This window comes from Lates calcarifer, linkage group LG2 (genome assembly GCF_001640805.2).
Source record: "Lates calcarifer isolate ASB-BC8 linkage group LG2, TLL_Latcal_v3, whole genome shotgun sequence".
NCBI lineage: Eukaryota > Metazoa > Chordata > Actinopteri > Centropomidae > Lates > Lates calcarifer.
Window position 1 is genome coordinate 7083738 of NC_066834.1, and position 288358 is coordinate 7372095.

Below are 288358 nucleotides of genomic sequence, written 5' to 3' on the forward strand. Positions count from 1 at the left end.
AAAGGTACATGAGGGACTCTCAGACTGTGAGAAACAAGATTATCTGGTCTGATGACAGTTTGGCCTTAATTATAAGAATCATGTCTGGAGGAAACCAGGAACCACTCATCACCTGCCCAATTCCATCCCAAAGGTGTGGCTTGGTGGTGGCAGTATCATGCTGTAGGGGTGTTTTTCAACAGCAGGGACAGGAAGACTGGCACAAAACTGTACAAAAACCTGGTCCAGCATGCTCAGGACCTCAGACTAGACCAAAGGTTCACCTCTCAAAAGAACAATGACCCTGAGCACACAGCTGAGACAACGCAGAAGTTTTTTAAGAACAACTCTGTGAGTGTCTTTGAATGGCCCAGACAGAGTCCTGACTTGAACCTGATCAAACATTGCTAGAGAGACCTGAAAATGATTGTCCACTGACAATCCCCATACAACCTGACAGAGCTTGAGAGGATCTGTAGAGAAAATGGCAGAAAATCCTCAAATCTGAGTGTGCAGGACATGTCTCAAGTCCTAAGTCCTGAGTAAAGGGGTCTGAATACTTATGTCATGCCTTGTCTGAGAGGTCACCTAGATCAAGCATATCCAGAATTTAGGTCAAGTTGAAACTTAAAGACAGAACAGAGTAGAAAGTTATGTAGGACAGGAACCACGTATGTGTAGAGGTATGCATATATCTAGATGCACTGTGTTATCCCACCTGTCACTATTGTTCTCATCGACATCTTTACCCATTCTTTAACCACACTGAACAAAGTTGAGTTGTTGCAAATGCATATATCAACACTGCACACCTTAAAAATGATGTGTACCAAAAATCATTGCCTTACCTTTATGTTAACATACCTTACTGACCTTTTGTTTAGGAGCTTTGATGCATCCATCCATCCAAGGGTCATGGGGGGCTGGAGCCACTCCCAGCTGACACTGGGCGACAGACAGGGTATACCCTGGACAGACTGCCAGTCTACAGCGGGACTGACATATAGAGACAAACAACCATTAACACCCACATTCACACCTAAAGGCAATTTAGAGTCACCAATTAACCTGCCTGTCTTTGGACTGAGGGAGGAGGCCAGAGAGAACCTACACAGGTACAGGGAGAACAAACAAACTCCACACAGAAAAAACCCAGGCAAATTTAGATCAAACCTGGAACTCACCTGCTGTGCAGCCTAGCTTTGATACAGCCATTCTTTTCTCATGGAGCAACCAGGAAGTAAACAGCTCTGGTCATGTGACAATTCATGTGACACTGCACACATATTTCACTGAGACTTGGTTATTTCAATATTAGCTGGAAATGTATTGATACAACATTCAGAAACATTTCAGAGTTTTATAACTAAAATGTGAAATTGGCCTGAAGTGGTTATTTAAATGAAACCACTGCAGAGGAAAGTGCAAACAACAACTCAGACATCTGGGACATGAGGGAGGGCTTTATTTTTATGTAGCTGCTGTTTAATATCTAACAGTGAATTTGATTTTAACCTAATCTAAAATGTAGCATGTGGCTATTGCTGTCAACTAAATATAAATGGGTTGAAAAGTACAATATTTCTAGCTGAAGTGTTGTAGAGAAGAACTACAATGGAAATAGTCAAGTGGAATATAAATATGTCAAAAATTTTTGTAAATGTAGTGACTGCAGACAGTGAGCAACCCATGTTGTGTGTGCTGGTCCAGCTGAACCTGGACATGAAAACAGTTGTCCACAATGACCACTGAAAACAGGCAAATCCTTTGAAAAGGACATGAATCCACCAAGCCTGTAATTACTGTCCTTTTTGTGAGCTCACACCCTGACAAACCACAACATTTTTTCATTTATGCATTGTAATACTTGGTAGATATATGCAGTAGATACTGTAGATTATGATGCAGCTCTTAAATGTGCATTGTGGAACAAACTACCTTTTGTGTTAAATGAATCTGAAAAGTGACCCTAGTTTTGAGAAGCTGTGCCACAAAGGGTCAGCTTGCTTGTTTTTTGTTTTTTTTTTTGGTCTGTTTTTGGAAAAGCTCAAGTGTAATCTGTGTGCAGAGCAGCTCACAGCTGAAGGTAACCCGTTGTTTACAGATTAATCCCTGTTCCTTGCAGAACAGGCTGACCCAAATTGTTAAGGTCAGAAGGGAAAAAAACATATGATACTGAATTGATACAGTCATTGTTATATGTATGTGTGTGTGTGTGTGTGTGTGTGTGTGTGTGTGTGTGTGTGCACGTGTGTGAATAATGCACACCTGCTTGTGTGTAAGGGAAAATGTTCCTGCTAAGACCCTTGCTGCGGTCTCTGGGCCAGTGTCATGTGTGAGTGTTTGAGGATCCCGTGGTGAGAGTAGAGTATTGTGTTTCTATTTTATTTATTAGCCTCTTATATAAGCACCAGCAGGGGGAAGGGACATACTGAGACAGGGGTAAAGGGCACCGGGCTATGAAATACAGTCAGGGTACACAGAGTTAGACTGTTCCTGAGGTGGTTTATAACATTAATAGAATTAGATCAAGTGAACAAAGGAGAAAACAGACAGAAAAACTGTTTGCAATATATTTAGAAACCTATAAAATTTCTCCTAAAAATTTTATTCTTTGAAGATATTTTGACTAAGTTTGTGAAATTAAAGGCCATATACAGTGTGGAAAAGGTTTTGACCCCTTCCAACAAGGAAAGACAGCAAGGACAGGTAGATACAAAATAAAACTGATGGAGGAAGTGTTAAGGAATCTCTTTGTTTAAATGAATCCCAATCCAGAGTCAAACTTAAAAAAATCAATGTCACTGATGCAATGAATCCTGGAGGGAAACCAAGGTATGAGTCGAGAGACATAAGAAACATCAAAACAACAAACAAAGATGTTGAGATTTAATGAAAACACACCTCTGTTTACTTCAAGAGACACCTGGGCTAATTCTGACTCTCTCCCCTCAGGGCTAATTGGCAGAGCAGCGACAAAGTTACCCCTGAAAGAGTCAGTGTGACTCAGCCGTGTTTTAGTGTGTGTGAAAACATGCCCTCTCTGCATTTTACTCCGCTCTGTTCTGCCAGCATCTGTGTTTTCCTCACAGAAAATTGAATGTTATGGAGTCCAGGTTCAGGCAGGACACTGGGAAGATTGGGGGAAACGACAACGAGGTGATACAGAGAGAAAGACAAGACAAGTGGGAGGGGATGCAGGGGGGGCAAAGAGGGTGAAATGCTGCAGCCCTCCCCCTCTGTCTCATCCCCTCAGTCAGTGCTGACTGTGTGTGTAGCCATGCCCCCCCTCCCTCTCCCTCTATACCTCACCTCCCCGCCTCCTCCCCGACTCCTGTGTGGAATTGGGTTTACATAACCCACTGCAGTCTGAGATAACGCAGCACACAACCACTGACGGCACCTTCTCCTTCAAGGAAACAAAGACACACAACATTTGCATGAAGCAGCATCGAACATACATAGTATGTGCTATATTTAGCTTAGCATGTGCTATGCTGAGGAAGGTGTGGCTTCTACTTGCTGCCGTGGGCTGCATAAAACATGCATGTACAAGCATCTGCACACATGGGCCTGCTCTGAGAAAAAGCTAAGCTACAACTTGCCCTCAGCAGTGAGTGGTTCAGTCGCACGCTCTCATTCCGACCAAACAGCTTCATTGTGATTTTTCAGGGCACTGGGCACTGATTCCAAAAACTCAGAAAATACCAAAGGCTCTTCTAAACACTGCTGTCCTGACAGGACCTCTCTCAAACACCAGCCTGTCCCGTGTGAACAGACCTCAAGAGGGTTTTTTTTCCTTTACCCTCTAGTGACAGTAGTCTGTAGCCACGTCAAAGCACTCTGTCTGTGAGTGTGTGTGTGTGGCACAGGGAGGCTGTTGTCAAGAGAGAGAATGCAGCCATTTTATGAAACTCTTACTTAATCACTTAGTTAGTGTTTTACCAGTTTTTGTATTCTGGGAGGCTACAACCAGTTCTGTCTGGACAGGGCTGGGGGGAGAGGTCGGATTGAGGGGTCGTTATCTATCTCTGGGAACCAAGTGAAATGCCTCTGAGAGTGTGTTTGTGTGTGCGCAAGGGAATGTGCGACACTGTGCGTCATTCTGGCTGATGAACTTGAATCAGTAACCGGGACTGTTGTTCTCTACATTCCCCCGTCTCTCTCATGGCTCACAAAGGATCAAGTCAAAATACCTCACCCAGTCTCACCTTCTAACAACTGCAGCACTGACGTATGAAGTTTTTTGAGGTTCCTCCAATATCTATTTTTAAATAATTAGTGTTGTGTTATGGTACTGGATTTTGAAACAGGTTTTTGACTGAGTTACAGCCTGAAAATAACACTCAGTGTCTCTTTATGGTAGTTTTGCATCACCATAGTTGTTGTTGTTGTTTCTGTCTCTTTGAGGTAGTTTTGTGTCTCGTTGTAGTTATATTTCCAAAAGAAGTAGTTTAAAGTTATGGGTAAAAGGTGGGCTTGTTCACTAATCCATCCATTAATTGAAAGTGCAGCTTCACAGAGCTGACAGAGCTGCAGACTCTTTCTTGTTTGAGTACATTTTGCATTCCATAAAGGGATTTAATTTTTTTTGTTTCCTGAAAGTATAGTTATGACAGCCAATTAGCTACTTATTTGAAAATAATAAAGGTAAGTCCACCAAGCCAGAAGTATAATTGAACTCACAAACCAATAAAGCTGAAAAACTATCAAGCTATTGTAAAAGCCCCATTAACTGAAATAAGACACGTCAGACAATTATCATGCAGCAGCATCTTCAAGTTGTAGATGTTTGGCAGAGGTAGGGTAATGTGGGGTGGGGATGAGTTGGAAGCAATTTTCCCTTTTCCTCTGGGCTGGCAGACAGCTTGAGGAGGATCTCCTCTCACAGTACTACAGCTCCTTTGTCTCAATTCCCAAATCCCCTAATCTCTTGTTCCTCCTGTCAGGTGGGCTTAGTTGGTTCTTTTAGCACCAATTGAGATTTGTCCCCAAACCACCCTCTCCAGTTCTTTTCCTGGAGGGCTTTTTTTTTTTCCCATCCACATGAACTGAATGAACTTCAAAGCTGACCTGGCACACTGATAAAACACAGGTCAGTGATGTGTTTTGTTATGTAGGTGAGTGAAGGAGTAAATGTCAGACTTTGTTTCTATACTACAAGCGTATTTACCTAATTTAATCTCTAATCACCTCACTACACTTATCCAATTAACCTCCTTTTTGTTTGGAAACTGGACTAAGCAGTATGTTTCATAACCTCACAACAGTGTGAATCATGCATATGAATCACAAAAAGATAAAGGGGCCCTTTGGGAAGCTTTTGGTTACATAAGACAACCATTTCTTTATTTCTCACCTCTGCTGTACACAACATAAACAAGCAAACACACAATCAGACACACAAACACACTCACCCACACACAGGTCTTAAGAAAATATACAAAACAAAAATATGGCTGTTTATATGCCATGTGGGCTGAGCACTGATAATACAGTGGCATGATCTAAAAAAAAAAAAAAAGTGAATTATTCGTCATCCTCCTCCTCCTCCTCTTCCTCCTCTTCATCGCTGATGACATATTTCTTGGCCTTCTTGGTGGCCATCTCCTCATCGTCCTCTGCCTTTCTCTTGCCTGATCCCTCGCCCTCCTGTGCAAAACAGAGAATGAGACAGATGACTCTGTGAAATGAGGTGTCAGCCATGCTAACGGCAGGGGACATTCTGTACAGCTTGTCAGTGCTTTCAGTTTGTCATGTTTAAAAAAAAAAAACCTTGTGGCTGCTTTTTTTGGTTTTTGAAAGCGTCATAACTTTTGTTTGGCAGCTGTGAGTGCTTGTTCTTTAGGAGGACTAGTATTTCCTGTCCTGTTCAGTTAACATGAGGGTAATGAGAGATGTTGGCTTTTTAAGCGCCGCAGTGTCCTGCATCACACTGCCCCCTGTCTGCGCAGAAGGATGGTGCACCTACCTCATCACTGTCAAGCTTCTTGGCCTTCATCAACCTTTGGGCTTTATCATCATCAGAGCCCTCATCGCTATCTGATGAATAGATCCTCGCTCGCTCCTCTGGAGTGGGGGCAGAAAAAAAGGATGTTCATTAGACTTTAGTAACTTGTGAAAAAAATCTAACTGAGACAGAATTTTTTTTTTTTTAAAGTGACTGTAGTGAATATAATATTTGATCATCTGTCCACCCTCACCTCTCAGGCCTCCTCCCTTGTATTTGCTCTTGATGGCTGCCAGGCTGATTGCCTCCTCGCCCTCCTCCTCATCGTCGTACCGGTCGGGTTCCAAGTAGCTGCTGCTCAGGCCTCTCTGGTGCTGCTTCTCCCTCATCCTCCTCTGCTGGGACTCTCTGCGGATAGAGGCTCGCAGCCGCTCCTCCTCTTTCTGACGGGGGAGACACCAGTGGGAATTATTTTAAGCTCTGGGTCCAAGGCTGACATTTTGTTTCTAGCTGGTAATTTGAAATCATTTTTGTTACACTGACAAATTTAATTTCAGGTATTTTCTTTACAACTACTTTAATACTAACCAAAATTAACCATATGCTATTTGCACTGTTATTTCCTGGTATATGTAATCAGAATATAAAAAGATTCTGCGTATGGACCTAATTTTACTTCAGTTTCTTGTCTATAATTTTAGTCAGTATTTATGTTTTTTTGTGAACTTTGTTTCTTCTACCTCCTTGAGTGCCTTTATCCTGTGTATTGTTTTGTGATTGATGTAACATAGTTGCTGTAACAATACAGTTGCTCACTGGGACTGATAAAGTACACTCTCTGTCTATATTAAGTGGACAGCTCAGTGCAGTTTATACAAGATATACATCAAAACACAGACTAGAAAAAATGACTGTCATGCATGTTTGACAGCCGGTCAAACTCTCAGGCTGAAATTCTCCACTTGTCAAGTATTCAGTATAAAACCACTGAATGACCTGCTGCTGAACTAACTTATCACAGTATAAAGGGGAAAAACCTTGAAGTACAACACCATATACCCTCCTGTCAACATTTTCACAAACATGGATTGTCTGAAAATCTTTTCTAAACCACAAGTGCTGCATCAATGTTCCTTTTATTTTTCCAAATAAACATCCTCCTGTCAGGTTTGGCTGCTCATCAGCTAGTGCTTGTTTGCCAAAACCCCCTCTAGGCATCCCTTATCTGAATAAGCTGTACTTTAGAAGAAAAAGCTGCTTTTGTTGATTCTATCCAATTGTAATTAACACGTTCTTTGAAAAACAAAACACAGCAAACCTTCTGTTGTAGTTCAAAGCCAGTACAAATGCAACTGGCAAGAGAGATTGCAAATGATGGGGAAAGCCACGTGTAGTAGGAATTATTAAAGAACTTGCACATTCTACATTAACAGATAAAACTTTGATGATAAAAAAAAATTTGAGGAAATAAGGGAGTGTAAGAAAATGTGGGCAAATGAGAAGACTCAGTTTCAAAGTTCTGTTTTTAGGTTCAACAACTACAGTAGCCAAACGATGCACTTCTTCAACAGGTGTCACACTGCCTCAGGTGAGGACTGAGCACTGTGAAACTATATACGATGCTATCAACAGTGCTTATTTGGGCTGACAGTATTTACACAACTACCCCCTCCAAACCCAGACTTGCTGACACTATTTCCATTTCACTGACCACTGTGCGACCTCATTATGTAAGCGCATCAGGTTATGTCTTTATGTAAGCAGACATGACGCTTGTCAACAACTAGCCTCATCTGACCTTTTTCGGTCCCTGGGCTAACAAAAGTATTCTCAGGCAGGGCTGAGGAAAGACAAACACAACAGCACAGATAGCAAGGATGTGAAAAGTGTGTCACCTTGATCATTTCGTTGCGATGCGACTCGGGATCCCGCCCAGCCATCGGAAGGATTCTGATCTTCTGTGTCTTGGAGCAGCGGTCAGCCAGAGACAGAGTCATCTTCCTGTGGGTGGCGCTGTCTGTGGAGTGGGGCCTGGAAAAACACAAGAAACATGCCACCAATATTAGATTCAAGGTGACTGTGTACAACTCCCCCTGACATGACTGTGTTTGTTTGCAGTACAGGGAACCTTTAAGCATCATAAACCTTACGCTGTGTCTCATTTCACGCACATCCACACACTTTTGAGTGCATAAGTGCGTTCACACTGGCAAGTATGGAAACATGCTGTTGAGTGTAGTACAATAAACACCTCTTGTCCGAAATGGTCACCATTTTGGCTATGTAGAGCATAGAGGGGAGGGACCACCCATGTATTTTCAAACTTGTGAAAATGTGATTATGGGGGCATAATTTACATGTCACATGAAACTGGGCACAAACAAGAGAGTAGAACAATGATTTTTTTAAAGCAGTGAGATGACACTACCCTGTTGAAATTCAAGCATAATGCCAGTGAGTATACTGTAGACTCAGTGTACTACATGCAAGTGTACTAACTGACCTATCTGATGTGAGACACAGCATTAGACTTCTTCCTAATGTCTTTACACTGGCAGCAGCAGTTTTTCACACTGTCCCCAACTAGTAGATCCTCGACCTCTGCAGCATTTTTTTGAAACAGACTGTTTGACATACTCATGCCACAGTGATTTCAGTGGAATCAGCATTTTATTCTGCCTGCAGAGATACCAATATTTATTGCTGCCTCAGCCTCATCACTTTCTTGTAAAAAATGACCAAATTTTACTCAGTTCCCTTAATCATCAGCACTTATGTAACATTAGAGATATTTGTAAAAAAGCAAAAAAACAAAAAAAACAATGCTATGATTTAATGTACAGATAATTGGTGATCAGACCTGAGATGACTGGAAACATGGAAATGTTGCAGTGAATGAGAGTTTTCTTTTTACTTTCAAATCAATGTGTCTCTCATTTTTAAAATCTCCTCTCTGTTTGAGCATTAATCAAACATTAATAACAGAATAATTAAGCCTAAACTCTTATCTTCCCTGAATGTTTTCGTTCCAATCATTTGTGAAGCTGCATAAAGCTCCTTTGGTAAAAGCTCTAATCCTAATCAAAACTCTGCTCTGCTCTGATAACACTCAGACAAACTCAGAGTAATGACGTTTCTCCTCCTCGTCCTCTGACTGGTCGCTCTTTGCCCCTCCTTCCCACTTCTCATGAGTCAGAACAAATAGGAATGTCCTGTCTGAGAGTGTGGAGGGCTATTGTGCATTAAAGCAGCTTTGGCTAGTGTCCTACTAGTCCCATGTGGTCTGAGAAAACAGAACATCCAGGTGGACTTTGGGGCACTAAGAGGCTTACACACTTCTTATTGGGAGAAACCTGGGCAGCTTGCACAAGGCGATCCAGGGACTTACAGCATAGAGTACATTTCTGCATGGAACCTGAATGAAGGGTGCTATTGTTGTTGTTTGGAATTAGAGGCAGCCAGGGGGCCTATTCAGTGCATGTACTGCTCTCAAAGGTGGAATATCCCTAGAAACTCATAGTTTTTGGCTCAGGTGAGAGCGTGTGTCTCTGTGTGAGACTGGTCTTGATAGCAGCCTGTCAACAATACAACAAAGGCATGTGACTCTGTTACCTGAACGTGAGTTTGGTTTTGAACACAGCCTGCCCCTGCAGTCCAGTGCCCTGTCGGATGAACAGGTGGTTGTGGTCTCCTTGGAGAGGAGCTTTGTAAACATCAAACACTTCGTTCCCCAGGTGGAGGGACATGCTGTAGCGAGAACAGGAAATTTATAACTATGGAAAAAAACAGTGCAAGTGCCTGTTAAGAGTAACCTCTACATCCAGCTTGACATAATACACACCTGCCGTCAGACCATTTGACAATGCGTGCGTTGCTCTCCCGCGTTTCATTTCCCTCCTCATCTCTTTTGACTCTCCACCGAATTGTGTTCTCCACCTGTGGGAGAAAAGGAGAAACTCTGGTCACTTTCAAATGTACAGACAAGCAGTGTATAGAAGGTTTAGAAACTGATTTCATGTCAGCCCACACCTTCAGTTTGAGCCTGGTCCGTCCCTCTTCATCCAGCATTTCTTCATCCTCAAATTCATCCTCATAGTACTGAGGATCAAATGGTCTATAAAGGCAGATTCAGTTAAAATCTAAATAAATATACCTTTAAGTTGGTCATCAAGACCAAACACATTCAGCTAAACACTACAAAGAAAACTAGAAAATTTGCTCTTGCAATTCTCTTCTCAATGTCTACTGAATGTGTCTGAAAATATGCTTTTCCATCTTACTTTGTTGTCATTTTTTAAAATCTCTTCCATACTTTTTAAAAGGACTCTGTGTTTACACAGTTTTTATTAACAGTGCCAATGTTCTGACCTGGGCTCCACAGACAGGAAGTTGGGCAGCTTGACAAAATAAAGGTCAGATCCCAGGTCTGTGCTGACTTTTGGGATCTCTACTTCAATACGAGTTTCAGGTGCAGGCTCCTCCTCTGCCTGCTCCCCCTCCATCCCATCCTCTGTATCCTGGACACACACAAAGAGAACATTTTTAAAAAACACGGTATGATTCAGTGACCCATGATAATAGGGATCAGCTCAGCGAGGCTTAATGAGAAGCTCTGAGAAAAGAAGATTTGGGAACTCTTATAAAAAGGGACTATGTGCAATTAAAGAGGCTTGATGATCAGTTGCAGAGAAGAGACAGAGAGTGAGAGGGCAGACAGATACCAGAGGCTGTCCTGGGGTCAGAGGCTTCTCTGCATCACTGTCTGAAGAGATGTCGTCAGCCTCTCCAAACAGGTCGTCTGCTGCAGTTTTCTTTGCTGCGGAACAGGAGACACTGTTATGAAGCAACAAGGTTAGGGTTGCTGTAAAAATATTTCTTTGCTAAAAACAATGTCTTACTTTTCTTTGTTCCGATATCACTGTCTGAATCTGAGTCAGAGGCGGCTTTTGCTTTGGTTTTCTGTCTGATGAAATCATCTTCACTATCACTGCCCTTTGCTGACTCTGAAAAATAAAATCACAACAGGCCATATAATGGTATAATTTCCACATGACAGCGTAGTATTAACTAAAAGATACAGGACACATGAACACATGTACAGCAAAGGGAAAAGGATCATGAACACATGTGAGGACTCTGAGAGAAAAATTAATCTCTGAGTTCCGAGATTAACCTCAGAGTTCAGGATAAAATTTTCACATATGGCCCCAATCCTTTTCCACAAAATCTAATGTGTTAAGATTAACACAGGAGGCCCGCTCATGATCCAGTTCTTGTACAAAACGTCCTCTATCTTTAAACACCAGGCGCCAGGGGGTACCTGACTTCCTGTTCCTCGGACCCTCGTCATCAGAGTTCTCTCTTTCTTCGTCAGAGTAATGACGTTTCTCCTCCTCGTCCTCTGACTGGTCGCTCTTTGCCCCTCCTTCCCACTTCTCATCGTCCGACTGGTTCTCCCTGCCAGAAGCTTCTCCGTCAGAGTGAGGAGTGCCCGGCCCCGACTGAGGAGTCCCCGGATCACTGTGCACACTGGTTTAAAACAAAGAAGAAATGAAAATCTGGGCACAACAGCAACACGTTTCTCATAATAACATCACAGGTTAAGTTGCTGTTTTGTTTTCTTTCTTCCAACATGAAGAAACACAAGTAAGCTTGTGCTGTTTTTCCCAGCTGATGTTAAGGAACCAATTTATTAGAGAAAAAAAAACCTAAAGCCTGCTCCCCATCGTGCATTTACAGGAGGAGACTGACAGAAGACAGTAATGATTAATCAAAACAAGTGACTTGTTTGTGCTCCATTTTCTATCTGTCATTGACGATACAGTTGTTCTCATTTACATATTTTTTTGTTTCTGCTGTCAGACATCAAAAGTCTGAAGTGTGAAGCATGAAATTTGATCACAGCACATAAATACAACATTAACCAGCAGTCATTATCCTGCTGTTGCACTTCAGATAAAATCATTATTTTATGATCACTACATTATCTAATAAAATGTACAATGACTATGGCAATGACAACAAGACTATATGAAAATACATACAACTGCCCATTCCTAAACACACAAAGTCAGTTAAACACTCACTGTAGTTGATCAGCAGAGTATTTGTTGATATTTTGATAAAACAATTCATTGTCCTTCCAGTTTTTCTGTGGTTAATATCATCATAAATCTTTGGGTTTTGGGCTGGGAAAATGTGATTCAGGTATTTTTATCTATTTTTAACATTTTATGGACTAAATGTTTCATTGTTAAAAAAAATTAGCACAAACAAAAATTATTTGTTGCAACTGAAGTCAAAGAATAAGGCTGGAAATATTCTATTTTCATCGCTGTCAACAAATCCCTTGAAAAGACCAAAATAAACAATGTGTTTGTTTCGTTTTACTCTCTTGCTTGTGAATCTCATCTCCAAGCCCATTCATTCCTGCTGAAGACCTAGACCTTTCCAACAGGTCACAATGGTTTCCTTTCTTTAAAAAATCTAAGAAATGTCATAAAATTTCATAAAAACAGTTGGGTAATGTAGTTTTAGACCCCTCTGGATTTATATCATGTTATCTCAGTTAAACCATAACTGTGTGTTGTTTTACCTTCTGTCTGAACGGATGCTGCCTCTCTCAGAGTGAGGGCTTCCTGCTCCGGACATACCGCTGCCGGCCGGGCTCCCTCCGTCCGAACGGTGGCCCCCATCCTCATCGTCTTCATCCTCATCCCGATGGCCACGCTCTGACCCGCTGTGCTGCTCTGCGTCGGAGTGGTCCCCCTGGTCTGAGTGCATAGTGGCGTCTGACTGATTCCCAGACCGTTCGGACTGGTTGTCGCTGCCACTGTGTTGACTGTGTTGCTCGTCCTCACTGTCGTCTCCAAACAGTTCCTGTCAGGTAGAGGGAAAGGTAACTTTAGCTGATGTACAGATCACCATCCTTACTACACACTGTCCATCCCTCTCCTATTTGGGCACGCACACACCCCAATTCAGAAAGACTGCAAGTACTTTTGTGTTTCTCACAAAATGACAAATTATCAATGGGGTCTGGCCCCTGGGGTAGAAAGGTAGGGTTAATATGCTGCTGGGAAAAAGTAATGAAGCTGATACTTGAGTGGCTGCAAAACATTCACATGCTAACTCTCAGTTAGGGAATTAATGTTTCCAAATGATATGAGTTAACATGCAACATTTCACAATCTCCAGCCCCCAGTTATATCAGCCTTCTACACAGGACTTTAAAAAATGAAATGATGCAGGAGAATCAGAATCAATATACAATATAGTAAACACTGTTACCTATAAGAGTATATCTCAGTGTATCTGTTGCTTCACTCGCTTTAAATTGGCCTACAAGCTTTTTCTTTTGATATGTTTTTTTATATACTTCCTCCTTCCTGATTATTATGCAAATACAAACTACAGGTAATTGGATTTCTGAACGTTTTACCGTTTACACTTTCTACTGTGTCAAACCAAAGCTAAAAGTTCAATAACTGATCAGTGCATTTTAGCGAGAGTGTTTCCTGGTGGAGAAATAAATTGAGTCTAGTATAACTGACATCTTGCCTATATACCCCTAATACCCCCTGGAGGTAATTGAGGAGGATGAAGTAGCAATTAAAATGCAACTTGACTGACATGTTGTTGAACTGTGGACTAAAACAACTGGCACAGAATTTAAATGATTAAATTAAACAAACACAAAATTAAACAATAATTAAATAATGGATGAAGTGACTTTTGAACAGGGGTGAGATGAGCTGGCAGAGCATGTCTGACTGTTGTACCGCAAAACCTAAACCCACACTGTTTTGTGCAGAGTGCCACAAACACACACCTTATTCATACTGGGTTTTCCTGCCTCCTGGCCGTCGTCTTCATCATCATCATCCCGTTCCCTGTCACTGTCACTGCCGCTGCCTGAGGCGTTGCTGGCAGATCGAGGCCTCTCCTGTTCCGAGTCTGAACCGGAACCAGAGCCAGACTCTGAGACAAAAAGCAAAAAAAACTGTTTTTCTTCTGGCACAAAGTACAGTTCATGAGTTCACAGTGGGTGAATGTTGGGGTTGCTAAGTAACACATTTAAGAACATTACAGATTTTTCTTAATAGCTCTTGATTGCCAGTCATTACTCTAAAAATACAGCATGACTCACTCTGCACTGATATGCTCAGTTTCTCACCGCTTTCACTCCTTCAGAACACAACACTGCGTTTCTAATGGATCCATTTATTAGTGTAGTCTTTGCCTAACAAAATATTACAGTCAACTGTAAACTTTCTATCAATTCAACATCACAGTATATTAGCTCCAATAGAAAATACCATATGAAGTAATGTGGCCATATACGCAGCAAGATTTGAATGAGTAAGGCCAGATCTTATTCTATATTTCACCAAGAGAGATCACTGTCTTTGCTGTGTGTTTTCATATTGTAATTTCATATTAGGACTGGGCAATAAGTCAATCCATACAATAACATACTGTATGAAACTATATAGACTTGAGTGTATATGTGTACTTAATTTGGCACCTTTTCCAAGATAAAAATGTTCAGTTTTTGATTAACGCTCAAATATTTATTTAACTATCTGTTTATGACACATAGGGCTGTAGTTTGCAGTGGTGTCATCCCAGACTGTGTTATACTGATAACACCTCTGCAAACTACAAGCAAAATGGTAGACATGCAGCTAAAACACTAAATACTAATACTAACATTAGTATTTATAAAAAAGTGGCTGAGCTGTAATGCATTGCATTGGATTTTACAGCGGCCACTGAGTGAATATCAAACATACAAATATGACATTTACAGTAAAGGCATTTTGTCCATGTCGTCCACATTGATACATACATTTGGATCCGGAGAAATGAGACTTAATTACATTATATATAATGTTAAGGCTCAACGATAAATGTAATGGACCATTTCAGTGTACTCATTCTAACAAGACGTCTTTATCCAGGTATTTGTGTAAAAACAAATGCCATGGTGTTAACAATGATGTTATGTATAATGTTGCTGTAGTCGATGTCTGGAGTGACTTCCAGCGCAGCTACTTCATCCAAAACACAGAGAGTTTCGGTTTCATGCACACAGTTTTAGTTAACACTGGATACGATAAAAGTAATTTTAAAACAATTCAGCTATAAACAGAATAAATATATACTCAAATCCATCAAAGATAACGTGTTAGAAAACATCCCGATGAGACACAGCAATGTAACGTTCAGGTTCCATTTCTACAAACCATCCATTTTACTCAAAGCTACTTTCTGTTGAGAATAGAGACAAAGTCGATGTCCCCAACAAGCTAACACTGTAAAACAGTAAAACTACCAACGGCTGAGAAACATTACCTCGCTGATCATTGTCGCTGTCCCCATCACTACCGAACAATTCATCCATGTCCGCCATTTCTTCCAAACTGTAGCAGGAAAACGTGACCTAACGGAAACGATCGCCGGTGCTTTGAGGAGAGATTTTGTTTCCGGGGTCAAACTGAGGCAGATCTGCGGGTGGAGTGAGTCTCCTCAGCCACATGGGGGCAGTGTACACCGCGGTAAACTCATGGTCATCTATGAAACTACTGAAGGTAAAAGTTTTTACTTAAATGAGATGTTTAAAAAAAATAAAAATAAAAATAAAAATAAAAATAAAAATAATCCTCAACCTCACAAATTTAGGGTTTAAAAACTATTTACAAATGTTTTTTTTGTTTTTAAGTTTACATTTCAGAGACCTACAGAGCTAGCTCTCTAAGTTTGCTAAAAGTGGATGCCCGCAGAAACAAAGCTGAGCAAGCCACGATGATTAAATCTGATAATAATTGTAATTCTTCTTCTTCTTCTTCTACTTCTTCTTCTTCTTCTTATTATTATTATTATTATTATTATTATTATTATTATTATGTTTATTATATAGGCTGTATGACTAAAAATACATTAGTTTAACTATCCTTTGCATTTGAACATGTGATAGGATGTTGTACCATTATTTTGCATTTGCCAAAGGTGCAAAAACAACAAGACTAAATCTGACATTTATTTTACTTACAGTCACTCTCTAAGCATCTTCATTCTCTGCACTTATCAGTGTGGCACCAAATTCTGCTAATTATGTGATGTTGACTACCAGTAGCAGAATGTCTTGCAGTGGAATTTTGTCTCCATTTCAGCCAATATACTATTTTTTCTTCTCTATATTCATATTGATTATTCCTTTAGATGTAAAGATTGTAGAAGTAAACATTAATCTGGCCATGCTTGCATTCATTTATGTGTTGACATGTCTGATGTGTCTTTGTGTGCATCAGTAGTAGCAGTGTGATGCTAGACTATGGTTCACAACAGGAAAATTATAGCAATATTGTGATGCTATAGAGGATTATATAAAAACATAATTTATGAATAAGCAACCCAAGGTAGACTTGCAAGTGTAACAGTTCCAATAGGAATATTACAGCAACGTCTTTGTCATTAAATTTTTTAATGCACATTTTAGCAGCTGTAGATTTATTGGACCTGTCTTCTTGTGTTTCCTTGGTATATTCTGAATTATTTCCATTGGTCAGATCATGTTAGGGCTGTTGGGAACCATCTGACTGAAGATATAAACTCAGTGGTTAATGATGTTTCACTTGGCAGCTGCTGAAACGCTGAGTTTCATTTTCCTACACCCATGGAAAGCATAAACTGTGAATGTCTATAATGTGCTTGCAATGTTCGACGGCCCCTGATTCCCCTGACACCCCAACACAAAACCAGCATCTGAATAAATGTCTGTGAGGATTCTCTGTCATCCAGGTTGTGGTTATCCAAAAAGGGTTGAATCAGGGGCAACTGGACTTGTTTGTAGATACTTGAAGATGTTTCATCTCTCATCTAAGAGGCCATCTAGAACTGAGGAGCCCTGATAGAGGAGAGGTGACATGTCTTCAGATATCTACAACCAAGTCCAGTTGCCCTCAATTCAACCCTTCTTGGATAGCATCGTATTAACTGAGTGAGAGGCTATCAGAGGAAAATTACTAACAGCACATAAGATTAACCATGTTGGTTGCCAGGTGCTCTGTCACCATGCAGTAAAATCCTGTCTTTGCCTTTAGCTATGATGCATTGATACACCATGCATGTGTTTCTGAATAAAAGGTTTAAAATGACAATAAAGTAGTCTTGTTCTTGGGACACTGCAACATCTTTATCCACTTACTGTCATTTGCCTGATTACAACAACAGGCTACTGATGTACAGTGCCCACATCTCCTCCCAAAGTTTCTGTGTTACATGCAGGGCATCTTGTTACAGTGCACATATTGTGTGAACCAAGAGGGTACATGAAATTCTATCTCCACTATTGTGTAACACAGTGTAGTAAAAAGAGGATGAGCTCTCCTTGATCTTTACAGTCAAGGGTAAGGTGAGGCTTTTAGTGAACACAGTGTGTTTTGTGTGTGTGTGTGTGTGTGTGTGTGTGTGTGTGTGTGTGTGTGTGAGAGAGAGAGAGAGAGAGAGAAAAGATGGAACAAGAAATATTTTAGCTCTACATGTGAAAAGGAGATCAGGTTAAATATTCACTCTAGGTGCAACCAGAGACACAGGACTGACACAGAACAATCTGTGTGAATGTTTGACTTTTGTATGTGTGTATGTTTATTCTCAGCTTTACATTTTACCCACAACATATAGAAATATTATGTTTGGAATTAATTACTTCAATTTTAGTTACTATCATTCTATTTCTTAGATATTTTTATTTCTCAAATTGTAGTTCTACTATTGCCACGTTTCTCTACTCTGTATATATGACACCTACTGTGTGCCTTTGTTCCCCCCTCTTAGAGGCTTGTGTGTGTGTGTGTGTGTGTGTGTGTGTGTGTGTGTGTGTGTGTGTGTGTGTGTGTGTGTGTATCTGGAGTTTTTCCTTATCTGAATCTAGAGTCTAAGGAGAAATGGTATTGTATGTTGTGCAGATTGCAACAGCCTGTGAGACAAATTTGCAATTTTAGTCTATACAGTATAAATCATCCTGACTGCATGGTTACAGTTGTAGGAAAAGGTTTTGGGCACCCCTGAAGAAAATTACATATTTCGTTGATTTTTGAGGTGAGAAGAGGTAAAGCCCCTGTAGCAAGTATTTAGTGACCCCTCCCTTTGCCAACTGTTCAGCATGGGAGTGGAAATATTCTGCTCTGAGGTTGTGTGGCAGCCAGTGCACAGGAAACATTGCACAGATGGAAAGAAGAGTGGATTCCACTAAATATCAGCTAATTATGGATGCAAATGTCCTGCTGTCAGTCTAGAAAGTGAAAAGAGCCTGGCTCCAACACTTGTGGGAAATTCATTCAGCAGTGAGAACAAAATAAGAGTGAAGAATAGACAAAAGATAAAAAATAAAATATGATATAAAAGAGACACAGAAGGATAAAAATGCATAAAAGTGCAACTAAGAAAGAAACACAAGCTGAAACTTTTGGAGAGGACTGTCCCCTTAGCTTGCTACAAAAGGTGTTTGCCCATGTCTGTTTGATGTAGGGCTTGTATTTACTTTTTACTTTTACAAGTCAAGAAAATATTTTTTCCAGGGTACAGCTATATCATAATGAGTGATGAGGCAATACTTTTCTGATTTTCATACCAGTTTTCTTTTCTTTATTTTATTTTATTTTATTTTATTTTATTTTATTTTATTTTATTTTAGTTTAGTTTAGTTTAGTTTAGTTTCCCTCCCCATCTTTCATCTGATTGGTTCTCCCGGATAAAGAGGGCGGGCTAACTTACGCCATCGGTCACGCCTTGGCTCAATCAAACGTCACTCACAGAATACTCCGCTACTCTCTTCCTGTGTTACCGCCCTTGGGCTGAGTAAGGAATCAAGCTCTGAAGACATCGCTTTCATTGGGGAGACTGGTGTTATTTGGAGATTCCCCATCTAGGTCCCATTAGCCTCAGGTAAGGAAATAGATAGCTCGGAGGTTCTGGAAATCAGTCAACGCGCCAGCCTTACTGTTTGTAGCTGGCTGGTTTAGCTGAACGGCTAGCAACTTGACTCAACTGCAGAGGCTAGCGTGTTAGCAGCTAGCCACATCTCATCGGGCTACTTCGCATAGTCTCGCTGCATCCGACAAATGTAGCCAAGTTACCAAAGTAACCATCCCGTAAACGGCTTGAATTGGCTTTAACCGTTTCCCAGCTAATGTGTGGTGGCTTTTGCTGGGCGATCATAATCGGGATCAACGTGTCAACTGTCAGCGTGATAATCATAAACATGTCAAGAGCGTGTTAGCTAACATCGTTCCGTTGCCCGCTATGTCTATGGGAGATGGATGATCACCACCAGTTACTTACTTGATGTGTACAAGATCTGTAATGCGATATGATATGTCAGTTTATGGCAGCATTAATTGTCCTCTAATGAGTTTGATGGGCCTGATGGGTCTGTACCTGTTTGACTACGATCAGAACCTCACTATTGGTTAGGACTGGGGAGAGTTAGGGAAAGGCTGTTGCTTTAGGAGCTGTACTACTTATTAGTTAGGTGGAAGGTCAATAAGTCTACTGACTCAATCATCGCCAAAGAGCTAATTTTATGAGGGTTTAAGTGTGTGTGTATTCACAAAGGTATTTTGACGAGCAGGGCTCAACGTTGAATGAAGGGTGTGGTCCTAGTCTTAAGGAGGACGTCTGCGTAGGGAAGTGGGGTTTTCCATTTAAGCCTGAAGGCAGGTGAGGTGACCTCCTGAAGCTGTGAAGCAGGTATTGTAACCGAGAGGAATGTCGTGGTGACTGCTGACAGGGCATTTTTGATCATGCTGCCTAATGTACCACCCTCCTGCAGTACAGTGTTGCAGATAAACAGGCTCTTCAGATAGGATTTGTTTAACCTGCATACCTTTCACTAGAGAAACCTGGCTGTGCGTGCCTGGTTTCACCCTAGGTGTAATGCAGCCACAGTAGTGAATAGTGGCTATTATTAGTTTTTACAAAGGCGTGAAAGGGGCAGTCTCTCTTGAATCTGTATTATTCATATACCCCAGCCCTTGCAGGTCCTTGCTGAGCTGAAAGACAAGGCACTCCCTGAAATCTGTTCTCATTATGTAATAATGGAGTGTGTGTCTGGAGTGTGCGGCTAGAACAGGGGTGTATACAAATCATGCCTGTTTGTTTGAGAAACACTTCACTTCCTGTCTGGCCCTTGCCAAGTTTGTACACCAGAAGTCGATCTATGTGAATGAACAAAATAAATATTGATTGTTTTCTTTTTCTGACATATAGTTTTACTGACTTTGGGTGTAAAATGGCACTGATACATGGTCAACAATCTATACTATGACTATTTAAACACATTTTATTCTCCTGACACCTTTACCTCTGCACTGTTTTACTTGTTTTGTGTACTACAGTGAATATATTTTAGTGACAGCATGACTAGACTCTCTGTTACTCTCTCAACTTCCGTGTGCTTTCTAACATTTCTGACACTTGCAGGCACCTTAGGAGGCTGAACATAAAAGGAGAACTGAGTAACAACAGGGTGGAGAGACAGAACGTTAGATACTAAAACTGGTGGAGAGTAGGTGGGTGGAGGAAATGCAGACTCTTATCCCAGGGGTAATAGAGCTGGGTCAGTCTAACTATAGTCTTTTTGTGCGTTGTTGGGGCGGTGTTTTATAATAATGTAATAACCATTCAGTGCTTCCTGTTCATCTCTAAGCTGCAAACTACTGTTCCTCTAGCTTCTGCCTCTGAAATCTAAAGTAGCACAAGCAACCTGGATACTGCTTGCAAGAATTCTACTTGAGAGTTTTACCTAATGTGTGTGTCTGTGTGTGTGTTGTTTTCTTTAGATTCTAATGGTTACATTATATAAGCCAGATAGATCTGAGATAGCATCTGATATTGTATCACATACTTATTGGCCCAGCTACTCTTCACAATTTGCCTGTTATCATCAGTTTTTGAAAGAAGATGAAACCTGGCTATTTGACCTGAAACATGTTCAGACACGTTGCTTAAAAACAGGGGTAAGCTTTATTGGAGGCAGTGAAGACAAAGGTAGAAACCAGTATTTACATTCCACTCTCTCCCTTTCTATCGCCAAATTTCTAACAGAACATGGTCCAAATTGTTGTCTCATGTGTACACACACAGAACATGAGTGTAGGGCTGAACAATTTATCAAAATCGCAGTGAGGCCAAGTGCAAAATCCAAATTGCAGGAGCTGCAGTTTTTTTTAATAAAGGTAAAATGTGTCACAACATAACATTATAAATGATGGATTGTTGTACTGTGGAGATGTCCCCTCCTATAAATCCAATTCTCCAGACTTAAGGGAACATGCTTGCTGGATACAGACACCAGAAAAAAATACATCATCATAATTTTTATATTTTAAATATGATTTACTAAAAGTCTTACTCATATCTTAATCCCGCCACAATCATGATATTTGTGGCTCTGTCTTTGTGCAGTCCTCAGTAACATGTTTAGGTGCCCGACAGTAGCCTGAGTGCACAGGTTAGTGAAGGAAAGCTCAAGGTGAGTATGGAGTGCAGACAGGTTTGCAGTATTATTGGCTTAAAGCCATATGTTGTTGTCTTGAAGGATTAGCAGTAAAGAGAAGGAGAAAGGAATCAATCAGACTGGACTAATAGATCCTCTCAGTGTCTCCACCTCAGCCTGAGCCCACCCATTGCCATCATTATCCCTGTCTGCATGCTCCATTACTCTTCTGTCTGCGCATTCAAAGGCACCAGGCCTCACTGTAAATGGTGATAAATGTGTTGAATTATTCCAGAGTCATGTGGAAAGTGTTGTTGAGAAAGAAGGATAATATGGTAAACCATGTTATTTTGAGCTGATCTTCTCATAAGAGCATTATATGTGTATTTGTGTTTGACTTCTGCTTATCCCTGGCTCGGGCGCCTCTTTTTTTTCCCTAATCGTTGACAGAAATGTCACCACACCACTGCCTTCTGCACATCTTAAAATTTGTCTGGGTAATTTAACCAAAATTAGAGACATTCAGTCATAACTCACACTTGATCATATCAGGCATTAGGTCTGGACAGGAGGCTTTTTGGCAGAATAAACCAAACATGTTTTTAGAATCTGTAAACCTGGCAAGCTCTAAAAGCAGAATCTACTCATGATTACAGCAACAACGCAACATGTTTTTGTGTCCCGGGACATCTCGGTGTTGATTATAAAAGATGAACAATACTCCCCTTTCCAGCAGAAGCTTGTAATGATACCACGAGAAACATATCCTGGTGCTGTTGCATGAACTCAGCACAGAAAACTGCAGCACTGCTTGCGGCTCACAGAATGGTTTTCATATGGTTTGGATGCATGAGATATTCTTAATCTGTGAGATATGATGTTAAAGTTAAACTTTATCTTAATCTGGTTCTCTGGTTTAGTGCCATGTGTTTGTGGTTCTGTTAATTGATTTTTGTAATTCCCAGTTTTCTTCTGTAGGCCTGTATAAAATCAAGTTTTGCATTTTATTCCCATTATTTTACAGCCTGACAGTTTGATGTAGGCTACTAAACCACTTAACTACTGTGCAGCTGAGCATTGATATAGGGTGATATTATTATTGTAGATCATTATATTCATACGCTTTGAATAAAGCCATCAGTGTTGACATTTTAGCTCTGTTTCATCTGCTGGACCTCAGGACTGTGAATCCCCATTCCATGACTCTCATAATCATTTCAGAGAAGATGAGAGTAGTTGTAGAGGTCTAATGGATGAAGTGAGAGCAAGAATTAGCCCAGGTCAGAGCCTGATTTGTGGAGACTGAGAGGACTGACCAAAGTGAGAGAGGCATGCTGTGTCAGGCTGCTCAGGGAATCACTCAGGCAGCTCCAGGGAAATGGCACTAAATGTATAAAGAATCCTTGGCTAAACCACGAGGTTGAAACACAGGGTATTTTTTCTGCTGTCACAGAGTTAAGATATGGTGCTGTTGTTTTTTTACAATTGACATGAATAAGTTGGGTTGATGGGGTATTTCTTTGCAGTCTAGGTCATTTACAGGTAGCAACTGCAATGAAGTACTTACATGTATTCTGCACATACATAAACACAGTTTTATTCACCTTGAAAAAGACCTTATTTGCTTGTTTTGGAAAGTATGAGTTTCAGTGTGTGTACAGTTCAGTGTGTATGAGTGATTAGGACCAAGACCATCTGTGAAGTCCTGCAGGAAAATCATGAGGTCATTTTCTGTTTTGCACTGTGGCGTGGGAGAGGGATCTGAAGGCTGAAGCCTCCTCATTTTGTTTGACAGGACACACACTCACTCCCCTAAATCTTTCACTTATCTGAGCTTTATTTAATCTTAACTGTGGTGTTATGTTCTACATAAATCTACATAGAGTTTACTCCAGCATTTCCTGCCACTGCTTGCTTTATTTTCAGTCCCTCAGTCCCAAGAGAAGAAATACATTCATGCATTTTCATAACCATTAGAATAAGCTTGTTTAGTTTCATCTTATAAGTTGATAATGCTTTATAAATTAGCACAAAGTTGGCATTCACAAGGAGCTGTCGTTGATTCTCATGGGAGCGGTCAGATGATTTGTCTGAGCCTGAGAAAGTTCTTCCTTTGTTCCAGCTGTGTGTGTGTTGCGTCATTGCAAGACCTCATTATCCAGCCCAGCTGTGATCAACTATTGTTTCACAGGAATGAGATAAACAATGTCTATCTCAGTTTACAAGATGTAACTATATTACACTACTTTAGTTAGCTTAAGTAAAAGGAATCATCATGAATGTTTGTATGTGTGTGCTCCCAATGTTTTGTCTTCAGGTAGCCCCTCCCTGGTCTGGAGCAGTGAACCCGAGAAGGAACAGTGTGGCTGTGGTCTGCTGCAAGCTATAGCTGGCACCATGGCATTGTCGTTCAAGAAAGACCTAGAAAAGTACAAGGATCTCGACGAAGATGAGATCCTCAACAAACTGTCGGCGGAAGAGCTCAAACAGCTGGAGACAGCCCTCGAGGAGATGGATCCTGAGGTCAGGGCTCGGGCAGAGTTGGGGGCTCCAGGGCTCTTCAGTGGGAGGGAGCTTCTGTGGGAAGTGTCAATTTAAAATGAAAAAGACTTGCATGTTGTACACTCAAAATACTCTTAAAATCTTTGCAGCCATAATACATTATCTCAAATAATGGACACTACTACAATCTTAGATATGTTCCAGTTTTTAAAAGCTTTTATATCTAGTTTTACTTGGTACCAGCAAGTTAATGCCACTTTTCCGGGTTGTAGTAAGTCACTGGTATCAGTAAGTGAGTCATAGAAAATGGGCATGGCTGAGACAGATTGAGGAAAAGGGAATCCACCAAAAAAAAATCACACCACATCATCACAGTTAAACTTCCTGGAACACATTGAACTTCAAAATTGCCCAAATTTAAATCAGAGGGTGAATTTTTCCTTTGCACCCTCCAACCTCACCTTCCAGTCTCCAGCCTCTATAGTGGGGGAAATAATTTAAAGGGGCAGTCTGGGCTGCAACAACTCTGTCAGCAGGCTGCCAAGTGTTTGTGTGTTTATTTGTGAGTAGAGCTGTAGAGTGTAATGAAATCCCTCCCAGGCCCCTGGATGTTTTATTTAAATTCCATCTAAACCAAATGAGAGAAATCCCCCTGCTTTGGTGACCGCACACAGCCAACAGGAAACAGTCAACAGCAGAAAATATTAATTCCTGGATCTCATTATATAGACAAAGTTAAATTTGGTGTGCTCAGAAAGAAGCAGTTTGGTTTTAATTGCGGCAGTGTGCACACAGACTGACTAAACAAAATCCTCTAAATTTTCACACACCCTTGTTCACCTCTCCCAGGTTTTCAGTCACCTGCAATAAATTGTCCAACTGGTTGCATTTTCATGTTAGTCTTCATAGTCACAAGGTTTTGGTTGACGTGCATCAAGTTAAACTAGTTCAGAGTATGTTTACTTCCTGTTTTAAGAACTTGTAATTCATGTCTATTTTCCACATGAAACTCAAGCTCCTTTATCTGGCATTGATGCCAATTACCTCACAGACCTGAAGAACTGAATGAACAGAATATAATGGCACTTGCCTTCAGTGCTTTATCTGATGGAAGTTTGTGATTGTGCCAAATATTAATTTAGTTTGGAATAGGCTGCATTTTCAGCCTGCCTCTGCTCTTGTAAAAAACAGTCTGCTTAACTACATTTGATGTTAGAGTGATGAAAGTACCTTCAGAGAGATACTCAAACTGATGTGGGGCAAGACTAGACAGCAGAGTGGCATTAAAAAAAATTTTCCCCTTTATGTTTTTTAACTGCATGATGCAGTTTCAGAACTGTTCACACAATCAGAAGGTTGACAGATACATTTATTCCCAGAAAACAAAATGTAGCTTTTACCAGTTTATGGATTGAAGACTTCAGGTTTATAGTCAGTTGAAAGGTCTAAGGTGTCTCCTTGTTTCCTCTCCCCAGAATGCTCTTCTCCCAGCGGGTTTACGTCAGAAGGACCAGACAAGCAAGACCGCTACAGGACCATTTGACAGGGAACGTCTGCTCAAATACCTGGAGAAGGAAGCCATGGAGCACAAGGACAGGGAGGATATAGTTCCCTTCACTGGCGAGAAAAAAGGTGTGTGTTTTTCTGCAGCTGTCCATGATAGAGTACCCCCTTTCATAAACTGGGTAATTTTAACATGAATATTTATTTTATGACTAGTTCAGACTGCACAATGTCAAAGATAGATAATTGCCCAACCCAACAGATGTAGGGCACTGGGACTGAAAAAGGCTGTAGGACACGACAGTTGATCATTTTATCTATAGTGTTTCATAGTGGATGACAACAATAGTGTGACGCCACACCCAGGACGCCTCGTGATGTCCCGACACAAAGACTAGCGTGTCAGATTTTTTTTAACCTTCTCTCACCTGGAATAACTTCCAGTATGTTTTGGACATCTGTTGCACGTCTGTGAACATGGCGAAGCAAAAGAGGAATGATGATACTGTTGCTACTCATGTTAGCAGGTAGAACTGTGAAACCGAAGGAAAGTCAAGACACAAGACAGCCAGTATCATAGACACTGCTGAGGACTCCATTCTGTGATTATATTGTTGTTCCCTGAAGTTAGGCTTTGGTGCCTCCTTCTGTTGACATCATTTCAGTCGTGGAAGATGGCAAGCTGTGATTTGTCAGGTACCAACGTGTAGTCTCGACCAGGTCACGGCAAGAATCTATGTCTCTGTAATCACAGAATTTGATGCACTGGCCTTCTTATCAGACAAAACTGTTGTGTAGTCTGGACCCGTGCAACTGAGAAAAGCCACAGTGGTCAAGTATTACAGTTGAAATGATCACAAAGAACCTAAAGCAAATTCCAGTGATGATGAGATATTTAGCGTATAATGCCTAACTCTCATAAATAACATCAATAGTGTGGTGTTATCACATGTTAGTACTGTATTTCTCAGGGGATGGAGAACCAAGGTGTGTGTGTGTCTGTGTGTATCATCAGACAAAGCAGTAATTACTGCTCTGCTGTCTTTGCAGGTATTATTAATGCATGTCTGCTCTTATGCAACATACAGCAGTGTGGGGGAGGTGTATCTGTACCAGGGGATAGGAGGCAGGGAGTGTCAAAGAAAGAGGCAAGATTAGGATTAGATCTGTTGAATCTGTCTATTTACTGATGTTAGTTGGTAGATTTTTATCAGTTCAGCTTCAAGAGATCAGTAAACCTTGACTTGATGTGCTCAAGGCTGAGGCTCTGGCTGTGTGTTTATACAAGAGATGGTATGCAAATCTGAGCCTTGAAGCCTTATTTGACTGGGTGTGAGTTCTCAAGGTGACAGATTTCCTTTATTTGTCTTCGCTCATTGATTGATTGAGGATGCATACTTTGAGTCCAGCCGAGAGCAACCTTTGACTGAGGCCATGAGACCATAAGATCTTTGTCTTGTGCCTTAACTATGTCCTAATGCCACAAACATTATCTATCATTTTACAGCCATTGGAAAGTGGTTGTATGCAGTACTCAGAGTTATGTAATCAGATTTTTTTTGCAGGCAGCTGAGCCTGTAGTATTGGTATTGAAGGAGTGAAAACACAAGGTATTGAATGTGGGATGCATCATCATTACAAGAGTCTGTGATTTCATGGGGTTGTCTACCCACGGGGGAATATAATTGTAAGTTTGTTCTTGAGTTTTATCACAACTCAGTTGATGTTTGTGGCAGGATTTTTCTTTTTCACAAAAAGATTAAATAAATCCAGATGGGATTAACATTGCTGTCAAAACTGAAATAACTTGACTTTCCTGAGAGAAACAAGTTCTGTTCAAACAGGTTTTAAGACATACTTGAACTAGGCACTTTCTAGAAGGGAGGAAAGGGAGATGCTTTATGTGACAGCATGGCAGGAAAAAAAACAGAAAAGTGAGAAAAGAAGAAACATTTACTGGGTAGTAATTCTTTTCCAGAGGAATTCCTCTCATTGGGCTCTCCAGAGATCTGAACACTAACTCCCTCGCTGGAGAGGAAATATGGAACTGACATCTTCCCCATGACCCAACCCTGGCCTGTTAGAAATTATACTCTGTGTGTGTGTGTGAGTGTATGCACCCATGCGAGTGTATGAGTGTGCACACCCTATGACAACATGGAAAACTCAAATCACTCTGGTGGTTTTGTGGAATGTAGCTGATTCTCTTCCCCTTGTTATACTCACCCCCTGCTGATAAATAATGTGGTCATGAGTGTGTGTGTGTCCTTTCAGTAATACACATAATTTTCAGAGGAAAACAGGCTGCTTAAATACCATAGCAACCATTGAAGCCTTTTAACCACATTATATTAGGTCAGTCCTTATGACTTTTTTAAATCCATCTTTTCTTATTGTCTGTTTCTTCTGTTCATTCTTGATTTCCTTTGGGGGTTTTCAACATTATTAACAATCAGAAGTTCTGACTGGAGAGTAGCTGAAGATGATTAAATGTTGAAAAGAAGGACGAATATTATTATAATTGTATTTTGAGAGGCACACACTATTGGTGGCATGTTCATTCAGGATTCAGCAGAGGTTTAAAATGGGCATGGTTAGTCATTGTATGTGGAAGCCAAGGAATACCTATCACGTGTTCCACTTACTGAAGCATTCACGGCATGCTTCCATTGAAGTCAGATAAACAGTTGTTGTTCAACAGTGTTGAGGTTACAGTGGAGGGTGTGGCTGTTGGACCAGTGAAAACACATGCACATCAGCTCTGCACCTCATGCCTCCAGTGTTGGGCTTACTTCTTTCACAATAGAAGAATTTGCATATGCCATTAAGCATCCGTGTGTATCAGGGAACTGATACTGTGAAGGCAGTAAGCAGATGCTGCAAGTATACTGTTCAAGATGTAATAATAGTTTAATTTACAGTATTATTCTGGTTTATTACAAAATTCTATCATAACCTCGCCAAGTCAAATGGTGTGATCTGGTATGGTGGTGCTCAAACCCACAAGTAGTGCATAAGATGATTGATTGCTTAGTTAATCAGAGAAAAATAATCTTTTATCCAAAGTGACTTACAAGTGAGGCAACTTGAGATTCAGTGTCCTGTCCAAGGAAACTGAGGCCCTTGGACAGGAGAAGCTGGAGATTGAACTGCCAACCTTGGGATCAGTAAACAGTTCACTGTAACACCTTACCTACAGCTGCTATTTGACTGACCCATCTTACTTGCTGTAGCTGTATGGCCACAGTAATCCTGTGCAATTAGGAATTGTTACCATTTTCTGGATGTTTTCATTTCTTTCCTCCTCTAATTTTGTTGTAGAGATGTCAGTGTGTTCTCAGACAGTATCAGTCTGAAATCAGTCCTATTGATCAGTGTCAGGATTGATGTGGGCATATGTTAATAGATTGGTACTGACTAAAATAAAGAGGATCAAAATCTGATCTGTTCTTTACTGTATTCTACCTTGTTTTGTCCACCTCAGCCTGCTAGCTTTGTAGTGCTGCTCTCCTACAGTGCAAGAATTTGGCATCTCTAGTGAAAATTTAGTGCATGAGCCTCCATTCAGACACAGAGATCAGCAAAAGTCATGGATTCACTGAACCCAGTTACGAACAAATCTGTTACCTATCCTTTCCTCCTTGTAAACGGGTACAAAACATTCAGGTAGCAGCTGCTCATTTTTAGCCAGCACTTTCTGTTTCTTATCAGTCTGGACTGGCCAGAAAAACTTGATTGCAGCATCCCAGCCATGCAGGTAGTGAAATGTGATCATAACCCACAGAAATGATTTCCAGAATTTAAAAAATAAGACCCAAGCTGTAGTAAATTGGAATGATCTTTTATGGTCCCTATTGTGGTGTACTGTGCGTTTGCATTAATGTGATGCAGTGAACATTTTCAAAGGGGTCATGTTTCTTCTTGGAGTATGAGTGTCAAGTCAAAGCCCTTAAAACCCAGCATTTTCTGCATCTGTCTGATCTTCAAGAAACTCCAGTTACAGACACTGCTCTGCTGATGTGCCAGTTTTCCCCCATGTTGTACCCCAATGAGTTTTACTCATTTAGTCAGATGACAAGACTTTGGGGCTGTCAGTCTCTTGGCCTTGTCCTTCCTTGCCTCTCAGGGCCTAAATGTTGCTCCAGAGGGACTGGCACAGGATGCCGCCTGATGACTGTATTTACTGTTTACTGGCTTTCAGGAAGTGCCAGAGCCCCCCACTAGGGACCAGTTTGAGCAATTTGACTGGCTTGACTGACTGAGAAGTAGGGAAAGAGGGGAGAGCATGTTTTTGGGGTGTTTTTGTTTAAGGAGACAGGCATATAGAAAGACTGGATGGTCTCTCCGTCCAGTGTGAGTGCTTGTTGCCCCAGCAGTGTAGTTTAGATTAGACTCAAGTCATTGTTTCTTGACTTCCTTCGCTCTTTCCGTTTCTTCGCTCAGACAGGTTACCATGGTGATACCATAGTTGTCAGACAGTCAGTGGTGGACTCAGTTCAGCTAGTCTGAACCACTGGGGGTTGGTTGTGTAAAATAGCAGGAGGGCCAGACTTATTTAAACAGGCCATTTATGTTGTTTACACTTCACCTCCTTGTCAGAAAGATTACCATTACTATACACTGACCTAAACAAGAATTTCACTGGATTTTATATAATTAATATTTTATTATTGTAACACTGACTAACAGAAACAAATACAGATACAATATCAAAGTGTAAATAACTTTATTCAACCTGATCTGTGCTCACTCCCTGTGCATTGCAATAAAGCTAAAATATGTGTAATGTGTAGTGACTTAAGATACTAGCCCTGATTAGTGTTTGTGCTCATTAGAAACCTATGTATGTATATTAATTATACAGTTGCTTTATCTGGGGATGTGTATATTTGCTTGTGGGCACACTCTCTCTCTCGCACAGACACACATACTCACACAGCACTTGGCAGCCATGCAGTCTTATGACTACGGCACAAGGCAAGAGGATAGGAATGGCTGCGGAAGAATAACGAGTCACATTAACTGACAGTTCGCAGTTGGACACTTTTTACAGAAATGGGAGGTTGTGTAACAGCTCATAAAACCTTCACCTGGGCCTGCATGTACCCGTTCCTTCTGTCTGTGTTCATGTTAAAGTAATTTATTACCTGCACATTTTTTAAGAGATTAATCATCTCCTTTGAGTTTAGAATTTGAATGAAATTCTCCTCTTCTCTCTCCTTTTTGTCCTCTGTAGGTAAAATATTTGTTCCCAAGCAGAAACCAATAGAAACACGCCAGGAAGAAGTCACAACCCTCGATCCAGAATTAGAGGAGGCCCTGTCCAGTGCCACAGACACAGAACTGTGTGATCTAGCAGGTAAGAATGAATAAATACCTTTGGGCAAAACTAAGAAGTCATTGTTAAAAGACTTAAAAAACATAACTGTGTGAGGGTTTCTTTGCCAGTCTGCCTGAGCCCAGTCTCTGCTCGGACTGTAAAACACAAGCTCCTTTCACTCTTTCCCATGGCTCCATTCTTTACTGTGTGTGTTGATGGGGGAATAAAAGGGCTCAGATAGCAAAATAACACCACTTGTCTGCTATGACCTCTAGATTTGGTTACCCTTCATTCATTTAGTGGTGCATTTTTGAACCCTGGGGAACGCATGTGTACACTCTGATTCCTCACCACAGCTCTGCTTTTGTTTACAGCAATCCTGGGTGTTCACACGCTGGTCACTAGTAGTCAGACGTATGATGGGACTGGAGCTAAAGAGGGTTACAACAGTAAGTATAATCACAGACTTTAGCTCTGTTAATTCAAAGATCCCTAAAGGATCAATAGCCTGATCCCTGCCTATGTCTGTTCTAGATGTGATCAAAGGGGAGAAGATGAATCCAGTGTTTGATGAGCCTCCAAATCCCACTAATGTAGAAGAAACCCTTCAGAGGATAAAAAGCAACGACAGCTCCTTAACAGAGGTCAACCTCAACAACATTAAGGTACACAGAAACAGACGTTTTCAGAGTGTGCAATAATATATGCTCGTCCGTGTCTGGACCAATGGCAGCATGTCTTTTTGGTTTTTCAGAACATTCCCATTCCCACCCTGAAGGACTTCGCCAAAGCCATGGAGAAAAACACGCACGTCAAGAAGTTCAGCCTGGCAGCAACACGGAGTAATGACCCAATCGCTGTGGTGAGAAGGAGAGGCTTTGTGGGCTTTAAATGTCCTTGTTGATGCCTGACAACTCCATATTTACGTCTTTGCTTTATTTCCCCTTCCTTGTCCCAGGCATTCAGCGAAATGCTACGGGAGAACAAGACGTTGCGAAGCTTGAACTTGGAGTCCAACTTCATTACCGGGGCTGGGGTGCAGGCTTTGGTGGATGCATTGCGAGACAATGACACGCTCACAGAGATCAAGATAGACAACCAGGTACCAGCCGCTTTGAGACACACAGGATTACTGTAGGTTAGAGGGAACTTATGACTGTCTTTGCACTCTTTTAAACAGAGCGGTTTCACGCAGCCTAAAGTAGTAGAAAATGTTTGTGTTATGCTGCGCGCAGAAAGAGAAGAAAACGCCAACCATCACAAACCACTGCCTGAATAAAACATAAAAGACCAGTTGAGAGTTTCAAGTAGTGGGAAAGAAGCTCAACCATATCCCTGTGGTCATTTCTGCTATAAACCAAAGTGAAGTTCTGACCCTGATGTTCAGATCTTAACTCCTGTATATGTATTTGTGTGTATTTCAGAGGCAGCAGCTGGGTACTACTATAGAGATGGAGATAGCTAAAATGTTGGAAGAGAACAACAGCATAGTCAAGTTTGGCTACCACTTCACCCAGCAAGGACCTCGCTCCAGGGCCGCTGCAGCTATCACAAAGAACAACGACCTGGGTATGATGCACACACATGCATACCCACACAACTTAATTAAACTTGAAAAAGTTGCTGCAAATCACATTACTTTCCACATGGCGTCTCCTTATGTGGCAGAGTGCGTCATGACAAATTGCGGTGACGTAGCCATGTGAAACATCTGGTTTTACAGTGTGTAGAATCAGTCCACAGTGACGACCTCTGCTCTCTTTTAGCCCCTCCTCCAGTCAGAGCTGCGGTAGCACAGGTCTGATGCATGGGTGTGGTCACCGTGTGTGTCAATGCATCAATGATAAAACTGGGATTTCTTTCACAGTGTTTGAATGGAGCGTTCACTCTGCATTAACAGTATGAAGACTGACACGGTGTGATCTTACAGCCTTTGAGAGTGACGACATCACACTTCTTGTTTTCTGTACATGCTGACACACGCTGTTGAAATAGCTGTAAACTTTGACCGCGTAGGTCATGATGACTCACCTAGTGTTTTCATGATGAACTAACAGGCCTGTGGAGATTGAAGGTTGAAGGTTGCATCGCATGTTGTTCATTCTTATATTTCTTTTTTTTCCCCGTCAGTCAGTTGATTTGGGGAGAAATTCATTCTGCTTTTCCTCTCTAGTCCGCAGGAAGCGAGTGGAGGGGGATCTGTAGGGACGGAGCCCATCCTGACTCCCGGCCAATCCTGTGTTTTCATCTCACCTTGTGGAATAATTTCAGCCAATGCCCTGGTCTCATCTCACTGTGTGGAAACTTTAGTCTTGTGCCAAACTGTGGGGCAAGGCGCGCTCAACCAGAACATACATCTGAGAAGAAGGGAAATAACTGGAATTCTCCCTCTCCCATACATATGTTCATACTTTTGTTTATTATATTTTGTTGTTTTTGAAGGTGTAAATCTGATTAGTTTTTAGTCATTTCATTTCAGCTGCTCCCTTTTTTGAGCCTTTATTTGATCTGTCCAGACTTTTTACTTCCTTTTTTTCCTTTTATACTACGCTATAATCAATTGAAATAACCATAAACATTACCAAGTAACAGAAACAACAATAACAGCTTCGTAAAAATGATAACTAACAATGAGTAAGCCCTGAATCCTCTACCATGATAGTTTGCTATTGAGGCTTAAGCTTCCAGTGGAGTCCCTGTATTGGACCAGCAGAACGATAGGAAGTAGTTCAGAGGCCATGACTACTAGCCTGCAAACTCTGCCTGCTTATACTGCTGTCTGTCACCATGTAACAGCCAGCAGCGTGGTGAAGTAATACTGAGATCACTGTCATGAGCAGTGTGGTTTGCAGGTGTTGTTTATTGGAGTTGCCTTGTAAAGCAAGCATGAACGTCAGGCTGGTGTGTGTAATGGTTGGTGTGTGCAAGAGGTCTCTTCATTAGCGCTGGCCTTATATAGTAGTCAGTCTGAGAAGATGCTTGACTTGAAAGTCTGCTAAAAACATCATACTGTTGGCTCATACCCTCATATAATACTGTATGTACCAGCGCATCATGTTTTATATTGCTTTATTCTAACTAAAGATCTTGTTTTGATACGGTTCCAATTCTGATACTGGTTATTCTGATCACTTTTATGTGTTAACATAATTCTAACTAGGTTTTGGTCTTTCAGATCAAGTAAAAGTGGGATAATACTGTAGAAAAAACAGGAAATTAACTCATTTCTAGACATAAGAGGCTTTGACCTGCTCTCACAAATAATTTTGTGTAATAATTTGTGCTCAATATGTTGGGTTTCTGTGATGCTTACCCATGCCAAAGACTAACACATGCAGTGCTTAAAGTATCAATATTGGACTCAGTGGTTATTGGTTCAGGTTTTGACTTTGTCAGCTACAGTCACTTCCTCGCAGTACAGATCTGGGAAAGTCTGTGGGTTAACAACAACGATTTAGACTTTAGATTTTTTTAAGGTTTTACCATGCAGTTACATTCCATTTTGTGGGCCAGTTATAGAAAAATGTTCAGCAAGTAGTTGACCAAGATGTGAGAAAGAGTCGGCAAACAGTTGTTGTGTGAAACTTCTCAGTTTTACTGCTCAGGTTGCAACTACTTGTGAAATGTTTCTATGAACAACACCTCTCAGAAAGTCGTGCAGATCTTAAATTTTTACTTCTCCTGCTTCCTCGCACAAACATTTTCACTCGGCTTGCAGCAGCATCTGAGCAGTAGCATGTCATTCATTATGTAACAGATGACAACATGCTGTGTGTGCCTCAAAGTGAACTTCCTTAGGTACACTTAACCTGCTTGAGATGGGAATAACAGGACTAATTCAGGAGTTACTTGAAACTTGTATATATACTGTTTATGTGTAATAGGAACAATATGCTGGCATGAAGTCATCACTTGTGAACATCATGTTTCTATCGACCAAAAATGTTCTTTGATCTTAACAGCCTCACATCCTGGGACAAGAGTTGTATGTATGTATGTACTTCTCCCATGACCATATCTGCTAGTATTTTTTCTTTTTTACATTACTGTGCTTTGCCGGTGGACAGTCAGTTAAAGTGGAAAACTGCTTCTTTTCTTGGGCTTGTTAATAATATTCTGTGATTCATAATATTTTATGTATATTAACTGTAAAATGCCATCTCAAATTCAAAGTGCACACGCACACACACACACATTTGCACACTTGTATGTGTGTACCACGTAAATCTACACAACTCACTGCTGAAAATTTTTTGTACCTAAAATCAAAACCCAGGTGTAGACTCTGCATAAGGAATATGTACTATTATAAAACCACAAGACTGGTAAAACGCACTGCTGAATATAAGACATCCTCAACAATAAATGTTTTTACATACTTATGTCTTATGTGCCATTTTTCTGTGATTAACTCTTAAAATGTATTAAGACGTATTAAGACGTACTATGTCGTATTAAGACGACATAGATTATTGACCCAATTTCCTCTTGAGTTTAGCTTAAAATAGTTTATAATTAAAAAAAAAAAACATATTCTAGATTAATTTGACAAAAATAACTCACTTGGAAAATGTTCATTCAGCTTCATCTAGGGAATTTTCAGGTGGATTCCTACTCACTGATGAAGGCCACCAAGTGTGGCTGAAAACCCCACACAATTTCAAGTAAGTGGGCCTTGTACTAAGTGTTTTTTTTTTTCCCCTGGTAAAATTACTATTTCCAAGCTTGGAGGTTTTCAATAATGAAGCTTTAAACTCTAAACACTGTAACTAGATACTGACATACAGATCTTAAGTGGGCTGTAGCCAAATCTCAAGTTTGAACAGTGTTTGTAATGACTGATACAGGCCTTTTTGGTTTGGGAGGGTGGTGTACATACGCACCCTTTAATCAGATCCAGTTTTTGAGATTGTTTGCACATGCCTGAGAGATGATGTAATGTATGTGACTCCATCCCTCTCTGGGTTTCCTGTGCCAGAGTGCTGTGGTGAGCTGCTGTCAGAAAAAAACTCTGCACTGCTTGCAGCAAACTGTGGGCCTGCGGATGGGGGTGGGTGTGGGGAGGGGCAGAGGGGTGGCCGTGTGAATGACTCAAGTGTTTCCACTCTATGAAAATAGAGAGAACGAGAACAGCAGGTTTATGTCATGTCTGTCAAGCACAGAAGGCATCAGTTCAAAGGAAAAATCCAAACCTAGAATCACAATCTGACAGTAAAATATACACTTGTGTGCTTATGTAAGTACAGTACAACTGTTGCCTCAGACCATGACTATTAATAAGCACCTCTCCTCCGCATGTGGAAAAAATAGACTTTAGTCCATGTCTTTATTTGAGATTGATGGTTCAGAGAGCACTGTCACAAATGGGATGTTATGTTTAGTCCCAAGTAAAAGGGGAAATCTCCTAAGATTAAAGGAGATATTCCTTGGTCACATAAAACCTAGCTTGCACGTTGCAAAATTAAGACTAGTTTAACATCAAACTCCAAGCCTGCCAAAGCAAAGGCACCAGCTGATAATAAAGAAACCTACAAAGCCACCAGTAACTGAGTGTAAAATGGATGATATTCTCCCCAGCATTTCTTTGACGTGGGCTGTCTGATAAGCCATGATATTAATGCAGATTTTTGAGCATTTTCTTTCCACTGCTGAAGCCCCTCAAGGTGAGAGCTGACATGATGGTGTCCTGCAAACACTGCCTCATACCTGACCTGGTTATGTAATCATCCAAACTGCAAACAGTGGACAGCAAGAAGAAATATGCAACATCTGTGAGTGTGTGTTTGATCTAATCTTTCTAAGCCTGAACCTATGCAACTGTTTGACTGAGTGCATCTTTGCTCTAATTATTAGGAAAAGCAGACAGATCACTATTTATATCAGAAGTGAGGCTGGGGTTATTGCTCTTTAAAATTTGACTTCAGGGAATAATGGGGCATGAATAGCTCTAATGAATAAAAAAGTGCATCCTGTCTTAAATGTCAGCTTTAACAGGAACAACAGCCATCTCAATTACAAGGCAGCCAAAGCAACAGTGTAGTATTCATTTTCCTTCCTTTAGTGTTAAAAATAGTGAGTTATCTCAGCCTCATAATGTCAAACACATTCTGCCAAGTGAAACTGCCAGAACAATCACTGTTCAGAGTGGAAAAATAATTATTACCAGTGCTATAAAACGATGGTTGGCTCTTGGAATCCTCTCTGTGGGTTTGATTGTAATAAAAAGTTTACATTTTATAGGCTTGCTTAGATGTTTAAGCCACAACTTTCCATTATATGATGAGTGGATCCCTTCAGTCATTTGTTCCTCAGTATCCAGATTTAAAAAGTGCTTTACTATGATTACTTTCACAATGGCTCCAGTTGTTAAATGTTTATAGATAAACAACCCTCATGAACTAAAGTGTGTGTATGACCCAATCAAACCAAATCAACCAGTTCCCTTCAACAAAGAAGCTCCTATTCTACTAAAGTGTGTGCAAATATATAATAATATAAGTATACAGTATGAGTTCAAATTTTATAAAACAACTAATTATGAAAGACAGGCTCATTTCACCTCATTTATGTGTTTTACAAAGTTACTGGACTCGCTGGTGATTAACTGGCTCCATCTGGTGGGTGAAAATATTAACTTAGCACGGGTGTAATACAAATTAATGTCCAGTAGGGGTCAGAAAAAATATTACTGCTACATTATTGTAGAGCTTATTGAGAACAATCCTGTAGGTGTCCTCATTATCCTATCATCAACCATATGTAAAAGCATAAATTGCATTTTATTGTAATCCATACACAAAAGTGTAACGCTTTAAACCACCTGTATATGAATGCTCCTATCTAATTCACTTGATCAGTCTAGTTTATTTTCCTTCAGTGATAACAGACTGAAATGAACTTCAGTCTCTCAGATCACCATAAAACCAGAAGTCTTACAGGCCTCAATAAGACGTGGCCTATGGCCTCCTTAGTCTCCTTACAAATGATGAACTGATGCTCAGAGTGATATCGCTCTGATTACAATATCTTCTCTCCCAAGACCTGCGGGTGCAATTGGATCAGGAGGCAGCTCAAGTTATTGTTGTCATGGTAACCTTGTGACAGATGACTCACACTGATGTTGCTTCTCCTCCCTCTTTTCATGTTTCCTTTTGTTTCCTTTGTTTGTCTTTGCCTATAAGAGAAGGTAGGGTGATGCAAGGGTAGTTAACTGATTCCTACTGTCAGCCAGTCTGCCAGTGCAATCTCCTGTTGTTGTTTGGACTCCTGAGTAGATCATAGGAGCTCGTATAATTTACATTTTTTTTATGCCAGTGATTTTTGCTTCTCCTCCTCTTAATATTAGCAGAACTATTCCCATGTGTATTAGGATTATTCAGACCCAAGGATGTGGTGCAAATACAACATGAATAATGAACTGATTTGCAGTTCAATCTAAAACGTGTCATCTCACATTGAGAACATGTATAATTAATGCATCGAGAGCCCTCCTCCTGGTCTCTCTTTGTACTATTACATAAGTTTAATGACCTGATTTCCATTAGAAAATGCCAGACAGTGTGATTACCGCAGCATCATTTATAACCAAGAGAGACTAATTGAATAAATGAATCATTCAGAGATCCCAAATCCACTTGCTGCTCCCCAGTATTTGTTACTCAGCAAATTAGGTTTCATGGAGGTACAACCTGTGCATCCTAAAGTACCACCTGCAGCCTTTGTCTCCCCTCTAAATTATATATTACTGGCTTTCACCAACACTACATTCAAATTACTTAGTATGTTAATAAAAGTTTTAATGTTATTGTTTTCCATTACCAGCACTTTATTTGAATGTGTGAGTTGTCACATGCTTTATCTTCCCAAATAGGACAAACAACTGCAGAGAATTCAGTGCCATTCTGAGTTTTGAATAATCATGAACCATACAAAGAGCCCAGACTCACAGGGACAGGAGGCATTGTAAATTTCCACCAGCTACCATCCAGTAATGAATACATGATGAGAGAAGTTCTGTCCGTCACAACGAGTGCACAGATTGGCAATTACATGACTGGGAATTATCTTGTTGTTCATTTATGGTCTTTCATTTATCCTCCTACAATGATTAACTGACCTGTTGCTCCTCAGTTTACAGCGTTCCTCACAGGATGGCAGGCTGCAGATGGACATCTGATGATAATAAAAGATATAGGTTTTCATCACACTCTGTATTAGAAAAAGTTGCAATAATAGAGATATTTATTACATGGCAAGTAGAAAAGTAATTCATGTTTGCTCAGGCTATCAGCAGAGCCAAACAATGAAAACATTAATGTACTGAAAATGAAACCTTTACTATGTAATTATTGGTATGATCAAACAAATAAAATCTAAATTAGTTTGATAAAAAAAATAAAAAAATAAAATAAAAAAAAAAAAGCAGTACCGCCAGAATGGAAAACATAGTAGAGCAACTATATATTCTTGATCATGGCTGTAATTACCATCAGTGTTCAAAATGCTATAATAATGGTTAAAACATGATTTTGAAGGATGAAATATGCTACTGTAAATGGAGAGTAAGAAGGTCAAAATATTTTTTGTCCTAATTTTCTGTTTAAGTCTCTTTACTGTAACTGGATCTCCCCAGTTTCATTCTGTCTTTCCACTCTAAAGACAAAGGTGAATGTTTTCTTTGTTCTAGTATCAATATAATCACCGGGAATATGGGAAACTTCAGTTTAGTGAATAAACAGTCAGTTCTTCATTCAGCAGGCTTTATGACGCTGATATCCTAGCTTGGGAAAATCCCTCATATATTTTTCATAGCTTTTACCATGTGGTGATATTAGAAAACACATTATTTTCCTGCATGGTTGGTCATGGGACTGTCAACCAGGTTCCTCTCAGACGCTGTCCAAAGTGATCCCTCATTGAACAGCTCTGGCTTCAGATGCCACATGCAGTGACCTGCTGAATGTTTCCACCCAATGTGAAAAGATCTCTCCAGACCTACTTCATTATTTGTCACACAAGAAAAGTGAGTTAACTAATCACCAACTCAATATTGGACTTAAGGACCTTTTACTGTAGCAATCTAATGAGTGATTATTTTACTGCTGTTTTACAAGGTCTACCTAACTAACACGAAGTAGCTCTCCGGTAAAAAGGATAAGCAGCATAACTCCATAAGTCCAACCGTCCTGCATAGGAGACTAAAAGAGTCACAGAACAACTGAAAACGGTGTATACTTTGTAATTATTTTGTGTCACCTTGTGGTTGTTTTTTAACTGAGCTCTTTGACACAATGAGAATGCTCTTCCAGACCAGTTATATAGTAACTTTGTAAAGTATTCCATATTCATAGTTCTGAATTTTTCGATGAGGAAGATAGCTGTTTGTTTGGTGAAGGTGTTGTTATAGGTAGGCTAATGCTCGGGGTTGTCTGGGGCAGAACGCTGCCGTTTAAAATTAGCTACATAGCTAAAATATCTTAAGCCTGGAACAAGCTAGACCAAGGACTTTAAACGTATGTGCTGCAGCTTTATTATCAGTACAGCTTTCTTTTATGCTATCGTTTTGTGTGTACAAAGTAATACAAAGTAGAAACGTTGTACTTTTTTGTGCAACTTTCTTACCTTTTATCAAAAAATATGATGATAGGGTGTATCTGAGATCTTCGTTTTAAACAAGATTTCAGTTTTTGTGTACTCCAGCTTATAACGAGTACTTGTACTTCATAGTCGTTCGGTTAAATATATATATTTATGTTGTGAATTATTTTGAAAGTGAATCCGGAAATGTGTTATTGACGTTCCTCCGGGACGTTCTGACGCTCTGTACGACTTCACGTCAACGTAACGGCTCTATGACAAAAGCGAGCCGTGAGGTAGTGGTCTCCGAAACATGTCTGTTATCCCCTGGGTTGACATGCCGAACGTGACCGGGGATGGGAATCTCCCTGCCGCTTGAATCAGCTATCTACTGTACAGCTGCGAGTCAACTGGAGCGTTAAAACAAACAGAGGCGAGCGGGCTCTTTATTTATTCAAGAGAAGATGGCGGAGTTCTCGCCCGTCCTACCGATGCGGGATGGAGGAGGACGGTTTGGCCAGCCCATCTTCCCTCGGTCCAGGTCCGGTTCCGAGTCAGAGAGCGAACTGTCCCAGAGCCTGGCCCGGACCAAGATTCGGTCGTACGGAAGCACGGCCAGCGTCACGGCCTCCCTCGGGGAGAAATACATTGAGCATCGGGTTACAGACAGTGATACCCTGCAAGGGATTGCTCTCAAATACGGTGTTACGGTAAGGTTGCCACACAACCACTGCAATGTTAGTTTGGTCTTTATGTTCATCTTGACAAGAAGATGATGGATTATGAAATCAGGGGGTAATACATTGTATCACTAGTCTATTCACTTTCAAGAGGAGCCAACCACAACATCACACCTATTTGCCATTTCATGTTTACTTCTGTGTGCGCTGATCTGTCAGCACACCATAGTTTGGTTCTCTTTAAAATCAATCAATGGACCAAAGTAAACTTGACTCCCAAAGTGCCTCATTTAAGTCTATGAGCAGTCAGTATTATGCTGGTGTTGCAACAGCAGGAGTTTCAGCATCCTGGAAAGAGATGTGACCCAACACAAAATTTCTGTATTTCACTTCACCTAGTGGGAATAGGGGTTTACTGGGATTAACTCACTTCTTGATTTTACTACCATTTTCAAAACATGTGCCATCACTAATGAAGTGAAAGGTTTGTGCTCACTAAAGGCAACAGGATCAGTATTGTTTAGAAATAAGGAAGTGGGTAATGGGGAGAGGTGGTTTTCCTTTAGATGGCTCACAATCATAGGTCACGCTCTCCTCCACACAACTTTCAAAGTGAAAACACAGGTGAGCAAAAGTGAAAAGTTTATCAAGTTTGCACACACACTTCACCAGCTAAAGGTGCAACCAGGTAAAGTTGCAACAAAGTTGCAATGTATTATAACATAATTAAATGGGGTCCAGCAACAAAACTTTTACCCCAGGAAGGCCTTACAGAGTAATCCAGCAATCTTCAAGCTACTGTCTAGATAGAGTTTATTTTAGAAAATATTCTTAATTCTACTTTTTCATACTAAAAAAACAAAACAAAAACACTTTGGACAATTACCTGCCACAAGTCATCCACTCCTGATTTGGTGGAGGATACCCCCTGAGCACACTAAATGTTAGTTTCCTCACATTTTGAAATTGTAAGATGGCAATTTGATGTTTGGAAAGAAGCTAAATCTACATGCAAAGACTTTGTAAATTAAGCAATGCAAAATTTAGCATGCTCAAACAGCTGCTAACACACCTTAGATAATCTTACAGTACAGGTTCAGTGAGCTTGAAGGTAATCAGGTAAAAGCCTTTTACTTTTGTTTCATTTACAAGGAATCAAAAAGATTTAAAGGCTGAATGTTAGGTAAGCACAATATTAACAGTGTTTTATGTTGATGAAAGATAATATCCTTTTCTAACATTTATATTTATGTAGAGTGTAAAGGACAAAGACAGAAGTGATACTAGTCATGGTGGCATTCACAGAAAAGTACCTATTAACACTATCCTTTTTGTTGTCGCCCTGATATGCCAGATGGAGCAAATCAAGAGAGCCAACAAGTTGTTCAGCAACGACTGCATCTTCTTGAGGAACAGCCTCAACATCCCTGTGGTGTCCGAGAAGCGCTCCATATTTAATGGACTGTCTCTGGAGTCTCCTGATGGGGACGGGGAAGCAGCATGCCAGGAGGCAGACACACCCTGTATAATGACGCAGGATATTGAGGGACCCTCGCCAACTGCTTCCCCGCCCCCCGGGGACTCCAAACCCCCCCAGCCCCAGCCCCAGCCAGAGGAGCTGTCAGCCAAAGACTTCTTACACAGACTGGACTTGCAAATTAAACAGTCAAAGCAGGCTGCACGCAGGCTGAAAGAGGAGGAAGTAAGGTGAGGTGGCCACACACACCCAGCCGAGTGCTACTTATTTTCTGTGTGTTGACGATAACACTCTTTGAGACCAGACTGTGAACGCTCACTGCCAGTAATTTTATTTTGGTGTTTTACTGAATTAGAAAACATCACCTGGACCAGCTCTTCCCTAATGGTCCAGTTAGACCTGTGCTGGCGGAGCATGGCATCCAGTCAGATTGTGTTTATTCTGGGTGGGCCGCTGACTCTTGCCTCACATTCAGAATAATGGTTGATGGATACCTGCTGCTGTTTCTTGGTTTGGTGTTCTCTCAGTGAATGACTGTGAACACTGAGTCATTTTTTCAGCCTGCCAAATTTTGAGTGTTAGTTGCATCTCGAGAGGGTTTAGTTCGCAGTATATATTTGTACAGTTTCTACGATAAAGCCCTGCATCTGTAGGTAAAGCTTGGGTGTTTTGCCACCATGCTGTTACAGTTCATAGCCCCCTTTTCCCAATAGCAGATGACCACAGCTCAAAGACTCACAATGGGACTAACTAACTTATCATCTTACGCTTAGTTTGCTTGTAGGAAATGGGGCCCAGATTCTTGTCCCTGAGCTCAGGGGGTGATTGTCAGAAGTTCCAGTCAGCAGGAAGACAGACAAACGGTAGGGAAAGTGAAAATGCTCTCACAAAAGGTAGATCCAAGATCAGAATCATGGTATTCCGGATCTGACGGACTAGTCAGATGCCACAGTTATGCAACAGTCAGGTATTTAAGCAGGAGATTTGGCTTGCTGAATCAGGCCTGAGTATGTCTTCCTGACACTGCGTGTTGAGACAGGGAACGCTTTCACGTCTGCTCGGATAGTGAGGTAGTAATAGATGCCTGGCATACACCCATTCATAGAGAAGCAGGCTTTGTTGGTACTATCAGTTTAATGAGGACTGAGTCACACTGCAGCAGTCTCCTCTACAGACACATACCCTGTTTTTCCACTTCAGGCTCTCTAAAAGTATTTGGCTCATACTGTAACAGCTGTTATGTTAATGCTCTTCATGCTGAGCTCAGGATAACATTGTCAGACTGTAATATTACAGTCCACACCAGCTACACCAGCATCAACTGTCCAGTTTTTGTCCAATTTCTATTATGAAAATATGAAATCATGTTTCATGTTCCAGTTTCTCCCGAAAGAATAAATAGCGTTTTACCATATTAACCTATGAAACAGTTCATACCATATCATGCCTCTATTATGTCTTATACAATCACAGAGTAATACAATTTTGCATTTTCACTATATAGCGTAATATTATAATTCAGTTTTCAAGAACAGCGTGAGAAGAATTGCTCAAATCAATAAATCTTTCAGTCATATTTTAAATAAAGATTTCATAACTGAATTATTCTGTTAAATACATTTCAAGGACTATATTCATTAGGATCATGCAATTAACAGTCATTACTTAGTCCATGTTTCAAATACTCCTAACATTGTGACCACTATCTGTCAATGTTTCCTGACAATATTCTATGTTCACTGACTGCATAACATTTCCTATTATTTTTATTATGATGTGCCAGTAACTCTAAATCTGCGTTTTGTTTGACAAAGGCACGTGCCTTGAGTAAATGTGTTAGACAGAGTTTCTATTTTCTCTTAAAATGTTTACTCACCAGCTGAGGCAAAGTGGAGCTTTATGTTAAGCCCAGTCTTTGACTCCAGCCACATCTAAGACTGTGCCTGTGGAGCTGCAGTGTGTTTGTTTAGACAGAGGCTCACTTCGTTGTTTCCACACAGTCCTAGAGCAAACAGAGACCGCATGCCTGTTTGGCTTTCTCCCTAAGATGAAACAAACCACAGATCTCTGAAGCTTTAAGTGTAGGGAATAGTGTAATGGAATAGCAGATACATTTCCTTTAGAAGACTTCACATTTTAATATATCTTCTAGGTTGATATCACTACCCATAATATGATTATGGATTTACATTGTGACAATTTGCCTGAAAATGTGGCCACATGATTCTACAAACTCCAGGTCCAATGATATCTTCCCTGTCACTTACATTTATTGTAATCATTTAAGAACTTTATTTATGCTGCACTTTTCAAAGCAGGAGTTACATAATGATAGTAAACAAACAAAAGGATATTAAAAAGAAAAGATTATGAGGATAATAGAGTGATTAAAAAAAGACACACACTCTTGTGCTAAATAAGATGCAAGAAACAAGTTCAAATTTATGAGTCGCAACAAATTTGTAGTAAAGTAAATTAGAACAAGTTTTAATTAAAATTTTCAGTTGTTAAATATGTAAATGTACAGTATGTCAAAAAAGACTCAGATAGACCAATTATAGAAAATCTGTATTTTCAGAAGTAATTTAGAACAAGACCTTGAGTTTGCTAGCTTCATCTCATCAACTGGGCTGTTTCAAAACACTCACTTAATTCTTGATGCCGTAAACATAACCTCATGAAGTGGAATCAAAACTTCTCTGTTCACCTGGTTGTTCTATGGACCAAGACCTGGCTCAGTATATAACAGTAGATATAGATAGAGATACTGTCTCAGACAGACAAACTAAAAGACAAGGTAAAGTTTAGAATTTGCTCAAAGGTGGTTCGAAACAGCTGAGTAGTGTAGGATTAGACAGGTTTTGCTCTGCACCGCATCTTTAGGAGAACTCAATATCTTTGGAATCTATTTGAACAGTTAGCCTTTTCCATTCTTCACCTTTCTTGGAAGGTTTAAAGGATTGATTCTGTTGCTCCTTTGGGATGTCAGAGGTCTAATATAGACAGAGAAAATCCTCCACTCTGTGGCTGATCTGATTCAGCCTCCTATTTTACTGTTCTCTCATCTCACATTTCTTGCAAATTTATGATGTAAAGCTTTCATTTCCAACCTCTATTGATTTTGACCCTTCCATATTTCATCCCCTAATTATTAATATTTCTCAGCAGCTACACTCCTCTCTGTGAATTGTTTAGGCATAGACAATACCTCTTGTGATGGCTGGCAGTTCTTAAGTAGCTTTTGTAAAATTGTGGTAAGTTAAAAATAAATAAATGAATGTAAAACTTTTTGATGGGTGTGCTGTAGCAAGAGGTTCTTTTCTGGCCAGATGACCTCTCAGCTGTGACCAAGAACAATACGGCTGTTTGATTAGCCTCATCCATTATTCACACACTCACCTAGACGCTATGGTGACGTTAAGAAGATGGAGAAAGAGAGGAAGTGTGTGTGTGTGTGTGTATGTATGTATGTATGTGCTGTTGTATTCATGTGTTTCCACTATGGAAAAAAAATTAAAGGTTGTATATCTTCTCATTTGCAGGAGCAGTGAGGAGGACTACACGGCCCCCACAACGTCATACCAGGAGATTTAAATGATCAGTCTGTTTACCTGAAGCCCTGTGTCAGTCACACACACACACACACTACCACAATGTCCTTGCTTTTGTTTTTTCCTTTACTTTTTTGCTTTTACCAAACCACCTCGAACAGAAGTGTCATGTTTGCCTTTTATTTATTGATATGCAATTGTTATAATGTATATGATGGTTATTGTTTTGTATGGTTTTACTGGGCGCGCAGAGGAGCATCTGATATAAATAGCATCAGAGCACATGTGCCCATCCACTCATCTTATGCTTCTGAAGCTGCTGTACAGAACCCACCTGCTGCATATTTTCACATAAGCACACACTCGCATACACTCACACACAGACACACAGAGAGCGCTAAGCAATTCCAGAAGGATTAGCTTGTTAGACTTGCTAACCGCTTCTGATGTTCTCAATCCCCTCCTAGAATAGTATCATTGGAAAGCATATTCGGGCCTTCCTCATCAGTGTTTACCCTGCCTGTGTGAGCTCACCCCAAACAGAGGCGGTGGATGGACTCAAGCCTTTGTTGCATTTGCTTCATAGAAGCTTTTTTTTTTTTCCTTTGGGAACAGAAGGGATTCCTCTATTTTTGAAGTGTGAATGCATTATTTATGTGTGTGGAGAACTGTCTGTAACAGCTGTTTTATTGTGCTTTTAAATTCTGTTTGGTTTTATTTGGAGAATAAATATGTATTTACAGCAGACGTGGAAGACCTCGAGTGTTTTCTTGACAATGCAGGTTCTGTGCACGTCTGTCGTTGGTGTTTTGTTGGTGCTGCTTCATTATCAACAGTTAAGTACACAGGTAAAGAAAAGGCAATGTTTTAATTGCTTTTACATTTTTAGGAAAAAATCACAAATATTTACATTTAAAAATACTTCATCTTGTGTCTCTACAGAGATGTAAATTTTGAACTCACAGAGACATGCAGAGTAGATGATACAGACATCGCCCCCTAGTGGGCCCCAGGAATTACAGCAGAACAGAACAGAAGAGTACAAAGGGCACCGACATGATAACACAAGAAATATATTTTTTTGGTAAATAAAAAGCAAGAGTACATTAAGGTTTTACATATATGCTGGAAAAAAATTAGGATAATAGGCTAAGACAGGTTACACATAATGATTACAATTTGATATATGTGTATTTTGTTGCAAAAAAATGTTTTGGAAAAGTAGTTGATGACAAAGCTACGGCATCATACTCTCATAACATTCATTTCTCACAGGAGTCAGGTAGGAGTAAATGCTAGCATTTAGTTGGACGTGTGAGCTTGTTACATAAAATATTTTGATTTCTCTCAATAATAGGCTATTCTAGTGATTATTACTCTGCAATCTTGGCGTGCAAATATGATCAGTTAGGGAGCTGTAAGGAGTAAATTTACTGTTTTGTTGATAGTATTTTTAAATTCCTTTTCTTGATAGATATTGGGAATGTCTGAGAGGGTAAACAAGTTCCCCTAAGCAGGTAGTTTTGAATACACAGTATATACTTTACCATGCCATGGGAAATAACTGTCAGTGTTTTGTATGTTGGAGAGCTTAGTTTCATATTCAGTCCTGTGATTTAGGCCAGAGGTGGGTTGGGGGATGGATGATAGCATTACAGGCTACTGTAGATCCTCTTGATGGTGTCGCCCTCATCCTTGGCAATGATGCCCTTCTCAATGTAGGAGTCGACCTGCTGGTCCATGAAGTCCTTCAGCTTGGACAGATCATAATCTGGAAAGTCAAACAAAGAATCACAGGTTTATAAACCAGAGACCCAGATGGGAAGGATCATGAAGCTACGGTGGTTAGAAGGAGAGATCAGACATCAAAATCTTGAAGGAACTGTCTCCTTAAGACAGCACACCCAAACAAGCTGTAATCTGGTGCGGTCGTTCTTTATCATGGAGGATTGAGGTCAGAGTTAGCACATTTGTCTGGGGTTAAGAAGACACCACATACAAGCATGAAATAAGAGGGCCAAACACAATTGCCAAGTTATACTTCTTACAATGCAATGGTTCCTTACTTAATTTATTTGTACCCATAATTAGATTTGGTTTGCAGTACATGAGCCATCCATCTTGACACACATTTTACGAATAAGACAATAGACAAACATAACAAAAGTACTTCTCATATACTGAAAGAGCTCAATATATCTATGAAAAATACCTTCATTCAACTATTTTTCTGAAGTACCATTTGTATTCACCTTGCTCCAGACAAGTCATTATCTTTTAACAGAGTACCATAAGGCTGCGATAGGATGTGGCTATATTTGGAGATGAACACAACCTAATGCTGTATTATCCATCATGGTAACAAATGAGTTTCCGAGTGCAGACAAACAGCTGCTGCACCACCTCTCCCTGCTCTAACTGACTCTGAATACAGGGGGAGCAGAAGGATAGAGGACAGCCAAGAAGTCACACAACAACTTCTGTGCCTTCCAAATTACACGCAACAGCGGCAACAATTTATTGCATTGCTTCGAGATACAGTTGCTTTGCCGATGACAAACATGACGTGAGTGAGGGATTAACAGAATGTGATTAGAGGCCGCACCGGTTCTCTCAATCTTGGCTGTGAGGAGCCACGAGCCAAAACCAGGATGTTGCCTCTATGTCCATCTGCTCCTCTGGCTAATCTGTGTAGTGTGTAGGCGTATGCACAAACACACACACACACATATCCACACATTTACACAGACACACACAGACTCCGCTGAGATTGTCCTAATGGGTGCTTCTAGTAGAGTAAACACAATAAATGGCCCATCTCCGACTCTGTTACTATGACACTGTTTTTTTGCTTGAGAAGGCTTTTGTTCTCCACCAGCTGTACTTTCTACGAAGAAAAAGAAAATATATAGAGAGTAATGAGGAGAAATGTAGAGAGCACTTTAATATAAAAGTCTGATTCTGATTCTGATATGGTACAAGGTCTGCTAGAAATCTAAGTCCTGATGCTGAATCATTTTAGCTACTTAGAGTCCTGCTATGGGAAAATTGGGTGATTTTAGGAGGCATATTTTGTCTGTGTGTGTACTCATCTGGTTTGACACCATTATCTGTCTGTCTCCTCTGCCCAGATCACTGACAGGCAGGCTGGGAGGCTCCTGTTGTCCCAGACAACCACTCAACACACTTGAATGCTAATGAGGTGTCCTATATAGAGCCTGGTCGGAGATGAGCACCAAACAAAACTTCCCTGCTGCTCCGGCCCCTCTGCTCCCCTCTGCTCTGCAGTGCTATAAGCTCAGTCTCAGGTTCTTTTTTTCTTCATGCGCACACAAATCTAGGTCAAACTTTGTTTTTTCATCTGTAACTCCTCCGTCTTTGAATTGTTTTTTCTGACTCACTTGAGGCTGATTCACCTATTGATTGGTTCAGATTAGATCAGGTCTGTGAACGTTAACAGTAAATTAAAAGCTAAAACTTTGCTTTTTTGCCTGAGAAGTCCTACTGTGATGATCACCAATGGCCTGAATAGTGAGAACTCATTAACATTTCATTCTCCTCCGTTTAATTAAGCACCACTGGGCATTGATTTTACACTGTGGAGAGTCCAAACAGCAGGCATCTCCTGTTAGACGAGAGCACTGTTGGGTGTGAAACTACCACAGTTTTCACAGCTCTGCAGACTGGTGCAGTTTATGGGTCATATGCTGCTTCTTTATGAATGCTGACATTTACAGTATGGATAAGGCAGTGAATGTAAATACACACTCACAAGTGCTATACATCTTGAAATATGAGCAGACACTGATGACAAAGATGTCACAGTCTTATCATGACTTTTTAGAGTTTTTGTAAAAGAAGTGATAATTATGGACCAGGTTCAATATCTATGACTGCACCTCCTTTTCACACTCTCGCACTTGCACCTGAAAACATGCCTATGTCGAGGAACAGGTAGGAGGGAATATATGAACAGACTTTTATTTCTCTGAACAAGGCAGCTGTATCATGAGTAATTAGGACAGACTCATCAAGAATTATCCATATTCATGAGATCTGGAGAGAGGCATCTATCCCGGTATCCCACGCTCATTTAAATTGCAAATTAAGGCAAACAAAAGAGACTTCAAATTTTCTGTTCTTTAGTGTGTAGCGTCAGACCTGTCTGTGACCCACCACAGCTCGGTGAGGAGATGAGGGTTTGCAAATGAGGATGTTTTCTTGTTCAGGCTCTTAAAACTCAGCCAAGATTGGAGAGGGGAGAACAGTTTAGAGTGACTAGTTAAAATGGAAATGTTAGTGTACCCAGATATAACAGATCCTCTGTGTGCACAGATCTTTAAGTAGAAAAACAAGATTCAGATCTGTCTCATTTATGTAAAAAAAAAAAAAGGATTATGTCTCACCATCTTTGCCCTCTTCTTTGTTGTGTTTCTTCAGCCACTCAATGTTCTTCCTGATGGCCTCCAGATAAGTCTCTGACTTGCCAGGCTGATCTGAAGGCAAGGAAGAAAAGGAGATGTGAGAATTCTCTTCTCTTAATGTATTAGAAAACAGAAAATAATTGAATTTCCCTTTACTTCTACTGCAGTACATTAGCACCCACAAGAGTTTAGTTTCCACTAAAGGATGACAGTGCTATCTTAGGCTTATCAATTATTTACACCAAAAAATTTCCCTACAGCAAGACTTCTGCATTATTTTTTACATTTCAGCTGCAATGGGAAAACACTGGCAACCAGGATTTTCATATTAAAGACTTCGTAAGAGTCTCAATGTGAGAAAATGGTAGGTGACACATATATACTTCAAGTTTAACATTTAACCGCAGATCAAGCTAAAACAGTTGCTTAACCACAGATTAAATATGGATTATAACGCATGCCCTATTTTTTCCATAAATTTTATATTATGCAACTCAGTGCAGCCTGTTAACACACAGATAACACTGTTTATCTGACATTACTCAGGATTTACTTCATTTCCTGCTGAAACGAAGGTTCTGGTGGTAATCCTGCACTATGCTCTTCATTTTGCTTTTCTTTTGCATGTGTGTCTGTGTGTGTATTTGTTGTGGATTAGACTGATGAATGGGTACAGTACACTGTACAGGGGCAGAGAATAATGGCAGCTGTGACAGGCTTTCCTGTGAATGTTACTGGACTGGCCTAGTTCAAGGACAAACAGGGATTTAACTGTGATTGGCTCGGACTACGCACTGTTGTTTATTTCCTGTCAGCCTTGCCAAGTGAAAACAAAAGATCTGAAATGACCTTTCACTGAGGTGGAGTGAAGAAAAGGTTTTGCTTCATTTAAGTGATGTGGTGCAGAATTTGCTATATTTGAGAATTTTGAATTTATTTGAGACATCTGACACAAAACAAAACAATAAAACCATAATGCCAAAAAAAAAAAAAAAAACCCAACTTAAAACAAAATGTTAGTCATGTAACATTCAAGGCACATCATTTTTGAGGGGCAAGTTATTTTTAGCAAATGATCAATTCACTAAACAAAAATCTATTCATGTTTCCTCTGGTCATCAGGATTGGATAGTGGACTGACTGGTCTCAGTTGATGGCTGCTCCTCCTTGGTTGAGTCTTTCAGGTTCTCGTATTCCTTCTGCATCTTGGCGGCCTCGGCTTTGGTGTTGTCGTCCTCATCCAAGTTTTTCCCTACAGCAAAAAAATTAAAAAGTATATGGAGTGTTGAAAATTGCTGCTCTGTTGCTGGTAGAGATGCTTATAGACGTAGTTCAACATTTTGGGAAATATGCTCATTCACTTTCTGGCAGTTGTTAATTTAATTTGTAGCAGTTGTCCCCCTGTTTTCAGTCATTATGCTAAGCTTAACTAAGCTAAGTGGCTGCTGGCTGTAGTTTCATTATTAATGAACAGATTTGAGAGTGGTATTGACCCTCTCACCTGAAGCAAATATTCCCCAAAATGTCAAACTATAACACAACTAACGTTATATGTTTTCGTCCTGGCTTTGTCCCAGGTCAGAATGTATTACTTAAAACATGGTTCAGGTGCATAGCACATAATCACAACATCCACAGACAACCTCTATTTCATGTCATACCCTCTCTCTTCCCTTGTTCCTTGTCCATTACGACACTACAAACCATATTTAAACCATAACTGACAAAATAAAAACCTTTGAAAAGCTGTTAAGCCTATGTAGGTCCCCAGGGTCTAATGTACTTATCACATCTGACCATTATTTTATTGATGTCTGACATGTTTGGAGGATGATAAAGCTGTTTACCATTGGGTCCAGTGAAGTCAGGAGGCCCGAGAGACTTGCCCAGCTTGTTCTTGGTCTGCATGGCTATCATAGCATCCAGGTTCTCTGCAAGTGGGTGAAACAAGCCAAACATTTACTTTAGATTTGATCAGCATTGTGCCGTCAGTTCATTTTACACGACAATCAATGACCTCCCTCTCTCCCTCTTAAGCGTTTGAAAGTGCCACGCTGTTCCTGTGTGACTCAGAGGGTGATTATCATTAGAAAGGGGTTTCAACCAATTAATGAGAAGCAGGTTTAAGAGTGTGACGATAGTGATGAACAAAGTCTTCTTTTTTCCACTGTAATCTTCAATAATTAATTAATTTACTTATACTGCATAAGAAAAATGCTTACAGGAATGATTTATTTACAGTTCAATTACCGACATGGTGTGGTGTTTTTCCTTCCTAGATTCACATATAACGAACATCAGTAGCATCACCTCTTGAAATGTAAAGCTAGGGTTCCAGATGTATAACAAAAACAACTACATTTATTTTGGGAGTTAGTTAAATTGTAAAAAAACAAACATCTAGTGCAGGGGGTTATGTGTTTTCGTTTTTTCACAAAGGGATTAGGAAATATGAAAGAGCCCAAATCCAAGTGACTCAGGGAATAACACAGTCAGATCATACGGATCAAAGGGAGTTAAATGACAACTGGTCCTGTCTGGATTAACAAAGGGGTAAACATTATGTGGAAACAGATGTTCTGGAGATACACACATGCCAGAGATCAACGCTTCAAGTCCTCTTATTTAGCATTTGGAGGAACTTTTTAACCATTTAATACACGATTCATAACACACTATTGTGTAGTTGTACACAGTTATAAGGACATCTCCATTTACGGGGGCCTCACAATAAGAGTTTTAGTTACTGACAAATACATTCATGAATAAATAAAAATAATAACTTGTATCTGCTCAAGAATTTATTACAGTGTGGTACACACCATTTATTAAATGTTAATACTTGTGTATTAAACAAGTAATAGTATACTTAAGTGTTACTGAAGTTCTTAAGAAGGACCTCTCCAAATAGATGTGTTAACTGAATTATAACTGGAGCATTTTTGAAATTTTACCAAAATATCTTTATGCACTGACAGAACAAGACCACTTCAGTTTTTCTGACTTCAGTCCAGATCTTAAGGGAGTTTAGATATCTAGATATCAGGACACAAGGACAACAAAGAGATAAGAAAAACACTGAGGCCTGACGCAGTGCTGTAACCAAGCATCAAGGAGCATTACAATTTTGTAGCTTCCTTTTATTTCTTATTATCTAACCATCTCGCTTTCCCCTGTGCCTTCTCTGTGCATTCAAGCCGCCTCCTCCTCCCACCTGTTGCACAGTGGAAGCCCATTATTTCATCCTCTCCCTCTGCCCACCCACACACACACACACACACACACACACACACACACACACACTATCCTGCGGCCTGCATCACCCTCGGGCAGATTAGGGCTGATTGACAGCCATGTGTATTCAGTTGTGTACCTGGGTGACTCATCGGAGCCTCACGGCCAGTTGGGGAGGGGGGACATTAACATGTTGCTAGGTAATGGTGCTCCATCCATCCCATTATCTCCTCACAACCTATACTACATAAGGACAAAGGGGTTGCCTAGGAAACTCACATACTTGTGTAATGGTATAGGCCTGTTTTGTTTGGTGTGTAATGTCAGCAGTGGCCATTTGCTCAGCAGTAATGAAAACAATAGCTATCTGCTGCTAGGGGTCATCTGAAGGAGTATTGATTAATCCCTCCACAGCCTGCATAGGTCAGCCTTTGTTATAATTCTTGATTGATGCAGCACTTGCAGTGGGGTGTACACATGGTAAACCTGTTCCCATTAGCTTCAAACTGTATTTCTGATCAGTGTTAAGACTAGTTTTGAAATGATTAGTTCAGAAATCGATTGGTTAGAAAAAAAGACATCAGCTTGGGCTATAGAAATTTGTGCTGGGTATTTTTCACAATTAAAAAAATCATAAAAAAATCATTGACACATCAACCAATAATGGCAGTTATAGCATAAATAGCTAATATAAATACTGATTTTTTATATAAATAGCACAACAAAAATCCCCTCCCATTTATAAAAGAGCAAATCATTTCTATTTGTTCTGTCTGGGACTGAATGTCCCATCTGAACAGAGAGAGAGAGATGTTGGTGATGACAGCTGTCCCTTTCAGGTGCCTGACCTTTCTACTTGCTGCTGATGTGCTGGCCGGCCATAAAAACCAGCCTGGTTATGTAGGGTACCCCCTGACACTAATCTGTCTGTGCAAGCTTTATACTCCACTGCACCCACTGATGGAAACATTAGCTCGCCTGACCACCCAGAGAGCACAATGAAAAAGCCGATATCATGCGCAGAGACACAGAAATGCATGTACAATAGTTGGCTAACACAGTGGACTGAAACTGAAATTCTGAACCTTTCATCCACATGTTGAACAACTTTGCAGGTTGAAATCAATATCACAACAATATTGACATATGTATAAATATATAACATGACATAGCAAATGTATGCAAAACACATAAATTGAAACTAGAAACTCTAGATAGAAACTCTTTAGATTATTTAAAGCAATCCGCTTTCTTTAGACAACATAATTCTATGAAATAATAACATAATATGATCATATAAACATGACATGATGCCACACAAACTATTTGATAAAATAATCTTAAGTCACGGTCTACAATGCTAGCTTTTATGGGACTTTTTCCTGAACCTTTCAATCACATCAGAACTTTAAGGTGTGAATGTCACATTTGGAAAAAGCTAATAAACTGACCTTGAGTTAAGAGTATTTTGTCAAAATACTTGGCTGTTCTCAGGATCAAGAATGAGCTGTCACACTAAAGATATCAGCCTGTCATACATAATATTATTTACCACGATGCAGCAAGAAATGTGGCTTCTGTTATATTATTCCATGTCTCATGTTCTAGCACTGAATGCCCTCAACTATAAATAAACAGTGCTGGTATTGTGTTATGTCTTACCCAGATAGGACACACCCTCCTCCGGTGTTATGGTGCCGTACTTCACCATCATCTTCACAAAGTCAATCAGCGTCTTCATGATGGTGATCAGTGTCTCTCTCTCCTGAGTGTCCTGATCTGCAACAGCAAACCAAAGGACAAATTCAAAACCCAAGATCTAGCGTTGGTGTTTTGCCAATGGTAATTGGTTACTATGGTGTTAATGGCCACATTAACATCATGGTGTTTGACTGTGGGGGTCATAATGGCAGGATTATAAATAATTAGTTATGTGTGTGTGTGTGCTTCATTTGCACTTCCTGGGAAGACGTGTCAGGGTAAACAAGGGCGTACAAAACAAGCACTGACTCATCCTTTAGAACAATATCGCCATGACAACCACAGCCATCCAGTCCTAGTTCTTGATCTGAAGAACTTCTATCTTTGGATGGAGGATACTGTGAAGTGATCATTTTTTGTGGCGCTGATCTAAACCTGGTCTTACCCGAGTTGAGGCTCCTGAGCAGACGGTAGAAGTTGGGGAAGTACTGCAGGTCCTGGAGCCCGTCTTCAGGGCTCACTTCATTGCCCTCCTCAGTATCTTTGTCCCAGGTGTTGTCAGCTGCGTCGCCCCCATCTTCCTCTGCATCCCTGTCCACCTCGTCCTCAGTCTCATCGTCATCTACTTCCTCGTCCTCGTCATCGTAGCGGCGCCTGGGTGGCTCCCATGTGTCCTGGGAATGCAAGAGTATTTGTTGTTATTGTTGCCACCATTATTCTTATTATTGTTATCGTTGCCATAGCTCTTTTGTAGGTTTTTACCGTGTTTGCGTCTGAACCCTGGTCGTCCTGCTCTCCCCTGGTTTCTTGGTCATTGCTCTCCATGTCCTCAATCTCGTTGTTCCTGGCGTTTTTGGTGATGAGATCCTGGAGAGCCTCAGCCACCTGGTACTCCAAAGTATCTGCCTGGCTCTCTGTGATCTACAGAAGGACAAAGAGAAAGAGACAGATTGAGAACAATGTGGGTTGTACCAAGACGTGGTAGAAGAGAACAACATGTACTTATTATAAACCTCTATATATCACTGCTACTACGAGATCCACCTCAGGGAGCAATTTGGCCACTGACAAACTACTTATTGAGTGTCAAAAAAAAGTAATTCACAACCAGAAGTAACAAAGCACAATTCACACATCTCTGCCTTCCCCAGTGAGGAAAAACAGTGAGTGCAGAGAGAGAACGGAAGAGTTCCTGTTGAGAAAATGTCATGCTACACGCTGTGTTGAATCGAACACCGTGCAAGAGTGCAAACTCACAACCTACCAGCCCCAGTTTGAGCAGTTTGGAGACGATCCTGTCGAACACCCCTCTGTCGTCCTCCTCGTAGATCTTGTTTGCGATCTTCTGGACAATGTCCTCTGCTGTCAATGGAGTGCCGTCGACCTGACGGAAGCTCTCTGGGTCATCTGAGAGGAGACAACACGTATGTTATCACCTTCTAAACATGCTCATTAGCTGTGTGGAGGTGTAAAGGTTTAATTTTTGGAGTGACAATATTCTTGAATATTTTCCAGCGTTTCTGACAAGCGTAATTTGTAGATTTCACGTCTCCATCTTTTCTTCCTCTCCTGTGTCTCTATTGTAATGTTAAATCTGGACCTTGAAGATCTCTCAGTAATAAATGATTTGTCCTCTCATCGCATTCATCGCATGAGTACGAAATGTGCAATTGTTACAGCTTGACTCTTACATAACAACCCCCGCTGCCTCCCATATTCCACACACACACACAATAAAAATAAACAGTGCCAGAATACTTTTGCCTGTATTGACGAGTTGAATCATCAGTGATGTACTTTACCTTCAAACACCAGGCCTATTTCTGTCTCACTCTAGGAAATGAGAAATGAAAACCCGGACTATGCTTGCCAAGTTTAGATGTAGCGTAACCTGACGAGCTGCTTGTCATTGCCGGGCCGGCTGTGTGAATCAATGAAGTGTAGCACTCAGCTCTTTGTCTCTGAGTCACCACCTCACCTCAGAGACTTTGCTTTATGCTGATGATTGGACTGGATATCAAATTACATGCATATATGGTGCGCTGATGAAATCTATTGCGGGTAAAAATCAGCTTAGATGTCCAATATATAAATCTATTTTTAATGAACACACAAATATGAAGTCAAAGGTAATTGAAGGACTATATTGTATACATGTTGGGGGCACAACTCTTTCATGTCACTTTGAAATTCATCAAGATAACAAAAGATTTGTGTAAATGTTGCATATTTGGACTTTTACTACATTTTCTACATGAGCTGGAGATGACATAGTGATGCTGTTGTCTAAAAATCCAGCCCCATTTATTTACAAGTCTTCTGCAGTCTGTGAGGAGACATAGTGGCTGAGCATTTGCTTTCACAACCGTCAAGTCTAAGAGGGAGAAGATAATCTTTCTCCCTGGCGTGCACATGTTCTGTCTTTGACTCTTTCTATCTGTCTCTGCTTATCCCCATTACATGCACGTGTTTTCTCTGCCCACTCTTTCTTAAAATGTCTGCCCAGTGGCCTGCCAGTGACAGACAGAAGCACGCTGCACGAGGCCTGCCCTTGGCGATGGGGGGCAAAGGTCTCACAAGCAGAAGGACTCCGACACGACACAACACATTCAGCAACTAACCTACTGCATCTTTACCAGAGGAGGACAGGGTCTGTTAGAACAAGGTGTACTGTGACAGGTGTGCGTACCCTGGTACTTTCCGTCATCCATCCCGTTCTTGGTGGAGTCGTAGTCTTCGGCCAGACGTCGGCTCTTGGTGGAATCTGATTCATCAGGAACGTACTGATCCTGCTTCCTGACCGGTGCCTCAGCGGTCTCCTTTGATTTCTGGCCACTGGCCAGTGTCTTGAGCACAGTCAAGTCATCACGCTCCTGCTCTGACTCCGTGTCCTTGGAGGCAGTGGGACGCCTGCTCTCTGAAAGGCAGCAGAAACCAAATGACTGAACTGGGGAAATGCAAGTGGTGAAGATGAACTCCTCTACCATGGATGTGGTTGTTATTTCTGAGTACAGATGAAGCCTGTTTTACTGGAAGTGCCGCAACATGAATCCACTCAGCAGGCAGAAATAAAGTCATTAATTGATTGGAAAATAGGGTTTCCTCTTACCAGCTGACTGGACTGCAGCCTTCACACTGTCCGCCTCAGCAATCTGGGGAAATGACGAACATTAAACAAATAATTTCCACACAGGATATAAGCTCTGATTAATAATGTTTGCTGGGCTAATACCCAGGTTGTTTGACAAGTGACAATAAAGCCTATTTGGCCGGATATTGGATGAGAAAATTAGCTTTAGGACATGAACAAAGAGGAGCTTACCTGCTCTTGTAGTGGTCTTTCTTCTGTCAACTGTCTATTGTACACAGTTTTATCTGCAACAGAAAAAATGCATGTAATAATTAAACTGTTGACTCACATTCATTCATTCATTATTCATAAGCAGAACCAGATTTTGTAGGTTACAAAATGTTAACTCCACATCAATAAAAAGGCTTTGCAACAAATCTCTGAAGAGAAACTGCACTTCTATTAAAAGAAATTACAATTTTAAATTTGGATTTATTATTTTTTTCATTGACATTTAAAACATTTTTAGCTTTGAGACTGTTGTGACCGCCTCTGCTCTCCCAACTCACCACAGCAAAAGCAGAGCTAAATCGGATTACCAAACAAAAGATTAAACTGCGGCGAAAATAGACCACAGGCGGCCTAACAGGCGACCAGGCGTCGTTGAGATGGAGCAGAACTTTAAAGGCGCTGCTTTCTGCTTTATATTGTTAGTCAACAGGTTTGCAGCTGAATTTAAATTGGAGTTCCTGAAACCTACAACAAAATCCTATAAAACCTAAACAAAGATGGAGAGAAATTACTATGAAAGTCCAATAACGTGCCTTTAACTGCCCGTACGTGTACTGTACAATGTGTACAACGTGTAATGGTCAAATTTAGTTCAAATCTCTGCAGATACTTTTTAGATATTTGATGTTTTTCAGTAATTAGACGGTGAACCTTGTAGTTTTTGTTCAGGTACCATGTGCGCTGAACAGAGTGTTTAACGACCATATTGCACTTTATGGCATCTGTAAAAATCACCTTTTGTACCACTGACTGCCTCCGAGGACAGTTTTCTCTTACATTTCCACAGTGTTCTTGCATAAATGCTTTACAGCACAAGATCTCTACAATGGATTTTATCGCACGGTTACAGGCGATGCACTTGAACTCACCATCCGTTGTAGCTGTAGGTGTGGGGAAGGCAGATATCTGGCTCACTACATTCAAGGCTAGAAGCTGGAAAATGACGAAAACGCCAACGTATTTCAACGCCATTCTGATAGTTATAAGCTGACTCGAAGTGTCCAGGAGGGAGATATCTCCTGGCCGTCTTGTTCGCCCGTTGTATGGTTCCCTCCTCCGGAGAGAAAAAGTGCTGAACGTGTGGACAGCTCCGCTTCGCTCCAGCCGGCCGCTGGTGCTGAAACTACCGCGGGAGGCTGCACCCTGTAGGTACCCGCTCTGTGCACGCACCGGGCGGGGTGGGTTAGGCTGGTCAAATCTCCGCTGTGCACTGGAGCTGTTGACAGTGCTGAAACCAGGTCACCCTCTCTATAATTATAACCAGATAAGCAGGGAGGCTCTCCAAGCCCCGTGTGAGCTACAGCATCACCTGCCAAGGCAGTAATAGAGCCCTTTACAACAAGACCTGCCCCCTCTGTCCATACAGAGGAGGAGAGGGAGGAGGAAGAGGAGGAGAACACTGCAAAAAGTGTCCATCTTACAAAAACATCTCAGAGCCTGCTGAGTCTTAAAATGTTTTCATTCTTAATCATGGAAAACGAAAGCAATAAAAAATAATTTCACATATATCTAAAAGATTTAAGAATTTATAAAGAATGAAAAAAGAAGAGCTGTCCTCTCACACCATAATTCAAAACCATTTTTTGCAGGAAAACTTCAGAGTAAACAGGTGACCCTGCGCTCGAAGTACGCAGCGTTTATTTTATATCATTTGCTGTTAACCCCATGATATTGCTAAGTGTACAGCAGGTTGAACAAAATGCTGAGTTGCCTATTTTTTGCAGCGTTTGAGCAGAAAAATCCACCCATCTCGTGCGTCACACTCAACCTGCGTCATGGTTGTAGATCTTCCACTGCCCGGTCAATAGCAACCGCTATTAAAACGGCAAACAATTAGACACATAAACAAAGAGGGGAGATATATCAGGCCAGTTTTATGGCCACTTTGCTTTCATAAGCTCGAGGTATTGCTAATTAGATGTAAGCTTACGTCTGATTCTGCAGGTGTTATTAGGTCCAGTTTCCAATGGCCTATTCAGGTCCCAGAGTGAGGCTCCCAGCAAAATGAGTTTAATTTCCCTCTTTTTATTAGGCTTTAGCAGAGGGAGATACCGAGAAGTACTTTGTTTATTTAAAGGTCTTCTTATCCTAACTGGTGGTCATCTATTGTACCCATTTTAGAATCAACAGAAAGGTCTTCCTGTAGGGGTTTTAAAGTCACATGTTAAAAAACATGTGTGAAAGGAAGGGTGGGGTGTGGGACTCTTACACAGTAGGCCATCCGGATGATAGAGCATTATGATTTAGATGATGTGGCACGTCACTGTTAATCCTCTGGCCTATGACAGCCTTATGTCTGAGATTAAAATACAGCCAGGGTCATTGAATGGACACATCTTCTCTCAGGGGAGTTGCTTCACTTCACACCATGCATTTGTTTGTCATTATGATGAGCTGTAAAGAGCTTTAGTGATGGACGCTTGATATCAACACATTTCCCTCCAGTAACAGAGTGAACTTTGCTGTGGTTTAGTGTTGTTCATTGTCAATTGTTCTTTTCCCCGCACAGTATGTAGGAGTGAAGTTTTGTTAGCTTTTGCACTGTTAAGATTTAGTATCATTGTTGGCTGGCTGTGTGCCATTACTGGTTTGTGTATCTCCAATTGAGCTTGCTCTTGGGTACATTCACAGTAGAATACAATACAATATGATGATGCCAAGCTCTATCATGTGATATGATGAAACACTCCTTTCTCACAGCAGAAATATTGGCTTTCACATTAAGAAAAGCAGGTGTTACTAATAATTTCAGTTCAAGCAGCATGTACAACACCAGCAGCAAAACAGAGTTCAGTCATCATTAATTTAATTTTATACACCTGTGCTTTTCCTGCAACGTAAAAAGCAACTCATGCCAACACAGGTGCTTTCAATGACTGGCTGATTAGACCTCCAGTCAGGTCGAAGCTGTGCAGGATGCAAGACAAAAGCAGGAAGAAGTCAATTCAGTTCAGTTTGAACACGCCTGCAGAGTCCTGAGAAGAGGTCTAATCCTAATTAAAAACACTTGTGTGGGTGTGTAGAGGCTTAAAAGGATGTAAAGTAAAATTTGCTGTCATACAATATCATATGTAATGTTCAGTGAGTGAAGAAGGAAACACAGTACACAATATAAACAACATTCATAGAGCAGTAAGCACTGTATTCACTTATAACAGAATGAACAATGAAAGGTTAATGGTAGGAAGCTTTGTTCCAAGAGCATAATGAACAGTATTTACAGACTCATATAGGGGGTGGATGAAATAACAATAGCCTTAAAGGATAATCCAACACCCCTTTCTCACTGTAAAAAGTTGAACACCACAAACTTCAAAACTGTACTATCATTTTTGCACAAGTGTGTTGGGTTGTAGAATAATCATAAGTGTTTCTAATATTTTGTCTTCCCTCAGTTTATCAGTTAAGAAAACTTGTGACACTTTCTAATAATATAGACTTACTGTATCATTGTCATCTTTATCTCTGAAAATTGTTCATACTTTTAAGGTTGTAGAATTAATTCTGCCCCATCACTGTGTCCTGTGCAGTGCAGGATGGGATGTTTGCCACCCTCTGTGGGATGACTATACTTCCTGTCCTCTGCTAGCCTCAGCAGTCTAAGAACAGGAGACCTGCCAAGAGGCGGCCTTCCAGATACTCTAGTGTATCTAGTAAGAACACAAAGGACACCTCCAAGGGATATCATGTAATCATCCAAAGAACTATTAATCACCAAACTGATCAAAAGAGTGGAGATTCTGAGGTTGTGCAGTAGTTATTTTCCTCAGCTTTACACAGATTCTTTTTGTGACTATTTCTACCACCAATCCCAATCTATATTTGATTTTTCCCCACTGATATTTTCCATGTCTGTCATGCACAAAGTGTGCTATACTACTGACATCTTGTGTATAATAGCTGTAATTACACCCACCCCTCCTGTTGCTTGTTTCCTCTAGAAGCATCTTGATAAAATGCCAACATGTAAACAAATAAAACACAATTTATTCCATGGAAGAAAATAGTTTATCTGTCAGCTTCCACCCCTGAGAGAAAATATATTAAGAAAAAAAAAAAAATAAATAAAATTTAAAAAAATTCTTGTAAACAACTGGTTGGGTGTAATTGCATGCTTGGTTTGTTCACATACTTTTCCCCCTGTAAATTCTGCACCAGTTCATTTTCTCTTTCTTTCTTTCTTTTACACAGAAGTTGTATGTTTACAACTTAGAACAAAATGCAATACTTGGTTTATGTTTTTTTTTTAGCATTTAAAACAAAATATAATGCACCATCAAAAAAATATAAGAGCTGTAACTGCTGAATTTGAACAAATAATTGATGCATCTCTGTTAAAATGCAGAGTTTGTCAAACACATGGTTGAGACAGAACATCCGATCCTTATTTAAAAAAAAAAAAAAAAAAACTCACTGTCATCAGGAAGCACTTTGAGGTTTGTGTCAGTTTGTCTTGTGCTCCCACGGTTGTGTAAACGGATCATAACCCTCTTTGTTTTTCTACACAGAGTGTGGAACAAAAATAGACGTTTGATGAATTGCAGTTTTGCAGCTGCAGGCCATCTTGACTCATGATGTCTTCTTCCCTCAGGTGTATCTGATGTGGTCTGATTGAGAGGGAGTCTTTAAAGAGGGGGCAGGGACTGTGACTTACTTTGCTGCCAGCCACTGCAGCAGCAGTGTGTGTCTGTGTCTGAGTTTTTTTGTTGTTGTTTTGTTTGGTTTTCTGATGGGTCCAGTAGTCCTGTTCTTGCAGCTTTATTTCTTTTAAGTTAGTTTTGATGCTGATTTAGGTTAGAGGGAAGACACCTGATCCTACGGCCCTTTGTGGGTTGGTCTGAGTGGCTTCCATTATTTTGTTTATTTCAGCTGGCCCATCAGCATTTTTGTTTGTTGTTTGTTGTGTTGGGAATAAGCTTTCCTTTTTTTGATGTTTAAGTAATTTGACCAGGACATTTATTAGCAAAGAAGTGCAATATGTAACGAATATCCTGCCATTACATGTTTACTGACTATACCACAGTTTGTTCTCACATTACATTTGGTTTGGCTAACTCTTGATAAAATTTAACATCATACAGATGCACATATTTGGTTGAGCTCAGGTTGAGGCCTCATCCAACAACTTTGGGTTGAAATGGGACACTGACTGTGGGCTAGGCTTTATCACACAGTATCAGTGGTCAGTCTCACTAATACTTTTTTTGCTGAATGGGGTCAGATTCCAGCAGTCAGGTTCCAAAGTCTTGTAGTTTTTGGATAACGTGTTCAACAATTACCTGTCTTTGTCATGTTTTGATGTCTATAAACCTTTGCTCGTGACTTCATGGCCCTAACACTTACCTTCATTGCTGCCCAATAAAAGTCACCGCTCACTTGATTGAGTACAAGACTGCTCCATTTCTGTCTAACTCCACACCCACCATCTTTCTTCATTTTTAGACTTGTAGCCCCAAATAACCCTCAAGTGAAATCACTCAAGGCAGTTTATCACATGTGTAGACATGATCCACCAAGATTTGTAAACAGACTCTGATATGTAAAATCTGGAGTTTCCCATTGAGTACTTTCAACATACCATCTAAAACACTGTTTAACATTTCTGGAAAGTTGATGACAGAAGTTTCTCAGAGTTTGAGATGTGCACCTGACCTGACATGCAACTGTAGTTGGTTTAAATTAGAGGAAAAAACAAACCGTGTGAGTAAAATGAGTGTAAGTTTGAGTGGAGAAGTGGTGGGGCACACGGTTGACATGGTATTTATTTATCTTTTTCTGATGTTTGAAAGTGCCCTCTGACTCTCTTTTGGGAAGGTCTAAACAGAGGCTGTCTCCAGAGAATAAGGCAATGATGGGAGAACATAAGTTTTCTCGTTATATCAGACCCAGAGGCAAACTGTTTGTAGGACTTCAAAGACCGCCAGGATTCATTTCAGACGAAATCCAGAGCAGGGAAAACTTTTGATATGTCATCTATTTACAGCCCCTTTTCAGAAAGAATGCAGGGGATGTTTCTTTTCTTCAGCGTTTTCAAACAACCCCTCTGGTTTATTGGAAGAAAGAACCCTTTGTGTGGACGCAGCAATTCGTTCCCTTACTCTGATTGCTATCTGTGGTCACCAGGCCTGTGTACATGGGCTAGGCATTTGAAGTGCTTTCTTTGTTCCACTTGAACAACAATTTTGATGGCAGAGGAAAAAAAAAAGCTGTAACACAGTGAAATCCCTTTGATAAACCTTGATATGGATTTCCTGCTAATTTGTATTATGACTGATAGATGTCACCTGGAGAGCATCATCCTCAGTGAAATATTAATCTATGTTAGAAGTTACTTCACCACTAGGGGTCTATGCTTTCCTCTTAAACACACTGGAGACTTGAAGAGAAGATAAAGAAGTTATAAAGAACCAGAAAAGAGGCTGAATAATGTACAAAAAGCAAACTCTCAGCTATCCTGTTATTTGTTTGCATGCAAATTGGAATCATGAAACTTAATTGTGTGGAAAATTCGCCTGCACATCTGTTTCACTGCCAAATCTGAAGTTTATAGTTACCTATGTTTTCAGTTGTACTGAAAATTTTACCACCCTCAGGCAGTCACTGAGAATGGGCCAACAGTTCTGTGTTCCTCAAGAACATCTTGAAAGGTCACATGGCCTGCAGTGGGGATCAACCATGTGACCTCCCAGTGGTGCAATAAACAGTTAGGCCTCTCTCAAACCAGCTGACATTAAGTGATGTTACTGCTGACTCTTTCCTCTGCCTCTGATTCCTTTGGATGACATCCCTGGGAGTTCATCGAGCCACAGGCCATTTTAGTCCATCGACCCTCCTCCACGCTGAGAAGATACATGTGTTTCATGTTTTGTTTGTGAGTTGTGTGTGTGTGTGTGCTCTTGTTTAACTGCACTACTCAGAACCAGTTTGAGTGTAACACCGTAGTAAGAAAATTAAATGTAATGTTTTCTGTGGCCCTGGAGAAACTTGCTGTGTTTCAAACTTGGGGCATGGAGGTTTAAAGATGTGGATTTTGCAGGCAGTTTGGGCTCAAAGTAAAAAAAAAAGCTCTTGGTTGCATCATGGGAATTGTAGTATCCCACAAAGTCAGCATGTCTTAGGCCATGCTGCCTCAATCTGTCTCTTGTGTGTCTCCAAACCTTATTGCAATACTAATGTGGCAAACTACCTCTTTTTGATATTAAGATTAGGTTTAAAGTGTGATTAGGGTAATTAGGGTTAAAGGAACATATTTACTATCTTGCCGAGGGGTAAGACTAATGATACCACTCTCATGTCTGTCCATTACATATGAAGCTACAGAGAAGGAGACCACAAAAAAGAAGATAACGTGAGTTAGTGAGCTACAGAGGTGCTGGTAGAGAGATATTATCGACCTTTGGACAGAGGCAGTCTAGCTGTTCCCTGTCTTTATCCTATGCTATGGTGGAGCTGCTGGCTCTGGTTTTATATTTAGAGTACAGACATGAAAGTTGAATGACTCTTATTAAATTCTCAACTGGAAAGCAAATAAGCGTATTTCACAAAGTGTCGGACTATTCCTTTCAAGAGTAATGCACTCAATTACAGGACAGTATAAGCAGAAGTCTGCTTAGAGTGAATTTTGGTTTATGGCATATACTGTGCTGAGTCTGACCTAATCATATAATGATAGACCAAAACTACATACGTGATACCACATACATTTTGATTCATGTGCATATGCTGTGCCAGACTACTATACTGTTGAGTTTTCCTACAGGCTTTTTGAGGTTAGATAGAGACTGTATCAGCTTCTGAAATCCCATTGCAGTCAAACCCCAGAGCAACATCAAAAGATGTAAGCATGTGTGTATGTGTGGTCTGTTCTTCCTGTAACAGCTCTCTAATCAGAATTTATCTACATCATGAATTATGTGTTTGACACACTTTATCTCATTCTCTCTCATGTCCTGACTGTGTGATTAATGAGGCTGGAATCAGTTGGTGGTGCTGTCCAACAGCAGGAGACATAAAGTACAAAGGGCAACAGAAGTAAATGAAGTGTATAGTTAATGACATGAATGCCACCTTTACCTTAATGTCCAGTAACATTTAAACCACATAACCAACCTGGTGTATGTATGCGTGTGTGTGTGTCTGGCTGACAGCAAGTATGTGAGTGCAAATGGGTGCTCGGTAGGTGGGTGGTCTGTCTGCTTTGTGTTCCTGCGAGGAGACAGAGACATAAAACTGGACTTCTTCTGCACTGGCGGCCAAATAATTCAGCTGGAGTCACACCAAGCCACCAGTAATATGTTTTCCTGGACCTGGGGGAGCAGGATAGAACAGAGGGCATCTAATGAACCAGAGATGACAAATGACTGATTTTCCTCCTCATTTCAAAATGTGTGTTGGCATATTTATGCCTGGCGTGCATTGCGGGTCAAATGGACGGGAAAGTAGTGGCTTAATGCACCATTTGCAGCTTATTTTCCAGATTTGATCCAAATCTGATCTATCACTTTCCTCATTTAAAAAGAGGCAGCTAAATCTTCAGGTATTTTATGTTTCAGTACATTTTAGGCATTACTCTGAAAGTAATTGGTTACCACGCAGGCAAATCATTGTTTTCATTCACATGTTGTCTAAGAAATGAGTCATGAGAGAAAATGATCATCATTACTGCCAACAAGAGAGAACAAACCCCTCTTTTCTAGAATTTCTCCTGGCTCACATGGAGGTATTGTTGTCAGAAGAACTGCAAATTAATGTTTAAAAGAAATCTTTAATAAAAGACAAGTGTTACACCCTTGTAGAGAAGATTGACACAGATACATAATACACACACCATGTCATAGTTGGTCTTATGTACAAACACATTATTCAAGAGAATCCCATACAAACACATGTGCAAACACACACACACATCCACACAAAGAGAGAGAGAGAGAGACAGATCACTACTACTAATTATCTTTCATATCCAAATATACCTAATGTATGTTTTTTTGGCCATAGGTACAGTACACTTTTGCAGACAAAGGGGGCGACTTGGAATGCATACAACGTGAAACAGGCTGTCCCAGTGTGCAGCAGTGATCCACTGAGTGGAAAGACAGTCTAAAAAAAATTCCCTCATTGAACCACAGCATCAGGATGTTACAACTAGCTCCATGGAAATGGATGCAGGAGAAACAGGAAGATGAGAGCAAAAAGAAGGTAGAGGGGGGTGAGCGGTCAGGGGTGAACGAGTGAAAAGGAAATAGAAGGAGGCAGGGGAGACCAGCGAAAAAAAGGGGCAAGAGCTAAAGGTGAAAGAGGTCAGCTGTGGGAGGTTAAAGCGTTCCTTCGTCCAGCAGTTTGTTGATGCCATTGCAAATCTTCCTCAGAGAGAGTCTGTACTCCTCTCCATCCCCGTACAGCTCGGCCAGGAACTCCCCGTGGGCAAAATGGTTGAAAACGTGATCGATGCGTGCATGTGAGCGCGCGGTCAGGTGCTGCTCGACCAGGGTGTGAAGCAGGTCCCTGCACTCCAGCAGGAGCTCTGACAGAATATTCCTGTCAAAGGTGTACTCCACCTCATAGAACGACACTGCCGTCATGGCCGCCTGGTTCATCTTCTTCTTGAAGCGCTCCACTGTGTCCAGCTCGTCAGGGCTGAACTGGTGGTTGCGGTATAAGATGCCAATCTTCAGAGCGATCTTGATGACGTCCTTGATGATCTTGTGGGCCTCCTTCTTGCTCTTGGTGAACTCCCGGCTCGCCTTGTAGAGCTCATCCAAGATCTCGCTGCTAGTGTCGTCTGTCAGCATGTTGGCCACCACCATAGTCGCCATCTTACTCAGGATCTTTTTCTGGGCCTGCAGGGCCAGGGAGCGAGAGTTAAAGCTCTCCTGCCCTGAGGGAGAAGAAAAGAGAGACAGAAGGACAAAGAGTGTGAGCTTAGTCTAGAAAGTCAAAAATCTTCAGTATATCATTACTTATGTAAAGGCACAATGGACTGAGCAAACAAAACAGTGTGGTGATGATATTATTGAAGTAGAAGCTTGTTCTGATTGGTTAAAGCTGCATTAATGGACCATTTTGGTCACTTGAGGGCAGCAGAACAAGCTGGATCATTTTACAAAGGTGTTGCAACAAACATGTTAGCAAACAATTACTTATCCACACATCCAGCAGAGAAAGAGCATCAGTATCTATTTGGAGTTATGTTTGTGTTCACATATGGAATGTAAGTTCAATATTAATTCTTCTTTTAGCTCTCTTTGTGTACACCAACTCCTAAGGGGAACACATGGCTCTTAAGCTTCTACATGCTCAACTATGTTCAACAGCAAGTCTTTGTCACTTAGTGGTTTCTTTTTTAGCTGTAACATTGTCCTATATGAATAGATTTTGACCATTTGGATAAGTGAAACCTGATGTTGAAGACACAGTACTGGTTTGGGAAAATTAATCCAAAACAAAAAATGAATCCTGTTGGACTGAAAACAAATTTGTAATTCTAGTTAAGGGACATTAGGTAAATTAACAGATTAAGCGACAGCATTTTGTGCAGATAAAAGATAATGAATGGATAAGCTCAGGTGTTGGTTTTAGTTTCAGAAATACTGAAATACTGGGAGTTTACTGGAGGTCTTTTGTGGACGACCTATACTCCCCAAGGAGTAGCAAGGTATGAGTCAAGTGAGTCAAGAATACTGGAAAACACTAAGTGCTTTTACAGTACATCTCTGTAAATATCATTTTGGTCTTTAACCACCGCCATTAAACTTAAGTATGTTTACATGTAACAGCTGACATCCATCTGAACAAAAAGGCTCTTCAAACTCTCCTAGAGTATGGGGCCTCCCTTTCTCCAGTTTTCACTGACATTACTTTGTCCTTGTATAAAGAACTCTGTGTGCTTAAAATAAAATGTCTGGTCATAAGTATAGATTTAAGCAGAAGAGGACACTAGCTTTTTTCTTTCTTGTATCAGCTGTGTAGCAAGAAAACTGGTAGCAGTATTTAATGTAAAGTAAATATGAAGGCACAGGATGGTTCAAACTGCAAACTGCTCTGGGATGGTTCAGTTTTTTTTGGCATGAACAGAGGCCATATCTAATCCATTCCAAACTTGGATATACAAAACTGCCACTAACTAAAAGTTTATTTGACAAAAAACGATATTATACTTTGAGGAGGTTTATAATTTTTCTTTTAAAGTAACTCAATACAGTACAGGATCTGAATGAGAGAAAGCTGAGGAGTAGATGAAACGCGGTGCAGCCACATTCTACAGCAGGGCGGCGTCCTTCCTGGAGCTGGCAGTCGTGTGGCGGGCTGACTACGGGGGGAGGAATGACTATCTGCTCTGGATAACATCAAACAGCTGTCCACAGATAAGAACCTCTTTGCACACTGTTTCTCTACAAGTCCAGATTTATCACAGTTTTATGCCATGTCCCACTGCAGTCTCGATCTATCATCGAGGAGAACATCAAAGGATGCCTGTGTCCTCATACAGCAATACCAGTGGCCTAACATGTGTCTGTGTAAATGAGAGGAGTGGGAGGATGGAGAGGGGTTTTATTTAGGTGCCACCCAGCTAAAAATTACACGCCAGATAACTGCCATTATGATTAAAGCCAAGAAAAGGGGATGCACTTTTTTCCTCATGTTCCTTGGGCACATTGTCAGCCTCTTCCTCCTCCACATGTATGTCCAGAGAGAGAGAGAAAGAGAGAGAGAGAAAGAGAGCGAGAGAGAGAGCGTGTACGGGGGCGTCGTTGCCCAGGGGGCTCAGCATATAACAGCAGATGAGCCCAAATTCAAAGAGGAACACCTGCTTTGTTGTCATTATAATTTTATTAAAACAGACAGCTATGTGACCATGCAGAATTCACACCATTGTCACATCATCTGGGTGTGTGTGTGTGTGTGTGTGTGTGTCTATATGTGCATGTGTGTTATGGAAATACACGCATACAAAAGAGGTTGAATGCTGCACAATAATTGGGAGAAATTCAATCTGTGGCATTTCATGTGAATGTACAGAAGTGACATTTCATGCGTTGGTCTGAAGCTAAATGACATTTCATGTATATATAATTAGCCCACCATGGCATTTAACAACTAATAAGGCAAATGTCTTTGTCTACCGTCATTCTCCAATACAAAAGATCAGATGTTCCTTTTTTAACTACTCATTTGTACAGCTTCACAAGAGTGGGGGTGAGACCTATTGTATGTTAGACAAAAGTGGAGTGGGTGAGCATGCAGCTGTCAAACCTGCAGAAAGAAATTATGAGGATAGTTTAACTCTGAAAGTGTTAAAATTAAAATTTTCACAGTTCATATTCCATATTCCATATTCACAGACTCAAAAACCAACCATTTCCCAATCTTACAATGCTTGGCCACTTGGGGCTGGAAATGTGACGCTGACATACTGTATTTACAAGGGTAAAGTAATTGTGGCTAATGTATTTGCACACAGCAGACACAGAAGTAATGGTACCATACATTCGCACCCTCTGGTGACCTGGTGAATGCATGTCCAGTATTTACTCCCCTTTATGCTCTGTTTTGGTCTCTAGCAACTTGTGTGAGAAATATCTGGCTTTTTTTTTGCTGCTAAATGCTTCAGTTTCTCCACCAGCAAGTTCCTAAGCTCAGAATATCTATCAACTTTGTTTGGATGTAAACAAAGTTAATGTGAGAGATGAGACTGAACCAAACCCTTTAAGTTGCATGCCATAAAACCAAACCAATGAGCTGAAAGGTGCAAAAACTCTCTGTATCAGTTGGTGAAAAAAAAAAGATTGATTAGTGCATAAGTGAATTATAATTACTGAGCTTAGAATGCATTCAAGAATTGCATGTATATTAAAAAAACAAGCACCTTACCTCTACTATGGTGCACATCTATCCTCATCTATAGTACACTGTTAACACAGCCAATCAACAGCACTAAGAGTAGCCTCTAATGACTCTAAACAAATCTTAACTTTTCTACATTCAACATCATGTCTTGTAAGATAACAGATGTAAACTGTACAGCCTGAGGTGATGAGCAGAGAACATGCATATACAGTATGTCGTGGGTTTGATGAGTTGTTTGTGCATACATGTCCTAATTCTGCTGTCATTGTAGACCATGCCTTTCACACCTGCTTATCCTTCCCTTTCCAGCAGACCTGCTCACCTGTTCCCTCATTAGCTCCCTAAGATACAGCCTGATCTGTACAGTCCGTTTCCACTTCCACTTCCACTCTCTGCCAGGTTGTCTCTGCACCATGTACCTTACCTCTGTTCTTTGCCTGCCTGTGTTAATCCCGATCGTGTTTTTGACCTTTTTTTGTATTTTGCCTCAACCTGACCCTTTGTACTTTGTTTTGCCTGCTTTTCTACCCGTTTTTTTTCTAAGTCAAGACTTATTTTTCCATCTACCTCTTAGGTCATTTTTTCACTTTTTTTAAGAACTGTGACAGTACTTATATAAGCTTTGCCACAGCAGCGTGGAAAGTTCCATGATATTTGAATAGCAACATCAGGATATTTTACTGTGGTTTTCATTAGGCAGATCTGTGCCTCTCATCAACAAGCTCTCTTTGTCACTGTCATTTCCTGTTTCTCTGAAGCAGCTCTTTGTTCCAGTGAGCCTCTGATATTCAGAAACCCAACTGGATAGATTTCTGAAACCCTGGCACACTGATAAAGGTGACAGCTTGCTCCATAAAGCCGGCCTTGTCAGACCAATGGCTGTGCTGGCTATTTGGATTTGGATCCTACCAGTATGTGGGACCAGTCACTTTCTAAATGAATCCGTCTTCTGTGCAATGAAATAACGAAAGACCTGTGATTATCACTGCAAAGATGATTTTAACTTATAAGTGAAATGGGTGCTGCATGAAAGGGAACTGATTGGATCTTTTCTGTTTTGAGTGCAGAGCTAAAACTAGACTAATTATTCTTCTGCCACCCCCCACCACACAGCCTGGAGCCTTTTTCCAAGGACCAGCAGGTGGCTATCTACTCACTAGCCGTGACCCCTGTCTCAAGTGTGTTTGCACATCCCAGAGTGGTGAGGAATGTAAGCAAAATTTAAAAGAAAAAAAGGAGTGTGTGTGTGTGTGTGTGTGTGTTGGGGGGGGGATACTGTGAAGAAAGAATGGACATGAGGCTGCTTGGGGTGTGAGTCAGTGTGGTGGGTGATTCAGAGTCTGGCTGGAGATTTTAGCACATACAGTAAGTGAGGGTAGATGATTATAGGAGTGCACATGGAGACACTGAGAAGTCCATGCTCTCACACACTCACATACAGCCTGTCACCCAGAGGCTGAGATGAGTGACATGCATGAGCCAGGGTGTCAGAACTAGTTAGAGAGGAGTCCAAGCTGTCACGGGAGAGATGGCCAGAAAACTGTCTATCCTGTTACTTATCTCTCTCCTGCTCTCACACTTTCTCTCCTGCCTTGCTCATTATTTTCGCAGCACCACTTGTCCATAAGTGTAAAGTTTTCTCTATATAAAGTGGGTACTCTGTATAGCATGTGGGAATAAGTTGCTGAAAACAAACCAGGAGCAGAGTTGTCCACTGGCGCAGAAGCCATCAGCCCATCAAAGTGGTTACATAAGAGTGTTTTGGGAGTTGGTGAAGTTTACTTTTAACATCAGGATTAGTAAAGTGCTTGCTGCTCTCTGGCCGTGGTTGTTGACTAGACAGTATCTCTTTGTTCCGCCCGATGTTTTTAGAGCGCTGAGTCAACAGTTTCTGCTGCGCTGCATCAGAACATACATCCAGTGTGGAACATGGAGACCAGCCAAACCTGCCCTGCTAAAGGTGGTGCACTGCAAAAAATGTCCATCTAGAACAATTTGTTTTCCTTACAATCGGAGACCTTTATATTAAGGAAGTGGCCATTTATAGCAAATGACTAAACAAAAAACATAGATTCTACTAGAAAACTAATCCCCCCTTAAAAGAATAGTTTGAAATTTTGGTAAAAATGCTTTTTTATTCTCTTGCAGAGAGTTTGATATAAATAAAACAATGATACAGGTACAGTAAATGTGAGACTACCACCAGCAGTTGTTCATCTTAGCTTAGCACAATGACTGGAAACGGGCAAATCCAGCCAAGCTCTGTCCAAAGATAAAAAACATCCTCCTACCTGAACCTATAAAACTCTCAGAAACAAATTAAATCTTAATTGTTAAATCAGTACAAATACAGAAATGTAAAAATCTCAGTTTGCTGTTTTATGGATGGTAACATGCAGGATTATTTCTTGGCTATGGTCAATAGCTTGATCAATAACATGAAAGTGGTACTGATATTCTTATCTAACTCTCTGCCAGTGAAAACGTGTGTTTTGCAAAACAGAAAAAGACTTTTGCATTAATAATCATTGCATCTTAGTTGAATAAACAATACCAGAAACTTTGCCCGTCTGGAGGAGGCAAGGGTGCTAGAGAGAGCTATGACAGCACTGAGACATTCAAATGTCAGGTTATAATGTCTGTGCTGTGCACCTGCATGAATATGCTAGTCAGCTGGTGATGGTGAAGAATGAATGAAGCAACTGAAGTACTGCAAGCACAACTTCTCTTCCTGAACTAATGCTATTCTCCATATTGCATAATCTTAGAATTTCTGTGGTCTTTCTTACTTAATTAAAAACCAGTCATTTGAAATACCATCTGGTAAAACCTCTGTGTATTCCAGTATGCAATAAATAAATAAATAATCCAAAAAATTAAGTCAACACTAGATGAAATGAGTTGCTAATCTGGACATTTTCTGCAGTGTGCTGGGCAGCTGGGCAGTGAGATGGGTTCCTGAGGCTTGTGTTGGTCTTGTTCCAGAGTAACCAGAGGAATGAGCCATTAGCAGGACCAGCAGCTAACACTGACGAGGGCCGACTGGCCTTTACCCAATCAACGCTGCAGGCACTTGTGAGCTTATCAGGCGGAACACTGCAGAACATACATGTCTGACTGAGGCAACTGTGAGAGAGTGTGTGAAACTGTGTCTTCCAGTGGCTGTTTTTTGTGTGTTGACTTTCATGTCTGGACAGCAGAAATAACAGCTTCAAGATGAATAGAATACAATCAGTTATTATCACAACTTAAAAGAAAGGCTGCTTATTTACAGTGATGATCAGATATTGAAATGATCTGTTTTTAGCCACTAACCCATCAAGGTAATTATTAAAACTAGATTTAAAAAAGAAAAAAACAGATAAGAGTATATTCTATAAACTTAGTAAATGATGTTCATCAGCAGAAATGTACAAACATCAGGCTGGAATAAGGAAATATACATATATGTATAAATAGGTGTGTATTTGTTTTCATATATGTGTGATAAAGGAGTGAAGAGCACAAGTTAAGCACTGTTTGATGTTTGATAGTACCAGATGTACCAGGAAATAAGGGAGCTAATCTAGAGATAAAAATAATAAACTAAAATAACCCTGAAATAAAGAGACCTTTTAACGTTAACTGTTGTTTCATAGAGTTCTTCCTTTTTTTGAGGAATAAGAGCTGTGAGCCATTAATAAGGTGAAGTTTTTTCTCAGATTTGCCTTTCACGGCTTCTGCAGGGCTCAAGATCCTGACCGTATCAGGTGTCTCACACACACACACACAGAAACACAATGCTAGATTAGTGCTTCCTGTTTGAGGTTGCTAATGACAACATGCTCATATTTAGAGTTGGACAAAACAGGCCACTCTCTGCACAGGTGCATGGGATGTTCTTCTTTTTTTATAGACACAGGTACACATGTTCACCACACACGCCTGCATGTGCTCACACAACAGACAAGGTGTTCATACACAATCATTCAACTAGGGCTGGATATTAACATTAATGAGCATGTGACGGTCAAAGAGACAAGAAAATGAATGAAAAGGGAAAAAATTGCATCCGTCACGTCCTCTAAACATTATTAGTTCGAACAACCAACCAGTAAAGTTTGCTGACAGAAAACTGAGGTCAAAGATGGAGAGATTAGGAATGTGTTTGGTGAGTAACAAAAAAAGCTATTGAGCTCAGCAAAGCTTCCTCATAGCCCATCACTAAAACTCCCTGTTGTACATCCACTTTCCATGTGCAACCTATTTTCCATTCAGAGGCAGTAATATATTGTAATAGCCAATACATGCCCCTCTGAAACGAGTCGTCGCCAAGCCATTCTTTGCACCCTGTAAATGCTAAAACAGCAATAATTTTCCAGACATTTTCCTCTTGAGATATTTTCTTTTATAAGGCCAACAGCTGTACACTGCTAAACCCCCTTTTTGCCTCATGTGTACTGTAAAGCTGGACTTCTGCAGTAGTTACATACATTTATATTTCACATCCAAGTGACAGACTTTAAAAGTCTTCCAGCTTGTGCGCTCAAGTCCAGGAAAGGCCTTCAATAATAAAGTCTGTCATCCATCAGCACTGCCATTTCACGGAGTATAAACACAACATCAGCAATGTATCAATTCCAAGAAAATGTCAGGGGAAATGCTCTTCGCACAGGGGAAGAAAACGAGGGTGACAGCTTGACTTCCACTACTTTTGCCTTGGCCTTTTCGTTTGCTTTGGTTTCCAATAAGGAGTCGCTGCAGACTCTCTCTGGCTGGCTTTACAAAGCTTGAGGAAAACAATGGAGTGGGTCATTCAGCAACAGCAAAGGAGTTTTTAATAGCCTGCAGGGTTAGTGTTAAGCAAGCCTGAGAGGCCAGCGGACTGGAGTGGGGAGCGGAGGATGGTGTGCTGTGCCAGCTGGTACCAAAGCTCAGCTAGTGGAGCTGGAGGAGAGACGTATTCGTTTCCCAGTGTCACTCTCCAGGCTGCAGATTTCTGACTTGCTGATTTTACTTTACTCCACACACATACGCACATATGCACATATAGTAAATATGTGTCTGGAGGTGCATCATGATGCAGGCCTTCATAACACAAGGAAAAAGCTGCAGAAGTATCCAGGCAGTGGAATAAATTGAGGCTTTTTTGTCATTTCAAGTCTCTCCTCCACTCACTCTGGACCTGCAAAGGCGAATACTGGCAAATTATTTACTCCCACTGTTCAAATCAGGAGATGACTCAAACACACTGCCCCTACACACACTGTTTGTGATGTAATGCATGTGTGTGTTTGTATCTAGATGAAAGTAACTGGGGACGATAACGACTGAGAAGGATATGGTTCCTAGTGAGAGACAGCGAGTGAGACAGACTACAGTGAAATGCATTAATGTGCATTATTAATGACATGTACAATCTGATTCTGAGCCAGTTTCCAAAGGGCACGTTGCTGCTGAGAGAGGTCATTCACCATACCATTAACAGCTGCTCAGGATGTAGAGGAGCATTCAGACCTTTGGGGTTAATAAATAACTCTCTTTTAATACCTTAATGACTCTCATTTGTGTGAAGTTGGGCTACAGAGTTTAAAGTTCATTCCCCTTTGTAGATGTGGATCATTTAGTGTCTCTGGCTGAAACTGGAATGTTCGGGTTGCAGCCAACTCATGCTTTACTGGAAGAACATGTAATAGCAGGAAATACAGATTTATCCTCCTAACAGATCCCCAAGACTTGTAAAAGGTGTTCTGCTAACTTAAAAACATAATGCAAATGGATGTTAAGCTTTTTTGTGCTGTTAATGGATTGTGCAGGTGTTACCTGTCTCAGCTTGAGTCTGGTTTTTATTTGCAGAACATGGATGAAGTGAGGCACAAAAGACACATGAGAAACATAAAGATAAAGGACATAAATACACATCAAGGAGACATCATAAAGTGAAAAACAACAGCAAACAAATGGATGTTAGTATAATGCAATCTGCTGTTAAAACATGCAATGAATGGTCAGATTAAGGCCTGTCGCTGTGAGTTGCTTTTTTAAATGATGTTTTTGTTGGAGGACTATGTGAATTTTATCCTGATGAGAGGAAGATGAATAGCAAATGGCTTGAAAGCCTCACCACCAGTGCAGGAATTCAACAGATTTATACTTGACTTGATAAGTCTGTTGGGCCAATATATCAGGCCAGTATTAGCTCATTGCAGATACAGTGGCATCAGCGTGTATTTTAGCCAATAAGTAAGAAAATGAAGCACATAAATTCCAAAAATATTAGGAACAGTGATGCCTTTACAAGCTCTGACAAGTTTGTGTTTCATCTGTCCATCTTACTCAGTACTGGAGACAATTATTTAAAAAACAAAAATATTGGAATATTATTCATTATGTATTAACGTTACAAAATAAATATCAGCTGATACAGCATTATCAGATCTTCTTTTCTGGCTTTAATGTCTCACATATCAATTGCAGTACAGTACCAGTATAACCTAGTTGTACACGTTAATTGTTTTTGTTGATAATGATGTTGTTGTTATAATGTATATGTTCTGATGACATTATATAACATGATGCAATGACTACAAATGTTATGCTAAAGCCAAACAAGCCACATTTCATATATTCATGTCGGGTGCTCAAACTATATATGAAGATTGTTTTTCTTCAAATGCAGTCTATGGTTAGCTGATAGAGGCATAAATTTGCAGGGGGACAACTGAAATGATCAGGCTGTGTCTGACAATATCTGATAACAATAATCCAACATTCACAACCAGTTCGTGCAGCAACTGACAAGGTGTGCAGAGCTGTTAATGTGGGATTTGAACATCTCTATCCAGCTCACACAACTATTTCTGTCAATATTTGTGTGAACAACAGAGGATAACACTTTGAACGCCTCTGAGCAAACACTGTCCAAAACTGCACACCGGCGTCCCCATATTTAATCACGTCTCATACCTCTCTCTACGAAAACGTGGTTTCCAGTCGGTCTTTAATTGTGGGTATTTGGAAAAGCTACAAACATTTTTGCTTTCAGGCATGGTTGGACAACATGTTGTTCAACCTCATTACTTTCAAACATACTAAACCTTAAGAGATAGTCTGCTAAGTGTGGACATTCACAGAGACTTTGATGGAGTGGTACGGAATACAAAATAAAGTCAGGTGGGATTTCTTTGGTCAAAACTAAGGCATAACAAGCAGTCTAAATGTAGATGGAATATGGAAACTGGGACATCATGCTTTAGGTGGAATACTCCTTTGTATTGGTCAGGATACATATGCAGCAAAACAAAATTTGACTCAGCATTCCTTGCAAACGCCTAACGGATGAAAATTGCACAAACACGCCTTGTTAGGGGTGTTTTACAGTGACAGCAAACTGATGTATGTTAATGTAGCTGTGATGAAAAGGTCTGATATACAGTGTTTGAAACTACTTAGTGTGTTTATCCCAGGAGTGGTCTAAGTGTCTGTATTGTGACTAACAGTCCAGGGAAAAGCACTTAGGAGCCTCTGAGTCAGGAGGGACACAAGAACAGATTGCCTTTGGCCACTGTGCAGCCTTCTTTAATGCTCTATCCCTCATCTCTCTCTTTGTCTCTCTCAGTCTGTTAGTTTTAATGGCCATGTCCCTGTAGAGCTGAACCACAGAGATGAGGCGAAATGAGCCGGTGGCAGGAGATGTCTGATTGATTAATGTGCCGCTGGCTTGATCGGCTGTCACATGGAGGAGGGGAGGGGGGCAGAATGGGGGGAGAGAGAGGGAGAGATCGGCAGTTTGACCTCCACCTTTAGCTCTGCCCTTGGCTTTCATTACAGTCACTCCTCGTTATGAAGACCAGAGAAGCGGCTGGTCCACCGAGGATGAGAAGTGGTACACAGGACATCCTGTTAGGACACAGTGTGGAATCCAGAGTCCATGTGAGATCTCTGCCCTTTGACCTCTCCTCTGCTGTAAAGCTAATGTCTCCACCAGTTGTGGTTTACTGATGTCTGCCATTGTTTAGCTAAAGAGCCAGGCCACAGTTAACTGGTTATCTGGGCATGGGAACTGGCTGGAGGCGGTCTCTCCTCTCTGCCTCTGTCCCCTGGGAGAGTCTCTGGAAAAGTACACTGCCACGATCATCAACTGACAAATCCTGTTAGGTGGGTGTTCGCTGACGGCAAAAATACTCAACATTTCCAGATAATAATTTGATGTTCAAACTTGAGCGAGGTTTTGCATCTATGGCTGTAAACAGCCAGTGACAGGTGGGTCTCTGAAATCGTTTTGAAACACTGATGCTTTTTATATTTTTGTCAGCAGCAGTTTGTTTGGAAAACAGTGAGGAGGAATTGGGCAGATAACCATCGTGACCATAACCAAATACAGGAGTGCCAACTGCATTCAGTTGTTCCCTGACAAAAAAAACTGCAAGGAAATGTGACATGTGGCTGACATGTGATCACTTGGAAATGCAGATGCAACAGATTTTGCAAGGAAAATCTCGTCACTAACCATCTCAAGGAATTATCTGATTCATAAAACAGTGTAATTCTATTTATAGAAAGTTGGTGCAAATGTGTGGGTGTGTGTGAACCATAATGACAGACTGTGAGACTAAGGCCTAATAAAAAACACAAGAGGATAAAATATTGGGGCTTTCCTTACTTTATCTGGCCTGGAACCCAAACAGAAAGTTCCCTTAACTTTTTCCATCTGAAATAATGAAACTAAGCTATTTACAGAGAGAGAGAGAGAGAGAGAGAGAGAGAGAGAGAGAGAGAGAGAGAGAGAGAGAGATAGAGAGAGAGAGCGAGAGAGAGAGAGAGAGAGAGAGATAGAGAGAGAGAGCGAGAGAGAGAGAGGGTGGGAGTGGGGATGGAGGTGGAGGGTGGAGGGTGTGGGCAAAGCTGGCAATATGTACATTTTCATTTCACACCATTCAGTCAAGATTAATAGAAGTGAACTGGAGTAAGTAGAAAAAAAGTGGATATGAAAAATGCTCTGAATTAGCACAGATGAAAACATTCACTCACAGCTATTCTGAATGTCTGCACGTGTCACTTCATTTAAAAGGAGCGTGGAGGAGTGATGGAAGGAAGGATGGAGGAGGTGGGGGTGTTAGAGAAGGAGAGGTGAAGTGGTATGTTGGCATTTTGATTGTCCTGCTCCTGTCAAAGTCCCTTCATGTCAGATACAGAGCCCTACAACATCAAAAACATCTTCTCACCCTCTGCAACTGTATTAGGCCCTGTATTAGGCTCTCATCTCTTTTTGACTATCTCTTCTTCCCTCCGTCCATTTCTCACCAGATCTACAGCACTGAGCTGAGTGTGAGTGGCAAGGAAGTGAGTGTTTTCCGGCCCTGGGTGAGTTGCTCCTCTCATAGACCTTGGCCAAGTCTCAGCATGCTGTGGCATCGCTTACAAAGAGACACACACACACTCACAAATACTCGCATGCACAATCATCCCGGCCTTGCCAGCTTTTCCCATAACTCTGGCCTCCTGGTTTGTTTACAAGTTCACCCTCTCTGAGTTTACGTAAAAATGAGGCACTGGGGAGCTTCGGAGCACTTACAGAGAAGCTCAGCCTGTCATTGACCTTTACAGGGGGCTGAATCCCCAACCCCCCTGCCCTATGTATCCTCTCTACCACTGGCATTCACAACTCTGTGGGTTTCTGTCATGAAAAGCACACTTTACTAATCTATGTCATATGAACATTTAGCTTGTTGAACAGTATAATTTTAGGACCCTGTCTCTTTAACAAAGCAACCAAAATCATGGTCTGGTTTAATACAGAACAAGCTCAGAGATTTAAGATATATTATGTTCATTAACAATTAACCACAATCTTTCTGATGAGTGCTTTTGTTGCCTAAACCTAACTACAGACAGGACAAACTCTGTATGATCATCATATATCCCAACCACCTGCAGTGTGGTAACTCCAGTGTGGTTGATAAATGTAGCACTTCATCCATTATTAAAAACAAACAGACAATCACATTAAAACATTACACTTGAATGCAATCCAGTTAGTGAGCATGCCAGTGGCTAATAGGGTGCTCAAGCAATCAGTGACATTTGAAATTATGCAAATTACACAAAATACAGCCCACATTATTTTACTCATCAGTATGTCATGCAGGTGAATCAGTTCTCTGTCTAGAAACATGTCAACTGTTTTAAAAGCACAGTAAATTTGTTGTTTGACTTAATTGTTAAATGTCTTTTCAGCGTCCTTGAGCAAACACCAGTGTAAGACCATAGCAGCATGTGTTATGATAGTACTCAATTATATTAGAATATGGATCATTATTCTCATGATTAACATTCTACAAAAGGCTGAGGAAAGAAATGAATGAGAGATTACACTGAGTTAGATGCTGCTGAGCAGCTGCCAGCCAGGGTGTGACGTCAGGCTTGACGTTGGCTTTACAACATTTAGCATTTAAAATCTACAGCTCCAGCGTGAGTCAAAAATATGCCAAAGGCAAGCATCATATGTTGTTGTTTTATCCTCAAATGACAGGTGTTTAAATTGTAGTTGTAGATGTTGCAGCTTTTCAAGAAGGGAGATGAAATAAACCCTCAATGAGAAAATGACATGGAGTTATAAAAATTAGGGGAGCAAAGGTTAGCCAGGATGGGGGTTGGGGGGTTCAGCTGTCTCTGCTGCCTCAATTAAAAGGTTGCTCTTGCTTTGATTGTAGAGATAAAATTGGATGTACTTTGAGCTTTGGCCTTGAAGGCCCTCACTGTGCATGACACACTTTAGTGTAAAGCCAAAGTGCTGCTGCTCCCTTGGCTGCGAACCCACCACTAACTAATGACCAGGAAATAACTGTGGTTCACACACGCTCACATAAACACACACACTTGAAGATTTGTTTCTGACTTTTGGTGAATACATTCCTTCTTTCAGCTTAACCCTCTCTACTACCGGCTGAAACCTAATCCTTCTATGAATTAATTCAAATCCCAGTTTTAAAGGATAACAGTGTGGAATTTATGTTTCTCTCCATTGCCATTATTGCCCATGAAATGTCTAAACCCACAAATATATATAAATATATTTTCTGCTTCTGTTTCCTCTGCTGCCTTCTACATCCCTGAAACAAACAGTTATAAAGGTACACTAAAAGCTGCTGCTCTAACTGTGATATATTATGCTGAACATGGGTATTCTGCTTTTTTGTACTGCAATCTCATAGTGCTATAATCAGCACAGTTATTTGAGTCGTGCCTGAGTTAAGTGTGAAAAACCCTGTGTGTAACTGCCTCCCACTCTTACTCATTTTATGTTGTCTTTTTGCTTTCATAATAGCTAAATGGGAAAGGAAAATTCTCCACTTAACTTGAGATAATCTGCATGGTAAGGTCCTGTTAGGAGACGGTAGGTAAGACAAACCCAGACTGCAGTGGTTTCCACAAACACATCAGGCACTAATGGTGAAAATGCTTGTGTGAACCATAAAGTCTGAGCTGAAACCAGAAACCTAAATAAAGAAAAAATTGCTTGCAATGATTGTGAATTGTGAAAAATTCATGCAAGTGTGTGCGTCACAGCTCCCATGTACAGCATGCAAAGTTCTAGATACCTGTACAGACTCAATGCTCCACTGACGCCAGTCCAGCCTTGCCTTAATACACACCGCCCTCCCTCAAACAGCTTGACTCTCACATCAGACGCCACTAGTGACTATTTGCTTTTCTTCAACTGGCCCTAGTGAAACCACAGCCTTCTCCTGAGTGTATGTCTATGAGGCCCTGTCAAAATGCCTCTGTGGTCTAATTCCATGTTTCAGTAATGGCTCAGTCACGGGGAAAAAAATTCTCCCTCCGAATGTCCCACAAACACTATGAAATGCCGCAGTATTATTGTGTCAGCGCATGCATGTGCATACAAGAGAAAATGCACTCACACACACCGGTCAGGGACCTGGACCTGGAGTTAGGATTTGCCTTTCACTGCAGCTAGAGGAAAAAAACCACTTTCTCCTGAGTCGTCTTTTCCACTTACAGCTTCACTTCTGTTTTCTTTTTTTTTCTCAGTTCATGTTACAATTTTCCAGAACCAGCTCCTGGTGTCTCGCATGTGTGTGTGTGTAGAGGGCTGGGGCGCAATGAGCACTCTCCATCTGTGGGCCAGATTAAAGGCGGACGGGAGAAAAAAAAACTCAGGGATGCATGTGTTGGGAGAGCACAAGAACGAGGGAATGAGCAAAAGAGGTGTGGGCATTTCTTCAGCGTGTGTGCATTTGGCGGTATATGGGAGTGTTACAGTCTATGCAGGGCTGGCCCACTCTGCCTGTCTCATGTGTAAAGCATGTGGCCAGTCTGCCAACACGGCAATCATGAGGCAGAAGCTCTCTTGCTTGCTGGGTGCTCCTCGCTTGCTCTAATGCAGCAGGGTTTTTTTTCTGAGATCCTTGAAGTGTTTGTGGAAGTGCAGATTAGGGGCAATTAACCAGGGAAACAGAGCAGCAGAGTTTGTTATTTTATGACTGTGTGAAGAACGTCACCTGGCTGAAGATTAAGATCAGTTGTGTCATCAAACAACATCTGCAGTTTTTTTGTTTATAATAGAACCACAGCAACAGCCCTCATGCCCTTATGAATATCACAGCTGTTATTACAACAGCCAAACAGCTTCTCTTTTCAACAAGTCTGTTTTCCATAGAGAGTCTGCAGTGAACACAAACGGCTGGAAATAGCTCTGCAGATGGCAGATTTGGTTATGGTGTTATAGTGACTCGCATCGCCATGATGAATCAGCCAAAAGGGGACCGTGGGCTGATTATTCACTGTCCTCCAACATAATGTCAAATCAATAACGACTTAAAAATATAACTCCAACTAGAATGCAGGAGGATCTGGAAATCAAACTTACTGAAGTATCAGTGTTAAGTGAAATATAAATGTCTCCAATCGTCCAGCAGAGCAGGTGAGTTGATAGTCAGCCTGGCTTTGACTCATAAAAAAGGTGTGGTCATCTCCACTCCACCACGGGAAGGATGGACAGGACTGTTGGATGAGTCAGTTTGTGGGTATTGGTACGGTCAGTGGCGTGCTCACTGCATGACTGGATGATTATGGGAAAAAATATGAGCATTTGTGAGTGTGTGTTTTGTGTGTGTGTGTCTTAAAGTCTTAAAGGTATTTCTTTCAGAGTAGTTACTCTACACTAGAGCTCAGTGAATTGTGGCTGGTCTTTGTGCTTAAGCACAAACAACAGTAGGTAGACAGAACAGTGGAGCAGCAGACAGAAAAACACAATGAAGAAAGAAAAATTGTAGCTCTTAGTCTTGCTCTGTAGTCCTCACACACATTATCACCTGTTATAAAAACATTAATAAAAATGCACAACTCTCACCTGAAACAGCCTTATGCTTTTTGTATACTATCATGCATACCTGGAGTGAGATAATTGGATATAAAGTAACATACATTATGTGATGCCATGCTGAATCATTTCCATTACAACTACAAAGTCTAGGAAAGGCAGCAGGGATCACATTTTGGTGTCAACCATGCGAAATCCATGATAACCTTTTATGTAAATTGAACATTTTGTACAACAGCCTACATACCTGAGAGTGATATTAACTTTTCCACCAACACAACCTGTTTAGCATGCTTTCTTTCCCAGACACCCTTTGGTGTTATTGCTTTATCTAGCTCCATTTTATGTTGTGATGTTTATTTTTATTTGTCTACATATCTATGGCCGGTCACCTAGCAACAATATTCTCATGACTTATACTATTCTAATGCCAGCCATAATGTGTTTTCTTGAGTTCCAATACTGAAAATACATCCTCATTGAGTTTCACTCAAACGCAGCATGACCTGCAGTTGAGTGGACCAAGGTCATGCATGCTCTCTGGGGTTTTTCAGAAGGCATTGTGGGAAATGTAGAGCTGAAGGAGAAATACATGATATGCCGAAGGATGTTGGTGCAACTGCAAGTGATATATCCAGGAATGTGCCAAACATCACTAATAACTAATACTATAGCAGTATCTGAGGGTGAAGCATGGAACTCCAATATGTCCGACTTACTCTTTAACAACAATCACTGACAGCTCAAGGGCAGAGAGGAAGGCTAAAGGGTGAGAGCCACCTGAAACAAAATACCTCAATATTTACACTGCTGAAGTTTTGTGCCAGAATACATATTAAAAGTGTAGATCAATCACACGTCCCTCATCCACACATCCAGGAACAGGGGTCATGTTTGTGTGCAGCAGGGCTTTCAAAATAAACCTGTTTTCAAAATACGTTTGCTTAGGTTTTGTTGGGACATTTGACCTTATAACGTGAGCTATTCCAGGTTTTTTTTTTTCACTGACAGAGTAGACTGACGAGTAGAAACTGCAGCACAACCACAAAGCACCATGCATTTTGAGTATGAGTCAGGCACTTGCTTTCTTTCTCTTGCCCAGGAAAAATGTCATTCTGCCTTTGCTCTCACGTCACCTTTCATTTTCAACATGTGTAACACTGTTTCTAGGCCAGAAAGACAAGCCTACAAGAGTTAATTCCTCTTACATTACAAAGACTTGGCCACTTTACATCTCTGGAAGCTTTAGCAGATCGCAGCATCTGTAGAAAAATGAAAAATGTTTCCGTGATTTACCTCTGGCTCAGTCTCTGGAAAACACTGTACATCACTTCACATGAAAGTGAAATGGATAAAGCGTCTGTCTCTACAGATCGGCTTGGCCACGGTACACCAACCATAGCTTCATATTGTATGAGACTCTGGGCTGATGTTTTAACCTTGGACTGTTTGCCTGTAATCAGCAGATGATACAAATATCCCATCACCTACCAAGGATGTGTCTGAAGCTCAAATTAAGTGTCCTCTCCCTTTACAAGTGGACCAAAAGACAGACAGACAGTGAACCAGATGGACAGACAGATGGTCAGAGTTCAGCAGAGCATCATTAACATATAAGGCTCTACGCTGTCAAATAAACAGGCAAACAGCCACACCATCATCAACTTTATTAAACAATCATTACCTGGAGCAACAACATGCCCTGATAAATTATATGTCCATGATCTGACACCTATAGCAGATCTGCTAATAGTATCCAAGGACAGTGCCAGTTTTCTAATAGATACCAAACTCAAATGCATCAGTCTGAATATTTACAGGGAAAAGTTTCAATTCTAGATGACATACAGTTCAGGTATTTGACTGTTCCAGTATTCTGTGCTGTGTTATGAAAACCTCCTGGAGACAGAGTTGATTCACGATCTTTGAACTCAAATTTATCTCCGGAAGGCTGTTTCATCTCCTGCAATGCTGGGAAATACCCAGTGAGAGACACTAAACTTTAAGGAGTGTGTGTATCTCCATGTTTAATGTATGAGTCCAACTGTTAACACTCATCGTTGCCATAAATCTTTGCCCTCTAATCCAACGCCATAAAACACACTTTTATGAAACAACCACGCACATCACCCGGTGAACCGCAAATCTATAACATTTTCATGCCCCCTGAGTGAGAGGAAACGATTTTAGTGTTCAGGGAGGCTGTGCTATCTCTGTTGCTGGATGTGTTGATGAACAAACTGGCTGCACGTGTTAGAGCTTGCCTGTTCCTGGTGGAGACTGAGCCGGCTCTCATCCGCACACTCAGCGAGGCTCTGCCAGTCACCAGCATCAGAGTGTGCGTGCATCAGAGCTCAGAGCGGCAGCAGCTTTCCTTTGACTCATCTCAGCAATGAGCTACAAATACTGGATAAAGTGTAGAAGAGTCTTAAAGCTAGAAATTGTTTGAGTCTTGACTTTGGGGGAATTGAAGAAGTATTGAGATGTGTAGGCATGAACTGGATGAAGGTATAGCCCTGATATAAAATGCTGAAAAATGCTGAAAACAAGCTGGAAAACAGGGGAAAAAAGAACTCTCTGACCCTCTGGATAACTAATCCACCTCAGTGTAGAGGGTATTTGCTTCAGTTCTTGTTACCACAGTGTGTCACAAACTGATGTTGTAGTTACAGTAATGGTCTTGAGGGCTGAATGAGGCTTACCTGGAGAGAGGTCTCCGTCACTCTGCTCTCCGGAGTCTGAATCCATCTTCCCCTGCAGGACACTTGGAGGCTGCAGAAGCTCACTGATCCTTCTTTCTTCTTGTTCTCTTTCCTCTCCAGGGGGACTTCTGATATCTTCACCCACAGGGAAAAAAAAAATTTAAATGCAATTTCTTGTGTTGTTTCTTTCCCCCTCCTGGTGAGCTAAACTTCCCTTCCCAACCTAGATCACTGCAGCTGTGAGAGGAATGCTACTGTTACTAATTTGCTGAGCTGTCCTCCTTTTTTTCCGCTCTCTTTTCCCTTTGCTCTCCTCTCTTCTCCTGACTCCCTCAGTTTCCCTCTTCCCTCTCATCTACTTTCCCTGTTTCTGATACTCCCTCCCCTCGCTCACTCTCAGTCCGTCCCCCTCTGTTTCTCCCTCCCTTGTCCCTGCCACTCAGTCCCTCCTCCTCCTCCCCCTCTCATTCGGTGCTGTCACACTCAGCCTCTTCACGCTCTCTCCACTCAAACTCTTTCTCTACCTCTTTCTGTATGCTGTAAGTGCCGTCTCTTCCTCTCTCTCTCTTCCTCTCTCCCTCCCTCTCTCTGTCTCTGGGTAAGAGTGCTGCCTGTGTTTTAGCCGAGCAATGGGAAAGAGTCTTTCATGGCAACTTGAAATTCATCTCCAGCAGTAAAAATCCCATGACCACTTGTTACTGGCAGTTATAAAATCAGTCACTTACTATCTGAGGTGGTCACATGAATTTAAGCCAGGTTACTGTTTTACTATGTACAGTAATCACTAAATGGATCTGAATTGTTTTTGGGTATTTAAGTATTATGGGAAAGTAGTTTTTGAGTTGTGTTAGACGATGATTCACTTGTGTGCTTTCCATCACTGATCACCTCCATCCAACACATAATATTTATGTGTACTGCCTGACATTTATTTGTTTCCATTTGTTGCTGAGTGATAGATGTTCAAGGACGCATGCGATAGCCCATCAGGAAATAACAGCCTTTTCACAGCGAAAAAATATGAAATTCACAGCATTCCTTTCACAGTATCCTTATCTGTCTTCTGGTTTGATTTTCTGATTACTTATGCTCAGCTTATGACATCTTCGAAACTCACAATGTCAGTGCGTCCTTGACTGTGCCACTGAAGAGTTTTCAAAACACTCCCTGCTTTAAAATTCATTACTACTGGGCAAATATGTAACTAGCAGAATAAATCAAGACTGTAAGGGATCATTTTGTCTGTCACTGGGCAGATTTAAGTCATAAGAATGGAAGACAATGGCTGTCTGAAATATCAGAGCCCAATATAGAAACTTTAACAACTTTGGAAAATATAATAAAACAACAAGAATGCAAACCATACATTCTTCTTTCCAATAAACAAATATGGTTTATTCTTTGTGCTAAACCCACAGAGAATTAGTTGTTTTGGTTTTAAGACCTACAACTTTGCAGTTGTGGTTCTTTCTTAATCATTGTTGCCAGCGTTGGGTACCTGGCTGGAGTGAGATATTGATGCCATGGGCTTAATCACACGTATGCGCACTAAATCACGGCTTTTGAACTCAATTCACCATCATGGCTTAAAAAAGTATGCAGGTGCTAACACTGGACCTTAAGACCATAGCCTTCTTAAAATATCTCAATAAATTTGTCGTCTGGAATAACAAAGTTTATGAGTCATTCTTGAAAACAACAGTAGGTAGCTACGTTGCATAGAAAAACCGAGTACCTTTGCAACATGTTGCTTTCATTCTTCTCTCTGCTGTGCACTTGATATTAGACAGCTAACGAAAGCTAGCTAGCTAGTTTACATAACTTAAGCAATTTTAAACTTACTCTGTACCTTGCAGAGCACATATTCATATAAGTATTATATAACGTTAGTTTATAAGTTTGTTAATTAATCGTGTCTATCAACACGGTAGATCGGCGGGCCTCAACCATAGACTGTATATAACCACTGGGCCGTGGATCATTTCTTACCGGGCCGTGCGTCATTTGGCGCAGAAAGAATAAGTAATTATTTCATCTGACTTACTATTGGTGTCTGCGGGGTGTTTTATTTTTGAAAAATGACCGGAAACTCTGCCCATTACATCCATCTGTGCCTCCTGATACCGCTTGACAAATACCTGTCTCTGTCACGGCTGTGATGCCCGACCAGTTAAACTAGCTAGCTAACTAGCTAAAATTAGTAAAAAACAAATGTTCTTTTAAAAGGCCCAATGATTCATAAGACTCTCAAGAAAAACAAAGCTGCATTTAGTGGGAAATAGCAGGAGTTCAACTTAAAATACGGCCTTATCGGTTGATTCACATTCTCCAGGCCTCCTCTACACAATATGTGGCAACAGGTTATCAAATGAGGCAATGGAGCCTTCAAAACTGCTTCGACGCGTAGACACAAAGCACCCCGCATTCAAAGACAAGACAGAGCCCAAGTTCTTCGAAGAAAAAGACGTTAACAAGAAGGACAGAAGCAAGTCTTCAGGGCCTCCACAGCAACAACTGTAGCTGCACTGAGAACACCGTACTTCGTTGCTAACCGTGTTGCTAAGGCCGTTCTTCGTTGCTAACTGTGTTGCTAAGGCTAAGAAGCCATTCACTGTTCCTGAAGAGCTGATGCTGCCTGCTTCTTCGTTATGGTGAGTTGTTTTTATAATGCTCTTTACGTGAGTTTCTTTTTCTGCCGAATCTATATTCTGTTGATTTAACACCCCCCCCCCCCACCAACAACAACAACAACAACAACAACAACACCACCAAAACACCAACTCCAAATTAAAGCTAATGCTAATGGTTTGCTAACACGTTAGCTACAACTTTACTGCTGCCCCTAAGCAGTTAAAAAATCTGCTTTCAACGTAGCTATAAATCGGCTACCAGCAGTATTTATTTATTTATTTTTGCAATATTAGGTTAACTTCCTCCCATGGTTAACTAGAAAAGCACCACGAATGTCTCTATGTGTTTCCAGCACAGCTGCATTAAATTGATAATAATCAATGTCAGGTTTTGGCGTCAGAAACATCAGCAGCTTCTTTGTTATACACATTCAACAAAACATGCAGAGGGAAGTTTATTGCAGAAGAAGAGTTTCTCCTCCACCCACTTAAGGCAGCAAAGAGAGTGTTTCAAGTAAAGGTTGTGACTTTCACTGGAGCTCTCACCATAAAAAAAGTCTTACTCTTTTTCCCACAGCTGAAAACTAGAAAGAAATAGAGGTTTTCTGGGAAATACTGTATGAAGGCGAGTCACTAATTGAAAAACACGGAATAGCTCCTAGGCATTGAAAACAACAGACTGGTGACGTATAAAATGTTTAAGACCATCTCAGGATGGGCTTCTCTTTTAATTAACTTGAATTGCTCTTTGTCTGCAGCCTGTTAGACAACATAAAGCTCAGATTTGGAAGTGAGGGGGCAGGTGGGTCTGCAGTTGGTGGTCCGACAACAGTTGCAGGCTATACCATCTCCCAGGTGTGCAGCTGACTGTTGCTCAGCATGAACGCTGGGCACCAGATGGCATTAGCCTGCCTGCCCGCTGCCCAAGGCATACTTATCTTTGACACTGTGTGCATTTGAGTGTGTGCGCATGTGTGCATGTTCTGCAAAATTGCAGTGACAAAAAAGATATGCCAGAAATCACAACAAGCTGAGCTACTCTGATGCTCAAAATAAAGCTGTGTACTTCTTTGACCTGATGTGAAATGGAGTGTGTCTGTGTATGAAAGCTGTAGAGCATGAAGAGACACATATTCTGCCTTGAGATGGATAACCAGAAAAGTGAGTGTACACTATATTGGTTTGCTTGGAAGAGTACTTCCACTTTTTTTAATACAGTCAAGAGTTATGAGAACCCAAACATAAAATTCAAAGAGAATACTATTCTTGAGCACAGTTCAGTCCCTCAGGCCTTTGCATGTGAGCTCTTGAGCTTTGGGTAAGCCTCAGTAATACAGTTTCTGATATAATCACCGTCATCAGGATCTCAACGAACATGCCCTCAGAAATACTGGAGGCATTTAGTTTGTAGGTTCTTTTGCTTGTGTAACTACAAGCTACTGTCAAATCTACTGTGTATCTGCTGGATAGGACAAACTAACCACACTACACTAACAGGAGATAATGACCACTGGTGAGAGAAGATTTCATATTTACTACCACAATGTAAAAATATTTCTTTACAAGTGAAAGTCTTGCATTTAATTTTTACATAAATAAGTTGAGCTAACTATTATTATTATTATCATCAGTAAAGTAGAGGTAGTCATTATGTAGAAAGGCATAGAGTGTTATAATCTATATTGTTGGGTTACTATGTTGTAACTGGTTGAGATGGAAGTACATTACATACTGTTGTAGTTTTAATCCGTCCATCCATTATCTACCCATTGCAGGGTCACAAGGGGCAGGAGCCTATCCAAGCTCACAACAGGCTTGAGGAGGGGCACACTGTTGACGGGTCAGCAGTTTGTCACAGGGCCAACACAACCATTCAAACAATCACACCTAGAAAAAGTAAGTAATTTATTCTGTAATATATTTAATAAACCTGACATATATTTTGATAACTAATTTGTTAAATGGTTACATTACATGCACGTGCAGTTTAACTCTTTGAGTGCTTATGGAGAAAGTTACTAACTTTTGTAGTGAATGGTCCACAGCAGTGATGATATTATCATCACTGTCAAAATGGTGACCTCTGAGCTCTATCTTCATCTTAAGGAAAAGGTAGTAGATCGAGGGTGTCAAATGAGGCAAATAGGTTGGGCATTGAATGGGTTCAAATCCACCTGGACTGCACATGAAATGTAATGAGAGCTGTCCAAGTCGTAACAAGTAGGGTGGTATGGCTGTACTTCAAATGTTATTGGAACTTTTTTGTGGCAGGTTTTATTTGTAGGCGAAAAGACAAAATTCTTTGTTGGCAATGTAATGTTGTATGTAATAAGTTATGTCCTTTTATGACAATTTCTGTTTTACCACTGCCACTTGGTGTCTCATAAATAAGTCTGGTAAGGCACTAATACACTAATAAACAACACTACTGTAATAGTTGAGTGGTATAATAGTGTGAGTAAAATGTAAATATTGGTGAAGTATGTGTCTTTAAATTGTACTTAAGTACGATATTTTGGTAAATCTACTTAGTTATTTTCCACCACTGTTAATGACCCATTCTCAGTGAGCTTGGTTTTGTAATGGACATATTTGGAAATATTTTGAGTTCCTTAACATCCCCAGCTAAACTCAAACCAGTGTTGACAGACAAATTAATGGAGCAAAAAGGAAGAAAAACAACCACATTATAAAGACTATAGCTGCTGTACCAACTTGAAACCTGTAGGCTGGCTTTTTTTGAGTCCACAGAAAGGGAGACTCAAAGAGGAAGAAGAAGAAAAAGAGGCAGAAGAGTTTCCTTTAATGATGTGCACCACCACTGTCCTCTGATGTTCAATGAGAAACAAATGAGCTGACTTTGCAAAGCGGGATGAAAAAGGCTATGAAGTGAGAGTTTGCCTTTGATCCAGTGCCTTCACTGGCAGAGAGCCTTCCAGCCTGGGCTTCTTTAGACAGACCAGCCTGATGAGAGAGATTCACTCCTGTTTCAAGGGAAGTCAGGCAACATATCTTCTACTGTTTTCTCATGCTTATCAGAAGCACCGGAATATGCAGTTCATATGAGCACACGGCATCAGTGAGGCAGAGAAACATTAAAACAGGCAAATTTCTCACTGCATCCTGGAAAAAAAGTGTCATTTCTAACTGTAGGAGGTGCAGTTCACGTTGACAGTGTACCGACAATGTGGAGAGATGAGTGCGTTGCCGGTTTACCCTTTCTGGTAGATGTTTCCATGGCAACCAAGGCTCTCTTTTAATGAAGCAGTAATCCAGCAGGGGACTGAAATGGAGAGACAATATGGCCACTGGCATTTGAAAATTTTTAGCACAACATAATGTGTGTGTGTCTTTATGTGTGTGTGTGTGTGTGTGTGTCTGTGAGTGTTTGTGGGCAGTAAACAGCATTTAATCAATCACATTGTCAATCAGAACACGAGGCAGGACAGTCTAAACTTTTCGCTGCAAGGCTCTTATGTCTGAGTTATTTTAGAAGCCGTCTGGCATCCTGCCTCTATAAATCTGTCATGCAGCAATAGAAATAAATGGAATGAGACGGAAAATATATATCATATGACTAACAAAAACCACATAAGAAGAACCATGGAGTTCCTTAAGAGAAAGAACAGACTGAATATTTCATAGAAGAGCATCAGACTCTGCGAGGCAAACTGTTATAATATACCTTAAAATGTTGCTTGCTGGTCCAAGTAAAATGAAGTTCTGAATTATGGATTTGCAGTCGGCATATTTTCTACCTTAAAATAGTAGAAAGTGTTTCATGGTGTGAGAACTCTAACTTTAAAAGACACTGGCATGATGAAACTGCAATCACAGTGACAGACACACAGACGATCTTTGCCTGAAAGGCAGGCGCGGCTGACACAGTTTGAAACCACAAGTATTATTCAATTCTCCTTTAAAAAATATTTCCCAAACTGACACACACACACATACACCACAGTCCCCAGTAGTAGACTTGAAGTGAAAGTTACCACAGATCTATTTCACAGATGCCTGATATCCCACAGTTTGGAGCCAGAGGAATCACATTAGCTGAGTATGTACTCTGTATACTGGAGCTCTGCACATTTTCTCCACTGTACAGCTGAATCTGCCTCCTTTTCTTTTTGATGCTGGAATTCTGACAGGCAGAAAATTAACTTTTATTTACTGTAAAGACACACAGGAAACTTTTTGGTGTTAGTAAGTAATTTTTTTTACCATGCTAGTAGTGTGGCTTTGGTCTAGAATGAAATATTTCCAGACATCTCCAACTAATGGTTGGTTTGCCATTAAACTTGGTGCAGACATTCACAGTCCCAACAGATAAATCCTGATGACTTCAGAGGTGCATTGACTCAAACACCAGTGCTTGACATTTTTGGTTTTTAGTGAAATATCTCAATAAATAATGGGAGCACTACAGTGTAGATAGATAATGATGGTGATTGAAAACGACAGTATGAGGCCCCTACACGAGGAAGTGATAATTAAAGCATGTTTTCACCCTCAGGCTTGGTGATACTGTACACTAGTATGTGCTATAATACATACAGTTATACATAATACATGTAGCTGTTTTTTTTAAAATTACAACTTAAATCACCACCTCTGTTGATCCACTGTTACTGGCTGTTCAGCCTTTTGTTGACTTCTACAGAGGAGTGATTTAACTTAGCCGGAATAGACTGATGAAGAGTTTCTTATTGACAGAAAAGCAGGCAGGAACTCGGCAGCAACAGATTTACTGGATATCCGGCCAGATATTTCCCAGTGTTCCTCTATTTACATCAATTTTTAATGACTTAATTCTCTCTTAACCCATTAGTGGCATCAAACTTTACAGAGGTGATGGTGATTATTGGGAAGAGGAATGTTTCTCTGATAAATTTACATCTAATAAACTGCAGTCAGAGCTACTGCAGAGTGTTGTGTACGTGAGATGATTTCCATCTGGGTGGAGGACAGTCACAGGAATGAGAGGTTAATGAGAATATAGTGATTCATTCGCTATATCCCAGGACACCTGGAAGGAACAGCCTGTGATACACACACACACACACACATTCAAACCAGAAAGCACACGCACATGATGCCATTTAAATGCACACACACACACACACACACACACACACACACACAGATAACACTTGGAAAAAACACATACCAGTATTCAGCCTCAATCGAACCCCTCATACACACATACATTTGCTTACAGTTCACAGATACAGTATACTTGTTGCTGAGGTGGTGAAATGGTCTGTTGCAGATATTGATTAGCCTACCAAGCACTTGTGTCTGTGTGTGTGTGTCCCCCCCCCAACAGAATCTCCTCATCTCCCTGTAATCAGCACAAGCTGCTCCCCGGTGGCTGTGTGTCAGTGAAATTGAGATTGAGACTGTTTTATTGTAGGTATTTCACTTTGTTGCATCACTGATAGAAAGCTGATAGTTGACATTTCTGGAAGAGCTGCACGGCATAGCTGAAAACCTCATCCACATGTGTATTTTCTTGATAGTTTCTACTTCATCACCTTCATCTCTGTCGCTCTTTTCTTTCACACGATCAAACAAACATGTTTGCAAGCAGAGCTCCCGCTGTCTTTCAGCATAATCCTGTGAGTGTTCCTGGTGTTTAGAGAGTGGAGGCAGTACAAATTGAAGCATCTGTGTGTGAAGTGTATTGCCACGTTAGCCCAGAGGCAGAGCAATAGAATATAATGAACAGATTGGTTGCTTTATTTAGGCTGAGTTGGAGATAAAGACCACACGATTGTGTTATGTGTTGCAGTGCCCCCTCCTGACAAATATTTGAAAATACAAAACTATATATTTTTAAAACTCTCATATGATATTCCTGCTCTTTTATCTGTGATTTTTCAAAGTTGGAAATTGTTCATAATGTGCAAGATTTTTGAAATGTTATTTTCATGAAATTGTGTGTTTGAGTAATACAAATACACTTTATTTGTGTAGCACCTACCAAACACAGAATGCAAAGTGCAAAAATAAAATACAGAAACCAATACATATTTGTATAGGCAGTTTTAAACTAAGGGTCAGCTTCTCTTACCCCACCAAACCCCCCAAAAAAGACAGCAGCACAGTGTTGGCACAATAATTTACATTTACTTCTGTATTAGCGCGTCTAAACTTTTTACACAATGCCTAATAGTTCCAGTAGAAATACAATTTCAATACATACCAAAATATAAAACTTAGCTTTGTACAGTCAAAAGATAATATAAAAGAAGCAGTGGAAATGACATGTATGTATATATTCTGTGTAAATGTATAGGTACAGCTAAAGGTCAGAGTCTGTTTTCCAGCTACCTCTCTGTCTGGTTAAGAATCTCATGCCGAGATGTCCAGCATCCTGCTGATGCTCTACAGGCTGCTGGGAGAGGTTGTTGGTCTGTGGGAGGCAGTCCAGGGTCAGGCCTTTATGGGGACAAACGGAGTACTGGGAGAGCAATGTCACCAGGATGGATTTCATCATCGCCATGGCGATGTACTTGCCAACGCAGGATCGAGGGCCTGAGCCAAATGGCTGGAAGTAACGGCGAGGAGCCTGGAGGAGGATTGAGGGGTGGGGCAGAGGGCAAATCAAAGAAGTAATGAGAGGTGGACCCTATAAACAAGTTTTCAAAACATGTCTTTTATCTGTAGCATAGAAACCTTATATAAGAGTTGATTTATTATATGCCTACTCACATTTTTTTCAAAGTTGTCCAGACTGAATTCATTTGGTTTGCGAAAGAACTCTGTCCTGTGCATGCGGCCGGTGTTGAGAATGATATTTGTACCCTTTGGTACCCTGTAGCCGTCTATGATGTCATCAGACAGGGCTCGACGCATGGTGAAGTCCACCACAGGGTGGAAGCGCAGACATTCATTGATGAAGCTCTCCAGCACCTGCAGCTTCTGAAGGTCCTCGTTCTGAAGCTGTCTCTCACCTGCAGCAAGACAATGGCAACAAGATAACATTACTGCCATACTCTCAGTTATCAGTGTCAGTGTCTCTAAATCTGGATTCTCCCTCCTCCTCACCTACAACAGTGTCTATCTCTTGTAGCAGCTGTAGCTCCACATCTGGGTTCTGTTTGAGGAGGAGCAGCATGAAGAAAAGACTGATGGACAGAGTGTCCGGTGCTGCGATCACCATCTCCAGCACACACTGAATCACATTCTCAGCAGACAGCTCGCTGTGGTTCTGAAAATGCACACACACAAATGTGAATAAGCTGAAGCTTATTTGACAGAGGGATGGAAAAAGAAATGGCAGCGATTCAATTCTCAGACTGACCTGTGCAAATATGAGCTCTGTGGTGAAGTTGATGTCATCCAGTTTATCTGCCTGCTCCATATCTCTTCTCTTCTGTTGTACAAGGCTCTCTATGGCATTGTGAAGCTCCTGGCTGTGAGATAACAGACATGTAACACCTGATTAGAGAAAAAGAACTCAGCTAAAATGAAGAAGCATGATAATATGAATAATAAAGTGACAAAGTAGACTCACGCTGCTGTCTTGTGCCTCTGATGAATCCAGTCAAACTTGAAGTAGATGTCTGGTTTGATCAGCACACTCTGCCATGTGTCAAAATACTTCTGAATCTTCACCAACAGTTCTTTTTCTGCAACAAAGGCATCAAGAACACAACACAATAGCAAGATAAATTCACTGTCTTAACTGACCCCAGCTAAAGAACTGAAAAAATCTGTTCCCACATGTGTGTGCTCCATCTTTCCAGACAGATTTCTTGGTGTAAAACTTGTACAACAACATAAATTAAGTGAGGAAATGTATGCATGCTTACTCACCATTTATAGGTACACCCAGGAAGAGTCTGTTGGAGATATCAACCACGGTGCAACGCAGCAAACTGAGGACATCCACATGACTCAAACTGTCCAGGTCATCCAAGTGACTCTGTGTGGAGGAGACGCAAACCTCCACCGTCTTCTGCAAACCTGGACCTGTCAGAGCTGACACAGACAAGTTCTTGTTTTTATTTTTTTTGGATTGAGATTTGTCAAATAATTTGTACCTCATATCCCTGAATAACTTGATCACTCAGTAAGTCTGCAATGCTGAATGTGTTAGAATCTTACCTTTGCTGAAATAGGTGCGTATCTTTTTCCACAGAGTTACATTGTTGTTAAATATGATGCCTCTCTCATTCATGCCGAGGCAGCTGAGTCCCTGCTTGCTCCCAAAACGTGAAGTGTAATGTCCACTCTTCAGTACATGGTGCACCGCTGATGCCCTGATGGCAAAAAATAAATAAAAAACAAACTACTGCTTATCAATTTACACTTGGGCTGACTCCTTGATCAATTCATAAGAATTAACAGATAACCAACCTGCTGAGTATGAGGGTCTCCTCTCCATTGATCCAGACTCTCACAATGTCTCCATATTTGTTGTTGTAATAGTTGCTGGCTGTCCCTATACCGGTCCAGATGAATCTCACATATGACAGAAGTGGCCCCAAACCCAGACAGAAAGAAGGACCTGATGTGGTAAATGACAGTAAGTGTATTTCAGCACTGGTACCAGCACAAATAGAAAGTGTCAAAGCTGATATGTGGTCGTTGAACCTACCTGGTACAGTTTTCTTATCTGTGTGACTCCAGGCGACCAGCAGCAGACAGACAAATAGCATGAGGGTTCTTGTTGCCACAGAGATGCCCGATGATCCAGCTGCAGTGGCATTTGGGGACATGGAAACCAGATCTGCCAGTACAGTTTCCAAATCCACGGGAGTCATCGCCAGGTCACAAGCAGGGAGTGGATCCATGGGGATGAGGATTTACAACAACCTGCACACGAGTGGACAAACCCAACGACCGGTCCAAGTGATGAAAGCTGCCTCAACAATCGGGGCTTCCCCTTTATAAGCAGCCAGAACTGGTTACAAGCCAGGTCAGGGTAATGCAAAAGCCACAACAGAGGAGGAAAAAGGTAAACAATACACTTTTGACCTTGAGGGGTTGGATTTGTACCAGTGCCCTTGGGCAAACAGGGCTTAGTTCAGTGGAGTGGAGAGAGTTTCTATTATGGGGTGTATTTGACAGTTTGATGATGAGAAGCAAGTATCACTCCTCCTTTGAACATCAAAAAAATCTGTCTGGAAATCCTACAAAAACAGCAGATGTGCCGTGAGAATGTTATCAGTGTCTCATTATTACAACTTTATCTGTCTGGCAGAATTAAATTTTCTGTTTACTTCAGGTTTTTTTCATTTTTCTAAGAAAAGAAGAAAGACAAGGAGAAGCTGGAATAAAATGCTACATTTAAAAAATCTTTGCACAGTTTTGTTTTCTTTTATCATGAATTACAATCCCTTCAAAAGTTCACTTTGCTTTTGAATGATTATTTGAAGTGATTATTTAGAATTTTCAGATGCATGATTACTCTGATTCCTCCATGAGACTACCAGCAGATGGAGAAGCAGAGCTGTGATCCATCAAACTAGATCTTGATGAAAACATAATCATATACACTATTTTAAGCTGACTATGATCAGAGCACAAGTTCTGTAGCAGCTCCTGTGTCTCACGGCTGCAGCTAAACCAGAAAGTTCTGTTGAATTGTGACTGTGATGCAGTTGATACTCTGTCATCTAAAGTTATACTTAAAAGGGATTTTAAAAGAAGATAGCATATGTGTTTTTTCAGACCCAGCACCATTAATTTGACTGTTTTCAGAAAGCAAAATGAGAAATACATTAATGAATATATACTGTACACAAGAGCAGCAACTTTCCTCACCAGAATTGAAAATGGAGTAGAGTGGAGGAAACTCTTAGAAAACAGCTTTTAGACCATGATGTTGTGAAGGTGTTTGATGAATAAAAATGAATAGAAAAATTGAATAAGATAAAAATTTTCCCAGGATCCTGCTCAGACCTCCATATTTTTAAACTCCTGTTGATGACACTAACAACACTATGTACTGTGTCTTTATTAACATACTGGGTCTACTGTGTAACTTATTTGTAACTAACACCTTGTAATTTGTTACAAAATATTTACTAACTTGTAATATTTTATCCCAAGCTGGGTCCAGATGTGTGTAAAAATAAGTCCAGGTGGATTTATTTTATTTTATTTATCAATTTGTGACAAACCCCATGCTGTTTGGCTTTGTCTGAGCCTTTGTTCCATTTGCTCACTCTGTATAAAGAACTCTGTGAATTCACTCACCGCCCACACTCGAGTCCAAGAATGTGCAGTGTTCAAATGCACGACTGTGTGCTGAGGCCCTGCCTCGATAACGATGCCCTGTACGATGGCTTAGACCTAGATTGTTCTGCATGATTAAGCAGAGACAACCCCCACTCCATGTTTCGCCCAAAAACAGAAGTTAATGTAACCTTGTCTCTGAGCTCTGTGTTGTGGTCAACCACCTCTTTGTCTCCAACACGTGTAGGGAGTTGTTCAGACAGGAACGGGAAGATGAACAGAAAGCTGAAGAAAAGTAGTTAAATGTCAGAACATGTATGATGTCTGAACAGAATTCATTTGCTCCTCTGTTACTTCTTGCTTCTACATTATGACCACCATTCAGTTTTAAATTGGCATTTCTCTCTCACCAAACACTGACAGGATCCATAGACAGTGAAGCTTTACTATTTGTTCCATCACTGCTCTTACATAATAAACTTTACTTATGTAAGATGCTTAACTTGAAAGACCTGAGGCTTTCCTGTCTCATTGCATTTAGTTCAAATTCAGGCTTTTTCAGATGTTTGATAATGTGTTTTCATTTTCACATTTATTTAATTTATTGGCTCTTTAGTGTGCCACTTTAATGATTTAATACAAACTATTCTGTGACTAAAGTTTAGAGTTTAAACTTGTGAAACTTCATTTATAACAGTGTGAATTAAAAAAGTTTCTTTCACAGACAGAAGAGGTGGGTGGGAGGATAGAGTTTGTAGAAAGACACATCAGGTCATCTGGCTGTCCTTGGCCTGGAGCTACGAGACGGACATAGACCTCTCAGCCCTGTGGAAAGAAGGAAGATAAGGCTGTTTTCTAAGCAGCTGCACCTCGGGAAGGAGGAAACAGAACCAGAAAAGGTCAACAAAAGAACAGAGATGGAGAAGTTGTTGACATATTTACACCACATGGTTAATTTTTAATGGATCCTCACTATCCAAATCATTAAGCATGAAAGTGTCCAAATACAAAACCATCTCTAAGATCATAGCAACACACACTTTGTACAATATTTTGAATCAGGGATCCATGTAAGGAGTGTGGTTGTTTCTCTCTGTGTTCTCAGTCTCGACTGGCAGAGCTCAGTGAATGAGAGACAACAAAAGAACGACCTCAATGCTCCTAAGACTGTACTTATGTACACATCTGCACATCTGCTGGAGCAATTCAAGCTGTTCAACTGTCAGCTGTCAGTGACCTACAGCCTCAGGCTGCAGCCCACACACTCCAGTCCTGGTCAACAGAGCCCAGGACCCGAGCTTGGTAATGTTGCATGTCTACTTACTTTCTCTCTCTACCTCCTGTGTGTGTGTGTGTGGAAACGTTTTATGGGGCGTAGCATTGCTGTAAGAGCATTTAGGTCAACTACATGAATCTAGCACTGCCCCATGTTAGCGGAGAGGCCAATTCATTGACTTACTGAAACACACTGATTTGTTACCAGTGTACTTACAGAAAATATACCAGCTTCACCTACACAGACGAAAGAGGCAGTAACATCTACCTTTAATGCCCAGAGGTGATATTCTTTCCCCTCGCTGAACTGTTATTTTTCTAGTGAAATGTCACTTTTCTGGCCTAAATCAAAGCAATGGAAATAGGTCATTGCTGCAGTTGGTGGATGGAAGCTGTGAAGATGCGACAAGGACCAGCACCCAGGGGTGAAATGGAGGGAGGAGTTGAGAATGAAGTGGAAAGTAGAATGATGTTGATGCTTTCTGATGTAATGTCTTGTAATTCAAGTTTGGTTTTGCTGTAATAATGATAATAATAATAATGATGATGTAATCGATGACCAGTCAGTTTGTCTGGTGTAATGCATGCTTTCATGTGTTATGTATGTGAGTGCATTCATGGGTACATCACAAATATGTGGATGTCCGTGTGTGTCCGTGTGCGTGTGTTTGTGTGTGATGTCAGTCTGCCCACGGCGGTGCAGTAGAATGGGTTGTCCTGAATATAAATCAGGTGACTGAACAGGCGGGGGTTTCTTCCCAGACAAGCTCAGAAGATTGTGTAATGCCCACTCCTACATTACTGGTTTGCATGCTCACACACACATACACACACACACACACACGCACATACACACAACCCCTTCTCCACTTGGCGAACAACACAACAAGCACTGTATTTACCAGTCTGCCCTCAGATAGACCACCCGGTTGGAGCACAGACACTGAAGCTCAGGGGACTGGAGCTTTCTGATAATCTGGACAGGACCTTGACTTTCAGCAGAGGACTTCCGTCCTGTTGGATTAGTTTGGCTTAGTTGGTATGATTTGAGCTTTGGTGGCAGCATCTTGGATTACAAGGTGATAAAATTTTGACTTTTCTCCTTTCATATTAACTCCTGTGCTGGAATTATACTCCACTGTGAATGCTGAGGTTGGTAGGTGACCCCCAGAAAAGAGGAGGTGAAGTGGTGACCATGTGGATCCCGACACCCAGCATGACTCTCCCTCAGCGGATGGTGCTGTACGGGACATGTGTTGTAGCGTTGATGAACTCTGTGGGCCTTCTCGTGCTCCTGGTCCAGCAGAATCAGCAACGTGCCTGGCTGGAGCAGATGGAGATGAGGCTAACAGAGGTGGAGCAGAGCTCGGTGGTGGAGTTCCTCCAGGAGGTGCCCAGGCAAGCAGCAGGGATGCGAGCGAACGCGGGGGAACATCCTCAATACCAGTACCAATACCAGTACTCTAGGAACAAGAGGAGTGAAGAGCTGGAGAAGGAACTACAGCAGCAGGAGCTACTGCAGGAGCTTCACCAGGAGGAGGGACAGGAGCTCTATCAGCAGGAGGCCAGCCAGGAGGTGGGAGAGGAGACAGAGAAGAAGATGAAGCACGAGCTGAAGCACAAGCACCGACACAGCCAGAGTTACCACAAAGCACATGTGCAGGACGACATGATGATGATGATGACTTACTCCATGGTCCCGGTGAGACGAGTTACCTGCTGGTAGATCGTAAATGAGAAAGAAAGAATGAGGGAGTGCAGGAGGACAGATTTATAAATACTGTACACAGTGTGTAGTGCCTTGTGTTATTTTGTCATTGCTGATTGAAGCTGGATTACCAACTGGTTAAAAATACTCAATGGTCCTGGGGCCTGTGACCATCAGGATACTTGAAGGTTCCAGGTCCAGTTTGTGGTTATTCCTAAATAGAAGTTTTCATAATCAAATTACCACAAACTATCATAGACACAATGCACAGAGAGTGGGTGAAATTTAGTACTGGAAAAAAATTAAGCACTTTTATTCCAGTATTATACTTAGTAGGACTGAGTCTTTTGTTTTACTTCTTAGTTCAACCTCATTGCAGAAAAATATTTTATGTTTTACTTCACAACATTTGTCTGACAGCTAGATCAAGATTATACAAAGAAAACACGATCAGTTTATATATACATGGTTCATTGTTACAGATGAAATTACATAACAGCATTTCAAATAGGTATATTAGCTTGTATAGCTACAATAATAAAATGTTTCTTACATGCTTAGCATCAATAATAATAATCCTGATACATATGAACACATCTGCTATGATGTTCTGCTGCATGAATACTTGAACTTTACACATATATTTTGCTGATTATATTTAACAATTTAATAATTTTATAGTGGTACAGTGCTACTTTTACTTAAATTAAGGATCTGAATACAATAATATTGTTGCTACAGACCTCCATAATCCATCTGGGCTGCTAAAATTTGAATTGCAGTATCTTAATTATGTTTGATATTTTCTCTTTGTCTTCAGATCAAATTGTTGATTGACATTTGCAACAGCACCAAGGGAGTCTGCATAGCCGGTATGCCTCACTGATTCATACTTTAAAAGAACTTGTTATGTCCAAAATATCACTTCTTATTCTCTTAACATCCTTAAACCTTCTGTTGCAGGACCTCCAGGACCGCCTGGTGAGTGAGCCCTTAACTCTGGATCCAAATTTAAAATCTAGCCATACTGTATGTCTCCTTTGTGGTTTACTGACCCATATCCTTGCTGAGTGTGTTTTTCCATTCAGCCCATGGTGAAGACTGTTTTTGTGTATGTGTGTGTGTGTGTGTGTGTGTGTTACTGTAGGTTTGCCCGGTGCTGACGGTATGCCCGGCCACAATGGGACTGATGGCATCCCAGGACTGAATGGACTGCCCGGGGCCGACGGGAAGAGAGGAAAAAAAGGTAGGGAAAAAGTGAATCTCTATTCTGTTTTTACCCATTTTTATTAATGCCTCGGGCAATGCTGGCCATTTAAGTGAAGGACTGTTGGTACAACATAACAGTAAAAGGGTTGAGAGTGACCCCGGGGAAAAAAAAATCCCAAATACCACTGTCGCTTAAAATCATATACGCACACAAAGACATGAACTCAAAACATTTCCTGATCTAGCCATGAATCATCATTGTGACATCAGATTTCATTGCGATCTACTTGCAATTCATGAATGACTGAAGAGGTTCAAACAGCTGCCTGTCTCTCACATTCTCAACTAATATTATTCATCTCTGCGGTTTTGGGCTTCAGCTGAATGAACCGGAAAACTCTCTCCCTGTATTCTCCCACTTCACTCTGTTCTCCTCTGCAGCGGATGGCATGATTCACCCCATCGAGTCAATGGATTCATTCACGGTTTTAACAATAGGGAAAAGTGCACTGAGGTTACAAATGCAATCTTGGAGCTATTTTGCATCATGTCCTCCACAGGGCCGCCAGGTGAGAAAGGAGAACCTGGTGAAAAAGGAGAACAAGGAGAGCCTGGTCCGCCCGGGGAGAAGGGACAACCATCCAATGACGTCATTATCGAGGGCAAGTAGAGCTTGAACCATTTTGCATCCCCAACTGACTGAAACTTAAGTATAGTAAGATGGGAAGGAATGATACTGTGCTTTTAAAATGCCCTCATATGCAATATCTTAATAATAAACCTACTTGTGTATCCAGGCAGTTTAGAGGTTGTCCTCCTCTTCTTTGTACAGGTCCTCCTGGTCCTCCTGGTCCTCCAGGACCTCCTGGGCCCATAGGCCCTCCTGGCCCTCAAGGGCCTCCCAGAACGAGGCATCACAGAGCCAACCTTCAGGCTGCTCAGACCCTGGGTGAGATGCCTTTATTGAGTGGCACTCATATTGAAACTTTAATCTCAACCTTGGAAACAGTAGTTGACAAAATGGTCTCTCCGCAAGCTCCATGTAGTTTCTGTTGAGGAGTTTTTCAGTGGAGCAAACAATTTTAACCAGCAGATGAAGATGCCCACTTGTCATGGAATTGTAGCTGTTAATTTTTTCATTTTTCTGAGCACTTGACTCGATACATTCTTCCTGTGCTCAGAAAGCTACGTGATCAAACAGAGGAAATCTAAACTTTTAGATACATATGGACACAATGTGGTGAGACCATGTTGTCAAGTATACGCTGTGGGTGAACACTCATTTACATGAGATGAAATTGTTAACAGACGATGAAACTTCACCCATGAGGGAGGTCGTGAAACAACACGAGAAGCCTGTGAAGAATGGTATGTTTTCAGAGAAGTGTGTCTACGTTTCACATGTACTGTGTGGTTGAGAAGTAAGCAACTGAGCTTGTTATTTTGTTTCCCCTCAGAGTGCCTGATTAAGTCTCTGATCAACCCCAGGGATGTGACAAAGATGGAGAGCACATTTGGCACATGGATGAAAGACACTGCTCTGCTGAATGATGAGCGAATATGGGTGGCAGAACACTTCTCTGGTAGCTTGGTTAAAGAGGACCATCAGCATGGATGCAGGCACTTGACACCTTGTTAAACATTTTTCTTGTTGTTCCCCAGGTCGTGTGGTGAAGGAGTATAAAAACATCGCCTCCTTCCAGAACAACAGCAGTGACACTGTGGATGTTAGAAAGTTCTATCAGGGCTGTGGCCACACTGTCCACAATGGTTCCTTCTATTATCATATCGGTGGTACATCCAGCATTGCCAGGTAAGCTGAGAGACAGTGTGATGCAGTGAGATGCTTTGCTATTGCATCCATTCATTAACAGCATGCTGCTTTTTTGTTCACAGATTTGACTTTCACACCAAGAGGCTTCACACTCTCGCTATAGACAATGCTTTGCACCACAGCCTCGCCTACGTGCTCCACAACTCCAAGACCTATTTCAAACTCGCAGCAGATGAGAACGGCCTGTGGCTGATCTTTGCCTCCAGCATCGATGAGAGCATCATGGTGGCCCACCTGGATCAGAAGACCTTCTCTGTCACATCCTACATAAACACCACCTACCCCCGCACCAAAGCCGGCAACGCCTTTATCGCCTGTGGAGTCCTGTATGTCACAGACACCAAAGACACCAGAGTCACCTTCGCTTTCGACCTGTTGAAGGGGAAGCCGGTCAACGTGACCTTTGACCTGAGGTCTCCAGGTGGAGTGCTGGCAATGCTATCCTACAGCCCAAAGGACAGACACCTGTATGTGTGGGACCACAGCTACGTCAGGCTCTATGTGGTCCACTTCATCTCTGATGAGTAAAGATGCAGATGACGTGCAGACATGTCGGCTGAACACCAACTATTCACTGCATCTCTGGATACTAGTCATATTTAGGTTTTCAAGAGCGATGTATACATCACAGCCTCAGCTTTATCCCCCTGTCAGATGTTGTAGTTGGTTGTTAAAAATCAGTTTCACTCAAGGAAGTTGATTTTTGGTCAATAATAAATAAATACTGCTGTATTTATATCCTATTCTCTATGTACATGTGAGGTTTTGGAGTTACTAACGGTGTGAAAACTTTTTATCATTTTGTATCAGACAGTTCACAGTTTATACAAATTGAACTTATTACTCAACTTTTGTGTTGTAAGTTGTCACATTATTTTGTGTATTTGCATGACAACTGTCTTTCATGTATTTTTATACAAATGTACATGTCATCCCCTCAGATATAGACAGTCCACCTGGCTTTGTAGTGAAGCAACTCGGTCCCTGGTCACTTATTCCTCTTGATAGAAAAAAAAGGAAAAAAAAAAAAAGCGCTAAATCATCCTGATGAAATAAAAAGAATTTATTCACTTTACAAAGGTAAAACTCTGACCATGACCTGTTCTCTCACACACCTTCAGGCTCAAGTGCCCTAGTATGTTAAGTGTCTACCCATGATATTGGCTTCTTTTGCATTATTACATTCACATACACACGCACCAGACACCAGTAGGACCATTGGTAAAACACATAAGATACATACAGTACACATAGTGGGCAGAAAGAGGGAGAGAAACACAAATCTCTTTAATAAATACCATACATACACTTAACAAAAGTTACAACTAATCCAGCTGGTATGATACAAACCAAAAATAAAGAAATGCTTTCATGTTTGTACAAGCTGTTGTGGTATTTCATATATATATATATTTATATATATATTTATATAATTTATATATTAAAACTATTTCAAACGTTTTACTACTAGGCCAAATGAAGCCAGACATTCATTTGTATATAACAGTTTCTTCTTCAATAACCTATTTATTGGAAATAAACTTAGTGTCTCCAGAATTTGAGTGCAAATATCTATTCCTTATGGATGAAACAGTAAAAACAACTAGCGAGGTAACACACACTTACATACAGTAGACTGTGTTGCACATCTCCCTGTCAGATACAGTAAAACCCTTTACATTCCTAAAATAAAAGGCAATAAGTTAAATAGTTTTACAAAGGAATGGCCAACCAAAACAAACACAAACATATAAATAATTTAAATAAAATAAGAATAAAAAAAAACCAAAACAAATTCAAGAATATCTTGTGCAAAACCAGAAGTGAACCTTTGTGTTTCTGCTCTGGGTGGGGTGGGTGTTTTAGGTTTGGACCAGACAGATGGAAACATTTAAATCACAGTCACAGGAGTAAAACACATCATCTTCCAAACAGGAATGTTCTAGCAGTGAGTCTGCCACACAAACAGGCATTTGAGGGCAGGTGAGCGGGCAGGCGTACAGATGGCAGACACAGCAGAGTGAACACCCACTCCACAGCCAACACCTGGGCCGGGCTGAGCCCAAACCAGTAGAGGCCTGAGTGAGTGATGGGCAGCCAGTGAAATAGGGGGAGGGGGTTGGGGTAAGGGTGTCACTACAGGAGCAATGCACCATCAACTCTTCCATTAGGGCTGAGAAAAGCCGGGCAAAAAGGCAGGTGAGGGGGTGGGGAGGGCAAAACCATTGAAACAAAATGCAGATTCCAACAACTCGATTCACACTGGAAACCACTGACTTAATAACAAACCACAGTGCTGGTTACAGTAGATGCTAAGAGATTTCAGCTGTGGGCACAAAATGACGACAGTTACACACTTTTAAAATTTTTGCTTGAGCACTTTTACAGAGCACTATCAATAGACCTGTGATTGCACCGCGTAACGAGAACAGGACATGCATAGCTTCCCTATGGACACACTCTAAGAGTAGAGATTCTTCAATAAAATTACAATAAATCTAGCTTTAAAATCAAGTATGATAACTTTTGCTTGTAACTTTGCTTTCAGCCTTTGGGGAAAAAAATATTTGCAGCTCCGTTTGTCACTCTGGATATGATTTACATTAACAGTAAACCCATGAACACCACACACTGTGAAAGATGCCAAAAGCATGGTGATCTTTTGACTAACTCTTCCACCCATCACTTATACTATTAATGCTTAGTGAGTGTTACATAAGCTTTTTGTGTTTTTTCTCTCTGTCTCTTTCCTCTTTGGACCCCTCAGAAGTGGAAGTAGGTGTTACAGGACGTCGACCAAGCTGCTGGGGATGTTGTAGCGGTCGGGTAGGACCCTCATCTTCAGGGTGCCGTCTGCTCCACAGGTGAAGATGCGGTTACCGGGCCGCGTTTCCACCTGCATGACACCGGCACCGATATTGCGGAAGATGGACTGCTTGGCATGCTCGTTGCTGAAAGAGTGCATGAGCCCGTGGCCGGCTAACTTCCACACCTGGAAAAGGATGAGAGGGAACAGAAAGGATGTTAAGTTTCAATTGCGCTTTCTCAAAGTGGTGTATCAAGGCTAAAAGCTCTACTGTAACTGATGCTTGAGCCACACTCAAAAAATATGAGGACTTCACTGCTAGACTGTACAGTGTGTAAATGTAAGAGGTGATTTTCTGATCTTGTCAAGACTTTGATCCTCAGTGTACAGTCAAAGCATGACTGTAAAAGCTTGCGTGTTTTGGCAGGTCAGTGAGTGAGCGATAGAGCCTGAGTCACCTTCATGTTGCCCTCTGCGGAGCCAGTGACAAAGAAGTCCTCGAAGGCATCCAGTGCGAGGGCCTTGATGGCTGAGTCATGGGCCTGGAAAGTGTGGAGCAGCTGCCTCTGGCGGATGTCAAACACACACACAAAGCCCTTTCTGCCTCCAGTGATCAGCAGCTGCTGTTTAGGAGCATACTGCAGCACAGTGGCCCCGTTCTCATGGCAAGGGAACGCTGAGAGGGAGGATGGGAAGATGAAATGTGAAACTGGATCACAAAGCCACTTCATATACAGAGAAAATCGTTAATGGGTTAGTTTGAAGCATTTGGGATTTCTTACCATGGACCATGGTATTGCTAGGTGAAATCAGAGTATCCCACAGGCAAACATTTCTGTTTAAAAATAAACCAAGGATAACATTAGTCTGTCGATACCAACAGAAAAAGAGTAGTGTTGGTTTAATAGTGGTATTCTTCAGTGCAGAAGCTGACCTGTTATCATTGGACTGTCCAGCCGTGGCGATGAGGCTGGAGGACGTGATGAAAGCAAAATCACCACAGGTCTTAGTGTGGCACTGCCAACTCTGCCGGCAAGAACAGGACAAGAAAAACAAAGAGTGCGTATTAATTTTAATGACTGATATTGAATTTTATATCTAGAGATGTGGCTGTGTGCTGGGGTGGTGAATTAAGGGAGGTCAGACGAGGCCTCACCAGGTAGGGTTTGGGGTTGGAGGATGTCTGGTTGACCTGCCAGAGACTGAGGAAGCCCTCTCCATCAGCCACTCCACACTATGAGAAGAATACAGAGCAGGCAGAACAGTCACACCAAATAGACAAAACACAGGCGATGTACTGTGTGTGTCTGTCCATGTGTGTGTGTGTGTGTGTGTGTACCTTATTGCCTTGGGAGTTGAAATAGAGCCGAGTGACTCTAGCGTTGCCTGCTTGTCTGAAGCAAATAAGCTGCTGAGGTCTGTTCCATTCAAACATTCTCACACTGCCATCCTGAGCCCCTGTCATGTCTGATGCACAAATGATGGTCAAACAGAGAGAAAAAAAGGGAGACAGACACAGGAAAAGAAAGAGACAGATGAGAGGAGGGTAAGTAGAAATGAGTTGTCTGACTTCATATGTGCAAGCTTCAATGTGGGCACTTACAATACTGATATATGGGGTGAGATGTCATTCTCTTCACATTATTTAGATTCCTCTTCATAATCTGAAACACAAAACAAAAACATTCACACAAAAAAAAAACAATTTCTACAGTACTACAGCTGTGCTACGGTTGTTGGGTAAAAACCTTTAACCTGTGTTGTGTGTGAAACCTCAACTGATTCAACTTTTACACATTAATTCAATTTCAGCTGCTTCCTGGGGATCTTAACTAAGCAGACCTCAACGCACACATAAGAAACCCCCTACCGCAATTCACTGAACCTTTATGACTCCCACTGTCCTGTCTTGCTTAGTGTATCGCACTCAGCATTTATCAACACGGCTGGGACATGGAGAACCCTGCCTGTGTGTAAGTGTGACGCAAATCTGTACCTTGGGTAGCCGGCTGTGAGAGCGGCTGCTATCTGTGTTTATGTGCATCCATCTCTGCCATGGAAACACACCTCCTCTCTGTATCAGCCCCAATAGACTCAGCAGGCCAGCTGTTTAGTCGTCATGGCCCAGTTTGGTTCAACAACGATAAGAATTAAAAATACACACTTCTTTCAAAATGTGCAGCGGCTATAGACTGCAGGACGAAATCCAGGTTGTCTCTAAATCTGAATCAGAGGCTTCTTTCAAGTTTACATTTATAACTATGAGTGTTAATATATCTAATAATGACGCATCTGTAGCGGACTACAAATTTTCAGGAAATGAAATGACTGCAGCACAGGTTTAATGCTGCTTACAGGTTCCAAAACAGAGCTTAGATTCCCCCTTGTGGCAATTACTAACAACTGCATGTTCTCATTACTGCCTAGTTTGATTGTGTGTTTCAGTATTATCTATGTTTGTAGTGAATGAGCTCGTACCACACTGGCCCCCATGCTGGTCTGCCCGCTGCCGAGCCATGGCATGGATGCAGAGACCGGCATCTGTGGTGGTGCAAAAGGGACAGAGCTAGCCTGGGCAATGTTGGTATGAGAAGAGCGATGGTCTATGTCGTCAGAGCTGAAAAACAAAACATAGCCATTACTTGTCACTTAAAGGTGAGACATTGTTAGAGACATTCTTTGGGGACAGCAAAAAAGAAAAATCTACGATCTGCCCTGAATCTGACCTTCGGGACTCTTTATCAAAGTCCTCCCCTATCCAGGTGTACGGCTGGACAGCCACTAGAGTAGACACGTCGACCTCCTGGACATCATGAGTGGAGGCCAACACGATCTCGTTGGAATTAGCCTGGGAAAGGAGGAAAGCAGGGAGGAAAGAGACGAGGAGGGAGGAAAGGGCAACATTAAAAGTGAACTTGGCAACAGTTTCATCTAATTTCCTGGAAAGAAACTTATACGTATTTGTATATTCAAATTATTTGTATATTCAAAAACAAGGTCCCTGGAAAGGATTATGTGATTTGGTACTCTGACATAGTGTTCTCTCTAATAATCCTTTACTTAGAACCCAATTACGTTGTTCTTTCCAGGAAACATCCTTGGAAATAGTTATTACGGGCTTGCAAATTGAAGCGTTTCCCAGTATTTTTTAATCACTCTCAGACACACACACACACACACACACAGCTTACCTTATTGATGGCAAATGCCATGATTATATCAGACTCCTTGTGGATGATTTTAGCTTTGCCTCCTGGGTACCCCAGATCTGCCTCCACCTGGAAACGCAAAGAAAAACTGATACATCAAGGATTAAGCCACAGTGAAGCTACAGAGCTTTTTTCAGCTTTGAAAAAATGAATGCTGCGGAGCCTATTCTTCATACATACTGTTTATGCTAAGTTAATTTACTTTTATTAGGAGTAGGGCAGAAAAATATATACTTCCAAAACACTTGCTTTGAGCCATCAAGTTGCTCTTTAAAAAAAAAAATCACAAGTGGAGAGGAGCAATCATTGGAGAATGTAACGTAGAAATAAACAATTAAATATTGATGATTTTGACTGTTGGTTTGGGTTTCCCCAGTGACATCACCCTACACGAATAGCAAGCCTCAAACAGCCCTGACAGTGAGCATGCAAGTTAGTAGGTATACTGTATGTGCCAACTCTCTTAAGGGGAGCCTTTTTTTGCATTTGGTCCAGCAGAATCAGTCCAGCTAGAAGGGAGAAAGGAGTGAGAAACACAGGGAGACGTGTTATTGGTAGGGATCGGATGTGAGGTTATGTGAATGGATGCCACAGGTGTCCCAGTGAGAGGGAAAGATCAGACGTTAGATCTAAGCATAAAGAGCCTCGAGTAGATTTTTATGCCAGAAGAATTGCCAGAGCAGTCACTATCAGTCCAAGCTGGAGAGGAGACGTCAAGAGCTTCACCCAGTCTGGTGCAACCTCTAACCAAAACCTGCAAACTTGAACCCTGTGCAGCTAGTGCACAGTAATTATTCTAAAGTTTAATGCACTTGCTCCTTCAAGCTTGGCTTTGCAGTGACTCTTCCAGATAGACAGACACACAGACAGAGCCAGGGCCTGGGCTGGTACAGTGAATTATACTACCTTATAGGGACTGCTAGCTCCTGCTATGCAGTTTGGGCTTATACGGTCCATATGGTTCTCTACAGACTACACAACACACACAGAGGCAATATAGACACAGAACACACCAACACAGCACGACACAAAACACATGCACAAACACAGAAAAATAAAACATGGAATGAAAAGAAAATGAAAACGGTTGACAGGATCTTTGATGCATACTTAGTGATAAAATGGAAATAGCTCTAAACTCAGTCCATCTAATAAGCATGGAGATAAATCTGCTACAGTTATACTTGATGTAACCTGGTTACTCCAGTGAGCAAAAACTAAAATGAATGTCGCAATAATAATAAGTTAAGCATCTGGGACCATAATCCCTGTGGTCTTTGCCTAATTTTGGACTGGCAGCTACAGCAGCAGTCTGTCATGAAAGTGATTACATAGTAATGAACAACTACAGACATCAGAGATGGCAGTGAACTGTCCTGTTCTTGATTAAAGATGTTTAAGGAGTCAAAGCAATGATAATGACAATAACAAAAATCAACAGAGATAAATGCTCGGTAAGCACTTCTCTGTGTATTAAAATGAAGCGATGGATTTCGATAACTGGGAAAGAACTGGGTCTCAAATACCCCAGAGGCATGTAAATTTATATTTTGGACAATAATTTATGATCATTGATGATTTTAAGGGCCTCGGATAGAGACCTCAATGAATCATCATCTTCAAGCTGAAGTGCAACGCCTACGTGGATAGTGTGTAGATTTTCGTTTTAACATTCTTCTGGGTAACCTACTGTAGACATACTGTGCCACAAAAACAAAAATGAAATTTAAAAATATACTGAATTGGCCAAAATATAAAAACTGCCTGCTCAGTTTTTTTGGTCACACACTTCCGCATGTTCTTAGAAGTAGAAAGATTTTCTTTGACTGCTTTTTTAGGCTTATGACTCTACATTTCTTGGCTGCATGACAGCTGTTTGATGACTATATATATCTCATTAATCACCATCATTATGGGCGTCATGTGGTTATTATGGACTTTTTTTTCTCCCACACAGTCACTATGCCTTTTCATCTGTCGATGCTGGCATTGTAGTTTAGTGACAGAAAGTCAAACCAGTCAAAAGAATAAATTTGCTTTGCAAATTACTTTTCAACCTCTCTTGTACTTAAATGTGAGACAAGCCTACTTTTAAAAATGTGATTTCCAAGAGAATCTCTTATTATATCTTATTATATTTTGGCCAATACAGCAATTGTGTTAGGGAAAGTGAACCATAAATAAATAAATGAAAGAAAAATGCAAACATTCTGGTGTAAATATGACTTAAAATGACTGTTAAATAAAATGGCAAGTTTAATCATCATAGCTAATGAACACTGAACTGGGGGAAAACAAGCAGACATGTTTTGCAATACATGTGGGCTTCTGACCTCACTCTGCTTCCTTTTCTTAGTAAAGATGTAACGGATCAAAGTCTCCTGAAGAACTTCCTGTTTGACCAGGAAATGCCAAAGACGTCGGGCTGGAAAGGACTGATGGTTCTTTGTCCTGAAAGAGAAGAGATTAGATACAGTATGACTTAATGATTGTTATTTTGTAATTCATTAGCTGTATCTAGGTATCTAAAATAAAGTGAAATACATTTTTTAGGTTCTGGTATAAATGTTTTTAATCACCCAGCCCCAGTGTGTGATGTGTGTGTATATTTGTGTATACTGCATATGATTTTATACGCACTTGAACGGTGTGTTGTCTGGCTCCAGCATGGCCTTGTGTCGGAGTATGGCGGGGCCACCTCCTGCGCTGAGGTCAGTAGGGTAAGTGTTGATGTAGTTGGGAGGCGGGCCGTCAAACTTGCTCATTCGCTCCAGCAGAAGCTGCTCCCAGTTCTCTAAAGTCTTCAGCACAGCGTTGCTGAGAGGGGAGGTGACTGGCAGGTCTGTGACACAAACACATATACATATAGATAAACAGTAGATCCTGTACACAGACAGCAGGAATGAATAATTTACTCAAGTGTATTCATGAAAATAATTCTGAAAATATGCTAAAATATTTCAGTGTATCTTCATAAAGAATAAATCTTACTGTGTATTAGATTTAAGGAGCTAAGGAGTGTGTACCTGTGAAGTCAAGCCCAGTGAGAGGGAGGAAGTTCTTGACGTTGTGATGAGCCAGTTTCACCATGACCAGGCGGATCAGAGCCCAGCTACGTACCACACAGACAGACGTGCATGACCATTAAAATCTGTTGCACAGGCTCCAAACCTGGAGGGCATAAAAAGAAGCAAGGCTGGGCCCTACCTGTAGGAGTTGGGGTCAGAGTGCTCTGTTATCTGTGTGTCAGAAAGGAAGGCATCGTCATCGTCTTCATCATCCTCTGCACCGCTTTCGTCTGAGTCACACAGAGCGTTGCTGTCTGACAGTGGCAGGAAGGGCTGAGAGGCAGGAAATAATGATGGAAGAGGAAAAAGCAAATGAAAAAGGCAGGTAGGGGGAGAGATATATAGCCTGAAGACTATGAATCACAGATGTCATACAGGTCGCATTCAATGCCTTACTTTGGCCACAAAGTAGTCCCACATGCTCAGCTCTGGAGGAATGAACTTCTCCCTGTATGTGGGTCTTTCTGTGGGCACAGGAGGCGGGGTGGCTGGCGTCTCCTTTACGGGGCGTCCGGGAACAAGCATCCTCATGTTGAACCTACGTCTGTATCGGTCCACGTCCTCTGCTGGGGGCTGAGGGGGAGCCACTGGGGGGCAGAGGAGAAGAACGAACAGATGGTATCTTTTAAAGTGAACTCTGATGAGGTCAATTTGTAGCAGACAAAAATGCTGAGGATGAACTGATACTCAGCGTCATTTTAAAGCCACAGGAAGGTCAGGAAATAGATCAGGAGAACGTGAACTGCATCCACACCTTACACAGAGCACATTATACTGTACATCTATGATAGAGCTGAGTTATAAATGTTGAAAAATGACCTTATTCCTGTCTAACTTTGAGTTCTATGACTTTGATGAGTCATGGCACAGGAAGAAAAATCAATACACTTGGAAAAGAGGAGATGCAAATGCACAAATACAAACATTTAGGATGGAGGCACAGGGCAAGACACACTAGGTTGTGCACGAACCTGCACCATTATCCTGGATGACTATGTCTGGCATTGCACCAGACAAAACAAGACAAGACACAAACCAGAGTAGACAGTGCAGTTAGACACACAGATACTACATGTACCATTACATAACTGAATCAGTAAATATTTGATGTAGTGCGTGGCACAAACTACACACAGAAAACACATCAAACAACAATAGCGAAATTGTTGAGCAGTTGTGTGCTAAGCGTTTTTTTTTTTGTTTGTTTGTTTGTTTTGTATCCACAGCCCTTGTAAGAGGCAAACATGATGAGACTGGTGAATGTTTGTTTTGTTTAAAAATGGGTGTTAATTAGAACATGATAGGGAGACTGTGTATGGCCATGTGTTGGTGACATGCATGTTAAGTTTGCAGCAGCGCTGAGTCTTAACATTTGGCAAAGTGACTCCTATCAACAAGCTGGCATTTAAGCCCCCCCTCCACCTCCCCTCATCCTGCACTTCAAAAGGCTCTTAGCTTTGCTGAAAGCTATCTCCGACTCTACAGTGGTGTAGCGTCTAAATGCCAGCCTGTATCTTCTTCCTCCACAAAAACAATGTGAGCACAGATTACTTTGGCCTGATGACTATGGATGAAGAGCGTCAAGTTCAGTCAACAGACTTAGACTAAGGAAATGGCTTTATTTATACAAATCTAAAAATCTGACAAACACCCAAATCAAGTCATACAAGAGCTACTATCACTACTACTCATACACAGTACCTCTGGTTCATTCACATCCTATTTAAACATTTAATGCTACAAAGTGGACAAAAGCTATTTATGCAGTTCCAGCTCTACAGTGGTATTCATCAGTATAATAACCTCCCAAGATGTACCTGGTTTAGTCTCAGATTCAGATTTAGTCTGAGAGGGCTGCTCAGCCTTGGCCTCTGAACAATCCTGGGTAGGCCCAGCAGTTGCTTCAGTGGTAACAGCAGGAATGACACAATGACATGAGCATAGAGGACATTACAACATATACATGCAATGCAGCACACACACATACACACTCACACAAACACACACAGCTGTTGGCTTGTCATAACACTGAACACAGATGACTATGTCTTCATAGCACTAGTGGGCTTTGCTGTTTGTAATGGGCATTCAGTAGTAGCTGCACAAAAGAGAGAGGGGTAAGTCAAGCATTTGCAACAATGCAAACCTGTACAATTACCATGCACTGCAATCCTGCAAACCAGCACTGCAATCCACCAGCCCAGTTACTCACAGCTGGCCTCAGTTGCTGGTGCCACAGTGCCCAACCCCTCTCCCTTTGAAAGGGGAGGAGGGGGTCGTTTGGGGCGCTGGGTTGCAGTGGGGATGGGAGTGGGGTTTTGGGTGAGGCTGCTCTGCTCAGGTCTTCCTGTCTCTTCTTGAGACTCCTCTGGCCTGGCTGCCTCAAAATCAGCTGGCACTGAGACACAGGGTAGAGGGTACACTAACACAAGACACTACACAGCAGCAGCAACAGGACAGGACTAGGTGAATATCTATGTCATTAAGAAGATAGACCCAGAGGGATGGAAGCATTGCCTCAGATGGATCTGATCAGAGATAAGTCAGGATGTAGAAAGCCAACAAATGGAGTAGAAGAAGACAACGGGAAGAGCAGAATAAAGGGATAAGGACAGATGACGTAGACCACTGAGGAAGACTTAAAACAGCAACGACATGATGGAAATAAAGGTATTAGTAATTAACTACAAAATAATCATTTTACCTGGTGGGGCCTCAGGCCTCTTTGGCTTAATAATGACTTTGGCCCCTCCTCCAAAGACAGCGGCCCACATGCGGTTGTTGAGGGGATGTGCAGCTAGGCGGAAGAGTTCATTGCTGCTGTGAGTGCCCAAGCCATGAATGAGCAGTGCAAGATAAACAGCCACGACCGCTTCACATAGCAGCACATTGAGCCTCGGCTGGTCCTCCTCCCTGGCAGACGTCAGCAGAGAAATCAGGGACGACACACCTGCAGAGGGATATTTGTGCAATACATTAATCTGTAGTTCATAAAAATAAGTTCCACAGACAAACAAACACACTATCTCTGCACAATACAGAACACATTTATACAACATTCGCATGATGGCGTGATCAGTCTCTGTCTTTCCGTTTCCTTCCCAGAGGCCATGAAGCTCCTATTATAGAACACCATCTGCCTCTCTGCATAAACACAGACTGCCTGCTTTGCTCTGCTCTTCCTCACCCTCTGCTTTTCGAACTCTCTTTCAGTCATATCTTTGATGTTCTCACATACTTCTATGCATCCTGTGAGGATTCTGGAATATGATCTAACTTAGCTTCAAACTCATAAAAACTACTTTTTTAGACAAAAAAGTTAATGAAGAGCAAGCACCTGATAGCAAAGTTGTCCTTTTTTCAAAAAATCTTTTTTTTCATTTTCTACCTTAAGTATACAGTCTCACTCAATCTGACCCAAAAAATGCCATTGGATTGCAAAGCAAGGGCTTTGTTACCTGGCCACTGTGCAGGAGCAGAGTTGGGAGTTATATGTTCTTCAATGCTTTCCGTGCGGAGTCGTTTCCTCTCACTGAGTAACAAGCCCTGGTACACCATCCCTGTAAACTGGTTGGCTTCTGTCTGGCTGCTGCAATGCCAATAACAGAAAGGTAAGCCATGAGTCTCAATCATATAAAACATAACATTTTGGGAAAGTGAAATACACTCATTGGTTTTCTTTTTAAGAATGAAACATGAAGATAAATATCATTATCTTTTCTGTGCTGAAGTCAGGGTGTGGTTTAGCAAATTACCCAGAATGTGTAACCACTACTTTAACTTATTTACTTCATTAATGATGCTGTGAGGGGAACTTTGAAGACTGAAGGGTGAAACCATCACCCACCAAAAAAATAAAAAAAATTAACTGTGGTGCGGCAACAATCTTTTTTTTTTAGGCAGGCAAATAAAATAAAATAAAAATTGTTGAACCTGTTGCACTGCACTGTGGCACAGTTACCTGTAGCTGTGGCTGTCACATAGCGCTTGATAGACGCAAGCAGACAGAGATGCTGCTAGAGTGTGTAGAGCGTTGACCTGAGGGTGAAAAACAGACACACTTCATTATTCAGCATCACAATGAAGGACTTCAGATGTCTGTGAGAAATGCTGCAGACTATATATGTAAAGTAAGATTTTTATTTGAGTTCTGACCCGATCATCCATGATGTCAGGATGTGGCGGGGCCTCCATGAGGCTGATGGTGTGGAGGATGTCGTGAATGTGATTGCTGAGGTGGAGAACGGGATTTGCTATGACTGTCTTGGTGGGGGCGATGAACGCTGATAGCAGAGGCAGTGTAGTAGGCAGAGGCAGAGGAGACTGCAGCTGTTTCACTGTGGTCTCCTATAGAATGAGACAAGAACATTTGAATTTATTTTTGCTGAACAGAGATTGTTTTGCAATAATTCAGAGGAAGCACATAACATATTTGTGTGTAGGCACCTGCTGGCTCTCCTGCAGAAGGAACAGAAGCTCCATGCGAACAGAGGTGACTCCCCCTCCTTTGGCTCCGTGAAGGCTGCAGTAGGACAGAAACACTCTCAGCAGGGCCTGGTTCTTCCTCAGCCACGCCTTGCGCCTCTCAGAGTGCTGCTGCTTGGCCTGAAGACGCCGGCGCTCCATCTGATGACGCTCATAGGCCCCGGCCTCTGTTTGCTCCAGGGCCTCGTCTGATATGTCCACTGATGCTGTACGCTCTCCCCAGCGCTCCCCCTCTGAATCTTCCTCCTTCCCCTCCACCTTTGTATCAACAATATTTATGGTGGATGCTCAACCAGGAGGAGAAAAAGATTTTGCCAATACCCTCTACTGCATATGTAAACGTAAAGTTGTATAGACTACACAAAATAGTAGCAAAGTGTACCTTGTAGTTGCAGATCTTATGCATGCCTGCTATTTCCTTCTCCAGCCAATTGTACAGCTGAAAACGAAGCTTCCCTCCATCCACCTCAAAGCCTGTGGCCAGCGTACGCAGCTCTGTCATCAGGATTTTCAGACAGGCACGGAACTTCAGCTGCTCTGCTATCACATCCACCTCTGACTCACCCTGAAATATATGAAAATGAGTTAAAGGAAGAGTGTTTAGGGTTGTGCAAATTCACAGTTCAAGTCCACAGACACAGTTTCTACCGGCTTCCAGAGATAGAAAAGTACCAAGTCTGCAATAGGTTTCATGTTTTTATAATGATCCTATTCTATATTCATTCAAGTATTTGTAATTGCTCTAGTGAATTCTAGATGTATTATTCCTACCTGTGAGTCTGCTCTCTGCAGTTTGGGCCCACCACTCTCTGAGCCCCCGTCTGGCCCCGGCTCTGCTTTCTTCATAGTCAGACCATCATCATCATCATCATCATCATCATCATCCTTGTCCTCTCCCCAGTCCAGCTTCAGCTCATCTTCCTCAACCTTGACGACAGGCTGGCTCCAGTCCAACCCACCTACACTATCATTTCCTCCCCAGGCGGGGGCTGCCGGGGAGCCCCAGTCCACACCTCCCTGGGTGCCATTTTCCAGGGGTTGGGTCGAGTTTACGTTGACCTTGGATGATGCTTTGCTGAGAGGTGAGGAGCCAGATTTCTTGGTAACTTTGGGAATCTTGGACAGCACTTCCAGAGCAAGGACTGGGCAGCCCACCTACAGAGGATTTAGATTTGATTAAAAGCGTGTCTAAACACTAGCAACAGTATATAATCTTCATATGATATAGATTAGTATATAATCATGTTTAAAACAACTGTAATGAGAGCAGTAGATACCTTGAAGTGTGCATTGGCAGTAGTGAAGAACAGTTTGCGTTCTATAAGGTTGATCTCATCTGCGCTGCTCTTCTCAGCAGTGAGGCCCACAGTTGTTGCTGTGCCCTCTGGATTTGCAAAGTGGCGACGGATGATCAAAGGGTGCGTTCGCAGGTAGTTATAGAAACTAAACACCACAGGGTTGCAAGATTTCACCATCACATCTAACGTGGGATGAAGAAAAGGGAGAGGAAAAAGAGAAGACCTTTAAGCATGGCACACGATGCAACTAATGATCAGAGCATACAGGTTTCAGTGGGTCTTGTGATAATGTAATACTGACTGAAATGTCTGCAATGTACTGACCAGGGTTCTCATCATCCTCTTTGGGGATTCGCTCCAACAGTGTGTCCAGGGCTCGGGTGTAATCCTTCATGATCCAGTAGGCTATGCTGCGGAGGAATGGGTCAGGGTGCAGTCTGGAACAGTGATAACCACTTCCGTCCCTGTTACAGCCGAGGACCTTCTCATAAAGGAGGCCTTGGCAAGTGGATGAATTCTCAAAGTCAGCCTCATACAGCCTTGCTACTATCATGGCTAACTGGAGATCCTCCATCTTCTCCATCAGCACCTACACAACACAGAACAACAGAGAAGAGGCAAGACTGGTATGCATCAAAGTATATTTAACAAATTCTAAGGTAGTAATTTTCACTGCTACTAATACATGGAGCTGAGGCATACAAAGCTCATACTTCTATTTCCTTTTTTGGCTATCTGTATATTTTGACTGTGTGGTATGGAAAACCCAGACCAAAGAAAACTATGCATGCATCTTATCAGTGTAATTTAGACTTCTCTCATGTGATTTAAAGGCTGCAGAATATCCAGCTCTCTCACCAACAGATATCTGCTCTGTTAGTGATGTGGTGATTGAGCTTTTAAACAGACACACCTTCACACTCCATATTGCATTCCACTGTGAGTGAAATTAAAATGGAGTGTTGGAGTGCCATCAACAGTAATCAGTTATGTCTGTGGATGTTGTGTATTGTAGTGTGTAGAGTGTAAGTGTGTGTGTGTGTGTGTGTGTGTGTGTGTGTGTGTGTGTGTGTGTGTGTGTGTGTTGTTCACACCTCTATGGCGTCTTTGAGTGATCCTGCCAGTAGAAAGAAGGCAGCGGACTGTTCAAAGCGCTGCTTTCCCAGCAGTGAGAAAGCATTTTTCAGAGCTGCCTTTCGCCAGCGGTCTTCACTGAAGTTGTTCTTGAAGAACTGAGTCATCTTCTCATCATGCTGAGACCTGAGAGAGGAAACCCACAAAAGCTCAGAATCTTGTGAAGGTTTTTGTTAGTTTACTGTAATTTAACTATAACTATAAAAATAAGGATGTGTCCTACCTGAAGAGCCCCCACAGGACAGCTTTCTTCTTCATGGCCAAGTAGAAAAGAGCAGCATCTAAAGGGTCGTTGTGTCTCTGGAAAGCAGCTTTACCTAACTGATTACACACAAACATTTTTCAGTAATTTCAGTTTTCACTTATTGGCTGGAATAACAACATTAGACTGAATGTATCAAAACACTAACTGCAAATTGCCAGTGTCCTTATCTATTTACTGTTAAAGACACATGTGCATTAACTATTCTTTTCTTCCTTTGCTCTTCTGAATAATTCTAGCTGCTTAACATTCATCATAAATGTATACTTCACTGTATGAAATACATTTCCTCTGGTTGGTACAAAGAAGAATAAATGTCTTCAGATACAATAAATGTCAGTTTGCTGGCAGTACAGTCTGAACTGCAGGGGTTGTACAAATGACAAGAACCTGAGCTGAATGTTCTATTTTCAAATCTTTTAATGTTTTTGTTTTGCTGAGTGGTTTAAATGTGTTATTTCTAGACTGTAGCTAATGGCAATGTTCTAACTGGACGGTGTTCATGTCTTTGGCATCTGGTAAAAGAGCACCACATAATACAATAAATTACTGTATCATAGTTGGAACCACCAACTGTCTGACACAGTTCCAAGAAGCATTTTAAGCTTTAAAAAGCTGGTATTAATTGCACGGCTGCTGGAGAGAATTATATTATATTGCGATTTGTACCTGTTATTGTTGACCAATCTTCCTGCAGTGCGGAACTTTGTAAAATGGTTTAAATCATCATAGCAAGCTATATGGAAGAGTCCTTATCTCCATTTCTAGTAAATTCCCACGATTTACACCACTGTCCTAATGTTATAAATAATCAATCAACCAAATACTAGGAATGAAATTATATTCTAATATTTTCATATTTATGAGTCTGAATTTGGTCTGGTACCTTCTCCACCATTTTTCGCAGAGTGTTAATGTTGCGTATCCACCAGCCCACTCCAACAGCTCTGAGCTCAGACCACTGTGGGTCGCCTCTCTGCATGGCTGGAATCATATTGAGCAGCTCCTCTTCCGCCTCTGAGTGAAAGGCCCATGCAAAGTGGCATGTTGATAGGCCTGGCATGGCGACAGACAGAAGGAGAGGGGGAAGCAGAGAGTGGATGTTCATTCCCAAGATTGCGGATGCACTAGAATTCTACATTTCATAGCCACAAGATATGACAATGTAGTGGAATTACTGTCATACAGAACAACATTTTATATATGTGTCAAAATAGAAGTATAATGAGCAGTGTGTTTTACCCTGGTGGAGCAGCTGCATGCGGTAGAGAGGGGGCAGAGAGGTGAGCAGGCAAGTATGAAGACGCATGGCCAGCAGGTACCTCAGCCCACACTCATCAAGAGCCTCGCCACCTATACAAGCACAAGACCAGGGAACTGTCAAGCTTTGTCACTGTTATTCAACAGACCGCTCTATTAAATGGCAGCCAGAAAGCACAGACCTTTAAAATTCCAGTATTACTTGAGTTCATGCAATCCTGTCAGAGACTGTTCCGTGTCCCTGAACCTTCTTACCCTCTCTGTGCTTACTTAGCCCTGGAACAACCTGGTAATGTCTTCCTCTCAAAAGACTAAATAAATAGGATGGAAAATTTAAGAAAAAGGACAAGCAAATGGGAAAACTGCAGTGTCTGTATAGTTAAAGAGGAGCAGTATAAGCACCGTTGTTTATGTTAATAAAGATTTGATGGCTGGAGATTAGCTATACCCAGGAACACGCAATCAAAAAGTTATGCTTAGTTTTTATGTCTATAACCTTTAGTCAACATTAATACAATATTATTTCTTACCAAGGGTAACAGTTAATGGGCTGGTAGACATTAAGGCAGGTCAGCACACAAAATTACAATACCGGCCCACTCTGCAGTTATGGTTGTATCTTGTATCTTACTGTACATGCAAAATAAGGCAATACTTTATTCATCCACACAGGAAAAATTCAGTGTTCTCCATAGCATATCAGAGGGTAAGAACACGCACAGAATAATCATAATTATATAATCTACTATACATATAACAAATATGACTAGAACTTATACATGCAAACATACTGTATATTCTGACCTGTGTACTGTTGATCAGTGGAGCTGGTGACCTCAGCACTGGTGGTTGCAACTGTATCAGCCAAGGCCACCAAGAACATCTGCTCTAGTCTTGTCAGCCCTGGTAAGCTGGAGTGCATGAGGTGACTAGACAATACCTGGATACACATAATGAAGAATGTGAGTAAGGGAGCAACGGACTTAAAATTATGCAATGATGATGTACTGATGGATTTTACAATATTACTTTGAATTAGCAAAAACTGTAGAATAATAACACATCTTCATTGAGAGAATATTTCTCTGATTTCATAGGATAATTATGTGCAGATTAGCCTATTATTAACATGTTATTTACCATGTTACTACTAATTTTTGGGAGATGGGAGTACAAAGCATCACCTGAGCATGCTCTGGTCCAAAATATGTAGGTCCATATTGAGAGAGGTTGATAACGCGAGACTTCTTCTCTGGTTTATCGGTGGCAAAATTCACAAAGTCATCTGTGGTAACTGTTGGCACCTTTTAACAGAGGAGAACAGGAGTTAGAGGTATCAATGGACTACACATTTAACAACAAAATCAGAGCTCTGTTGGCCACCTACCTGGAAAAGGTCAGCATACTGGTCCTCTGTGGACTTCTGGGTTCCTTCACCGTCGGCCACCTTGCCTCCCTTAGCAGCTTCTTCCGGTCCCTTGTACGAGGTGTCTAAGTCAGCCAACATGAGCGCGTAAAGGGGCAAGGGAGGGATGGAGTTGATCTCTGTGTAGTCCCTGCCCCCGTCACGACCAGCCACAATGGTGTCCTTTGCTGTGCTGCCAGTCACACTGATGGTTCGGGACAGATGTCTCCTGGCTCCACCCTCACCTGCTTCCACATCCCTCACCACAGCAACTTCCCCGGCAATACACTTTACCAGGTGAGCGAGGATGGCCTGATGTACAGAAGAGCAATGGGTTATACAGTGGCATCTGTCTTTTTAGTTAGTCATATCCTGAAAAGGTGGGCCTGGTTGTGCTTTAGCTCACTAGAGATTTTAATGATTTCTTAAATTAACAAATGAGAGCTTTAAATAGCCATTTAGCATTTTGGAGTCACTGGATGAGGCAGACATAGACTCACCTTGGCACGGCGAACCTTGCCCAGGTCCATGAGTTCCAGCAGCTGGGTGGGATGGTACTGGGGTAGAGTCGGGGACAGGGAATGAGCAGCCTCAAACAGTCCCCCTTCCTGAAGTCCAGCTGGGGCACGAAGGGCCTCATCCACTGCAGCACTCCCTTCAAACACACTCTTTGACCTGGCTCTCCCTTCAAAGACTGAGGAGGAACATGTGGTTTGACCCCCAGCAATGTCTGCAGATGACAGGTTGCCCTCCTCTCCCTCACCAGGCTTCTTGTCCTGATGCCACTGGGCATACACATGCATTTCACAGTCCATACCAACCACCAGGATGCCGTCTCTCACCCAGGACAGGGAGACCGGCAGAGACGGTGTGCCGTCCACAGAGGACAGGAGGTCCACAGACCGAAGCAGGATCCAGCGTGAGCGGATCCCCTGTTTGATACTGCCCCCTAGAGGAAGGGTGATGACAGCCACCCCCTCTTTGCTGCTAGTCTGCTCATTGACCATACCAGAGATGCGGCCGTACATGAGAATGTTGGATCCAACCCCCACAGTGAGGATGTGAGATCCATCCTCCTTTGACAGCCAGTCCAGATGAACATAGTGCTTAATGTTGGGGGAGCTATGGTCTCTGCTCATGTACAGGTCAGACCTGGCATGGAAAATATTATTATTAACTTTTCAAAAACCCACAGTTGTGAACATACAGTGGCAGAGAGAATATGACACAAACACATGAGTGGTGCCCTCCTGACCTGCTGTAGACAAAGAGGTTGGAGTCCACACTGACTCTTGGATCCAGGGTTGACGAGGGTCTGGTAAAGTCGTCCAGGTGGAGAGTTTGCTCTAAAACCCACTCTGAGCCACCAGTAGACTCACACTCATAGATGGATACATGCATAGAGAAATCCTCTCCAGAACCCTGCAGCTGAGGACAACAGGAGCGCTTACTTAAAAAGTCAAATTTCTTAGAATACGTCAGAGACACTGTAGACACAGCGAAGCAGTCAACGAGGCATGTGGTCTCATAAAAATACCCCCTCAGTGCCCACACAGACCTTTATCCTGCAACACAACCCGAGGTACACTGTAAACCTGTTTATCAATTCAAGGTCCTCCCTGACCACTCTCTGAGTTATATAAAGTGTATTTGCATGCTGGAATTGTTATCTATTTTTGCAGGTCAAGGCTATACAGCAAAATGGTGTTACTTTAGAGCATCTACATTTTTATAGCAATTTTCACCTCAAGGTAATTGCCACTCTTAAATCAATACCCACATTGCTATGGATTTTTTACACAATTCAAAGAAAAACACCATTCTGAAGCAAAATTCTGATTCCCCACCTGTCCTTGTCGTGGCTGTTTAAAGGCCACAGCCAGCCTGCCGATGTAGGAGCAGGACACAGCTACAGGCCGTCCGGACACACATACAGCACTGTTGTTGTCTTCCTCCTCATTCATCAGGGCCCAAGGCTCCCAGCGATATGCCCGGTTGTCATGCTCATTCTCACTGTACCCATCATCACCCTCCACGGCACAGCGCCAGAACCGCACGCGAGAGTCAGAGCAGGTAGTAACAATTAGGTACGGAGCGAGGCACACAGGGTAGATGGAGGAGGAACTAAGATGACCTAGCAGAAAGATGATAAAAACAGAGAAAATTTCAAATAGGGTATCGCATGTAAATATGCTCCATGATTTCTTGCATTAACCTGATTTCTTGCTTTCGTGCTTCCTACACAACATGTGGTGGATGGATTACTCAGGTATTCTTGGAATCTGACTTGAACCTGACTTGACTTAAAGATGGAAACCAAAGAAACAGAGGCGCCTTTCAGATTATTTCATTGCTGAACCAGCTGTCAGCAAACCCTAAAATAAGTGTGGATCTTTAGGGACTATGTCACCTTGTCACCTTTGGAAAAAAGGGGGACTTTTACACATTCCTTTCAATTTGGCAACAACAAGATGGTGTGAGTCATATGTGTGATAGCTGTGTGCCCATCTCTACCTGCAGAGGGGGTGGCCCTGGTAACTTCCACTCCGTGGGGCAGGTCAAGCCGCTTGCTATACACCAGCTTGGAGCTGAGGATGAGTTTGCTGGCTGATTGCAGGTTGGCTGTAGAGGCTGACCGTGGCAGGGGTCTGATAGGAGAGGTCTCAGGAGATGAGTCGGCGTTAACAACTTGATTGGGAACCATTAGTTGGCTCTGAAAGCTATAATCTGGGCTCGGCTCATCTGGACACAGAGACGCAAGATTATTATAGCTGGTCTACACCTCAGCAGCAGTTGGATAAATATTTAAGAAAAACAGGCTTCATATTTAAAAATCATCTTTTCATGCTTAAAAATATCCGTGATACTTAAAACTATGGCAATAACTGCTCAGCTATGTGTTACTTACCAACACAAGCCTGCACAGACTTGAGGTGCAGGTGCCACATCTGAAGGACAGAGTTCCTGTTGAGATCCTTTTCTATCACCACTAGGAAGAACTTCTCAGAGAATGGGGCAGGTTGATAATCTGGATATAGTAAAAATACATTATTATCTTCCATTTATGACAATCAGGTTTGAAAAAGTAGCAGTAAAACAAACATACAGAGATTTCACTTAATCGTGTGTTGTACCTTCACCAGACGGAAAGGCTGGAGTGTATGCCTCTGGTTCTTTCTGAGGCTTGTAACCTAGAATGAAGTCCTCTTGGAAGACATGTAGTAGCTGGGTGTTGGCGCCACACTGGATGCAAATGGGCACAGCATCAAACAGGTTACTATGTCTGCTGATCAGAAGGTTTCAGGATTTCAAGCTGAGTTGGGTGTAAAAAACACAGAGTAGTGCCTAACCTGGTTTGTGATGACATCCAACTCTATGATGCATCCAGGTCTGGCAGTGGACTGCTGGCTGACAATGTTGAACACTTCGCCCACCAGTTTCTAAACAGAGACACATACGAAAAATGGAAACCTATTCATTTAGTGTACCACATCTGAAACCACTAGTATGGTGGATTTTATGATTTGAAGTACAGGGTAATGGTGGTTATTATACAACAAAAGAAAGAAAAAATAGCTTTATGAAGACCAGAGCCACATTTCCAATAAATAAGTTGGCCTATATCAAAAATGGTATGAGGCTCCATTCCTAGTCCCTTTGTGAAAATAGTTTAAAGATGCACGGTGTGAGACATAAAGACCCAGATACATAAAATTCAATGAACATAGACTCTTAACAGAGATTATCACATCCCACTGAGCAATAATTTTTTGTGTAGCTGAGCAATAATTTTTTAATATTTTTTTTGTGTGTGCAGTGACAAGATTGTGTGTCCACTCACAGATGTTTCAGGATCTGACAGCTCATCCAGTAGTTTTCTGGCATCCACCACAGCTTGATAGAGACGCAGGTTTTTACCATCTGATGCCACAAAGCAAGCACTGGCACTGTTACAGTAAGTTCCTGAAGGACACAACACAAAGTTTATAGGTAAGTCCTACAGTGTCAAAGAATGTATTCATTACTATCTGGTCTACAATACAAATTGATTCAAAGAAGAATCTAATAGTAATATCTATCTAATATTTGATCAGAAATTGAGCCACGTGCCTAAAACTTAAAAATAATTATCTATATCATTAAGTTCCTTTCTCAACAGAGGCAACAGAGAACCAGGATCTACATCAAGGTTGGTTCTTAGTTGGAAAAGCTGTATTGTTGCTTTCAAGGCACAGTCATGAAGATTTGTTTATATTTTGGTTCGCAAAAATGAGGCATGGAATAAATAACCTTTTAGTGCAGATCTAACATGTAACACTGGCTTCACTTGACTGCTGTATAGTGTTGGAGGAATACACTTATAAGTGAACAAAATGTCATACTGCTCTATGAGCAAAAGCAGAAGTTCAAATGATTCATCAAAAGTTAAACTTCCACTTTTACATCTAAGTTTGTGATAATTATTTACTCATAACAAGAATCTTTCTGCGCTGTCACTGAGGTTAAAATTTACATGCATATTAAAAAAAAGTATGGTGTGTTTACCAAGAACAGAGCTGGGTACTAGTGTAGGTAGCCAAGCAACATTGCTGAAAGCAGAAGTGTGCAGAGAGTTGATACGAGCCAGTTCAGAAACCCCTCCAGTGCAGGAGAGGGGTCCAATGTGATCCACCCTCCACAAGATCAGCTCACTGTAGATGGCGTTGGGGTCATGAAAGGTCCTTGTAGCTGCATTACGAAGCTGCTTCCTGCTAATGCAAAGGTAACACAGGGTCAGAACTCATCTATGGCCTTTTCTTTTTTGTTCCTGTCCCTTTCTTACACTACATGAACACATACAGACACATACTACTAGGCAGTCTCTGGCCTCTCATGAAGCTGTAGCTGAGTGTGTGTTGCATGGAGCTCGTAATTTACAGACTTCACCAATATTTGGTTCTGATGTAGCTGATGTGCTACACATGAGGAAGTAGCAAATTTCTTGTTGTAAAGTTTGCTCTCCCAAGTACAGAATAGCTTTACTGCTGTCTTTTTTTTAATGTTATTGAAATTGTTTTAATACAACAAAGGCACCCAAGCTGGCAAGACTGATTAGTATTGCAGTCCTGTATCTGTGCTGGGAGCAAGTAGTTAACAACTCTGTGCTTCTGTTTCTGCAAGCATTAAAATGAGCATGATTGAATCTTGCCTGGTTGTTGCTCACATTGTGTCGGAGGACATTTGCCTAAAGCTGCATAAGATGAGTTTTTCTCAACTTTCCCCTGCAGCACCATTGAGCTGCAGAGACAAAAGCAGCACTATAAGTCGAGTCGGATGAGAAAAGCTCAACTTTATGCAGCATTAGCAAAGTTGCAACGCCTGGTCCCATTCACAATGAACAGCAGCCTATCGCTTTCCCAGCTTGTGAGTCTGTGTGTGTGAGCTGCCGGTTACTCACTGCCTCCCTTCTCTTTCTCTGCCCTCCCTGTGCTCTGTACCTGGGAAGCCCCTTTGGTAGGGGAAACGTAGGAGGCTGCTCTCCTTCCAGGCTGCCAGGGGCTGAGGGAGGGGTGAGCAGGGCATTATGGTGAGAGGAGGTCAGCAGCAGTGGCAGCACTGTGTGGCAGGCTTGGTCATTCAGATGGAAGCGGTGGCCACAGTACCGGAACTTGTGCGATACGGTCAATACGTTGGAGAAGGCAGAGCGCTCAGCAAATGTCACTGCCCACTGCAAACAGAAGGTACCAAAAAAATTAGTGAGGGCTGCTAGAATTTACAGAATACGTGAAGTTATTTGGACTACTTTGGTCAACAGTGGTTATTCATGAAAACATGCATGCATTGGTCCCTAGTAGAAAAAAACAGGTGCATCCCTACCTCTAAACCTTTTTCTAACAATCTTTTACCTGGTTGAGAGATCCATCAACATGCTTGGAGACCATCATGACAGCAGGGCTGATACCAGGACGAGGGGTGGGAGGGGGTGCCAAGGCGGGTGAACCCAGACCGGCCGAGGCTGAAGCAGAGTGGGAGATATGTTGGACCATCCTCCCCTGCTCCCCTGCCCCAGCACTCTCACCCTCAGTCAAAGTGCAAGCGTACATCAGGATGTTTTTACTCAGAGAGTTTGCATCACCTGTAGGAAATGCCACTGGAATACGGGATGAGAAAGACACCTGGTGGGAGAAATGGAGGGAAATAAAACCCATGGTATTATAAAGCTCTTATTATACAATACCAGTGTGTGTTCTCTTATTATGATCATTAACATGTCCGCACACAGTACTTTATTGCTGTAGTCCATGCGAAGTGATATGCTGTGTGAACTTATTTGCAAAGATGCCCTGAGTCGGTCTTATCAGGGTCAATGCGGGCAATTTAAGAGGATCTGTATCAGCCAATTTAATATATACAGTGTGAAAAATCATTGGGGTGCACCAGTGTGTAACTCTTGAGTTCAGACTGGGGTTCTCACCACCTTTACTCACTAAACTCTGTCGCGAAGGAATCTGTTATCTCTCCTCCTTGTTTCTCATTAATAACCACAACATGAACATTCAGGTAGAAGCTTCTCATTCTTAGTTTGCGCAAACCGCCGCTTTCAAATGGAAAACATTGCCATATCACCAGTCAGAAGTGCTCTCTGCAGCCAGCATCTGTACTCAGCCAAAGACTTTGTGAGTGAAGAAGCTTCACTCTGTAGTTCCAACAGTTCTCTAGCTTTCATGCTGAAGGCATCACATCAGTTCCCAGAGTCACATTCTCCCAGTTAAACTTTTATATCAGCCTTACATAAGACTGGAGGAGTGCTGAGTCACCTTACATTTCAGACAAAGTTTAACAGCTACTCCGCTGTGACTGTGTGTGCATGAGAGAGTGCGTGAGCAAGTAATTCATTACTGAATTTAAAGCAGAATAATTACTAATTAGGAAAATTGTTTCTCAGTTGCTTTGCATAAAAGCAGGATGCAAAAAAGTTTTTGTCATGTTTTTGTTTTTCCACTCACCTGAACCTGTCTGAAGATGCCCTGGTTGAATTCGTCCAAGTACTTCACATGCCAAACCAGGAAAGATCCATCAGTGGGGTGGATGGTGAACAACATGTCTGGGCTCTTGTTCCACTCTGTGGTCAGAGTCTCCATCTTTCTCTCCAGCAGCATGGAGGGCAAAGGCATGCTGGAGCTGGATCCCGGGGAGGATGCTTTGGTGCTTCCCTGCTCCCCTGGCTCACCCTCCTCACCGTGCTCTGAGGAGGCTTTGTCAGACATGTCATCCAGATCTGGAAAGCCAGAAAACAATGTGTTTTTACAATGTGATGTTGCTTTTAAGCTTAAGTGTTTAAGGAATGAGTGTTGAAATGGCTGTGGTCATACCAAAGTCAAACTTCATAGGGGATCCTTCAGGGTCCAGTGGGTCCTCAGCAGTCTGGTCCAGCTGCTGTTCAGAGAACTTACGGAGTTGCAGCATAAAGTTGTCCATGGAAGAAGTGAAGCTAAGGTCCTTATTATTGAGCCAGTGAACCACGAAACCTCCGCCACCAGTGCCATCGTCTGGGTTAAACACTGCAGAGTCAGCCAGGACTGATGGAATATCTGACAGAGGAAGAGAGGGGTAAGAGAATGAAAAGATACATGATTAATAAGCAGTGAGAGTAAGGGTAAGGAAAATATTACTCAAACTTAAACTAGGTTCACAGCTGCACCAAATGAGTTGCTCACTGATGTGATTCATATTTTTCAAGTCACAGAAGCCATTTCTGCTCCATCACTCTGTTGTACAACATGCATCAATACAAAACAAATTCTATTTTAGATAGCTATCAACTAAGTTTTGCATTTCATTAAGTAAGTAAGTTTCATCAGAAAAAATACACTCTGACATCTGAATCTCAAAATGACACCCATACAGGATCTCTGCAATTAACTAATACCTCTGTGTCTAACACAGCATCATAAATGTATTATGTAAATGGACATTATGGAACACCCTTATACGGTCAATAGTGCAGCTATATATGGAGAAGAAATATAGAAATGCTTCGAAATAAGTTCTAACAAAGACACCCTACCTGTGTTGGGATTAATACTGGCCGAGATATGGAAGTGACACAGGGCGTTGGCATGATGAGCGATGTGGCGGTGGGTGTGTGCGTCCTGTGTGCCCAGCTGAGAGGGCAGCAGGTCACTGTGTGCCACCAGAGCAGAGGACCGTCGTCGGCCCCGGCGCAGATGCTTCAAGTGGTGGATTGACTGATCACGCAAAGCACAAGAATGAAAAACAGAGAACAGGTTTTGTTATTCCTTATCAGAAAAAGTATCTATTTTAGACTTTATATCATGATTTACTTGTGGCCATATCTGACTGATTAAGTAAGTGCACCTCCAAAGCATGCTGGATCTTGTCCTTATTGCCTGCCAGGCCTGGCAGACTTGAGCTGAAGGACTGTGTGTTCTCAGAGATCTGTCCCCCAAGCAGGCTGTCTTCTGGTAGCAGGGTTTCTGACCACAACCTACACACACCATCCTCGCAGGATGTCAGCAACACATTGCACACTGAACCCCTAGGAAACAGCAGGAGAATGCAACAACCTTAAACAATCAGCAGTTACTTTACTATTTATCAATCTGTCCAACATTTTAACCCTAAAAATGTTCAGTCAAAATACATAACAGAGTTCAGTGGCCATGTAATTCTAAATATACATGGTTCTCTACAGTCATTCAACTATTTTCAACAAAATCCAATGCATATAACAATGCCCGCTATGGACAAGATATTATACCATAAAAAGAAAAGTGATAATAACATGGGAGTGCAAGTGGGAGGAATAAAATTGAACAAATCCAGATACTCACTGCATGAGAGGACATAACCAGAGTGGAGAGACAAACTGTTTAAATAGTCTTACTGGCTGCGCTGAATACAAACTGGAAATATGTCTGAAAAATTGAATTTGTGTGTGTGTGTTTTCTTACTTGGGCATGTACTTGCTGGTCTTCCTCCAGGACATACCAGTGACCGAGCGAGGATGGGCCAGATAAACAAAGGAGAAGTGAACAGGGAGAGGCTTTTTATCTGAGAGGTCCTGGACCACCACCGCAGAACGCCAGCCCGTGGTGGGATACCACACCTTGAGTAAACAGTCATCCTGCGTGCGCACACAGACGTGTGGATATATATTATACACAAAAAAATCACCACAGGCCTTACAATCAAAAAAACAAAAACTGTTCAACAATTTGTTGTTTTGCAATGTGTTTACATGAATCTTATACCTTCCCAACTGTTGCAAAGTACTCCCCATCAGGAGACCACTTGGCGATGTGAACAGATGCAGCAGTCCTGAGAGAAACACAAGCATAAGCAGTGATATCAGCTATATTCACTTCTCCATAGAAAACTTTCCATGGGAAAAACACACAAGTGGTTCTCCCATCAGCTGTCTGTGTGGTTGCTTTGTGCATGACCTACTGCTGGTAATTTCAGAGATTGCACTTCCCTGTTCTAGTGGCTTTCCCGGGCATGCACACGTGTCATCAGATGACAATTACTAATAGGGTATTATATGTCTATGTCTGTTTACACAGCTCAAAGCACAGGCCATAGACTCAAAAGAGTGGCTCAGGGCAACACATGCAAACCTTTCATGTGAGGCTGTGTGCAGATGCATTTGGATAATCAGTAACTGTCTATACGTTTTTATGAGTAAAAAAATTATGCAAGTTCCACAACCTTACAAGAGAAAAATTTCAAGTTTATATTTTGTCGACACAGAGAAATGACTAACTGTTTACTGCATGACAAGGGAAAAAATCTAGTAACATCTGCTGTCAGAAAAGGACAGAAACATTTTGCTCCTGTTCTACTTTCAACAAGCAAGAGGTGAAAAAACAGTAAGTGGGACTAGACTGTTTCCTGTGCTCTAGAAAACAAAACAAAATCCACCTCAATTTTTAATCACAAAACTGACAGTAAAGTTTGGCATTTTCCAAAATGAGCAAAGTACTTTTTACTTTAAATTACCAATGACAAACTTGGCCACAGAAAGCTTTTAGTGACTTGGCATTTATAAGACAACAAAACTAGTTGAGAGAGAAAGGAATGAAGAAAATGAAGACATGCAGGTTTTAGTCAATTCACTGGTTAGCTAGTGAGGATATTTGTGTGTTCGCTTCATTAATAGACAGCACTGAGAGAATATTTACTTCAAAAGCAACTTGCACCTGTGTATTAACAATACTTGGTTTGATATCAAATTATCTCTGGATTTTGATTCTGCTGCTGATCTAATGTACATAACCTTAAAGCAGCAAGGTTTTTTGGCATCCATGTCAGATGCTTTTACAGTTTGTACAAAGGTAAAAAACATACTTGCACTGCCAGACACAGTTCCAGTCATTGAGGACAGGGTGGGGCTTATCCTCAGTCATCTGCCCATCCTCCTCCTCTATCAGGGCATCTGCCAGCGGAGGAGCCCACAGCTGGAGCCGCTCAGTTGCTGCTAGGATACGGTTCCCTGAGGACACAAAAGCACTGTGTTACACACCTCACGTCCCACGTTGACTACTACAGTACAGAGAGCCACATGCACACAGTGACTCTTACATAATGCACATGTCACTCCAGACAAACCAAAGGGGGCTGCGAGTGGGAGCTGTGCCTAGTGTGGATTAATTTAGTCAGACAGTCGGTGAATCAGTTAAACAAAGAAAGCGCAGGCGTACCTTGTGGGTCCCAGGCCAGGTTGTAGGTGATGGCATCGAGGAAGAACTGTCCTGTCTTTTGCCACTGATAGTTAAGCTGCTGTTAGTGACAGAAGAGTGGCACAAACCATGCAATGTTACTGGCACACAAGTGTGATTAAACTGACTAGACATTGATTTAAACCGCTTCATACAACATGTCTATAATACTGACATTCATGCTCACCTTATGGCGTTTGTTTGGGTTGGAGGAAAGAGGTTCAAAGATGCAGACTGTGTTTCCGTAGGATGCAGCAATCTAAAAATAAAGAGCTGTGTTCATCATCACAACATTACTCACCCCATCAGTGCTTCTGCACTGTCATTCCCACGGGAAGGGGGTAGGTGGGGAGTGGTGCGGGGAAGCGGGATATCAAGAAGAGAGGAGCATGGGCCGTACAAGAGAGGAGCAAACATGGGGCTAAATGTACTTCTTAATGCTAAGTGGAACTGCTAATGTCTTCTGGCTACACAGAACAATGAAAACTGCAAGTGGGAGTGTGTCTGAGTGTGCAGTCAACACTTACCCTGCCAAGCTGGTGGGAGCACTCCACACAGCCCACCTGTATATTTCCATTCTGAGCTCCAGGGATAATCTGCACACACTCAAAGTCACTAGCCAAGATCACTACATCGCAACCGGAGCCATAGGCCTGGAAAAAAAGGGTACATGAGGAGGACCCAAATCAGATCAAGCCATAATAAACAAATTAAACCAAACAACTGAAACTAAACATGGTCAGTATCACTGCAAAATCCATGCTTTAAATAATGTTTGAAAAACACTAAGTCCCATTTATTAATATACTTCATATTTTATATAGTTTGCTGCTTTACAGATCAGATCTATGATGCCATTTAGACCGTCATAGCACTCAGTGGCACTAATATGAATATTGCATTAGCAGGGTGAGATATTATAGCAACACTAGCATAGTGTGGCAGTTACCTTAAACAACTGTAGCACTGGCAGGTTGTGGATGTTAAACTTGCATGGAAACCACATATGGGAACAATATCACTAATATAAAATGGTGTCTTACAGATCAACTGCATGAAAATCTACCACCTACTCATGTGCAATAAGCATGCAAAAACATCATGTTTATTGCCCACACTAAATGGGCAGATCTGTGTTAAGATTTGGATTATGGGCAGGGAGGTAAATTGATACAATGGCAGTTGCTGGAAGTTGGCAAGCATGTGCAGAATGGCAGAAATGACAGCAGCACCTGGGAGACAGGCAAGCTGGCCTTGAAGCAACAGTACAGTCAGGATGACTGCTTGTGTCTTTCATTATTCACGAGAATAGGAGGAGAGGCTGGGAACCACTCGGTCACACAACAGGACAAAATTACAGCCAGTGGAATAATATAAAGTGACAGACGGGGATGGAGTTATAGGGAAGACTGTCACAGGAATATACCTCACGTACTATAACATAATATGTGGGAGACAGGTAGGATGAGAAGTGAGGGAGATGTGGTCTGTGCTTTACTGTTACTACATCATTTTCTCTTGCACATTACAGCTGGAAATTAAAAGCGGTCACCGTCACGCACTGTCTAGGACTGCTCTGCACCTCTCTCGCTCTCATTTTCTCACACACACAAAGACACACACACACACACACACACACACACACACACGCAAGACAATGTGTGAGTCCATTGTACTCTCTTTGTAATTTGGTGTTAGTAGGACCTTGAGCCAGGCTGATAAGCTTTGAGTGTATCTGCCTTAAACTGAATGACCTATAATCATTGTTTAGTTCTTTTGGATTGAGCTTGTGTGTGTCCTGTATTTGTATCATCATCCACTAATCCACACACAGACAGAAGATACTGAGGGATGGCAATACAAAGTATGATGATATTAGTACTAGTAGCACAATACCGATCATGCTAAAAATTGACAGTTAAGATGAAAGATTTAATAGCATAAACAAACAGGACTAAAATGTCATTAGTGTTTTCATCGACCAAGAAATTTTGTGTTAGTTTATAGAGCTGCTTTTAAGTTGTTTGTTTTCTGGGTCTTTTAATAGGGAATTAGATTTTCAACAGTCATTAATAGAAAATTACATCTGTCATCTCTTGCATCTCAGTAATGTTCAATGGTGCACTTCAGTTTTTAATAAACACTATATTTTCAGAGATCCATCAGCATGACTGTGTTTATATGCTGAGGGGCAATAATATGGGAGAAACAGTCTGACAGATTTTCAAAGTAAATCAACTAAGACATTTAAAAAACGTGTAGCTATTAGTCAACTTAAAATGTATTCAATCAAAAGCAATGATTCAGAGGTCTGCTGGACTTTGTATGAATGTACTTGGATCTAAACCTAAGTATCTGTAGGTTAGAAATGCGCTGACTTAATGGGTGCGACCCTCTGAAGCAGCAAGGTTTCCTCCCTGTCATATAAGCTGCTTACCTTAAGATTGTTGCTGCCTTTGGATAAATATTACCTCTCTATAACCCATTAACAATGACAAAGCAACTGCATCTAAGGTGAGCAGAGAAACAATGCAATGTAACTGTATTGTTATGTAAAAAGTTATCTATTTAAGTACAATCTACTGACAGAAAGGATAAGAATGCTGCTGCCCAACCCCTTTAAAAAGCTCCATTTCTAGTCTACTGTAAGACAGCATGGTCGTCTACATGGCATGTTTATAATAATGATGAGAGCCACAGAAGTCATTATGCATTTTGGTAGTTAAGACCATTTGAAATTTGAAATGGTAACCACCACAGGGCAGGGATGTAGCTGCTTTCCAGGCTAAAGTTTTTTTTAAGAGGAGAAGAGTGAATGTAGTCATGTGCTGTGGTAATGAAAGCAGATAAGAGGAAGCAAGAGAAAGATCACTTCTGCCTTCAATCCATCAAATGCTACCTACTCCCCATGCTTAACGCAATCATGTGGACATATTACACAGTCACAGCTGCTAACGTGTGTAACATTTTCATTTTTGTGGTAGCTAGCTGGCTCTGAGCTGTAGCCAAAAGCCTCAGCTGCAAATATTTTAAAACATTAATTGATTAGTTCTGACCTGTAGAAACCTTGTCTTTCTGTCAATACGTATTAAGACAATATGCCTGGCAAAGCCTATAGCACAGTCCTGTACTTTGATCCCAATGCCTATACTCATAATATATGGGCCTTGTTATTCTCTGCAGCATGACTGCAGCGAAACAGTGGGCATTAACAGCCAAAATACACCAGGTCAGGCTTTGATATTGCTCCTTTTTGTCTGTTGGTCATTACATGTCCAGCTTAATCAATGTAGCCAGCTAGACCGGCAGAATCTGCAGTAACTTAATGGAGCTGAAAACACAGTCAAAGGAGGTAATGTTCTGTTTGTTTGTCTGTAGTTTTCCACAAATAAATTAATAAATAACAACAAAGTAGCCATGTCACCATTTTTAAAGCCCAATGTATTTTGGCATCTAACTGTGAAACATAGAAAATTGTCCTTTGTCTCATTTCCTTGGTTTAGGACAGGTTACACCCATTTCCTCCAGATTTCATATTTCTGAATTTTGGTACATAACTCATGAGCTTGGAAAAGGTTAGTAATTTGTGTTTTGATATGCTCATTTGACATAAACTGCCATAACTCTATTACTGAGTGCATTTTGCAATGTAACCATTACACATGCAAATTTCTACAAAAATCTGCCAACATTTCACCTAGTGTGGCTGCAACAGGTTAAATGTAAATGTCCATGTAAGTCAGTGGTCATGAATATTTGAAATTTAGCTTAATTCATACTTAAATAATATACAGAAACTTGAATGTTCCCAGACGGGATTCAAGTAATCACAGAAAATCCACCAGATCAGCCAAATCAGCCAACTGGCATCGCTGTCTTACATTATCTGACAATGTCAGTATTCCCCTGTAGACCACGATCCAGATGCATTAAAATCATTTTTGAAATAACTAAATTTAGGGAACTATGCAGCCTTCATAGGGGTATGTACTCTCTCTCTCTCTATCTCTGTGCTTTGTAGTTTACACATGTATTCTATTTTTAGCAGATCACACATCTGCAGCTCTGCATATCAAACCCACTGGGCTCTTTGGATTTACAACATCAACCACATACCAAAAGGTAAAGTAACAGAATAAAAGTCTTTCTTACCATTAATTCATTATTTTTTGCAACTTCTCAAGAGGACATTATCATCTGGTCTTAAGTATTTAACATCTAGTTCCTTCACATTCTTACTCATAGTTCTAACTATTTGGATTTGCACAATATGTCAGCCCACAAAGTTGAATATGCAAAATTGTAGAAGCCATGCTGGAGCACAGAAACAAATAACATGGAGATGGAATTATTCCATGACCACTGAAGCTCTACTCATTTGGACTGGAGCACACATGGCTGCTGTAGGTTAGCTGTGTGTGTGTGTCTGTGTGTCAGGGTCTGGCCTATGCGCCCTAGGGGTCAGTGTGAGTGTAACTGCATTGGACATGATGTCTAATGTTCTTCAAATACCCTCTCAGACACAGAAAGAAAACACCAGGCACAGAAACTGGGGCCCTCTGGCAATGTGCAAGGCTTTAGCTTCACGACCAGCTCTATGCTGAGCAGATATGACCCTCGGTAAGAAGCCCGCCTGTTTACATCCAAACAGCCTTGATCTAGGGTCAGTGTAAGGGGTGACAGTGACAGCTCCTCTGTACAGTTTTAACAGAAATGAATGAGACAATTAACTACTGCACTACATTTTAATGGGCTGAGGGAATCAGGAGAGGTGTTTATGTTTCTGAAAAAATGAAAAGAATATAAAAATAAAACAACACCACCTCGCTAATAGGCAGTAGGAACAGACCAAGCCCAGATCTGGCAGCCATTAGACAGGCTCAGAGTGTTCTCAGCATGAAGGAACGGTAGCGTGCAACATAGCCACTCAAGAATTTACTGTGAGCTCACACTGACAGAACTTAAATGATGCAGTGACATTACTTTTGATACGTACTAGTGTTTTAAAGACTATCCCTCCTGATTTTCATCAAATAATGACAATGTAGTAACATATTTTGTATGTCTGTGATAAACCACACAAATATGATTTGAGTATAAATAGTAAAGTAAACAAACAGACACTCCCAATATATTTGTTAACCACTTGGGTAAAAGAGAGCATAGTGATGACTTTTGATGATTTTTCCTTATGGGATGTTATGAAAGATCATCCAGCTATCAATGAAGTCATCATCATTCATCATCTGCTCTCAATACAAGAGGTGACTCAGGATGCTTCACTCTACTCTCTACTTTAACTTCAAAAGCCACAACATTTGTTGGGGTTAAGAGCTATTGCGCACTTTTTCCTACTTGCCATCACAAAAAAGGTTGAAATGTTACAGGTTCTTCTCATGTCTCGCCGCACTAAATGGAGTATCGACAGGGATTCTGGGATCAGCACTAAGAGAAATGTTGGGAAGCTGCCAGGCCTGACAGACAAAGAATATATATATATATAGCTCAAAGCTGTCAACACATAACAAACACAGGCTCAGTGTGTAATATTTGATCAGCATGTTCAAACATTAACACACGTTCAGTGTATAATGTCTGATCAGCATGTGTCCAAATACATGATGGACCTTGAATAACATAGACTGAAAAAGAGCCAAAACACATCAGTAATAAAAAGTAAGTTTATTCTATTTCACTAAACCCAGAATAATGACAGATGGCTCGACATTTTTGATTTTTTTTTTCTCCAACACCAAAACACTGCCATTCAGCCCTCTAGCTCATGTATCCATATATGGCTCTCTACGTCATGGCTGGCGCAGCTGATGCTGGGATGACAGCGAGCTAATGATCCGTGAGGAGGATTTAACGCCAAATGGTAGCGAGCTTAGCTAGTTCTGCAATCATACAAAACGCACAGCTTTCTCGTCCCGTGGTGGTGCGCAATCTTGCCGAGCCCCCAGGCATATAGTCACCTGTAGTGTGCACTGCAAAATTTCGTCGGAGCGCGTCCCCTTGCAAATATCAGGCTATAATGTTATGGCTGCGCAAAGGGATTCCCTTGCAGTAATTCTAACGTTACGAGATGCAGCTAAAGGTCATTTGAGTGGCTAGCGTTAACTGTTTTGGAGCGATAAATGATATTGCCGTATGCGAGCAGATGCAGACATTACAGTTGAGTATCTACTTGTGGGTGTTAGCTAGTGAGATGTCTGACTGGCTGTGAAGGTAAATGAAACGGGGGCTTGTGACAAGGATGCCCCGAGTAGTCTCGCCTCACTGTTTGTGAATCTGTCGGTGCGGCAGTTTGGTTAGCACACTACCCGGCTAGCCAGTGCTTTAGCTCGCTAGCCAGCCCGTTTACAGCCAATGTAACGCTAGCTAGCCAAGTATACAGCTAGCTAGTGTGATCGTTAGCTCGAGTGGGTGTCATCGTGAGTAAATAATATCAAAATAAAACCTCACCGTGAAAGGAATGTCATTCACGCTTCCCACCGAATAGCAGCAATCTCCAGGGTTTACAGCTCCCGTCAGCACCTGATGCAGATGCATTTTCCTTATATTTTAGCAGCAGATGGAGGGTGTTTTAATTATTTATAACGAGTCCACCCTTTCGGTTTCTCCGTCTAGCAACGACCGGGGATTCCATCAGTAACGTTAACGTTGTCCTCGGCCTGGCAGTGTCGTCTTCCTCCACAGACGGAAGGGTAGCGGAGAATTTGTGCTCGACCAGTGTGAATGTAATCTTGCCTGGCCCTGTCATCTATTTAAACATGTAAAACTGGCTGTCCGTCGCCTCTCGCTGTCAACACCATACCCACGATTAATCGTGAGAGCCGAGGCAGCAGGATCTCTGCAGCGAACCTGACATGCGCGTTCACAACGTTTTCTAGGCACGACTGAATGGTTATAGATCCCAGAAATCTAGATTGGGAAATATCAACTCCAAAATGTCACCTGGAGCTTCGTTGGGCTTATTCCTGAATATCAAAGACGTAAGTTTATGTTGTCTTATCTATTATTTAGAGTGACTTAAAATATCTTCCAATGACTGGGCCGTGCTCCTTTCTGGGACACTGTACAACTGTTCTAGCACCGATTTTCTATGTTTACGGCGCGCCAGTTTGTAAAGCCAGCACCCCTCTGTCGACGACTTGAGTTCATTGATCATAAATGTTGGGTCTGGGGTAAAAACCTGAACTGAAAGGGTAATACCTTTGTCAGTAACCCATAATAAATTATCAGATGAGTTAAAACCGTAGTCATTAGACAGTTCAAACGCTCCGGAGAACCTCCACACTGTAATAGAGATGAATTAACAAAGCTGTAATGTTTTTTTTTTTTTTTTTTTTTTTTTTAATGTGGGGTTGGTTAGTAGTGAACACATTTTCAAATTAAAAGTTCACACAAAAATGTCAGTTCTGCTCATACACAGCAGTTCATTATCATCTTAATGATACATTTGCAAAAATCATGCCCTGAATTAATTTTTTTTACATTTGAAATGGAAATTATTATTAACTGGGTCACCTTTTCTTCCTCTTTCTTTTCACCAATTATGTCAGGGCAGAACTGGAGCACTGATCACTATCAGCAACTATTTAGATCATACATTTATGGATTCTGTAATTCTTTTTAGGGCAAAAAACGCCAAATGTTGATTGTTGCAGCATTTCTTTGTCCAAAATTATTGTAAATTGAGATATTTTTAGCTTGTTATATATTTTTTCAGTCTTTCGTGGTGTAATGTAGCCCAGAACAAACAAATAATAATCAAAACTATTAAACTGAGTGTAGTGTTGAGCACTTTAAAGGGAAACTCCACCAATTTTGCACATCAATGTCTATTTAGAGGTTTTTGGCAGGACCACTGTCTGAGATCTGAGTTTGTGGCAACAAAAAGAAGTGAGCTTACCAGATCTCTGTAACTTGCTCTTCATGTCTGCTTCAGGCCAGTGGCTTAAAGTTACATTAGCCACCACCAGCATTACACTACTAAATCTCTAACTAAACTATTGGCAGTCAAGTTGCATTGTGGGTAATGTAGACACCATGGTTTTACACAAATAAGAAGAAATCATATCTGTTTTTTATGTCGATACATTTTTAAGCTATGCACTGTGAGTCTGACAATGGTATCACTTAAATCAGAGCAGTTTTTTTTTTAATAAAAAAGATTTGCACTGCCTTCTTGTTGCTCATCCCTCATGGGATTATGAGACACCATATGACACCGTAAGATGTGATAAAGCCTGCTGCGACAATGATGTCCACTACTGTTTGACATTTCACAGAGAACAGAGAGTGAGTGAGAACAAGACCTGGCTGAGGTTCATTGTAACTGTCCCTCATCTCCTTATCTACTCTCATTCATCTCACTGATGAGATTTAATGGAGCACATCACCATAATAATGTTTATCCCCTTTCCATTTTGTACCCCTTCTTACATCTCCCATTGTCACATTCTCTCCTTCATTGTTTCTGGATAATTGATGAGAGGACTGATAGGGATCCACGGTGGTGATACACAACCGACCATCATGGCTTTGGCCTAGTTATTTAAGCCACACTGACATCATCAGACGGGGCCTGCCTGCCAGCCAACATGACACACAGGACAACAGAACAGAAAATTGTGAGGCAGTAGCCCAGAGAGAATGTGACACATACACATAAACAGTGTCAACAGCAATGGCCCAGCACACTCATCATGTAGCATGTGTAATATTGTGTCTGTCCATTTAGCATTTACTGACTACCGTTTTTTGAACTGCAAGTGTCAGATTTTACAGCTGTTCTATGATCATAGACAGACTGGTCATGATGACTGATGAATAGCAATAGGTCCAGAATAGGAAAATACTATATGTGCTAAGCAATGTTAATGTTACGCTGTGCAACCAGGATGTGACAGCCCTTTGTAAGCCATTATAATGAGCAGTGAAAATCCCAAATGAGTATGCAGCATAATGTAATTCAGATAACCATCCACTACATTGAAAGTCAGTGAAATCTTGCCAGAAATCCGCCTCTTTCAGCTCCTTTGTCTTTGGCTAATTTTAAAGGGCAGACTGCTGCGAGGGCATGTGAGTAAGACTGTGAGTGCATCTCTCCCGGCTGAAATCTTTACCTTGAAGCACCTCTATCTGACTGAAAAAAAAATCTAGTTAATATATCTCAACCGTTTGTACTGCTGACCCTTTTCATCAGCCAAGAGGGAAATAGATGGACAAGTTAATGCAGCAAGTTTATTCATGTGTGCCTGTCCATACTGATTATGCTTGAGATGATGAAAGACATCCACTTTTGATTATTAAGAAACAGGGTATTCATCTCTTAAGTACAAGAGGTATTGGCCAAAAGTGCTGAGATCATTGCAGAGAGGACAGAGCCAACAAATAAGTATAGCCTATAGGGATGCTGCATTGCTCTAGTATAGCTAACCTATGAGGACAAAAGTGCAATTAGAGCAGGAAATGAGGCTCATGCAAGTGTTTATACAACAGCAGGTGTGAGGGAAAGAGGCAGACATGGTGGACACTGTGAATAATAGCCACTGTATGTCTGGATATTGCAGCAGGGTTGGGAGATGGTTGACGCAGTGTTTGTAGTCCCTGCGGTGCCATTGAGAGACAGAGCCTTGATCTACAGAGAACAGAATTAAATGCATTATAGATTTTCTCATTTCATGGATGACTGCTAGCTGGAGGGAGCTCCAGTGTGGCCCTGAGGTGCGAGACATTCTGCTCCCCAGGACAAAAAAATGTAATGGAGCTTCTTTGCAGTCCTAAGTGAATAAATCACCACATACTGTTGATGTGTAATGAATCATGAAGTATCAGTATTTACAATATGAACGCCTTAGTTTTTGTGTCAAAGCAGAACAAATTTATAGAGATGAATAAGAGCTTGAGTACAATGGTGTCCTGTGTCTTTAAGTTAAATGAAGAAAAGTGAATCTGACATTTCAATAAGACATTTATTAAAAACTAAATCATCTGTATGAATTCCAGAGGAATATTTTTATTTAATCTTATGATTAACAGATATGTCAGTCATGCTGGCCTGTCTGTTTGGCTAATCGTTATCACTGGCATGTGCATTTTGCCTTGTTACTGTTTCAAAAGTAATGGGCCTTGATGAGCTCCCTGCTCATTACTCACCAGCTCTCTGAAAATGTTTGTAGTTCTGAATAAAGTTATGACACAAATGATGAGATGAAAGCATTTTGATGTGTGCATATAAAGCTAATGGGGCCCAGGAGAGCAAACCAGGATATCTATTATGCCAATTGTTACTTTGAAATTTTATGAGTATGTGGAGATATACTGTGTATTCAAATACACAGGGAATATTCAAAATAGCTTTCAGAACTGAAACTACATATCACTATTAGCTCTTAGCTTTTACACAGAAACACACACTAATGGTCACTGTGTGACTTAGAGTGACAAGATCAAAATGTTTCAAGTTTTATTTTCAGATGGGACATGAACTGATTAGACTCTTTGTTCTTTTAAACAACTATTGCAATGTATTAGATTAAATCAATTTGATTTAATCAAACCTGAATACAATATGATGTATGCATAAGAAATATATATAGTACTGCATTTAATCTTTTTGTTTTTGTTCTTGTGCACCATGAAACATGATGATACATGCTGAAGAACAAGGCTTTTTGTTTGTGATTGCCTATGATCTTCATCCAGGCACTTGTGAAGAGTTATCAAAGACCCTAAAGGAGACAGAACAAGGGCAGGATTTTGAAGCAGGCTCAGGACAGGCCCTTCAAATGTTCATCCATTCACTCTATTCACGAACAGATGTGTAGTAAATGCCTCTGGCCTAAAACCATGCTGTATTCAGTCTCTGTATCTTTAGTCCTTTCATTTCACAAAGCTGATTGTGTTCAACTGTGACAAATAATACTAATGATGACAGCCTGCATGATGAATTGATTTAATAAATGAATACAATACAGGAATTTAAAAAAAAAAGTGCAGTTCATGATATAAATGTAAAGAGTCACCAACAGACATTTAAAAAACAGGACTGGAAGTAGTTGTTTCATTATGTATCCATTATACGGACAATCAAGTAACTGACAGTTTATAATGGTGGTACAAGCCACATGACACAAACATTTTTAAGTCAAACCATACAGTTAAAAACAGTGTTTTTGCCTCAGAAGAGAGATGCTTGAATAAGAGTATGTAAGTAAAATGCTTCATGACGGTGGCAATAAAACTACTGAACAGGTTTATTGAGGAACAGAGATTGCCCATAAACTCTGAAGCCTGTAATGATACTTTACCACTTTGTACGGTAGTTTGTGCAGTGCATACTGAAAGCTGTGGTCAGGGGCAAGGTCTACTCCTGTGTACTAATGTGTTTGAAAGAATACGAAAGTGATAGTGTCACTGCAATAGGTCAATAGACAACATTAGAAGTGTTTTGAGTCACATGCTTAGAGTCACGTACATAGGTCCTTTAGAATAACATGTCAAGCCATACTCAAAAATCCTACAGTCTATGTTTAAGGAGTACCTGAATTTTGAACTGAAACCAGAAAAAAGTCATTCTGGTTAAAGATAATCAGTTTTGCCTTCTTTACAGGTCAAATATAATGCCATGTTTGTAGCTCTTAACTGTCTTTGCACTCTTTTATACTAATTTCTCCAGTGCTTGCCACCATTCATTGCTTACCCCACAGTCTTTTGTTCAAATATAAAGCACTGCAGGGGCTTGTGTTTTTCTGTGTCTGAGAGCAAAAATGTCCCATTTCTATGACAGTTTTTAAGACTAAAGGAGGCCATCATGTTTGTTGTTGTTGTTCCCAATCATCTGTCATTACAAATTAAAAACATCCAGGTCAGAGTTGCTCCTGTAGCCTATCCATACTTTGACTCCTGAGGAGTGGTTGACATACCACTGTTTATCCCCATGTTTCCTGTCTATCTTTACTATGACTGTCAAATAAAGAAAAAGAAAAAAAGAAAAATTATTCTTAAGAAGCTATTAGTTTTTTTTTTTTTGTTTTTTTTTAAGTTCTACAGTTATTCTAGTGAGTGCTGGTACAATGTAATGTTTAATAATGTATGTGTGCAGTTGAATGAATATTCCCCTACTGTTGTGTAACAACATCTGCATTAATATCAATATTTTAGTTTTAATCCATACTTTGTAAAATTTGTATTTCTGCTTTATTCACTATCTTAGGAAGGTTGAAAAGCCTCTGTATCATCTTCAGCCTCAGTATTTGGTAACTGTACCACTTAGTAAGACAGAAACTGCTCTAACCACATGGCAGCCAGGGCCTGAGGATGAATGGATGCTAATGTTTTTTTTTTCTCCTAGAGGAAGAATTACAGCTGCTCACAATTTGCGATTCTCATAACAGGTTTATTTGTTTTTTTTATCAGTAGGCGTTTTCTTGCAGTGATTGAGTGTAATTACCACTCCTCACACTTTCGGCCTCGATAATTTCTTCCTCTACATTATTTTATTTTGGTGTGATTTTTTTTTAACCTCACACACCTGCTTCACTATTATACAGTAAGTCTCATCTGTTCTCACTTTCTATTTCCTCTTGCTCCTCTATCTCTGTCTCACACACACTGCAATCCCGCTCAGACTCTAAGAGATTTCTGTGTCTGCAGAGATACTGAAGATTGATGGCAGCTATTCCGGAGCATCGTCTTCGTCTTTGACACCATCCCTTCTCTTCCTTCTCTCTCTACACTCTCGTCGCTTTCCCCTCCTCTTCTTTCTCTGAAGAAGGTCAGCCTCTCTTACTGTGGTTAAACTAGTCCATCTGTCTCTCCTTCTTTCCTGTCCAGCCAGCCTTGGGCTAACTGATGAATCTCTCACACCTGCAGTTGTTTCAGAAATGATTCACTGCCACTGCTGATGTGTGTGTATGTGTGCTTCTGTGTATGAATTATTTCCTTTCCTATTCAGGGGTTCAGAATCCTATTCAGGTCTGTGCCTGTGCTCAATAATGCAATTTAATTGAGTTGTGTGTGTGTATCTGTGGGTGGATGTGCTCTTTTTGGTGTCTGTGTAGCAAAGTTTCCTCTACCCCTGTTGTACTGTAACAGGATTACCCGTTTTTTTATTTCCACCTTATTGAGCTTTATTGTGTCTCTCCATCTCATTCATGTTTGGACCGCCTGCTAACCCATTCTATTTTTAGCAGGTGCCTGTGCTCACACAATGAGTGCGCATGTGTCTATTTTCCAAGTACCTGTGCGTATGAGTGATATACTGTAGTGTATAATTTGTCAGACACAAATATGAGCCCCTCTATGCAAAGTGCAGTATATGATAGGGCACCAGATGGTGGGTGTGAGCAGATTTCCAAGGTGGCTGAAGTGCGAAGAGAAGATCAAGGGCTTGGCACATGCAAACACACACACACAGAGAGGGAGGGGGGAGAGAGGGAGAGAGAGAGAGAGAGAGAGAGAGAGAGAGAGAGAGAGAGAGAGATAGCCCCTACCAAAGCCTATAATCCTAGCTGAGTTGCAACAGGTTACTGAATCATTGTGACAGAGAGTGACGAGCTTCTGAAAGGGACGATGGGGGCATGTTAAAGACAGCACAGAAGCCATATAGTCAGTTTATGTTATACACTGGCTTCATATACATGCATGCAGTTCAGGTGACTTTACTTACACAAATCTGCAAATTTGCATGTCAATTTATTTCTCTACAAATTCAAACATTTGCACTGAAAGAGGTTTACACCTTGGTTATTCATATATGCATCATATGGCTTAAGAAGTTTCTTACTTTATTATCCTAGCCTATATTCTCTAATGTAGTAAAACCCTGATTTGACGGTTAGGTCATATTTTGAACTGCAAATGCTACTCTGTGTTTTAAGAGTGGTAGACATGCACATAGACTGTTGACAATAACAAAGTGACCGTGAGATTTGTCATTGGTATTGAGTTTGCATAGCAGGGTCAAAGGCTGGAGCACAGAGAGTCAGGCTGAAGCCACTGTAGAGAGTGTATTCTGACATGAGCTTGAACTAGGATTATGCATACATGTACTCAAGTTCAACAAAATGTTTTGAAATACCAAGGAGAACAACAATTGGAAAACACTATAGCCTCTAAATAAAGCAAATGTTGATTACTGTATTTGTACATAGATGATTAGCCTTGGTTTGCCTGAATTACAGTGTATTAAGGGCAATGGAGCTCTTCTGCAGTCAACCACTAGAGGTCAACAAATGTATCTACTTTTTCATTTTGGCCTTAGAAGTAATGGTCAGTCAGACACATTAACAGACTTTATCTTCACTTCTAACTACTTCCTTATTTACCATATATACTGCAAGGCCTATCCTCTTTTTTTTTTCTGGGAATCAATAAAAATTCCTCACATAGGGCATAGCCAAGAGGTCTGAGAAACACAGCAGCTGCAATATCCCAGGCAGGACTAGGGACCTTTGTCCAGTGTCATTACCCTCTCTTTCACTGTATTTCCTCCAACTCTCTTCTTTCAACTATGTAACAAAGGCAACATGCCAATAAGTAATCTTTTAAACTGTTTGTTTTTTGTTTTTGTTTTTTTGTTTTGTTTTTTAGCTAGAAATGATACAAACAAAACAGTTGTTAATTCTGAGACAGGCTTATTTGTTTTCAGCAAAACAGAATCATTGTAATTAATGCTGCAGTTCTATTCCAAACATTATGGTTTAACCCATTAGCTCCCACACAGTCTAATGTCTTTGGCTACACTGGGGTCAACAAGTGGAAAAAGAAATTGTGCCTATACTGTAGTGTACTTGCAGTTGAGAGTTTCACCCTCTCCCGAATTCAGCCTGCATGCCTTGAAGTTTCCAACAATTGATGCTCAGCAAATCTGTTACATAAAATAATGATTTGCTGCCATTTCCTCATTTCCTATAAAGCCCCTCCTCCCTCTCACGTCTCACCTATGACATTTTGTAACCTTCATCTGACAAAATGAATTTTCTATTAAAATGAAAAAATATGTGTGTTTTGCATTTGTGTTTACATTTGAGATTATGATGATAAAATCTGTTTTGGTGCATTATTAAATTTAGCATAATTTAGACGGAAGACAATAAAGGACCACCCACAAGGTTAAAGGTCAAACACGCTACACCTGGAATTTAAAGAGTTAGCGTTAGCTAATGGAGCTAATAGTAATGTATGGTGATGAATCGATATAAGAAAGTGGCGTGTTAATGGAAATTCAACAGACAAAAATAAAGAGAATACTTAGCTTGGAATTCGAAGAAAGACAAGTTGTGCAAGGAGGAAGATGAGGGGACGAAATCACGACACGAGGCCAAGCTAACATTAGCGTTAGACCTGCGGCTGGAAGCCTCGCTGCTGCCATCGGTTCACGGCCAAACAGAGAAGGAGCGATGGTCAGAACAACACAAACCTCCTCTCAGTGTACGACAACATGCTGGAAGCAGGTGACTGCCATAGGACCCGGATTAGCATTTGTTGAACCATTCTCCATACTGAGGAATACCTTCATTGGACACCATAGATACGTTCGCCATGCACGGAAGGCCTTCGAGAGATACCTCACACGCGAATGCGCAAGCTGCGGCTCCTCTAAAGGTGAGTTTAGAAACTTTTCCCTCTGAGTTAAACCGAAAATGCTTGTGCTACGCTGGAATGCGTTTCTGCTGTGTTTTTGTATGCACGGGTTGGTAAGCATCTTCATACTGATGTGTTATGAACAGTATGGCATTTTCACACTGTAAAAATGTCTGTTGCAGTATTTTGGGGCTCAAACACCGCATGAATTGTAAATTTCAATGCAAGTTATAATTGGGTTTCCTGGCTTACAAGAAATGGTGTATAGATTATGTGATGTTGGAGGATAAAATTGAAAATGATTTCGTGATGCCAGAAGAGGGCACTGTTGACCAGTGACAACTCGCCTCAGGGAGTACTTTAGCACTGATATGAGCCAGTAAATGGGATGCAGTCCTAGTTGGTCCTGGGCCTCCTCTGTTTTTGGTGTATAAACAAACTATACACAGGATGTGAGTATCTTGGTTTGTGGGTCCTGGCAATAGATCATACCAGGAATAGTCCTTATTATAGTAGAGAGAGATGTGTGTGTGCATGTCTGTGTATGTCTATGCTTGTGTGAAATTTAAGTGCATGGCTATCTGTTGAGTGTGCAGTTGCATCTGCCTGTATGCATGTTCTAGCATGCACATATGCTGTATGCATTTGCACGCATGTCTGGCTCAGGGCAGACGGGTGAACCCCGGGAATGTAGCAGCCTATAGAGCAGGAGGAAATGATTATACCACACGGTGCCACTGCTCCTGGGCAACTCTGCCCCTCCCTCCCCTGCGGCTTACACACGGTTCTGTTGGCTCAACAACCTACAGTGAGATTATCAGGATTAAAGCATGACACAGACCAATATGGTAAATAAAAAGAAGAACAGACAGCAGACAATAAGATTAGGAGCACAACCACACAAGGAAAAGTGTTTACTCACTTGCTGTACGTTGTAATGTAAGATAAAAAAAGATGGCAAATATACCTACGTAAACTATATTATTTTTCTATTAAAAGAAAAAGAAAATGTTCAGATGTTAAGATGAGTAATAGTTATCACCTAGTGTAAAACATCCTGGTCCAATAGATGGAAATAAAGCACAGATTTAGTTCTTTTAATACCTGTTTCAAAGTTATACAATAGCCCACACTGAGTGAAGGACAGGATTTAACAAAAACTGCTTTAGAATTAGGAAATGCATTCAGGTTTGAAAAGGAGTTTTTTTTCCTAATGGAGATAAGATATGAGAGAAATGGGCTGCAATAATAAATGGTGTTTTTTTGAATGGTACCTGATTCGAAAGTAGACTGTTGTAAATGGTTCTGTCTGTGTGTGTCTTTCTGCTCTGGCTGATCATTAATCTGAACTATCTGATAAGATGTTTCTAAAGAGAGAAGCCACAAAAAGATCACTCTCAGACTGTTGTGTGTATGTGTGTGTGTGTGTGTGTGTGTGTGTGTGTGTATGTATGTGTGAGGGAGAGAGAGAAAGAAAGAGAGTGTGTAAAGCAGTAACACCTTAAAAGACCTTGAGTTTGATGGTGGTCATACTGCATTCCTTGTAAATTTTAAAGGAGGCTCATAATAGACTTCTTATCTGAACTGAGGAGACAATGAGGCCTGTCAAGAGGGAGAAGAAAATAAAGGGAACAGGTCTATGAGGTGGAGAAGTGGTGAAGACTATTCCATACCTGTTCAAACAAGAGCTATTAGGCACCGGCAGGGAGAAAAGTCTTGAAAGATGAGATGTAGTCACAGTTGCACAGCTAGGGATGCTGAGATCTTCCATTTTCTAATTTATTCTGTTCAAAATCTTCAAAACTTTTAATTGCCATCAATCAACAGTTTGGTTGAATTACAAACTACAAACGTCTTTCTTACTAGTGTGGTATTGCAGTCAAATCCTAACGTTTTGCAACATTCAAATACTTTTAAGAAGGAATTTCTACATTTAGATTTAATCACTGTGTGTAATTTCATCTGCATCTTTTTACTGATACATGTGTATGCAAATGAAACAATATGTTGAAGAAGATGTGCTTAAGTGTTGATGGGATGATTTCTTTTTGAGTATAATTTGTATGACTGTACTTTGTATAATGACACACAGCAGCAAACAAATTAAATTCTCCTACAATCAAGCAATTAATATTAGTTTAAAGAAACAGTTCTGTGTCAGTCATCCCTCATTATCGCTTTATTCATTTGCGTGACACCCGTAATTGGTGGGCCTGATAAGTTGAAAACATCAGGCTCAGTCACATAATTTCCCCTGATGGTGTGTGATATGAAATGAGGGCGCTTGGCATGAACAGTGTTGCAGATTCTGTCATTCACCTGACTCAGATATGTCACATTTATTTGTGTGAAGAAACAGTTCTTCTCTTCTCTTTTTATATTATACCTGCACTCACTTCATGATTCCTTATGCTTATGGAGAGTTTTCATTTTAAAATGCACTCACTCTTTCAAAATTACTCATGATACTCACATCATCTTAATGTTACTGTTTTAAATAGCCAGTTCTATAATTGTTATGGCTTAACCTCTCCTGCTACAATCATTGTAATCAGAATGAGTCTCTGTACAATCATTAGGGGGCAGCAGAGACCAAGAAAAAAGAAAAAAGGCTTAGCTGCCAGTAGGTGGAAGTGCAATTTTAAGGTTGACTAATAATTCTTATACCTGAGATTTCCCTAAAACCATTTATGACATCAGTAGAGATAACAACAGCATTCAGCGCTTTAAGTAGAAAACCTTCTCAGTGACATGGAGATTAACTCATAAAAGACAGTTTTGTGAATCGGCCAAAAATGGAGGAAAGTAAACAGTGACCAGAAACGAACAGAAGCAGACAGTGAGTGTGTGAGAGCAGCATAGCAGCCCATTCAGCTTTGTTTTTATGTCCTCCTTGTGTGCACTGAATGACACTCTTATGATTGTCTGTAATGGTTTCCGCCAGTGATTTATGAGGGAGGGATTCAGCTGGCCCAGCCTGTTCTCCACTCGGCCAAATATCACTCCTCTCCTCTAAACGGTTGCTGTCAGAGAGATGTTCTTGAGTGTATATAGGTGTGTACACCTGAAAAACTGTGTGTTGCATGTGTGTTTGACAGTGTATGTGACTTGATCCAGATGTTAAGAGCAAGCATTGCCCTCTCAGAGCCTAGCAGCAGTTTGTCTCTGTGATTAGATTCTGCTGTTATGTGATTCCTTCCATAATCACCTCATAAACAACTCTTGTCCTCACCCATCACCCTTCCTCCCAGCTCTGCCTCCTCCCCCTCCTCCTTGTGGTCCCTGCATCTCTTTCCTACCCTATCACAGCAGCACCCACTTCCCTCTTGTCTCTTAATGTAGTGCATCCTCTCAACCTCCCGCCCCCAGCATGCACCTGGCCTATGAGAATGAGCAATGAGTGAGAGGAAACTGTGGAGCATGTAGTGGCTCAGGGCACACGGTAGCCATTATGGGGCTAAAGCACTGCCAGCGTGCTTGATGAGGGGGAACAACGGAGCCTCGCCCTGGGACACTCCATTAAACTCCCCCTCTTTGTCTTTCTGTCTCTGCCTTATGTGAACACACACGATAAGGCTCATACAATTCCATGTGGGTCTCTGGTGTGCTCCTGTACATGACCAAAAGCTATGTCTTTCATCTGGATGATTACGTTAGCATTACTCGTCCATATTGCTCTTTCCTCCGCCCCCCCCCCCCCTGCCTCCTCATAAGCACCTCTCAAGAAGCAATATATTTAAAGCCTTTCTAATATGCAGTACAGAAAGAAACAGCCTTTAGCTATTTGAAGTTATTGTGGGTCAAATCAAACAAAATGGCCATGGATGCATTTCAAAAAACAAGCTAAACGTTCTTTAAAGATAGTGCTTTTGGTAGTGTATGGCACTCAACTGTACTCATAAACCTCAGATGAAAGACAAAATAAAAATCAATTGAGCTTCTAAGAAAAGCAAGGAGGATCACCTTTCATAGCTCTGGATATTGATCATGAATGATGCTTGTTTGCAAACAGTAAAGCCAGGATTGCTTAATGCAGCTTCCTCATTATACTGACAATATCATTTTTCAGCAGTGAGTTGAATGTGTTTCCCACAGTTTGTCTAAATGAGAAATGGGCCATGAAAACACATCTCAGCTCTATTCAAAACACGTTCCACGCAGCTAAAATGACCTGGTGGGGTTGAACACCCATCTCTCCACGTGTTGTTATTCGTCTGGAGTAATTAGCATGCTAATGGGTTAATAAAAGTCTCCTGGTCCTACGTTGCCTTTGGAGTTGAAATATGACAAAGCACTTTTTAATGAGGATGTGCTAGTGTTATTGCTTTTTATTGGACTCATCTTTCATCGTAAAACTTTTATTGAAAAACTTTTACAAAGGATTTCTATATCTCTTTCTGAGTGAAATAATTGAGTTCGACCAAAGAGCAATCATAGATTTAAATTATACTTTGAGGGAAAACCTTAACAAAGATTGCGGGGGAAGCATCTTTAGCACATTCTCAACAAGGAATTGGGGGGTGTGGGTTTGGTGGTACTGTGGTGCAATTTATCATGTATTTCTTAATACTATAAAACTTAATTTGACACCATGAGAAGTACAACTTGATTAATAGATTTCCCAGGGAAAAATAAAGCACCAAAACAAACTCAAATAAACACAGCTCTGCTACATCACAGGTTTTCCCGGTAGTTGTGGCTAGCCAAATAACTACCTGCATACTCACCAAGGACATGGTTAGGAGGACTGTGACTGGCCTTTCCAAACCAGACTGCTGGATTTTGGCATGATATTGGTATGGTCTATAACTGCTCCATTACCAATCTGAATTCAAAGTCACATGTCTTTTAGCACTGTTCTAGTCCACCAGGTCCAAAAAAAAGAGGTTTGGGTTATACACAATCTTCATAAATGAGGCTGAGAAGCACTCTGAGACTCAACTATTCAGTCTGTGAGGAGTCCAAAGAACCATGACAGTCAGCTATAACACAGACAACAACAAATTACTTTTACTCTTGTAAATGTCTTTAAAAATGACATGATTTTGATCATGGATAAGAATGGCACTACCTCGTCACAGGCAAAGAAAAAAAGGTTTCATCTACCTTAAGTGATCACTGATTTATTGCACCATTACTCTTGCACATCAAGTTACTAAAATTAGTGTTATGTGACCAACAGGTGAATGCAGGGTCAAGCCAATATGTTCATGGTGGATCCTTCGGCAGTGACTTTACTCAAGAACTTCTATCTCCAGTGAGGTGTGAGACCTTTCTGTCATTTTTGATAGTCCCTGTCACACTTGTGACTGCAGCATAAAAAATGTAGGGAACGTGTAGGAGCCCAGTGGAACAAGACAGGCTGAGTAGACCAGTTATGTTCTGCAGGACATAAAATCATATGCAGGGATTTTGATCTCAATGCACCTGTACGTTCTCGTACTAACATGTCATAACATGTTCTAACGTGAACCCTTAAATGCATGTTGCAATGCAAAAATAAACATAAAAAATAAACATCATACCTTTTCCAACTTTCTAACTGTTCCAACTGTCCCTTTTCCATGAGCTTTTTGAAGCCCCCTCGTAGATGGTGAATGTGCAAAGATGTTGAACCTAGAGCAGATTGAAGAGGACTTTGTGTACAAGACTCACAGAATGAAGGTTAGACAGATTTCCAGAAGAAAGTGCACTGACAACAGTAACTACTGCCAGTGTAGTGTAGTGTGTGTGTGAGAGAGAAAGAGAGAGAGAGAAAAAGCTACACAATGCCTAAAAACTGTGTAGGCTCACTTTTTGCTTTAATGTTTGTGTTTGTGGGCTGTAACTGCTGCATAAGTGGCAGATTATTTAAATGATGTAGCCTGATATTGCTTGTTGCACCTGCTGTGGAGCCCCATAGCTAATTTTCATCATCTATGTTTGTCTGAGTTTTGTTCTCTTTGTGCTCTTTTTCTGCTTAGTCTAGGTCACACTTAGGACAGCAGTTACATATATTTGTAATTGATAATCATTGGTATGCACAGGCTATATCTTTAGTAACGTAATCTATTGTTGGTTTGTACATTAGGACTTTGTCTTGAGGTTCATTAATTTTGTACCACAAGATGATGTATCATCATCGAGTTGCCTTTTATTTCGTACGTTACATTTTTAAAAAGGGGTATATGATAATGATAATGTAATATGATAGAGCTGTTAAATTATAGAACATCTTTAGCAGTAATGTTTACTCAGACCTATGTATTTACACAAGTAACACTATTTCTACTTGAGTAAAATACTCTAGTACTCTTTCCATCCCTAGCTAAATGTTGTGCAGGCCTTTAGGGTTGGGTACACATTTTCATTGAGTTCATCTGTAATATCAACCCTTTCACAGTGCATTGATGTTATTATGAAAATATTTTTATTTTATCAAAGCTTCAATTTTTTGCCATCAAAATGATTAGTTAAGCTACTGTTATTTTGAGCAACGCTAGTCACTAAAAGTGTTTTTATCAGAGAAAAGGTCTAGGTTCTCATTAGCTAAGTGCATTACAGATGAATTAGAGGTAGAACCCAAACACCTGTCAGATTTCATGAGGAATCGCCTGCACACACTGCAAGAAGAATTGTGTGCCATTTCCCATCTGTGAAGGCCTCAAGGACATGAAAATAATGAATATCTGATCAATTTGTCTCCAACTTATTATCTCTCACAGTGGCTCAAGAAGACAAACTATTAGAGCTAAAACATAAGATTTATTTCACATCCCATTGTACTGCATTTTTTTGGATAAAGTGATTGCATAATATATTGAAGTTGCCACAGTGACATGAAGGACTAAGGTATTAAATCTGGGAGTATATCTGGAGTCCATAAGAAGGTGACCGATGCCAAAATAAGGCTCCAAACCTGACTAGACGTTTCAAAAATATGTTTATAAGTCACAAACATCACACCAAGCTGTTTCAGCTTCAGTAGTCAGTATAAAACATTGTCAGCACCCACAGACCATCATAAAACAACTTCACACAGGGGTTTTATGTTTGCTTACATCTTTCATGTCACACATTTGTCATGTGTTTTCCATATCCTGTGTCTACTTGTGTACCAGCTTTGATATGAAAAAATAACATTAGGATGTTACAGCATAGGGTAACTGGGGTTCCTGTGAAGAAAAAAAAAAAGAGATCTCCCTGTCAGCGTTGAAATGTATCTACAATGCAAATTGCTTTGAATCATATTCGTATGCATCTCTGTAAACCACAACACAGATGAGACTTGAAAGCTGAAACAAATTCTCAATTCAATATGCCGGACAGCTCACATTTCTCCTGAGGTGACATCCTCAATATGATCGTCATACATCTGTGATCCTAACAGCATTTGGCACACAGAAATGACTTTTCATGAGAACGAGTGAGGTCTGCGTGGACTAGAGAGTAACATATCCCGAGCAAAAATAGCAAACCAGGCAGAAAAATGTTCTTTCTTTGTGCCGTTAATCATCATTGGATATGCTTATTGATTTGATGTTGGAACATTGCTTGGAGTGTGTGTGTGTTTGTGTTTGTGTCTGCAAATGTGTGCGTATGAGCTAATATTCCTGTGCTTACACTGGGACTGTGTACTAATTGTGTGCGATAAGGAGATATACTTGTGTTCTGGGAGAGCTGGGAGAACATGGAGGACATCAGAGGACATCAGTGTGTTCTTGCAGGCATTATCGTCATGCTACGTTTCATTCTAAGTAAACAGTGCAGTAACAAAATTGCCACCATCTACCAACACAAGCCATTTTTCTCATCATAAATAATAAAAAAAGTAAGGTCATTATCAATAAACCAGTCTACTTTAAGTTACTGGATAGAAACTGGATTGGACAATACATCAGAAATATGTGTGCCAAAACAGGCCAAAAGCTAAACGTTCTTCCTTTGACACTTGCTGAACTTTATGTAAAATTATTATGCTCCAGAGAAAACACATGATGCAATATCTGACCATAGCTCTGCAATAACACTACAACAAAGAGCAGAGGTACTGTCTTAGTTCCTCCTCCCTCTCCTACATGCTCACTGACATTCCTTTCTATTCACATCTAAATAATTCTCTATCATGAGTCCACCTGGGTGAGGATGGGTTGCTTTGGGAGCACCCAGCTTGACTCAAGAGTTTCTCCACTTATGAAATATTAACTCCAGGTTAAGAGCAGCAGAACCATTGATCCTGACCATGGCTTTGAGAGTGCAGCATTTAAAGCAGCACTGCTGGAAAGTGTGACATGACAGGCATGTTAGCAAGGTCCCACATGAAAGGACATAGTGGAATTTGCATCGTAAAGCAGTGCTAGTAGCTTTCTTCCAAAATAAAGGGGAGTGAATCCGTGTTTGGCACATCAAACTGACAGCTCTAGGTGAGACAGGCAAATTCCTGTACCCTGTGTGTATGTGTATGTGTGTGTTATGGGGAGGTTTAAGAGGAGATAAGGGCCAGAGAGGTGCCCCCTCAGCATCTGCTGGCTCAGCAGCCGCTCAGGCCTCTAATATGAGTCTCCACACAGAGCTCCCTTCACACCCTTGATAAAGACAGATATGGTGGAATGGCTGGTTTCTCTATTGTATCTGCCACGACATTGTCTTTGATGTAGGGGGAGAAAGAAGGGAAAAGAATTGGTTGTTAAAGCTGTGATTACAGCAGACGGATTGTGTGGGTACTCTGATGTAAGACAGGACAAACAGTTTGGATTTTGAGGGTTGTCTGGCTAATTGGGATTGTGTCATGACAGTGTAAAGGGCTTGTCATACCACCTCTCTCTCTATATATATATATATATGTGTGTGTGTGTGTGTGTGTGTGTGTGTGTGTGTCTTTGTTCCTTTCAATAGACCTGAGTGTGACCTGAGTTTCCTTTTGCTTGTGAAGCTGCCTCACTTTATTTGGTGGGTCATATTCTTTCAATGATGACCTGTACATTCCCACTATATATGAAAAGAGTAGGCAGTTCAAACTGTGGAATATGAATGTATATGATAATAAAGAGGAATGTAATACATGGAGGAGAGAGAAGCATCTTTTGGCTACTTACTCTAATTCTAATAAATTCCAAAGGTCTGCCCTTTTGGCAAAATAAGACCGTAATTTATGCAAATTGAAATCATTTTAGTTGTTTCATACATGTCTGCTTTTGTATAAAGTAATCATCAGTTATATTTTGTTTGCTGCAAAGCTCAATTTCAGTGTTGCTCTTTATATACACCCACACACAACTTGTAAATTATACATTAAATTATGTGTTCAATATTAGTCCCCCAGGTTTTATGAGTTGCTTTGAAAATCCCCTTTAAACATTTTTTTTTCCCCTGAAGACATGAACTACTCATCAGTGGTGAGTCTCACTTGCATGACCACAGTGACCATGAGGGCTTCATTCCTCAAGTGGTCATAGCATGTTCCTTATTTCTCTGGCTCATTAACCAAGCATTCCCTGTGTTGTGTTGTTCTGTTTGTCTGTTCTCAGGATTGTTTAACTTTATAGTATCAAGATTGTCCTGAGTCTGTCACTGGCCATCGACTGTAGTTGGAGTAGATTCTTATCTGTGACTAACAAACATTCCTGCACCATCTCTCCAGTGTTTTATGAGAATGTAGTTACTGTGGCCCCTTAGGGACAAAACACACCCAGGAGTGAAGACATGCATTAAGAAAAAAATTAAATCAAAATGCTGTAAATACCAAAACACAGGTGAAAAATACAGTAAGGACAATATATTAACATATCTATATTGTGTTATATTATCCTTGTAAAGTACTGTTGCTGACTTGATTTATTTTAATGGAAATGACAATTTAGAGGCACATTTCCCATTTTACCCTAACAGACACAATGTCTTGTCATTTACTGTGGGTGACTGCCATGCTTTGGCATCAACAGGTCAACATTAGTCAAGCTGTTTTTTTTCCTTTAAAATAGTTAGTCAGTTATTAAATTTGTTTATTTTTGGTCACCATCCTGAAATGAGAGAGCAACTTTGCAATCAGTTGGTGTTTCGATTCATGAAATGTGTGTTTAGTGATTTAATTAGAGCTGTGATAGCAATGTCTATATGTTACTAATGAGATCCAGTGAGGCCTGCCATTATAACATTAATAAAAGTGAAGGTCACTGAATATTTCTGTGTGGAACTGTTGTTAAGTGATAAGGCAAAGTCTGAATTTAAATCCAGTTATTATGTCAGTGTGTGTGCCGGCTTGTTTTACTATATTTGTGGAAGCTCGCTATACTTGTGGGGTCTGATGTGGGGACCAAAGTGCTGATTAAGGTCTTATGGTTAAGACTTGACTTTAAGGGTAGCATTTGGGTTAGGGTAGGGCATTCAGTTGTGATAGTTAAGGTCAGGGTAAGATGCTGAGGGATGCATTATGTCAATGATGAGATCCCACAAAGATAGTGTACAAGAGAGTGTGTGTGCGCTCGCTTGTGCGTATCACCTAGAGACAAAATTCTTCCTACTGTGCTCTCATTCCTCTTTGTCTTCTATCTGAACATATCCACATCCACCAGTGTATACACATGTACATAAGTGTTTTAGTATATTCAAACGCATACTCACTCTCTTGCTCACTCTCTCGGTTTCTCTCTCGCACACACCCTACAGAAGGCTATCAGCCAAATGTGGCCAAAAGTGTTTTATTGTGTTTTTCTCCCTAATCTAAACCATCTGGTAATTTTAAAGACTCCTGCCGGCACCAGAGCAGAGTGGCTTGTAGAGAATTTACAACTTTGTGCATTAGACATGGTTAAATACACCAGGGTTTCGATGTGAGCTGCAGACTGCTGGATAAATGATGACTGCAGGCTATTCTTAGATGGGTTAGGGAACAGTCATATTTGTGGCAGTTGATGTCTTAGCTGCAGAAACAGAGCAGGTCAGGGTCACAGGGCCCCAATTTCACCCTTTTAGCCAAATTCTAGGAATCAGAATTTCCAAACCTGGATGGAAAACATAATATAAAGAGAGCCATCTGAAGAGTCAGAGGTGAAATAGTTTGGAGACCTTTAATAGAATCAGCAGATGTAGTCCAGACATTTTAATACAGCAATTTCCTAAGGATATAATTTGCTCTACTTGTGTACTCTTTTCTTTTACCACAGGCATTGATATTGCATTTTGAACCTTATCTTGGCAGCATTTAATAGACTGGAAAATTAACTCTCCATATGAGATGGCATTTGAATGTAGAGTATGGGTGGTATCATTTCTACCAATTAAATGGATAAGATTGTTTTCATTATCATTACTATTAGTAGTAGTGCTTTGTTGTTATTAAGATATGGTATTTGGTGTCACAGTAGGCATTTGATGTGGTGAATAATTTCACTCTCAAATGTTTATCCTGTGTTAATTTATGCGTATAGTTCTTTTTTTTTTCTGTCTGAATTAAAGAAATCAAGATTGTTTTAAGTTAAAAAAAAATAGATAAATATCAACAATGCAAAAATCAGGGTGAAGTATGTAATTTCAGCTAGGCACGCTTCTTTGTTTACTGTAAATTGTGCTATACTTTGTCTTCACACAAAGGGAAGTAAAATCCAGATGAAAGTCTGTATTCCTTTTGTGAAGAAATGCAAAGGGTTAACCTTAATTATGTGACAGCTAAACATGGGCTAAAATGCATTTCTTGTGAGGTCTACTCACACGCATTTTAAGGGCATTATGTCAGATTCATCCACTTTTCCACCAAATTAGATAATAAACTGGAAAAGGTCACTACCCTTTAATCTCTCCAGGTCAATGGCCATATCATTGATTACCATTTATGTTGAGTGGAGCTGGGTTAGGGTATGTTAAACAAATGATCTGCTCAGTGACAAAACACAGAAAAAAAGTCAGGCCTGCCTTCATCTCTCATATCACCTCAATTATTTTCCTCACTAACCTCCTGACTGTGTGACAGGCTCCCAACACACACACCCACGTGTACACACTCCAATTAGTTCCCTCAACACATTTTCTATTGCCCTTTGACCTCTTGCCCTCCTTGCTAATGAAAGCAGTGTGACCTATAAAATCTGATGTAATCAGAAGTTAGAGAGCAAAACAGTCTGTCTGAAAAGTTCTACAGAGAGCAGCAAGAATCATTTCATCAGCAGAACTAAAATTAGGCAGAAAAATACAGAATTAAACATCTACACAACCTCATTTCATTTCTCATGATGTGGTGGACACACTTCGAAAAAGATAAGCTGTGCAAGTTACTTTATCTTGTATTCACACTTAGCAAACTTATTAAAAATATTTAAATGTATAATATCGCACTGCGTTTGCAATTTTTGCCAGATTTGAGAAATTTCACTTATTTCATCACAGCTAGACCTGAAAAAAAGTTGTAGCATCTACAAAGCAAGAAACTTTTATTTTTTTCTCCAGAGTGTTTCACTTGTTTTGGATGAATGCCTTAAAATGCATGTACAAATACAGAGACTGAGACTTGTTTTGAGACAGTGGCACAGTTAGGCTTTTCCGTTTTGTCAGACTGTAACATTTACCTGGCTCTTCTCTCTGTTGCCCAGCTCATCCTCAATTCTGCTGAGATTCACTCCCAGCTGTGTGCTGACAGGCCAAGTGCATAGTCAAATAGCTAAAAGGTGTTTTCCCTCCAGATGCACTGTGTGAGGAGGAACAGAGGAGAGTAGCAAATTACACTCTTTCATTCTTTGCCTCTGTCTCTATGCAGTTGCCCAACTGGAAAATAAGACTCATCCCTCTGAAATATTCATGCACTGTATAACCCTTATACACTCTGCTGGGGTCAGCCCCTTTTGAGCATACAAACATGGTACAGAAACAGGTCAGAGGCCTGCACATTACTCCCTGTCTTTCCCACTTAGATGCACACAAACATGTTTTGTTAACATGCTTACACTGTAAAACATGTAAACTAACGAAAGCACAGGTGAAGTGTGCATTTGTGGTCAGTAGAACACCAATAAGCCCTTCATTTTATATCATAAATAACAAATGTCATGGCATAAGCAGCAAACTCAATTATTTATCTGCCTGAATGTCTTGAAAGTGGGGCTGACGAGGCAGAGGTTTAATTTTAGCTCACTATAATTTGCAGTGTAAATGGGAGGTTTCCACACAGCCAAACATCATTAGGAAACATCATCATGACTCACTGTGGAAAGAGAGACCCACAGAGACACAGAGAGAGAACTATAAAGTGATGCTATCCTATAATTTTTCCTGGTGTACCTGCTGGTGCATAGAAACGATCAATGGTGCCCTTCGAGAGTGAATTAAATTTTTATTTCGACAGCTTTCCTTAACAATGTGCTCCTGAGAGGGGTGCTATCACACTCTGATGGTCATCAAGATCTACCCTCAGGCACTGGCACATAGTAGCACTAATAAGAATACTGCCATCAAATAATACAGTTCATAGAGAATTTATTTAAAAATAGCTGCTATATTCAACTGAAGTTAATTGTTCACTTAGCTTTAGTAGTTCAGTGAGTGACAAAGTTGAAGTAAGGGTAAATCTAGCTAGCAGCAATGACAGGATATCAGTGGTACTCTGCAGGGGTGTAGCATGAAAAGCTAAGCTCTGGGCATTATGTAGTGAGTGATTCCATTTTACTTTCCTAAAGGCTCACACATCTATTGTATGCCCACTCCGGTGATTTCACTTATTCTTATTAACAAGAGCTCATCTCAGGAATATGTGGGCATAGGCACAGACTGTGTTTGACTGACACCCTTCCCTCTCCTGTTTGCCCTGTTGCACCAGCTAGGGTGGAACAAATTACACCTTTATCATTTTTATTGGGACGTAGAGTGCGGCTGCCCCCATAAGCCGATGCATCACAAAATGTGAGTCAACTCATTACACTTTTTTCGCCATGGAGGAGCAAGTGTGACAGGCTATAAAATTTACAGCCGAGTCTTGTCTTAAAATGCCCGAACCACAAAACTAACTGTGATGGAAGTAGAGATGGTGAAGTAAACAGGGCAGAGCTACAGTGGACTGACAAATGTCTGAGTTGGGTACAGTCCTAACATGGAGTCAGCAAAACACTGCCCACCTAAGATTTGAGCTGAGATTAATTAATGCATTAAAGAGAACTGGATACTGCATTTAAAGATGGTGCCCTATTCATTCATTTGAAAGTTACTCATTATGAAAGTGAAAAATGCTGCCTGTGATGATCCCAAAAGTTGGAATACCCAGTGCAGCCACCAAACCAAAATCTCCTTATTTTAGACACAAAGATTGCCTATTATTATTATTAGGCTACCTAGCCAACAATAAATATTTACTTATGACTCTAATTATGTAAATTGCAGATAGAAGGTAACTTAATTAAAAAATGTTGGGGCCATGGATAGTCCCCAGAACAGCCCTGGGCTCTGTGATGAACAATTCCAACCTTCTTACTACAATGGCACTGCAGGTTACATGATGCCCTTTGGCTCAGAAAGATGTTTTGTTAGATACATATGTTACAAAAGAAACAACTGTAAAGAAGAAGAAAATTTCCTGATTATCACATGTATTTTTAAAAGCCAACAGCAGCTGAAGATTGTTGTTTGTTGTTTTTGTGTTATTCATGCCTGCTGGCAGTCAGTCAGAAAAGACACTAACGTGAATACATTATGGGCTAAGACAGCAATATTCATTGGTATGAATGGGTTGCCATCTTGGAGCTCCTTATCCAAATCTCATATTACATCCATTATTTGGAAAGCAGTTAAATATAGATAGCTGGCTACTTCCTGGAGGATATTAAATTATGAAGTAACTGTCTCACTGTTGTCATTGGCTGATGCTTCATCACACCATTATAGCTTGGAGAAAGTTGAAGACTGCCAGCTTGGGCATTTATTGTTTCATCTCCCAGATCAACCTTGTGTTGTGTGAATGATTAAAAAAATGTTGGCACACATCCAAGAATAATTAATTCTACCCTCTAAGACAAGAGAATGTCTCACAGCCAACAAGTTTTAATACCTAATAAAACTTGTTATTTATTAGTAACTTCTGAAGCAACCAATATGACTGATCCAAAAAAAGACTCCTATAAGCATGATTTTTGCCATAGTAGTGCCATGGCTCTAAAAATGGCTGTGTCATCTGTCTATCAGGCAGGGGGTTGGACAGTGCACCGCTTTGGCCTGGACTGAAATATCTAAAAAAAAACAAAAACTACAGGATGGATTGCCATGAAATTTTGTCCATTAATGGTCCACAGATGACTCGTCCTAAAAATCTTGCGACATTTGTGAAATGTCATGACAACCGTTGGAAGCAATGTCATGCAGTTTGGTAAAGACATTCATGCTCCTCACAGGAAAATTGAATTAGTTTTTGACTGTAGACAAGCAAAACTAATGACAGTGATGAACTTTGTGTTTGGTCCTAATGTACACATTGTAGCATACTAACATGCAAAATTAAGATGAACATATTAAACATTATACCTGCGTGTTAGAATACCAACTTTAGCATCTTGCTCAAAGCACTACTGTACCTTAGTACAACAACAGAGCCACTGGGTTGTATTATGCTACCTCTCTAGTCAATTTTAGACAATGAATACCGAATCAGGTAAGGGCTGGGGAAAGATTGACACTCATAGTTAAAAGCAACCACTGCTGACTGCTGGTTGGAGATGGGATGCAACATGTGTTCTCTGGTTCGTGCGCCCAGTCATCCATCCAGATGTTGTCCTTTGTACTCTTTGTGGTGGTATAACAACTTTCACTTCTGCTACTGAAGGAGGACTGTCATTATTCAGGCACCACAAAATATCATTTGTCAGGGAAATGTAATAAAAGTAATTTTAAGCAAACCTTCAGTGCTGTTGTTTTTCCTCGCAGCATTAGCTGTACTTGTGATGTTGTTTCATCACAAAACTCTGATAATTAACATGAAGAATGGGGCTCAGCTTGGTTAGAGTTTCCTGTGCGGCTGAGATCATGACCATGTTGACTCATTGGAGACTATGAGTGATCTGTAGCTCTCGAGCCTCTGCTCCGCTCAAAAGGAGAGAAACAAATACATTTCATATTACCAGTGGTGCACACCACCACGCTCACATCCATTGTGCCCACACATGTGTGAAATTAAAGCTATCACGACCTTACATCTGACTGAGAATACTATTTCTCTTAAAACATTTCAGCTGAGAAGTATCAGTGAGGACACATTTTCCTGTTTTTATGGCCTGCAAGTCACAAGGGTAATAGCAACAAGAAGCATCTGCATGTGCTGTCGGCAGTTTCAGTAGATAGAAATGAAGGGTAAGCCATTGAGATTGTGTGTGTATGCTCATGTTCGCAAGTGTGCCTTTATGTGTGTATGTGTATCCATATTCATTAGAGGTGCAGAGGAGAATCCAGTAACGATTGTGTCAGTTGAGATTAAAGAGATTGACCTTTGGTGACTTCAAGAGGAGCAGTGGTGTGTGTGTGTGTGTGTCAGAGTGGGGGTTGTTATGTGGTGGCTGATGGTGAAGTAGAGGAGGAAAGAAAGACGAAGGAGCCGAAAAGGGGTAAAGGGACACAGGAATGTCACCGGCAGAGATAAACATTGCCTCTCGTCCCATGTGCCTTATCTGAGGCAATGCTTTGTTTTTCAGGCAGGTGCAATGCAAGCTGTTCTGTTGGTACCTGAGTTAAAAACACTTGGACTACTCTGGGGTTGAGTTTCAGAGCTTCAGAAAAAGCAAACATTAGAAACTCAAAAAGTGCAAAAAATATCTACAACTACTGTTGGTAAAACATATTTTATAGAGCAGGGTACATTTAAAGCTGCATTAATTGATTTGTTTCAGCCACTTTGGGCCATTGGAATAAGCTGTAAACACAATACTGACGTATTATCATCTTAACATTGATTTTAATTTTTTGTCCACCTGACTGACACAAATCCAATATTCACTCCACTTTTAGCTCTGTTCTGACCTCAAACAGTTCTTCAAGGAAATGCCTTGCTCCCAACCTTTCTGTTCACCAGTTAGTTGCTAACCTTGTCTGTCTGGTTTGAAGTGAATTTATCAGACCTTTTTCACCAACCACTACTGAAGCTGGAGAATGAAGCTATATGGAGACATGTTTTGGGCCAGAAAATCAAAACAATGAACTGCAAAATGTTAAAACACAACAAAGAGGGATAATTCTCTGTGAGATGATCATGGAGAGTGACCACTGTCATAATGCAAATAAGTCACACATAAAAATCTTGATTAGTAGCCGAAATAGTCTAGTAGTCTAAAGAAATCCATTTTATATCTTTGGTTGAACCTTTTCTACAAGCGTTCTTCTAGGTGCTCTATGTGTATATTGATTCTGTTATAGTGGTCATCACTGTCACAATTATACTATTATAATGCCATCTTTGGAAATTCTTGCTGCAACTGAAACATTGATCTTTTTTTCAACCTTTTCCCAGTCTGCTCCATAAACACAGTTGGGTATGGTGAAAGTGAGTCTATTCTAGGAACCGTTAATAGAGTTTCAGCTGGGATCACACTCCAAGAATGTCTGAATGACATTTCTCTTGCATCAGAGAGAAAGTACTTTTGAGCACTGTGTCCAGGCCAGAATTGGCACTCAGGTAATAGAAGAGTCTGTCTGTGTGTCTGAGGCAGTTAAGAGGTTGGAACAGGGTGGTCATTATTTTGTGGTTGCAGAAATGGAGGGGACTGAGAGAAAGACAGAAAAAGAAAGACACAAACGGGAAACCAGTTTCTCTACAGGCTGAGTTTAGTGTGGTACGGTAACTGTGCTGTAAATACTCCCCTTGGTGTGAGCACATAAGCACACATACACACAAAAGCACACATGCTTTCTGAGACACCGTGAGACTGCAGTAAGATCCAGTATCTGCTTGTGAGATGATTTATGCCGTGAATGGCCTTTGTCGCCATACATAAACACAATATCTGTGTAGCATGCATTTAGCTTGAGCTGACTCTCTTGTGACCTTTACCTGCCCTGCTTCTCTGTTGCAGAGTGAAAGTGACTGGTGAGAATCAATGGTCTCCTTTCATCAGACACACACACACACACACACAAGGAAAACCTACACGCACAATCCCTGCCTTGGCCATCGTGCTGATGTTGCGGGGACATGAAGTCAGCGCTTGTCCCCTGGCGTCCCTCCAGCAGCCGGTGTGTCCTCTGTCAGACAGCCTGACATTCAGCACAGCGGTAACTCATCGATCCACATGCAACAGAGGAGAGAGAGACAGAGACCATAAGAGAGACATGGAGGGGCGGGAGGGGTTGAGGAGGTTGTGGAGGAGGGAGAAGATGCACTGCAGGGCTGATGGAATGATAGCTAGCTGGAGCAATAGATAGCATCAGAGAGTTGATAGAGAGCTATCAGGAGGAGAGTGGGGGTGAAGAGGCACTGGAAAGCTGACTGACTGATAGACTGGTGAAAGTGGGACAGCATGCCACTGGACTGACAGCACTTCTTTCAGCTCTGAACAAAGTGCTTTGTTGGTTTGTTTAGAACTATTGGGTACTCTGAAATGGTTAAGGTATTTTTTTAACCTCTGTGATGCCTTCTGTCTGTGGTCTGTGTGTAGGCATGCTTTGAGGTGCTGTGCAGGTTACACTGAATAAGACTTGAAAGGTAACCTGTTGAGTTCTCTTGTAAACAAACAGTTATGTTTATAAGCAGTGTTTCTCAGCAAAAAGGAACTATGTGCTTCCTTCAGGCTCAAGTGTATTGAATGTATTTTTTCCTTGTTTATAAAGCTGAAATCTTAAACCAACCAATTATGCAACTATTTTACCTTGAAATAACAGCTTCAAATTCATTTTGACTTGTATGAGGGAGAATGGTGCCTCTGTCATTCCCACTCTGTGCCCTGAATGCCTGTTCCTGCTCTGCGTAACTTCCCAACACCCTTACTCTTAGTTTGCTCAGGCATAGAGATAGCTTAGCTGGTGTCATGTGACCAAATTATGGAATTACGGTCATGTGATAACAGGTGGTCAACAGGTGGTGTCTCCACTGAAAGATGGTCTCTTGGTGTCAGATGTGAATCATCAAAGCTAATTTTTAAACTTTTCAAAACCTGCACTGCTTATATCCATGTTTATACTGGCTACTTTTTTTTAGTTTTAGTTTTTTTAGTTTTTGGGCATGTTACTGCTAGATATGCCAATTTAATATAATGGTTAGACTTTTGTGTTTTGGCTTTGACCGCTCTGTTGACCTTATCTGGTCAACATAGCCCTCCTCAGCATGTTTCACCTCTTGATCTTGATCTTTTGTGTTTAATGTCCTATGTGCTCAAAACATTTGCAGATGGCAGGAATATTGCAGCACCCACAGTCTCATGCACATAAATGGTGATGTGGAGCTGATGTCGATGTAGTACTTTGTGCCATTAAGCAAACATTTTGACACCGATCTAACACATAGCACATAAAAGATGTTAAATGAATAGAATAATTACCGTATCTCATTGTTGTGGGAGTTTGTGTGTGTGTTTGAGACGCTGGGTGTGCATGCATACGATTGTCTGAAACTGGCTTTTCAGTGATGGGGCATGTTGTGGTGAGATATACCTGTGTTTGCAGAGAGCAGTAAGACACAGCAATGACAACAGCAGTGGAAAATGATCAGAACTAAAACAACAGTCAATCTCAGTGTGCATCTATTGAATCAGAATTTCAGTGGAAATCACTCATCTATCAATTATTCACTGTGTCATATGCAGGTTCTTAGAGGCAGTTGCACGTTGACGAGGAAAACCAAAATAGAGTTATGCTAAATGAATACATATCCTAAAAAATATAAACACTGGACCCTTTGGAGGGAGTTACTCTGCAGAAGATGCTGTCCATTCTTATTCTCTCTTTCTAATTCTCCCTCATCATCTTTTTTTTGCTATTGGGATTATTTTACTTGATTTCATTTCTATTGATATTTTACGTATGTCACTGCTGTCACAGAATTTTTTTATCATTGCTGGTTTTGGTTATCATTTAGATTGTTATCCATGCTGTTGTGTCTTGGCTTGTCGCCTTGATCCTTTTTATTGTTGTTTTGTCTGTGCGGGGAGATGTTTTTAGATGTCCTTCGGGTTTTTGTCTCCCACACACTCATTATTGATTACATCTCTCTCCTCCTTGTTTTTTTTGCCATCCTGATTTAGGACTGACTTTCTGCTCCTGTCATTTCACACTATGCAAATATGGTAAACAACAGCCATTCTTGAAGGTGTGTTCAATTATTTTTGTAGCAGTTTTGTATTTTTAAAACAATGAATGATAGAAAGAATTTTTGACTATAAACCAGTACAATAAAATGCATGTTAAGGATATATTGCTATGGGTGGTAATTTAAAAATACATCAAATTTTGTCCAAATCTTGCCTGGTCATCAGACTTCCTAGCTGTCTTTCCATTTGAACTGGAGTGAATACTATGTTCTTGTTATCCTTTTTTTTGGTCCACTTCCAGACAGAGTGCTGCTAATGACTGCTGCTGGTTCCATTCACAATCATCTGAGATGATTAGGACTGTGACCTTTAGCAGAGCCAGATAATTCAGAGCTTAGTGATTTTTATCCCCCTCTAAATTCTGACAGAGAAGGAGAGAGAAGAAGGGGGGAGAGAGAGAGAGAGAGGGAGAGAGGGGTAGATTGGGACTTATCAAAAAGAAGGAGCAGATCAGAGAAACAAGGTGTAAAGGAGAGGATGAGGAGAGAAATGAAGAGGAAGAGGGCGTGGAGGCGCAGATGAAGGGGGGAGGATCACACTGCGCTACTCACCCTGGAGGCGCTGACATTATCTAGGAGAGACAGGCATCAGGGAGAAGGAAAGCGATGAAAGGAGAGGGAGGAGGGGGAAAAAAGTGGAGTAAAGAGGAGTGAAAAGTAGCTTCTGACGTTCCTCAAAAACACCTGACATTTACCTGGTTTTCATGTGTTGGGGCTTAGACAATTGGAGCCCAGTAAAGGCCACCAGTCCTCTTCTCTTTGCAGCAGGAATGTCACCTGTCTGCTGGGTTCACTCCATTTTCATCAGGGTTGAAAACCGCCTTTACAGTGTACTGAGTGGATCAATCAGTAAGCAGGAAGAAAAAAAATCATGTTGTCAGACCCAGAGGAATCAATTCTTGATTTTTGTTAATATACAAGTGTGTGTGTGTGAGTGAGATCAAGGGGACACAAGGAGTATTTCATGAAGGACGCTAAGAATAGTGAGAGGGATTGATAAAAGTCCCTTTTGTATTAAGTGTCGCGTGATACCCAGGAAAAAAAGGACAGGCCTGGACCAACTATTTTTTTGTTGTGAAGTGAACTGTTGTTTTTAGCCATGTAAGTGGCATAGCTCTATGGATAGCAATGTCCACCCCCTGTCTCCCATAAATGACATTTATAAAAATGTAAGAAATGACATTATATAAATTAACATTTATATACAGTGGTCTCAGAAAATATTCAGACTACACTTTTGGCACAAATAGTGTTGTAGATTTAAAACCAAACGAACATCTGTGGAGAGACCTGAAGATGGCAGTTCACAGACACTTCCCATCCAATCTGAGCTTGAGAGGATCTGCCAGGAGGAATGGGATAAACTGCCCAAATCCAGGTGTGCAAATCTTGTAGAGGCTTACCCAAGGAGACTTGAAGCTGTAATTGCTGCCAAAGGGACTTCTACAAAGAACTGAATTAAAGGTCTGAATACTTTTTGCAAGTGTGATTATGGTATACATTATACCTGCTTAGTATTAGCATTGTCACTGTGAGGATGTTAGCATGCTGACTGTCAGGGACTGAGCAGCAAGATACAGGATGCTGTTTTTTTTTTATTTACCCACCAAAAATGAGAAAATACAAAGTAAAGTATCAATTAATTTGGCTTCTAAAGGAGGTCAGCAACAGAAAACTAAACTCAGAATACAGCTAAACTGAGTACTGCAGCAGAACTGAGTAACTCAACCTCAACAAAACACAGAACTGACTTAACTTTATTGCACTGGGGGGAAACATACAACTGGCTGGCCAAACCAATAACTCACACGAGGGGCAGGTTAGGGAAAAAAGCAATAACTGAATTACCTACAAATAATAAATAAAAATAAAAATTTTGCTAACAACTTAATATTAAAGATTAGGCTGTATTGTGTGGTGTCCTCTTAGGTGTGCTTCATGAAACTGAAATAAGATGAACGTACCAAAATATGTTAAGGCTTAGCGCGCAAGCTTGTTTCATAAAATACCCACAGATTATTATTATGTTTCCAGCTGATGAAGTTCTCAAGCTTTTGCTCATCCAGCTGCTCATGTGGAAAATCTGTTGGCTTTGCAGTAATTTTTCCTGTCCATTATAGTAAATTCCACCATTACAAACCAAGGTGCATCATTACTTGCATGGTTAAGTTAAGGGACAGCCACCCGCTGACCTCCAAATCAGTGGCAACACAGCTCAAATTCAAATAACCCCTTTATTATAAACAGCTGCAGTCCAACCCCCAATTAACCATCCACCCAGATCTGCTAAATCAGCACTGTGGATGGATCTGTGGAGGAATGCAGCTTTACCTCGACTTTCTGGGGCAAACATCATTTCATCATGATTAAAACTCAGTGGTTTGAGACCTTGTCAGATGCCACACAATTAGCCTATATGGCACAGCGCCAAATCTGCAGCATGTGTGTGTCTGTACAATTGTGCATGGATGTGTGTCTCCCATAAGGAGAGCCTGCACTCTGCAGATAAATGCTGATTATTAATCTAGCTGTCACTGAGTGGAAACATACAAATGAGGGCAAATGGTGGAAAGGAATCAAGAAATAAGAGTTCTACTGTAGCTACTCTACTTGTCATTCCATCAAGACATAAAATTGTCTTATAAATGATCCAGAGGTTGCTTCAATCACTAAACTGCAAGATGGTCAGACAAATTAAGGCAGAGGTGAACACATTTACAGTCAGTTATTTCCGTGGTGTGCACTCAGCGGAATTGGCTGCTCTTCTGCATTTGTCATTGTCTTTTCAGTAGAACGCACACACACACACACACACACACACACACACATACACACACACACACACACACACACACACACACACACACAGGGAGTGCTTACAGGTACAGCGCTGAAGCACTGAGGACCAGATGTTCCCTGCAGAACACTAACATTAATTGCCTGAGATGCAAGGAACTGAATGCAGTTCATTTCCCTTGTACAAGTGACGTCTTGATAAAGAGACATATGGGAGGAGTAATTTTGCATTAACCACAAGGGAAGGTTGTCATGTAGGTAACATGCATTTGCATTTTGTCAGAGAAAAAAAAAGAGAAAGTGATAAATATGGATAATGGAGAAACATTCTGGGTGCAGTATAACATGACTGAGTCTGCTGTTAGGATAAATATCAGAAACTTTGGTCAAAGGTTGTGTGCCATTAGCAAAAGGGGATATGCAGTAATTTTCATGAGATCTCACCATTGCTGACCACCAGGGCAAACTTTCACTGTGAGTTTTAAGAATATTGCTAAGCATAATTTATGTCACAGTTTTTAGGTCTTCCCTGAGCATAGGACAAAGGTGTTGAGATGTTGAGAAAGCTGTTGTAGTGGTAGGTGCATGATGAAACACTACAAACCTAAAAACACTGTCCATAGATATGAAATAGGCAGCCATAGTATTAAAACTGAACCAAGCAATCACTCTCAAACTGACTGACTAATCTCAATCTGGATAGTCATTTTAAATAATAACTCCATCTGAGTTATTAAACTTTTCTGGTGCTGCTGAAGGTTTACTTCCATCAGTTGACTATAATAAACTATTCCTGTTTAAATTATCACTTCAGAAACAATCTATTTCAAGCATCTCAAAATTTTAATGATTTAAATGACACCAATTCTGCTTCATTTATCAGCAAGCCACCTGTTAGAACATTAGCTATCTAGCCATTTTACATACGATTATTAAACCAGTCTGACACACTGCTTCCAAACTGTGCTCAAAAGGCATATGTCTCAGCTGCTTTCCCTGTGATAGTTGTCTGACTTTTCACTTTTGTAGCTTACCTCTTTTGTAGCCTACACTTTTCTTAATGACATGATTGCTTCACCTGAGGTCCTCTTCATCAGTATTTGCACATTTACTGCATTTGAAGTGGAACAATTTCTGTCCACTTGACTGTAGGAGTGGACTAAACTATTGGCGTCTTTCGCATGTTGGTGGCTTCACTGATAATTGCACTGTTGTCTGTACTTGTACACTTGGAGATGGGAAATCCTAACTTGGTTGCACTACAAAAACATATCACACACAAAAATGTAAACACAATGCCACAAAGATATAACAGTTAAAGGAAAAAATCATCAGGGATTACAAGTATTTGAAATCAACATATAAAGGAGCATTAAATACATGTGACACTGATGGGCTTATATCGGCAATAATAAGGGAATTGTAACAACATCAATAACAGTGTTCTGCTTTGATAGAAACACAACTCTTGCGCAGACCCGGCCCTTCCTGTCCCCCTGAGTCACAGAGGCCTGCATTTGACACAAACAGCAAAGTTACAGGGGAGATTAGAAAGTTAGCTAATTAGAGCACATATTCAACAGCAATGTCTTAGGAGAATTAAATATATTGCAGTGCAAAATAACAAAACTTTTTCTTGTTTGCTTTGAAAGTAAAATGCCTCATGAAATGCAGTAGTTACTACTCTGTTCTCTTCTGTTGGCAGACAAGTCCTCTTCATCTTTAATCTACAAAATACACCATGTGTAGTGTTTTAGTGTCATTTATTTGTGTGTGTATTTTGTATGCAGGTCTGTAAGAAGATTTTAAGGGTTTTATGTATGTTCTGTACTCTTCATGCCACATTCTACATGTAACCAAGCTACTAAACATTTCAGCTGAAATTAACACATGCAGCTGCTCATTTATTGAGGTTTCAATTTCCAAAATAATCACAGACTCTTTAGACACTATAGAACATTAACATGGTTGTTCAACCAAAAGAAGATTATGGTGAAAAGGATATCATGTCATCCAGAGCGTGGTTTATTCTTTACTGTTTCGGGATGAGCTGTGTGAGTAAACACAGCCTCAGTAGCAAGTTCACTGTGCTCTGCTGAGGTATGTTTCAGAAGAGAAACCAGGGGAGAGCAGAGTCAAATATCTGTGTTGACCTGTATATGTGTGGGATCTGTCTGTGGTCTCTGAATGCTGGCCCTCTGCCAGCTGTAGCAGCCCACACAGTGAAATCCTATGAACGCTGCGAGTCCCCACGTGGATATCGCCATTTCAATAATGCATGGATTGTACAGGCAAAATCAATCTCTATTGACCTGTCAGGTGCAGCAAAGTGAAGTTAGGGCAGAAAGAAATGATGTAATTCAACTTTGAAAACTATATTGTGGGAGAGACTGAAAAGTTTTAGTTTGTGACTCTCTGAATGGAAAATCCACTCCCAGGACCCCCTACATTCTCTCCCATCATCTGTCAGAGCTGCAAGGATTATTAAAGGGTCAACTGGTCTAAATTACAAAAACATATTTTCTTACTTGTCCCAAGGGGTATGAAGCCATGCAGATAGTTTTAATTGCCCTGGTTTTGAAATATCCGTCTCTGACATTTTGCCTGCACCCAACTACAGTGTTGGTAAATGGAATGTAGTTTATGGTGCTCACAGTAGTGAAAAATGACACAAAAAAATTCAAAAGCAACATGTCTTTCCAGAAAAAAAGACAAGGCTCCTTGAGATAATCTACCCAGAGTGAGGGGGAGAAAGGCAAACAAAAGTGCATGCACCCCCACTGTATCAGATGGCAAAAATCTCAGGTATTTTAAAGCTTGCAGGGTAAATAAAACTAAAGCTATCTGGCCATGGCAAGATGTCAGTATACCCTTTAAATTAACACAGAGTGATGGGAAGTACAACTGCTAACAGGTTTATTTATCTGTTTTTTTTTAGTTTTTTTTTTACTGTACATCACAGAGCAATCATATCGTATTGTGTGTGTGTGTGTGTGTGTGTGCGTGTGTGTGTCTGCAAGGGACAGTGTGAGAGAGAGTGGAGAGATTAATGCAACTGACACCATTGGTATGGCTTTGTCTTGGTTCCAGTGACATGTGGCTCATTAACCTCTGACACATGATTGGTTAAAGATGGCCGTCTGCTGGTTCGTTACAACCAATTCTGCCCCAATCAGAAGCTGTTAGCCTCCTTTCCAGCAATGAGCTAGCTGTCATGGTGAGATTTAACCACTCTGCTCTGATCCCAAACCTTCGCCCATTACTGATAATTTGGGCTATTAGTTAGGGAGTGCCATCTGGGCACTCTAATTATCCTCTTATGTTTCCCAGCTTCTCTTTACCATTTACTTTCCTTTCCTAGACCTCTTTTTTCTCATTCTGTGACATAGTTTTAGGCAGAGGAGTAGACCTGAGGAGAAATAAAAGTAAAGGAGTGCTGAAGATGAGAGACAGAGAGGTATATTAAAAGCGATACAGAGCAGTGGAAGAAATCAGATTCAAGGAATTCAAAATGAGAAGATGAAACTGATCTTTTTTTACCCTTTACCTTGTTTCCCCAGGCCGCCTGCTCTGTTTGCTTATTGCTTTTCAGATGATATGCAGGACAGCTACACTTCAAACCATTTGGTGAATGAGAACTGGCACTCTGATTTTATGCTACTGCCATTGTGAGACATTGTGCTTTTTTTTTTTTTTTTTTCAAATGTTTGTCTCAGTTTCAGTAAAGAAAAATCTCTTTTAAAAAATATCTTGTATTAAAGTAGAGTTTTGGTGCTGCTTAAAGTACACAACACACACACACACACACACACACACACATTAGCAAACAAACTCAATTAGTGTACATATCTGTATCCCTCTCTTAAAATGGCTTGTGGACTGCTGACTGAATTATCATCAAAGAGCAAACCATTCACCATGTTAATTAGGAAACAAATAAGCAGTAACAGTCTTAACATTTTAGGATGACAGGGATACCAAACTGCCAGCCGACAATCATTGGCACTTTGCTTACTGACAACTGTGCTGACACTGTAAGTCTTATTAGGGAGGGCATTCAGCTCATTTTGTTGAAAGATGACAGTTCAGTTAATTTAGCATTTTGGATTAGATTTTCTTGTGATTGTAGGATACATATCACATACCATATTTTTTGTTCTGATAAATGTAAAATGTGGAAACACTGCACTCATTGCTGACCAGCAAGACTAAATAGAGTCATTATAAAATAATAAAGTTTAAAGAGGCAATTTGTATGTTTTCACTGCTACCAAATGTGGTTTCTTGCCAGGAGCGGGTAATGGTGATGGCCGATTATCAAGAACTTTGGCCATTGTTGCGTTTACTAAAGACAAGGCTAGAATACAACCTCTGAGCAGCGCTACTTCCTCAGGGCAGTCTGAACGCCACAATCGGTTGTTATCGGAAAGTGGCAAGATGGTCCGGCTGGGCTGGGGTCAGCTGGTTTGCATGCTAACTTCAGTAGAAGACAAAATGTAATTTAACTACAATTAAAATAAGAGTCTACAGTGGTGTTGATTTTCACTGCTGGAGACAGCTCCTGGCGGGTAAAGGAATGAAGTTTGATGCTAAACTCACAGCGTTTCTTCTAGACTGCTAAGTACACAGTTGTTAATGCTAACACTTGCTGTGCAGCCATAGCAAAACAGCATAGCAAATGACCAAGTTTAAAAATGTAGTCAGACTACACTTACAGCTTATCACTGCCTAAGAAATATGAAAAAAAACAGTGCAAGTATGCTGTGATATGATACATTTTTAATGCCACATAATATCTACTAAGAAACATTTAAGTAGGTTTGTAAGTGGGCGTCTCTGTGTCTCTCCCTTCCATCCCTCCTTTGCTTACCTCTTTCCTCTTGTCTTCTCACCATGTATTCTGCCCTTCTTTTGATATTTCCTCCCTTTATGAGACATTGGGAGCACAAATTAAACAGCTCTCTGTGAACTGTCTAACAGTGCATCAGCATGAGTTACTGTCTGACAGCTTTACTTTTCTGTACTGGGTTTAGGAGATGGGAGTATCAGCACCAAGTTACAAAGCTTGCTCAGTTTTTATAGATGCAGAGAAAAAGAACTGTTACACTGATTCAAAATCACGGTAGCAAGCAGGGATGTAGCAGGGGGCGTGCGCTGTCTTGAAGCCTGAAACAACAAGCAGCTTGCCCTTTCTCTTTGTGCCCAATTGTCTGCTTTACAACTAAATGGACTGGGGAGAGAGGAACATTGGCGGATCAATGTGCTGTCTAGGAGAAGGAGTGGGGAATGAAAGTGATAATGGTAAAAAGGGTACAAGACACACACATGCACACACACACACACACACACTCACACTCCCTCTCTTGTACACCTATCCTTGTGGGGTCCTGTCATTGACATAATGCATTCCTCAGCCCATTACCCTAACCTTAACCAACCTTAACAACCTAATTCTAACCCTAAGTCTAAAACAGCCATTAACTTGATCCAGCATTTTGGTCACTATGAAGCTGTCAGACCCCGTGAGTATAGTAAAACAAGCCCACACACACACACTCACTCACACTCATTTTCTCAGACCACAGGCTCAGCATGCCTCACTGCAAGACTTGCTGTTCTTTTTAATCACACACATGCACACTGACAGCTTGTCATACCTACACACACACACACACACACTCACGCACTCACGCACACATGCACATAGACAGGGTTTCAGATTTTTATTCCAGTTTTAAGCTGCCGAGAAGACAACAGTTTTTCTACCATCCTTTTCATTTTCTCAGACAAACAGCTGTCTCTCAGTCACACACACACACACACACACACACACACACACACATGTGCAGATACAGACACAGCCGCCAGAATTCACTGATGAATTCCCTTGGTTGAATTATTGCATCTGCCAATCAAATTCCCTATTATTCTTGTGAGTTTTGCATCTTGTCACTAGAGGATTTGCTTTGTGTGGGTGGACGAGGCAGTAATGTTGCCATTTCCTCTCTTTCTTCTTTGTTTGTGCTTCTGGTTTACCATAACCTGTTTCTATCTATGCACTCTTCCTCAAGACATCTATGGTATGTGCTGCTTTCTTTACCCCACAAGCTCTGCCTACTACTTGTGACTGTTTATCTGTCTGCCCAGTGTGAGTAGGTCATGTACATTTATGAATTCTGTTGTGCCTGAATGTTTCCTCTCCGAGGTCACACTGTCATCACCTTGCACCTCTTGGTACGTTTTCTTTTCTACATGGTGACACTGGTGACAGTCCCATAAGACCTTCCATGTCAGAGCTGCTGCTATCTCTGCAGATCGGTACATCATTGGGCCTTTTTTTTTTTATTATTTTCAAAGGAGCAGGCCATAACAGTTTCAGCTTGCCCTTGGATCCTGAAAGCGTGACTGACACACACTCACACACTCCATCTTGTTCTTTATCTCTCACACACATGCCCTCGGTGGCTCTGCTATATTATACAGGCAAAGAAGTGAGGTGAGGGGAGTATCGAGCAACTGAGGAAGACAGAAAGGGCAGCAGTAACTGAAAAGACAGGACTGAGAGCAAGAAAGCGACCTTGTCCACTGATCCACAAAACAGGACTCCACACAGAAATAGAGGAATGTCGTTGGCAAATAAAAGTGTGTTTGTGTATGTGGGGGGGCTGTTTTTTTTATGGTTTGACAGCTTTAGAGTATCTCCATGTACCTAGAGACCTCATGCTGGGCTTATTTTCAGACAATGAGACCACATGGCTCTTCCCTTGGGGGTTTGGCCGTATTTATTTATTTTCAGTGGAATCTACTGAGGGGAGGGAGTGGACTGGCTGAGTAGTTGATACTGGGGTGCTTGATCAGAGAGGGGATGGTGTTTTGTTTTTTAGGATAACCATCCCTAAGGATTTGAGGCCAGGGGCTATTTCTACTCCATCAAGAGCCCTGGTAAGCTCCTGGAGCCAAAATGGTGTGTAGGGTGAACAGGACTGGAGATGGGGGAAGAGAGTTAAGACAACAGAGGATTGGATAAGGTAAAGAGAGCAGCTTTCTGGCTGACTAGCGTGGGGGTGAGGTGGTGGTGGTGAGGGGGAGGTGTGGTTGGCTCAGTGATGCTGTGTTTGTTAGGGTATATGGTTTATTAAAATGGGGGTTGTGAGCTAAGTGAAGCCAACGGATAGAGCCATATCTCAGGGTTCCAGCTTAAAGAGGCATGTTTCAATCACTGCCACTGGCTTAATAACCCTGCCAGAGCACACAGCTGTTGGCATGTAGGTGTGTGGGAGATTGTGTGTGTCTGTGCATATATAAAATGCACGTGTGTGTACATGTGTGTTTTGTGGAAGTGTGACTGCCTGTATTTTTGGCAGCATGTGTATTTGGGTCTGGCAAAAACGTGGCTGACCATACTGTTATTGAGACTTAAAGCATCTCTTGAGCAGGGTCGTGAAAACAAACCTGGTAGTGTCAGGGCAGTGTTAAGAGACTGATTCTGTTTGTTTCCTGCAGTTCCGTGGTCATACAGTATCTGTAGCAGAAATGTAATCAGGGTTATGTGTGTCCTCTGGGGCTCTTAGTGAGGGATGTTGTCATTCTGTACAGAGCAGAGAAAGCTGGTTTTGCCTGAGATGGCCTGATCATTTACATTGACACTGATGACGCCATTAGCCAGCTGCCAGGAAGCCTGTCGGACATGTTTCACTAGGCAGGGCTGTGGTCGCCAAATAGCAAGTCTTGATCTCTGAAACTCAACTCCTTTATTCGTGCTGCGTGCATCTTTAAAGTTAGTTTATTCAACAATATAAAGGTCAGGATTCAATAAAAGTAGCTCAGAATAGCCATAAGAAAAGCCTGGCATTATTAGCTGTGCTGGTGGATGTAACAACTCAAATGAAAGCAGATGTGTCATTTGCAAAATGCCAGAAGAAATTGAAGATTCTCATCACTGCTGGAGGCATCTCCAGCTGACTGTTAAATCAGGGAAAGGCAATTTATCTATTTACCTATTACTGACAAACAAAAGCGTGGGTAATTGTTTTGATTTGAAGGGACAATAAAGTGACAAACGCTGTTGTAATGATAATAGTGTTTTCCAACACTGCAAGCTGGTACCATGCAACTGAAGAACTGCTGAGGAATTCTTTGACTTTGTATGTCTGACATCTTCAGAAAGATGTCAAAGCTGCCCACCACACCCAATTGAAACAGTACAGGCATATCAACACTGAACATCATAGCATCTTTTTCCTGCTTAAATGACAACTTTCTTTTAGGCTGTCTACGCTGATCTTCACATCGTTTAGTTCTATATATCAGCCCACATTTCAAAGAGCTTTCATGCCAAAACAAGGACTAAACTCCCTGAAATTTTGAAATCTTACACAGGACACATACACATACCCACAACAGTACCTTAGGGGTAATGCTGCCGTGCGGTGTGACGTGGATAAATTCACAGCTGTAGGGCTTGGTTACCCTCCCTCAGTTACTATGGCTGAACACATTACAGGTACATCATAGCATAACAAAGGAGCCAAGTACTTGACAGGCAGTGCAATGACTGGGTGGTGTGTGTGCAAATATGTGTGCGCTGGTTTAGGGTGGTGAGAAAAAGATGAGAGGAGAAACACACAAGGAACTCATTTTGATTAGCTTCTTTTGATGTATCTGACAAGACGGTGAGAATTTTTCTGAGGTGATGAAGCAGCCGGGTGGCTGAAGGCAGGAGGGTTCGGCTATCTCTTTGTCTTACACTTTCCCTGATTAAATCAGCTGCTGAGGTACAACTAGGTGGATGGGTAAGTGAATTTGTGGAATAGTAATAGAAAGCTGGCAGTGTACTTTAGAAATAGGATGTGTTTGCAGTGGCAAAATTGTGGATTTTTCAGTACTTAGTTTTGATTCCTGGGGTTTATAGGCTGGTGAACAGATTCCTTATTCATTCGCAAAATGTACAGCATGACCTGAAATTGTGTGACGTAGTTTGTGCAGCATGTCTTTGGCCACTTTCTGCTATAAAGAGCTTGATATCTGCGTCTCCTCCCACTACAACTTATAAGCTCCCCTGTCTGGCATGGACATAATTATATGCACGGGTCTCGAGCTGAAGTGAGTGAACTATGTACTGCAGCAGCAGTTTGACAGCCTTTGTGTCAAATCTGATTTTGTTTAGAGTATACTTGAGCCTAGAGCAAGTGACTGAATGCACAATATGGGGATGACTAAATCACTTGAGATTTGACAGATTATTATATATTATATGGTGAGTCAAAAGTCAGACAAATGTACAGCTCAAGTCGTCCCCTACTTGTGATAAATGATTCTTTTCTTAGATTTTATTTTTTAGCCAGCAAAGTGAGGAAAAGACAGAGAGCTGCTCCATGTGTTCTTTCAGTCTGGCTCTTACTGTCTCTTTTGAACAAAGAAGTGATAATTAGCAACAGTTGGTATCTGCAATGAACAAGAATGGCAATCAATAAAATGTAGGGGATGCTCAGCCCGTATGTAATTATCACCATAATTGCTACCCGGGTCACTGCAAATCTGCAATTCATGTACAATTAGGTGTCATAATTGCTTTGATGATCAGAAATTGGTTTGTGTGGTTTTAAATGTGTTCAGTTCAAAGTAGAATGGTCTAGTAAATCTAGAAAGCAGGACATTTTATACTTCCACATAATACATTTTTTTCAGTTTTTTCAAAATGTACATACTAATCATTAACATGATTTCTGACACAGACAAGTTTGACTTAGGAAATATGTTTATCATCATTCTTGCACGTGGGCAGATGAGAAGATCAATACCACTCACATCTATGTGGTAAATATAAAGCTGCCACCAGCAGCTGGTTATCTTAGCATGAAGACTGGAAATAGGGAAACAGTTGAGCCTGGCTCTGTCCAAAGGTAATAAAATCCACCTACCAGCACGTCAAAAAGCTCAGTAATTAATACATTGCATCCTGTTTGCAAACTGTGAAAAGAACTGTAAAAATGACTATTAGACAATATTTGCTGGACTATTTCCTGGCCAGTTACCAGGCAACCAGCAGAGATTCCAGGAAGTTACTGGTCCAAGCCAAGAAATAGTCAGGTAAATAGCCCTTCATGCTTAGTGTACACCCACATGAGTGATATCAGTCTTCTCACCTACCTTTAACTCTTTGTAAGAAAGTGAATCAGCCTAGTCTCCATGGTGCTGAACTTTAAGTCTGGTTTGTTAATGCATTTACAGTGGGTATCGTTGGGCACCTGTAATGAAGCGCTTTTTCTCAGCGCTGTTATGACAGTTGCAAAGTAATTTACACATCACCTCTATGTAATTTATCACCTTTGTTAAGTTAATGTCACCCCCACACCCCCCAACCCCCTACACTGCAAATAACCATTCTTTTAATTGCAAACACTGTAACCTTTGTAGGAGGATTTGTGTGTTGGGGGTGGGGTGGGGTGGGGTATTTTTAAAGAGATGAGTCATACACCATGTTATAAAAAAAAATGACTGGGTGAACTGAATAACTATGAACATGAAGTTGACTTAGGCTGGATTTAAAACTAATAGTTTGTCATAGCTCAGCAGTGGAACGTAATGCATCATAAGTCTGTCAGCTTCGGAAGGGATTGACTTAAGTCTGAGGTTTATCACAGTGAGTCAAAAATAACTCTAATAATCAAATCTGAGAGCTCACATTTATACTAGGTCACACTTTATGCACAAGAAAGTGTGTTAAGTTATTTGTAACTGCTTTGTAGTCTCATTTTTTTTAACATTGGTCAAGATTAGCATTAAATTTATTGCATGACTGCACTGTGGACATTTACAGTGCAACTGGAGCCGATGAATCAGCTAATGTGTGAGGTTATGTTTTTTAACCACAAACAAATGGACTATCAGGAGACACAGTATAATCCTACATGTATTATGCATCCTGATTGACCTCATATTACTACAGGTCTTCCTCCTAGGGGAACCCTACTTCCCATTCTCATCTGCTGTAACATCTCCAGTGTATGCAAATGGAGACAAAGCTGAACACTGTCCATCAGGGCAGCAGGGAGATTGTCCTGCTCTCTAGCCCATTACAGAGGACTCCATTATGTGCACTCTGTACCACACACACGCACACATACACATGACAGCAATGTAGACTATAGGCATATAAAGTAGTCCACCTTAAGTAGCTCCCCTCCACGCCACACCATGCATATTTTATAACAGCCGGCATTAAAAGCCAAAGGAATAAGGAATGCCTGGCTAGGCAGCTGGGTTAGCTCTACGCCCTACTTCTTTTCTAGTTCAGCTGCTTTCGCTGTTTGTTGCAAGCATGCAGAGAACTGGACAGAGGAAGGGTTAAGAGTGAAAGAGGGGTTGGTAAATGTGGGAATGTAGGCTCAAAGATTGAGAGGACAAATGCCAGAAATTTCTTCATTGGGCCAAGATTGCCTTGTTGACCAGAGATGCCTTCATCAGTACCTCTTTTCACTCTGTTTTTTCCTCATTCTGACCTTTTCTACACTTTTCAGCTTCTGTGAGATGTAATAACAATAAGTGGAGGCAAGGTCAAACCCAGAGTATTCAGTATGTCAATACTGGAAGCTGATCAGCCATTTAGCTGAGCGACAGCTCACTGCTAGGTCTGACACCAGGCCAGGACGACACCAAGACAGTCCTTTAGACCAAAACACACATCCATCACTGTATGTGTCTGATAAAAGCAGCTGGATGGCATCCTCAGGGTTGGGTGGTTTTTGTTTATGTGTGCATATATTTATGTGAGTTTGATTGGGTGATTACACCTCACTGTGCGATATATTTACCTGTGTTTACTTGTTTGCACACATCAGGCAAGGTGTAACACCCTGTTAAGTCAACATCCGCGTCTGTCATCACTGGCACTGTTCTGCATTCTGCCTCACACTGGGTCAGGCGGGCAAGTTATTCTGTCAGTGTAACACTTTTTTTTTTTTTTTTTTGTCCCGCCTTTCTCGCTGCTGATGGCAGTGAGCGGATGGATTCTGAGTTCAGCTAAGAATAATTTCTGTCACACACATCTTAAGGACCCAGGACTGGACTACTTTTTCCTGCACTGTTCTCCTCTCCACCTCACCTCTGAAATACATGTTTAATTTTGACCTTTGCTTCACTAACTCACCAACTAGAATTAACAGCAGATTGCATGCTTGTATATTTGTGCATGTGCATGCTGATATAGGATCCTGTATATATTATACATGTGTGAATGTGTTTGGGTGCATCTATGTCCATGTATCTGTGTTGTGAATAGCAGAGTTGGGCAGCTGCTGAAGAAGCATAAAAGAATTAATTTTGGAAGAGTAACTGAAAGTTCACTTTAGATATTTTAAACATCAACAACATTACAGTGACATTTAAAATGCTTTGACTGTGATTGTGAACTGGAACACTTTAAGATATTGCAGTCTTGCTTTCTAACAATATGAATAATGAATTTCCAGCAAAATTTACTGATTTGAGCCAGTAGTCAGCTTTCAGGAGCCTCTGTACATCCCAGTGTCCTGACAAATAGTTTTAATAAGCATTGCAGCCTTACATTCCACTGAAAACAATTTTTTATTTAACACAGTATGTGTAACCTCCATCTATCCATCGTCCATACCGCTTATCTTTAGGGGTTGTGGGGGCTGGAGCCAATCCCAGCTGACGGGTTCATGGTGGACAGGTCGTCAGTCTATCACGGGGCTGACACAGAGAGACAAACAACCATTCACACTTACACACAATTTAGGGTCACCAGTTAACCTGTATGTGCTTGAACAGTGGTAGAACATACTAAGTCCACACTGAAAAGGTTTGAACCCTGAACCCTCTTACTGTGCCACTTGTATGTGTAACCTGAAATGAGAATGTAGAACATTTTAAATGGAGATGAGAGAAAAACAAATTGAGCAGTTTATATCTTAGTTTTTATTGCTATTGACCACTGATAGTCATGGACTACTCCTCCCCTCATCTTCTATTCATCGAGATCTCTACCGTGAGATTACGATGAATATTTGTGTTGTCTCTTGTCAACAAACCTAATGGCCTCATCAACACCCACACCATTATATGTCAAATGTTAACACCTAATTATCCTGTTCTGGTGAGCCATTACTGATAACTCATCCAGCTTAAATGATTTTGTCATTTCAAAAAACTATTTTTTTGACCACTACAATAGTTAACGTTTGGTTCAGTTTTGGCATGAAAAAAATAATAATAGAATAAACACACCAAATGAACAAACTAATATAGATCTCACTTGTTAAAGTCCAACATTTTCTAGACCCACTCATCCACTGACCTCCTCCATGAACTGCCACACTACTTCCTCCTTTGCTCCACAGGGACAAGGGTCATAATTACTATATCCACTAGAGGGCTTTGTCGCTCGAATGTAACCAAATGTTTTTGGAATAACTGATGCTGATTGTTTTTCTTGGGAGAACAGTCTCAATTTAACTGCTCTCACTTTTGTCTACATTATTTCTTATATTATTTACTTAATTTGACATTGTACTTCCATCCAAAACTAACTTTGTGTCTAGTTGGCCTTCATTAGAAAGAGGGAAAAAAAGCCTCATCCCAGTTTGATATGGTTCAGTGGCGAGCAGGGAGGCAGTTGGACGTCTTGGAATACCACACTGTCCAAGAGAGCTGTAACCTGGCAGCAGGCACCTCCAGGATACAAGGCCATGACTCCAGGTTGGCTCCGGAGGTGTGTGAGTGCGTGCGTGTGTATGGCTGGCATGTTTGGTTGCCATCTGCAAGCCCTAGGGATTCTGGCTAAGGTGGGCACACATACACGCAGAAACACACAGGGAGTCACACACATGGAAGCGTGTGTGCACATTCTCCTACACACTCGACACCCTTGCTCCCGCGGCTTGTCAAAGTTTGGGTGTGAACGAAGTGAACTATAATCACTCTCAATGCAAAAGATCAAAATCCTATTTCAAGGAAAGCAGGGAGCGCTGAGCTGAACAAAGCCTCCAGCAAAAACTCTCTCCCCCTGTCAAGCTTGCTCTCCTCTCTTTCTCTCTCTCTCTCTCTCTCACTCTCTCACACACACCCCCACTAATATGCCCCTGTGATATTAAGGAATGTGAGTAATATCACTGTAGGCAAATCAGTTGTATTGGCCAGCTTAGACGTAAGATGTCGTATTACTCACATCCTCTTTGATTCCTGTGATCAGCTGGAGGAAATATATAAAACATGAAATATAAATGACTGGGATGTAAATGTGAGCAGTTGGTGTTGCCAAAGGGACATAAAAGTTCATTACAAACGTTTTAGTGATTTGGCAGAGATCGATGCGTGGATACTTCATTGCCAGAGCTATTGTTCCAAAGTCAAGATTAGCTCCTTAATACTTCAGGTCTATTGATAGCGATTATGAGCTTAGCTGTACAGAGAGATTGGTGATCATACAAATTTAGGTGATAAAGATGATACCAGAATGGGGCAGTCAATCAAAGCCATGTCCATGCAGTTTATTTATGTAGATCCACTGCTGCTGAAGATACTGGAAATCAGAATATAATAGCAATAAAAAAAAAAAATCTTTCTGTTCCCCGTCTGTTCTTGTTTTGTAAGAGTGCCTGTTTGTTTGCATGGACGCAAAGCAAAAGAGCAGTTATAGATCATATTTGTTGAATACACTGAAGCTGATTAGAGAGAACGGGTTGAAGGCCCAAAGCTTCTTTTCCTAATCCTGAGATTAGTAAAATAATAAGAGGCCTGTCTTCCTGCTCACACTCACACAGAGACAAAACCGGTGGTTTTGGCCCAAGCCTGAAAACAGAGCTGGTATCTCCACTCTCTCAGAACAGTCCCTTGGCCGCAGTAGTGACAGTCCTAACTGGGAGAGCCATAGCAAGCCCGTAAGGCTTATTGCCAGACCAGTGTTTCCAGCGTGAGCAGTGCCTATAGGAACCTGCTAGTGTGCTGGGTTGAACAGCCCAGCGCTGGGTTGAAGATTAACCTACTAGTACAATTGAAAAAGTTCCAGGCCTTTTCTTTCAGACACTGCTGCGTTTTATTGTGTTGCAGTGTCTTCTTTGTCTCCTAAGGTTCGCTTGTTCAAATTTGTCTGAAAACATGCACGCACACACACGAATATGCACAGACCTAAACCTGCACACAACTCACGGCCTAATTGCTAACCTCAGGGGGCACTGTTCAGTTATATCATGAAAACAAAAGCTACATGACTTTACAAAGGTTGCATTTTTGTCAGTGAAGCAGCTACATTTTCTCTCAAAGAGGTCTAAAAATACATGGTTGGGAAATGAAACTGCTCCTCTAACATTTTTTTTCTTTTGTGAGAAATAAGATAAAAGATTTATGCATTAGACATTTCATTCATTTTACCATTTCTGGGACAAAAAAATATTCAGATGATCAACACAAATATCAAACCAATACACTTACATATGCAATGGGAGAAGCAAAGCAGCGAAAATAGAAAATACAATTATCTGTGTCTGTTTGACCCCAGGGAATTCACAGTATAATGCCACTGGATCTAATTCACTTGCAGAAGAGCTGAGCAGGATGTAAAGCTTGATTCACAGTGGACTCAGACCATGAAAAAGCCTCTTTTCCTCCAACCTTTCACACAGACAAAAAGCTGCTGCATCTCCACTTCTTGTGAGACTCTCAGCTTTGAATCTGCATGTGGGACAGAGGCACCCTGGCTAAAAACAAACACTCACCATGAATGAATATATACGTTTGCTTTGTACTAAATGTCCTTTCTTACAAATACTGTGAAAAGGGGGCAGGCCAGCATATGGTTGTGAGGACCGGCTACTCGCCTGACATTAGAGGAAGATCAGGGAGTGCATCTATTAATGTATTCTTTTTAAAATCTGCTACTCAGTGGACTGTGAATTGAGTCTTTTCATAGGAGCCCATCTCATACTGGTGTGAAATGAGGTGAAAATAAGCAGACTTAAAAGAGACGGCTTTGCAGGAAGTCTACCCCGAATGCCTGTGGAGGTTTGCTGAGGTGACCCAAACAAATCAGCTTTTGAAAGGAGTCAAGGGTGAATTCAACGCACTGGGAAACAAACACTCATGCAGGCTTCTCTCGCTGTCAGCGGATATGCATGTCAGGGCTAGTGCTGTCATTTTCTCATTGCAAGGCTTTCATCAAGTGGTTCCCTGCCTTTTGGGCCTTGCGCTTGCAGGACTACACTGGTCCCTGGACTGCAAACTGTAACCACAGTATACTACAGGCTGTCAGATTGATTGCCATGCACATACAAACAAACACACACTCAAGAAATACCAACAAACACTGTCACACTTTTCAGTTTGGTTCTAAACTCAAAATACACAAAATATTTGTTACGATAAATTTGAAGGAACATAATAAACTAAATGGCACCTCTATCTGCAGCAGAGAGCTGTTTTCATGCGAGGGCATCTGTGTGCTGCATATTTATCAAAGTGACAGCAGGCGTCAGGGATACAGGGGCTCCAACATAACCACTTACTCACTAATGGCTTACACAGCCACGGATCATTATCCCTCACAGCATAGCACAGCACAACACAACACAACAGTGTGCTGCAAAGCACCATGCTGCACAGCAACCCCCTCAGTCCCAACATTACACCAACTTGACTGCAGTGTCAAGTGTGTAGGAGGTTGATTAGATCTTTTTCCAGAATGCTAACTCAGTTTCAGCATTAAAAGGTTCACGTGGGTTACTTGTTAGTTTAATAGTTCAAAGTTACTAGTGCTGCTTTTTATTTCAGCATATTCAAGTGTGTTAATAGTCTCTTTTTTAGAACTTCATAGTTTTTGCTGTCATCAGTCAAAATAACCTTCAATCATTAAGGTAATTATGAAATGTGAGTTTTGTCCGATAGGTTGTAAGTTTGCAAACCAACAGTTTAGCCAGATTATTTAAGAAACTTCTTTTGGAAGTGAACACCCTGAAATGTTGGGAAAAATCTCTTATTGCATAGACAAGTATGTATAAGCACAACTATGGGAACTATGGTAAGTTAGATTAAACCAAGAAATCAGTCTCGTAACTGTGAAGGTTGTCAACAACAGACTGCTTGGGTAATAATTTTAACATTTAACATTTGTATACAGTGTGTCTGATCATCTGACACATTTCTCTTCAGACATGTTTCCATTTCTCAGCAATTAACTTGGTGATTACTATGTCATTAATCATAACTGATAGGTATGATGACAAAAGGTGTAAAACTGTTAATCCAGCAGTTTTTTAATACATTCCACAACACATGCCATGTATGTTTTTTTTCCCCCTGTGCTGTCTGCAGATATAACAATGCACCACTTCAGGCTGTCTCTCACTCTTACACAGATAGTTCACACAGATGTCAAAGCAGGCACTTAGTCAAAATATGGTTTTCACTGACAGCTATTGTAATTGTCATGTATTTTTGTTGAATTGTATCTTGTTTTCATTTGTTTGGTGCCCTGTGAGCGGAGCTGGAGCAAACAGCAATAACAGCAGTAACACTTCATACATTCTGACAGGAAAAAATAGTTCTTTTTATAAGAGACTAGCTTTCAGTAAGCAGTAAAGGTGATTAAAACTCCCTTTATAGCTGTCTATGCAACCGATAATAGTTTCTCTTGGCAGATATAAAAATGCTAAATATGTTGCCAAAACTATACTTGATCATTATCATCATAAGAGCTGTTTCCATTCTGTAGGTAGGTGCCATCTCAAACTAAGATTTAGAGTCCAATTTAAAATTTAATATCTATCCCCAGTGTTGTTTTTTTCCTCCCCTTTATATTTGGAGGGAAGATTCAGCTTATGAGTAAAGAGAGTGAGACTGTTATGGACAGTGAGAATGGGATAGACCCAGTTAAAGCATTCTGATATGTGGGTTGTCGGAACAGGTGAAAGAGTGACAGGGCATGCCTTATAGGTAGGTAGACTGATGAGTGACAGGGTTAGATGCATAGGGACAATGAGAGTGGAGAGAGAATGGCAGTGCCCCATCTGTTTGCTACAGGCGAGAAAAATAGTGATGGATTCATTGTTCAGTCAATTAGAATTCAGAGAGACAGGGAGAGAGAGGGAGGGCAGGAACGAGAAAGAGGGAGTGTGGCGTGTTGAAGAGCCCCTGTGAAGAGAGTGTGATTTCACAGGCCAAGTGTGAATGGCTAACACGGCCGAGTGAGGGAGGTGAGAGCAGACCCTGAGGTGAGAGAGGGATGTTCTGTTGGAGGAAAGAGTTGCGGGTAGGGGGATTGATTCAGGATGAGGAGACCAGCAGGCTGGAGGCTGAGACGATGTCCGTGCTAACATCTTTTTTTCTGTATTTTGGCTTTTTGTCCACGTTAAGCTGGACTTTTCCACCCTGTCAAAACCCATGATTTGCAAAAATGCTCACTCAAGTGGGTGAGTTTGAAAATAAAAAAAACTCATATTGTAGCATGGATGGAGAAGAACTGAGTCTTGAAACAAACACTGTTATATGCTCAAGAGACCGACTTTTTCTAGCTATTGTAATCTTTAATAGCTGATTTCACATAATATGTCTGGTACAGGTGTAAAAGAGTAATTTGATGAAGGCTCTCAGTGCAGTAATTGACAGTTGACAGTGTATTCACCTCATTTTCAAATTGGTCCACTTAAGTGTGGACAGAACAGGTATTGATGCTGAAAGATATCGCGAGACGCACACACACTTTTGTGAACTTTTCCAGAACACCAAAAACCTTTTAAAGAACAACCCTCATTATCCTTGCTCTAGTTTTTGGCTCCACTGGGCAGCAGCTCCTGCTCCTAAAGATGTCATTGCCCCTGCGTTATTACCTTCCAATGGCCAAGTAACTATCAGGGAGTTTACATTTATACTAAACAATAAAACCTGTGTTTCACCAGTTGAATCCTTTTAATGTGAACTATATAGCAGCAGGAGAAAATGCTCTGCCTGCGTTAGCAGCAACTTAAAGAGTAGCTCCAGCATTTCTAAACCTGGATCTTATTTTTACATGTTTTTGGGTGTAAATAATAGTGGCAAAATTCTTAGGAATCAGTGCCGTATTGAGCAAGAACAGTGTACCTGACAACTATTTGTGTCAGTGCAGTTGAAGAATGCAGGCATTTTACCTCTCTGGCATCTTCAATCTTCCTCTGCACAGCTTCTTTACAACATCTACTCACACATCATGTTTGCACACATCACACAGTTGTACAAAAACAACAAAATTACTCTGTTGTTGCTATTGCATGCAAAATTACCTCTTAAACCCCAGTCACATTCAAATTTGTCTGTGTTGATGATTCATTGCAGTGCAAATGCAGACATAAATGTGCTTAAGTGACTCAAAGTTCAAGTTTCTGGTTTAATGTGAAGTTTGGGTTTTTGCACCTCGAAGTATCTGGTCACAAAGGCTCCATAGTACTTCACGTAGCTAGAAAGAGAAACTACCCAAGGGAAGAGAGACAAGGGGTGAGCAAAAGGGTGTTAGAAGACTATGAGTGTTTCTGCAGGAAAGGTATGTGTAAAGAGCGAGAATGGCAATGGGACGCTGAAACAAAGAGAAGTAACAGCCCAGCCCTGTTTCCGACAGCTCTGCCCTCCCAGCTGACCGCAGGAGGAACATAACGATATATGCCTCCCTGCGGTGCGACTGTGTTTACTCTTACTGCTGCCCTGCTCTGCAACAGTGGATCATCATTGCTGGCACAGCACTTTTCCGCAGAGACTGTCGGTGCTAATTGAATTAACCAGGCACTTTGTTAGGGCTCTGCATTACACATCTGTATGTAAATCGACTTGCTCACCTAACTTATGAATTCCAAATGATTACATTTGCATGCTGTTGCACTGCAGATGGGTTTCCCTGTGTAAACGTAGCCTGGTTGTGGCACATATATTTTATGCTGATTTATATTTAATAGCACAAACCACACAGTGAGGAGGAATCCAGCCCGAAAAATATTATCATTCACCACAACAGGTCGGAAAGGCAGATCCTCATCTCTTACCCTCTCTGTCCTTCATTCCTCTAGTCAAACAGGGAATAAAGTTACACCAGCGCTCTGTCTTTAGAGGGCTTCAAGGTCCCAGACTGGTGGGCAGTGAGAACAGATCCCTTTCTGTGACCAACGAGCCTTGAAGAATAGAGAAAGTGACCTCAGAGAGCTGCTGAGACATAGATGGAGGACAGAGGAATGAAGTAGGAGAGAGGGGAAATTAAAGTTGCAGTGGGAGGAACTTGAAATTATCTGGACTATGTGAAAGCCAGCTCCAAGGGGAGGCGATATGACACACACTGAGTCACTAATGAGACTTGTCATGCTGATGATGGCTTGTGAGGATAGAAAAAAGATATTTCAATATGTCCTTGAATATTTGAAATAGCTGTGCATATTTTCAGCTTTCTTCCATTAATTAGTCATAAGGTTGTCATGTTTACAGCCTGTGCCGTACAGAAGTTTTAGCTGAGCTCTACTGCTTTCCTTCAATAAGTGGTAGTGTGATGTGCACCAGGTCATCATATACCTGTCTTCCCAGAAGTATCCACCTGGTCATGTACATCAGACTGCTACTTGTAAGTCTTCTGCTGTGGCAGAGCAACAGCTGGAACTGTCAAGACAAAGAAACAAGTATGCATGTCTTTTAGTTTCAAATAAGAATTTACAAACTGAAGCATCAATATGCCAGTGTTCCAAGCTGGACTGGTCTTGAGAATTTGCTGCTGAGAATGAGTTGTAGGCCCTCTAGGAAGTGTAGGGCATGCAGTAGTAATGGACAACATACTGTAGACCCCTAGTACAGCACCCCAGACACTTTTCTTTAATCGTGTCATACACAGGGCTGGCATTTCCCCAGATAGTACATTTACTTTCAACATTTTCTGCCTTGAGAATATTTAACTTACATTATTACAATGCATGTACACCGATAAGCCACAACATTAAAACCAGTTTCCAGTTGTAATGTTGTGGCTGATTGGTGTACAGTATATTGTGAGGTTTTGCATCACCTAATTGGCAAGGAGGAGGAGACCCAGTATGGGGTGTAGCAGTGACAAAGCAGGACACTACAATTTTGGAATTACTTGTCATTTTCATTGTGATATTCTCTGCTTAATTAAGGGATGTGCATTTAAACTGTCACTCTGTGACAATATCATATTCAATATGATATAACAACAGATGCACGTGTTAAACTGCATGTGGAACTACCACTACTACCAGTACTACTATTACAAGTGCTACTTTTCTCATTTCTTACACTGGGTAGCCATTCACCTGGGACCAAAACAACATGGTTACCAAAGGAATTTTTTCCTTGATAATTTAAAATGGAGTGCTCTAAGTTTACTTGTGATGAAGGACATCATTTCCCTTTTAGGAGAGGCATTTGCATTTGTTTGTTTATTTTGTCATCATTCATCTACCTAATGATAATGATAATGATAATGATAATGATAATGAAATAGAACTTTTACTTAGCACATTTAATGATCATTTTGTAATTTTCTTGCCATTAGTCTTTGTAATGCTATCATTTAATCATCATATACTATAAATTCAATTATTCACTTTATGCATATGTTTATTGCAATTAATCACAAGTAATCAACTGATCATAATAAACCAGTCAACTTGTGTGTAACAGTCCAGGTGGCACGCTCTAGAATTGATAAACAAAACAAATTATCTAAGCTTCCTTATCTTACATTGATCAGTTCTGAGAAATAATGACAGGCTGGTTCGCAGACTGTCTTATCTTGATATTAAGCAAATCCTCTGTGAAGAAGAAAGAAAGACAGACAGGCACAGACAAGGGCAGTGACAACAATAGACAGAGACACTGGAGAAGGAAAGATGGAGCCACAGTGAGGGTGTTGTCACTCTGTCCTGCCGTGCTTTCGTGAGACTGAAAATTCATCTGTATCCAGTACCAACAGATGAGGAGAAGCACTGAAATTCTTCATCCCTTGCACTCTGCTCTCACTCACATACAAACGTTGTATGCCATCATCATCTCACAGCCATGAAATGCACAGTTGATCAGCTTGATGTCCACTTGGTCTGCCACAGTACACTCACACCCCCCATGCTAGCTAGATCAGTCTGACACAATCCCCACAGTGACCGCCATGGCAACCAAGGTCGATGTGGGCATGGTGGATGCCAGTGGATTTAATTACATGCAAGGAGAAGTAACACACACATTCACGCTCACACACATATATCTACCCACAGTTTTTATACATGGACATGTAAGTTTAGGAAAGACAAACAGACACTTTCAAAGAGACATGCATGTGCACTTACATCCAGAAAAACAATGCACTTATTCTGCTCACAAATGCACAAATACGTGCAAGGATACTTGGACACTCACAAACACACAGAGGCAGAAACAGATGCATGAAAACATAACTGTACTAATAAATACTCATACATCAACACACATTGCACACTCTCACTGACTCAACTCACACACTCACAATCACAGAGATATGCAGACAAACAAACTCTCTCTCACACACACACACACACACACACACACAGCATCTGTTTATCTGGCGACCAATCTTAATTGGAGCTGCTATTCCTGTCCGATGGGTCCTCCTCCTGTCTCATCCCTCCCCTTCTCCTCTTCCTTCTCTTCTGTCTTCCAAACACTTCTTCCTCATCTTTTGTCCTCTACCCACCTCCTCTGTATTTCTGTTTTGGCTGAGTTGAGCCGACCTTTCTCTCTTCGTCTATCTGTAGGAGATCCAGAGTTCTCATCAAACATGACCTCTCAGCACGGCCTCCCCCTGTTCTCTCCCTCTCTAGTCTCACTTTCCTCTCTCTCCTCCTCTCCTCTGTCTGTCCTTCTCCAGCTTGCCTTTGTTCTCCTCTACATCAAGTGAGAGGGACAGAGGGTTGGGACCTGCAGCAGCGGGTGCTGCTGAGCAGAGGCTTTGATCAGACGGAAAGCCAAGAAAGGTCGTTGACAGACTGTTAGAGCTCATCCCTGGCAGCCTTAAGACGTGAACTGTAGCTCAATCCATTAAACACACACAGTGCATTACAAAGAAAACAAGGCGGCTGTGCTCTTAACTGTACTACTCCCACATAGTTTTGATAATGATATACACAGTAGTTTTGTTTTCTTTGATTATGCCTAACCCCCCCTTCAATACTGCTGAAAGTGGGTCTAATATTTCAGATCTGCATTCTTGCTTTGTTGAAATTACTGTTTTACCAGAATAAATATATTTTATGTAATCGTCCTAACTTTTGAAAACGGCGTCATAACAAAACAAAAACTGGATTCTTGTTAGCCAGTAGCTCCAAATAATTTCTAGGATAAACTCTGAAATTTATAAAGTTAGCTCATTCCATAGAGACTGTTTCCAAGCAGATAAACAAACTTTTACATCTGAGCAACTTTAGGTAACACAGCAGGATTGCACATTGTGGTGAGAAAGCCACACAAGCATCAGGTCTAAACAAACCTTATCGCTCAGATGTTTTTGAAAGAGGAACTGAACATGAGATGTCTTCACGGATTTAAAAAGGATTCAGGAAATGCTGTCCTTCACTCAAAAGTACTGTTCATCATCGACTCATAAACCTTTTCTGTGGGTTATTTACATTTTTTAGCTATTGTAAATAAATTGAAAGCCAAATGTTTGATAATACCATGTGAGTTTCCATGGCAGTTATAGGAAGTGATGCAGATCTTGAAAGTGAGGCAAACTTTCGTTAACTCTGCAGTTGCAGCCCACCCGACTTAATTAGTAACTTAATTAAGATGAGTGGCCATGAACTGGGATCATTGCCTCCCAACATGAAACTGAAGAAGTAACAGGTGTATTTTTTAATGCTTATTTAAGCTATTAGGCGTAGAGAATGTTCAGCCTCATTTTTTAAAGTTGAAGAGTATTTCCAGAATTAAGCAGCTTTTTTATTCCCCAGTGATTTGGAAAAGGTCAATGATGCTTTTATCTTTTCTCCTTCAAGTCTATGAATTTCAAAAGTTTCTGTGTGTCTCCAAAAGGCAGCAGTTTGCTGATTTGCTGGTGTTGTACCAAGCCTTAAAGCAACATTATGCAACTGTTTTACCTTAAAGTAACAGTTTCAGAAACATTTTTAATGGTACACTGACTTGTAATAGGGAAAGTGGTGCCTCTGAAATTCCCATGCTGCGCCCTGAATGCCTGTTCTTGCACATTGTAAGGGAAAGGTGTATAACTGAGTAAAAGTCAGTGGCTCAAACTAATTCAGGCCTAACAAGTTCAAGAGTAATGCCAAACTGTAGATCAGTTAAAAAGATTCAGGAGAAATTAAAAATCAGCGTTCATCTCCAATATCCAATGAGGAAACCAAACTCTAGATTTTGATGTTCGTTACTGCGACAGCACTTTCACCTCAGGAAGCTATGGATCGTGAGGAATATACACCATTCGGCCATGTTTCAGTTCAGCAGTCAGAGCTTCAGTCAAGCAATTCATAAGGCTTTGTTTTCTGTACATGAAAACTGCTTAACTGCTCAGACTTTGGGCCCAGCAGAATTAATTGCCACTTGTGGCTGCAGAGGTTGCTGTTGCTCAGCAAAGTTACATTATGTTCCTTCAAGTCAAGTTGCAGCCTGAGGTCCATGGGTAGGTCCCTGCGGGCTATTCCAAAATATAGATTAAAAAGAAGAGACAGTTGAAGTTTTGCCTTTGGGGCCCCTAGACTTTTGAACTACCAGTTGTGTATCATCGTGTACTGTAAATAAATCCTTGAAGGAGCATTGAATAATATTGTAATTGTTCCCACTGCACTGAAGAAACATAATATATATCTGCAGCAGTAATATGGGGTTTATAATCAACATCAATGACTCAAAGAGCTGTTAAAAAAAGAAAAGCTAATGTTTCAGCTCCTGTTGTGCAGAGTTCAATGTGAGAGTGTCTGGAACTAGTTGCTATTTGCAGGATTTTAGAAAAACTGAGGTCAGGAGTCTTTTTCTCTGCCCCCAGATTCAGAGAAAAAAGCTTTAGCTAAGCCAAATTACATGATTTATTTTAGCCCTGAATGGTGACGATGATAATGACTATTATTCACTATCGCAAAAAAGGCAGAAATGTTTATGCTTCTCAAAAAACCAACATGCAGTATTTATTTTAGCTTTTGGAATTCTATGTTGTTTCTGTTTCGCTGACTAAATAACGGTCAAGAGGACAAGCTTCTGAACGTGTATTTAACATCCAAGGGGAGGCAGAACACAGGAGTTGGCATTCTTGTGCTCTCACACTGAGAGGCATGGATTCCTCACAGCGCGCACAGCTTCAAGGTTATCTATATATCAAGTCCAGAAATACCTGAATGCTGTGTGTGCACTGTTTGTGAGAGTGTGTGTTTGTACCAACATTATAAGTGCTGACTCCAACAAAGGAGGCCTGTTGAGACAGAAAGTTGGTTAAAAGGTAGGAAAATGAGGATGCTAAGAAAAGCATCAAGAGGAAGAGAGAAAAGGAGGAAAAACAGGGAACAACTGGAAAGTGAGCGAGAGGAGAGGTGAAGCTTGGGTGACAAATGTTGTGGAGGGTTTCACTCCCACAGGGCAGCAGGGGCTGAGTCAGGATGGAGCACAGGTGAGTGCTGGCCCAGGTGAAGCTGTAATTTCCTGTCCGTAGTGCGTGTGGGCTTTGCACCTGCAGAGAGACATCCTGAAACACAGCTGCTCACCCTCAGTGAGGCACAGGCCAGTTAGGTAATAAAGATGCTAAGAGTATGACTAACTCGCACACTCTCATATTTAGCTTCAGTCTGTGCTTTTCATCTGAAATGCACAAACCACCCTGTTTCCAGTGTGTGCTCTGCTCTACATTCTACTGCTAGTGGGCTGTTCAGTTCAGCAGGCTGGGAGGGAGGAAGAGGAAGAGGTGCCAGACCAAATGTTACATTTGTACTGAACAGCACAGACACATTGGCCTTTTGGTGAACATTAAGCAAATGCTTTGAACAGGCGGTGTAAAAGAAACCAATCACAGTCAGTGGTCTGGAGGGAATACTAATGAAGGGGTTTGACCATTTGAACATCAGAGAATGATCTAGCAACGCCTGTAGAAATCAAATAAAAGGATAGTTCAAGCTGAATAGCAGAAGAGTCGGTTTTCAGCTTTTGGGCAATTAGAATGGACTGGGTAACTTACATCATTAAAATGTTTAAGATTTTCTCAGTCCCACAATTACCTTTTGCATATGTAAATGGAACATATGTTTAGCCAGTAGCTGTATCTTTTAATGTGCTGTAATACTGAAGTGCTGATGTATTAGCTTCATAAAATGATTATTACGTTTAGTTCCATCCACAGTATGCTAATCACCCTGAAATGTTTTACAACATCTGGGGGAGAATTTCAAATTATATCACTGCACACCCCACTTTGGTTTGCTTTTGCTGGTATGAATATTAAAGCAGACACATCCACATGATAAAATAGTGATGATTGAGGGGGGCTGTTAGATGTGGCTAGCATCAGGACTGTCAGTTGTGCATTGGGAAAGACTGTTGGAACATCAATAGACAATGGCCTGAGGTGTGACTGAATAATTCACGCAGCGAGGAAGCGACGTGTACTGTTTTCTCTCTCCCATTAGGGAGACACACAATGTGGCAAGAGCTTGGCAGCTCTGACTTTGATCGTTTCCTTGTTTCTGAAGGGAAAACAGTTAAAACAATTAATTAACATGAAGTCATTCCACTGGAGTAATTCATGTTCTTTAATCCAGTTGGAGATTTTAAATGCGATGGGGCTTACAGTACCGTGCAGTAAAACACGCTGACAAAGATCAGCTGAGATGGACAAATTGGGCATTTCAAGATTTAGTGACACCATACAAAGCATGCATCGCACAGTAACTACCAAACATGGACACACTTTGAAGGGTAAGAAATAAACATCTTTTTTCTATTTAGACATTTGTTGTAACATTTACAATGCAAGATTTGTTGTAGCCTCTTTGAAAATCATTATAATCCACTTGTCCTACATTTCCTTGCCACTGCTGGAAACAGGCCTCAGAGAAGAGGGTGACACTGTTTTCTTCACACTGTGTTCCCAACCAGTCCATCTTCCTTTCCTCAAACTGATTTTTTTTCCAACACTGGTTGTTCTATTTTTGATGACAGCAGTTTGTGTTTGCATAGGGTCAGCGTTTTGTTCTACTGCCGGCTGCATGAAGCCAACATTTTCTGCTTGAGGCAGAGTACGCCATTGTTTGATCTGCCTCAAAACAGCTCAATTTTCCTCACCCAGAGCACTGGAAACAATCCCCAGCCACTGGCCCCCATAAATGGTAGCCTATATCAGGGATGGCAGACTCATGCATATGAATATTTCACAAAAAGTTTGAACAAGGTGAAAATGGAAAAAGGGCTCTTCTCGATGCGTTAGAGTGTTTTTCAGTCCAATCTCAGTTTTATGACCTTTAAAGTGTATTTTCTCCTTGAGTTCCTGTTAATTTCTGACACTAACTCACACACAAATACACACACACACATATATGCACAAAATCCCATTGAAACTCACAAGCATCCAAGAAAAAAAGGGTAAGTGAATGAAGACAGACTGGAGGTAGGAGGGGCTAGAGCTGGCAGAGGTGACAGACTGAGGATAAAAGAAAAAGCAGCTTCACAGTAAGTGGTGCTCCTGCACAGAGGAGGTGGGGAAAGAGGTCAGGAGAGGGTTAAGTGAGGTAATTGGCATAGGATGCAGGTGCAGGTGTTTTCCTCGGCTTCTCAACTTGAAAGCTCAGACACACATGCACACACACTTGACTACAGTCTTGTAAAAGCAAAAGCCTGCCTACGCCAATTAGCTGGTGGTGAAGGTCAGTGAAGGTCAGTGTGTGTTTGAGAGAGATAAGTTTCCCATTAATGGGTGAGTACCTGTACTTGACTGTATAGGGTCTGAGTCACTTTTAGTCACACACACACATGCACGCAGACTCACACGCACACACAGACTTAGCACAGTTACCGTAGGTATTCATCCTAAAATAGAACTTCTCATATTCAGCCACAGCACACGGCGTTGTTTTTGTTTGTTGACTTCCCCTCTGCTTAAGAAGCTAGTCTAAAATAGAAATCTCTATGAGACAGAATAAGGCAGACTATAGTTTTCATTTCACACTATAAAAAAGGAGTGAATCTGTCCACTGTTAGTATCTGTCATCAGATCTTAAAGTACATTTCCTGTGGTGTAAACCTTGATGAAAAAGTGTATAAGCCTGGACATAGTGTGGGGATGGGGTGGGGGGTTAAACAAACTCCAACAAACAAGAAACCCCCACAAATCTAGCTGCGCTTGATTGCTTTGTGCACTTCGCAATTCCCTGCATCATTCCTGCATCATAGCCTTTAATAACACGAGGAAATAGCTGGATATGAACATTATTCCAGGCTTTGGCCTGGAATAATGCCAAGATTTATCGTGCTGTTAAAATACTACAGCAGGAAAATGACATTAGTTGTCTCTTGACCTGTTCATTTTTACCTGGGGTTTAGGTATAGTATATAGGGCATATTTGGTAGGTTGGTCTTGACCTTGGGTCTGTATCCCTTTAGGTAATTTCCTGCAATTGTTTCCTTTATTTTCACTCATGCACACCCTGAGTGACAGGGTGACAGATTTTTCTCTCCCTCTCTGTTGCCTCAGTGGGGTGCCACCACTGCCTCCACTTCCTGTAAATGTTGTCTCAAATGAAAAGACCTCTGCAGTTGTGTAAGTGCAACTTCATAACTTTACAGCAATGGGAGTGGTTTTCCTGCAGTGGGACATCACCAAAAAATGTATATGGTGGAAACTTTGCAAACATAAATATTAGTGTGTTGGTCATAGCTCAGTTATGAAATCCTACCACTCTGTGGAGTGTCTCTCCTGCCAGGTTGCTGACAGCATTGTCAGCCAGTGTTAACTTGCCATGACACCAGTAGTTTCTGCTTTAGCTGTGAGCATTCTGGCAATGGGAATGCAGCTCTCGGCAGACAGGCAGAACTTATCGGACACTGGAGCTGAGAGTATCGGTGTGGCCAACAGAAACGAGTCGCTCTGCCCTTCGTTTCCATCACTGTCTCTACTTCCATCACGGTTAGTTTTGTGGTTTGGTTATTTTAAAACAAGAATTGGTTGTAAAGCTTACAGCCTACCTCACTGTTGCTCCTAAAGTGCTGTGTGTGAACTGTGAGGCAACCAAAAAAAAAAAAAAAAAAAATGTAACAACTTGTCAACTGACATTTTGTGAGTCAAATCAGGGTCTTCCCGACATGCATTGAGAATTATTGACTTTTAGGGGGAAGCACTAGAGGTAGGTTCAGGTATTTGGCATTCAACAGAAATTAAATGATATGGATCACCTGCTCAAATAAATATTCCATAGTAGTTGTAAGCTTCCTAGACACTTTAGTGAAAATATCTGTCACAGAAGTAAAACTTTTTTTCGTCATCAAATACAGACCTACACAGACACAAAGGGCCACACAAACATACAGTCACATCTGTTGCTCACAGTCCTCTCGTTTTCCCACTCCTACGCAAGCTTCCTCTCTCTTTCACAACTATATTTCCTCCCTAATCACACTCATTTCCCACCATTCCTGCTGCCCCCCTTCCTTGTTAAATATGTCCTTCTCACCTCTCCCTCCCTCTAACGCAACACAGGTTTACATCAGCTGGTCAGAGGAGAAGGTGAAGAAAGAAAGGGAGAGAGTGAATCAATAGACTCTTTACCCTGCCTTGTGGTAGGGCTAGAAATCAATGGCAACGGGAAATTAAGCTGTAGTCTCTGAATAAATTGAAGACACTGGAGCACGTAACAAAACAGCTTGGTGCAAAATGAGTAAACCTGGTCAGATTAAAATGTAAAGGCTGCGCTCTGGAAGTACTTTGAGTCCCAAGAACTCTATTTGCTTCTGAGTACTGTCTGAGGATAGATACTAAGGCCTTTGTAATGCTGGTGTCCTGGAATAAAATGATAAACAGCATTCAGTCTCCAAAGAGGAAACAGCTGAAAGAACTGAAGGTACTTAATAGAAACATGAGGCCATATTTGACAATACAGGTAATATATGCCAGGCAAGAGGGAGATTTTTCCAAAGAAGAAGCTTAATAAAGGAGACAGCATTGTGTTGGGACTGGCCTGTTTCTTACCTGTTTCACTTGCAATTCAGACAAAAAAGAAAGAGCATGTTTTTGAAAGACAAAATAACTCCCTCTGGGGTTTGTATTAGTATGATGAAGGGGTGCGCAGCTTGACATCTCTTCAAGAGCTGAACACAAAAATGAAAATAAAAGAGAAACTCATTGAGTAAATATCAGCGTGATAGGCGTGAAGAACACAGACACAGGTCAAAGATGTATTCAAATAAGCAAGGAAGCATGAATGTGATTTACAAGTGTGATATTAAGTTGATTTTGTATTTTTACTGATGCGGTCATGACAGAAAATTGAACAGTAATGGTTTGGTGTGGTCTTTTCCTTAAAGATAACTGGTACCCACTGCAAATCGTGATTAACAGGACTTTACCCATCCTCTAAAAGTCTGCACCACAATCAATAATTCATTCCAACCCTGGCAGTTTATTCAAATCAGTCAGCTTGGAAAAACAACATAAACAAAAAAGATGGAACAAGAGAGAAAAAGAGAAGAAGAAACAACAAGAGAGAAGGGGATAGAGAGACCAGCATAAGAAAGAGCAAAACAGAGAGATGGGGGAGAATAAGAAAATGATAAGACAGAAAAAGAGAGAAAGAAAGCGAAAGTCAGAGGGAAGGGCTGTCAGCATGTTGAGTGAGACAGAAAGAGTTAGAGAGAGGTAAGCTCTGTTATTTCTCTGAGGACCTGTGTGAAGTAGCTCATACTAAGGCCTCTGGCACCACATCACTCCAACCAGCCTAATTGCAGTCCAACGGGAGTGAAAAAACCTTGTACAGACCCAGAGGATTTCTGCATAAAAACAGCACCAGAAACCAGCAACCTTGTGTTGCGTAACCAAGTCAAACTTATGTAGTTTCCAGGATTTTGATCATTTTTTCTGCCCTGCATTTTTCAAAGTGATATTGGCATTATTTACAGCAGATGGCTGAGGTTGTTACAGAATATAATCAGCTAAGTTGAAAGAGGAACTGCATCTGTGGATGGAGGTTAGGGCTCCGAAGAGTTTATGAATTCTGAGTGCAGTTTGCTGCAAATTATTCAAAGCCTTGTGAATATGCCACCATGCTTTTGCTACATCATTTTATGAGATCCTTGCAGATCACAAATGCACACACATCATCACAGATTACCATAATTACCAGTCAGATTGATGTTCGACTAGTTTGATTGTCAAATAGCAGACCACTGTGACATTGACTCGCAATTACTATCAGCCTTCATAATTTTGTAGCAACAGGAACCAGAACTTCTGCCAAAGAAACAGAAAAATCTGACATTTTCAGTTGTTTTTGGTGGAAACAACAGCGGTGATGCTAATAATTGGGAAATCCTTTTGCGTTGATGACTCTGGCTCTCCAGAGGGACCAAAGATTGCCATCTGGAGGTAAAGAATGACTTTGGCTCTCAGACAGGGGTAAAGGGGCTGTAGGGTAAGAGTGGAAGGTAATATGAGACAGAATGGCGAAGATATCACTCCAGTTACTCAATATTCATTACTGTCTTCCCCCCACATAGAGACATCTGTGACCTGGGGGCTACTGGTCGCCAGCCATGGTCTGTGGGTGTATGTGTGGTAGGATTCATGTGGTTTGATGGATAGCTGGGGCTGGAGATGTGTGTGTGTGTGTGTGTGTATGAGTAAGATACATGTACATGAATATAATTATGTGTGCATAGTAAGCTCATTTACAGAATGATGAGCCAATGCAGCTTCATCTTCATCAAAACAATATTGCTCTGTTGGTGATGTTGGTGTCATCAACCAACATCTGTAATATTCTGAGGTCAGCATGTTTACCAGCTGGAGTTTTGACTAGGTGCTAGATTTTAGCTCATCTGAGTCTTACTGTGAAAATCACGCAGCAGATGTCTGCTGAAGAGTCATCTAGCATCCATTCAGAGCATTTCTCCACCCGTAGTATTATAGGATTTTATAAAAATAATAGACAGCAGGTGTGAAGAACAGAAACGAGAAGAAGATCTGAGACTGGGTCACGTCAAAGAGAGAAGAAAGGGAGAGGAGTGCTTATTTTACACAATAAAGGGGCACAGGACAGCACCGTGTAACATCTTCACTGATAGTGGTGGAGTTTACATTTTTCTACCTAAACGATTCATTCTAAGACAGTGGAGCTTGAACATGGCTGCTCTTTCTGGCAGATTAAAGTAACTACAGTGAAATAAATGACATTTGACATCTGCTAAGTTTTCATTTTGTTGGATTTGCAGAGTGCAGATACCTCATGGCCACAGAAAGTAACCTACTCACATGCAGTAGTCTAATACAGCACCTAAACCTGAAGTTACCTGTACATTTTCAGGGGTGGCTGTGGCTCAGCAGCTCAAGCGGGTTGTTCATCTTGCCCAAGTGTCCTAGAGTCCTTTGGCAAGGACTTCTTGACATGAGGACAGAACAGGAGTTGTGAATGGGTGAATGAGAGCTGAATTGTGAAGTGAGAGATTTATGCAGCCATTTAATGATTGTGAAATCCAAAAAGTTTCCTCAATGGAAAGTGTCTGTCTGCACTTTTAACATTTTCCAGGCTACGTTAGAATCTGGTAATATTATTAACAGGTGTTTTAAAAAGTTTGGTATTGTGATAGTTGATTGATGTAGGTATTGTGGAATGATTGCCAGGTGATTGTAATGCATGTCCTGTACATCACAGGACCAGCTGAGGTCATCAACACAGCAAACAGACAAAGAATTGTCTGTGTTTTATTGATTCCACTGAAACTTTCTGCCACTTTCTGGCTCTGTCAGTGTCTCGTTATATTTCTATATAGTCAGCAAGGAAGCAAATTCCTCACCTGTGCTGAATGCACACAGAGTAGTGTGGTTCCAGGAAAAGTGGGTACACTATAAATCTGGGCCAACTACTGAGTATGTTTCACCCCAACATGTGCTATAGTGTATGTACAGTGTACTCTAATGTACAGTGTATTTTTTTTTTTTTTTTTTTTTTTTTTTAGGTCTGACATAATACAGATTAATTAAAATGTTCAAAAAGTATTTATCTTCTAAAATATAGTCTGTGGTCAAATGTTGCTTAAATTATGAATATAAAAATTCTGGCTGTACAGTTGTACAAGTTTTAAATTAAAGGTGAACTATCCCTTTAATATATGTGCATACACAATTACTATAAGCAGTAACAAACAAGAATGTGAATCCTTTAAGTTTTCAAGTTACTTTATGTGCTATGTGCTCAGAGCACCTTCCATGTAGTATAAAAAATGAGGGTAAAAATATGTAACCTGATCTGTAAAGTTCCCTTTTTAAGGAAAGTACAAACATATAAATATAAATAGACACATGACATAGTTTGTTAGCAGTGCTACACTCTACAGAATCTGCAATATATTAATAAGACAGTTCAGTCTGAAATTCTGAGAACCATTTATAATATTTATAAGACACAGGGCCAGTTTGAGCATTTTCCGCTCATTTGACCTGCATATCTTTGGGTTGTAGGAGGAATCCCACGGGGACTGCTGGGAGAACATGTAAACTCCACACTGAAAAACCCAGCTGGCCGGTTTGGAGGTCAGGACCTTTTTTGTGTGAGGCCATGAATACTACTGAATCAGTGTGCTTGAAGCTGGATTGTTTGAATAAGCACTAGTTTGAACTGCTCCTCTGCTGTGCTGGCCCTCTACATCCATTCATCTTTTTTAATCTTTCATTCAAACTCATGTACTCTCTTCTCCCAGTACTCTTTCAGAGCATTGTATTTTCATGGATATACCCTCTCTCTCTTTAGCTTAGTTCAGACTTTTTCCTTACACCTTTCAGTCAAAAGTTTCTTACTGCGTGATATGTTATTCTTGCCTGTGTTTCATGTCTAATACTGGCGATATCATTCTTCTTTTCCATCAGCTGCTCATCCAGAGTCATAGCCTTTATCAAATCGTTCTCGAGGGCATCCCAAATCTTTTGTCCTCCAGACAGGTGTGGCTTTGACAGTGTCTTCCTTTACGAACCCTCCAAAGGTCTTGGATTTCCTTTTTATTCTCTCTGATCTTCTCAGTCTTCTTCCTGGTCTTGATTTCAATTTGTTCTTGTTTGGTTCTGCCTGACATCCTGTTTACTGTATGTGCAACTTTTTAACTCAAGAAGATCTTGTTTTAATTTACCAGTTTCATATTTCTCATTTATGTATTTCTTACTAGACTGACAGTCAGCTCCCATATGGCTTAATTTCATCTGTTTCCTTGACATCTCAAAATGCAAACAACCCTCATTGCTTGGACATACTGTAGGTTTTTTTGAGTAGTATCAAATTTATTTTGAAGGAATTTATAAAATTGTGTTCACTAACTTTTAAAACATAATCCGATGCACGTACATATTGGTATACAAAATTTTAATTTATGTAGCTACAGATGAAATGAGATGCAGGCTGTTTTTCACACAAAACAAAGTACCAACAAATTTAACAGTAAATGTTTTACAAAGGCTTTTATAATCGTACCCCACAGTAAGGTAGGGAAGAACAAGCAGGAACATTACTATAAGATGTTCATACATCTTTGTAAATATTACTCATCTACTATACAAGATTAGGTTTGCATAGCAGTGCAAACTGGGAATGGCAGAACAATAATGGGCTGCAGTTATACATAATCAATGTTGTTGCCCCATATGCACACATTATACACTTACAGTATACACATAAATTAAATTTCTTATGTGCATCTATGGGTGTATGCACAGACAGGGAGGGTGCACATTAGAAATGTCTTTCTCTGCAAATGAAGGGGGAGGAAGTTAATTTAGTTAGAAGCTAATTAGTATGAATAAAAGATAGCTTGGAGTCCCTCAGGGTACCACACACTGTCAGGCTTTTTTTCAAGACTCCCTGCATCCCCCCTCAGCCCCTTCTCCTCCCCCAACTTTCTCTCAATTCAAATTCAGTTTTGACTTCACAGAATTATTATTGGCAAGACAAACTGAGCACAGCTAAAACTGAAACTTATTGCAATGGTGCTACTAATGGTACTGGTAGTCATTTAGTTAAATAAGTAGTCAGTTAAATCAACTAAATGTCCTAATCTGTAAGTGCTAAATGAGCTACACTTCCCATTGGTTAAATCATAGAAACTTATGTTAATTATCTTTACTTAAAGAATGAAGAAAATAAATGTTTTGCTGAGTTCTCCCTTTAAGAGAAGTGTTTCTGTGTAAAAGATCAACATCTTTGCTGGAAGATACATTAACAGCTTAATCACAGAGTTAATCCTTTGATATGACATGAAAGCAAATATCAATAAAACCCAAGTGAACATCATTTAAAGGAAGCTGCAGTTAACTGTCATTGCAATTAAAGAGATGCTATCCTCTCTTCTTCAGACAGCCCTACAGCAAAATGATACCAGGCTGTGATTTAACTGGAGAGCCAAAATATGCTGAGGGGAGGGATTTCACTGTCACACTAATCAATAGCTTTATTTACTTTCAAGATTAATCACATCGAATGTAGGTATTTTTTATCTCAGGGAATATTAAGTGTTGTGAAAAAGTTACCATAAATCATAAGCTAAAAAATTTATTTTATAAATATTTAATTTAGTAACCATTTAATCCTTTGATGATTTTGTGGGAATGTTATGACTAAACAGAATAGGTAAACAGCTATCCAGGTTTGGTTCAGTTTTGCGGCTTGTGTTAAATTAGGGAAGCTTTTTAAATCTCTCTGTCAAGTGGGCTCTTTCATCCAAAGGATCTGATGAAATCTCAGCGAGCCTCCTGTCTTTGCTTTAATACAGAGCGGGCCTCGCAGTTTAGCCTCCCCAACTCTACCAATGCCAATCATGCTCACATAAAAGAGGGCAAGAGTCAGTTTAGGATTCCTTCTCCAAATTATGTGATCACAGTAATAATATTTGATTTTTTTAGGGGATTTTTTTCTTCTCAATGTCAGTAAACATTTCTCAGTCATGGAATGAAGTTGCACCGGTTTGTTATAGTTATAGACTCTATGTTTGACAAAATAAACTCAACCAGCTCTATCTGCTGTCTGCTCTTCGTGGATCTGTGTACTGCTGATGAAGCAGAATAGGTTACCAAAATGGTCCAGTGCATTACCTGCCAACCCATGTCACTTCATGTTTACAGCAATTAGTTCATTTGTGGTAAATGAGTGTGAAGACCAAAAAACTAAAAGTGAAAGGCAACAATGAGTGGAGTTTTTTTTTTTTTTTTTTTACCCTTTTGTCTGACCCATGGGAACTGAACTACAGGTGCGAACACAGCCTAGTGTGTGTTTGTATGTGTGTTTGCAAAATGATGAGTTGTTCTCAGCAGTGAGCCCTTTACTGTTCATGTTGCAAGTCAGCAGGAATCCAGCAGCTCCATCCTCTCTCAGTGAGGTTTCCCCCCATCTCATTCACATACAGAGTGACTATGTAAGGACAACATCCAGACCAGGGATGTCAGTTGTATAAATTTTATTGTCCCTGTGCTGTTGTTTAATTTACTTTTCAAAATGACACTGAAAATGTACTGGGATCCTATACTAAATTCCAAAGTGATGTGTGTATTTTAGTATTGTATAGTGATGTGTAGTAAAAACACTCAGTTTAGCAAAGCTGTATCAAAGCTAATGAATTAAAGCAGTTATAATCAATATTTCTCTACTATGGATCGATGCCTGCATGTGAAAGGGGTCACTCATAGTTAGGAACCCACAGAGAATAATCACCAAACTGTGCTGTTCCTCTCTGTTATATGAAGCTTCATAGGTTCTTTGAGCTCATTTTTTTAGTTTTATGGGCCACAACTTTGCAGTTGGAGCAGAGGGAGGCAGCAGTCAGCAGCTTTCAGCAGAAGGAGCTCTAAAACTCACTGTACTCTTTGCTAACCAGCTTAGTGTAGCATTAGCAGTTAGAGAGATATAAACAGAACCAAAACAGAGTGAAAATTAGACTTAAATTCATCAGATGGACACAAACACAACTCCAAATAAATGCAGATTTTGCTCTGTGAATGCTGACTGCGTACACAGCCAACTGGGAAGCGTTAATGTTCACTATATCAACTTAAAATTTGGCAATATGACAGCGTTGCATTAACAGCTTGTTTCCACTAAACCACAAGCAGCCAAAAAGAAAGGTTTAAGAAATTAGAAGGAGTGATTTAATAGTTGAAGAGCACAATTATTAATTCAAGGGAACAATTAAGTAATCAGATATGATTTATTCATTCAGTTGACTAATTTGTGGAGGCAAATTATTATTACAAGGTGTAATTCCCAAACTGATGCATGAGGAATTATTAAAAACTCCACTCTTTGTACCTGCTGGGCTCTGTAATATAAAAACTGGAGGAAAACTTGATTGTACAGCTATTTATTGACATTTTCTCTCTCCCTGCCCACTCTGGCCTGGTCCCAGGTCGGCATCAAACAACTCAATATGTTTTTGTTATGATCTGATGACAAAAGTTGCACTGAAAAGAAATGTGTAGCCGCACACAGCTAGTAAATCTGTGTCATGGTCTTATAGTATTTCAGCACTTGTTTTACAACCATGTCAAGACTTGCTGTCACACTTTGAGTTGCACCATACCTAGAACAAACTATCACTTCATTATTTGTCAACAGTAATACAGTCAAGCATATAAAGTCAGGCACATAAATGCTGATTACAGATCTGCATCACCCGGGGGGTCATGCTAACGGACTTGGAGTAAGTTTTATGATCCTAATTACAGCCTTGTAGCTCCAAGAGGGTAATGTTCCCTAGCGTAGGGAAGCAACAGCAGATGTGTGGTGTTTCTCTGTCATAGCTCATGTCTTATACTGCGATCTGCCTGATAGATGTGATTTATCTGCATCACAGGGGGAAGAACACTTCTCCCCTCTGACATTCACACCCGCCACACTTGTACAAAACATGCACGCCACCGCGTACGCGCACCGCCGTCTGTTCACAATTCCCAGCTCTGACATTTTGTTTCCGCTGTTTCGCATTTTCTGAACTCTGTGGAGATAATTCTTGCTATCTCTCTCTCTCCCGCCTTCCCTCCATCCCAGCAGGGACACCACAAGGTGACAGCATCCATCACCCATCAACCATCACATATCATCTGCTGACTGGTGTCTCAGAACAAGGAGTCTTAAATAAAAGTCATATTCATTTCCAGGAGTAGGATTAGAAACTTTGTGTGTGTATGTGTGTCTGCATTCAGCCTATCACACCAATCATTGTGTGTTTTATCCCCTAGATACCTTCTTTAACATATGCAAGTATGCACAACACACACACACACACACACACACACACAATCACAATCCCCTCTGTCTTTGTCACATAGCTGTCAATTGTGTCATTGCTTGACCTCCATGTCTGTTTGCATACGTTTGCTCTTCTGCTTCATTAACATGATCAATACAGTCACATAATGGCTTTCTTCATTAGAGGATGAGTGTGTAGTCAAAGTGTGTGGTCAGAGAGTGCACAAGGGTAAGGAAAAGCAGGAGAAGTGTTCATATGGGCAGAAATATGTGTCACCTGAAAGTGAATTTAAATCATCATTTTAATTTGTGTTGTTTAACTTAAACTGAATCTGAATAGCATGACTTGAAATTGAATTTATTAATTTGGAACTGACTTCCAATAAACTTGAAACTGAATGAAATTGAATGGATTTGCTCTGTAACTGTATTTGATCCTCACTGAAATATAAGTTTACAGAGACGCACATCTGGTTGTTGAGGAAGGACAATCAAGTGCAGATTCACAGAACTCCTTTTCATCTTTGAAATCATGCAAAAATTCTCTTCACTTCAGATACTCTGAATGTCACCAGTTTTCAGCACATTGAAGCATGACCAAAGGCTCAATTCTCAGGCCTGTATAAATATATATTATGCAGATAAGACACAGATTTATGTATTTAAGTGATAGCATAACTGTTAGAGCTGGTTAATATGGCAGAGTTTATGTGCTTAAATGAAAGCTGGGGATATGAATTTTAGTTTTGCTCCTTTTTCTCAAGTGGACAGCTCTCTTATGCCTCTCGTGGATTTCCAGCAGTGCTTATTGACTGTATTTATATACAGTCAATAATCTGAACTTGATTGCTCTTCCTCAACAACCAGATGTGTGTCTCAGGAAACTGAAACTGAATTGCAAGAACTGAATTTGAATTGAGAGAACTTAATGTGGAGGTATGCATAGAGTTGAATTTTCAGTGAGGATCATGCATCATTATGCAGTTCAGATTCAGTTTTTTTAATGCAATTATTTCTGTTGAGCAATTTATATTCAAATGTAAATCATTCAAATTCAGTTTCTATTTCTGACACATATCTCTGTCCATATGGTCAGTAATCTAAATTTCATAATTATTTCAGCATTGCCCACACACACTTGATAAATTAATAGAAAACCTTGTTGTATTTTTCATTTAAAAAATGAGAAAAAGAAGTCACAAAATCATATTTTTTCAGTGTTGCTGACAGGAAGGGAAGAAGGACAACTGGACTGTGGAAGTGCCTTTGGTGGGAAGGCTGCTTCCTCTGAGAGTATTATTGTGTTTTGTCTGTCTTAGGCAAGCTGCCCAGTGGAGACAACAGCCCCCTGACAGGCAGAATGTAGTGGAGAAAGACAAATTCCTACCTTCAGTCAGAAGCAGATAAACAACCGGGTGCTTCATTCAAAAAACTGCATGTGAAGAAGCCTGGGGAGAGCAGAGGAGAGGAAAACGATAAGCACCAGATACAAGCATCACAGAGTGGAGCAGGAGACAGAGCAGTGACACATGAAGGCTTAATTGGCCCTTTCAGAGAAAGCGACAAACTATCACTAACCTGACATCTTTGGAGCAGAGAGTAATACACAATCAGGATGTGTACAATAGACAGACTGACATAGATGCATAGATACACCACCAACCACAAATAAGACATTTGCAAGATGTGAAACACTATTCATTGTAAATATGATAGATACCCATCAAAATTGCTATGCTTAGCTATATGAATGATTAAAGGGTTGGTTTGTGTAAAAAAAAAAAAAAAAAAAAAAATTCTCACTTATATTTTTATTTTTTCATGGGGACTATTTCTTTGATCAAAAGTTGTTATAGTGACTAGTGTTTGCAGTGGGGCTGTGGGATTATTCAGAGTAAGTGGGACATGGTTTCTGGGGTTTTCTGGGGTTTGCTGTTATTTCAAATATTAAATACAATTATTCAATGCTGCACCACAAACAAAATTTAATTCACCTCCATTGTACTGAGGTTTGAGCCCCCGATTTGAGCCTGGGGCTTTTCTGTGTGGAGTTTGCATGTTCTCCCTGTGCCTCTCCGGGTACTCCGGCTTCCTCCCGCTGTCCAAAGACATGGACTGGCGATCCGTATAGGCTGTACCGTACCCTGCCTCTCACTCATTGACAGATGTTTAAAAAATCTGTCAAAATAAAACCAAAATTATCTTGACAGTTAAATATTATAGTAGTAGGTGATCTGGCCCTTTAAAACTGACCCTTGAAAAGCACACATGCGGGTCTGATGGGAAAAGCATCATCTCAGGCTGCGGACAGGCTCTAATGCATATATAACTAGTTGTTCACTCTGTCCCTGCAGGGTATACATGAAGCATACTAGTAGTTGGGCTTTGCCCTCACTTAAACGTATGTATGTAGCTTTGTGTGTATTTGTATGTGTGTAGCCAGTGCTCTTTAATATGTGTTTTGTGTGTGTGTGTTCATGTTCGTGAGGGACCCACTGTATCAGTCAGAAGGCCACAGCAGCCTCATCTCCAGGCTCGGCGATGGGGAGCTACCCAGAGGGATCACCTGCTCTTTAAAAACCCACAGCCACACCATCTTCATCAGTAGATCACAAACACACAACACAGATTTTGTGATTAGAGAAGGAGGGAAACTGGGATGGGATAAAAACTGTTGAGAGAGGGAGAGAAAGAACAGGGAGATGAGATGACGACGAGGTGAGCTCTGCACTGGTATTCCCAAGAGCGTGGAAATGTGGGAATGGAAAGAAGATTAAAAAAAAAAGAATTTGACATTTCACTGTCCTCTTTTCTACTAGAACGCCTACTGAGGGAAACAACATCACATAGCTAAAATGCTTTTACATTGAAATTAACCAGAAAGAGCGTACAGTATTTTTATTTATTTAATACTAAATCAATTGCAATGTGTTGGCAGCCTCAAGAGATTTTAAAAAATCTGCTTCTGTTTATTGTGCTGTATTTTAGACCTTCTCACTGCGGGGAGTTGCTTAACTAAAAATTAATAATCATTGTCTGTCAGCCTCTACCTGTTCCTCTTATCCCATACTTGCATTCCTACAGTCTGTTAGCCATCAGAGACTATGAAGACTCAGTTGAGTTAGAAATAAATAGCCTTCACCTCCTGTCCTATATTAAGATTCTCCTCAAATTCACTGGAGAATGATGATCCCTGAGAATATTCTCAACAGCAGGCTAAATATAGCTATGATTGTTCTTTTAATAAGTACTCAGAGAGCAAGAATGAGAGGGTTAAGGAGATGGGAAGGTGGTGGTGGGTGGAGCGGCTGGTGATGGAGGGGGGATTTGTTTCAAGGGAAAATAACAATGAAATTGTGAGAGAAGCAATTTTTTTATTTGAGTTTTGAAACCAAGTTTTTTAACGGTGCTTTGTTATGAAAGTGTTCATTATAGGGAGCCAATGTTCAAGAGTTCAAATTGTACTCATAGTGGCAATGCTAAAATGGTAATGTTTACCATGGTCACCATTTTGGTTTAGCCAAGTTAGTTTTGCTCAGTAGAGGCTGATCCATTCCTCAAAGAAATGTCATTAGTGATAAAACAAAGCATTAGACAAATTGATATTTCGACCTGATGATGGCTCACAAGAGATTCAGCAAAATTATAACAGTTCCTCCTGAGGGGGACATGAATGTGTATACCAAATTACATGGCGATTCATCTGATAGTCACAAATGTTAACCTCATGGTGGTGGAGGAAAGGAAAGGTCAGGGGGGTCACCAAAGTCATCATCTGGGAACTATGAATGTCTGTGTCAACATCTTTGCTAATCCATTTGCTAGATGTTGAGTTACTTTATTGGACATGTAACATTGACTTGTAGCTAGCCCTCAATGAAGGGAGATTACAAAAGTCATTAGGATTCATCCTTTGGGGATCATGAACATCTTTACAAAATTACACGGAAATCAAACAGAAGTTGAAGAGATATTTCAGGCGAGTGTTGGACCAACTGATTGAGCTACGGACTGACATTACCATCTCTAGAGTTATGCTGCAAGTGTAGCTAAAAATGTGTAATGAGTAGAGAATATGATTCACGTAGTAATCATCCAGGTCTTCCAAGTTTCAAAGAGAAGAGGTGATGATAGTTTCCTCACAATTTTCAAAACTATAGGGAGCACCTTCTATGTAGTGAACACTGATTATCTTTGTTCAGTTACATATAATTTTACTTTCTGATTGTGTATTTTATAGGCTCCATTTGACAGTTCTGAATGCAGCTAAAATTGGACTGGTGATGATACAGAGAAGAGTTAGATGGTGCAGGTGGTTTAGCTTTCTGCTTCCTTCATGTAAGTGTGAACTATATGGTACAGTCAGGTACTGTCAGGATACACAAATAGCATCTATCCACCCCCACTTCACCTGTCAGTCTGTGACATAGTCCCTCAAAGCTCCTGGATCACAGTAGGCTCACAAAACCACAGCTGTGAATCCCTGGTGGGTTTCATCAAGGCAACCAGCTGCTGATATCCAAGCAATAATCTGCATACATAAATATCCTCATAATAGTAATACTGTACTCCCCCCTGCTAGAGAAGACCTGTGATTAAATTACACATCCAGACATAGATCACTGTCATCCATCTTAGTGTAACTCTGTCAGATGAGCACTAGCCTCAATGTGCAATTTCTAGGATTGTGTTGTCCCAGCATGGTGGAAACCCTCCAATCCAATCAACTCAAATATCAACACAAATTAGCTTTCATTAAAAATATTTCCACCCAGCGTTGCCGTCTGCCTCAAGCCTCCAAACATGACATATTCCACTATTTAGCAGTAGCTCCTTGGTAAAGAACGAGTGCAATCGCTCACTGCACACAAGAGTTAAACTCAGAAATAATTACCCAAGTCAATGGGTGCTACTATCTCTGTGATTGGTTGAGTGCTCAGGCGAAAGCTATTAAGTTTTTCTTTCTATTTTTTCACAGGATTTCAATTAAAAGCCATGCGAAATGGTGGGCCTATCTTTAAACGATAGACCCCCAGAAATCCCTTCTCGAGGGAGGACCTATTGTAGTGTCCTCATCAACACTCCAATTAGAGTGTGCCTATTATCTTTTATGATAAAAAAAAGGGTATTACCACAAAAGCACCTTATCCTCCTCTCCTAAAATAACTCTTTAGCTTTTCACCCCATAATTCCATTACAGGAAGATAGTCATTCATCAATTAGAATGGTAATTTTCATTAATGACGCCTGGTCTCACTGAATATTGAATAAATTGTCCATTCATTTGGATCTCATGCTTTGGCTCAGTAATATCTCATGAATATAGTATGAGATATGAATACAAATACTGGAATATCTGTGTGAGAATGAGAAACACAGTGAGGGCTATGGCATTGTACCCTTAACAGATCATCCATATTGCAGTTTATATATTTATACAATGATTAGCTTAGCATTCTATTTCCAAAGATGCAGAGACTAACAGATTGTCCTTGGTATACCCAGTGTTTTCATGAATATATTTGACTCTAAATGGGTTTAATCTAATGTACTTCCTGTAACTTTTTAAGCATATTACAATCAAGCATTTATTGCATCAGTTAAAACTCTAACCTCTTGTATAATTTTCTTATTAACAGTTCCATAGAGCAGCTGTTAGTCCAGTATTTCCCTGCATCCATGCTTTGAGTAGTTCTCTGTAAGTTCACTTAATTGCCTTCTACTGACACAGAAGTCTGAACATAGCGAGCAAAGCATCTGAAAATTTCACAGCTTTTTTGGTTGAAATACGTCATTGTGATGCAGTTAAATAAAAAAGAGTCATTCAAGTTTCAGAAGCAAGAAGTACTGTGGGCATGCGTCTGGAAATGCCTTCCAGAGATGATAAAACAGAATATAGAGCATTTGTTCTGAGACCCAGAGGAAGCATATTGCGAGGCATCCTGACAACAGGTGTGGCGTTTTTTTTATTGATATGATTCAGAAAGTGGAGGGTACATTTATAAGCACATCTAAAACTACACGGTTTAGAATAATATGCTGCGTCACTGTGAAAGAAGCCAAACTATTTGAGGAGGTGTCATGGAGGCAGCATGAGTCATGTTAAAGGTTCAGGAAAGACAGCTGCTACCCCACGTGCAGAAGATGTCCTGAGATTCGCACACACCACATCAAGGGATGTGTGTTATCGGTCGTGACACATGCTGCTTATTTGTTTGTCTCCAGTAATGTGCTGCACAACATTCTATTCATCAGCCCTGATTTTCCCTGTGGCAAGCAGGTTTGTGTGCATGTGTGAGCTGTGTGTGTTTATGTGTGTCCTGCTGAGGCACCAGTCTGGGTGTTTATTGGTCCCTCAGAGCAAAGGTTCCCAGCCTCATTTGAAGCAGTTTGACTGTGCTCTCTGTGCTATCTTAATGGTGATTTTCCAAACCAGGCTCACATGCTGTCCACAGAGCAAAGTTATTCTACTTGCACGAAACCAAAAGCAGGTGATGGCAGCCTTATCATTTATGGACTCACCTGATGCCTCTTTGCCTGTTAATGCATTTATTTTGAGAGAATGTTGGTTTAGCATTAGTTTGTCCTGATAGCTATCGTCTTTTTTGCAGTTCTTACTTGCTGGGTTTGAAATAAAAATCCAAACCAGCTATCTGTTTCTGGAAATCTGATAAAAATGTGAGCAAAATTCAATTTTCGCACCTGTCACCTAATGCACCCTAGTGTGATCAGATGATAAATGTTGCATTAAGACAAGTGCTGGCACAGCCCATGACCCCTGTGACACACCACCAGTCCAACCACACACCTATCCATCACCCGCACAACGCGGTTCTGCCGCCACCTCTGAGAGACAAACACCTTCCCCCTACCCGTTTCTATTTCGTCTGCTCGTGATGGAGGCAGGAGAGCGAGGAGAGCTTGGAGTGGAGGCGGCTTTGGGCTGAAGATGTGCTAATGGGGACAGAGTACATTCTCCCACACATCCATTCCCTGTGCTGTCAAGGAGCATCATACTGGAACACTGACGATGGGAACCTCAGTCCCTCCCCACCCCGACACCTGCTGCTCCTCCATCTGCTGCAGCCAAACAGCCTCCTGCTTCTCCTGTTTATCCCCCATCTACACATCCATCCATACATCCATTTATTCATCCATCCTCACCAAGAAAGTAGTTGTGGACTGCGAAGAAACTGTTGTCTTCTGGAGAGCAGCACCCAGTTGTCAGAAAGCTGATGTTGTTAGTATGAAACCACTAGTGCAAACTTTTAAAGGCTGTGCTACAGCTGCCCCTGGATCAGGATGCTCATACTGGAGGAATGACACTCTGAATTCACAAGCAGGGACTCTCATAGTCCAGTCAGGCTACACACTGATGCAGAGGAGCAGTTGATGAGTGCACAATTTGGCCCTCGGGTACATAAAAAACATGAAATGTCACCAAGCCAGGTACTTGTCAGCTACAGCATTTGCATCGCAAATCACATCTGAGGCAAATGAGGAGGAGAGGGAGACTAGGTCAGCACATAGAAGTTTGTGTGTCAGCAGAGAGGAGGGGGCTCCCTAATTCTGCTAAAAATATCATAGCAATGATGACTCTGAGGAACAGACGAAATGCGAATCCTGCGGGGAAGAAATAACAGGATTAGTGTTTTGTTGAAACACATAAACACGCTCACTGATAGACAAAAAAAAAAAAAAAAAGGCATACCTTCCTGATACCCACAGTTTGTGAACTGAGTAGCCTGGAGGACTGCAAAGAACAAATAGCATTTGTTATGTGTTTGCCCGTAGCATCTGCTCTAAAAACAATCTAGGTCTTGCTCTTTTAATATCATAACATCAGGTGTAGTCAGTGCTTCTTTTCATCACAAGCCCTAACGAGCAAGTATATTTTGGTGAGCCCAATGTGGAGCTACAGCTCGTCCAAGTACATTGACTCTGTGAAGAATGTACCGTCTCAGCTCGATGGGTCCAATGAGAATCTTGAAGTTTCTTACAGCGTCTCTATAGTGGCTGTGAGAGGCTGCATGGCTTCAGTTATCGTCCATTAAGTCCAGAATTCAAGGATGTAACAGAGCTGAGATGGCGCACACTGGAGAGAGAATATCATTATAGTCAGTGGGACTGTGTGTGTGTGTATGTGTATGTGGTTCTGACTGGCACTCTCCTGCTCTGTGTCTGAGTCGCACTCATAATATCAGGTCTAATGAGTATGATGGGAAGAATTTCATATTATGACTTCAGGTGGTCGTTTTTGGACCAAAGCGAACAGCATGAGCGCATAGTGAGTTACTCATTTAGCCTCAGAGCAAGCTTTAATTTTCTCATAAATAATTTGCATTAAAACAACACCCTTTTCCAACGAGCATCTCAGATTTTATGATCGGAAAATTTCCAATTCATTATTAAAAAACTCCCACCAAAACGTGATTAAACTTTTATATCAACCCAGTAAGAAAACAAAAACAAAAAACGCCTCTGTTAATTCTGCATGTCACAGGCACTGTCTCAGCCCTGATACTACATCATGTTATGTATTCTAGCTTTTGTAATTCAGTTTAATCATAGTAGAAGAGTCAACGCAACTGATATGTTTACAGTACAGTATTCTCACAGGCAAAAGAGACGTGCAAAAGATGATGACAGTGCTGGCAGATGTAGGAAAGCCAGATGTCTGAGTTTATGTTTAGTCTTTGTGTCATTTTGCCTGGTAGAGGAAAATAAGTCTGGTTTGTTGGCATAAGGTCTGACTGAGGTCACCTCTCCTGACTGCATCTGTCTTAAATCTTGCTTTGTGGTTTTTGGAGGAGAAACAGTTCCGCTGATACTCTTTCCCTAAGGTTAGTCTCACTGGTTTAAGGGTAAGACTACCTTGGGTTAAACACTGCTGACACACACACACTCAGGGCTCCAGAGGAGCAGCGACAGGCAGAAATGCCCTCAGTTTGACCTGGGAGCACTGCTGCCATGCAAAGGGTGTTTGACAGCCTCACTGAGCCCCCTCATATTACAGCTGGATGACTTATCAACACACATCCAGCTGCAAGCACAGACATACACAGAAGCACATGCAGCCAATTTCAGTAGCATGCACACAAACACGACTGAGCACGATAGCCATCTCTGTGAGGCTGCACTTAGGCACTGCAGTGATTTGAGCTAAATGCTAACGTCAGCATGCTACTGTAACATGCTGATAATTATATTTTTAGTAGGATGATGTTTAGCAGGTATTGTTCACCATGTTCATCATCTTAATATAACAAGAAGATAAACACGCTAATTAGCACTAAAGTGCAGTGCAGTTGGAGAAAATTTAAATTTTTGGCTGATGGTGGCACTAGATGAAAAGGTAAGGAATCACTAAAGTTATTACATTTCATCCAGCAGGGTCCTTCCAGTATTTGTAGATGTGTCTTACTCCAAATCCAAAAAATATCAGCCTGCTGGAGGTGAGGAAATAAGAAGGAATCACCAAAGTCAGCAGGATTCATCCTCTGGAGACCATGGATGTCTGTACAAAATTTTGTGCCAATTTTTGTCTTATTTGTCAGTATGTTTCAGTCAGATATTTCTGCCATCCAGTATCTGTCAATATACCATACATATTTTGTTTGATATGTTTTATCAGTCTTTGACCAGTAAAAGAGACCATTCCTCATTGCCTATATTTACAGTAGCTCTAGATTTCTTTCCCACTATTGTTTAGTACTAATATAATCTTTCATTTTTTACTCTCTAATGATCATAGATCATAAGGTTTAATGTGTTGTTGCTGTCAAACCCATGCTGCTCATTTTTTTCTCACAGTCCAGATGCTGAGCGTGATGAGCATAAATCTAATGATTGTGCCAGTTATTGCTGTGCTGATGGCTGTGGGGGTCAGAGGCAGGTGTGCTAAGGAGCCAAAGCCATGCAGAGCAAATGTTTGGTCTCCGTTTCACACAAGGATGAGTCAACACGACCAGAAACACCCACTGGACGTCTCTCAAACATTACTGGCCTCTCTCTCTCGCTCTCGCTGTTTTGTGTGTGTGTGTGTTGGAGAAAGTGGGGTGTGGGGTCTGTGTATAAGTGAAAGGGACCTTGAAATATTGAAATGCAGCACAATCTCCTTCTCAGCATGACTTTCCTATCCCTGTTTTTAAAACTTAATATCAGTCTCCGTTGGCTAAATTTACAGATAACACCACAATTTTGTATGAAAATAAATGCACGGCTTCAGAATTTAATACAACTAACGTCTTGCATCTGTCTGGGAACACAGCAAATATGGTGTTTATGAAATGCTGATGTGACCTTGTCGGAGTCGGAGTGTGCGTGCATATGAGCATGTAGTTAATAGTTGCAGGTTGGCATGTGACACACGGCTTTGTCTTCATTAGAGCAACATCAGGCCATGCACCATCCAGCACAATGGCTTCATTTAGCCTCGGCCGATCTGCTGAGAGCTGCTCTGTAATAACACGGGTCACAACCTGAGTGGGAGCAAACCGTCACACTGTCACCGCCCTCTTCTGTGATGAAAGACACTGTCAACAATTCCCTTTGCTGCTGTGCTAATCTACGTTGCTAATACACCCTTCTCCATCCCTTGCTCTAAGCTGTCTCTCCTTTCTGCACTCTGAGCTCTCTCTATTCTCCGTCTCTGTCTCCGCGCTGCGTTTCACTCTCGTCTCTTCCTGATCTGCTGTGCTTAATCGTTCTTTTATTCTGCAATCTTCCCTTACACACTTTCCCATCTTGTTCTCTATCCCTTCGTCAAGCTTTTCTTGCTTTGCTTCCTTTTTTTTTTTATCTCCATTTATTTTTATTCAGCCTTTTTAAGTGGCTTTCTCTATCTCTTTTCTCAACTCCTGTAACTTTCTCTCACAGTTTGCTCTTCTAAAAAAATCAGGTCTGGTAGTTGCTTGGCAGCACTATACAGAATTGGAAAGTGCAGTAACAGTAAGTGCATGTATTATATGTATGTGCAAATTGTAGCTTGTAGTTTGCTTGGATATACAGCTACAGATTGCTTTGTGGGAAAAAAAGTCCACATCAAGTCTCAAGTCCTTGATTCAAGACCCAGGGTAACTTAGAGTTCAACATGCTAGTCTTTCAGGTTTTTGAATGCTGATCTTTAAAATGATACAGTTTTTGAACAATTTGCTTTCAAAGGTGTGCTAACAGTTTTCTTTTTCCCACGTCATTTGACTATGCAAGACCTACCAGCTGGTGCCTTATTTATTTTTATTGCCCGTTTTTTGTCAGTTGACCCTTCACTAAGCCCCACCCCTTTGTTGTTAGATGCTGCTAGTCCGTCAAACTGTCTGAGTTAGCATGGAGCCCACACAGTCGCCCTTCAAACTTATAATGTAATGATGGATCAATAAGGTATTGAAGTTGATACAGTTCTATCGTTTAATCCAACAGTGTATTAAGTTGTCAGATTTAGCAATGTCTAAGATAGCTATAACATTAAACTATTTCTTATATGCTATATTGCCAAAACACTTAACCTTATGAAAGAAATCTTTTACATCATTTCCTCCTCTGATTATTTCTGCCACTAATACTAAAATACATTTGCACCTAAAGCCTATGTGCAGTCTGTACTTGTGCTATTGCTGCTTTTATATCTAGTATATCTTCTACTTCAGCTATATTGGTAACATTGTATCTCAGCCAGTCAAACAAATCCTTGTTTTATGCTGTAAAACTGTCCTGACTGTTTTTTTGCCTTTTTGTTTTTGTTTTTTTTTTTTTTGGCTAGAATGGAGTCAAACATACAGCATTAGACTGACAAAGTGGACTGCTCAGCCATGATGTATGACTTCCCTCTCCGCTGCTGCCATATGATATGTCCGGTCTGAAAATATCAGTCCTTTTGTCTACATTAATTACCCTTACTGCCTGTCAGATGATTTCATGCTATGTGTGAGGCATCTGTGATAGTGCATCTTTTTGCATTTGTGTGTCTGTGCATGTCCGATGTCATGCACATATACATCAAGCTCAATTGTTTCTACTCCCTGATGGATAAAATGGTTTTGCTCCAGACAGTAGCTTTCATAGAGATTTATGAGCATGCACACATGGACACACACACACACACACACTGACAGTTGGAAAGATGGGTGAGCTTGAAAGGAAACCTGGGAACAGTGGAGGGGACGAAAGGCAAAGGAGACTGCAGCAGAAGGCAACCTGTGAGCTACTAAGATATAAACAGGTGAATGATTTTCTGTTCGCTCTCAGATTGTTTCCTGGTCTCTCGGCCTGGCCCAGTCCTCAGAGAGATGGGCTGGAACTGCAGTCCCTTACTAAGCAGCCTTGGTAGACTATCTGGCACAGACATATAGCTGAGCTACTGTGGCTCCTTCGTGCGTTTCTGGCCGCCGTGCGCCACTGGCCAAGCTGTTAAAATGCACAGCCTTATTCTCTGCTCTGAATCGCATTAGCTCTGGGGCTGTCGTAAACTGATACAAGCAGCAGCCCTTAAAGATACAAACACTCTTGAAGAAGAACACCCTTTGTGTGCACACGTAGTCTTTCACTTATACACACTCACACATGTGCACAATTGCTCACACATACACACTATTTGGCCACAGACAACTGCATGCAAAAACATGAACAGCATCCTGGAGGACCAGATGCTCTGACCTTTGCAAAGATTCATCGTTTTTCCTTGAAGCACTTTTATTTCTTCTCCATTTTCCATTCCATTTGGCAGGGTGAAAAAAATACAGTACAGGGAATTTTGAAGTGAAATCCAGGAGTTGCTTTTCATATGGCTGGTAGATTGAATCAGTTACTACACAGTAAGGACAATGAGATTGCCAGGCAAACACCTGCTACAAGTTCAGCTCCTGCATAGACCAAACAATATCTTTTTTTCTCCAAATGATTGAGGGAGTGTTGAGAAGAGGAGACATGCTGTACAATATTAGAGAACAAATCCAGTTGGGGTGTGTGTGTGTTAGGTGGCAGATTTCATGTTAAATAAAAGTGTGGTTACACAGCTGCAACTACAGCTGCTTGCAGTTGTGTCTATACACCGTTCATGACGTGTGCTAATGTGGTTTTGTATGTGCATGAGCGTACGCTTGCTTGCATATAGTTAGTAAATCCACTGAACTTGTAAGTGTTTAATCTTTTATGTGTTTCTCAATCAGGACTCCGCCTCAGGGATTACATCTGTTAAGAGAAAAATAGATTGTTTGTTTCCAGGTAAAATCAGAAACTACCAAGTACAAGATGTTTAAACAGGGATTTGTGTTGGGAATGAGGCTTTTTTCTGTCCTGTCTACAGGAAGCCACAGTGAAAAGACCAAGTGAACAAACAGGCTGAGACAACAGGCAGCCTTTCAGACAGAGTGGCAGTGACACCTCTCTCAGCTAGTCTCCGAGCTGTCAGTCCCAACTAGGCTGCCACCTCCCCCCTCTCCATATCATTGACTTGCCACTGACTTAAAAGCACGTTTGCCAAACCCCTCTGAAATGATGCATTGTGCTGGAGGAGTTATCATAGAGGACAATATTCTCCTGAAACACAGTCTTTAAATGGACCTGAGAGAAAGGAGTCGGCTGCTTCACTTTCTCTCCATGGTTGCTAGGTTAGTTCTTCACACAGAATCACAGGGGCCTTTATGGGCAGCTGGCACCCTCTCAGCCCCCCTGCCTTCGACTGCTCCCTGGCTCCATGTATGAGAGAAAGGGTGGGCGGCAGAGAGAAAGTCATTCCTCTCACTCAGGGTGGCGTGCTAGGACTTTCAATGCTCCTGCCACCCCACTCGTGCCCCCGTCTCTCTCCACTGGCGTTCCCACAAGTGTGGCTGATGGCTGATTCCTGCGGCCCGGCTCCCTGGCTCTGACCTCAATCCGTCTCGTTAAACCATAATTGGAAATGAGCTAGACATTTACCTCTCTGGATATATATCTGTGAACTCGCCTTCCTATGGGAAATCTGTACCTGCGTGCCCCCCTTGCTAAATCAAAGGCTGGGATTTCTCACCTACAGCTAAAATCATTTAGGCAGATCTGAGCCGAGGTGAAGGTTTGCACTGTCACAGTGAGATATTTCAAAGAGTTTGCCCCAAGGCACAATTTTACAGCTCCAGAGACAGAGGGGCAAAAATGACACTCACTCTTCACGCCGTATTCTTTCAGATGACAAATTGAGGTGCGATGCCACACCCTGCACTGTAACCGTTTGCCATCGTAAATCATTGGTAGGAATGATGCGTAATCAATGCTTACTGGTTTACTGTTCATTCTGCGACAGTAGTCATGCTGCTGTTCAATATTCTGCTCTGCTGCATATTACATGAGGAGATGTCCCATTGAACAAAGGGGATTCTCATTGCCCTGAAGGCAACACTAATACCAAAAAGCAGACACTGCAGTATCAGACTTCTGCATGTTAATGTTCATTAGGTAATTTGCGCTCAAGTGGTTCTGTGTTTTCACAAGTGTGCACTCTGGTGTCATGAATGCAATAAGCTCTTAGTGTCCTTACTTCTCCTCTATAACAGAGACAAAGACACGTTAAGGAACAAAGAGGCACTTACTGTACACACACACACACACAAATACTCAGACACACACACTCCCTGACACACTGTCTTTCCCATCCCTCTCAGACTAATCCAGTATACACCTGCAGACTGACCGCCTCCACCCAAAGATCGATGGCAGTGTCCTTGGAAGTAAAACCACAAGGTTAGCTTACCCTGTCTCTGTCTCTGGGATATGTGTACAATGCACACTATATGCAGCTTGTTCAGCCATGTCTATATGGGCATACGCAAGCCAGTGCATGTCATCTACACAGCAAACTGGTCAAATCATGCTGAATTCAGATTTTTAGGAAGCATACTCATGCAGTGCTGCAACACTTTTGAAAGTATAGAAAACAAAAGATGGAGTGAGTGAAATTAATTTACCATATAGAGATGAGCAGTAAAATATCACAGATGAAAAAAAAATATATATATAGTCAGAAACTACTGTGTTGGGAGGGCGTGCTGGAAAAGCCTACAGAATATTACTTTATTGATTAACTCAAAATGTGGAAATAGTCAAGTGCTGTCTTGAATATGAGAATCTCTTAGAGCTACCTTGCTATTCTAACATCCAGCAAAGGAAAACAAAGCTTTAACTGGCTGCATCTTTCCTCTGCTCCACATACGTTACTTCAGTGTGCTGAAAAAGCTCTTAAACATCCACCTATAGTGTAAAAAAACAATACGTAATTGGTGAACAGAGAATTACAGGTATTTTTTTATGGGCACAAACACAAAACAATGACTCTTTTATCTTGACTCTGAACATCAAAGAACACTGCTTTCTATCAGGGTGAAGCACCCTGAGATGAATCTCATGCTTGAATAATAATAAGCACATTTTTCTAAATATACAGACCTGTTTATCCCCATGGCTGAGGAAAATACATATTTATATGCACATTTCCGTACACTCATTCACAGTGTATGATGAATTTATATCTAATCCATATTTTGTCTCTATTATTGTTTAGGCCATAAAGAATCCTATTCAGCCCAGAAAATCACAATATAAGCCACAGTGTGAGCATTATCAAACAGGTGGAGTCAAATAAAGCCATGATTGGTGTGTGAAATGAAATTTATGTTTGCTCCCTCAGCACCTTTACTGTCTCAGAGAGCATAGCATATCCCGGGCTGTGTTTTGCCAGAGGGGAATAGTTTGTATGGGTATGCAATGCTGGTTGCATATAAATGGACTTTTATCATATCTTAGTTCTCTCACAGCCCTTTGTCATAACTGGCAAGCTGCAATCTACAAACACGGGGGCTGCTATAGAGTATTCTTAATTTAGTTTTAATAACAGTAAATCTCAAAGTATGTACGGTTATTAAACTGATCCAAGTTTAATTAACAGATTCATTTTCAAGTGATTGCAGGCGAATAATCGTAAACCATAGACTTTAATGACCACAAAGATCAAATCTCCCACCTCCTCCCAGAAACAAGAGCCTCTTCACTCTCCTGAAGTCAGTGGCTGACCTATTTAAGCCTCATAATGATGATGAAGCTGCCAAACTAATGACCATTTCCCTATTGCATTAGAAAGTACTTCCCCTTATTGTAGTGCAATGGCGTCAGCTAAATGCATAAGCCGACATCAGTTGTCTGACACACTCAGAGTCATCCACCCACACAGTCCAGCAGGACATAGTAAGAGGGCCACTAGGAATGACTCACTCAATATCATTTTAAATGTAATGAATGTGGATTAGCCTCTCCCTCATCTTACTGTATATCCTGCTCTGGAGACGTCTTGTCTTGGGCCACAAAATGCTTTATGTTTCTGATCCAGAGTGAACAAAAAGATGAGGAGGAGATAGAGAGCATCAGAGGATGATAACTGGAGGAAAGATGCTTCTTGTTTTTTTGTTTATTTACATCACAATTTACAAGTATAACTCCGCATAAAACACTAGCAAACTGAAGAAGGCAGCTGCTGACATGCCCTTTGTCAAGTGACACTTGTATGTCACTTTGTAAATAAACAATAGATTCAGGTTCAGCGATGGTGCTGTCTGTGATTTGCGGATTGTGTCTGATCTGCCCATGAAGATGCTGTCACTGTCAATCTGTTGCTGGTCTTTCAGTTTCCTTGCCATATTGACAGCTGATCTGAAACCCTCTCATCCAGAGCCCTTCAACAGGGCTGAGCATCACAGACGTGGACAGTCAGACAACATGCGACTGAAGCGACGCAGATTGTCAGAGCTAGCGGAGCAGACATGAGAAGTCGGAACCAGATTAGTCCATTTTGATCTGTTTAGCTGCTACTCGGGATTACAAGCAGGCCCACATGAGCAGATGACACATGCTTGAATACTAGGGATGGGTTGACACTACTGTTTGCACCCCTTTCTCAGCAGACGGAGAAGAAAGATAGGGACTGGTGAAAGAGAGCGAGACAGTTTTGCTTACCAGTGTTGAAATTATGATGATCTTTTTTTTGTTTTTCATCAACAAGTAGTGTAAAAGGTTACAAATTCAAGTTCAGCTATCTATAGCTCTGTTACTCCCATATTTTGGGAAATATTTTTACCTGGATTTGGGCAGACAGACGTATCAATTTCATCCTTGTGCTTTTAGTGGAGATCGTCATCCCCAACACCTTCCCACATTTCAGAATAGAGGGTGGAGGCTGTGCCCCACAGTTTCTGTAACTTTCTAAAGGTGACAATCCTACAAGCAGTGATTTGCCAGGTCTTTGAGAATGAGAAAGAATGATGGATTTGAACTTTTCTAGTTCACTTTTTTCTTCCTTCTTCATATCACTATCTCTGTCACTTATTGTGTCTTCAACCATATGTAACACTGTGCCTTTGAGATACTGTTGAAAAGTGGGCTGTTATGCCCATTTGAACAATTATGTTCAATCATGTCTAGCCTCTGTCTGTGATGACAAAGGCAGATTTTTCATCATGCCTTTTGAGTGTGTCTGTTCGGAATAGCTATAAATATGTTTGCCTTCACACATGTTCCCTGACATGTCAAACTAGTTTGTTTTAAGGATACCCCTGCCTTTAGGTCAGAGCAGGAGGCTGAAACATGTTCCTTGTCTCTGCTGCAAAAGGAAATATACATAGTTTGGCTGCAAACTTGTTGTGTTTACATGTTATGTCTTCTGTCTCGTAAGGTTCATCTGGGAACTGTCTGAGTTTTGTTCAGAGTTGGTAGGGTGGGTGAAGGTACAGCTCTCTGAGGATATGATGTCCGTGTCAACTTTTAGTTGTTATGGGAGTTATGGGAAGGCACTTTTGACAGAGCTGGACTGTGAAGGAAGTAAAGTCATGATGAATATACTCATGTACTACTTCTGTCAAGTGAATATTAAGGTAATAGGATTATCTTCAATGAATAATGAGTTATTTGTAACAATTCCAAGTAGCTTGCCCTTTTCACCCACACACTCACCCTCTGTCTCTGTGTCTGTGCCTCTTTACTAACATGCACCCATACAAACCAGAGGGGCACGGTATGAGCATCATATGCTCACATTTTCCTTCCTGTCTCTGAAACAGGTGGTCTAGCAGAGGACAGTCTGTCCCACCTTCCCTGATCAGTTTCTGCCTTTATACTAACCATTACTTATTCCCTTCAATCCCAAATGTTCACGCAGTCTCAGTCCAGACCACTGGGACGCTACTGCAAGCGTATTTCCCTGACGGGAGCCATCTGCCTGCTTCTCTCCTCCTGTCATTAGCCCATCTTTGAGATGATTCCCAACACATATCATTGGCTGCAATCTGTCTGTCTGCCTTTACCGCCAACCAAACATCTGAACAGCCGAACTCTCTGATGGGTGGAGGGCTGGAAACTTCTCCTGCCCGTCTGCCTGCTCCACCATACCTCCCCCCCGTTTCTCCTAATTCTACCTCTTCATATTTCCCCATCTCTTGTCAAAAAAACTTTTTTTTGCTTTGTTTCATCTTCTGAGTCATCATCTCTGATCCTGTTCTTATTTCTATCTCTCTGTGGCCTTCCCAGCTTCTACTACCCATTCCGCCTCAGCCCCCCGCCCCCACCCCCCTCCATCACCCTCCTTCCCATTTTTGTTCCCGCTGGCAGGGTGCAGCCATATATTCGACTGTTCCTGCGAGGGAGTGAGCGATGTGCGTGTCGCCCATGGTGGCAGAGGGAGCAGCAGAGCCTAACGTGAACATACGCTGTGAGAGCTCCCATTTATAATGCGTTCTCCTAATGAACAACACGCTGAATGCAACACGGATGCAATTACCTTCAGGAACTCATTTTCATAGGGATAAACAAAAAGTACTTGCTCTCACCACAAAGTGGAAAAGTCAGAATGGATGCTAATGGGCCTCTGGCAAAAAATTATAGGAAATTGAACTTCCATACTAAAGAGGCTAGCACTTGGACTGTAGTACATTTGCTACTCTCCAGCTCCAGGCCTGGCAAGCTGAAGCTTGGGGGAGCCACAGCCAGTTTTGCCATCTGCATCTCTAACCTCACAGTGTGTGTCAGCAGGCCCGTTTGGACTTCTCTTCTTTTCTCCACCGTCATTGCAATGTTACCTCCATCTTTCTTGGTCACATGTGATTGGATCAAGCACTCATGTTTTTAGCTGAGGGTTTGGAAATTTGCTGGATCACTTTTGCTCCCTGTGATAGTTTGGTGATTATGTTTTCTTTTGTTGGTGCTTGACCAGACAAACAGAAAGAAGACTCAGAGTTTGTAAAATGTTATCAACTGCGCAGCCAAGCTAAAACTCTTGGTGATGCTCTGCACAGCCAAACAGGTGTGCATGCGTGTGGTCAGAATATGGGAGAGAACACAATTAATCCTCAAGCTTCAGAGCTCAAGTCACCAGTTGTCAGCTGTCCTTCCTTCCTTTCCCCACCTGCTGCACATCCTCCTTCCACCTTCTCCCCCAAAATGTACACAGTAAGGAGGCGTCAGCAGGTTAATTAGCAGGAAGAATATGGTTGGGGGCTTGGAGACAGTGGAGACAAACAGGAGGCACTCACTCTCCTTGGCCCCTCTCCTCGCTGGCAGATGCTGCCACCGCCAATGCCACGACCCCACTCAGCACACTTCTGGAGAGAAAAAACAGACATTTGGAGGGACGGGGAGACAGTTGGAGCAAAAGCAGCATTGGCCATATAGTAAATGGATGACTAGAGAGATTTTATCAGCCCCTGAAAAGGAATTTGTCTTGCTGTCATTTATGCCCATAAAGCTCTTCAGTGGTGGAGTGTTGGTCTACAGAGCCATGTCCATATGGCCGACTTGCTTGGCGAGGTACTGTAGTGAAAGACAGAGGGGTTCCCAAGAGGACCTCTCATTGTGACAGATGCTGTAAGGCTGGAGGATCTCAAGGTCATTCAGTGGAGAACAATACAACATGACAAGACAACAGAATATCAAGTGATAGAGCATCAGTATCAGTCCTCAGTGATGGTTGGTGAGTGTATTTTTCATGCTTGTTATGAGCTGAAGTGAGCTAAAGCAACAAGTTAAAATATGCAATGTGCAGTGTAGCTCGACCACAACCGTGTTCTATTGTCCTTTTAGTGAAGAAGTGGGAGGTAGGCGGCATGTGGGTGGAGGAACAGGTCTTTGATAGAGTGGCTTCATTACCTCAAGTGAAGGGCAATCTGGCTTCATGTAGAGAGAGAGAGCAAGAAACACAAAAGAAAGAAAAAGGAAAGTATAGCTTACTGTATGTGTGATCAGTATGGCATCATTTGACTACATTGCCAACACAACAAACAGTTGCTGTCTGCAGGTGCAAAGAAAGTAAACCAGTGAAATGATAGCCATCTTAGAGAAGGCAAGCTTATCTATAAAATTTGCAAACTCCCAAAAAACATTTTATGTTTCTGACAACCTTGTAGGTTGAAACGTTGTATGTGAACATTTCCATTGTAAGCTGCCTTTTTTCTGGTACCTGTACCCAAAATTCAGTACCAGCGACCATCTTCCCCCCGTTTACTAATTTAACTGGACCTTAATCATATCTTATTGTAGCTGCCATGAACAGACATTATAGAAAGAAACCTGTGTAAATATTGAATATTAAAAGTTTTGTCAATGAATATAATCCATGATGTTGCAGAATTGTCAGGGTTGGATTAAAAATTCTGACCTACAACTAAAACAATAATTATTCTACCATGAGAGATCAACTTTTCATCTCAACACTGATCCTATCTCACCGTTCCGGCAAACACAAACTGATGCTGTTACAGGCCTTACCCGCTACAACTGTAAAGGTTCTGATTACATTATGATGGGCACACACACACACACACACACACACACACACACATATAAAGTGGAAAAGTAAAGCTATACCTCCATGGATAAAGCCTTGTCGATGGAGTAATGGGCTTTCCTGATGGCAAGGGACCATAATACCCTCTAAAGAGGTTAGAGCTGCAGACTCAAGAATGAAGAATATAGTGCTGCATGGGGGATGGGAAATACCAAGACAGACTGCGGAACACCCAGAGACTGGCTTCAGTTTTGCATTTATGATAAATTGATGTCTTTGTCTTCCTTTCCTCTTCCTTGCTTTTAGTCTCCTTCTCTGCTTTCTCTGTCCTTGCCTGTAAAAAGGCGGCTCACTTGGCATACCGAGTGCAGAGTAATGATCTGTCTATCGTTGCTCGGCCACTGGCCACAACTCATTCAACTGGAGAAGCAGTTGGACGTAGGAGGGAGGGCAGGAGGGAGGGAGGAAGGAAGAAATCTAATGGGAATAATCAATGCTACTATATCTGATGACTTCATCTGCTCCGCCTGTTTGCTTTGACTTAACAGTGCATAATTCCAACAGTGAATACAGTAAATACAACAGTGAATCAATAAGACTATAAACCATGTTGAAGAAGGCGCTGTGGTCAGATGAAGGGTACACTTGGGCAGAGTGTACACTTGAAGGATACGAGCGCAGGCAGCCAGGAGAAAGCGATATATGAAGGCATTCTCATCTCGGCTGGCCTCACGCTCTGCTGAACATCATCAGTGTAGAATTACACCTCAAACTGAATCAACACACAGCACACTTTTCAGGTCCTCTTTCACCTCCCCCGCTATGTACCCGCAGTATTTGTCATTATCAGAGAACAGAATGAAACTCATCTACAGTAGATGACTTATATCATCCAAATGAAAACTCACTGGCCAGACGACACATCATTTTTGAAACATATTTTTTTGGCTGGAAGTGAAGCCGAGTCATGATGCAGGCTAGATATCTTCCTCGTCTTTGAAGCTAATTTTACAATGAATCAAAACAACGTGAGTCAACACAGACTGTATAAATCCTAATCTTTTTGGACTGTTTTTTCTGCATGAAGCAGGATGTCCCTAACAAGGCATGGCATTTAGAAAGAATAATAGTAACCTAGCGTGTTCTCATGAATCTCGGGCCTGATGCAGTACAATTCCATTAGCCGCCCTCCTCCAGCTGAGAGCTCTCTGTCTGTCATTCATCACCAGCTGCAGCACAACACAGTAAGAACTGCGATGAAAATTAACTTTCCTCGCCACACTCCTCCATTCGTCTGTCTCTCTCTCTTTCCCCTCCCTTACTTTCTCTATCATAATTAACCTCCAATTCCTGCAGTTTCTATTCCATGTGTGAATAACAAATGGGAAACAGTGTCTTCCCATGACATCTGGCCACAAGCTGCTCCCTCTTGATACTACAATTACAAGGGGGAGGGCTCAATATCAATACCAACAGCACCAGCTCCAGTCCAACCTACTGAAACAGTAGCAGCTTTTTTTTTTGCTCATGAAAGCTTAATTTAAGAATGGCTATTTTATGCGAGAATGACTCACTTTGCTTTTTGTAATGCTTATATAGGATACTTCCTTCTGTGGGAGCAGCGAGTAAAGTGCTTTTTCTGTTCTGCACCATGTGGAGCTGCCTTGTTTCTCTGTGCAAGAGAACACGCAACAAAGTGTAACTCTGTGATGGAGCCTAAACACAAACGGCTTCTGTAGAATACACTTTGCTCGCAGCTGATGCCAAAGTCACTTGCTCATTTCATAGTACTGTCCCCTCTCAAATTCACACTTCCTCACTGTTCCTCACCCTCTCTGTGTTTCTGCTTTCTCTCTCACTCCCTGTCTCTCACCTTATTTCTCCATCTAGGTATCTCTGTTTTTCCCCGTCTCTCCTCTTACCTCTATGTGGTCTCCATTTGCAGTTTGAGTGACAGATTTAGTTCGTGGTTCAGACGGTGAGAGGCTGGTTCTATTTCACGGGTTTCAGTCTATTCCAGTTGGGTCATGACTCTTGACAGTTGCAGTGTGATCTGAGAATCTACTCCACCTCAGAAATGTTGTTTTAGACTATCATACAGTAAGAGCCTTGTCTGAATGCCTGAAGGCCTCATATGCCTGTGTCGCTCCAGGCTGTGGAGATGTAACAACATATGCAAACAGTTATGCAGTCACATAGTGTACAGCCTGCTAAGTCAGTAGTCAGTTTGATGAAAAAGAATATCACCAACCAAGAGCACACCTTTACACATAAACGGTCAATCCTGAGTGTACATGTTCTTACATTCAGCTCATATGAAGTTGAAATTAGACTTTTATTACTTTCAGAAATTTTCCTTATTTGAGTTTTTTATTGTGGTTTTTATTTTTACTTTCATTGAAATTCATCTGGTTTACCCACCGTGCACTTGTTAAGTGTGTAAACATCATACTGTTTATAAGCTTACCAGTGTGTGTGTGTGTGTGTGTGTGTGTGTGAGAGAGAGTGTGATTGTGTGTGTGTACAGAAGCGTATACCTCAGTGACTCCCTTGTGGGCCACTGGATGGCCATAAACACAAGGACACGTTACTTAACAGTTTGAATGTGTGTGAGGGGGAGCATCGTCCCAGAGTGGCCATGCATCCATGTGTGCACATCGGGGAAGGGAGAGCCACTGTCTCTGAAGGGCAAGAGGCAGAGCGGTCCCTGGCAGCTCAAGAGTGAAGCTGGTCCAAACAGTCCTTTGGCCCATTGTTATGCAGGATAATCCAAAATCTGGCAACCAGCAGCAGCACCAGGTGGTCCTGTCAACACACAGAAGAAGAAGATGGACTGGAAATGGGAGTAGAGCATGCTGGGCCAGCCCTGGAGGACTAAGGATGTCTGAGCAACACCAGCTGACACAGGAGGACATAAGACTGATGTGGTGGTAAACTGTAAAATGAGATGGCACATGTTTTTCTGTATTAGGGAGAAGGACATGGTCATATAAGTGTCTGTGTGCATGAATATATATGCACAGTTTTGTGTGGGAGTGTGAGAAAGACTGAGGGGTAGAGCAACATATGTCAGCTGCACAGGCCTAAGAAAAATGTGAACTTTTCTGAACGTGCGCGTGTGTGTACATATGTGTGAGACTGCGCAGGGTGGTATTCCTGTAAATAAAGATTGCTGTGTAAAATTGCTCTGACAAGCACCGACTGAATCCGACTCTAAGTGGGTGTGAAGGACAGAGCGATCTCCAGTGAGAGCCCGAGACTGTACCACAATTCTGCAACCTCAGGGAATGTCCTCCACTACAGCCAGTAAACAACAACAAAAAAAAAAAAACAACACATGACCTACATGCATAACAACCTTAAATCCACCAATTCAAGTTACTGATGTGAGCTGACACTGGCTGAATGGACAGCAGGAAAACATGAGGGGATAACAAGAAAATGGAGCTGATGAATTTTCACCCATGTTAGGTCACATGTTACTAGCTTGTCCTCTGCTTGTCCAACAGCGGAGCAGAGAAGGGGTAAGTTCTGACCTTCAGGAGGCCGAAGCTTACACTAGAAACATGGCATGTCTGAAATCGTTCTTCCTGTTTACTTGTGTGTACGTGTGTGCACGCACTCAAACCAGCCTTGGAGTGTCTCTGATGGCTTTGAGATACATATGTTTGTTCTCCGTGAGGCCCAGTATAAATGATCCAGCCAAGCGGAGCCCTCATTGCTCACAGGCTGCACTCATATACCATTACTCAGCCCTGATCGGCTGGATCTCCACCTCCCTCCCTGTGAGAGAGGCAGGAGGAGAAATGAGCAGAGATAAACAACCAAACAGCCAAATTCAAAGTGGAGTGGGAGAGAGGGAGAGACACACAGAAGCAAGGAATGGGAGGTTACAAGAATATAGAGAGATAAAGATACAGAGGGGGATGAGAGAGATGAAAGAGTGGTGAAATGCAAATCATTTACTTGGAGAACAGTGGTGTTTTCTTCTGTTTGTCTCCTGAGAAAATAACTAATTGATCTGTCCACTGTGCGATTACCTCTCATCACGGGCTGATTGACTGTCTGTCACACACACTCACTCTCTCTGAATGCTCAAATGCACAGGGCATCCATCTCTATCAACCTCGCACAGTGTGTGTGTGTACATGTGTGTGTGTGTACACGTGTGTGTGTGTGTGCACAGTCAAGCACATGGTCCCTGACAGGCACCTATCACACCTCAGCATCGGTCCCACTCTGCTCCTCCCGCAGATGCAGGGAGATGAGACAGGGGAGTTTGACAAATGGCGACAGCATTGTTCAGATGGGAGATGTCGAGATTGTAACCGAGCGAGTGTCCCAGGCATGCTGACACATGGTGTGGGGTATGGGATGTCAGTAGTGGGGAGAGGGGGGGTTGGGGTGGGACCAGAAACAAACACTGGTACATGGCAAATACATTTTCAAACTCAATTACCAGTTGAGAAAATGAAAAACTGAGTGAGAGGCCTGGCATTGAAACCCTCTTAAGATTGACATTTCTCCTTTTTGAAGGTCTCCAGTTCCGATTTGTATTATCTGACCCTGTACCAGCTGTAGTTTCACAAGTTTTTCCAACTATGAAAGAAATGAATTAAGTGGAATTGTTTTGGTTCATGAGCACAGCATTAAGCAGTCTGCAGAGCTCAGGTTGAAAATGGGTTGACCCTGAAGCCGGCCTGAGGTGAGACTCGCTTTCAGGGTCAACTGAAGGAGTGGTCAGCCTAGCCTGAGCAGGGAGCTGAACAAAAGAGAGGAAGGAGAGAAAAAAATAATTCATCCTGTAACAGCTGAATGTGACCCACACAGCTGAGACACAAGCAGCATATTTCACAGCTCGGGCTCGTGTGGACACACAGAGAAAAGATTTATTTCTGCTTTTCACCACCACAATCTAAATGCCCCTTCGATATACCAAACAATATGTATTTGTTTTCATATAAATGTACATGCATGATCAAAGTGTGTTCTTATTCAAAATAAGCTGAGACCACAGTAAAAGAAAGCCTGCAGTACATTTCAACCGATGCAAGTTGGTCAGTATAACGTAATTGGGGCTTAGTTGGGTTTGATGTCTGTTGACATTGAAAATCTCAGCATCTCAGCTCTGACGTATTGCATGCTTCATGCTCCATTGTTCATAGAGGCAGAATGAGTTCAGGGGATGGGCTGTCAGAGGCTCGGCCTGTCAGGATGACTGTAGGGTCAGAGGTCATGTTGGGATATGGATAGTGGAAGGAGAGCAGCTCCGGGCAGCAGTGTACAGTGCTGCAGCATGGTTTAGTGCTGTGTTTGTGGGCGGAGGACAGGGCATACTGACTGACTGTCTTTTTGTTTTGTTTTGTTTTTTGTTTTTTTTTCATTGCTCCCACAAGACTGTTATCATTCTGGCTTATTCAGTCTGAAGGGGCCTCAGTGGATGAAGTAGATTTAAATCATCCAACTGTGTATGGATGGAGGCCTACCCCTTGAGGAGAAGTAGAAGATGTAAACTGTAGTCAATTTTTAGTCTTATTCTTACGCATGATCTTGTTTTGTATCTCAGAAGTTCCACCCACTGATGTATTGCTTCATTGTGCTGCATTATAAAACCAAACCAGTGTTAGCACTGTTGATAATTTTGTGAAACAGGATATTTTTCTTTGACATATGGGGGTGAATGGATTTAGTATGGAACTAGGATAGACAGCAGCTGCAACATTTTCTTTTCTCTCTGTTGAAAAATGAGCTCTATTAACTGCAACTACATTTAAATTCCTTTCTAATAATTGCAATAATTGTTGTGATCTGATTTACACTTTTTTTTTCAGGAAACACCAAAACAAAAGCAGAGAAAAGGGTTTAGTTTAACACACTCAACATAAGGCACACACATCTGGCATCTGTTTCCTTCTGCAACTTTGCCAGAACTTTTCCAAGGATAGCGAGAAGACTGGAACTTTGGAGCGATGTGCTTGAGTTCCACTGGTCTTCTGGAACAGGAAGGAAGAGAAAAACAGATAATGAATGTGAATGCTCAGAAACACAAAGCCGTTCAATGGCAATTACCACGCACTGCCTGGCACAGCTGACAGTTTGAGAGGAGCGCTCTCAACGCATTTTATTCTTGCAAACAAAAGACAAAAGACAGTCTTAAGCAGATGTACAAGAGCTCAACTGCCAAAGCATCCCACAAGCTGTAGCCTATTCATGCAAAAAAAAAAAAAAGTTAGTTGCTCACCCTGTACATGACCCCTATAACCGCCTCATGACCTCCAATATTTTTCTTGCAGAGGTATTAATGTTGCCATTGTAAGTCAAAATTAAAGACAAATAATCCTTTCCCTTCCTCAAAGTGAAATTATATCTCTGACAATTGGAGCCTTGACAACTACCTGGAGGTCACCATTCACCTAAACGCAGCACCCTGCCTTGTGCCATTACATGAATTTCCTCCCATATCTCCTACCACCCTGTAGCTTTCCATTCAGTTCAACGCCATTTCATTCCCCAAAATTACTTCTTCACATGTTCATCAGCAGCTGACAAAGTGTGAACAAGTGCCTCGCTGCCGTTTTTGTCTTCCTCCCAACACCCGTAACCTTCATAACCACCACCTCCACCATTTTTGTCACTGTGGCATGCTGCTCCAGAATCACAGGAAACAATGTGGGAATCAGAGGGGAGGCATGATGTGGGCTGTCTCTCTGCAGCTACTACTAATGAGCTGTAATCTGGAGCAGCAGGAGGCAATGCCTGCTCAAGGAAAATTGCTGTTGCTCGGCGCATTTGTTCGTTAACAGATGAGGAGGCAGCAGATCTTAGGTGCTCATTTCCCGAGAACAAAGGAAGCAGAGGGATACGGTGTTAGGTGCAACCTTTCTTGGGAATCATTGGTTCCTTTTGGACTAAAAGGTGAGCAAGCTGGGCATGCAGGTGGAAGCTAGAAGAAGTTCAAAATTGGCTGCTCTCCATCAAATGTGCAGGTCCAAGGAGCTTACAGTGCTTCCTCCTCTTCTTTTAAAGTGCCCATGCTTCATATCCTACCAGTCACCTCTCTCCACCGTTTCCATCCTGTTTCATAAAAAACCCTCTCTCACCTGCTTCTTCATAGTACAGCTCGCCAGACTTAACACCATCCCGACTCCCCCACCCTCCCCAATTGTGTCCTTGTGTTTCATCACCCACCGGGTCTGTCTCCGATGTTTTGCCATCCACCTCAGATCTGCTCGCAGGGGAAGAAACAATAGAAATGGTAAACAAAACTGATAAGTTTTCAAAAAAAAAAAAAAGAAAGATGTCAACATGTAATGATCGCTGTTATTCATCTGCAGCCTTGAAAATACGACGCCACCTGTGTGAGGAGAGCAGGAAACAGAGGTAATATGTTTCAATGACAGCACTGACTGCTGTGGATAGAAAAGGTTTATGTCCACAGCAGTAGCAGCATGAGAAGAGGAGAGGAAATAAATTTATTTCAATTCAAACCTGCCTCCAAAAAAAAAAAAAAGGAAGTGTCACAGGGGTACCAAAGGAAAACAAAATGCTTCGAAGGAGAAGGATGAAAGGCGGAGAGAGCAAGAAAGAGGGAGTAACAGGGAGAGGGAGGCTGAGTAGTTTTTTCCACCTCAGGGTAGCTTGCTAAAAGCTATCTGTTCCCCTGGTGACGGAGCACAGCACAAGTTCTGAGGTTGGGGGACGGGAGCTTAAGATAGGCTTACACACACACAAACGCACTCCTCCCTTGTCCTCCATCAGTCTTTTTTACCATCTATTTTTTCTGCTCCTCTTTCCATCATTTCCCATACAGTAGCTTAGCCTGGCCCTTCACCCAGCCTGTCAACACTTCATTAGCAGGCATCTGTTAGTCAGTAATCTCATCTTTCTGCAGTAGAAATATCCAGCCTCTCTCTTTCTCTCTCTCTTTCTCTCCCACTCACTATTCTACTACCCAGATGCAGGAAAAGAGCCAGGCTCCAGCGGCAGCCGCGGCCAGCCTCAACCCCGAACAGAATCAGTCCTGCTTTATTACATGTCAGCATCTCTTCCTTTCGTTTTTTTGTCTGGGGAAGAGATTATGCCCCAGGCCAGAAAGGGATGCAGCAGCGGGAGGGTGGTGGAGTGGGGTGGGGTGGGAGGGATGAGGGAGTTGATGGTGAGAGGAAGAGGAGGAAGAGGAGGAGGGAAAGCTCTGGATCTCTCATTGCTCAAACCACAGGTGTTTCTTTAATACCTTTCTTTGTTGGAGGTGATGAGGAAATGAGGGGGAGGGATTTCTCCTCTTCCTCTTCTTCTCCCCTCCAGGGCTCCATTGCACTCTCTCTAGATTTCTCTCTTTTTAGACAAAGCCAATTTCATCTCCACTTTGGAACATATGGTGCCGCCCTCCCTCCAACACGCCTGTCGCCCTGCGCACAAAGGCCACTTTCTCAATATATTCTGCTCGGGCTATTACAAGATTCATCAAAAATTAAAGCGGCAGTCAAGGAAGGCTGTAGGGGAGCACGAAACTCCTTAAGTGGGATTCACGCTGCAGATACAAGACCGAGGAGATGAAAATCTGGTCTGTTTTACCATATTCATACAGCTCCACACTTCCACATATGGTGGGAGAAAGCTTGGTTGCCCTGTTTGTAGCTGACAGGCTGTTATGTGTGACTCACTATGTTCATATTCAACATGCTGGGCTGCTACCACCCGCCCTCCTTTTTCTTTCTCATCTTACCCGGTGATAAATACAAGTAATAAAGGAGATACATTAGCAGAAGATTGTCTTTTTTTCGTTTAACCGGGTGACAGAGATAGATATTGATCATGTGGTGAGACATTGTCTCGCTAGGCCAATCTGTCTTGCACTGCAACTGGTACCGCATCAGCATTAATGTACAGTGCTACAGGGGGAGAATCACTCTTCTGTATATGGAGATATTTATTCTTCATGTTTTGCATAATGTCAGATATTAGACCTTTTTGTGTCCCTCGTACAGATACCAGGCCAAGCAAGCTATATGTTATACCCTAGATTTTACCTCTAGTAGTTGGAGATCATAAAAAACATCTTGACCTTACAGCACTCTCTATGTGATCCAGGTATTTACATATGGATTTACTAATGTACTGTTTCATATTCATGCTTGCTAAAACTTGGAATTCCACAAACTCACTTTAGTCCAGGGATTGTTATGCTAATAAATTCTGCAGACAGATCTTTGTAACTCATTCCTCCTGAGACACAGGTAAGACTCAGAGCTGCATCTCCTGCATCCTCTCTGATGTCCAATCGTATTTGCATAAATAGCAACAACAGTGGCTGTTTATTCATGGTTATAGCGTAGCTGCAGCGTAACTCTGGAGGCATATGATGAGACCAGTCATTGATGGGGCAAAAATTTAAATCTGTGAACACAAACACACACAAGTTTGACAGGTGATCTGGACACAGAATGTGCCAAAAAAAGAAAAAGAGAGGAGGAGATTATGTGGGAAGAGGCAAGGAATTTTACAGCTTCAGCAGCTTCAGCAGCAGAAAGCACCTGTGCCACAAGTGACCTGATGTGTCTGTCAAATCTGCTTCCCGGCTGGCAGCCTAGCATGTGTATATGTTTGTGTAGGTGTGAGCATGTGTGCATGAAAGCGCTGTGTTAAAATCTTGTTGACTGAGTCTGCACACCTGTCTGCATTTGCAGGACAGGCAGATCTGTTTGTGTGCCCTTGTGACTGCATGTGTTGTGTATGTGTGTGTGTTTGTGCAGAGGTGTTCAGACTGTGAGGGATAGACAGAGCTCATACACAGGTCAAGCCTGAAGGCAGCCAGGGGGATGTGTGCACTGGGCTATGACCACCAACAGTTGTGCAAGCCTTTACCGTCTCCATCCCCTCATCTCTCTTTCCTCAATATCATCCCCCTCTTTGGCGCGAGCAAGGACACAGCTGGTCTCACTCTATCAGCCATGACTGTCCAACAGCAAAAACATTTCCTTATTTACTGTTCTTGGCTCAACAGGTACACCCGGAGCCAAAATGTCAGAAATACAAACGGTATGTTCTACCAAAGTTCCTACTGTGAGATTCTGTGAGAAGTTCAAAACAATAAAATGTGTCACATGGGAACTAAAATTTCATATAAAGTTTTCTTATCCTTATCTCCGCCAATCATAATGAAAGACATGAAGATAGAAAAATGTGGACAGTTGATTCCACAAGGTCACATTTGACAAACATCCTAACACTTTCCAGTAGATGTACAGTACGTCACCAGCAACACACCACTAATGCTCTTTTAGTATGCAAGAAGTTTCATGATTTCATTGCACAAGCCTACAAAAATGGAAGAGCTGTGCTGTAAACAGAACACCAGACCAGTTTGAGACAGATTAAAATGTTTTTTTTTTACAAATATAGCTGCATCTTACTGTCTACAAGGTGTGGCTCTATTGCCTGAAAAAAGATTCTGCTTGTCTCCTTGAGAAATATAATGGATTTCTTTACGTAGAAAATCTATCACATTTTTGCCTCTTTGACTGCAGTGCACTCACCCAAAGCACTGAGTTTGAACTTTGCAAGTGCTTTCTTTTTCAGTGCTCAGGGTGGTGGGAGATACCACGTATTTGGACGGAATCCATTTTGGCTGTCAGGCAAAGGAAGAAATGTTCTGCTCTTATTGTGAAGGCATTGTGTGAGGGAGGCAGTTTCCATCCTAGAATTCAGCATTCCTGACATTATGTGTTTATGTATGATTTTGTGTGTTTGCGTGAGTGTGTGTACGCAATATGTGTATTGATAAAGACCTTTGGTTCTCCTTAATATGCACTGCATTTTGTTGATAAGTGTTCTGAAGCATTACATTATGATTATAGTCATAATGAAGTCTAATGCGTAGGATGTGTCTTTCACAAACTTAAAATATAGCAAAGTCTATATTCCATTTTCAACATATTATTGTGTGCAAAGACGTATTTGATTTCTCTCCACCTGGTTGACAAGACAAACTTGTGGGTTGACCTTAACAAAAAAGCCACCTGGCAAGTATTCATGCAAATAGAAGTCAACTTATTTATGTGACAAGATCTCTGTCCTGTGCATACGTGGAGAGATATATCTGCCAAGGCATCTTTCTTCTGCTTGAACATACAGGGAGCTGATTTAAATGGATTCTTAAATGATATATAAAGCAGTAAATCTTCATGCAGAAAGCACACTAGGACTGCCAGGTGAAAATAGAAGGGGGGGGGTGGGGGGTGTTATTTATGGTGATGGTGACACTTTTTCCAGTTGAGGAGACAGTGGCTGAGTTCGAAGTACACACAGAAGGTAATGAGGATACGTCTGCAGGGAGAAGTTTCCATTCACCAGTTAATTGTGGAACAGTGACACGCATTTGTACACATACAAAAACACACACACAATAGCCATACAAAATGAGAAGGAGACCAAACTGCTAGAAACTGTTTTGTCTGTCCAGTCATTATCAGGGAAATAAGAAGAAATTATGTTCTAATGACTAACATCATGAACACTTGAGCTATTTGTTCTCTGTTTGAGAAGCTTTTCTTCAGAGACTCCCTCTGCCTTGAATTCGCTCCTACTTCTCCCACCTTGAAACTGCCCTTCTAGTATTTCAGTCCACCGGCTATAAGTTGCCTTTAAATAAATACTCTGCACGCGGATCTAGTAATACTTCAGCAGCTATATGTAGAGCAGCTGCAAAGCAAGGCTGATAGGTGTCAGAGATCATATTCATGCCCCACATCTTAAAAACCATATCAATATTCCATGTCCATCGAAGTGTCTGGCCATGAGAAATGATTGATGTGTTTCTGTGGCAGTGGTTAGAAACAGAGCCTAGGGAGACGCGGGGGCAGCAGTGAGTGAGCACGCCTGCCTGAATAACACAGAACTCCATTTGCCCACAACACAAACACAAGACGGATCACTCAGCTGGGCCCAGCATTAACTACTGTGTACGCATATGTGTGTGTCATTGCTGATAGATGTATACAGAACTCGCAGATGGGGAATATCCTAACGCTTGGATGATTCTGTAGACAGCATTTGAAATGTTGAGTAATTATATATTCATTAGGCTGTGCTGCAGATACCACTGGTCCTTAATAGCACTTTAGATTACTGTTAATATTTAGTATTCTGGAAACATTGCAGCCCACCAGATTAATTATTCAAAAAAACCATTACATGCATGTGATCCATGTCAGGGTGCCTATGCAAAATGGAGAACCTAGGCTCTGGCTTTTTAATTACAGTCATTTGTTATTGATGTTTGCAACATGTCTGCACATGGAATATACAATATTAATACATAGAGGAACAATTCAATCATGTCCACAGTGTTGAAGGTAGGGTATTGCAAATGATACAGAAACTAATTTTTGCAAGTTTATTAGCCAGAATACTGGAAGTATTACTTTAGTATCCTTCGCTACAGATTTCTTTTTTCATGCAGACAGCACACACATGGGCAGCTTTCCAGTTGATATAAGCTTGTTTTGAACATATTTGGATGCATTTGTTTTGCTATACCTGAGGCCATCCTGTCTTGGTTAAAATAGAGGCAACATGTCACTTGAAATTGTTTTGATAAATATTAAAGTACAGCAGAGCCCAAAGGGCTCAGAGTGAGCCAAGGCAACACATGGTAAAATGAGTGAGTGAGAGAAAGAAAGAAAGAGGGACAGTAATCATAGAGCCTGCAGTAGCCAACATGCATAAAGATTCCTCCGTAAAGACACATGACAGGTTATTTAATAGGCGGCATGAGTAATTCACAGTTTATGTAAACATGGGTTCACACCTAATACATGCATTTTACAGAGGCACCAAATTGTGTTTGCACCTTTAAAATATGCAGCTTTGCATATGTGTCAGGATCATGTGTGAATGGGTACTCCATAAAAAAATATTTTTAGATTTATTTTGAACTTTAAATTGCCAAAAGGCTCAGTTTCTTTGGTTTTCTGCAGTCACATCATTCAAGTACATTGTCTCTGTATCAGAGCACACAGCAGCCTGTATCAGTCTGCCTCTCTCAGAGACTTCCCGTGTCTCACATCCAGCCTTTTCCTATTTCTCTGTCTGAGCATGAGCACGAACCTTTTCTTGTATCAGAGTCTGAGCTCTACCCTGTCCCTCTGTCTGAGCCTGAGCCAGTTTCTGCTTCTGAACCTGAACCTGAGACTGTTAAAGCTTGTCAACATGAGCCTGGATTGGTTTCTGCTTCTTAACCTGAGCCTGAGCCCACTTTTCAGGAAGTGCTTGTCTGTTCTGTCCATCAGTATAAGCCTAGATCTATCTCTACTTATCTATCTGCTTTCAGAGTCTGCTCTAGTCTCTCCACTAAACTAATGTCATGTTTTTTCACTAGTGCTTGCTTCTATTTCCCCCATTGGAGCCTATGTCCTGCTTTTGCTGAACTTTGGTTCCAGCTTGTCTCCAGCTGTTTTTCCACACAGGTCAGTGCCCTGAAGTTTCACCTTCAAGTCACCAGTCCTCCAGTATCCAGTCATTTTGAGCCTTGTCATCTTGTGTACAGGGTCTTCCATGTGTTTTGCTTTTAATGTTAACTGGCTGTGGTGCTGCAGCTTGGCCTTCTGGTGTGTTTCACCTGACACCTCCTGCCTTGTAATCATCCTCCCAAGACTTTTCTGCCTAGGTCCTCAACTTCCTGGTAGCTTTTGTGAACAGTCCTGCTCTGTCTCCAGGAGCCAGGATGCCCTCCAGTGCACTTCACCGGCCTCTCCAGTGCCCAGAAAGACCTCACGATTTCAGATGCAGCATCTCTGCTTGCTGTTACAACCTTGGGCATCAGGACTGGTTGTCCACCCACATCCTGCCGCTTTGGATTGAATCCCACAGGCTGGCACCTCAGTTTCTGGGGCTTTTTCCAACTTGGTCAGCTTTGGCTTCCCCCATTGCAGGTATCATGTCTCGTGGGTCAAGCTTGTGCTTCTCGGTTTTCATCACCCACCTTGCTCGGTGCTCAGACCCAGCTTAGATTGTATAGCTTTGATCATCAGTGTCCTTGAGCTTTCATCTCTTCCATGTTTCTCCTCCCACTCCCACTGTATCAGTTCTGGGATTTTCCATATCCTGACCATCTCTACTTGCCCTCTATTTGCCCTCACTCTCCCTCCTCTAGAGATCACCTGACCCAGTCACCTGCCTACCCAGCTGCTATTCATCAGCCTCAGTGTATATATACATGTTAGTTTTCAGTGTCTTCACCAGATGGTCTACTCTGCAAATTAAGCTGCCACAACATACCAGGCACCCCTGCTACCTGTACCTGTTTACCCATTACCTGCTTGTATCTGTTTTTTCCTGATTGCCTCACATCTCATAACATCTCACTGCCTGCCATCCTACCTCAGCCTCTTTGGAATTGTTCACCCAATTTGTCTGCCTGCCCATGAGCTTTAACTCTTCCTTTAACCTTTGGATGTAGTAAATCACTTTTCATCTTGTATCTCCTTTTACATCTACATTGGGTCTAGTTATGTGTTGCCACCAACCAGGATTGCAAAACTAGGAAAACTATTATTTTTTGTGTGTTTACCACACAATACATCAGTGTTTAGTAATAGTAAGACTCTTAACGAAAGAAAGAAATCCAAAATGCAATGCAATGTATGTGTTGTGCAAACTGGCTGTTGTGTCTGTTATGTGTTGTGTGTTTTGATGTACGTGTTGAATTCTCTTGGTATAATTAACACCTTTCTTTAGTATAGCCATACACATCAATACCTAAGCCTGTCTGGAGCCAATCTCTCCCATATACCCGCTCTTTCTGTCTCACACAAATATACTGTATGCACACTTTGCAAGGTCAGAGGAACAGGAGAGGGAGGAGAGGACTTTGTGTGTGGGTGTACGGATAAATGTAAATGAGAGAAATGGGCAGGGAAAAGGCAGCGTTTCAAGGAGTTGGAGGAAAAGACAAAAAACACAGAAAGAGAAAAGAGAGCCTTGTGCTTCTATTACTGAGCCTAAAAAGCAATGCACTCATTTCAGTATATCAGCTGTGTTTTTTTTCACCTAGATGTTTGACTAGTGTTCTTCGCAGCCAAATTTAATTTTTTTTCCTTCAATCCCAGACACAAAGACATGCTGATAGAGCTGCAGCTGGATGACCTACTGATACAGAGTCTTTCCTACAGGATGTCTTCTCCTGCTGTGCAGAGTTCTTGGTGCAGCTTGCAGTAATCAGTGTCAAGGACCACACTGTTGTGTTGAGAAAAGAAACAGTCCTAGGTGATTTTGCTGGATAATGTGCAAATCATACAGTAGCAACATGCTGAATTTATTCATCTAATACATGTCATTACATCCCCTCCACCATTTCTCCAGTTCCTGTGTTCACCTACTGTTGCTACCATTAACATGCACTCATCACACAGACACACACAAAAACAAACACTTACAAACCAATACATGCAAACAGGTGATTTTCCGTTAGGTGGTGATAAGCACTAAAAAAGAAAATTGTATTGTGTTAAAAAAGAAAAATCAGGGACACTTGGATTCCCATTTATCAAAAGGACAAGCTCTGACTCTTATTATATGGCAGTTCTTGGTCGATACACATAGCTCACTTTTTTTCTTTAAACCATGAAGCCACTACAATAAAGGCCTTTTTTGTGTTGCACTGGCAGAAGAAGCACCCTGATATTATATCTGTGATTTCAAATTTACAATTTTTTAAGCTCCATCATTCTTTTACAAATGATGATAATCAAGTTGTTACCTGGTTGGGGATTTATCCTCTCTAACAATGCTTCACTAAGAAAGCCCATGTATAGCTGCCTCAAGATCAATTGATCTTGGTAGGTAGAAACTATTTGTGGAAGCGCTGCTTCCCACAGTCATTGGTTTTAGCTACACAGCTCTAATTAACATAGCTCGATATCGAGTGTTACCTTAGCCATGATAAATAACACTGGCTTTATCTCACACACTCCTTTTCCCTAATTGAATCAACAGGAAAATTGACATTTTTTTTGTTCTTGCTGAACAGGACTTTTGATTTTCTCCCTTGGTCAGATGGTGAGAAAAGCTGCAAGGGGTGGGGAGTGGGGGCCTGAGGTGGTCATATGACCTTCATGTGTAGGACAATGAGATGACCTTGGCTCAAGAAGCAGTGGGGAGCAAACAGGGGAAACATCCAGTTTGAGATGTTTGTGAATGCTTGTAGGATATTATAGGCTAATAGACAGCAGTAGTATGCTTTTTGATCAGCATTCTGGTGGAATTAAGTCATAAGGTATTTCTGGACACCTGGTGGTTTAGTCTTATTTGAGTACCTCTATGGATTTTTTCTCACTCAGAAGATTAGCCTGTGCTTCCTGAAAATATGTGCCGTGTGAAATTTGAAAATAAGGGTCTCTCTCACTGATTCCATCCATGTCACAGTGATTGATAGTTAGAAAAGCGTCTTTGCATTTTCCAAATAATTGTTGCAGCAACACAATTTTACACATTTCATTTTAATTTCAGGCTGCATATCTAGTGTCAAAAAATGAATCTCTGATTAGAGGAAATGTATCGAAATCAGGCACTAATTTCTTATCATAGTGCAGTTAACAGTCAGATGAAAAGACCAGGTGCCTCTTGTAATTTAAAAGCATTCTGAACACCTGCTGAAACTGAATGCAGCTCCAATCATTTTCACAGCGCTGTTGTGGTCTTTATGATGTCTAGCTGACAGAGACAGAGACTGGTTTGCAGTATTTGTTATGACAGACTAATTGTTTGTTGTCATGTGAATTAACAAGGCCATTCCACTGAATGAAAAATAAGTGTATTCTTATTTTCCCTATTATTTGACCTAGTTGCTTTAACGTTGCTAAAATAGAGAGAAAGAAATAGGCACAGTGTGGCATCCAGAGTGTGCTATTTGTGAGCACTTTGCTTGCCAGTAAGATGTCACTGCAAGGTCAATGAACTATAATGGTCTAAACTGGGATGCTGAGTGCCAAATGATGCCTTTATCCCTGGAAAACAAAATTACAGACCTCACCTCACTTGATATGTTGATTTGTAAAAGAAATCTGCTGCAAACTGTAAATGGTCCCACCATCATTAACCTGTCCAGCCATGTGATAGTAGGGGGGACTCTCATGTTGTGTTTGGAGAATCTGTTAAGACACATCAATCTCAGTGTTTTAAATATGTTGATGGTTTCATGTCTTTGCCTCCTTTATGCTACAGTCTTAGCTGTTTTAGGGGCCCTCTTTTCCTGTTTAGATGACTGAATTTCTTTACATCCTCTTTAAAACCACACTTGGATTTGAATTTCTGCAAAGGAGGAGCTGGGGAATTTCAATCTCACATTTTTCTCAGATCCAACCTACAATTAGTGGAGTGTTTGGTCGCGTAAATTGGGAAGAGGAGCAACAGTTCAACAACATGCATGGAGATCCATTGATGCAGAGGCACAAAATACCTCAAAAGCAGCCAGTGCTAAAATTACGGAGCTTTATATAAAGGACTGATGATGCCGCACCAACCTGCTTTTCTCATACTTGTGCCTTAAGATTTGGAAACTCTATTTACCACAACTATGCACAGGAAATGGTCTTTTAAGATGGCTGAGACTGTGGCAACATGAAATATAAAGCCAGCCTGCACCAGCATCCTGTCTCTTCTGCATGAGGAGAGATGTCTATAAACATCATTTATTTACACTTCAACAATAAGAATAATAAGCAAGTTCAACCAGAAAATCTAATTAGTGGAGACAGGTTCTGTCTGTACTAATTATTTTTCAGTGCACTGACTAACTGTTAAGACAACTAACACTTAACTTAACTTATGTTAGGTCATAAACTCAAATGGTAATCATCAAACTCTTTTCAAACATTAGCAAGTGATTATCTCTTTCTATAAATGCCACTGAAATACAAATTATGTACACATAATAATTTACCCAGTTCTATTAAAGTCACAGAGCCACATCATAACAAGATTACCTCATAGAGCAGAAAGCAATAGGTACATCTGTGATCTGTTTTGCTTGGCTAATTATGTTAAGGATCTATCTGTTGTCTGACATAGAGATTAAATTCAGATTAGTTGTCGTCTACCTGCCATTAGGACCACAAAGAAACCAATTTTTTGCAAATTATTGAAATTTTTCTGTAAACCACTTACAATACCGCTTCATTCCTAACTCTGGGAGGTTTTTATGGTGACAATGTGAGAAGAAGTGGCAAGGCTGAGCTGATAAGAATAGGAGAAAAAAAGCATTTTTGTTAAAAAGAGAAACTTAGCAAGGGAGTAAAATTGGGCTGAATCCTAAACAGCGTCTGCCTGACTTTAAACATCACCTGCCTCTTGTAGATACAGACATGATACACTAAAGCAGCTAGTAAGTTCTAGAAAAACAAAAGTTAAATGTCAACTGCAATAATACAGCATGAAAAATTGGTCATATCAACAAATTAAAGAAATATTCCAAAATCATAATCCGCCTCTCATTAACCTGAAATATTAAGTCATCTGTGCTAGACAATAAATCCAGTGCTCAGGCAAGTGGAAGTTTCAGTTTATCAGCCTCATGGGATTATGCTTTGAGGTCTTGTATTTCACTCTGTCTCTGACCCTGTTTTTTAACTCAAAGAAGAAGGCTATAAAAGCCATGAAACTGAAACAGGTTCCCCTTTTCACTGGAGAACAGTGATAGATGTGTCATGTAGTCATGCACATACTGTACACACATGTATATAGTACATACACATACACATACTCTTTGTTTCTCCTCTCACTCATAGACACGCACACACACACACACACACACACACGCACACACACACACACACACACACATACACACACACAGATGGCCTCATGTAAGCTTTTATTGATTGGGCTACAGGACAGAGGGAGGACACAGCAGTGGAAAAATACATGCCAAAACAATTTCCTAGACAGCTGGCCTTAAACAGCCAGTCAACTGTCTTCACCTATTAGGATAAGGTGTGGCTATGAGATATATTTGGCCCTTTACACCCAGCACTGTTATTCATTCTCATTTCAGAGTGAGGTTTTGCATAGACTAGTCTTGTTAAACAGCACAACAAAACATCTCATCTTGCAGGACTGCTACAGTCAGGGAGCTCAGGCTGGAAATCACAGTCCAGTTCTAGCTTGGGTGTTTGGCAGCACCCAGGCTGGCAGTATGTAATCTATCATAGCCAGACTATCTACATTAGTTAGTGCCTGGCTGGGGTGAGGGGCAGTGGAAGGGCACATGCAAGTGCATGGCGCAAAGATGTGGCCTGGTTTGCCTTACTGACGTGTGCTGCCGAGAGATCAAAGCTCCACAGTGTGCATGCATACAAACAAAAATAAAGAATCAAAATTGGTACCTCATGAAGAAGAGAATCCAAGACCGTGTCTGTTACAGTAAAGGGATGGCGGGGGCCTGTGTTTAAGATGGGCTTCTACGCCTACACTGTTTGTTGGTGAATTACTCTTCCCTAATTCCTCTCAAGTGGCACAGCAAGATCAAATAGTCATCCACAATAATAACATCAATGGCCATTAAACAGGACCAGTGATTAGGTCTGGGAGCCATTTGGGAGATTTTTAAACGAGTCATCAGACATTTCTCCATCTCTCAGGACAGGCTTGGCTCTGCCACACTCTCGTCTGTCAACAGATTTTCCTGCTTGCATATACAAACTGCATAGGGAAGCCATTACACTCCTCAGAGAAGTAAAGTGTAAGTGTAGGGACACAAACAAGGAAAAGCCAGCCTTTAAAGGTTATATTTAGTCTCCATGGTCTGGTAACTTCCTTTTATGTTCCCCAGACTCAATCATAAACACACTTTAGAGTCCCACAATAGTTGGTGGAATTGAAACGTGGACAAATATAGTTCAGTTTGCTCAAATCGATGGAAATAATTCAGCAAAGCCCAAAATGTCCAAATGAGCTTTGGAGGTTTCTGTCCAGCCTAAGTAAATTCAAATTAATCAGGTGGTAATAGTTAGCAAATTCTTGGCTAAATTTAAATTACCTTTTTTCATTTATATTTGAAAATTAAAGTAAAATTAGATTAGATCCCAATACTACAGTGATAGGCCTGTAAGTTAACCTACTTAAGTATTATTCTGTGCCTCTCTCACCTCCCCTCCCCAACAAATAACGTTCTCTGAAATCAGTGAGCAACATTTTACTCGGCTGTGTGTTTTCAACATGCTTGGAGACTCTGACACCAAGGACGCAATTTAATTAAGCGAGGCTTCAAACACCATCTAAACAAACAGAGAAGCTACAAACAAACAACAAGTCCAATTACAGCGGTGTTAATATGCAGGGCAAAGCAGCATTAGACTACCACAGGAGTGGGAGGGAATGGGAGAAGGAGGAGAAGGAGAAGGAGAAGGAGGAGGAGGAGGAGGAGGAGGAGGAGGAGCTGCTTTGATCCATGCTTGGAGATCCTAAATCAACGCCGCTGTGTAGTTCAATGGGGAGTCATCTTATCCGGAGAAGAAATAGTCCTGTTGATAATCAAAGGGCCTCTTTCGATGCTGCAGTCCAAGAAATCTTTTGCACATAATAGTCAAAAATATCATAGAGGAATTGCATCAGAACCCTTGGGCTGTAACATATTGCAGAGGGACAAAAAAAATCAATCAAAACTGAGTTTCAGATTCTACAATTATGTGACAATCACAACACAAGGTAGTTTTCCTGAATCTCCTTTCTTTACTGGGTAACACCACATACTCGACTCTTATTGATCCTACTACACCTGCCCTTGAACCCGAAATGGCTTCATGGAAGTGCCTCTATAATATCCTTTTACTTTAAAAGGGGATCGACTGGTATTGTCCATATTAGGCCAGGGGCATATTGATTCTTCTGATTGGATAGTGTGGTTGCGCGCTGCAGGGAGGGAATTCTGTGATCTATGTTCTTTCCAGTGTGCAACATTTAGAACACACATACAAACACAAATGCAGAGGGATACGAAAACACAAGCTGAATATAAGAGTATTCCCTCAGAGGGAACAGATGTGATGTGATATTAGACTGCAGTGTTTTCTTATAAATGAAACAATAGCAGTCAGGTTGCTGGCTGATATTGGGTTATCATAATGCCAGAGGCCATGTCAAACTGTGCCATTACTCCTCCACACTAGAAATGAGCATCACACAGTGTATGAAAACCGCCCCGAGCCATTACTACCCAACTACTGACCTACACGACTATCATGTGTGTCACTGACACCCAGGCTTGCTGAACATGCGTACGAGTGTTTCAGTCTCTTTAAACACTGTGTGTGTTCTCCTTGCATATGTAGGCCAAGTATGGCATTTTGAATTTCAGATACTCCGAGGTTAATAAACATATATTTTTTGGCAAACTAATTTAAATCATGAGACTCCAAGTTCATTGTGTGTGTGCATGTGTGTGTGAGTGTTATCTTTGGCCTCATTAAGAGTGAGCTGATGGGTTGGCGAGGTTAATAGAGATTCATAATCTAAGCACAGCTGAAACCCCCATGCTTTTATAGGCTTGTTTTACACTGGTGTGTATGTGCATGTCAGTGTGTGTTTAATCTTCATGTGTGCTTATAGACATGATTTTTATGTGTGCTTGTCTCTCATATTTGTGCGGCTCTGCGTGTCCTCTGTAATCTGGTTTACAGGAAACACGCCACAGCCAAACACATGGTCGATTTCCCCTCACAGTCCTATCATTAGCCTGGGGCATAATCCTTAGTTATAATTCAGATGATGGGCCCTGCCAGTGGGGGCCTGCTAATAAGTCACATAAATCACAGCGTGAAGGCGAGCCTGTGTTGAGGCCCGGCGAAGTCGGCCATTTTCCTCTTCTGCAGGCGGGAAGATCACCATGTTGCTTGATGACCAATAAGGGCCTATGGAAAGGGCAGTTACACCCCCCACCCACCCCATCATCCCACACACTCACTCACACACACACACACACACACACGGAGACACGCAGAAAGGGTGGTAATCTAAAAAACTGTAAAACTGTTCATGCTCTGAATACTAAGCATAGTGAAATACCAAAGGCGTGCAGCTGAGCAGTGGGGGTGATTCCATGTTAGTGTGTGTTGAATGCTGCGGATTACTTTATTCTAGCAGAGCCATTTACTCTTCTCATGCTTCAAAACATTTGAACAAATTAAGGATCAAAGCAAATCATTCAAAATGCAAAAGGAAACCATCCTCCCTTAATCATTTCTGTTATTTTGTGTCGACCTGCTCCACCTTATCCATTTCCGAATCATGTCATTGAGTCACCTTGAAGTAGGTTCAGGCTATTGCGTTGTGTGAGATCATGAGTAAAAGACCCTGTGTTAGGAACAAGATTAACAGCCCCTGGTCTGATATGGGATTATTGCAGCTCCCTAACAGTCAAGGGATGCCTGTGGATTAGATCTCACACCAGAGATTAATCCAGGACAATCTGATGTGATTTGATTTTGTACAATGGGATTATTACATTGACATATGTTTCACTATTAAAGATCTAAAACCACATTTTGAAAGATTAACATAGCTGACAAAATTTTCTCATGTCTCTCTGACTAGTCTGTCAGGAATCACAGTAAGACTTTGTCCCATGTGTTAAAAGCAGTAGAATTGCAGTCAGCATCCTTGCCTATTTTCATTAAGGAAAGTGTTGAGTTCTTTCAGTCTAAAGTCAGTCTGAGGCGTGTGTGTGAGTTGGCCTCAGTTTACAATGACTCCCCAGTCCTGCAGGATGATGGGGAGGAAAGAGGAAGAATAGTCAAATTCATGTAGTTTTAAATCTTGTTGAAGGCTTTAAAGGAAGTACCTCTTAAAAAAACAGAGGAAAGACAAGATGTCACATTTTATAAGATCAGCAAAGAGAAAATGCTGCTTAAGAGGAACCTAACTATGAATGGAGGAATCTCTGAGCGTATGTCCATCGATTTTCTCCACAACCACTCATCTGCTCGACTTTAAACTTTGCGGGTATATTGCAGAGGACCTGAGGAAATGCAGTATCGGCTGTGACGTTTTTGTTGGATAAGGGTTCTCAAGAAAGCTTCAAACATTGCTTTTGTGCGCGCTCATGCCAAGGTTTTAAGAAACGATAGAACATTTTCACTCAGCATTGTCAAATTCATATAAAAATCAGCTTCCTGTGCATTAAAGTGACAGTGCTGTCCCAGGCAGTCACACTAACATACACTTCAGAAGGCAGGGTGTTCAGCTGTGCTGCCACTGTGGCTATCATCTGATTCTACAGGTGTACAAATAAGACACCGAGGTGAAAGGTTCAAGTTCTAGATGATAGGACAGATGATAGGACGGTCTATTTAATCTGACAAGCTTCACATTTGTCCCTGTTACACATTCATGCAGCTGCTTATGCCTACTGTGGCTGAAGTTTGCCTCAGCTGCCCCTTTTTGTGCTGTGTGTCTCAGATTTACATTCATGGTAGATTTACTTTACAGTTGTATTGTTAATGCCAAATCTATCTGACAACAAACTATTTTTTTCACGCATTAATAGTCTGCTGAGGCATTTTTCTATTTTCATGCAATTTCAGATGCCATGGTTTATACATTTCATTGCTCTCACCAATTCAATGATGATTTTATATGTAACTGCATGTGAGGCTTTCACATTTTAGTGTTTCTGTTAAAGCAAACTGAATGCAAAGAGTTTGTAATGTCGCCTTTATAATATGCTCTCAGCTATATTTGTCCTACCATTAGCTTATATTACATTAAAAGACATCAGTGCCTGAACACATCAGTTACGAGCTTGTTAAATAAAATGTCAATAAGTTATAAAACCCTTCTCCCAACAGAGCCAAAGGAAATTGACCACCTGTGGAAATGTTTTCTTCTTTTTCACTTACTATAGGATCATAGGGCCAACAGGGCACTGTAGTATATGTTTTGTATTAGTTTAGCCTAGCCTTGTTCCACATGGCATTGTACTAATAGCTCTCTCTCCCTCCATTTCTCTCCCTATGTCTCTGCATCTTCAAATCCATCTTTCTCTCTTTTCCTGTTTCATCACTTGCTTCTCTGTATTGCACAGATCAAACACGCAGCCAAGCCTTTACTGCATATAGAGAATGTGTGGGAGTCAGACAGTGAAATGTGAGCTTGCGCTGTTACACAGCAATGTGGACGTTTTAATTTCTAAACAAATCCACTGAAAAGAATTCTATAAAATGAAAACATTATGCTTCATGCTACAGTAAACTAGAAACTTTACAATCCAGTTGTGTCCTTAACTGCTCCTGCACTGGTGGACCAGTTGCTTCAGAACCAAATGTTAGTAGACTCACCCTCTGGGAACATCTCCCATATAAATACACACACACATGCAGACAGACATGCAGACTAATTTTCATTTCTTCAGATGGTCAGTCCAGTCCTGGGCAAGTCTCTTTGTCGATAGAAACGCAGCAAAATAATTAAAACCACAATTAAATGTGGACACAAACAAAACAGATTTAAATTGCCAGGTGTGCCATTTACTAATGGAAAATGATGGAAACAGTGAATGTAAGAACATGCTGGAGAACATTGGAGGCTAAGTGACTGAAGGAGACTGTTAATATTGGTGGGTTGAGAGAGAGAACACCCTGTAATGAGCGAGTTATCCAACACCTGCAGCTGACTCTAGAGATGTCAGTTAGTAATTAGTGCATGGTGTTTCAAAAATGTTTAAAAATCCTCTACAAGTGGCACAGAAACCCGTGCATCCTTAGGCTTAATTCTCCCAAGTTTTGCTCAAGAGTTTGTGGATTAAACCCGACAATAACAACCTCATCCATGGCAGAGGAAATGATAAGAGCCAAATTAGCACGACGTTAATGCAGGTCATTATTATAGCTGCTGAATTTTCACAAGTGTCCGCTGCTCAGCTCTCTGCCTTATGAGAAGGTATTTACAGTATAATGCTAACTGACATATAGAGGTCTCCGGAGCAATAGTTACACAGACAGAGGGGGATTAACTGGCTGCCTCAACTCTCTCCCTCACGCAAATATCCTTCTCTGTTTCATTAAGTGAATAAACCATCCCTTCACTCATTGGGGTGGAGAGAGAGAGAGCGGGAGAAAGAAAAGGAGAGGCTCGTTTTTTTTGGAGGGCAGTCTGACATGACAATAAAGAAGCAGAAACTTGTTACAGGGGCGACACAGCAAGATTCAAACTTTAATTTTCATAATGGTGGGATTAGGTTAATCCTAAACACGGAGAGAGGATCTGACAAATGCTTTATGTGACTCAACAGGAATTAGGGTGTTAAACATTTTAAATGGTTGCTGTGGCTCAGAGAGAAAAACAGAGATAGAGGAAACCTACAGTGCAGGCCTACTGTTGCATTAATAAAACCTTTTTCACCATGCTCATACACACGCACACATAACTGATGGGAAACAAGACACACATAGTAACAGCAGGCTCTTCTTTGCACTTTCTTTTGTAACTAAGACAGATATGATGAAGATTACTATTTTTGGTAACTTAGAAAGGTGGTGCACTTTCACTCCAAAATTAAAGTTTTAAACAACGACCTGTACATAAATGTGCCAACAGATGAACCCTCCCCACACCTCCATTTTATGTATTTGAATTTATCTCACACAGCTGGTGATGAACACAACAGGATATCATATTACCTGTGTGCTCTCTGAAAGTACAATACTATATTTTCTTTTGCTTGAATACTGACCAATGATTACATCCACATTATAATCCTCCACTCTCACTATGATGACCAACTTACAAGGTTAGCAGGTCCATAAAAGTATGTACAATCCAAGCTTTGTTGAGTTTATAGTTTATAGTCTACTTTACCACTTATCCACATCTTTACATATTTCACATATATCACAGAAAAAGAAGGAAGTTTTATCTAATATTATCGCAACTTTGGCAGTACACAATAAGGTGCTAATTAAAACACAAATGTGTGTTTGTATGCATATTTGCATACAAACACACAAGCCTCTGTGCAAAAGTGGATGATTTACCAGGTTGTCATTAAGTGCCTACTCATAAGGAAATGCAGCCCACCACAGAGAATAATGTCTTCATTGTGTTTGCAAATGTTCTGCTGCAGTCACTTTGATGCCTCAATGTCACAACACTATAAAACCATAAAACCATATGGTTATTACACTTACACTGAATGGTAACTCGTCACTTTTAATTCTGCCCACAGCTTATTAAAGTGTAAAACCCCCCATTAAGATGCTTTCAAAATCATAAATCATCCATCTACAGTATACTGTGATTTATTGTTGGAGTTAAATTGTAAAGGGAACTGTCATCGTTTGCTTTTTTTGGTGTATTCTTTTTTCTTTCAGTTTCTATGGTCTTACGGTATCTCTCTGTTTTGACTTCCTCCATTAGCAAGATAGTTTTTCTCCAGCTGATTGAAGACAGGTATGAATGTGTGATTGCTAGCTGTTGGGCATACAGGTAGAGAAAGCACAAACTACAGTTTCAGTGAGTCATACTTCTGATTGCAGTCTGATTCACTGAGGCTACAATTAATCTCCTCTGCTCCTGTGATGGTTTTCACCGTGTTTGATTTTTAAGAGTTGGCAGAATAAAGAAGGCAGGCCTTGCTTTTTGATTCTGCAGAACTGACATCAAAACCTGACATTTAACTGATGTTATTAGAAAGCTGTTTATATTTCACTGTCGGTGCATTTAGACATAACATCATACCATCTTACCAATTATACTCAGCAATAAAAACAATACCACACCAAACAACAAAATGGCCCCTGGTTTGAATGATACATTCAGTCAGGATGTAACATTCATGACTAACGTGGTTGCCAGAAAGAGAAAAATGTTGATGAGCTGATGTTCATCTACTGGATTTGGAACTGACAGCCTGTGAGGGGGTTGACTTCCCTCTCTGTGTGAGATGAGCATTTCTGAAATTGAAGCTAAGGAACCTCACCAGCCCACAGTCATGCTAACAATTCATCCTCATTTAGTTAATGAACATCCTCCTACACTTCCCATCCCTTTATGTCTTGCCTCACCCCCTACCCACCCCCACCCTCACTTTCTCCATCTTTTTTTTTCTTCTTTGCTCTCCATCTCCCTCTCTCTCACTAACTCGCCGTCTTTGTGCGCCTCAGTGACTCTCAGACTCTTTTGCTTCCATCTACTTCTCTGTCCTCCTCCTGCCTCAATTTCCTATCCCCTCACCCCCACACCACCAGTCCTCCTCGTAATGCTAATTACGGTAACATGAAATCATTAGGATAGCCATCACAATATCTGCCATGGTAATTCCATAATCATTACTGTCTCTGCCTAAAGCCTTTGCAGCTATACAGGACTCATCGCAAGAGCCGGGCTACCTGACTCCATCTACACACAGTAGCAATTAGTAAAGCCTTATTGCCTAGGATCTATAGTAGTGGTAAACAATGGAACTAATGTCTCTGAGTTGTGTCCACATTACCCTTAGGATTGTGTTTCAACTGCTGGTCATCAATCTAAGGGCTATAGCCAGCTGCAGGGTGTGCAGATACTCATTCAAGCCCAGCGTGGACACATCTTAGTTGCTAACAGGTTATTAAAATAAGAACCACATTAAAAAAAAGTAACCTTGTGATCTGCTTGAATAGTAGCTAGCTGAAGTAAGGCAAAAATACACTGTTTTGTCTTCAGGATTTCAGGACTTTTCTGTGGGTTTTGTGGATGTTTTCCCATAACCACAGGTGTCATTTCATTTCAAAGATAATAGGTATAAACTAGAAAATCCCCATAAAATCTATAAAATCCCTCTGGCCGTTTATTGTCAATGACACACCTTCAGAAAGCGCGTGTTGATCTGCACAGATTAATCTTGGCACTCTTTGGATTCATTTATTTTTGTTTGGAAAGAGGGAGCCTTTTGCTTATTCACATATGAGAGCAGAAAGGAGATAACACTGGGAATTCTGTTTTGTGTGGATTTTGTTGGATTTTATGATATGTGCTGTAATTGCCTAATTAATACATGCAAAGTCTTGATTACTTGATTAGTGGTGATTAGCTGATTGCTAGGATGAGACGCTGGGAACAGAGGATGAATACACTTAGTGAATAATACTGTCTCTGTCTGACAAAGAACAGCTTAATGTGCTGTTGGATATGCTGCCGTAGAGATGACCCCTCTCTCTGCATGTGTCCAGGCTGGCCATGATTCTGCATACATTACCCTTGAGTCGAGGCAGCCAGAACGCAGGAATTTAAAAGAGGCTCCCTCCCACTGACATCTACTTGTATTCTCTACCAACCATGGCTCTATGAAATTTCTTACAATCCAATTTACGTTTCATGAGGTGTCAGAGCCAAACACAACACAGGAATAATACTGTCAGGAGGGACACAAAGGTCACCTGTTGTGTGGACATTATGCACGAACTCAGTCAGCTTACCCACACACACTCATATAAATAAGCACAGTCATGTGGGAGGATTGTGGCTTGATTATGACTGGCAGGTGCCTGAGGTGTTGACAGGTGTGATGGAGCTGACTATTATGCATTAAAGCAGCGAGCCTCAGCTAACACAACTTGACACACTGCTAGCTCACCATCATTTTGACCATATGCTGACCTGTTGTGGCTCAAGTTACTGCATGCCTGTCACATCATTTGGGTTGCTGATCCAAGGTCTGACATTGCGCTTCTCCTTCAGTCTCTCAGGTAATAATTGGTCGTGAGCTGTAATCCTGGTGTAAACCTAGGCTCAGTCCTTGACAGGGGATTAAGATGACAATGTTGCCAAAAGTCATGCGTGCACCCTCTCTCTCTCTCTCTCCCCCTCTTTCCCCTTTTCACACATCTGTCCCTGTCTGTACTCCACATTTTCTGTCCCCCTATTACCCACTCTCCCTCTCACTCTCTCTCTCCACAAGGAGTCATACGTGCACAGTCTCTCACCACGGAGCAATGCTGCACATCAGTATTTATGACCTGAAAACTCCTGTTGACCAATGGTGTATGTGTGTGTGTACGCTCCTCAGCCCAGTGCTTACATCAGGTAGAAGAGGATTAAAGGATGAGAGGGAAATAATGAAATGTGTTTTTTGACCTCCACAGGACAGAGAAGGGGACAGCAGACGTCTCAGGCTTGATTCTGATGTGGTTTATATTAAGCTAACTTTTACAAGGAAGCTCCTGATCCCTCTGTTATTACCTCAGAGCTCTGAGCTTGTATAGGAGGATTGATAGTCTCAAAGGCCATTGTACTAAGCACAGCATTTCCATTAGCTTGATGAGGTATGACACTTCAATCATCTGAGAGGAGAGATTCAGAACAACAAATAATAAGGATGGAGTTCCAGAGAAAGATGTAATATCAAAATAAAATACAGCTGTGGATGATGCAGCAAAAATGAGTCACTGTGTATAACTATGCACATGACAAGTCAATATTTCAAAATATTATACAGACAATAGGAGTGAGGGACACTGATTACAGCTACACATTTTGTAAGAAAGAAGTAGAGCCATAACAGTAATTCACTTATTTAATAATTGTGAATTTTGGAAAGATTTTTGATCCTATGAACATTCATAGGATACAGTTTACTAACATTGTTGCTTTCTTACATTGTAATTCTCCAGTTCAACTTATATATTTAATTTGACTATTTTAATAGGCCATTTTCAAATTCATACATAAAATTTCAATATATACAGATTATCCCCATGGGCTCAGTGAAGCAGTAACCAATGGCAATAGTCTAAAACACATAGAAATCATGGCCAAATGTTACATAAAGCCTCTATGACTTTTAGTTTCAGTTTGTTTTGAGCTATTTTCTAGATACAGCTTTCTTGTTCTATTTTTAATATCATTCCACAGGAAGTTTCCAAGCTAGCAGGGCTGATCAATGGATTATAACTGGTAGGATAGAGAGTTATCAAGTGCAGCAGACCGCTGCTCTGACAGAGCTAAAAGGGATGTCTGAAAACCATGACCAGACATAGCAGTCACTGAGGAGGATTGAGAGACAATGTGGCGGGGATAGTGATAAAAACAGTGGAGAATGTTCCTGACTTGACCTCTCCTTTCAGTCCAGCACACTGGGATTCTGTGTGTGTGTGTGTGTGTGTGTGTGTGGTGTGTGTGGTGTGTCAGTAACAAACTGAGAAAGATTAAAACCAAATGCTTCCTCCTTCTCGTCTTGGGCCATCAAAAGGACTTGTGGTGAGGTTTGCTCTGTCACTGATGCTGTGCCAACGTTTCACTCAAAGACACACAGCCATAGGCAGCAAGGCAGTGGGAAGGCAGGCACAAAGCGAGGGGAAGGGAGTGGTTTTTGGCACAAGCATCATAATATTAAGCTTTTCAAGTCCTCCCTCCACATCTGAGGCGAGGACAAAAACAGAGAAACCCCAACGAAACCCCCCCTAAAGAGGCAAAGAAATATTGAAGGCTCCATACATTTTCTCCACTGAATTTCCATAATGTGACAAAACCATAGAGAGAGGCAGGTTATCGAAAAGGCAATTTTCAGCAACGATTGTATTTAATAAATGACTGCAAGGCTTTCCCATTTGTACACAGACACATACATGAAGACACAAGGAAACACACACACACACACACACACACACAGAGGTATCTATAACATGCCACAGTGAGATCAACCATTACTGGATAAAAGCATCAGAGGGGAGCACTCCTTTCACTCCTCTCTTGCTCTTCCCTTGAATTCCAGTGGGAGGAGAGCCATTGATGCCTACTTGACCTATCTGGTTTACATATTCATAAGGAGATGGAGAAGATGGATATGGCCTGATGTTCCATTCACTCTAACTTAATTCTCCCTCTCTATCTCTCTTCCTCTCTCTCGTCCTCTCCGTCTGTGTGCCCTCCCCCCTCGCAAGGGTGCACACAGGCCTCCCCAGCAGGAGGTGAGGGTAACAGACAGCAGGGCTCCTCCTGTCAGACTTTTGCCAGTCACTGCATGTCAGCATTCTGCACCAGCAGGCAGCGGCACAATGAATGTCACATGAGCAATGATGCCTCTCTGCCACTCACATATGGTAACTCTGTTATATATGGTAAAGACTTTATTGTTTTGCTCTGGTATAGAGCGGGATGTGTTATTTGTGAGAGCTGCTGTCCTGAGTTTGTCTCAAACTGCTGATGTGATTTTTTTTATTTTCTCCTCCTTTGGTTTCATAAAGATGTGTACAGTTGTACACAAGGCCATACTACAGGGATGAAAATGATTGAAATCACATGGCTGACAAGGATATCACAATCAGTCTTTGTTTGAGAGTTTGAGAGTGGAAAATGCATTTATGTAGTAGGTTAAACATAATTAATTTTGTATGGTTCGGTATTAGTTCAGAGTTGGCAAATTTAAGTGTAAGATATTGTTAATTATTGGGTCTTAAGTTAGACGTGATTGATTTTATGTTTTTGGTTGGATTGTTAGCCGCTGAGATTTCAGCTTTTCCTGTTTGGTTACGTGACTTTCATTTGTGTCAGATCCTCCTCCAACACACACACACACCTTGTTAAAAATTAGCCGACAACTTCCAACTCATTAGATTTCTCATCTTCCTATAAATGGTGAGTGGGGTGCAGAGATGAACTAAGAAGGCCAAAAGACAGTGAGAGACAGGGGAAAAAAAGCCAGTGAGGGAGTATGAGCTCGGTTAGATCCTGGAGGTAGAGCATAAGGAAAGATTGTGTGTCATGGCTTGGCATTGTAATGTGTGCAGATTGGTGGGGGAGGCGGAGGCCTATAACTCAGCATGATAATAACTGAGGCCAGAGACCATAGCTCACCTTGCTCCAGCTCTGCCACAACCCACCTTTGCGGGCTAAACACCTCTCATCGGTTCTCTAGACTCGTGCGCTCCTCACACCGATCACCGCACTTATGGTTCTCACGATCCATCAGTGGGATGAGAGGGGAGACGCTGTTGATGTACCATTTCTCTCGCTGGCTTAAGAGGGATTCGGACAGTGCCAGCTTCCTCTTGGCTGATGCGCATGAAACTGCTAAGACACAACAATATATCTCAAACAGCAGTGGTGGTCAGCAAATAAGCAGATTTACTCTAGTGCTGTTGTGCCGTATGTTTACTTGAGATTAACTGACTTAATACTTATTATGTAATATATGTAAATATTATGCTTTTTCTTCCAGATAGTTTATTTGGCCACTACAGTTACTATTTACCATTTTACAGTAAAATATTGCATACACCACATATGATCAGCCTATGAGCTAAACTGGGAAGCCCAGTTATATACATAACAGTGCTTACTAGTCAGCCTGTAATAACATACATACAGTACTAATGAATGGATGCTATTGGTTGCATTATAGAAAGTATACAATTCAGTGTTTTTGGAGCACTTTGAATACTGACAGATATCTTGACCACCTTGCTGGATTGATTTTTACCATTTTTTATATATACATATCTGTTTGCACTGACGTAACAAATCTCTCAAGTGGCCATAGTAATTGACAGGAGTAAACAGCGAAACTAGATGACGTTATTATAGTTATTATTAAGTCTGCACCGGGTGGAGGTCGGTAGTGTAGTCACATCATAAAACTGATTCATTTTTCATTTGAAATGTCTCTAAAAGATACCGACTAGTGTCCTGCTGATAGAGGCTAAAGATCTGGAAATGCTTCTATGTGTTGTTCTCACAGAGCCCTTTATTTAGTCCCAACACTTTTTCCATTGGATCAGTGCACATCAGTGTGCACATATTCAGTAACATGAGTTTTGTTTTTTTTTTCCCTCACTTACTCGTTTCAAAATCCAGACGGGCTTTGCCACAGTTTGAGTATATGCGCGTAGATGCACATGGCATAGTCACGCTCACGTACAGGTATCTTCAGAGAGACAGTGACTCATGCACGCAGCTGCCAACCTCCGTAAAAGTGATATTTTGGCATACCTCAGCTGATAATAATGACCCTACGGAGAGTTGCATCTGGCCATTATAGTCCTAATGGGCCTTTGTCACCCCTCACTGTCTGTTGATGTGTATGCAAACAGCCCTTGTGTGTTTGAGTGAGTCTAAGGTTCCTGTGGGAGCTGCCTGTACGTGCCTGCTCAATGCCATAGCCAGGATGGATGGCAGCTCAATTGAATAAAGGGGCTCACCGCTGCACAATACAGCCAACGTGCTGAATTCACAATGAGGAGTGGATTTACACCCCCCGTCTGTGTGTCTGAATTAGCATTTCTAACCCCCTTTTCCTCTGTGTGTGTATGTGTGTTTGTGTGTGCATGTGCTTTCATCTCCAACTGGGACCTCTCCATAAATGCTACAGGCAATAAATCCCAAAACCCCAGGGGGGAAATATTGGTCTTGTTACAGGGCAGTGTCCATGCTTTAGTGGACCACAGCCCAGACAAAGAGTTTGTGAAAGAAAAAAGGGAAAGCTGCAAAGATGCTGTTGTCAGAGCTATCAGATTCATCCTCATTTTAGAAAACTGGGTTGCTGTGGGTGTGGCAGGATGGAGTTACCTACCATGGAGCTTGGTGGAAAATGGAGGGAGTAGGGGAAGAGAAAACGAAAGCAAAAGAGAGCAGGGCTAATTTAAGGCACTGACATGTAAGGTTACAGTCAGCATTTTCTCAGGAGCTTCAAAAAAACAAGGTGATTCTGACAGTCTGTCATGGACCACGCAGGAGAACACGAAGGCTAGCATCCAGCCAGTCTGCAAAATCTACCCATGCTTGCTTTATATTCATTACATTCGAGTTCATGCCAAGCAGCAGTCACAGGTGACATCTTTGTTTGAAAGTTTCTGTCACTGGGATGCTAAAATTTGCTCCAAACTTGAGAGAAGATTGTTCTGAGAGAGCTTCCACAGAAGCATTGTGGAAACAACGAGACACTAATTCCACACCTGCCATCATTATGCACCCGATTTCCATGGCTTCCTCATTCTCTACAACAATAATCCCCACAAAAGGCTAATTGCATGCTGCAAAGGCGTCCGCTCCTCTAAAGATTTCTATGTCTGTCAGAAGGCAGGATGCTCAGATTGACTCAAATTGACTTCAGGGAATAAGAGGAAAAAAAAACTAGGAATTAGCTATAATAAAATGTTGAATATCAGTGAGTGTATCTTAACACACTGAACTGACAGCTCTCAGCATTATTCTCACTTACAAACAACTGACCGAGAGAATGAGGGGATCAATTTGTCTCAGTCTGTTTCTGGTGTGAATGGAACCCAAATTCCTTATCTCGTCAAAACACTGAAACTCCCTGCCTGCTCTGGGCAGAGATGCTTTCATTATTTGCCTATGAATCAGTATTTAGGGAGGGGGGAAAAAGCCAACAGAATATGGCATTATCTGAGTGGTGCTAAACACTCCAGCTGTGTGATACGGGAACTTGGAAAGGCTGCTGTGTGTGTGTGTGTGTGTGTGTGTGTTTGTTTGTGTGTTTTCATGCACACGTGGACTTGCATGCATGCGATTGGAAATGTAAGCACTGAGTTGAGTGAACAAGAGGCTCAGGAGCAAGTTGATTAAGTGTATCCAAGAAATATCTCTGAACAAAGCACCAACACATACACACACATACACACATGCACTTCCACAGTGTACACTACAAAGCAAAGCCAGCGCTCTGACTCAAGCCTCCAGTCTCCCTCTTCATCTCCTCTTCTCACCGCTCTCCTTCTCTTTCTTCTTTTTCCCCTCTCTGTCTCTTTCTCTCCATCTGTGTCAGTGGAGGCTGTTACGGCTCAATCAGGCTCACAGAGAAGCACAGGAGGACCTACTCTTTGTCTGCCGTCACCCCCGTTCAGAAGTAAGTCACCTTTCTTTCTTTCTTCTCTTTTCCTTTCCCTCCCCTTAGTGTGCATTTGCTTGTCCGATAAAACTAAAGAGGTGAGACTGGGATGTCACTCTGCTCTGTGCTGTGCTGTTCGTCATCCTCTCTCTTCTTCTCTGTCCTCTTTACTCCTCACTCCCTGTTTGCTATCTCTTATGACTAGCTCGTGCGCAGACTGATGAACAACCAATCTATATTCTGTGGAGATTACTGGGGCTTTGTGAAAGTGAAGGCAAGGAGAGAGTCATGTGAAATGTAAACAGGAAGACATTGATTAGCTCTCTGAACTCTGATTCCGAGTGTGGTTTTGTCAGTTTGTCTGTGTGTCTGTGTTTTTGTGTACATGTTAGTCCATTAGTCTGTCTGCCTGTTGATGGCTTTTGACCGCTTACTTTCGGCGACTCTCTCAATGTGTTTCGTGACTTCCACTCTTTACTAGTTGCGGTGCATTAAGATGCCCAGCAAGTCACAGATGAGATTTGGTTGCATTAAAAATTGATGTCCAGAAACTAGAAGCAGCATTTACATCCACTGGACAAGCATAGCATCTATCATTGCTGTCATACTGACTTATGCATGTTTTTCTCTTTTATATGGGCTTTGTCTCAGTGCCTCAGAGTCCTGCCGGCTACAAGGACAACCTAATCAGGTTGCAATTGGCAGTGCCACAGGAGTACAGTTTTTGCATCTCGTTGCTTATTTCATTGACTTACGGTTGGGATGGCTGGCAGCCTATCAATGCAGAGTAATTACAATAGGCCACTGTGAGGTTGAATAATTGATGTGCTTTTTGGAGCTGATGTATGCTGAAAAACCTATCTGCCTAGAGTCCCGTCAGTAGTTTATCATGGGGTGAGAGAGGGGAGAGTGCAGCCTGACTGCCAATGCTTAGTGCAGTAGTAATGATGCAGGTCTGGGCCTGTCAGCACCAGGAACACCGGGAATTAGCTCCCAAGCTGGTTGCAGCTCTGCTATCAGCTTTAGCCTTACCCTAGATCGATACCTGGAAAAGGAATGGTTCCAAGCAAAAGACAGTCCCAAACCTTTAGACTGTCGATCAGCCTCCATGCAGGATGGCTCCCTGCTGCTCCTTAATAACGGATTGGTGACAAGATAAAGTGTGTTTTGACAATTTGTGATTTTGGGAGTAAACTGTAGCTAATGATCAGCGTTTAAAGGAACAGATTCTTTTGGATACTTGAACCAGACATTTAGGCTAAAAACAGCGCTGTGTTTAAAAAAAAAAAACACAGTGCTGTGCAAAGGCATGTTATTTCAGGTACTGGTGAGACGATGAAATGAGATCCAGGTTTGAGTAATAGATCCATGAGTCTGAGAGATGCCAAAAAATAAAACTGCACAGGGGTTTGTAATACTATTATACTGGAGTTTACAACTTGGGAGAGTTATCAGGACAGCTGTCATTTTACCCTCTGTCACAACTATTACAGGAAAATCAGAATATATTAGATTGACCAATGAACCCAGTGCCTTGCAGTGGATTGTGTTGCAGCCACTGAAGCTGAGCTATATTCAGCTTCTTCCTTGTTGACGCCCTTTGCATGAGCCCCACTACTGTGGTAACATAGTGGTTTCATTTAAATGAATGGGCAAGCATCTTCATACAGTGCTAATGTCGGGCTGAATATAAGCCTGTTAGATTTCACTTGTGAACCCATACTCTCGTCACCTGTCTCATCTCATTATTTTGTGATTCCTTTGATTTGTCAGAATGACTGTCAAATGAGGAGAGTGAAATCTCTGTGTGTTGGTCAATTAGTCCAAGAACAGTGTTGTTCTCAGGATATTGAGGGTACTGTCATTGTTATTTTATGATGAATGTCTTCTTCCATGAATAATTCAAATAATAGTTTTTCCCATCAAGAAATCACGTAATGTACCTCTGGGCAGACTTCAGTGAGAGCAAGAAAAAAATACTGGATATGACACTGAAACTGGACACTTTTGTCAAGCAGGGGGCTGAATAGCATGCTACAGGTGAACTCTTGTTTTACTCAACCTTTCTATACTGTTTAGATGTAAAGTACTTCAAAAACTTTAATGTATTCCATATCATTCTGTGCCTGACAGGGGTCATAAACAGAGGTTTTGCTACTGTCTACCGTGATTTCTTCTCCTTCTCACTGAGGCAAATAATCTCTCTTTTTTGCTTAGCTGCCAAGGCTTGGCTCAGACTCTCGGTCAGTCTGCCGCTCTCTGTCTTTCTTTCCTTCCCTTACTCTATCTCGCTGCAATGCCCGCAAGCCCCAGAGCCAAACTCCACCCTGACTCACTCACACAGCATCCATTATGTATAGGCCAAAAATTGAAGAATAACAGGCTTGGGGCAAAGAAGTGAAACATAAATAAAGTACAACAAATTTAGGAAAAAATGAAAGCGGCATTGGTTAAATCTATATTTGGGATGCTGTCTGAATGTGTATACCTTTTTCAGCTTCATAATACCTTTGATATTAACTGAGATTATGAGATGTAAGATTATTTCTTAATGACTATAAGTAGATTAAGTAACTGTAGAACACACAGTGGACTTCAAATATTCAAGAAATGGACACATTTAGAGATCATTTTCGAGGACAAACATAAAAGCACTCTACCACTTACAAGCTTGTTCATAAATAGACATCACAGTATCAGACTAAGTTGGCACAGTGGCAAACTGCCAGATCTGGATGACATTTTGGAGCACCACATTAGCCTATGGTATAAATAGTCAGTAGTCACTGAGACGTACTAATGACGGGGCAAGGAGGCTGTCCTCCTGGAAAAAAATGTCCCATAAGTCGTCTGCACAAGCAGCTTATATCGACCCACAGTTACATTTTATTGTTAGGCAACCTCCAGCAACTGTGGAGCAAAGGAGGAAGTTAGGTGATGTAGCATACCTAACTGATACATGATACAGGGATATCATGCCATGCTACAGCAGTAGGAGGTTGAGGTGGATGGAAAAGCCAGAAAAAACGCAGGAGACCACTGTTTATTTTCTGAGAGAAATTGATAGTCAGCATTTTATTTATGAACGTTCCCGTGTGTTTATTCTTGTAACCATGATGACAAAGGTCCTCAAACCTTAAGGAGGTACTTTTAACCGAAACCACAACCTTTTACTAACTCTAAACAAGTAGTTTTTGTGCCTAAATCTAACCAAACCATGACCATTAGCTCCACGTAGATTGTTGTAACTGTAATCATAAAGGTCTGGCACGCCTGCCACTGATTTACCCCAAGGGGTCGTATCCAAGGGTGGGAACAAACAACCTGTATCATTGTTTAGGCTGGAAGACTTCCTGGTTTGTGGTTAAGTAATGGCCAAAATTTTCCCAATGCATCTTGAACTACTTTTATGCTATGTATGCCTATGCACGCATTCACAGAGAGATACCTGTAAGAAACAAAGGCTTGGCCCATCATGTATACTCTCCTCAACAAGTGAAAACAACGTCTTCCTGAAGTCCTCTGGTTGGGCACGCGCTGTGGCTGACTGTAGTACTCATTCTTCTCACTGTAGCCATACGGAAAAGTCATAGAGGGGATCTATTTTCAAAAACTGTGTATTTATTTCCTGGCTCTCTCGGCCCAGACCAGCTTTTCTTCTAAAAGGATCTCTGTCGTGCCACTTCACATTTGGCTTTCATTTTATGCAAAGAGAACCCACAACCACATGGTCCTTCTTCCTACTACTAGAGATGAAGCTTAAATAGGCTATAGGACATGGAGCCAAAAGTGTCCTCTTTTGGCTGAAAAAGGAAAAGGCTGTGCATATTCATGCAAACAGAAAATTTGAATTAATTTACAATGCAAATTGTAAACAAGCACAACTCCATTTAGATGAATGCTCATTTAATATATGGCAGAATTCTAATGAGACTGAACTGCTTTTTTTCCAAAATACATTAACTGGGGTCTCTGGCTATGACAACAGGGTCTTTTTCAACAAGCCATGCTCATCTCTAGCTGCACAAAGAAAACTGTTTTTGTATCTTCTCCCATCCTCATCAACAAAAACGTAGAGGTTAGAGGGCCTCCTCTCCTCCATCTCTCATCGGATGAAAATATAAAAATACCAGATACAAGGTTTTCTTTTTTGTAAGGAGAATAACATCCTCTTAATACATGTTCTGATGTATTCTTTTGAAAATCCCCCTGCCACTCAGATACACTATGTCTCTCATTTAGGCACGACTTTACAGAACTGGGAATAGAAATGTATTTCCTTTGCCCAAGGCAACTGCTGGAAGGCAGGCAGGAATCCATGTGAGATAATGAATGCAAGCTTTCACACACACACACATACACACACACACACACGGAATAATTTGCCAATGTAGCAAAAGAAAAAAAATAGTTCAAACAGTACATTAAATTATTTACCTGTGGATCGTATCAGTAAAAAAACACTCAGCTGTCATTCAGTTTTGCACCTGCCTTTCTCAACCTGACACACCAAACTGACCTTAAAGATCCAGCATCTACACAGACTGACTGGCCAGGGCTCGACATTATAACTGGCCCACTGGTTCGCATGCACTATTTAAGCACTCCGGGTCAGTTGATTATACATTCCACTAGCAATATCAACACTTCATAAGCATCTCTGTGCCTGTGTGTAAAGTCAGCTGATGCCTGACGTGAATGTGAGCATGTTAAGTGCACTTTGCTGTGTCATCAGATTCTACCACCAATTTTCTTCTTTTTGGTCATAGATAATAAAATGTTTTTAGCTGGGCAAATACATGCCTTAAGAAAAGGAAAGAAAGACACCTGATGAGTTGAGGGAGAGTTACAGGGAGTACAAGAAGAAAACAGAGAGAAAGTTTCAGCCACACTGGCGAGACAGACTCGAGTTGGCTGGAGCATGATCTGGCTAATAATTTGGTCTTTTGCCAAATATGCCAGTCAATGCCAACATATGCAGACAAGTAGGTGAAGTATAAGAAATAATAGTGTTGTTTTGCCAGCGAGGTGTCATAGCAAGATGCTCACACAGTGTAGGAATGGTTTGTTATCTTTTCTGATGTGTACATTAATCAGGAGCTCTGCAATCGCATTGTAGCTATGGTAGCACAATCACAATGTAGTTCTGGCTAACCATACTGTCTGCTGACAATGGTAGGCAAGCAGAAAGTGCATAATAATTATTCTCATAGCATCTGTTTATTGTAGGGATTCTCCACTCTTCCCCACTTCTAGGGTATCATGTCATGCCACTGTGAATCTGTTTGAACTGCGTCAGAACAGTAGCACTGTGAAGTTTTGCTTTGCTTTGCTCTGGCACTTGTAGCCCTTTCACTTATTAAAGAAGAACAGATCAGATCAGAACAAATGAAGAGAAATTGTACCAAATAAGTGAAATCACTGATTCAATAAGTTAGCTACTTAGACAGTTTCTCTCACTATACCTGCCTCTGCCGCCAATTCAGCATGCTGAATCAGCAGAGGAGTCTCTGATAAGGGCCAACTAATGCCAACAGCACTGGACAATGTTGGCTCAATGGCGTCCGACTGCTGACAGCCAACTATTGGCTTGGTGTTTCAGTACTCTCAGTACCATTTAGGTAGACACCACTATTCTTTCTCTCTGCCCAGATTTTGCTCTGTCTTTCTCAATGACTCATTACACACCTGTAATAAAGGTGTCTTCTGCTCTATTTAACTCCCTGTATCTCATTACAGCACGATCTGTGTATATTAGCTATTTATTGCAAGACACAGAATGTGTGTGAATGAGAGAACAGGTAGATTGTAAGACTGTGTGGTGGGGAAGGCCTCCTCCTCCTCCTAAGACAGTTTTATTACATCTTCATTCCATTTACATCAGCTTCATGCAGCCTGGAAGCCATTCCTCTCTCAGTGCAATAGGAGAAGTCATACAAAATTTTTAATTAGCTTGAATAGGAAATGGCTAAGAAGGTAAAAAGTCAATACTGTAGAGCATTGGGAACTAGGGCTTGTATAATTAATGTCTTTGCATATGGTAGCTTGCCAGCAATAGATCTCCTTTAATAGGCACACATTGTGAAATATATAATGGAAGGTGGTTTAGTACAGACTCCCAGCCCGCCATTCTCATGATGAAAAGTTTGGTAAAATAAAATTACATTAGCATATTTAAACTCTCTGCTTGTGAAACAAAAGTGTCATAAAACATTGATAACCACACTAAGACTGAATGTAACATTACAGTATGTGTGTGACACACTACAACTCAACAAGTCATTAGCAGCATCAGCCCATTTAAGCAAACATTCACTTCCATTTGGATTCAAAGGTCATTTGAGTGTTTTCACAGACAGACAATTCTAAGCCATTCACTATCTAACTATTTAACAAACACTAAACAAAACAGAAGAGCTGAAGACTTTACAAGATGTACAAAGATTGATATATCTTCTGTAATTGCCATCAAACATCATGGAATCAGAATCACTGAAATAAACAGAAGAAACACTTTAATGCTTCAAATATTACAACAAATAGCCTTTTGGATTAGATAATTAACTGTACTCTCTATGCACAAGTCAGTAATATGTGAAAGTGTTGCACCAACATAGGCACCATTATGCTATGTATATGACTTATAGTATGGGAGATCAGTAGAAAAGAAAAACTAGAAAAATAATCTCCAGGTTGCAAAGTAAAAATAAATTATTAAATCTAAACTTCATGCTTATTTAGTTGTTAAGGGAACATTTAAAGGGCCATTAAGAGGAGCCAGATTTTAAAGATTTCTAAAGGTGGTTCTGTTAAATCATGTCCCTTTCAAGTCTGACCACCCACTAGACAGACATCAGAAACAAACCATCTTATATGAAGAAGCTAACTAGAAAAGTCTGAGTGAAGGAATCAAATATATATGAAATTAGAGTAATAAAGAATATTGATTTTTTTATTCTTTATTCAAGTTGTTGTTAGACACTAAAGTTCTAAAGACATTGTGCCAAGCTTTGCTGTAAAAATAGTTCAGTATACAGACAACCTAATGGTATGATGTATTATATGCTGAGATGATGGAAGTTTCCTATGGCACATTGGAAGCAGGTCAGTAGTAAATCTAATCTATGTTTGCATTTAGAGCACTCGAGTACTCGTGTGTGTGTGTGTGTGTGTGTGTGTGTGTGTGTTTGTGTGTGTGTGTGTGTGTGTGTGTCAGTGGTTTGTGTGAGCATCTGGTGTAGCAGCACTGGCCGATAAGCTGACCAGCTGAAAGCAGGAGACACCAGCGGCCCTGAGGTGGGTGGAGATGGTGAAGACAGTGGAGGAAAAGTCAAAGTGACACTGCCACAGGATGAAGCCTGGGGAGCAGCACTACATCTTATCTACTGCTGCCTTTCAGTAGACCTTCAGCTACAAACCAGATGCAGGTCATTTAGTGTACAGAGGGCGACTCTCAATCAAAGTAACCAACCCCCTGGATCATTCCCCTCAGAGATTCTGATTTATATGAAGGGAAATGTCCAGTGGCTGTGTGGCTTAACAGTTAGTGCTGTCACTGACAGAAAGTAGCATCTGGGATTGTCTCCTGTTTTTAGTGTGTTTGTGTGAGTTTCCTGTACCTGTTCAGGCTTATTCTAACAGTCTAAACATGCAAGGACGGCTGGAGACTCTAGACTCTGTCCAGATGTTCTCCTGCTTACGATCCAGTGCCAGTTGGGCGCTTGAAATTAATAAACAGTGACTCAGTTTATTAATATTCTGTTCTCAAAATGAACAAGAAGTCTGTGAGTGTGAGTGCAGCTTTAACTAGGAGGACACTTCAGCTGGACAGATGCTTGAACTTATCCAGCCGAAGAACCTTTTTTTTTCCCCAGCACCACCCTGCAGCCCTGCCACCACCACTGATGTACCCCTGAGTAGTTTGCGTGTCTGTGTGCGCACACACATGCATATACTGTTGCCGAGAAGAGTGGATTTGTGCTGTTTATTCAATATTGCAGAGAATACCACTGCTTTAAGCCACCTGGGTAAACAGGTTATTGCCATATCAATCATTTACAGCGACATCCAATGGTCGAGACCACAGACAATATTGACCAACAGGCTGACAGAGATTAATGCTGCTGCACATAAACAGGCCTATCCACCGCCTCCTCCACCTATCCTCCTCTCTAGACTCCATCTATTTCTTTTCTCCTCTGTTTTCCCAATCATGTTTTCTCCTCCATTCTTTCAATCATCCATTTTCTGTTCTGTTATGTTCTGTTCATTTCCCACTTTCTGTTCTATTCTTTCTGTTATCTATGTCTTTTCTTTTTCAGCCAAGAACATGAACAAATCCTTTTATGTCTGTTGTGACTTTAGCCTGATCCTTAAAGCTGTGGAAAGTTGGATTATATTAAGCATTAATCGAAGTATGAATGGAAAAAAAATGACTACAATTACTAATAATTATCTCTACTTAAAACCAGCTCATTTGGGTGTACAGGCCATTTACTGAAGCATAAAAAGGCACAGTCAGGTCACAATTGATTGACATAACAATCTTGAGTTACTTCTTGAAGACATAGCACAATGGTTCAATTTCTAATCAAACTTACAATCATGTTTACACAAAAACTGTGTGTGTGAGTTTTGGATTAAACTATGGGTGAGAATGACATCACCTTGTAACACAAACATGATGACAAAAAGTGCATTGTGCTTCTTGTCAACAAGCCTGACTGACATTAGCTCTACCATTAGTGAAAAGTATGATAAATATATGCAAATGTGTGTTGTAGTTGAAGAGAAGCCAAATTATGCATGCATGTGGTCTCTGTCACAGTTACAACAGTCCACCTGCAGTAATCTCATTCAAAAAACATGGCATCTGTTGAAAGACTGACGATAATCTAAATTTCATATGTGCCTCTCAAGGCGTTCACAGTGCATGAACTCATAACCACAGAGTTTGTTTGTGGTCTGGCATGGCTCAATGAGCATTAGTGGAGAGTCATTTCAAGTATGGTGTATATGACTGACAAATGCTTTCCTTCACTCAGACGTCAACAAGAAGCCTTCCTACGCCCGTTGGATGAACATGCCACTCACTTGCCTCCAGCTTTCAAACTGGACAAACATGGTTGCTGTTTTGGAAACACTGACTGTGGAGAATCCTTCTCCATTTTATATCTCCAACGTGTAGTTTGAAAAGTGATTCATTAAGTTTAGAGTCATGCCACCGTTCCCATTAATTCAGTCATTGGTCTATCGACTTAAATTTCCAAGCTTGACTTTCAGAGGCTGATAGATATCCACTTTTTTTTTTACCCTTTAGGTTTATTTCATATGCAAATAAATCCATATATTACATACCGTATCTGCATGGCAGTCACAGAATTACACCTTTTCATTTTAATTAAAATTGGTTCCAGTTTTAATTTATTTTATGCACAGCTGTGCTGCATGCCAAGCTATAACATTCCCTGCCTCATGGATGATTCAAAGTTAAAGATTTCTCAGTGGGTAACTATGTGTTAGGCTCTCTGCATTTTCTCTCTGTACTTAGTATGGATTTTTTCCATATCGTTGTTCTTTTTTTACACTGTAAAGGTAAATTTGTTGAGCAAGGAGAAGGAAGGAGTTGTTTTAATGATAACTTCATCCCCCTGTGGGTGAGGAGCCAGATGAGTAAATCAAGTGAAACCAAGTGTTAAATGCATGAGAGTAGTGCTGATATATTATTGATGACCCATGGCATTGCATGACCAACCACACACACACACACACACACACACACACACACACACAGTAACACGAGTGCACCTGGAAACCATAAACACACACATACTTAAATACACAAATAAAAATACACACCTAATAAAAACTGGCCACAGTCCAGCTTACTGTACATGCAGCATCTGCCCAACACACTCTCTTATATTCCCTTTGTCTCTCATTCACCTTATAATGGGCTATAATGGGTCATGTAGGAGCTCTAAAATCAACAAAGGATGAAATTATGTCATTTTGGGGGCGAAATGCTGTATAACTAATACTTCATGCTTTTTGGAATAATATGGCACACGCAGAATCCTAAGACACTATCTAATGAGCCATTGTTAAAAGAAAACATTCTTCTCTATGAATTCAGCTTTCCGCGTAACTATTTACTGTAGCAAAATTAATTAAATTAATTTGGCTGAACACAAACTTCTAACTATGTTGCCCTTCAATTTTGTGCAACAGCAAAAAGCTGAAAAATCTCCAATTATTTCTCATTAAACCTCAGTTCACCTCTTTTGAGTGACTTCCTCTTAATTGGAATGTGAAATTAACATATTCTCATGAAATAGCTGAAGGGATTCAGAAAAAAAAGACCAAAAAAAAAAAAACAACAACGATAAGAGTGACACATCCTGCCATCAAAAGGGGAGGCAATGACAGAGGAGAAGCTCTAGGATATTTTTAACCTCTATTTACCCTGCTTTGACTGCCTTGTTATTTTACTGCTAAACCCTGCTACAGCCTTGCATCGTTACACAGATTCTCAGCTGGGAGCACAACCACAATCTCTGACTGTAACCATTCATAAAACTCACAGTTGTGTTTACGTGCCATGCTCAAGGGCAAATACACCCCAATAAAAGGACGGTAAAAAACAACAACATTTACCCCTCTTTCTCTTAACCTGGAAGGGCCAGTTCCCTTAGAAACTCATTGTTAACTTCCCCTGCTGGCCTGATGAGTGTGGATAATCATCTGTCACCTCTTGTACTCATATCAGCCATTTCTTTTCACCTGTCAATGAGGCGATTCATTGGGTAGGGTGCAATACTGCCTTTTGACTGAGAATGGCATTGCCTTTAAAGAACAGAAAGGGCTGCGTCGGTGTGACAGAATACTATCAAACAGGATTTTAGTTATCACAGCTGCAGTGACACATTGAGGTTCACACCATCCCCTATTTATTACACCCATCTTCCATACAGTGACCCAACCAATCAGAAGTCATTAGGCGTTTTTGGACCAAACAGTTCTGGGGAGTCCCTGAGAGGAACTGCTCACTGTGGAGCTCCCTCAAAAACTACATACCTTCAAGGGCTTTTTCCTGTTTGCATCTGCACCGCCAGTAAGAGGTTGTTATACATTCAGCTCACTTCAGCACTTGTAGCAATGTAATTGTAACATCAAAATAGTGTTATATTTCCGCTGTTGCATATACCCTCAATAAAGCCTGGACTTCACTGTCAGCCCATTTGGCCATTTTCTGTTCAGTTTTGACCAATCAACACACATTTACATTTGGACCAATCACAGTGCATTTAAGTCACTCAGAGTTCCTCCTGTGCAGGGAGAGTCCCTACTCTAAAGCAGGAGCTCAAAATTGACTTCTAAAAACTATGATCATTCCCAGTTCTTGCAGTGCAGATACCATAAATTATTCTTAGAAATATAACCCAACTCTTCTTAGAAATATTAAAAAAGTTCCTCCAGTTCGAAAACACCTATTGTTGGTGTATCAACAATGCAATGACTCCTGATCCATGGATTGGTGGGCATGAATAGAAAACAAGATGCAGCCACAAGTGTGCTTCTTAGTAATTCATTGCAGAAAGGTTGTGATTTTTCCTGTGTGCCACTGAGCACCACAAGACTCCTTTTTACCCCCCCCCCCCCCATACCTGTCATACATGTATATCATCCAATCTATGATGTTGAGTGGTTTCAGGGATGTAATTTGTTTATAAAGTTTTGTAATTGACTTTTATTTTGTAGTCTCTTCATGCATGGTAAGAAAACAACAGGAAAGAAGTTCTTGAGTTGAGAGAAAAAGTTTAGAGTTGTACCTTTCACTCAAAACACCTTCAAGGCTACTACTGTCACCAAAATATATTCATATTCTGCTACCTGCAGCCACCCTCCCACACACACACACACACACACACACACACGCACAAACACAGGTAAAAAGACGAGAAGCAAAAGGGAGCTGTAGAGAAGACAAAGGGAAGAGTTCAGTGATAACAAATTAGTGCAGTTTGCTCTGTGGCAGAACAGTGGTTCCCTCTGATTATCTCTAATTAACCTCTGTGGAATTGAACCATCAAGCACAGAGGGATTAACACGCAGAGGCATGATCTTTGTGCGTGTCTACTGTGTGTGTATGTGTGTGTGGACTTAGATAAAAGCCGACGGCCCTCTGGTACCATGGTCCCAGACTTTTCCTGCTTTAGGCCCACACACCCCCGAGCTGTTTTCCCTACCCAAGTCCACTCAACAATATACACACACACCTGCTCCAACAGTGACAGGTTTCATATACCCTAGGGAGCAGTCATTGTCTCTGAGCACTCCAAAAAGATCAGAATCAAATCAAATACAACCAGCACACATGCACACACTTGTTTTTGTTACTTCCAAGGATACTGCCTTTAAATTTATACCTTTGTTCACTCCCTGGAGACTGACCCCAACCCAGACCATTATATCTGCATGCCTGACCTCAGTACTAACTTTGCCCTGACCTTAAACCTCACCTTAACCAGAAAAACAAGTCATGACCCTTTAATCAAATTGCAGGGATCTGCTTTTTGTCCCTATGTAGCACGTGAGCCACCATTATGTGACTGTGTGATGGTTCACATCATGTCCCTACAATTACACATACAAGTGAAAACAAACAAGCGCACACACAGAAAACTACTTTAGCTAAAACGAAGCTTGACACACTAACTGAAAGTGTCTAATTAGTGAATGCTTCAGGTGCCAAAGCAATTAGTTTCACATGTAAAATTAAAGAGAGGTTGAGTAAGTCCAGATTAACTTAATGTCCATCATGGCCAGGAGCCACAGACATCTACTGCATGAAATATATTTTATTTCAGTCCAGAAAAAAAATCTGGATTCCAGTGAAGAATTTAAGCTCTATCAATGCTTATAGAATTTAAATCATGCTTTTAATCACATTGCACAAAGTATAAGCGCCAGCTCTTTGTGCTGATACAGCACATGTCCTGGCTGCTTTTAGAGCTCTGAATAGCCTGCCCTGACACACTTATCACCATGGGACTGTCTATTATCATAGAGTCAAACAGACAAAGACACACGCTTTGTCTGGCTTTGACTGCCAATTACTGTACATGGCTGTGCTGGGTTTAGTGTTGAATTTCCAGCGTGTTGAGACATGTGCCATGCTATGCTCACTGTGAGCAGCCATGATCGAGACGTGATGATTCCATGGCGCAACTATGTCACTTAAGGATTTACACATAGCTTCAGTTTGAGGTTTGAGGATGTTTAAACAATATGCATGTTTACCTCTTCATCAACCTTGTCTCCTGGAAATTACATTTATATAGTGCTAATTTGTTTTCCAAATAGTGTTGTGTTGTGTTGAGGTTTGATTCCTACATTATATCTATGCTTAGGTTTAGGTAATAAAAGCACCGCAGGTAAAGGAGTTGCAAGTGTGTATGTTTTTGCTATTGATACACAGTCGACATTAGCATTAACAGCTATTTACTGCAGCCATTGTTGTGTTTACAAGACAATAGGTTGGAATATGCTCTCTTGGCAACGTTCCTCTTCATCCTCTCGTGTTGGACTGAGGGCAGACTGGACACTACAATGACTCTCTACTGCAAAATGGTACTACAAGATGGGATGGGCTGGGGCTGGCTGGTTAGCATGCTAACCTCAGTAGAACAAAAGAAGTGATAGAATTAGAAGCAAAACAAGGCTATACATTGCTGTTGCTCTCCACCGCTGGAGACAGTTCAGTGTCTCCTCTGGACTTGTAAGTAACCAGCTGTTAGCACTAACATTGGCTATGGAGCACAGCAAATACTTACATATAGCACCTTTAAGGTTAGAGAGAGCTTGTGATCGCTGCTAATGTTAATGAACACATCTCATGTTCTGAGTCACTTTTTTCTATATTAAACTAAAACCATAATTTTTCCCTAATCTTACCTGTGCACTGTGACTGCAAAAACACAACCATAAAAATCTTATTAATGCTTTAATTGTCACCATCAAATATGATATTTTGGCAGACAAGAATGAACATCAGTAAATATCATATTAAATACATTTTGCAATTTGTATGTTAATTAACAACATCTCCTCATTATGCTAATAGAACACAATATAAATTAGTAGTATATAAAAATAATTTCTAGGAGATAGGGTTGTTGTTTGTGGCTGCATTTTCTGGTTCTCCCTTGTAGCATTTTAAACTAACAATCTAACTTTTGTGAAGTCAACACATATAGCACCTGTAGTGGCTGCACAAAAAATCTAGCCAGAGGTTTGTCAAAGTAAAACTTGTAATATGAAGCAACTGCAGAAGCAGAGATGCTCCTCTCTGTTGGAACAAAGGAGTGAAACAATACTTAAAAACAGAACTTCTCCTATGACACACAGGTGCTACTTTCTCATTGCATCTGTGACATGTGAAGCCAGTCTGTTTAGAGTTACATTGACACTGCTCATTTTGGACATTCAGTCCAAGTTCTGGTTACAACCTTCACAAAGCCTTAGGTCATGATAACAAGGGCTGAGTTGAGCAAGTGTTGAAATGGAACAAAAACAAAGTGAAGCACAAATTAGGGAAAAAAAAGCAGATGGATGGAGGTGGGCTATGCTGCTGAAAAAAACAAAGAGCAGACTGGTAAAAAAAAAAAAAAAAAAAAAACACTTAAGAGAAAAGTGGAAGCAAAGAAAAAGAAGAGGCAAAGAGGGGAGGGGATTTAATTGGCCATTACAGCAGTGATACAATAGAGACGTGTTAGTCGAAAAGGGTGTATTTTCCTCCTTATCAACGACCTCAAAGTCCCTCCAATTTGCAACTGACAACACCATACCCCCAGCGGCCAGATTGCGTATGTACTGTGAAGTGTATGTGTAAAACAAAATGCTATAATTGGATGATATCTGTTTACCACAGGATATAGAAGTATTTTGAAGAGTTATTGATTATTATAGGCCAAACACACACACACACACATTTAAATACTTCATCATCAGTGGGAGATGAGGGACTGTAATGTATTGCAGACAGGATGGTGTGACAGAATGAGGACCAAGCTGCAGGAGAATTGAGCAAGACAGATTTCTACATCCCACTTCCATCTCCTCACCAACACTAATTATACTGACCCTTAGTGTGCACACACACGTGTGCACTCACACACATAAAAACAAGTATGTGTTTGCCAGATCCCCAGTGCAAAACCTTGTGTGTTTGAACAAGGCAGCCTGTTAAAGTGTCTGATTAGACCTCTGTTTGAACAGCTAGAGACAGCGACCTATCAGCACACAGCAGGGACCGGCCAATCATTGCAGTGGCTCATCTGCTGAGGGCTTCTGCATCTAGTGTGGCTAACACATCATGCCTGCTCACACAAAGACAAACATTAAGACACATTGACTGACACAATGAGAATGACATCAAGACAGGCAGGCAGACACACCCATTCGCCCAGCAGGTTTCTGCCCATAATGCATTTAGCTGTTCTCAGATGGGTGCAGAGAGAAGCATCGAAATCACACTGATTCGATTGACAGTGACCTTCCCTCTGTGTAGCAGGTGCAGGTCACCACTGCAAACAGCTGGCAGACAGGGAAGTTGTTCTTATTCTTTGCTTGAGACGTAGTAGCTGATTTTATTCTTTGTTTCCTATTCCCATTGGATCAATATGTGTAGCTAAAGGGTACAAAATTCAGTCCCAGAGCATGTAACTGCAGCTTATGTTTGAATGTACAAATTGGTATTTGTTGGGGTACTCTCATTAACAACAGTTGTCAGAATTTCAGTGTTCATGTCAGCTTGGCCTCTGTCCCAGACCCATATGTTTGTCGTCATATAGATGGCAGCAAGTAGAGCAGATGATGCGACATCTACTGCCTTTTCCATTCACGTCCCCTCGTCTGCGCTAATGAAGTTGTCACCATTACTAATTAATCAGCGCTTAACTGACACTGACTGATGATATGTGCAAAAATAGGTGACATCTTCTGTTACAGGGTCTCTCTGTCAATTCATGCTGTTATTGGATATGGATAACACTACAAGTCCCCCAAATTAAACAACAAAAGATGTCATTTGTCTGTACCCTCTAGAGCAAAGAGGAGTGTTTTCTGATCTGGCACCATTATCAGCAGGACAACATCGTTTGTCTTGTGTCTTCCGAAACTACTACAAATCACTGTTTAAAAATGAACTGGTTTTATGATGTGACAGTGGTTAAGGTTTGGTTTGGTTTAGGCACCAAAATGACTTATTCACATTTTAGGATTGGGTTAAAATAAACGCTTGGTTAAGGTTTGGGGACAGTTGTGGTCATGCTTAAAAGGAACCAACACTGACTCGCGTTTTGAAACAGGAAAGATATTTGTCTGTTGTGGTGAAGTTTGCTGTTTTGTTGACCTGTCCATCCATCATGACCTTCTCCCTCTGGGGACTTTGTCATTCTACAATAATGTCACCTTCCCCCTTTGCCCCCAGCCACTAGAGGGCTTCATCACTTGAACATAATGTTGAAAATAATTCCTATGAAACCATTTTCTCATGTAAATTAGCTGGATGTTCACACACATGATTTTTAGGCAACAGGGCTGGACATGCAATGACATGAGGTAAAGCAAAGCTTTTGATCAGTTGGCTTTTGGTGGCACTAGTTCTTTGAAGTTGCCTTGCTGTGTAGGGGTTCCAAAAGGCTGCCTATTGTCTGTGTGAGCTTTGGCAGGAAGAATCTGAATGTGGGGGGTTGGAATGACTTCTCCTTGACTGCCTCTTCTATCTCTGACTGTCGTCTAGACCAGCAGCTGAGTCTCTGTGTGTCCCTTAACTCCTTATAGCGCAGGAGAGACAGACAGTCTGTCTGTGTCAGCAGGCGCTGCTCCACTCTCAGCAATGACCCTTCACATTTAAACATCCCTAGACCGACCCTTTCTTAACCCCCCTCACCATGGACTCTTACCTCGGTGCCCCTCTCACCTCCACAAACACCCACATCCATACAAAGTCGCCACTCTGTCCACACTGCCTCACTTTTTATTTTTCTGTGACAAAGTCACCCCACCCTTCTCTGTGACCCTACCCTGTACCCTATTGTTTTGTTCATTCTGCTTCCACTGTTCTCCCCCTCTCACTCCCTCACTCTCCTCAGGTAGCCCGAGCTACATAATTAGAGGTCATTTGGCCAAAATGGAACAGAACCAGCAGCCAGCGTATATCCCTTTCTCAGACCCTTTCAATCTTATAAATAGAAAATCACTCAGTTGGCTCAATTTGCGTGATTGTCAGTTGATTTGCAGCACCTTTTAAATGCTACAGTCATGGCGCATGCAGTTTTTGCTCAGTTATTTTTCTTTGTCTTTAAAGTAAATGATTGTTATTAGCTCACTGGGGTTGCAGGGGTGGAGAACTGAGCTAATGACTGATAGAAATCTCTTTGTTTTGTGCTTGTAGCAAACTGGCTTTGGATGCAGTAGGAGGGATAGCATGATGAGGACCAAGTGTTGCTTAATAACAGAATGATTGACTATCAGGGGGAGAATAATCACCATGCTTTATTCAAGCCCTGCATTTACAGGTCATTTAAAACTTTATCTGATGGACTAATAGACAACAGGCAATGGAGGCATACTAATTTGATTGAATAATGTGCATAATTATGTTTTAATAAGGAAACTCTGCACGTACAGTTGTTGAGTGATTGCAGTGCCTTCTCTTTTGTTATGCACATATATTACCCATTGCCTCTAGAACCAGACATTTTGACAAGCACCTCTTGAAACATTTGTCTTAACAAAAGGCCACTTATCATGAGTGCATGCCTAAGTTTGACCTCGACTGGAGCAGGCTGCAGCTGGGAGGGAGTGACAGACAAGAGAGCAAGCAGGAGAATTCTCTGCTGGCTCGAAAAACCCTCACGATGGACTGCATTTACACCCACTCTCACACATCAAACATTCATTCTTTGAACTTCTAGTCTGAGCACAGAGCTCATGTCTTCTTTTTGCTACGTGATAATCCTCTTTGAAAAATTAAAGGATTAGTTCAGTTAAATTACAGAAAAATATATTTTCCAATTTACCTCCAGGGGCTTGCGGAAAGTTTGGATTTTATTAGCCTTTAGTTTTGAGACATCCATCTCAGAGAAGTCAGTGTTGCTCAAACAACTGAAAATTTAGATTTAAAAAAATCTGCTGCAACATTTCTTCTTAGGAGTAGTTACTCTGGGAAATCTACAGAATACCATCAAAAGTTTTCAGAGGGACTATTTCTTTGTTGGAAAGTATCTCTAAAAAAGAAAACTGTTGACAGTGTGTTTGGTGGATTATTCAGAGTAAGCAGGACTTTTTTTTCAGTGAACACCCCAACAACAACAACAACAAAATCTAAGAGACCGATCTCTTAAAACTTTGGGAAACCAAAAAAAAAAAAACCCCTAACCAAATAGCTAACACTACTAGAGGAAAATGAAAAAAAAATGTGTTTGCTTGTATTTTGGGTGTATTGCCTCTTTAAGGTAGAATAAATTAGACAAATTCAACTGTTTTACATCACAAATTAAATTGTGTCAGTGAGAGTACACTACAGTGAGCAATGTATCACTGCTCTGAGTGCAAAAAGTGACCACATCAATCTGAACTCATAAAGAAAACAACAGGATATGTGCACTGTGAGTGTGATCTTTACTTCTCGCCCCCGATCGCCACCAGCCACAGGCGAACAGAGGACGATATTGTGTGCCAGCCGCAGCTGCTCCGAGGAGAGGAGCCTGCTTTTTGTATTTCCCCTTCATCACTAAGAAAGAGAATTTGATACTGGTTCCCACAAACACTGACACGCTCCTGTTCCTGTGAGTCTTTTTCACCCACAGCACATACCCCACCCATGCCTCTCCCTACACTAAATTTCCTGCATGCTGCTCCCACTCTCATCCTCCCCTCCTGCATATACCCTGCACATGCCCTTTTCTATCCCTCCCTGTGGTCATCTAAACTGCCCATGCTGAGGAGTTGGAAGCATCTCTATATTTACTCCATCTCCGCCCTGCTTCCACCCCGGCAGGCAGTGCTATGCATCTTTCATCTGCGGGGCTGGATGACCTATATTCTCAGTCTGGCCCCATGCAGCCATAGTTCACCGCTGCTCCACTCTGTCCTGCTGCTCTCGCACTGGCCCCAGGCAGCAGCTGTGGGTGTGGCAGCCTGGCTGAATTAGAATGGGCACTGCAGGCACAGACTCCCATTCAAAGCAATCTATCTTGGCTGTCTGGAGCACAGCGAATTTCAAAACAAAAATGACAAAACAAAATCATATTGCACTTAGATGAAGACAGAGATGGAGGAATAGGCCTACTGGTGGCATAATAAATATTTCAAAATTCTTCTGTTTGGGAAGAGTTGCTCCATTAGATACTCGATGCTTTGAATATAGGTCAAAACATCTTTTATAGCACATGACCCAGTTTACCTGTTTTTTGCACAGTGCCCATTATTGCATGCACTAATATGATTCAACTAATTATCACTTGTTATAAGATTTCTGTAGGCTTATAAATACACAGACAGAATAGATCAAACAGAGCGTAA

General features: G+C 41.1%; 8 protein-coding genes and 1 long non-coding RNA gene across 14 annotated transcripts; 3 read left to right on the plus strand and 6 right to left on the minus strand.

Annotated features, from left to right (window-relative positions):
- Nucleotides 1-5290: 5290 nt before the first annotated feature.
- Nucleotides 5291-15410, minus strand: leo1 (LEO1 homolog, Paf1/RNA polymerase II complex component). Its single transcript, XM_018683617.2, has 14 exons — nt 15287-15410; nt 13761-13909; nt 12525-12808; nt 11250-11458; nt 10828-10932; nt 10651-10745; nt 10298-10446; nt 9959-10043; nt 9771-9865; nt 9542-9676; nt 7825-7960; nt 6183-6372; nt 5951-6048; nt 5291-5631 (listed from the first exon to the last, which is right to left on the minus strand). Exons 1-14 carry the CDS (start codon nt 15342-15344, stop codon nt 5509-5511), a joined length of 1911 nt encoding a protein of 636 aa, XP_018539133.1. The 5' UTR covers nt 15345-15410; the 3' UTR covers nt 5291-5508.
- A 3336-nt stretch (nt 15411-18746) lies between these two features.
- On the plus strand, nt 18747-35135 carry tmod2 (tropomodulin 2). The gene is made up of 10 exons (XM_018683616.2): nt 18747-18877; nt 23746-23951; nt 25406-25562; nt 30670-30792; nt 31128-31202; nt 31288-31418; nt 31508-31615; nt 31712-31855; nt 32178-32322; nt 32927-35135. Exons 2-10 carry the CDS (start codon nt 23826-23828, stop codon nt 32956-32958), a joined length of 1041 nt encoding a protein of 346 aa, XP_018539132.1. The 5' UTR covers nt 18747-18877; nt 23746-23825; the 3' UTR covers nt 32959-35135.
- A 1245-nt stretch (nt 35136-36380) lies between these two features.
- On the minus strand, nt 36381-40524 carry LOC108887917 (uncharacterized). The gene is made up of 3 exons (XR_001961714.2): nt 40375-40524; nt 38870-38925; nt 36381-37927 (listed from the first exon to the last, which is right to left on the minus strand). It is a non-coding gene; the product is annotated as an uncharacterized LOC108887917 (long non-coding RNA).
- Nucleotides 40525-40595: 71 nt separating this feature from the next.
- Nucleotides 40596-46784, plus strand: lysmd2 (LysM, putative peptidoglycan-binding, domain containing 2). Its single transcript, XM_018683615.2, has 3 exons — nt 40596-41039; nt 42364-42716; nt 46029-46784. Exons 1-3 carry the CDS (start codon nt 40794-40796, stop codon nt 46078-46080), a joined length of 651 nt encoding a protein of 216 aa, XP_018539131.1. The 5' UTR covers nt 40596-40793; the 3' UTR covers nt 46081-46784.
- A 102-nt stretch (nt 46785-46886) lies between these two features.
- scg3 (secretogranin III) lies at nt 46887-60089 on the minus strand. Its single transcript, XM_018683614.2, has 12 exons — nt 59627-60089; nt 58719-58771; nt 58506-58548; nt 58086-58313; nt 56661-56803; nt 56159-56317; nt 55842-56070; nt 55358-55474; nt 52309-52392; nt 51603-51713; nt 50444-50533; nt 46887-47808 (listed from the first exon to the last, which is right to left on the minus strand). The coding sequence occupies exons 1-12, from the start codon at nt 59727-59729 to the stop codon at nt 47690-47692; spliced, it is 1479 nt and encodes a 492-aa protein (XP_018539130.1). The 5' UTR covers nt 59730-60089; the 3' UTR covers nt 46887-47689.
- Nucleotides 60090-67501: 7412 nt separating this feature from the next.
- Nucleotides 67502-88044, minus strand: tnfaip8l3 (tumor necrosis factor, alpha-induced protein 8-like 3). Of its 2 annotated transcripts, none has more exons than XM_018683611.2 (2): nt 87630-88044; nt 67502-68634 (listed from the first exon to the last, which is right to left on the minus strand). In XM_018683611.2, exons 1-2 carry the CDS (start codon nt 87673-87675, stop codon nt 68072-68074), a joined length of 609 nt encoding a protein of 202 aa, XP_018539127.1. In that variant the 5' UTR covers nt 87676-88044; the 3' UTR covers nt 67502-68071. The 2 variants fall into 2 exon arrangements, with proteins under 2 accessions (XP_018539127.1, XP_018539125.1); XM_018683609.2 differs by lacking the exon at nt 87630-88044 and adding an exon at nt 85175-85283.
- Nucleotides 88045-96208: 8164 nt separating this feature from the next.
- Nucleotides 96209-99166, minus strand: LOC108887913 (aromatase). The gene is made up of 9 exons (XM_018683608.2): nt 98868-99166; nt 98627-98777; nt 98375-98529; nt 98084-98248; nt 97782-97896; nt 97569-97680; nt 97313-97475; nt 96977-97218; nt 96209-96833 (listed from the first exon to the last, which is right to left on the minus strand). The coding sequence occupies exons 1-9, from the start codon at nt 99061-99063 to the stop codon at nt 96567-96569; spliced, it is 1566 nt and encodes a 521-aa protein (XP_018539124.1). The 5' UTR covers nt 99064-99166; the 3' UTR covers nt 96209-96566.
- A 3095-nt stretch (nt 99167-102261) lies between these two features.
- Nucleotides 102262-107219, plus strand: gldn (gliomedin). The gene is made up of 10 exons (XM_018683607.2): nt 102262-103427; nt 104254-104305; nt 104397-104414; nt 104581-104679; nt 105203-105304; nt 105475-105591; nt 105951-106010; nt 106100-106225; nt 106305-106455; nt 106539-107219. The coding sequence occupies exons 1-10, from the start codon at nt 102870-102872 to the stop codon at nt 107002-107004; spliced, it is 1749 nt and encodes a 582-aa protein (XP_018539123.1). The 5' UTR covers nt 102262-102869; the 3' UTR covers nt 107005-107219.
- A 521-nt stretch (nt 107220-107740) lies between these two features.
- On the minus strand, nt 107741-143020 carry dmxl2 (Dmx-like 2). Of its 5 annotated transcripts, none has more exons than XM_051074674.1 (54): nt 142590-143018; nt 136652-136777; nt 136312-136383; nt 136107-136182; nt 135754-135898; nt 134658-134724; nt 134358-134530; nt 133762-133942; nt 133451-133631; nt 132756-132974; nt 132390-132661; nt 131289-131558; nt 130881-131110; nt 129949-130154; nt 129245-129366; nt 128754-128843; nt 128538-128646; nt 128312-128431; nt 127918-128145; nt 127251-127537; nt 126659-126831; nt 125904-126555; nt 125386-125715; nt 125183-125302; nt 124803-124938; nt 123981-124091; nt 123625-123794; nt 122700-122797; nt 122437-122602; nt 121667-121931; nt 121322-121524; nt 120816-121199; nt 120427-120609; nt 120006-120302; nt 119715-119906; nt 119521-119597; nt 119018-119148; nt 118264-118509; nt 115956-116146; nt 115699-115832; nt 115518-115603; nt 115132-115333; nt 114825-114942; nt 113398-113463; nt 112474-112560; nt 112009-112130; nt 111761-111899; nt 110886-110946; nt 110622-110749; nt 110439-110516; nt 110217-110308; nt 110065-110117; nt 109741-109958; nt 107741-109468 (listed from the first exon to the last, which is right to left on the minus strand). In XM_051074674.1, exons 1-54 carry the CDS (start codon nt 142674-142676, stop codon nt 109259-109261), a joined length of 9180 nt encoding a protein of 3059 aa, XP_050930631.1. In that variant the 5' UTR covers nt 142677-143018; the 3' UTR covers nt 107741-109258. The 5 variants fall into 5 exon arrangements, with proteins under 5 accessions (XP_050930631.1, XP_018539121.1, XP_018539122.1 ...); XM_018683605.2 differs by having other exon boundaries at nt 136107-136185; XM_018683606.2 differs by having other exon boundaries at nt 129949-130151; nt 136107-136185; nt 142590-143017.
- Between the last annotated feature and the right edge of the window lie 145338 nt (nt 143021-288358).

Bases quoted from the DNA above. Each gene is read 5' to 3' on its own strand.
- leo1 (XM_018683617.2), bottom strand. From the start codon at position 15,344: ATGGCGGACATGGATGAATTGTTCGGTAGTGATGGGGACAGCGACAAT. The intron at 11,459-12,524 runs GTAAAACAACAC...GTTTTAAACCAG, and splicing joins AGCATCCGTTCAGACAGAAG to TGTGCACAGTGATCCGGGGA. The intron at 10,746-10,827 runs GTAAGACATTGT...CCTGTTCCGCAG, and splicing joins TGATATCGGAACAAAGAAAA to CAAAGAAAACTGCAGCAGAC.
- tmod2 (XM_018683616.2), top strand. From the start codon at position 23,826: ATGGCATTGTCGTTCAAGAAAGACCTAGAAAAGTACAAGGATCTCGAC. The intron at 25,563-30,669 runs GTGTGTGTTTTT...TGTCCTCTGTAG, and splicing joins CTTCACTGGCGAGAAAAAAG to GTAAAATATTTGTTCCCAAG. The intron at 31,856-32,177 runs GTACCAGCCGCT...TGTGTATTTCAG, and splicing joins AGATCAAGATAGACAACCAG to AGGCAGCAGCTGGGTACTAC.
- lysmd2 (XM_018683615.2), top strand. From the start codon at position 40,794: ATGGCGGAGTTCTCGCCCGTCCTACCGATGCGGGATGGAGGAGGACGG. The intron at 41,040-42,363 runs GTAAGGTTGCCA...CTGATATGCCAG, and splicing joins CTCTCAAATACGGTGTTACG to ATGGAGCAAATCAAGAGAGC. The intron at 42,717-46,028 runs GTGAGGTGGCCA...TCTCATTTGCAG, and splicing joins CTGAAAGAGGAGGAAGTAAG to GAGCAGTGAGGAGGACTACA.
- scg3 (XM_018683614.2), bottom strand. From the start codon at position 59,729: ATGGCGTTGAAATACGTTGGCGTTTTCGTCATTTTCCAGCTTCTAGCC. The intron at 51,714-52,308 runs GTAAACAGCTTT...TTTTTGCTGTAG, and splicing joins TGACTTCACTGGACCCAATG to GGAAAAACTTGGATGAGGAC. The intron at 47,809-50,443 runs GTGAGACATAAT...TTGACTTTCCAG, and splicing joins CAAAGAAGAGGGCAAAGATG to ATTATGATCTGTCCAAGCTG.
- tnfaip8l3 (XM_018683609.2), bottom strand. From the start codon at position 85,268: ATGGAGCTAGATAAAGCAATAACACCAAAGGGTGTCTGGGAAAGAAAG. The intron at 68,635-85,174 runs GTATGTAGGCTG...CTTCTCCCTCAG, and splicing joins AAAGTTAATATCACTCTCAG to GGCAGGAGAGCTTTAACTCT.
- LOC108887913 (XM_018683608.2), bottom strand. From the start codon at position 99,063: ATGGATCCACTCCCTGCTTGTGACCTGGCGATGACTCCCGTGGATTTG. The intron at 98,249-98,374 runs GTAAGATTCTAA...TGTCTGTGTCAG, and splicing joins ACGCACCTATTTCAGCAAAG to CTCTGACAGGTCCAGGTTTG. The intron at 97,897-98,083 runs GTGAGTAAGCAT...CCTTTGTTGCAG, and splicing joins CCTGGGTGTACCTATAAATG to AAAAAGAACTGTTGGTGAAG.
- gldn (XM_018683607.2), top strand. From the start codon at position 102,870: ATGCTGAGGTTGGTAGGTGACCCCCAGAAAAGAGGAGGTGAAGTGGTG. The intron at 105,305-105,474 runs GCAAGTAGAGCT...TTCTTTGTACAG, and splicing joins CAATGACGTCATTATCGAGG to GTCCTCCTGGTCCTCCTGGT. The intron at 106,456-106,538 runs GTAAGCTGAGAG...TTTTGTTCACAG, and splicing joins GGTACATCCAGCATTGCCAG to ATTTGACTTTCACACCAAGA.
- dmxl2 (XM_018683605.2), bottom strand. From the start codon at position 142,676: ATGCATCTGCATCAGGTGCTGACGGGAGCTGTAAACCCTGGAGATTGC. The intron at 126,832-127,250 runs GTGGGGAATCAG...TGTTGTCCTCAG, and splicing joins AACAGCCACGACAAGGACAG to CTGCAGGGTTCTGGAGAGGA. The intron at 119,149-119,520 runs GTAACTGTGCCA...TTGGCATTGCAG, and splicing joins TGTGACAGCCACAGCTACAG to CAGCCAGACAGAAGCCAACC.